This window comes from Serinus canaria, chromosome Z (genome assembly GCF_022539315.1).
Source record: "Serinus canaria isolate serCan28SL12 chromosome Z, serCan2020, whole genome shotgun sequence".
Lineage (NCBI taxonomy): Eukaryota > Metazoa > Chordata > Aves > Passeriformes > Fringillidae > Serinus > Serinus canaria.
The window spans coordinates 44,116,942-44,382,820 of NC_066343.1; the positions used below are offsets into that span (position 1 = coordinate 44,116,942).

Genomic DNA, 265,879 nt, shown 5'->3' on the forward strand with positions numbered 1-265,879 from the left:
AAAGAGACACCCTACTACTTGTAACAAATCCCCACCTGTGAGTGATCTCAGTGTTCTGGAATTCCCCAGTGCTTGATGGTGACACATCTGAATGAACAGCTCTGCAGAAGTGAGAAGCTTAATTTCTACAAAACCTTTCCAAGGAATTAAGCCCATCACAACAAGAATTACAATGCACCAAGGTCTTCCAAGTACTTGAACTCAGCAATCATGCTTCTATCCACTGATGTGCTGTCAATGGTGAACTGACAGATGCAAGAATTCAGGTAGGAATGCCATACCCATACAAACTGGAAAATTATGTCCTGCTGCATGAAAATGATTGCATTAATTTACAGGCAGGCAAGGTCACCATTTTGTTGAAACTTCTCTTGTGTTTCACAAGTGGAAATGACAAAGGCAAAGCTTCATTAGTGACCTAGTAGTCCCAGACAGACAAATCAAGGTCCAAGGGAGATGAAATTCCTCCTGCACACGTTGCAGGTAATCAATCATCAGAGGTGCACTATCATTAGGAAGGGGCTGCACTCACCAGATGCTTTGATGCACCTCGTTTCTTCTGCCACAAAAAACAGCTGTCATCACTGTAAGACAGTTGTGGTGTGCTAGCATCATTGCCAAGCTGGGTTTCAGCCTAGTTTCCTTCCCAGAGTGATTTTTTGGTTTAGCACCAGGCATCCTGTACCCATAGGTGTTGACAAGCGAGTGCATATGGCTCATATAACAAATGAAGGCATGACCCTAGAAGAGAGTTTGGGAAAACTACAGGTTACCCTGCTAGTGGCATCACTGAGTCTTTACTCGACACAGAGCTCTGCAGGATACTGTGGAGTCAGAAAGCTACAGAGGCTGTGAGGATATGGGGCACCAAGAACTTCAGAACCACTGTGTGATGCTCCACCATCAGGCATGCGCTAACAGCTGCTGAGCTTGCTTGAAGATTCAATTTTTTCTGAGATCCTCATAAACTTTTTCATTTTAAATCAAGGGAGACCCTTCTCTAAAGTTACTATCTTAGCCTGTCCAGTACTTCAAAATACACAGTATAATGGCTTGGTACCGGGCCAGGAAGGCCAATGGCATCCTGGCTTTTATCAGCAATAGTGTGGCCATCAGGCCAGGGCGCAGGCAGTCCCCCTGTTCTTGGGGCTGGCGAGGCTGCACCGCAAATCATGTGTGCAGTTTTGGGCCTCTGATGACAACAGGTACCATAGAGGTACTTTTATACTATAAAGTATAAAATTAAAGTTATTCTGTGACTGTACAGAAGAACAGTTGTACTTCTGTAACAAGTAACAAAAGTAAACAAATTAGTCACCTGATCATTGAAATAATCGTTATAGCTTAATTCACTAAACCAAAGCTCCAAGCAGACCAAAAAGACCCCCCACAAAGTCTGGCAAGCTTGCCTCAGTACTGAGACCCTGGAAAGTTACTGCAAGGTCTAAGGCTTTACTGAGCTATACGTGACTACTGAGAGTTTCTTGTCAAGAAAGGAAAAAAAAAATAACCCCAGAGGAAGAGGCATAATTCCAACAAAATGTTCCATGTTACTGTAAAGGGAAAAGTAAACACATAAGTGTACTATCAGGAAAATAGAACTGAACTGACACTGAGCTGGTTGGTTGCCCCTCATGCTCATGCAAGCTTATTTGCAATAGACAATCCTCTCCCACCCCAAGAAACAACCCACGCCCCACACTTCACATTTTACTGCCGTATTTCCTGTGGCATATTAATGAACAAAAGCTGAACTGCCTATAAACACATTTCTGAAACAGTGTTTACAGTGCAAGGGCATTCAGCTCCTTCACTACTAACATCCTATGAAATAGATACTTCTGAATGTGCTGTGTGTCAGCCTGAAAGTGATGAAAACACTTAACAGTTTCACAGAAGCCTTTTTTTTAGAGGAATGAGTGTCTTTGCAGTAGCCCTTGCTATCCCCAAAACATTATTTTGTTCTACTCCATGCTTTGTAATGACGCTTGTCTTTTTCAGGCTTGAATACTTATTTGCATACACAACTATTTTTTTTTTCATTTTTCAGAAAACTCCATATAAAATTCTTTCCAAGTGGGAATGCAGTCATATTTACGTGAGTAGAAATATTTATCTTGTATAGAGATCTTTGAAAAGATGATTTAAACCCAAAGTAAATTTTTTTGATCAGGGTTAAAGCCTCCAAAATTGCAGATTACAATGGAAAAAATGCAACTGTTCATCTAATAGCAGCTCTTCAAGATCTCGTCTGTAGAGCAGGAGTAACATTTAGAGAGCTGCTACAGTGTTACATAAGGTCATTTGTAGTTTTAATACCATATTTGCTGTGAAAAAGGAAAACAGTAAACAGCAGTACAAAATTTTTACTAGCAATATTAATATCAATGACTCTTGTAAAACTAATAGCATAAATCTTGCTCTTAGCACTGTAGCATATTAATTAATCAGGCCTGCCATCCTCATTTGCCCTTGACTAGGTTTCACTGATAATTACCCAGTGGAAAATTCGGCCCCCTAATGCAAACAATATACTTTTTAACACTTTCTTTCCAGTGGCTGACTTTTGGGGGTGGCAAGAGCATCTTCAGGGAAGGAGGCTGGAAATCCATTCTTGGCTCCAGACACCCTTCTGCAATTTAGCATTTCATATAGATTAAAAACCAGCTTGGAAGGAATTGCTCTGCTCAAACAGAAAAGCTTCTCCTTCAAGACCTCTTTTCTTTTCCTCTCAACTTTAGTCATAGGATTACTGCCAAATATTTATGCATCCTTTGAATGTGAGGCAAGAGATGTATTAAGTGCTAAGTTATTCTAATTTATTCAGCTAAAGGAACCATGTGAGCTAGCACAAAGCCTTCCCTAATTTTGCATTTTAGGCCAGTCACAAGTTTTACTTGCAAAGGACATCAGAATTATATTTTCTTGTTGGTAGTGCTAACCAGGAACGAAAGAGAAAAATCATCTAAGAAATGAAACCCTTGTAAATAAAATATAATTCACAGAAGGCACAGAATTTTCCTCTGGGTCATTATTAGTGAAAGCCAGTGAGGGGATAATAAGGACATGAGACCTGATTAATTAAACATTTGCACTATTGTGCGTAATTACATTTTGGTGAGTTATCCCATGGACATCTGTTTACACAGGACCACGAGACTCGCCACGCTGCGCTTCAGCAGGACCTCAGGCAGAGCCCAGCATGGGACGCCCAGCCACCGGGGCCCCCGGCTCCTTCCCGAGACCAAACCATCCTTCTGCCTGCCTGGGCAGCACATCTCAGCCTGCCAATCTGGCCATGTGTTTGCTGCAGCTTCTTCCCAGAGGAAGTCTCCTAACTGGCTTGGTTTACTGCTCTGAGCTGATGCTCTTACACACATCAGTATGTGAATTTGCAGCGACAACTGCACGTTTTCACACCAGGTTATCAGAGCGCACTGTAGCATGCTTCTGGTAAGTGGGATGTATTCCCACTTACCTTACACTTCAGTCTACATTCCAAGTCAAATGCAGCTCACAGGAATTAAAGTCTGTGCTTCGATTTGAAACATTTTTTTAAAGACTTGTGCTATGACATATTTGAAGTTTAAAGCATTTTTTCAGCTTTCAGTTGCTAATTAACTCATCTGTGGGTTTGCAACATTCTGACAAAAAACTCCGAGCTCCTGAAGCATAGTAAAAGCCTTGGCACTGGCATTATCAGCTAGATTCTGCACAGTTACTAATAGAGACAGCTTCGATATGTTTAAAATTTAGTGTCATAGAAACACTGAATTGCCATGACAAGAACTTCCACAATAACTCTAAGCTGCAGCAGATTTCCACTCCAAACTATGATTGAACATACAGCATTTGGGGAATCCTCTTCTCTGAGCTGGCTGGGATTGACAGTGCTCCAAGCAGCCTTGTCATGACAAAATGATCCCTCTTTCTGGGAAGACTGGGAACAGCTCTGGTGCCTGTTGGACACACTACATCCTGCTTCCCTGGGAAAAGTTCAACATTATGGTTAATTCTTTGGCTTCCTGGTGTAATTTGGGGCATCTGAAAATGTTCTTTTTTTCTAGAAGTGTGACCCTTCAGGAAAGCACCCCTAATGGAGAAAAATTAACATGTAGGAAGACAATACAGTTTGGTATATTTATAGTTTTGTATATTTATACATTTTTTTAATTCAGATTAGCAACTTTTCAATCTTTACCTCATCTTTCAGTTAATATTTACATTTGAGTGACTTTATAGTACTTAGGGTTCTCCTTCCCGTGCCTATGTAAGAAGAGCTATTAAATCAGAATATTTCTGAAAAATGCAGACAAAGTAACACACAGGAATAGCTCAGCTAAATAGGCTATTTCCTGCATGATAGTTGAAAGGCACAAGAGGCCTTACAGCAACCAAGGCCTAGATGTACATGATCAGAAAGAATAAAAGAGAAACAAAGTCATACAGTTGAAAACTTCTGCTTTGTTTTCTGTTGTAAAAGGAATGGGTGTAAAAAATCCTGTTAGCAGAATCCTGCCAAGCACTGTGGGTGTCAACACCTTGTGTATGCAAACAGACAGTTTGGGCTGTGTTCTAGTGCTACAGAAATCCAGCTGTCATGGGTCAAAGAGACATGCTGAGTTGGCTCAACACAGTTTTAGAAACTCATTGCTAGTGTTTCCCCTTGCAGTAAAACACTGTCATCCACAGCACCACCTCATTCTTGCATTAAAGAAAAACATTTGTGTCTCATTATTGCTTAGTTTTCCTTCAATTTGTCTTCAGCCTGCACTATTCAGGCCCCCAGTCCTGGCATTCTGTTGCAAAAAACAACAAACTTTGAATGACCTCTAGGTCTGACCATTAGTAGGACTGGTTCCTGTGTGGGCCTAACAGGTAGGAAAAGCTCTTTCCAAGAAAGATGGGTGGGTACAGGCTGGACTGCGACTGCGGATCTGCCACTGAAAGGTGAAAATACACCTGTATCCTTGAGTCACATGTTCAGACAGACAATCATGAGAAGTGTGGCATCTTTTCAAGGAAACAGAATGCCCATAAGCTTTTGGCGATGTCTTCTTTTTTTCTTTACTCTGAAGCATGACTAGATGATCTCCTAGAATCACAAAATATCCTGAGTTGGAAGGGACCCACAAGGTTCATCACGGCCAACTCCTGGCTCAGCACAAGACACCCAAAAAATCAAACCCTCTGCCTGGGAAAGTAGTTGTCCAAACAGTTCCTGAACTCTGTCAAGCTGGTGCTGTGACCACTTCCCTGGGGAGCTGTTCCTGAGTTCAATCACCCTCTGGGTGAAAAACATTGCCTATTATCCAACCTAAACCTCCTCTGAGACAGCTTTAGGCCGTTCCCTCTGGTCCTGTAGTGACCACTGGTCAACACAGAGAAGAGATCAGTGCCTGCCCCTTCTCATCCCCTCAAGAGGAAGTTGTAGACTGAAAATACATCTCCCCTGCAATTCCTCTTCTCCAGACGAGACCAAGTCACCTCAGCTTCTCCTCATATGACTTTATCTCAAGGCCCTTCACCATCCTCATTGCACTCCTTTGCATGATCTCTAATAGGTTCATGTCTTTCTCATATCATGGCACTCAAACCAGCCCCCAGCACTCGAGGTGAGGCTGTCCCAGCTCAGGACAGAGCAGGACAATCCCCTCCCTTGCCTGGCTGGCCATGCTGTGCCTGATGCCTCCCATGACAGGACTGGCCCTCCAGGCTGCCAGGGCACTGCTGACTCATGTTCAGCTTCACTGACCAGGACCCCCAGGACCCTTTCCATTGCACTGCTTTCTCTTCTTGAACTTCATATGGTTGGTGATTGCCCAGACCCGATTTTTCAAGGCCTCTCTGCAGCACCACCCTACCTTCAAGGGCATCAACTCATCTTGGTTTTGTATCACCTGGGAATTTGCTTAGTATCCCTTCCAGTCTTGCATCCAAGTTGTTTATGAAGATGTTGAAGAGTAAAGGGCCAAGTGTGGGGCCCTATGGAACCCCACTCGTGACAGGTCCCCAGCCTGATGTCACCCCACTCACTGTAACCCCTTGTGACTGACCTGTGAGCCAGCTGCTCACCCATCACATGTGTGTATCCAGCTGTGGGTTGGACATTTTGTCCAGAAAGTTCCTGTGAGAGACACCATCAAAAGTTGCTTTTTAGGCTTTGCTGAAACCTAAAAGGATTCATCATCTTTCTCTCCTTGATCACCTGGGGGTGTTACCTTGTCATAAAAGGACAATTTAGTCCAAGGGTCTTTTCCTCTGGACTGTGTGATGCCCTAAAGAAATAAAGAAATAAATTAGTTGCAAATACTTTTTTTTTTTTTTTAAAGAGCAACTCCTCTTAGTTTTTCTTAATTTGATAGATTTCATCATAATTGCTCCTAATTATTCCTCACATTAGCCTGGTGAACATCAGGCATTTAAATACAATATGCCCAAACATCTCCAGTGGGACAAGCTGCAGTGTGTACAAGGGAGAGCTTGACAGATACTAGAAGCACAGGCCACTCCATAACATGACAGAATAAGAAAACCAAACAAAGATGAGAACTGGTGCCAATTTTTAAAGTGGATTTAAAGGGCAAGCAAATGCACTTTGCTCCATTCAAAAATATTTATTCACTCATCATTTTCAGGCAGTTTATTGTAAAAGTCATATTACACACAGGTTTTCCACTCATACCTCCTGATGGTCCTCACAAGAAACTAAATAACTGAATTGAAGCACTAGGAAAGACACAACAGGAATAATCCTAATTCACTCCTTTATACAACTACATTTTTTAAAAAGGAATGGAGAATTAACAAGTCTAACAAATTATAACATGGCTGTGTGAAGAATCCAGTTCTCTGAAACACTGAAGACAAAGGTCATAAAAACATTGCCAGGGCTAGGTTTAATCTTCAATTTTTCTTCCAAGGATGCCTTTAAACCAGGTACAGTTCGACTTTGATTGAAACTAGCTATGAAGAAAACAGTAATTTTTCTTAGTTGTCTATAAGATTTCTTGGTTGTTACAGATCTTGACCATAAATTATGACTGAATTTGATGCATTTTTTTAATGTGTGGAAAAGAAAATGAATTAGCAATACAAAAGCTTTAGTGAAACCTGGTGTCTTGAAAGGAGGCTAAGAACACAGATCCCATATGCTCATGTTAAAATTTACTGTTGAACAGTATTTGGGGCTTGTCACTTAACCACTCTGTCCCTCAGCTTACTTCTCCAAATGACAGATTTTGATATTCCACTGGCTCTAATGCACTAGTAGGCTCTAGATTAAAAGCACTAGGTAGTCCGGTTGTTATGATAGCAAAAATACAGAAAACCTTTTCAATTTTCTGATGAGCTGTGATTGCTAATTTGCTAATTGTTGCCTTTGGAAATACTTGCCTAAGCACTGTCTGCATGAAGCTCCCCTCCCTCATACATATTGGCACAATACTGAGCAGTGCTAAGTACTGAAAACAGTGTGATAATCAACTTCCTCAGTTTTTACAGGAACTTGGGCAAAAGAAATAGAGAGAAATCTTCATAGTTATGCTACCACTGCAACTTTGCTATTGAGATAATTGGCTTTGCCAGAAACTGTACTGAATGTTTTGTGAAAACAAACAGCAGGGAATCCAGAACATCAACATCTTATAGGCAACAGGGAGTAATCAGGGCACTTGAAACCTTGTACTGGCCAGTGTTGACCAGATGATGGAACTGCAGAATCAACTGAAAACACTTAGGGCATCAGATATGACAGAAAGGGAGCAGGTGAAACAGATTGTAAATAACACAGCACTACTGTTCAAATATGTGATGGGAATGCACAAAGCAGCAAGCAGTTCACAATGGTTTCAGTCCATTTGAGCCTCACAAATGCTAGAGCAATATGACACTATATGGGACAGCCAGAACTTCAGAGAAGATGACTAGCCAGCTAATCAACCACAGCCTCCTACCTGCAAGGATCCCCAAATGCAAAAATGCATCTAGGCTTGACTGAAAAAGTGACTGGTTTAAGGGAGGATGGTTTTGGCAAAGAGCTATCACAATTTTCAGTCAATGCTTGCAGACACCACTCAGTGATCAAGGACAGTTCTCTGGGTGAAGCAGTTGCTGCATCAACAAAGGCAGCACCAGGAGGCTACAGCCCTGCAGCTCTCTCTGGACCTGAACTGTGGAGATGGCTAGGCCGGGTTTCTGACATCCTGGGAAGCCCAAATTTTGCTTAATTTTTTTAAAAAAAACTACCCTAATTAGTTAGTGTGCAGAGCTGAGTCAACCTTACTTAGTTTTAAATTAAAACTTAGTTTAAATTAAACTTTTTCTTAAGGACTTGGCTAAACTGTAGAAATACGGAGCTTTCAGCTGTGACTCACTTTCTCCTACTGTATTTCTTTGCTATTTGTGCTACAGAACTTTCCTGTTTGTGCAACATTCCATGATGGAATAGTCTTTAGTGTCAATAAAACATATTTTTGAAAAGACATAGAAAGGAAAATGGGGAAAAGTATATATAACTTTAGCTATATATAACAAACTGGGGCATGAGGCAGACACTTTTTCCTCTTCACTGAACCCCTCTAACTCAGGCTTCATTCTTCTACTTTTTAAATTTTATTTCAACTTCCAAAATGTGAGACAGCAAAATCTAAGAAAACCACAGATAAGGGAAATAGAACCCACATAAAATAAGGTGTTAGGATATTTGGCTCTATTTATCTCACAGTAGGGAGTGTTTTAGTTGAAACTTTAAAACTCTTTTAGGCCATAGTTAGAGATGTCTTAAAATGAGCTAAAGGCATTTTACAAAATGTTTTCAGTCTCAGAGAAAATAAGTGCTTAATATTGTTATTAATTCTCCTAGCAAAAAGATCTCCACCCAAAGCAGGAGAAACACTGAAAAGCACATACAGCCTGAGTAATATTCCTTAAAGCACTGTGCATACCAGAAGGCAAGTAATCCAGCTTGAGTGTAATGGTCTTGGTGAATAAAAGGCCCAAGTTCCTATTCACTTCAATGGGGTCAGGATTTCCCACAGGAAGCATCCCATCTAAATGCTTGTTTTTTAGTCTACCTCCAAAGCAACAATATTACAGTCCTTTCTGGCATCTCCACCTTTGCAGGTTTAGTCCAAATATTTTATAACTGGTCATATCTGGCTATCAACAGCTGATCAAACTGACAACATATTTACCTTTTCTGTGTCATCTGTCCTCATGGAAGTCATAGGTATTTGTGGCAAATGTGTCCACTTTGGGGCCTGTCTTATCAACCCACTTATCATCCACTCACTATGTACTTCCTACAAAATCAGCAGGAAATCTCAGAATGAAAACCATGCAGCAGAAAAGATCATGTCTTGCAGTTCTCCCGAGCCACAGGAAAAGATCCTTCTGAAGGTGATTTCTAGTTTACATGGCATATACCTTTGAAGTACACTCAATCTGGAATCAATTCAGGAATTTACAGATATGGGTTATCAGACCTTGTTTATTCACAATGATGAGAGGAGTTTAATTAATACCACACATATTGGTCAATTCTTTGCTTTTAAACCTTACCTTTTGCCCATCAGACAATCAATATGTATTTTAATCTTCTTCCCTTTTCAGACATGGTTTTAACATCTCACAGAACAGAGCAGCAGACTTCACAATCATTAATTGCTATTACCAGCTCTTTCATTTTCTGAACATCAGCAGTTTCTGTAAAACCCACTTTCATCCATGTGTTATATTACCCATTTTTATTCACCACTTGTTTCTGAAGTATTCTTCTTTAAAACTGCAGAGGGTCTATTAATCAGGATTACAAAATAGTTCTTTTAGACAGTTTCCTTTGTATTCTCAGATTTTCTCAATTGCATGGAAAAAATAGGAATAAACTTTAGTTGTAGATATAACTCCATATTGATCTACAAAACCTAAAATATGGATGAGGGAAACATGGTAATTTTCCCTGACACAAATACAATTAAAATGTTTATTTTGGGATCTAGTCTAACATTTTAACCTGAGGAGACAATTAAGCCCATGAAAATGAAATGTTTAAAGCTCTGTCAGTCATAGTCTACTAAAAAACAGACATATTTCTGCTACTCTTTGGTCGCATGCAGCACACAATACCAGTTTATATGGCTTCATATTTGTCTCCCTCTCTGTTAATCAACAAAATCAACAGCTACAGACACTTTCACTGGCCTTTCATTTCAATTGTTTACATGCAACTGATCCCAAACATAGAACAAAAGTGGGCAACAGGAAGGAGCAGAGTCAAGTGACCAAGGAAGAGTATGGTTTTGCTGTCCAGTTGTGCAGGGATGCACTTAGAAAAGCCAAAACTCATCTGGAGTTGAATCTGGCAAGGAATGTGAAAGGCAACAGGGAAGTATTCTACAAATATAAGAAAAGCAAAAGGAATGTGAGCCCAGTGCTGAATGGAGCAGGAAAACTGGTGACAACTGACATACAGAAGGATGAGATACTTGATGCTTTCTTTGTCTCAGTCCGCTAATAGGAATCCTAGGCCACTGAGACCACAGAGAATTGGAGCAAGGAAGACTGACTTGGTGAAGATGGGCTGGGCTAGAGAACAAATAAGCAGCTTATATACAAGCTCAAAAGTGCTGAGGGAGCTGTGATGTCACTGTGAGGCCACTTTCAGTTGTTTTTGAATGGCCATGATGACCAATCGAACAAGGACTGAAAGAGAGAAATACCACTCCAAGAACAGGGGGAAAAAACATGCAAAATTAAAAAAAAAGATTAAAAAAATTTTGAGAACAGGTCCTTAAGCATCACTTCAGGCTCTAGGAAAGCAACGAACAACTGCTCCTGGAAACTGTTTCCAGGCCTTCTAGAATGTGACAACTGGCTTGGTGGATGAAGGAAGAACAATGGATGGTTTTTACATTGACTTTGGCAGCATGTCTGACACTGACTCCTGTAACATCATCACAGACAAGCCAACAAAGCACACGTTAAATAAATGAATGGTGAATTAAAAAGTGGCTGAATAATCAAGCCTGGTGCTCTTCCACATCTCTACTAATGGCCTTGAGGATGGGATAAAGTGCATCCTCAGCAGGTTCACAGATAATACAGAACTGGGCAGTGTGACTGACGCACCAGGGCATTTTGCTGACAATCAGAGGCGTTTCCACATGAGAAAACTCCAGAAGTACAGAAAGGAGAAACTGGAAATCCCATAACTGAGGAGAAATAACCCCAGGCACAAGTATAAGCTAGATACCCAGATGGAGATCAGTTTTTCAGAAACGAGTCTGGAGTTTCAACCAGCAGCAAGCTGACCAAGAAGCAGCAATGCATTCTTACAGCATAAAAGGTCAACGGTATCATGGGCTGCTTTGGGCGAAGAGTGGTAAGCAGGTTGAAGAAGTGAACCTTCCACCCTATTCGGCACTGGCAAGACCACATGTAGCCATATCGTGGCCAGATCTGGGCTACCCAGAACAAAAAAGACATGGATATACTGGAACAACCTGTGCAGGGCAGCAAAGATACTGTATGTACTGACTTTCATATGAGGAGAGGCTGAGAGAGATTGGCTTGTTCAACCTGAAGATAAGCCAGCCCAGGGGAGACCTTGTGCATGTGTATACCAACAGGACAGAATGAAGATGAAGGACCCAGATTCCCCTCTGTGGTGCCCAGTGACAGGACCAGAGGCAATGGGCACAAACTGAAACACTGGAGGCTCATGATTCTCCTTGGAACATCAGGAAACACTTTTCCATTGTGAAGGTAACGCAGATTGTCCAGAGGGGTTCTGAAGTCTGGATGCTTGGAGATATTCAAAGACCAACTGAACAGAGTCCAGGAAACCTTTAGCTTTAGCTGACCCTGCTCTGAGCAGGAATATGGAACTAGATTTTAGAGGTCCTATCCAACATCAGCCATTCTGCAGGTCTGTGATTTGTAAGCCAGCGGCTTGTTTACAGTTATAAGCTGCAAAAATTTATTAATTTGGTCATTTCTGTGATTCATGAGAATGATCACATCACTCATGTAGTAGTATCATGGAATAGATGAAGTAGTTATTCTAAAATGGCAACATTACCTAAACAAACCAAATGCTCCTGAGTACTGTAAGCTAGAGATAGAGGGAATGAACTATAGAACCTTGGGATATGCTCATCCTTTCATTTGCTAGGATACAAACCTCAGGTTTCAAAATTATGAAGTTTCTCCTCCAATCTTTTACTAGACCGACAGACATTCATATACATATTGTTGTCTCTTATCATTATTGTGGGTTATACACAATGTTTTTCATATCTGTACCAAGTGAATGGAACAATTTTTAACAACCTTAATTTTTCTGTCACCTTTGCCATCCTCTAAGTTCCCATCTTGAAATGTTTTCATTAATGTGGTCAACTGGGGAGGCAGCAGTGACTGAAAAAACTCTGGGATAGAGGGTTAAATCAGGCTGTACAGGGGAAGTTCCATTCACAGGAGATCGAAACAGCTCCAGAGGGTGGGCAAACCAGGGGCGTGGCATGGCAGTAAGGGCGTGGCATGGCAGTAATGGCATGGCACACCACTTTGCACAGCAACTCACACAAGCAGGGTAAACCACAGGGACCGCTCTCCCACCATCTGGGAGCAGCCAATACAGGCAGCAAACAGACTGAATAGCTGATAAGGAACAGCATCTTATAGCCCCAATCTTTTTAGCATGCTAGTTCAACCTTCCTCAGCTAAGGTTTTGACACCCAAAGCTCAGCTGCATGTAGCTGCAGGAGCCAGCTGAACCAGCCACGTCTGAGGCCGCCAGACAGACAAACCTGCTGATGGGAGATAGATCTGTCCAGATCACAGGCTGCCAGGAGTGCCTGATGCCTTTCTGCAAGGCTGGGGCTGACAAACACTTTGCAGAAGATGTGCTGTGGTTGAGGAGCTATGTCACCAGAGGAGGGAGCTACAGGAAGGAAGAAGTGAACAGGCTTTGTAGTATTTGAAATGCACACGAGGAAGGGGCAGAGGATTATTTTCAGAGACACCATAGACTCTTGGGAGTCTCTATCTCATTGCACTGGAGAAGGAGATGGACTCAGAACCCTGCACAGTAATAAGCCTAGGGTCTGTTAGTCCAGGGTCTGTTGAGACTGGACTAACAGACCCTAGGAAGACTGGAAGCAGGTCACAGTGTGCTCCGGGAGAAAAGTTCCTCCTCCTCCTTCTCAGAATCTGACAAGTAGGACTGGCTCCTTCTATAGCCACGTGTAAAGCTCTGCAAGTAAGAAGGCCAGACAACTGAGGAGGTGGGTAAAGGTCCTTCCGGGATCAAGTGGCCTCCTAACACAACACCATCTGTACCCCACATCAGAATCTCCTGTTAAGAGGAAAAGGAGGGTAGTTGTAATAGGAGACTCCCTTTTAAGGGGAATGGAGGGCCTGACATGCAGACCAGACCCAGCTCACAGGGGCATGGATAAGGGACATTACTGAAGACTCCCCAGTATATTAAGTATATCCCCAGTATATCCTTTATTGGTTGTTGTGATCCTGTATTGGGGCAGTGATGATATAACAAAGGGAAGACCAAGGGCAATCAAAGAGATGTCAGTGTTTTCAGAAGACTGGTAGAAGGATCAAACACAAGTTGCAATCCTTCTGGTAACAATAAATATTATTAATAGGAATAGGCAGATCCATCAGGTCAACGTGTGGCTCTCAGGCAGGTGTTATCAGAAAAAAAACATGGAGATTTTGACCATATTCTACTCAACACCTGGTCTATTGACACCTGAAGAGATTCACCTTTCTCAGAGGGGAAGTAGAATTTCCTGCTAGCACAGGAGATAGCACTTGTTGATAGAGCCTTGAACTAGCTTGGAAGGGGAAAAGGGACCAAATCAGGCCTGCTGAAGTGAAAAATGGGATGGTATGACAAAACTTAAGGAAACAAGCACTAATAGAATCCTTCAATCAGCTTCATTAACTACAATGTACCACACCTGAAATGTTTCTACACTAAGGCATACCCTATGAGAAACAAATAATATGAGCTGAAAGCCCAGCCCTGTCCCAGAGATTTGACATAACTGGCATAAGTAAAACCTGATGGGATGAGTCCTGTGACTAGACAGGACAGTGATGGACAGTTACAGTCTCTTCAGATGGAACAAGGGCAGAAGAGACTGGGGGATGGCTTTGTATGTAATGAGAAGGATAAAATGTGTAGAGCTCAGAGCCGGCAATGGCACAGTTGAGAACCTCTGGGTAAGAGTCAAGAGACAAAAAAAATAATGTGAATGTTATCATGGGACTCTACTATAGACCTCCCAGCCACAACAATGACGCCGACAAATTATTCTTTGAGGAACTAAAGGACACTTCCAAATCAACTGCCCTTGTCCTTATGGGGGACTTCAACTTGCCAGAAATGCTACCTCATGCAACAGGTACAACCTGGGCCAGAAGATCCTTAAAAAACCTGCATGACAACTTTATGGAATAGGTCCTAAGGGAGCTGACTCAGAAGGATGCTCTCCTCAATCTCCTGCTTGTCAATAAAGAGGATCTTGTCAATCAAAGTGGAGACTGGCAGCTGTCTTGGCCACAAAGAGATCAAGCTTAAAATCTCAGTTGACAGCAGGAAAAGCACAGGCAGCAGTTCAGTATCAGGTGAGAAAACTTCAAGCTGCCCAGTGAACTAGAGAGTGAGTCCCCTAGGAAAATGCATTTGCAGATGCTCAAGTCCACTTAAACATCACCTTCTAAGAGGACAGGAGCAGGCAATTTCCAAATGTCTGAAGTCAAGCAGAAAAGGCAAAAGGCTGGCTTGGCTGGGCAGGAATCTTCTGTTGGAAATAAGACAAAAAAGGAAGGAGTATGCCCTTTCAACTGGGATCTTGCCTAGTGGAAGCAAGGTCAGGTGGCATGAAAACAATAAGAGATGCTGCTCACTATTGTAGGGAGAAAATTCATGTAGCCAAAGATCAACTGGAGATGAAGCTGGCCAGAATTGTGGGAGCAATAAAGAGATTTTGGCCAGAATTGTGGGAGCAATAAAGAGATTTCTCATACATCTTAAAATAGCAACAGGGAGCATAAAAATAATATTGGCCCATTACAGGATGAGGATGGTTACCTCACAGATGGGGACAGGCACATGACAGAGGTGTTCAATGCATTCTTTGTCTCTGCCTTCAACACCGATGATAGACTAAGGGGGTCCCAGTGTCTTCAGCTGGAGGACCAGGACAGTGAGAATTTTAAACTCCAGTCAACCCTGAACTTGTGTGGGATCTGCTGCTACAGCTGGATCCCTACAAATCAATGGGGCCTAATGGCATTCCTCTCAGAATCCTCAGATCTAGCTGATGTCATAGCAAAGCCTCTCTCAATGATTTTTGAGTGGTCTTGGGAATCCAGAGCAGTCCCAGCTGACCAGAAGCTGGTGACTGTCTTGGTTTGAAAAGACAGGTGTCATGGTTTGAAAAGACAGGCAGGAGCCTCTCTTGAAATAGAAAATGTGTTCCCCTTCACATATTTTTTAAATTTTTTAATACTTCAGACATAATCTGAATTATTATAATTTTGAAATTATTAGCAAATATTTTGATGGTGTCTCTCAAAGAAACTTTCTGGACAAAATATCAGACACACAGCTGGATAAACACATGATGTGATGGGTGAGCAGCTGGCTCACAGATCAGTCACAAGGGGTTACAGTGAGTGGGGTGACATCAGACTGGGGATCTGTCACTAGTGGGGTTCCACAGGACTTCATCCTCAGCCCAGTGCTCTTCAACATCTTCATAAATTACCTGGATGCAAGACTGGAAGGGATACTAAGCAAATTCCCAGGTGATGCAAAACCAAGAGGAGTTGATGCCCTTGAAGGTAGGGTGGTGCTGCAGAGAGGCCTTGAAAAATCGGGTGTGGGCAATCACCAACCATATGAAGTTCAAGAAGAGAAAGCAGTGCAATGGAAAAGGTCCTGGGGGTCCTGGTCAGTGAAGCTGAACATGAGTCAGCAGTGCCCTGGCAGCCAGGAGGGCCAGTCCTGTCATGGGAGGCATCAGGCACAGCATGGCCAGCCAGGCAAGGGAGGGGATTGTCCTACTCTGTCCTGAGCTGGGACAGCCTCACATCGAGTGCTGGGGGCAGTTTTGAGTGCCACAATATAAGAAAAAAATTAAACTATTAGAGAATGTCCAAAGGAATGCCATCAGGATGGCTATGGACCTTAAGGAGAAGCTGTACAAGGAGCAGCTGAGGTGACTTGGTCTATTCAGCCTGAAGTAGAGGAAGCTGAGGGCAGACCTCATTGCAGTCTTCTATTTCCTCCTGAAGGGAAGAGAAGGGGTAGGAAACAGTCTCTTCTCTGTGTTGACCAGTGACAGGAGTCAAGGGAATGGCCTGAAGATGTGTGAGAGGACATTTAGGTCAGACATCAGGAAAAGGTTCTTCATCCAGAGGATGACTGGGCACCAGAACATGTTGTCTAGGGAAGTGATCACAGCACCAGCCTAACAGAGCTTAAGAAGCATTTGGATTATGCTCTGAGGCACATGGTGTGACTCTTGGGGATGGTGCTTACAGGGCCAGGAGTTAGACTTGATGATCCTTTGTTGGTGCCTTCGAACTCAGCATATTCTGTGATTCAGTTATTCTGTGTAATGTGTATGGCAGAATTTGATTCTTCTAAGAAAAGCATCTGAGTTCATGTAATAATAGCAAAATAATGCCGTCTTTGGGGACATGGCACCTGTTTTAAGATAAAACCCCTACAATATGAATAACTGGAGCAAAGACAATGCATTAAAATATTACTTAGAATTGACTTATGTTGTGGTCAAAACAAGAAAACTGTATTATCAGATTTACAATCCAATTGACTAATGCTGTATTTCTGATAGGATGTTTAAACTCTTCTCTAATATAGGAGAAATTCTAGAAACACTCAAAAGTTGTTTGACCTGGATCTATTTTCTTCCTTATTCATTTTCATGGAGTACTCCTCCATTCTGGCAAATTAAGAATCTTGACAGTGAAATAAATATACAAATACATACACAATAAAAGAAACAAAGCAGACATACAGGAAATGGAAACCAGGAAATTAGAATAAAAAAGAAGACTGTGGAAGCCATGCAGAAATTTCTATAACAAGGTTCTTCTTTGGATTACAGTCCAGATTCCAGTCTAAAGTCAACCCAAGTACCTCTATACACTTCATCTTCACATCCCTAAGCTTCATATCTTCCTGAGGTCCTCAGAGTTGTTTATAAAAATTATAGTATCTAAATTGGATTTGCATTAGACAACTGGTTTAATGGAAAAGATGACAAGTGCTTGCTCAAAGAAATAAGTTTGCATTTGACTAGCTCACATGGTGAACTGTAACTGCTTTGTGAACTTTCTAAGAGGTTCTTGTAGACTCAGACAGAGGTAGAAACCATTTCAGTTATTAAAAGAAACCAAGTCTTTTTGTGCAGCAGCAGAAAAGAGGAAACTCCTCCTTTTCGAATTATAAATCTTTATAGTGCAATTCTTTATGGCTAGGAAGAGAACTTCAGACACTTTTCATATAACCCCAACTGTTTAATCTGTACCCTTTTGGAAGTCAAGCTGTGTGTGTACGTGAGACAGAAACATTTTTGCTGAAATAGGAAGAATGATACGGTTCTCCTCAACCCACTGTAAAAGTACCCGATTCTTACAAGGGAATCAATGTACATTTTCTTTGCAGAGAATGGCATTATACAGCTTGTGAATCTCCACCCTTTTGTAGTCTAGTTAGAACCTGTGATCACAGGGACCATGGTAAGCAAATGGACACTATATCCATTAACAAAGACACTAAATTTTACCTAAGTAGAAAAGCAACAGGGTCTAAGTTTAGCTTACAGAAAAACAAATCTGAGCTATTCAAACAAGATCCTCTTTATCACTTCCTTTTAAATGTACTATTACTCCAGAGTCAGTTGAGTCAGGCTGTCTTCTGCTAGGTTTTAAGAAATTTGATTGAAATTCTAGCAAATATCTCAATAGTAACATTTATTCATTTCCCTACCATACCCTATGCAGTGCTCAGCCACTAAAACAGACACAAAAGTGCAATACAAACAAGTATTCCACAAATACTTAATGAAAACTTTTGTTGTAGTTACAGCTGAAAAGGTGTTTCACACTGGAGGAAATTTGCATTTTCAATAAATTAAGATACATTCACAGGCTGCAGGACATTAATACAGCAGACATAACAATGAACAAATGTTGCAGATAATAGCATTTATCATCTGAGAAAAAAAACATTTTCTTATGATACTGGAGTAAAACTGGCAGAGTTTTGTCGTAATGAAAATTTACGGTCAGATTCCTGGACAAAGGAATTCCATCTCAAAGGGTAAACTGGGAGGGTTTTTGTTTGTTTCTCTTTTGTTTCATTATTGTCATTGTTGTTTGGGTTGTTCGTTGGTTTATTTTGGTTTTACATGTAGCAGTTGACACGAAAGATAAAGAGGTTTTTTCTCTTTGTCTTACAGGGTGTGTACGAACTCTAATTTATTGATTTAACTACAGAGGCTTCTTTTTTAGAAATAATCAGAGCCTGAATAATCTTTAGAAATAATCAGAGCCTACAGATGTCTTCTGAACTTAATCAGAGATCCTTTGGTTTTCTTTTCTTTCTGATCCTTCACAATTAATGCTGTTTCTAAATATTATCTCCTGTTATAAAATATTTTCCTAAATTACAGTGTCCATTAAGAAAATATTATGACAATTTTTCTAATTGGTTTTACATACCTTTTTCTTGGAGCTTTTTGGCCAAAGCTATGCTTCGTAGTTAATCTAAGATGTATTTGGCTCACTCCTTTAAAAATGGGTTTATTTACAATGCCAAATAAAAGATTCATAACACTTTGCTGTTAATTTTTGAGTTTCCCTATTTTCCTTTGATAATAATTTAACACATTATGCCTGATGGAGTCCTAAGAGTTCACTAAGCAACAGCTGGTTCTATCTGACTTCTACAAGAGCTTCTGGGAAAAATAAGTAGTTAAGGGCAAAGGCACAAAACATGTGCACATACATCAGACACTGCCAAAAAATACCTTAAGTAAAATATAGCATTAAAAAAGCCAAGACCCAACTCAAATGCTCATATACAAATGCATTGCATGGATAATTAGACTTTGAACACCAGGGGATTTCCACAAGTGTCCTTATGGCTTCCCACCTCCATATTGCTCAGCATAGTTGTGAGTTTCTGGAACCTAGAAAGATCTGCTTTTTGCCCTTGAGCCAGTGGTAGAGAGAATTAAGTCCCCACAGGTCAGAAGTCTACAGGTCTTGCCTCCTGAACTATACAGGTCGTCGTAGTATACAACAGATTCAGTGCAGATCTTGGAAGAAGACATTGATCTGCAAATGTCAACAGTCATTCCGATGTGAAGCAGTTAATCTGCTTCCAGACACTTTTATAATATCTTAGACATGAGGAGAAAACAAAAAATATTTAGCTAGACACATTAAGGCAGGCCCTTAAATAAGCTTAAAATGCTCCTACTAAAAAGCTGACTAATATGACTTTCCACAAACTAACTCTTTGTGATTTGCTACACAAGATTCAAACACTTCATTTTTTCCTTGGAAGGCCAAGTGTGATGTACCAACGCCACCTAATAAGACACTATAAGGACCAGGAAGTTCCCCAAATGCATCAAAAGTTTCACACAAGCTAGGTCCATTTACAGTTGCATGCTTCCACCAGGCTGGCTGATATCAATTTGGAAAATAACACTGGCTTGAAAAAAAAAATTTTTGAAAGTCATAACTCATGAGCATTTGCAAACTCATTTCCAAGACAGAATTCTAATGACTTCCAGAAACCACCCTGCAGTCATGAGAAAAATCCTGGAAAGCTCAGAGTCCAAAAGTGTAACTAAGTCCTACAGGACTAGACAAACAGCATGCAGACTTCTCCAGCCAAAATAAGGAAGTAGAAAGCAGCTGTCCATATGACGGCAGTTACTTTGGAATTGCAATTCCATCGTGCAAAAGCACAACACCAAACATATCCTACCGAGTGCACACACTGCTATTGTAAAATCACTAGTGTTTGTTCCTTTCTGTATTCCTCTTCAAAATCTTTTGAGTCCACAATTTGCACTATTTTTTACATCTCAATTGCAAAGCCAGCATCTATTCCCTCTTGGGGATTTTAAACTGGCAGGAAGAGTTAACACTGAGAAGTATTCAGAGAAATAACATGAACTTACTTTTTCCATACTTAGACAAAGTCAAGATGAAAAGCCATTGGTGTGTCCTAATGCCAGATTACAAAAGCTGCCAAAAGGCACTTCTATAACAAAACTCTCTTCAGGAGTTGGATTGTACTTTTCAATGTACATTTATTAACTTGTGTGACACTCCCAACAGAAAAACCCCTTGAGATTAATTTATTTGTCTAAAGACTCAGTAATTGTCTCACCAGTTCTCTCAAGAGGCAGTCTGAAAACATAAAACAAAAGCAAGCCTAGTTCACATTTCCCGTCAGTTTATAATGGATATTGCCACCATTTGGACAGTAAAGGATTCCTATGCCAGCAGAGTATGACTATTCTGTCTTGCACACTGGTTTTTCTATAGCAGTATGATATGTCAGTGTATACTTTGCTAAAGAGAACTTTCTGTCAACAATCAGTGTTTCATTGGCATTAATGTGCAGTAAAAGACAACGAAGCATGACTCAATTAAACCACCAAATACTGCATTTAAATACATTAACCCCTGACATTTTAAAAGAACAGTGCAGGATTTTAGCTGCATGACTCTTGTTAAGGTCAGTGCTTTAATATATACAGCTTCCCACCCCAAATGTCTGACATAAATTTGTTTCAGTAAGCCAATTGAGAATGAAGCCTGAAACCAGGATTTATCTACCACTGCAAACATTACAACTAAGATTTCTCCCATGCTATTGTTTATGGGAACAAATTTTATTAAACTTTACATAGTGTTGAGGTAGGAAAGGATTTAATATTTAATTCACAATTCTCTCACTTTTGTTTTGATAATTACCTTGTGAACTGAGGCTTAAAAACTATTTTCAAAAGCTTTTTAGTCAGCAAAAATCTCGAATTATATATATATGAATGTCACAGGGTAGAGTGTAGCTTGGGTTCCTCCTGTTATGCGCCAGTAGAATCCCCTGCATTATAACGACTTAATGTATAAAGTTCTAATGACATGTCAACACAGCATACACTGAAAGTGACTGAAACTCTCACCTGATTCATACAAAAGTTTCCCCCACTTATTTTGCTATCCACATTGGGAAGATTTTTAAACCTAACAGCATTTTTCCTGTAACACGTAGAAGGTACATGCCTTTGTTCTGCTCACAAGTACAGATATTCCTGTTTCCACAACTTTTAGGACCACACCATTAGTGTGGACTAAACTATTCAGATATCTGCAAGTCAGTTAGTGGGACTGTTCGGTGGGTTGGCTGTATATCACACAAAACAAAATGTATTTAAACATAATTATCATTGCTTTATTTTTGAACAATCTCCCTGTTATCGTCATGCAGTGGAAGATTAAAAAATTGGTTTACCAAGAAAAAGAAGGGATACTTATACAATAATGGTGACAATATTTGTGCTTAAAATCTAAATTTTAAATCTAACATTTTAATCTAATGTCTTCTATTTTTTAATTACTGACTTTCATGGAGTTAGTCAAAATTAAGTCCAACCACTTATGAAGCTTTAACTGGGCACAGTAGAGCCATGAGAAGGCAATCTGACATCAGTAATATTTTTTAGTACTTTTAGCTTATGAAGAGACACGAAACATGGTACAATAGAGGTGGTAAATAAAAAACTGAAGACAAATTATTCAGTGGATCTCCCTACCTCCTGCTGAGTGCTCCTTGGAAAAAACTTAGTTTTCAGACAATTCCTTATATTTTGCTTTGTCCTTGTTCAATTTTATTCATCAGTCACTGGACACCAGAAATAGCAGACAAAGATTCAGTTTCATATGCATAGCTGAATGGTTGGTTTGTAAAGCACTGAACTGCAATACATAAAATTACATAAATTGCTCAAAATTCCTACATGATGCTCTCTGTGACAGCAATCAGATCCATGTTAGCATGACAAAGAGCATGTCACCTTCCATATCCCATTGAAAGACAATTTGCAGAGACCTAAGTGAAAGTCATGTCTAAATCTGTAAAACTGAAGTCATAGTAGAGTCAAGAGTACCTATAAGAAAACGTAATTTTTCCAGTTTCAATTTTGTACATAAATATGCTAAATAATTTATGCAAAAATCACTTCAGGTTCCACTGGTTTAGTTGAATACTTAGCAAAGAGGAAAGAAGACACTTAAACACTTTCTGAGTAAATAGCGAGGTACATTTTTAGGCTATGTGGAGAGTATGATGCCAGATGATTGTCCAAAAATGATCAGATTACAAAGACCAAAGTGAAGTCAAGTTAGACAAAATCTAGTAATTTCATACTGGGCAAGATTAAAAGATAGGATAGAATGTCCTAATAGATCCTTTGTTAGTTTGGATTTCAAGGCCAAGCAACAACAGAATGGAGAAAGAAATGCTGAGTAAGCTTGGTGCTCCATCACCAGCAGCAGGAGAGGTGCTCTTCACATATAGATTTCATCCAAACTCTGAAGCTGCCAGGGGCTTTTTGGGGTTTATTCACTGGAGAATAATCAAAGAGCTACAAAAAACATCAGGAGAAAAATGCTACTAAAGCAATTTTGTATATCAGAAAAGAATTTAAATATTTTTAGGAGCTTAGTTACAGCGTATGCAAATTCATCTTAAATTTAAAGCATTGGAAAACCTTTCAAGTACAGAATAACTGCAGAATGATCAGATGCTCTTATAAGTGATCAAATGATCAGACTGACCTAATTGACAAAGAGGTTATATAAAATATTGCCTTTTACTTAATCCAGGGCTTTAGCAGCATTTAGAAACTTGGAGAGCCCTTAATAAAAAAAAATGTCCTACTTGTTGAGTAAGGAATTATGGACTAGATACATGGACAGTAAGTCAGCTGCAAAACTGCCTGAACTGGGGAGCTCAAAGGTTGGTGATCAGTGCCAAAAAATCACCTGGAGGCCAGTCACTAGTGGTGTACTCCAGCGGTCAATAAGGGGACTAATACAGACTCATAGCATTGTTAATGGCCTGGATAATGGGAGACACTGCAAAATCTGCAAGTTAGTAGATGACACTAAACTGGAAGAAGTGGTTGACAGATCAGAAGGATTTGCTGCCATCCAGAGGGACTTTTGACAGAGCAGAGAAGGACTGATAAGAACTTGATGAAATTCAAGTAAAGAGAAGAAAGGCTGCTCTACCTGGGGAGAACTACCTCCAGCACTAGGACAGGATGGGGATCCAAACTGACTGGGGACCAACTGTCTGGGGAGCAGTTTGGCAGAAAAGTACCTGGAAGTTCTTGGTCTTCCTGTTTACCATGAGGCAGAAATGTGCCCTGGCAGCAAAGCAGGCCAACAGCCCTTTAGGGCTGTATCAGGAAGAGAGCTGCCAGCAAGTCAAGGGAGGCAATTTTTCCTCTCCATCCAGCATTGGTGACTCTGTATCTGCAGTAATGGCTCCAGTCCAGACCTCCCTAGCACATGAGAGAAATGGAAATACAGAAGCAAGTCCACTGAAGGACCAAAAAGGTGACTGAAGCAAAATCTCTTCTCATAAGAGGCTGAGAGAGCTGTGATTTTTTTCAGCTTGCAGAAGAAAAGGCTCAGGGAGATCTTACCAACCAAATACCTGTAAAGAATATGGAGCTACATTATTCTCTGTGGTGCCTAGTGACAGGACAAAAGGCAATGTTCAGCAACCTGTTGTAGCTGACTGTATTCTAAGCAGGGGTGATGGAATAGATGATCTTCAGAGCCTTGAAACCTCAGCTCCCTTGGTTTAACTTGGTAAAGGCATTCAAGATCATTTACGATGGAAGATACTCCCATAAATGCCTATTCAACCTGAAAGTCATGGAATTCTGCTAAATTCACAAATAGCTGTGGGAGATAGGAGCCAAAAAAACCCTCTGTACTACCAGTAGGAATTGCTTAGATCCTGTGGAGTGAAAATACTGTCAGACAAATAACCAAAGTCTTTGCTGAGAAAGATAACCATATGTGTGCACACAGGAACAAACACAACTTTTACTAAGAGCTATAAAAACTACTGTAGGGAAAATTATGTATTATGCAGTCTCTTTTCAGACATGTGTTGCTTGGTGGGTAAATAAATTAATATTAATTTTGAGACTGACCAGAAAGCCAATCATTTGTTGCAGCACATTCAAAAACCATAGAGACTATTTTAACCCACCAAATATGGTCTTCTAAAGAAAACTATAGTTGTTCTTGTGAAGGAGCGCTGAGATGAAGCTGAGATTATACAAGTGGAACTAGTCCTCTCTAAATTCCAGGCTAAAAATGAAAAGCTTTGAAAGTAAGGATCAAGATCTAAAGCTCTGTAATTTTCAAAGGAAGGCAGAGCAGATGGTATAAAACAGGATGGTCTGTTGAAAGCTACTGTTTCTGTACTGTCTTGCCACATTCTATACAAGCATGACTTTTATTGTGTCCCCAAAAGATAGGGAAAAATACGCTCTGGTAAGCTACAAACTACATTTGTAAACTACTAACAGTAGTTAGCAGTTTACAAATGTAGTTTGTACTAATTTACAAACTTATTTGGAATTTATCTCAAATTTCACTTTGCCAAATGCAAGGAAAAGAAACTCAGGAGTATCACACTAAAGATAATGCAGTTTACTACTCACAGCTTCTTCACAATGTAAGAAAGAGGAGATTTTGATTACAAATGGGACCTCTGGCAGCCAAATAAAATATATTTCAAAGTCCATTCTAAGTGGATAGCTTTAAGAGAAATGGTACGTAACTCACAGTTAGTCAATATTTAAATAGAGTGAATAAGGTAGATGTTCTCCTTCAATGAAAACTTACAAACTAGTTATTGTGAGAAATGATAGCTTGTTAGATCACCTACTAACTACACTCAGTTTGCCATTGTTATGGTCCCTGTGAAATCACATAAACCCATGCCTGGAGATGTAACTAGAGGAGACACTCCTAATCTCAGTAAGATACGGATTTCAGAAAGAAATACTTTTTCTGTCTCTACATGCACAATACCACATAGACTTGCAATGATGGGAAAGGTACAAGTAGGCTGCAAATCTTCAGCAGTTTGAAACCACATAGCAAAAAAGTAGGCACTTTCTTTCTCAAACCATGAGAAAGTAGAGAGCACCAAGAGAATATACTTTAAAAAGTGCTTAAATGAACTTCCTCTATACACAGTAGAGAGGAAAATTATCAATGAGATTTATTCTTTTATTCTTTATATTAACAGATCTTTGACATTAAATTTGGAAAAGCAGAATACAGTACTTATGGTGCCCTTAAGAACATCCACTGTCATGAAAGAGCGGAGCCAACCCACTTGGTGGAAAATGAAAACTTTTTCTTCAGTATTTAAGACTAAATACATAAAGAAAATGAATGTTCTCCCTCTGTCAGCTGACTCTTACATGTAAGAGTTCTTCAGGTTTTATTATTTAGCATTTCATGGCTCTGTATTGTTACACAAACAAACATGCACAACAAGGCTGTGAGCAATGGACTGAACAGAGAATACCTGAACATTTGAAGATTAAGAATGAAGGCCTTAGATTAAAGGTCTTCTGTTGAAAATTAAAAGGCCTATTAGGAGTGCCTCAGTTTCTTCAGCCTGGAGAAGAGAGGACTGAAAAGACCTCACTGCAGTTACAACTTCCTCAAGAGGGAAAGAGAAGGGGTAGGCACTGATATCCTCTCTGTAGCAACCAGTGACAGGACCCAAGAGAACTGAAGGCTTGAAGTTGCATCAGGAGAGGTTTAGGTTGGATATCATGGAAAGGATTTTCATCCAGAGGGTGGTTGGGTACTGGAACAGACTCCCCTGGGAAGCACCAGCCTAAGAGACTTCAAGAAGCATTTGAACAGTGCTCTCAGGCACATGCTGTTACTCATGGGATTGTCCTATGCAGGGCTAGGATTTGGACTTGATGATCATTGTGGGTCTCTTCCAACTCAGGATATTCTATGATTCTAGAGTACCTGAAAACAAGGGTAGTTGGAAGATTTGTTCAGTTTAAGTGATACATCATTTATGCAAATATTCTTCTCCATCCAAAAATGGAATTTCAGTAGTAGTCATGAAGCTTTAAATTCAAACCCTACATTTGACATATAAGAAGAAATTACAATTTTCTCAATGCATAATATTATTTTTCTAATGTATCACTGGCCCATACTGAGAAACAATCTATTATATAGATTTTGCATTCAATTTTTTTGTCAAAAACTACACAGCATATCAAAAGTTAACAGCACAAGGGAGTTCTGTGATTAATATGAAAACAAATGATATATTAAAAAATTTCTTTTGTTCTTCATTCACAATGATGAAAATGCTAGGATTTAACCTTTAAGGGTTAAAGAGTTTAATCAATGTCAATGTCTGATCTTCTGAAGGCGATAAAGAACAGTCTGTCTAGCGATACCCAACAGAACATCACTTTGTCAAGCCACAAAGCACCCAAAAGCTTGTCAAGTAAGTTACCAGAAACCTCTTTGTGGTTAGAACTCAGCTCCTTCCTGCTTGACCTATTATTTGATATTTGACCACTTGGTTGCAAGACACTTGCTCTTTCCAGCTGAAATGTCACTGGGGCATCTTGTCAGCTCCCCGACATCTCGGCCTGACATACAATTTTACTTTTGTGTGCTACAAGGCAGAAAATGCAGGGCAATGGCCTTGCTTTAAATTCTGTCAGCATCAAAGATGGGCGTCACTCTTGGGTCCTACCAACAACAACAAAAAAGGAGTCTATTTGAAGGTCAAAACAGCCATTACTTTTTAGTCTTTCAGCTTAAACTAAATACATTACCTGCAACACTGGTTTGGGAACTGCCCTTATAAAGTATATAAACATATCATCAGAAATCCTCTCTCCACAATTGTTCTTCTTTCTTATGAAATGCAGACTTGATAAAAGGGTGAGTTTTCAGTGCCTGCAGGGACCAGATTCAGTGGTTAACTTAACTTGTTCAAATAGGCAAGTGGTATCATGTAGCTTTACAAGGAGCAACCTGACCTTCTCACATTGACCAGCAGTGACATTATTGTGCAGGAAGAGAAGCAGTCACATCATTTCTGTTTTGCACAACCTGCTTAAAGTTTGCAACTAAATGCTTGTCTTCAGTTGAGCTGACAAGAGAAAAGAGGGGGCTCAGTGAACCATGGCAGGGCTGCCATGAAATGACAGGAATCATTGGCATACATTTCAAATAGCTCTCTCAATCCTATTAAAGTATTGCAGTCCTGCTTTAAAATAGACAAGTATGAAACAACTTTGATAGATAGAGACTAAAATGGCTTATTGATTTTTTTTTTTAAGACTGAGGAAAATTACCCAAAATGTGTCATTCTTTAACATTTAAAAATATACTACATAAAAAATGAACAACTGCAATAAATAAAAGTTTAAAGAAATAACTGCTTCAGTATGCAAAACTGACAGGTGCAGAAATGTGAACATACAAATGCACATTTTCATAAAACCATAAAATTAATGTCAAAAAATACAAACGCTGAGCTACAATTCAAAGATAGCAAAAAAATTACACTTTAATTGCATCATTTTACATTAATATAATTTTTCCCTTCTAGAAGATTATTGATACTAAGAATCTGAAAATCCATTTTCCATTGTTCTTCTGGGATTGGATGTGACATTCAGGCTGAAGAAACAGATTGAAGACAGAGAACTGTCTCTGTTTTGCATAACACTGTAGGATGTGTCAGGTTCAGCTTGCAATGCCAAAAAGTCTAGGACAGAACTCTGGTCAGGCTGAATTTCTAGCTTGGAGGCACGCTGATGTTTGAACTACCTCTTGTTTCCTGGAATGATAAATAAAGTATAAAAAAACAAAGCGAAAAGAGAATTTACATTTACTGTTAAATTCCTTTCACAAAGGTATGTATATGAAGTATTTGCAAGTGTTTGCTTCTTGTTTTAAATACTTACTTTGGTACCTGAAAACCAATAGTCATATTTAATAGAAAGAAACAAAGCATATTTTCTCAGGTATTCTGCCCATGTAGTGTTCAAAAAAAATAACCAACTGTATTTGAAGTGCTACAAATACTTATAGAGAACTTTTACCCCCTCTTCATTACAATTACCAGAGTTCTTTTTAATCAAATAAACAAATGATTTCCAGTCTACCTGTCACTGTTACTAGGAAACACATGCCAAGCTGATTATGAAATGTATTTGGGTTTTTTTAATATATTTTATCATCAATTGAAATCAAACACTTAATATTCTTCCAATGTCAGCCTGTAAGAAAGAGGCCAGAAAATACACACTGCATGTACATTGATGGGAACATGATTCATATTTCAATAAGTCTCAACATTCAGTCAAACAGATAATTCAACATTAAAGAACTTCCAGAACCAAAACATCAGGCATTGTACTTTGACAGATTATGGATAATATCAGTATATCAATACTAACAATTCTTTAAAAAATGGTAAAGAAAGACATTCTGTATTCCCCGAAACAAAGAAAAGAGAACTCAATGCCATGTAGTTCTTCTGCCCTTTACCAATGCACTACATTGTGTGAAAATAACAAAAATTTAATCAGGTCTTATAATATGTGAAAGCATAACATGCAAAGCATAATTATGGAATAAAAAAACACACTGAATGACCATTTCAGTATCTTTGAGGTTTAGAACACTCTCTTTGCAGCATCTAAGGAAGAGTATAAATGCATATAGAAACACACACACATTGAGGCACAAACCCATATTTACAGACACACGAACTCATATATATGAGGCTGAAGGATGTGTGTATATTCATATTCCAACAAATCCAGTCTCAACATATGTATAAAGACACACTCGTGAAAGATTCACCTTTCCTCTGTTACCACTGCTAAAGAAAAATCAATTGTTGCCCCTAACACCTACTTCAACAGGTCTCTTTGATATGAACTCTTTTGATGTCCTGATTCACCACAAGCTATATTGCAGCCACTGTAAACTACTAGGATATGTTAGACCTTCATTAAGAACTCATACAGCAGCAAATTTAGATGACTGTTTCAAGTACATAGTAAAATGAGGTAGTGCCCTTTTCTAAATTTTAGATCTGATGAGGATGAGATAACCAGCAGGATAAGGAAATAAGATCTGTAACACTCTAGTTTTCCAGTCCTTTAGGGCTCAACTCTCTACCAAATTAGAACCCTAAAACACCAATGCACAAACAAGATCTCAGCGTACCAGCTGACCTGAAATGAGATCTCAGTGAAGGCTAATACACCAATTAACAGCCTTGTCTTTGTACACTATAATCAACTGACCACACACAAAATTAGCTCTAAAATAAGAATCATTCATTAAAGCCATTACAACAGCATTGAAATATACAAACAACTTGTGATGTTCTAAAAAATCTTCCACGTGTAAAAAAAAAAATTAATTCAATAAGCCTCAAACTACAATTGGGTTTCACTCTGGATAACAAATATTGAGGACAAATTTAAACATATTGGTTTGCACTGCTTTCAACACCTCAATTAATCAGCATACCACAATGAATGAAAAATCTCGTGCTATGATTACACTCACGTATTACTCTTTTCCAAGCTGTAGTGAGTTTGGTTTTTTTTAATATGGCATCAAAATCCCAGTAAAGAGATAAGAAATCAGATTTCCTTTGAGAGTTGCAAAAAAAAATAAAATTATGGAACTTAATGATTGGCAGCAAGTCAATAGACTATGTTGCAGTAAAAGCTTCACTGCTGGGGGAAAAAAAAAGCTCTGGTTTAGTTATCTAGACCCTGTGCTGTACTTCTCACAAACAACAGAATTCTAGTCATTGAACAGAAGAGAAATCAGATTTAATAGCAATGTGATTGATGTAAAAAACAATTTTTGGCTCTTACTCCTAATAACTGTTTTGATCCAATATCTTTATATACCCTCATGATTAATAAAAAAAAATATTCTAAAGGTTAGAAGAAAAAATACTAAGACTGTTATATTATTCATTTTCTGAACACATACATTTACGGAGGAATTTTAAAGGCAGTTATAATTTCCTCAACAGACCTCTTTCATCATTACTATATTTAAACACCTTTCTAAAAAGTGTTTTAAATTTACAAACTCAAATTACTCTGCCAGAGCTGTTGTGATAATCCATCATATAAATATGAATTTAGGTAATTTTTCAAAGAGGAATTCTTTATCTGAAATAAGGTGTCTGTTTGGCAGTTTTATTTACCCTGTAAGCCATACATGACTCCATCTGAACTGCTGCACTTCACCAGGTAGATATCTAGAACACATATGTCTTGCAAGAACATGCTTTCAAAACATTTATGTAATATAGTAATTGTTCATGTCCTGTGCACATTTTTCAAAGTTTGATCACCTAACTTTAAAAACATGTTTTCTCGAAGACAAAATCTGGAAAGTTACTCTATATTATGGAATAATTGCTTTCTAAGCTTTAGTTAAACAATTTTTTATTGGAGCTGGAAAAGATTTCCAAAAAAAGTTTTTCTCTATGCAACTAGCCTGTAGCCAAATTTAAGATCTAGATTTAAGGTTGTCTCATGATATATGAGCTATTTTACCACAGTTAAAACTCATTTATAGTGGGTTGCTTTATTATCATGATACTGCAATGGAATATTTTGATACCATCATTTATTATATCCTTATATTATGTTTTTATTGCAATGTCAGCCTACCCAAAAGCATCATGTTTTGATCAAAGATGCCCATTTTGCATTTGTATATCCATATTTGTGAAATAACATGCATAGTTGGACACCTGAAATTAGAAGACTATGCATGTGTTATGACAATGGTGCAGATAATTACATAAGGAAATAAACTGTTATAAGTATACTGTTTATCTTCAATTGTAGGAGAAAATCTACAGCTGATGCTGCAAAATTAGTCAGAACAGTTTCAGCCTTCAAATTCTACACAAAGGAAATTTTACTGGACAATTTTCACAGCTTTTCAGTTTCCCTCAGCTACATATGTTATTACAAAAACTTCTTTTACTTCTCAGGTTTCCCACCACTAATTTTTGTCACTTCAAACTGCTTTCAAATACTCAGTTTCAAAACACAGTAGCCCAAACTTCTCTACTGCTTTCTTCTGACATGTAGCATGCTACCTTATTAAAAAATATATTGTTAGAAAATGAGAATAATAAATAGTGGCAAGATTTTTGTGCATTAAGGCTTCTGGGTTATGCCTGCAATAACAACTGGCTCCAAATGAGGTAAAAAAGCCTTGAAACTGCTCAGAATCAGAAGAGACCAAATAAGAGACAAAAGGGGCATGAAGATTAATACTGAATACAAGTTATGACAGTTCCCTGCCTCTGTGATGGTGTAGGTGTAATAACTTGTTCAGTGTTATATCTTAATGTAAATGAAACAAAATAGCTGAATTACAAGGCCAAAAAGTGATCTGTAATTCACCAGAATACAGGACACATAGGTGTGTGAGGATGCCTGTCAGTTAACAGAAATGTAGAGGGAGGACCCACTTTAGTTTCTTAAGAATTCTAGCAACTCCTAAAATCTCTGCAAAGGCAGTAGCACAGTTTCTCAAGAGTAGGAAGAGTTTTAAGTTAAACACAGGTGCAGAGAATGGTAGCGGGAAAGTGAGAAACGGTCAATATATTTCTCGACAATTGATTTCTGATACTCATTCCTCTCAGCTCAACTCCACAACATACAAATACACAGTAATACAGGTAGATAGCAAATCAAATGGCCAATAATACTTTTTTCAGCTTCTGCCACCTATGCTATTCTTGCAACTTGCATAATTTCACTGGTGCAATATCAATTCCTGTAAGTGTTAAAAAAAGAACCACTGTCTTCAATAGCCATTTTGCAGCACTTACGTGGAAACCCTATTTCCCTATAGAGAAAGATGTACATTTTCAGATCCTTCACAACCTCCTACTCAGACTGCTATTTCCAAAACTGAGTTGCCTTTTGCCAGATAATGCCAACGGACTTCTAGGCTGAGCTTTTTTTTTTTTTTTCTATCTGTTAAAAGTAGCTGCAAGAGCCATTTCTTACTTTCTTACTTATTTGAAATAATCAAATGCTACAAATGGGTATTTAAAATGGAAAGTATTACTTGTGGATGGACATCAGTGTAATACAGTGTTAGTTACAAACTTTTGCAAATCAGGAATTGTATGACGGCAACTGGAAAGTTTGCTTCCTGTGTCAGTGATCTTGCAATTCTGTATGCTGAGGCAGTAGGGCAAAATTGGTGATCCGACACTATGTAAGAAAATTGTAACATTCAGTATAAATTTTAATTGTCAGCACTCTTGCCTGGATTGCGTGAAAAATTTGCTATCAGAGAATAATTCAGCGGACTGCCAGCTCACTCCCTACTAAGTCAGAAAGTAGACACACAACACACTTTGGATGCTGCTAGCCAACTAGCCAAATACTAATGGCTCTTTTCATCATCAAGAATTCCGTCTTCCACTTACAGGAGTTTTTAAACAAGTATGAGTCTGTAATATAGGGAAATTACAATTTTTTCTTACTTTCCTAATGCTCTTGGATTTAATTCATTCAGTGAAATCACACTCCGGAGGCTTAATTAAAAGCAATTAAGAGAAAGATTTCATTATATATTGTATTGTTTTTTTAAAAGAAAATCCTGTTTCATTCAAACGTATTTAAACCTGGTATGTTTGAAGAACACAGAGGATTGGATGTATTATCATGCCAACTGAACACTTTATCTTCAATGTTTTGTTGGCTTAAAGACAAATAACTTAGTTCTGCATTGCTAATTTTGATGTTTTCTAAAAGTTTTGGCCAAATTCCAAACAAAGCCTATACTGCAAGCCTTTGTTCCAGACGCTTCACTGGGAACCGGGAAATTTCCCAGTTTTAAGTCAAATTCTGTGTACGATGCTGTTAATCTCAAAATACTAGACAAACCAAAGCCTTGCTCTTTTTTTCATGGTGAAATGATTGGTCTGTTTTGATTTCAATCCAAGTTTCCAAATTCTTGGGTACTTAGTACTTTTAGAGCTTTTACTACTTCAGAACTTAAGTTCTTAATACGTTTTGCCCATGATACCTACAACTGTCTTTCCGCTTTCTCATGAGTGGGAACAACTTCTGCTTATTTATTTATTTGCTTTGAATCTGGGCGGCCAAACCAAATGACTATTTCCTTACTTTGTGCTGCATGCTACAAACAATACTGAAAGGTACTCTATGCTTCACAGCAGTGTATAAGATCATTCCTGCTTTTAACTGATGCCTCTCTTGCTTCCAAGGAAGGCTTTCCTACTATGTGACTTTTCCCCCAGCTTCTTGTTGCCTTATATCACTATGTCATTCATGGTTCCCTCTCAGCACTCCATTTCTTTCTAGCAAGAAGGGGACGATGGGACTACAATCAGAGACTAAAAGACTCACAATGCCATGGTAAGGCACCACCAGCTCACAAAGTAGTCCCCCCCTACTTAGCCTTTTCTTCTGGGAAAACAGTGCCTATTCCACTAGTTAAAGTGTCAAACTTCATATTCTCAAGAGATATGTATTCAGCCATCATCCTAGTTCCTATCCAGTGTGACTGTCTGACGTAAGCCTCAAAGTTTCATCTGAGTTGCATGTATACTGCTGCTCTAGCAGAAAAAGGAAAGAAGTATATTTACATTCATTTTGCCAAACATTAGCATCTTCTGTCCAATCATTTGAATGCAGAAGTGTTAGGAGAAAACAGCTTAGAGAACAAGGGTTGACACATACAGTGTGAAATCTTAAGGTACTTGAATGCAATGAGGGAGAAAGTGAGACAGAACCACATTTCATCTCCCTAACTGTGCTACAGTCCACATGAACTTTGTGACAGGTCTCTGTCTCTCAGCCACACTTCACTAGCTTCTGCTGACATTCAGCTGTCAGACAGCAACCCTTTACCATGCCCCTAACATGCTCTACAGCTTCACCCAATTAACTCGCTTTCACTTGACATTGCAGCAAAAAGCTTCATAATAGGTGGTCAAGGTGCATGGTGTCTGCTTGCCCTCTAACTGCTCACGTACAGCAAAATGCTACCTTCCTTTTTGTCTGTTTGCGACGAACCGGCGCAACTACAATTTAGGCATTCTGCTACTAAATGGAACAAGTATAGTGGACCTTTGCCAGCAGTGCATTTATTAATCTCTCACCAAAAACTATCCTAGAGCTAATAATCACAGCAATTTTGGCAAAAAAGGAAATTACACTGATCCAGTACAATAATTCAATCACTTTATACTTAACAAAAATATTCTGTAACAGCCATTTTGTTTCAAGGGGAAAAAGGGGAAAAAGTAATTTATTTACAATAGTAGCACTTAACAGCATAGATGAGGAAGGCTGCAAACAATGAAAGTGTCTTTATGACTCAGCTTTCTTGCATTAAAAAATCTTTAGGTATGCAGAAGATAAATTTTTCCTATGCATTTCTGGCTAATACACAATATTTTTTAGGAGTATTTTTAGAAATATGGATCTATATAGCTAATAAAACAAATTATCTATTAAAAATATGGAAATCAACATTTTAGGATTCACTTGATAGCTTGTAGAAAAATAACACCAAACACTCAACTCACCATTACTTTGCTGACAGATGCTTTGAGAACACTTTGATTTGCTCACCAGTTCTCTCAAGTATATTTCCATATAAATATACAGAGTAGGTCAGAAAAGTCCCTTAAAAAGTCAATATGTATGTAATAAGTATTGATGATGCTCAAGTGCTCTGTGCTGAAGAGGGTGGAAGAGTCTGGATTCTTCCAGACTCTGGTGTCTGGACAGTGAAATTATGAAAACCACTATAGCAAATAACTTCTACTGCCCTTAAGGGTTTCAACTACCTCAATTCCAGCAAGACAGGGCTCAAAGATTATGCACATAGCCCTTTAAGATTCTAGTTTGCTAAACTACAGCAAGCTCACGTAGGTTATGCATTCTGTTTTCTTTCCTATCTACAGGGAAAGTCCCCTTGCAGTTATCTTTAAAAATCTTTGAAAGGACATTTTTTCCACTCAAGAATTTTTATTTCCAAAAAGAGAAGCAGACATCAAGACTGTAGAAAGAAGAAGCTCAAGATATGTCCTAAGCATGAAGTAAGGAAAAAAAGAAAGGAAATACATTGATTAAGATGAAAAGGAATGACAGGAATTTATGGGAAGAACATAGAACCAACCTGTCTTTATGAAAGGTGGTAAAAAGCAGCAAAACATAAAGAATTAGAACTCACATACCTCTGGAAGCAACTGCTAACGTAGAAGTGGATAGTTTTACAGTAATGAAGAAAATATAGTGAACACCTCAATCAGATTCCATGTAGGAAAATGGCATTACTTAGAATTAAAATGAAGTGTCAGGGACATGCATGGCCTCATAGTGAATAATATTACTGCAGATCTTGTAAGTGAACAAATATTATTTTCATTCACTAGGTATTGATATTATAATCTGCTCTTGTTTGTAATCCTGAAATGACAAGAGAAATGCTGATGTCAAGATTTGCCAGCCTTTACTATCTGCTGCCAAGGAGTAGATCAAAGTTCACTCTTTGGAGACAATGGAACTAGGAACATAAACTGAATACAGACATGGTTTATGTAACCTATCTGCACCTATCTGAAAAGCAGACTGACTGGAATCTCATATATAAAATACAAACACTTGCATTTTGAGTCAGAACACCTCCACAGCTGCATTAGCCTACATGCTAATCTGAATCTCAGTTAATCTAAATAACTGTATTAAACTGAGTAGTCTCTTTAAAAAGATGCTCTAGTGATGGAGCAAAGAATGACTGACTTATACCACACATTTCTAAGTGAACTAGTGTTACTGCCAATTTAATTTTCTCAAAATGGAGGTTTATTATTAAAATCATCAAGGTATTAGGAGAACAAAGGGTTCCATCCTTTTAGCACTGGCCAATGCATGTAGATTTTCTGGATAGCCCACTGCAGATATGGAGGTTTCTACCTCCTAGCCAAAATCCTGATAAGGACTCCATCCCATTCCACCATAAATTAGATTACAGACAGATTCACCAGAAAGAGCTACATTTGGCTCCCTGCAGGTTTAGTATAGTTTTCTAAGTTTTGTTTGCTTATTCAAGGCAAGCGCTTTAATGTTCATTGATCCCCAGTAAAATTTAGCCGAAGTAACTTCAAAAGGGAATTATTTCTTCTCCCACAGATTACATGCAATATCTGAAGCATTGTATCTTCAATAGAGTTCTAAAGGGCAGTTTCAGTCTTATAACAGTAATGATCAGGAAAAACAGTAAGCTTTCCAGCAATATTGCTTATGAAGTATCAGTTGATATCTGAATAGGCTAGGAAAAATATTTTAGGCTTTGTTTCATTTGATGGCTAATATGTAGGTCTTCTGTACATTCAAGATCCAAATTACATTAACTGGGCAAGGACTCAAACTTATCAGTTATAAACAACTTGAGTGTGGGTGAGCTAGGTTTATTGTCTTTGTTGTTTTTGGCCAAATCTATATATACAGTTATTTTTCAGACTGAAAATAAATTTAAAAAATCTAATTACTTGAACAGTACTTCTTATACTTACTAGATTCCTGAGCAAAGCCTCCAAGAATTGCTCTTAGCTCAGGTACTAGATCGTCTCTTTCTGTGAGGCTCAATATGCAGTTCAAGTGAGTCCACTAGGCAAACGGAACTAATATTTCATGCATACCAATCATATTTTAGATGAATAAACATTAAAAAAAATGCTAATGGAATTTCATCCTTTCCTATATATTTAAGCCAAATGTGTGTTCTGAAAGCAAAGTTAAAAGCAACAAAAAACTCCCAAACAAACAAAACAGACACTATCACCACATGCTACAAACAAAGAAATAAAAACAGCCCGAAACTCAGAAACCACCAACACATACAACACTCCAAACTTTCATCAATCATGAAGAACATAGAGGAAGATTTCGGAAACTGATTTTCAGCCTTTTGGTTTGTAAAACCAGAAAGGTGTAATACAAGTTTAAAAAATTAGGTTTTCTAAAACCTAATTTTTTAGGTTTTAGAACAAAACAACAAAAACCCCAAAAAACAGGGATGCTTCAGTAATTTTTGTGAGCCTTGCACATTCCAGAACTATACCTTCAATTCCTTTACTCAGAGCTATTATTGAGATTACAGTCTTCTAAAACATCTCATATTTAAAGCACAGAAAACTTCAGTAAGTTATTAAATTAAACTCAAAATACTTAAAGCAACAGGATGTTTTGACATATACAAATTAAAACTAAACTGTATGACTTGAGGTGTCAGGAAACTTCACAAAGCCCTGGTTAAGTTACAATGTTTAATGTTCAGACTCCAAAAGAATGCAATGGATTTAATAGACCTTGTGAAAAGAATCTTGATGTCATACAGGCTTTGAAAGACTAACAGGCCCCTGACCATAAGCATATAAGCACCATACAAGATGATGTGATCAAAGGAGACCCTTCTGTGATCAAAGGAGACCCTCAGTACTAACAAAAGTTGAAAAATTAGTGAATTATTTCATTATTGTGGTTCTGGCCTTCAGAGACTCTATATGCCAAATCATCTTCATTACCTAGATAAAAGTCTTTCAAAGTACTGCTGAATACACAAATTTAAGACAGGTAAGTATTGCAATGTCAGCTTTGTGGAAACATTTACTGAGTCATCTATGAGTTTATGGCAAACTTCAGTTGAGACCCAGATCCAAAGGCATGGTGTCTTAAATTAGTGTGGTTTTAAGATTTCTATAGGCTTATCTGAAAATAGGAATTCTTTTACGAATTCAAGAAGTTACACCATCTGAAAAGCATGAAATGGAATCATTGCATCTTCATAACGTCACTGCATTCCTAATATCACATATATCAGGGAAACACTGCTGGCAATTAACCACACTATTTGTGATGATATTTTTAGTAAATTTTATTATTCACTGTTCATTTTAAAGATACCCTCCCTTCCACCACAAGGAAGGAAAAAAAAACCACCCCAAATTCTTGTAAAATAGGGAAGTGAAATTACAGTTTAAGAAGTACATTTCTTTCTCAATCAATTTCTTCAACTGGACTGTTAAATAAACTGAAGAAAACAAATGTTATTTGAATAATCAAGATCATAATCATAACAAATCATAATAACAACCTTTTAGCTGACAGTAAAGCTCTTTACCCTATGGAGTGCCCATTTCCCATTTTAAAAATCTGTTCAATGATTAGTTTATTGAACAGGTCAAACTTCTCCACAGAGTTCAGTCTCTGGAGAAAACAGGTCCTCATGATGATCAACTATAAAAACTGTGCCTTCTCTACATAATGTGGGTTTCACAGAATTCAATTAAAAATTTTTATACATAACTTAGAAACAACAATAAATAAATAAATAAATAAATAAACATCTAATGGGTAAATATTAAACAGTGTGTCTTAAATATGTAAGACTCAACAAAAAGAAAGACGAAGATGTAACTTGCTGTCTGTATTCCCTTAAATCATGCTAACATTAAAGGAATAAAATTATGTGTTAAGAACAATATTATGCTTTGTGCACTAACTGAATTTCCTGTGTATCTCTGCGAGTTGTACTATCTAATATATTTCAAAAGTTTGGTTTTTCTTCATTTGTCACATTAACTTTTATGGTTAAAGTACAAAATGCAAGCAAATGGAAGCAGGCAAATATATTTATTTTGTCAAGAAATATGTTACTCTGCTGCAAACATGTCACAGAAAGGAATGCAAAGGTTTTTTTCACAGTTGAAAAGGATAGAAACATGCACAATTATAGGAGAAGGCAGGGGGAAAGAGCATTAACAAGCCAAGAGGAAAACAATTTCAGAAATTTTAGAAAGGTGCAAAATAAAGTTGACTGCTGTGGTTTGCATCTACCCTTCTTTACCCCACTCACTTTCTCTCTTTGGCCTAAAGAGGATCCACCCTCCCCTGTGTGGACTAGTGAGGTTAGGTCTGACAGTAAAATCTGCTGGGGGACAATAGAGACAATACTTGTGCTCCTTGTGCTCCCATGATCTTACCCCCAGTATAGACTGCACCAGAAGAAGAAACTAAGAGGAGACAGAGCATCAAATACAGTTGTGTCCTGTGGAGGGAAGGCTGACTGCTAGCTGGCACCAAATAATCTGGTGGTGGGACTATGACTCCCTCTCTGCCATCCAGAGGGAAACATGAACCTCTTAACATGAGATTTTCCTTTACAAAACTTAAAGATTGTATGTATGTCTGTGTGTGTGTGTACATATGTATGTTTTTAAATTTAATTATTATTTTTCTTAATAGGTGCATGTAATAATAGCCATACTATTTTACAGGCGCATGCTGCACATACATGCATTTCTGAGGCTAGCTGAGAAAGAGACAGGCTCCTGGCAACACTGCCCTAGGTCATACTCTAATCTTTTTCTCCCCTGTGATCTAGGCAGTGAGCTAGTAGTATAAAGTAAACAGGAACAGCAAAAAGACAACAAAAATTGTCCTTCTATTATCTATCATCCTGATCAAGTGAACCCACAGGGTGCATCTACACATCTTGCACTCTTTATCAAAGTTAATATCTGAAGATCAGCACTGAATTTTCTCCTTATAAACAGTGCTTTAAATACTTAGCTTGGAACATAAAACCAAACAGGTGTGAAAACAAGAAAATAATTATTCACAACAGTATAACTTGTAGGATTTAAATTTAAAATGTCAAGAAAATATCAGAAAGATGACAGACTGGATTGCATGGATTCACTCACCATTTAAGCATCTATGCTAGACTCATTCAGGCACAGCTATGCTTTAATCCCCTCCAAAAATTTCTCAGCAAATTCAGAGTCTCAGAACAAACAGACATTCCCTTTATGTTTAACCCACAGTTTAGCAGGGAATAATAGAAGCTTCCCGGCTCTCTTTCTTGAAATAACTTCTTCAAAAGGGAGGAGGAAGCACCTTCTGGCCTGAGTAAAAGTCCTTGAGTCTGGAAAGAAGTGAATTTGTCTGCCTTTGTAGAGAATATTCTTTTTCTTCTATAAAGACGGTAAAATGGTGTCGTTGGCTCTGTTCTTTTGTAAAAACTTTTTCCCAGGGTTAAATGTCCTGGTCTACAATATCCAGTTCTCAGAATAACAGCCTGTCTAGCACTCCCAATACTTTCATTTCTACTGCAGCATTAACAATATATGTAATAATATATGAATTTTCCTTTTAATTTGATGTCCTGGAAATGCTCCTTTTATAGATGTGGGAAGAAGGCAAAAGAAACAGCAGTGTGTAGCCAACAGGAAGCAAATGTATGTGGCTGATGAATAAAACTCATTGCGTATTTCCAATGAAACACATTTCAAAAGAGTAGTAAAGGTATCTAAAAAGAAAAAAGTCATCACATGCTTGTCTCCTGACTTACAGTTGCTCTCCACAGCAACTGGGGCATTTCTGAAACATTCTGTTTCAGGAAACCCCACCTAGTATTTGCAAAGAAAATAGAAGACTACCTCATTCCAGTATTCCTCTGAAAACTGAACAAAATAAAGTGTAGGCATACACTGTCTTGCTCTCCACTAATCTGCTGCAGGCAGAAAATGAATGCATGATGATTTTTTTACAGGACAAACTTGAACCTACACTTTAGACTTGCTTCCTTATCCAAATCATTAATTTCTCGAAAAATTCCAATTAGTCATTCCTGAAGGTACTATTGTTGCACTGGCCTGTATTTAGGGTAAGAGATGAATACAGCTTTAGCTTCCAAGTGTCTTGTTTTTAGTCCTGGGAACTGAGGAGTCTTGTTTGTGAGCTGGTCGTTCCAGTACCTCACTAGGAACACATTTCTAATGCCATAGAAATGCAAACCATGAAGGGAAAAAAAAGGAAAGGAGATTACCTTCCTGAAAACACGACCCTCCTTTTTTGTGACTTCGCCAATGACTTGAAAGATTTGTTTTGTGCTTAACAGCGGAACAAACCTGCGGTCATTTAGGAACTTCATGGTTTCCATTAAACCACACAGCATGGACATTTGTAATTTCATAGCAACAGTGAAGTGAGAATGTAGATCTTACTTTTCCAAAGTACCGACCTCTGCTGAGAGTTAACACCCACACACATTCTCTCACATTCCTTAGCCAATTCATGTCATTAAGGAGAGCTGAAGAACAGACCAAACAAAGGAAAAAAAACAAACTAAAACAAACCAAAACAACAAAAAAAAAATCCCACAAAACCCAAACCAACCCCACTTAAGCCTCTTCCTTAAGCACTTGAAAGTAAAATGCTAAAAGTGGAAATGTAATGTTTAAATGCAGCTCTCTTTCTGTCCATCTACAGTGTTTACAGTATTAACCCTCAACTTTTAGTTTTTCAACTGAATTATTGGAAACCACCTAATTACCCAAACATTTACCTCTCTGCAGGTGTAAATACATGGGCCTAATAAGCCTTCCCACTGTGAAAGCAGTTATTTAAATTATATTAAAATATTAAAAACTATTTAATGAGCTTTTTTCCCCTAAAGTAAATTGAGTGTGTGCCTTAACCTGCTCCAGGCAAAGGAAGTTTCAAACATATTGGTTTTGAAACTAGCCATTATTTCCCATGTTGCAAAAATGGCAATTTTATTTCCCAACAGCAAATGAAACTGTCAGGAAAATTTAGATGCAATAAAATTGGGTGGTTAAACCAACATGCTGGATTTGGAATAAAACTGAATTAAAGGAATTAAAATTAAGCATTATGTCAGTCAAACTTCAGAAAAAACTCTTTGAAATGGGGGAGAAGGATGTGTTGGGGTAGGGGTTTCTTTGCAAAAGTTAGCTTTTGGACTTGGTGAGGTCCACCCATAACTACCTATTTTATGTCCATCAACTGTGTCACATTTGAAATTTGCGCAATGAAAAATATTTTGCATAAAATGTGTTGCTTCTGGCAACATTTCTGCCTAAATAAAAAGTTGTCAGGCAGTGTGTGACTTTAGTGGTACAGAGTTTTAAAATGGTGGCTTCAGTCCAAGGCTAGCTAATAACGGCTGACATGCACTGGAATCTTGAGGCCTAAATCAACATTGTTTTCACAGCTGTAATTAAGCCACCTAATCAGAAGCACATTTTGACGGGACAGTTTCTGGAAGCCAGACATTACAATTTCTTATGCCTGGAGCGCAGTGGCTCATGAGAGGTCCTCATTTAATTTCAGGTTTTTTTTAAAAAAGGCTGTAAAATGAAAAGAGTATAAAAAAAAGCAGTGTACGGCTGTTGAAATGAAGCAGGCCTATGTGTTCATGCCTTGACCAACCCTGCATCCCACCCTGCTTCGGCTCTCTGCCGAGTCCCCAGCTCTCAAGTGGCAGCTACACACAGTGAGATTAAGGGCTTCTGCCAAAGTCAACAGATGAGCTGGTCTGAACTGGCTCTCTGTGTGTTCTGATTGTAAATTGTGCTGGTGATGATTAGAGAACTCTAACACAGGATGTCAACTCTTAAAACTGTCCAGAGAAAATATTTTATTTTTTTTCTAAAGTTCAGGAAATTTTTTTAAACTTCTTTTGTGGCTTGGTACATAGTGTTGTGTCTATAACTTTCAGATGATTCAAACATTAATTCACACAAATTAAGCAACTATATTATTTTTAAAAATGCACTGTTACTTGCTCTCATTGGACATACTTCCCTCATTTAGGAATGTTTACATAGCAGTGCTGCTGCAGAATGCAACTCTTTGACTAGTACAATACAGCAGTCTTGTGCTTCTTCCACGTGCCAAGTGGAAAAAAGCCCCAAAATTCAGACTATTAACTACTTTTGTTGTATGATTATCAGTTTGGGACGTTGTCATACCTGCTTCAACAGCTACACTGTCTTGTTTTTTTTCTGGAGCACAGCTACATTGGTAGCTGTAACATAAACTTTCAACCCCAGAGGCCACTGTAAAACTATCAATATGAAGGCACCAGTCACTGGGGTCTGATTACATTTGGTTCTGCACTTTAATTACATATGGATTCTATTAACTGAACCTTTTGCCTTATAGGCAACATTTTAATCAAATTACTATAATTTTCAAATATAGTACTCTGACAAGTTTAAAGTTCATGCACCTAGAATACTGAGTATCAAAAAAAATTTTGCATAGAAAAGGAAGTATTCTTTACAAAATAGCAAACGTGTTGTTGGAATACTGTAACTGCTTTTTACAACATTACCCTAAGTTGCAGAATGTGAGTTATATATAGGTTGTTGTTGTTGCTCTTGTTGTTATTAGTAGTACTAGTATTATTTTAAACTATATAATTTATACTGTTTAGTTACAACTATTACTTGTGTAAGCAATACCAGGTGACCAGGTGATCATTTGCATTAGGGTATGTGCATTCCTTGGCTATGCAGTAAGGCTGGCAAGTTGTTATAGATGAGTAAAGGGATGATTGCCACTTGCAATTAAGAGATGAATGAATATTGTGTGTATGTTTATAGAAGATTTATTGATGTATAGTTATGTTATTCTGGTTCGTTGTTTAGATGTCCTCTGTTCTCTCTATAGTGCCCTTTCACCCTCTCTGCATTGCTGCCACCAGGCAGCCTGGGTTGTGCAGAACATGTGGAGAGAAGGCATGTACCTGAGCCCCTTGCATGAGGCAATTGGGAATGGGGAAAGGGGGACATAGCATGACAACACCTGACCTCCAATGAAGTTACAAGAAAGTCTCCCCCAAAGGATGGTGAAGAAGACCTGACTGACAGATTTTAGGAGGGGTCAGCACTGCCTGACGCAACCCCCAGGGATATAAAAGGCAAAGCAGCCATTTTTATGAGCGAGTTCGTAGCAGCCAGTCACCAACTCCCAGCATGCTGTCCTTTTTCCATATTCAGTTCTTTGCTGTATTTTTTAAGGTTTATTAAACCTTTGAAAGTGAGAGTCATTTCTTACAAAGTGAAGCCCAATTACTTAAAGTCAGGAAAGAAATGCAAATATTTCAATAAAAACAGAATTTTAGGAAGATATTATTGGTGGATTCAGTCTTACAGAGACATTAAACTTCGTAAATCTTATGAACAGTTTTCTATTTTCACTTTTCTGATATCTCCACACTTTCATGTTTATGAACATCTCAATAGTTGGGATTTTCCTTGTGGGCCTGTCATATTTTTCTTTACTTACTATCACTTAAGGAACATTCCACAGCAACTTAACACTGGTAAGTAACAATACTGAGCAAAGTTATGGCTATTGACGCCCATATTTACTGAATTCTGCCCAAGACTATTTCCAGGAAAACACATCAACTCAGAGAGTAACAAAAACAGCAAGTCTAATTACTTTCTGTAAGGCAATTTAAAAACCAGTATCTCCAAATCTTTCCTGAAACAAATTCAAATGTGCATAAGACTAGGTGAGGTAGTGAAAAAGCCAAGGAGACTGTGTTGGTTTACCACAGCCTGGTTTTTGGTAGTGGGGGGGGGGGGGGCACAGAGAGAAGCTCCTGTAAGAAGCTGCTGAAGCTTCCACCATATCCAGCAGAGCCAATCCCTGATGGCTCTGAAGATGGACACGGTGCTGGCCAAAACAGGGCCCAATGAGAGTGGTTGGTAACACTTCTGTGATAACATATTTACGAAGAAAACAAAGCGGGGTGCAGTTTTTTCCTAGCCAGAGAAAAGAAGAAGATGAGAACATGTGAGGGAAAAAACATGGAGACACCAAGGTCTGTGCAGAAGGAGGGGCAGGAGGACCTCCAGGCGCCAGAGCCGAGATTCCTCCGCAGGCAATGGTGAGACTGTGGTAAAGCAGCTGTGCCTCTGCAGCCCTTGGGGATCCATGGGGACGCAGAGATCCACCCACAGCTCATGGGGTGGATCCCATGCAGAGATCCACCCACAGCTCATGGGGATCCATGGGGATGCAGAGATCCACCCACAGCCCATGGGGATCCATGGGGATGCAGAGATCCACCACAGCCCATGAGGATCCACGGGGATGCAGAGATCCACCCACAGTCCATGGGGATCCACGGAGATGCAGAGATCCACCCACAGCCCATGGGGATCCATGGGGATGCAGAGATCCACCACAGCCCATGAGGATCCACGGGGATGCAGAGATCCACCCACAGTCCATGGGGATCCATGGGGATGCAGAGATCCACCACAGCCTGTGGGGGAGGTGCCCACACTGCAGCAGGTGGATGTCTGGAGGAGGCTGTGATCCAGTGGGATACCCAGTGGACAGAGGGTGCCCCTGCTTCCAGGGTGGAGCAGCCTGTCCTTGGAGGAGTGCACCCGAGGAGGGTGCATGCCGCAGTTTTGGGAGGACTGTGTGCCTGTGGGAGGGACTCACATTGCAGCAGCTTTGATAGGGCTGCTGCTTGTGAGATTGGAGCCATGCTGAACAAGTGCATGGAGAACTTTCTCCTGTGGGAGGGACCCCATGGTGCAGCAGGGGAAGGACTCTGCCTCAGCAGTGGAAGATCCTGGGTGACAAACTGACCAAACCCCCATGCCCTGTCTCCTTGCACTGCTGGTGGGAAGGAGTATGAAATGATATGTCAATCACTAGGATCTCAAAAACAAATACATACTATTCATACAAAAGATCATGCTGCTTGCTTCTCTCACCTCAACAAAAGGCATCACTTCTGTATTTTCAATACTTTAAGTGATATCACTAGACATTTCTAGACAGAGGATAGAAACAAACACAACTGTGGTGAAAAAGATATGACACAAAAATATAGCCACATTAAACCAGTGAGTGACTTTACTTTTATCTCAACTAGGAGAAGCATCAAAAGACAACCGTTGTTTTCACATTTAGAGAATTCTGGTACATTTACAGACCTCTTTACTTCAGCCCTCCCATCCATCTGAAACTCACTTTCTCCCCCTTTCAGATAAAGTTGTCTTTTTGAGTCCCTCATTTTCCAATTCTCTAGTACACGCAAAGCTTTTCTGTCTTCATAATCTTTAGAAATTACTGTATTTTCCTCTTCATTTTTTATTCTCCTTTGATTCTAAGGTGAAAACAGAAAAAGATCATTGCACATGCAGGTTCAGAGACGCACCTGACAAGAAGCACAAAAGTGACTTCTTTTGTTTACCAGAACTGATACCAGATTATTTTACATTCTTAAACTTCTGACTCAAGTACTGACATCAGGTATAAAACTTTAGGGCTGGAAGCTACAAGACTTTCTGAAAGTATTTTAAAATGAACTGAATTTTGTTCACTGTTCCTCCTATGTGTACAGTCACCCTGGAAAAGAGATTGTCACTGCATCCACACTCTGCAAGTGGAGTATTCTCCACTTGCAGCAAAAACCCCTTGCACACCATGGATTCAAATACTTGCCATGTGACTAAATATGATGATACACTGCCATGCAGCAACCACAAAGAAACTGCCTATGACTATACTACTGCACAATAAAGCACTTCTAAGCTCTCAGTTCAAGGTCTACTTATTACTGCAACTCTGAAAGAATGTGCAAGTATAATAATAAACTAATGTATCTGAAGAAGAATAAAAATTAATAAAAGCAGCAGAATTCAGCACAGTCCACTTCATGATATTTATATTACTGCATGTTGCTGAACAAGAAATAGGCAGGAAGGACTATTACAAAATGTTGATATTTTCCTAATAGAAGGACAAAAAAAGGGTGTTTTAGAAATGTAAGGGAATTTTCAGAAGCAGGTGGTAAAGAAAAAAAATCAGAAGAAGTTAAAAAAACCAAAACCAGCCACCAAGAATCCTCCCAGCCAAGACAAAAGAGATACAGGAATAGAGAACAATATAAAAAAAAGGGGGGGGGAAGAAGGGAGGGGGAGGAAGAAGGGAGGGGGAGCAGAAAGAAGAAAAGAAGAAGAAAGGAAGACAGGTAGAAAACTCAAGCTGTTTTTCAACCATACAGAATTTTAAAGAGTTGCAAGATTTAAAAATGCACAAGGCCTTTCTTTTCACAGAGTAAGAATCATCAGAAATCATCAGAGACAAGTACGACACAAGAAGCTGGGCACTAATGAAGACTACAGAGACATTCTGCCACTGACTTCACTTCTCCCCACATAATTCTCTTCTCTATATGCAGTGTTTCCAGTTTTCATCTCACCTCTGTCCATCACAATCATATCTCTTCTTGTTCCTCTCTGTTGGCATTAGCATGACCGCATATGGCAATCTCAGAATCTAAACTCTATTGACTAGAAGGAAAGTACTTGGGCTAGAAATGGACTGGAGGATGGAGATGTCAATTCAGAGTCTGAGATAAGAGATGAGGAGATAAAATCACCAATTTTGCCTCATGGCATCAGTTTTGTTTTTAAAATTATTAGCAAAACCCAAAGCAGCAGAAGAGAGAAGTGGTGTGAATGGAAAGAAAGGTGACATAGTTATGAAATTTCAGTAGAAACAGGTCAATTAGGAAAGCAATAAACATGGAAAATATCAATACTCATGAATAGACCAAACTTGCATGCAATGCAAGGCAGGGCAAGATCCTTAAGCAACTAGTATAAAAGACATCAAGAAACAGCCACAACATGTGAGATAAACCCCCAATTTGATAAGGTAAGAGTCAACAACTGAAAGACTTAAAAAATGTACTTCAGCACTGAGCAGTAGTTACTCTTCAGGAAGCACAAACATATGTCATATGAAGGCCTGCAACCAATACAGTCCAAGTGCTGTGTTTGCCACCTCCATGTAAAATTTTATCTGCAATGGATATATGATTAAAGACAGTGAATTAAAACTGACAAAGTTAGCCTAATTTTGAAACCAAATATGTACACAAGAAGTCATTGCTCCCTTTCATTTAAAATAAGCAAAAAAAAAATCTGTTCTACTATTTTACTAGAGAAAGCAATTCAGGGCAGAACTTCTTCCTCAAAATCAAACCAAAACAGTATCAGCTAGAACATTTAAAATCTAAGTCAAACTGCAAACCTGTGATGCCTGAAGTTATTAAAATTCATGCTTAATGCAACTTTTACAAATATTAGGGACAAATTTACAGAAAACCCAGATACTATAAAATATACCATAATCACTTTTTCATGGCAACTTGAGACTCTGATTCTGAATGTTTTCACTTTTACATTAAAATTTTAAAACATTTCATATTAATGCTTAGGCCTAGATTCAAATTAAACTTCATCTAAAGGAAGAACTACTGTTCTCTCCAGTGGGCTAAGAGATCCCTCCACAATGCAAATAATATCATCCTTACATTGACATTGCATGCAGATACAAACTACTTAAAAACACTGCATTTACACAAATATTGGAGAGCTGGTTTTCACTGTAAAGTATCAGGCCACTGCATAACCTGATACTATGCAGGACAGGACAAGCATAGACAGGACTAGCATAATCTTTGTTAAAAGCTCTCTCAGTGGAAATGAATGCAAACCTTGCTGCAAGTTTGGCAGACTTCCCAATCATTGGTAAACACGTGGACATCTTGATTTAAACAACAAAAACAACCATAACAGGCAAAAGAGAAGTCCAATTACATTGGGCACAGGCTCAGCAGGACACACATAAACATAGCAGAACACATCAAAAGAGTCTGGTTGGAAGAGGAAAAAAGCAATTTCAGTGAAGTAATTCCATTTCTTAGAAAGATTGTGTAATCAGAAATAAACAAACTTTTCATTCAACAATTGTCACCTCAAAATGTTAAAACTCAAATTCAGCACTGATTAATATAGTTTATATTTACATTAATTTCTCATTGTGCTGTTAGAAGTAGGATGAGAAATTAATATAATTCTGTTGGAAACAACCAAAGCCAAAGCCATAGTCACAGCCTTTGAATATATGTTTACTACCGTGTTTGTGTCATTTGCATTGTGACAGCTCTTTTCTTACAGATTTTCTGTTTCAAAAAGAAAGACACATAATACTCATTTTCTTTATGGCCATTTACTACACAAGACTAAAAAGAAAAGACAGTAGGAAGGGAAGAAGAACAACAACAACAACCACCACCAATAAAATTAACTCCAAATCCTTTTCATTTATCCTCTGTGGAAAACAAAGAAGAGATGGGGGAGAAATACACTGAGTAAGTTGCACATCCTACATAGTGTCATTCTAGAGATACTTGGCTACATATTTATGACAGTTTATGTGCCTGGCCTCTGGCCTGTGTGACACAAATTAATCTGCATTTAGTAATTCCCCTAGAGAGAGATCTCAAATCTGAAGACCCACCTTATTATCCTTAAGCAAATCCAAGCACTTTGTGAGCAACAGTATTTTTAGACCAGAAATTATTCCTGAAATTAACTTTGTAAGTTTACTGAGAAGTATTATTCATAACCACAATTGCCTAAAAATAATTCAGATCTCCTAAGAAACACTTTGATTACATGAAGCTAATAATATTCTGGTTTAACATACAACATCTCTAGATGTAAAATTCTTCAGGTCCAAAGTTCAGCTATTTACTGTACTGGTAAAATTCACAATGTGTACTTTTCCAGCATGTGAACAGGTCCTTGTAGAAGATACAGTAGTAAAAATTAAACCCTGTGTTAACTTTTACCATTCATTTTCTCTTCAGAAAAAGTTTCTATTGACACTGGTTTTATTGCTCTATTAGGTTTATAGATAAATATTACTGTATTTCCCCTACAGAAACTATATAGCATGAAGGGAGATGCTGGATAAGAAGTCACATTAAAAAGACAAAAATTGCTTGAAAAGCAGACTTACCATTTGTAAAGTCACTTTTATGAAGACTAGCTGTTTGGAGCCTGGACTTTAGGACTGCAACATCAAGCTGAAAAGATTCTGTTTCTCTCACTAATATTTCAACTCTGGAAACTGCAAGTTGGTAGACTTCCATGAAACTTTGAATCACAGCCTTTAAAAAGTAAAGCAAATCTTTAGTGCCAGACAAGCTACACTTAAATGCCAAGTAGCATACCTCATTACAAAACATCTAATTTTTATTAATTGGAAAAATCAAACAAAAGTTGTAAACCAGGCATTTGGGTTGTAAGTAAAGACTTAACCAAAGGTATTATATAAGATTTTGTACTTCTTCAAAAATCGGAAATATTGATAGCTTTGAGAAAAAGCAAATGACTGCACCCCAATTACAAAGTGAGCTATTTTCAAACATTCAGTACTACATTGAACAGTTGATACCATTTTTTATTTTATTTAACTACAAAACTCAGTGAACATTTAATTTATGTTTATAAAGAATCACTACACAATTTTAGGTGATTTTTCATACTTTCAAAATGAGTAATTAATTAAGAAAATTAATTAATTACTTAATTAATTAAGAAAATTAATTTGTCAGAAACAAAAGAAATATGTTAAAGCTACAGATCTCTGAAAGCAAATAATCTGATTACAGAATAGCTGGGAAAATAAAATTGTTTTCATGTATATAGTGTAAGAATGTCCCAGTCATGTAATATCGATCAGACTGATAATAAAGTTAGCTGCACAAGAGAGAACAAATGATTTGACATTAGTGATAACTTTATATATTCTAAACAGTCTAACACTTTTGAGATTATTGGTCTTCTTTAAAACTGGTTAATCACATTTTGTAAGTTACAGTTTTCCCCTTTGAAATGAGCCACAGCAAGTTGCAACTCTAAGAACATATAACAGATAAAATGAAATTAGCCAACTGAATATGTCTGTAGTAAAGACTTATAAACTGCAGTACCACAGCCAGACATTCAGTAAGGTTTTAACTGTTTTCCTTTCTTTTCCTTTCTTTGTTCTCAAACACACTGCTGCTTTTCAGAATACAGGTAACCAATCAATCAGATTATTTTATTGTGAAGTATAGAAAACTGCCATGGCAAGTCAACACCAACATATCTTTTCTTATCAGAAAAAAATATCCAAAATGTTTTAAATACTATAGTTCTAACCCTGATAGTGTATTCACATAGCTCTGTAAGCCTGCCACTGTAAGCTATAATCTTGCTTTTAATTTTTTTTTATTTCACATTCACATGACTAAAATGCTGAACCTATTCAGAAACAATACCGAGAAGAAATGGGGATATATCTCACTCCACATAACACTGCCTGAGAGTCTTCAAATGGCAACAGCCCACATATTAAAAATCAGACATGTTGAAATAGGACTATTACTTGGGCCTGTGACCCATAAAAAAGGATTTATACCATTGCATAACAAGCTGTGTCTCAAATCTCATAGAAAGAAACTCATGTGTTCCTTTCACACATGATATTTAAAGGTTTCACTGAACTTGAATGTAGAGACATTTCTTTAACTTCCTTTTACCTCTGCTCCTACAAAGCTAGTGAAGCCACTAACCCATACAGCTTCATCCTACATCTCCACAGGTACTCTAAGACCATGCAGTTATCTGAAATGGCATTTTTTAATTCCTTGTTGACCTACACAGATATTTAATTTGTTCTCTCATTTAATGAATTTGAAAATTTTAAATCTAGGGAAAATGTATTCACAAACTTTTATTTTTACACATAGCAATTTTTAAAAATAACTTGGATTTCTTTTTCATCCAGAAGAAAGTAGTTTTGCAGTTACTAATGGTTCCTTACGAACGTGGAATGTGGCATTTATGCACCCCTATGTACACATTCCTTCCAGTATATCCCAACTCCCTAGCAAAGAGTCTGGGTTAGTTTAGGCCTTTCTTGCTCAGGAAAAGTTTAGGACAAACATTATTTTTGGATCTTCCAGGGGCAGCACGAGTATGAAGAATACTTATTCTAAATGCTATCTGGGGAAGGGCAAGTATATTGGGTTTTCAGATGTGTCAGTTGAAGGCACAAATGATTTTAAGAAACTTATGTCAGTCACAGATTGAGAGATCTCTCTTCAACAATACAAAAGTTTCACTTACTGGAAAGCCTGATACAACAAAGAATGGGCACAGAACCTGGCCACATGCAAGTTATAATATCTGTCACTTACACCTTAAATGTATCTGTATAGGAGTTCAGAACTTCAAATGAGATCCCTATTTGAACTTTACAGATACAAATATATCTGCAGCTCTGGAAACTGTTCTGTGATCAAGAAAGTCAGATGACAAAATTTCCCAGAATGCAAATCTGGCTCTGCAGAAATTTCTTCCACTCCCACTAACAAGTGCTTTCTTTTGTTTTTAACTACACATAGCAGTAAGATGTATATATAGTTTTTAAGTATACATAACAATAGGATGTTTCAGCAACACTCCTGACTAATTTTTAAAACATAAAATTTGGCATTTATACACATCTGCATGGTCTGCATCTAAGCAAGCACTTCTCATTTTGAATGCACTGGTAATAGTGTGACATTAAAACTGAGAAAAGACCATAAAGCAATAAAAAATTCTCTTCAGTTACACATAAAATGTTTCAAGAACACACACCAGAAAATGACTTCTGTTCAGAAAGGCAAGACTTAGTGATCCCCAGACTTATAAGAACCAATACTATTGCAACTCATTTCAAAAATCTAAAACATTTTTAGACAGATGAGTATTGTAGGAAAGTTAGTGGGGAGAAGACTTAATTAAGGAGGCCACAGAAACAGTGGAATTGAAGAATACTGATTTTAAACATTACTGGCTCTAGGTGTTCCTCCCTGATTGTGCAAGGGGCTTGGGCCAAAGGACCATCAGAGGTCCCTTCCAACCTCAGCCTAATTCAGTGATTATTACAAAGTCATCCTAGATACTGAACACAAATCCAGTGGTTGAAATTTATCTAGGATTGTAAATTTTTAGAGCAAAAATTGCACATAATTGCTTCTCCATAATCAAAAACAAAAAGAAGAAATAATCAGATGCTAAATGTTTTTTTTACAGCAATCTCTTTCTTTTCATTTCATTCAATGCTTCAATGTGTAGAGGATGTCAATATTATTTATGACATCAACATCATACATCACATACTACTGATCTGGCAGAAGCAAATGGTTGGAGTTTTTTTAATTCAAAAGTGTCTGTGAGAGAAGACCCATGCTCCAGCACTAAGACAAGACACAGGCAGCTTCATGAAAACTTCAGATGCATGAATTCCCAGATAACTGGCTAGAACTCACAAGATAAAACTGTATTCTTAAAATTGGCATGGAAAAAAGATGCTTTTAGGCTAAAGTTATTGGACTAGCAAGAAAATGTGCAGGAGTGCCCAAATTCTCTTTTCAAGTATAACTTTCAGTGGGCAGATTATTTTAATCCTAAATACTTCTGACAATCTCTTTTTTTACAGCTACTGAACAATAGCTGTAAAACAGTATCCCTATGCAGAAAACCCTTAAGAGCGAGAGTCTTAGGAGTCCCTAAGACTTTAACCGTCTTTTGAGAGCAAAATCAGATTTTTTTTTTAAATCAGGTGTTTGTCATACCATAAGGGAACTAAGTATTTTAAACTTTAGATCTTTACTCAATTAGAAAAAAGGCTTCTAAAGATTTTGAATGGAAGAAGGCCTTTATGATCTCTTCTGAGATGTCTTATCTGTAATATGAGGGTATGCATTAAAAGTTTTGGCTTTGGCTACAGATCGGTGAAGATGAGAAACCAAAGTTGAGAGAAAAATAAAATTAACTAAGTTGATGCTGTTTGTAAACTACAAACCAGTGAACATCAGAGCAAAAGAGCAACATTTAAACCATGCTTTCTTTCCCCATATTAATCTTTAAAAGGACTGAAAACACTTAAGCTTAGGACAGTTCTCCAGGTGACGTGTAAACCCATTTTTTGTAACAGTCCATGCACACACTGTTGAATAACCAGTCATTGTGTAGTTCTGTACACCATTTCTATAGCCAGTAATTTTCAGGGGGATAGTGCTATAGATGCAATAAAACTGCATTTGCGTGTATTACTGCTTGTAAATCTACAAGACTGAAAGACTTCAATCTGCCATACTTTATTTAAAAGTATTATCTTATCTGGAATACTTTACTTAAAGTGAAAAATAGCTAATACTGACAAATTACATAACAATCTTCAAGAAATTGGAAACACAAAAAGAAAACCAATCTTTTTTAAAAAGTAATTTCTGAAATTTAAAGGTTATTAAAACTTTAGCTGTTCTCATTGAAGTTGTAGTAGAAACATACAACAAGAAATACGCAGATCAGCATATGCAAATTAGCAAAAGACTGCTCATGAAAGTGTTAATGTGTTTATCATACATTATAAAAAAGGCCTTTTAAATTCCCACTTAAAATACTAAACATGTTGTCTCCCTTGTGCTTAGTGTTTGGCTATTGAGAACAGAGTTAAAAAAAATTATTTTGATTATGACTTACAAATTGTAGTGAATGAGAATTTCCATAAAAAGTTTTACACTATTCTAAAGTTACAAATAAAATACTAAATTTTTAAAAATCAGTTTCTTTATTTTCATATCAATGCTATTACATTATCTCAGGACTTACTTGGCATGCTGTTATCCTAGAACCATATCTCATGTTCAGAAGAAATAAACCTTAAGGAAGCTTTACTATGCTGAAATGATTCTTATTAAAAGGTGACAAAAAGACTAACAGCCTGACAATATAAGCATTGACTTTGTAACATCAGATGGAGCAGTCAGAATAACAAGACCATCTACTTTATACAACATACTTTAAAAACCAGAGCTGTACAGAAAAATTGAAATTCATGTTTGCTGGGCTCCTCATTCAGGAATTATTCAGCTAAACACAGTGTTAGCACATAGCAAATTACCACCGGACTACGTATACAAAAAGATAAAAAACGAAGAAGGGAAGAAATAATGAATGAACTTCAGAAGAATGAAAGATTAACACTGGTTAACTAAATTAACAAACTGCTCATGTGAGAATCTTAAAAGACTGAGAATTTCATTCCTGGTACAGAGTTTGGCTGAAGTGGAATTCTGGCAAAAAAAAAAAACTGGTGTGAAAGCAAAACTCCACGGAAGGGGTTCTGTATGCCTGTCATTACTGCCTTGCTTTGAACTAACATAAATAAGATTCATTAAAATGAGTCCAGAAAACAAACAGACATCAATTACTTTTTGTTTTCAGAAATAAGATTTCAGGATAATTATTGTATCTTTAAAAGAGCTATATTTTGAGAAGAAACTATTGCAATAAATTTTCCCTATACATTTCATCATTTGAAAACCCATTGTGGCTGCCTTGACCCACAGTCCAAAACATCTAGTGGCATCAGTGAAGGATATAAATACAGCAGCTTCTCTGGAATGGGGAAAAAAACCCCAAGGGAAACTGCATTCAGCAAAATTGCACTTTTGCAGCTGTTTGGCACTTCTTTAATGATCTATTCTCCTTGTATCTCATTTCAACACTAAACTTTTTGTTCAGTTCCATTCAAGCGTGGCATGCACAATTTAAATGTGCCAAAAAGCAGGTCAGTTTTGTTACAACTTTTTTTTTCCCCCAACAAAAGCTGACTCAGTGCCACACACAGGGCCTAACTCTATCCCCTTCGCTTCAATAACAATTACTTTACCCTGTAGGTCTCAGCAGATAGCCCAAAGGAATGAAGCTCTAAATAAAAGGCTAGATTCTCTCCAAGAGGTAATGACATGACTTCCTACAAGAAAATTGAAAAGGGAGCATTGAAATTGACAGTGACGGAAGAGAAAGTGCTTCTACTGGAAGCCACAGTGGATGGGCATAACAACAATTGCCATGAAAATTATTACAAAGTGTAAGACTTTCAGAAATTACCTCAATCTTTTAGAAACTGATAAATTAAGACAAATGTGTTTAATTGGTATGACCAGGCAGAAAGCATCCTGAGAACTTTACAGCAAAGAAGCTAGCTATCTGCAGCCTTGACTATTTAGAAATAGCTCTGGACTATGCAAGAAAATTGTCACTTAACAAAATTAAGGAAATACTGGTTTTCATAGGCTAATAATGTTTATATGCAAAGACCATTCTCACGGTCTATTGCACAAAATCAAGCATAGTTGCAAGCAAAACATAAAGGAGAAACAATCCCCGCCCCAAAGAATCTGTAGTTTAAGCTACAAATGGGGAAAATGCTACCAGTCTTCCCAGCCACTTACAGTCTTGATTCAAAATTAATATTTAAGTTTGTGAGGAAAGGTTAGAATTTTTCAAGGAAATGGTTTTAGTAAGAAAGAAATGGAAATTAAAGAAGTTTCAGGCTGGTATCCTGTCTTCAGTATATATCAGCTTCTTTTGCAGTGTATATTCTAGACAGAAATGAAAGAGAGAGAGAAGGGTAGTCACTGACACTACTAGAAAGCCTATATTTACGTGAGCATCAAAATCTACCTAATGCAAGCATAATGCATTACCACTGAGAAGAGTCAAACAGCAACAGTCACTACAGAAAAGTCAGGATGCAGCTACTACAAAACATAATGGTATTCCATCACACAGTCAGTCTTGAGGAGAAAGAAGAGAGCAAAACTATCCGTCAAAATTCAGATGAAATGTCAAATGAAGTACAAGTTGTCTGAATCTTGATGGTATTGCCTTTTGCCTATTGAAGTAACATCTTGGAACCAGAAAAACCATACAAATGTTGAAGTATTGAATTCTGTTTCCCATAACCATTATGTTACTAAAATAAATTTTAAAAAGCATAGTCTTTCTAATTTTCTCATTCCTAAAAGTAACATATTATTCTTTATATCTTACATATGGATATCTTATATAAACAAAAAATTTTATAAATAAATGTTCCCTAAACACTAAGTCTTAATTGCCTAAAAACTATTGATTTACTATAGGTGAATGTGTAGGAGAATATTTCAAGGAGGGGACAGAAGCAGATGTTAAGCTACCAGATTACAAAGTAGAAAAATCTAAAACAACTTCACATGGAATGTAAATGTGAGGTAAACATGAGATTTGAAAACTCTTCTGCTCTTTGAAATGCTGTCCACAAAGTGTCCATCATAAGTAGCTAATTCAACTATTTGCCAACATGGTAGTTTACTGAAAATTAAAATATTATTTTTCATTGGTTTTAAATAGTGCTTTCTTAACTAAGAGCAATTTCAATTACTTTTAGTAAAGAAATATACTTGTGAAAAAATACTGATTTAGTTTTAACTGCTGTAGGAAAAGCCTGTCTCTGACTGCAAGAGAAAAAAATCTGAGCTCAGTATAGACATTTCCTTAAATATTTCGACTAGAGCTATGAAGTGGTACAGATTATTCCCTTCTAGCCACAAGAAGCAGCTTTTAAATTGTATATTAAAACATTTTCAAAGTGAATTAAATATTTTACATATGTATAGAAGGGGGAAATGTGTCCACTTTTTATTTTCCACACAGAAAGCTGAGCATAGTATATGACCCAGTTGCCATTCACCAGGAGAGACCAAGGTCTCTTCCAGCAGGTTTAGTCAATATGACAACTGTGATTGTGTGGCTCACACATTAATACTCACTACTGAGTCCTAATCCTTGTACCAGATTTTAGGTGAATGCCCAAGTCTAAACAGCCTAGGGGCTAGAAAACTGTGCAAAGTTTTGTGAAACACCTGCTTAATTTCTTCTGTTCTTCTTAAGAATGCTCATGGTAGCACTGCATTTTAATTCGACATAAGTATTTAATCCTACATAAGTATTTAATAAAGCAATATTTTGTAGGTTTGCAAGGAAATTCTGAAGTATACCTGTTTGGTTGGATCGCAAATTAATTTTTTCATTTTGGCTTCCAACTAATTACACAAATTCGTGACGGCAGTACAGGAAAAAGCAGTAGTCCATTTCTCTAGAGAACATAATTATCAAGTAAAGTTGAACTGCGTTCCTCAAATTCAATGACACATCCCTAATCCAATGTTAACTGCCACATATAGGATGGACAGGTGTCCTCCATTCATTCTGCCTAAACTCAGATGTTAATGAAATAACTAATTTGCTTCATACATACTTAAACAACATTTTAAAAACTCCAACAACATGAAAATGGCTAGATTTTCAATCAGACTTGCTTTCAAGACTTAATTTATGCTATGAAAATGTTTTATTACAAATTTCAGTGACAAGAGCTTTTGTTCCAGAACATGAGGTGGAAATTTAAAGAACACAGTATGCCTAATACCAAATCTCAAGATGAACACAAACATTAGCAGCCCTCTTTCCAAAGTAAATCTCTGACAGAAGAGCCATCATCACTGAGCTTGAAAATTTGCTATTCTTAAAGGTTAGTATTATATAAATAAAATATTTTTTCACAAAGTTTGCTTTTAACCACCATAATCTGAGGAAGTCAAATAAAATTATCCCTATCATCTCTGAATATTTAGTTCTACAACAATGGATTTACAGGTGAAGAAAACTCTTGTTGGGAAAAAGTGATTATGTTTGTCTGTCTTTTTGGCATTTGTCATATGAGAGATGAGCTCAGCTCAGAAAGGTATAAATCCAACCAGTACAAGCTAAAAACTGGTGAATGAATGAGACTCCACTATACTGAAGTCTGGCCTCTTCTGTGCAAGAGGTCAAGAAGCTAAGTAAGAATGTTTTTCACTTGGAAAAACAGGTTGAAAGAGCTGGGTGATACATCTGGTCCAGGTAGCTGGACAGGCAAGCTACAGATTGAGATGTAATCTGAGCTCTGTGTGGGAACCTGAGAGCTGCCAAACTTCATGATAACAAGGAGTATGAATATGGATGTCAGCAGCCAGGTGAATGGACACTGACAGACACATCAGGAGCTAGGAATTGCCTAGCTTTTGGATAACAGAGAAGATGAAGACTGGTGACACCATCTAGGTGGATGGAAACAGAGAGTGGGGGGGGACAGAAGCTGAGGACTCAGGAGGAAGAGCAAGGGAGACTGAGGGTGTAAAAGATCTGGGGTTCCTTTGCTGGGTCCTGCTCAGAGGCACCAGCTCGAGCTGTTTCTGTGTTACTGCACTGTGAATAAACAGCTTTATGGACTGAGACATCTGAGACACTGCTATGGAACACCTGGGACCTGTAAAGAAACTGGTCTGATGGCATGTGAGGGTGGGCTGTGTGAGGAGTCAAGCAGGGCACCTGTCAGCTCACTGGAGCCACCCACTGTGAAGGGACTTCACTCCCAACAGTCAAAGTCTCTGATGTTGGGAATTGTCACTGCCAGAGAGTCTCATAATGGCCAGACTGGGAAGTTTCCTTAAGAAAAGAGAAGACATTAATTTTTCTGATGGCAGAGCTCTTGTTGTCCTCACTCAGACCAACAATATGTTTCTACCAGATGAGCCTTCTAAATAACATTTTGGAAGACATGACTTTCTGCTTTGTCTTCAGCAAATGCACCAAATGTCTTTTCAGTAAGTAGGAACTTAAGATTGCAGAATGTGATTCAGATTATTAGGTTGGGAGCCTGGCGAATAAAGCCTGGCCCTGGTCTTGCCAACAGTCAACAACTAGATACCATTCCTTAGAAGCATAAGAGATAAAGTGACTTTCTGAATTCTGTTTATAAAACTGTAGGCTTATAGCAACTATGAAAGGAGAAAACGAAGGAGGATAGGCAATGTTGAGGTAAATTTGCCTAGAAAGCATAAAGTATTCTTTACTAACAGAATCAGAAGTAAAACAGCCCATATCATGGGGTGTGGTAATGAGACTGAGAAGGCCCTTCCTAATCTTTCTACTGAATTTGGTAATGACTGCAGGCATCACAGTATCATGTACTTGAGTAGTGACCTTAATGGTGGATCAACAAAAGCAGATGGTTCTTATCCACTGATCCGAACTGAAAGGCCTAAATTAACTTAGGCCATCCTAACTTAAAAAGACCCAAGAGAGTAGCATTTTTCAAACTACTTCTGATGTTAATTCATCACTATTTCCTTTATCCATTTTTCAGAGTTGGGTCACTACTTGCAGTTAGGTGATTTATGAGTAATTGCGCCTATGAATGTTGGTAAGAGAGAAATCACTTCCATAGCTTACAAACACTAGAAACTACAGATGATTTCTACTATTTTCGAACATCTGTCAATTAAAATGGTGAAGCCTGGGAAAACTTCTGGAGACATTTTAGCACTGCTTCTTATACTCTTTTTTTTTTGTCCTTTTCCCTGCCCAATCTGTTTTAAAGCAGGGATAACCAGTTTACTGCTATTCTGTGTGCCCTGTAGGCATAAAATGTTTATTCAATCCCACAGTCTATTTCCCAAAGCAGTAAAATTTGCAGCAAGTCTCATGTGGAATAAGACAGAAAAAATTGAGCATCTAGGACAATGACCTTTTCCAAGGTCCAGGCAAACATCACATTTTGACATGTAGGGGGATCTGCTTAAAACCCAGTCCTGTGGTCTTTACAAGCATGTGTAAAAACTTGAGAATGTAAACTTCAACTTGTAATTTTTTGCTTGCACAATATTAACCAAACCCAAAAATATCTGAGATTGGAAAACTGGATAGAGGGAAAATCTGGCACTATGCACTGTGGCAATGGCAGGTCTCTCCCTTTAGTATTTTTCACTTAAGATGAAGAGAATGAGGGGGATCCACTAATGGGTCCTTGTAGTGGAAAAAAACAAACAATCTGCCACTTTACAGAGAGAAATCAGAACTAAAATATAGTCTTCAGGCATTAAATGTACATGATAAGTTTGCCCACAAGGTGGAAAGGATTATTCTTCTCTCCCGATCTTTAGTCTAGAACTGCTCTTTTACCAAAAAAGTTCCTAATGTTGGCGCAATCCAGAGGAATCTCAAGTTCTATAAAAGTTCCAGGAGGATAAACAATTTTTTGTCATTCCATGAATATTATCTTCTTAAAAGCCATAGAAGATCCAATCCTTTACAACATGCCAACATGCAGTCTGCATATCCTTATTATTCAGGTTTACACAACAGTTACACATTCACATCTTATTTCCATTAATTAGAGCACTCTCCAGCTGTCTCCATTCTCTCCTCACCCCCTAATTTCTTACCACCTTTTCGCATTTAACAGGGAGAGTTCAAAAATGAGAGAAGAGACCATAATGAAAGGAGAGTTCTAAAATCATATAATGAAATTGGGACAAGTATTAAGTGCCCTATTTAAAGCATATTAGTCGTGGGACACCTATAGCAAAGATATTATGAATCCCAAGAATTTGTGCTTTTCACAATCTAATATGTCACTAGATAAGCAATCAATTCAGTAAATGAAAAATCAAGACAACAGCTTCAAAATAACTTGCTATGATTCCTGCAAAAAAACGATGTAAAAACCAAAATTTGTAGGTAATAACATATGTAGATTTATAAGCCAAAATTTATACAACCCTTTCTACCAAAAAACCAACCAAACAAACAAAAAAAACACTAACAACAAAACACCACCAAAATTCTCAACCAAACCCCCCACCAAAATTATTTAGTGACCAATTGTTAGCATCTGGTAAAACAAAAGAATTTAACTTTCAATCCTTTCAAAACTTATCATCTTTGAATTTTACCTCAGTTGTAAAGCATTTAAGATGCTACCCTAGCTACCCCAGTCTACTCCTTCAATACATGATATGTGTGGAAATAAGAGCACGCTTGTTTTTTATGCCTAGTTTTATATTCTGAAAGGTTTACTGTATTTTTCTTAATCCTTTAGTTGCATATTCATTGCTGTTTGTCTAACTGCTGTCACTTATTGTCATGCAGAAGGGCAAACCAGGGTCAGTTTATATAAGCAGCATCAATCTGAAAAATCTTCATCAGTCTTTTTTTCAAGGCATTATGCAAAGAAAGCTTGACATTAAGAAAGCCTTAACTGACAGCAAATGAAATCAATCAGCAAATCACTAAGCCATAACAAACTCACTCAAGTTGTAGATAACCCTTCCTCTTCCAGGTCTTTAACTACAAGGTCCACCAAAATGCAGTATCTGGGCAGCAATGTCTCCGATGATTTCATTACAAAATTCTTGTACTAATATACTGCAATCATTAATAATTTTTTCTTACTCAGTAAGCAATTGATAAGAATAACAAGGAGACATATGTTTTATAATAATGGACTAATAAGTAGTTAAGCCAACAAGAAAAGACTAAACAAAAGTCTCCGCATTTCAGCAAGAAGGTTTTTTTTAAATATAAGAATAGAAAATAGTCTGATTCTGTTTCTGCTGCTTAAACATTTATGTAATATAGTCTATTGTCTTATTAAGTTCTATTGCTTAGGCTCACTTGCTCAGCATATTTTGAGTTTTTGAAATTAAAAGACCCAGTACAAAAAATGTAAGACTCCAGACAATTCCAATCATTCATGGTTTTCACTTCATGAATTTAATTTGTAACCCACATGATTACCAACAATTAAATATCTGTGCTTCTTAATGGACTTGTCTGCATTGCCATGGTACACAGTACACACTCTCTAGGAAAAAGTCACAAATTTACACTGTTGCTATCTGTGAAAACTACTTCTTTTCTGAAGATGCTGTGCACAGACAAACCCATGCAGTTCTGAAAAACAGGATTTCTGAAATAAAAAAATCTGCCTAACATGGTGTTGTGAGAACTATATTTGATATTGTCTGTGATTAAATGATGCTTTATTTTTCAATTACAGCTATTAGGAGTCTGCTCTTATTGACTGAGGCAGCTTTGGATACATATTGAGATCACCATGACTCTAGAGTAATTTTTCTCATGAAAGGACAGTGAGTAGCAAACAGGAAAGATGTCTCCTGCTACAACATGCAGCATCCTGGTAACCAGGTGAAAAAAAATCCCAGGATTACAAGCAGAAGCAAAACTAAATAAATTCTTAAAGTTCTTAAAGTTTTCTTGCATATTAGCGCAGATAATTCCTAAGACATCGCCCCCATGCAACAGATATAAATTTATGATAAAGTCTAAGTGGACAAAGCCTGATTGCTTGATAAGGCCAAAAAAGTAAACTTTCAATTGAGAAAGGTTACTGAAAGGTTAAATTATTATATACTAACTTTGGCATTCAAGATAATCAAGATAATCATCATCTTAGCTGCAAAGTTTTTACAAAACTGATGGTGCTTACAAAAGGGGCTGGACAAGAGTTAGTAATGTCACAGGCACAAAGAGAGTTTTCAATAATTGATTGATTGGTGATTACAGACACTGAGTTTGATATTTACATTCCATAAGGCCAAGACTTAGCAGGACTGGAGTGCAAGACTGTTCCAGCTAACTACAACACCCTCTGAAAAAGTTCTTCATATAATCTGTCCTAATTTAGTAGGATGAAGAAAGGCAACTGAAGAAATAAAGAAGTGGAAAGGCCTCTGCAAAAGTGAGGGAAAGAGGTAAGGAAAAGAGATAAGGAGCAGAGAAAAAAGGGAAGGAGAAAGGGCCTGTATGGGAAAGGAAAAAAAGACTGCTAACAGAAATGCTGTGAAGAGGAAATGAGGTCAACCTCATTTAAGTGGCATTTAAGTGGCAGAAAGAAGAAACAGTGTGAAATTCAAATTATAGAAGGCAAATTTCCAACATCACTGGCATTTAGAAGATGTCTCATTTTTTAACATTTTAAATAATATTTTCCTAATATACATTAATTTTATGTTTTAAAGCAATTATATAGAATTATGGTAAAATGGCTTCTAAATATTTAGCAGTGTGATACAATATATCCACAGACATGACGCCAAATACCAGTTGAACTCTTTCAAGAAGATTAAATTAGAGTTCTCCACTTTACATCTCTTCAATCCGGTTATTCATACTTTACTTAGCTGTCAATCATTGCTTAAGTCCTACACCAACTTTATATTTGATAGACTGAAGTTTGCAATAGGTCGGGTTTGCAAGAGGTGTTGCCCCACTCTAACACTTTTGAAACATTTACTTATTTATGAGCATTTCAACTCAAAAGTAGCAGTAGAGTAATAAAGATTCACTTTTCTCTTTAAACAGTATATTTTAGACAAGTTTGTGGTCAGTCCAGAAGAACCACATTTTGACAATAGGTATGAAAGTAGTCCTTTTGGAGAGCAGAAGAAGAAATTAGTCCTTTAGAAAGTGGGAGGGCAGCCCAGCTGATAGCAGCTGCTTAACTCCTGGACAATGAAAACTCAGTTTTACCTGACAAGAAACAGCAGTCTGATACCAGAGAGGCAGCATTCTGGCCTCTATAATTCAATTGATAGTTCCTTCTCTGGCGAAACAGTGTAAAAATAAAAGAAATAAATGCAAGTAAGAATAAAACACTACAAGAGTGTGCATGATGCATCTTTAAGACTCTAGAAACCATTTTTTCCTTCTGAAGTATTAAGAGAATTTTTTTTTAACAGCCATGTTAATAAAAGAAAAAACTTTAAAACAGAAGCACAAGATTTAAAATACTAATAATACTGTTTTTAAGCAGCTGCTCTACAATTAATTAATCTCCTTAAGTCCTCTTACTAAACTGATTTATGTTTGAAAGAGAAGCCCTGTACACAGGATAAGATCTGATGACAGAATTATAATGTTACCTTTGAAATCACTTGCTTCCTCAATTTGGTAAGAACTTTTTTATTGACAAGTGAACACAGAAATGAGAAAGTGTTTATTATTTTGAGGGAAATTATCAGCAGTATTATGCATATCTTTCACCATCTAATCTATCAAGCATAAATCTAAAATTAATAAACAAGTGAAAATAAATACAAATTAGGAAGCTCCTAAAACTACATTTATGTTTGTCCAATTAATTAGAAAAAGTGGACCTACAGCACAATTAGATAATGCATGACTAAATCATGCATGAATGCATAAATGGTAAGAACCTACTTCTATGTAAATTTATACTGCTAGATTATATGCTAACACTGAATATATGTCAGTACTTGACTATTTTATTTCTAAAACTATAAGCCTTTTATTACTGCACTTTTCATTTAAAATTACCTCAAAACACCTAAGAATGGCAAAGAAGTACATATAAATCCCATGTGGGCTTCCTAAACCTGCATGAACAGATGGATACATGCTGAAGATAGAGGAAGCAAGATGGGGCAGGTGGAAGGGAGAGGCAGAGGGACAGGACAGACAGAAAGACTGATTCAGAGCAAGCAAGATGGAGTGGGAAAGAGGCACAGGAAGCAGAAGAGAAAGCAAGACCCAGGCAGAGTAGCACACAGACCCTGACTGAAGGAAAGCTCAAGAATGCGTAGCGCGGAGAGAGGAGACATGCAAGGACAGGGAAAGCAAGAGCACGTGGTCAGTGTGCACACAGCAGCAAGTGCACAGCCAGGAGGGCATGTGTGCCATGGGGAGTGTGCAGAGACAGACAGGCACACACAGACAGGCAGCAGAGCACGAGAGCATGTGGCAGAGAGAGACAAAAACAGAGAGAGGCAAGACAAAGTGAAAACTTAACCGTCTCAAACTCACCTGGAGGAGAGAATCACAGAATTGCTGTTGCTGGAAAAAACTTCCAAGATCATCAACCCTTGACCGAACACCACCACGCCAACAAACCATGGCATCAAGTCCTACATCCAGCTGTTCCTTGAACACCTCCAAGGATGGTGACTCCACTATATTCCCGGTAAGTCCATTCCAATGCCTTACCACCTTTCTGAGGGCACAGGCACAGTTGGAGCCTATGTCCTCTTATCCTGTTACTAGCTGCCTGGGAGAAGAGACTGACTACAACCTGACTACAACCTCCTTTCAGGTAGCTATGGAGAGCAATGAGGTGTGGTAGGTTAGGATTTTTTGGGTTTTTTTATTTCTCTCATGAAATTTTTTCTCATTTGTTGCCTAAGAGATGTTAATGAGAATAGTTAAGACACAAAGGATGTAGCTGAGAGGAGGAGGAGAGGAAAGGGTGCATTTTGCTGCTGTCTCTTGGCTGTGGGGCTTTGTCTTGGGAAGTGCAGAGATACCATGAGATTTTGGCTGGGGGAGATCAGCTGGGCTGGTGCCTGGCTCCTGCTCTCTCCCTCCTGGGATCCGAGCGTACAGGTGAGGCTTTGGTGCCGGGCTGTCAGGCCACAGGGTTCGCTGCCACTGCAGACCTTTCGTCTTTCACTACATCTCCTTATCAAGGGTGAGTGTCCGCTTGCAAGAGCAGCTGTTCAACTGGGACCTTTCCAACATCCGACCTCCCTGGGAAGGGGACCCTGACACCCAGTCTTTCCTGGAGGGAGACTCTCCTGGTGGCTTGTGGCAGCTGCCTGCAGCAACCTGCCTGCCGCTGCCCAGACCCTTTTTCCGCCGCTGCCCAGCCCTGCTGTTTTCTGTCACTGCTTCGGATTTTTTGCTGCACTTTAACCTGACACCCCATTTTCACAGGGACTCCACAGCTCCAGCCACAGCTCTGGAGTCTTTGGTACCCTTTGTTGGCCACCCGAGGTGTGGCCACGTCTGCTGTTCCAGCTGGCTGCTCCGAGGGTCCTGCTGCAGTCCATTTTGCCATGCAGAGGGGTGCTGGGCTCAGCTGCCACTGGGGTTTGTGAAGGAAGCCCCTTTCCGCCGGCCTGCCCGCCATTGCCCACGTGAGGGCAGCGGCCGGACTCACGCCACAGCGCCCCCTGCAGCCGCGGGGAGTCACCGCACCCGCCCTGCCCGCCGGGAGCCAGCAGCACCCCTGCTGGCTGCAGCCAGAACTGCACCGACGGGGAAGGCGCCTGCGGCCGAGAGACTGCTGGGACCGGGATGTGCTCTGGTTGGTGTTGGTGCCATAGCTGTTGCTGTTTGTTTGTCTTGTTATACATATACATAGATAGTAATAAAGAACTGTTTTTCCTTTTCTTATATCTTTGCCTGAAACCCCCGTAATTTCAGAGTTGTAATAATTTGGAGGGAAGAGGGCTACATTTCCCATTCCAAGGGAGGTTCCCACCTTCTCTGGCAGACACCTGTCCTTTAAACCAGGACAGGTGTCCCCTGAGACTCCTTTTCTCCAAGCTACACAACACCGGCTCCTTCAGCTGCTCTTCACAGGATATGTGCTCCAGACCCTTCCCCAGCTCTATTGCCCTTCTCTGGACATACTCCAGCCTCTCAGTGTCTGTCCTGTAGTGAGTGAGGGAGGTGCCCAGAAGTAGATACAGCACATGATGTGTGGCCTCCACCAGTGCTGAGTACAGGGGGACAATCACTGCCCCGGACCGGCTGGCCACACTGTTGCTGATCCAGGCCAGGATGCCATTGGCCTTTTTGGCCATCTGGGCACAGCTGCCTCGTGTGAAGCCACTGTCAACCAGCACCGCCTGATCCTTTTCCAGTTTCTCTTCTGTGTTCAACTAGAATCTGAAGTCATGTCTTCAGATAAGTTGGATCATGCTGATAAATATTTAGAAGTAATTTTAGCACAAATGTAGTAATTCCTTTAAAACATAACATTAACATATGTATGAAGTACCTAAATTTGTTTCAAAAAGTTTTTTTCATACCAGTTTCTACCTTTCTGTGTCTACCTCTCCAAACAGAAGAAACCTAAACTGATAATGTACCAATGCTTAATTATTTATACATAAACATTTAAATCTCATTGGATTTATTTGGGGGATTTATGAATTGCCTTTAGGTAAAAATTCTTGGCATTAGTATCAATTACATTTTTGATGTAAAAGTACTTGAGACAATTCAGAATTAGTTTTCTGAATGCCCACTTTTCTGTGAGCCAAAAAAGAAGAGAGTGTTAAGATTATTAAGTAACTTTATTCTCATTCAAAAGATGTAACACAGTTGAACTTTGCATTTTATAAAGAGCTGATAACCTTTACTGGTTAATTTAAATAGTCATCTGCCAAGCAAGACTACTAGAATTGGCAATACCATGTCATTTTAGTTGCCTGCTGAACCCTATATCCTGTACTCATAGGAGGGTTCACATATGGTTCCACTTTCTGTCTCCAGTAGGAACATCAGGGCATGGCCAGAACAGCGCACCTTAAATGATGTGTTCACTGTGTTCCAAGTGCTTGAAAACAATAGTATAATGTTCTACTTTCAAACTTAAATAACAAATAGCATAATTTTGTGACATAACATTCTTCATAGCAATTAAATATTAGGTGAGACTTTTTCAAAGCTATAGTAAATATATTTTAATCTTAAAGATACTACACCTTTTTCATTTTTTATCCAACTGAAATGACATTTTCAAACTATTATAGTAATTTTCCTGCAGTCCTCAAGAATTTAACAAATGCCTATGAATTAAGTCATACTTTCACTACTTGCATGGGGCTTTAGAAGATGCTTAGTGCAAGGATATGCTTGTTGAACAACTTAACACTTCAATCTACTACATAACTTTGCAATTTAGGAGCCATTCCATAAAGTGCAGGCTTTGGAGAAGATATACAGAATGGTGTCTCCAAACACTTCATTTCATTACCTCGAGGCTGAAACTAGAGAGTACAATTTTTTTAAAGATACATGCCACTTCCATACAATGAAGAAGTGATACACTCAGACCAATGGATATATAATTCATTACTGATCTCAGCCACCTATTACAAACTGGATGCATGAATAATAAAAATAGGACAATGTCATGTTCTGTCAGTGCTCAACAGTTCTGATAGCCAGTGCTTCATCCCTATCACACTGTCTAATTTAAGATCTTAATTCTTCATGCAAATTAAAAAAATATACTATCAAATATCAATAAATTTAAACTTGGGGAAAAACTCCTGATGTCTAACACTTGTAGATAATAAAGTCTTTAAGAGAGTCATTCTTACCACAGACTAACTTTAACAGTTCTAGAGAACGTGCAGGCAAACAATTTCACTGGTTTTAAAGAGAAGTGTCCATAAAGTGATTTCTCACAGTTTGCCTCATTCAAAATTACAGGACTGCTCTTAATGTAGTTTTGCATGGAATTAACATCAATTAGCTGACTCCTAGCTATAAAAGGAAGATTTAATAGGAAAATCTTTACAGCCTGCTTAGAAAGTTATCAAAAAAGCACTATGTAACTAGAGATAGGGAGAGAAGAGGAAGGAAGAGAATCAAAAGATAAAAGGAGAAAGGGAAGGAGGAAAGGAACCTCACAGTGATACAAACTGAACGATTGGAGCTGTTTGTGTATGCACAGAGTAACCAAGTGTAACTGAAGCTGTCAGGTAAACAAAAAGTAGGTTTACATCACTGCACCACCAGTGCAGCATAAGCATTACTATGGGTTAGCTATAGCACAAGAAAGTACTCTGTTCAAATATGAAATGCAACTTTTTATACTTCCGTTTCTGTTCTTAGAAATAATGACAGAATAGACTATCTTGGAAATGCTTCTGCAATCACTGGAAGGTCAAAAAAGTATGGAAGTTGGGATGAGACAAAAAAACAGAAGCAGGTATCACCAAACAGGCTTCTGAATTAGAAGAGTGGTATTTAAAAGCTAGGGATTTCTATGACAGCTTCTTAAAATAAAGGTGCACCTGTGGAGCTTTTTGTGCAGCTTTAAAAGTGATCATCACTGTATGGGGAAGCATTTGCAACCTACCCTCTGCCAGAGACGTACAGCTGTGCTTTCTAAGGTGCACAGGAATCTCACGGTGCTACATATTACTACTTTATTATGGAAACATGATAACACACACATAATTTAAATATTTTTCATTTTGAAAGAAATGCATGCAAAAGGGCAAGAGTGAGAAATTTCCAGTTTAGCATCTGCCTTTCTTGAATGTTTGGTTTTGTGATGCTGTTCCTGCAGTTATATACTGCAGGTAGAACTGAAAATCTATAATAAATTTAAAAAGGTTACTACAGAAAAGTATGCACATTATGCAATATTTTCATTTCATAATATCCTTGCACTTTACTTGACTACTTATACTCTCTCTGATTCAGATAAAAGAGCACAATGAAAGAAATATGTACTCACTCTGCCGTTTGTTCTCTCACTGGGAAAACGAAATATTCTGCTTTTAATGATAATGTATTCTGCACAGCTATAATGACTAAGGCATAGTTTATATAGAAGAGGACATAACAAACTTAGAAACAATAAGGAGGCATTGCCCAGAATCCATTTTTACAGATGAAGACTCGTACATTTTTAGTTAATTTCTCTTCTTTTCCCCAGTTTCCTCCTAATAAAATTAGCATTTTGAAACACATAAATATTTAAACCTACATAAACAAAACAGCTCCTGTACTAAAGTATCCAAATAGCAGTTTCTTCTAAATTAAGAATGCTAAAGATCATTGTTAATTCTAAAACCGAAACATGAAAAAACCTGATACTGACCAAGTAGCAGCATAAAAATCTTGTCTTTTTTCCCCCCATTTCTAATTTCTACTTGTCTTGCTTAAATTAAGCAGAGAAAGGGGGTGGGATACAGTGATATTAATTTTCAAATATAGAATTTTTGTTTTTCCATGGTCATATCCTTGTCAGTTATTTAACATTGTACTTGCCAAATTAAAAGTTCATGTCATCTCTGAAATACCACATCCAACAGTATATATGAAAATTATTTCTCTTTCAAGTGTTGACTACATTAGTTTTGAAGCTTTTTTTTTCAACACATTCAAAGCAGTCTAGCTTCTTGTTCTCAGTTGCAAAAAAACGAAAACAAGAAACAGGATTATTTTAGACTCTAACCTGAAATGCTGCAGCCTCTGGCCTGCCCTTCAGCCCTTCCTCTGAAAAGGTCTCCAGGTGCAGTTTGGGTAGCTCCAGGGTGAAGTCATTCGTGGCTGCTGCAGTACACAGCAGCAAGGCCTGATCTCTGACCTAAAGGGAAAAAAACAGCATCAATGGTAATTCCCCTTCAGACACATTAACTGGGATGAACTGGGTCCCCTTGAGCCCACTGAGTGGACTTGCATTGATCGCTGGACCTGAAATCCATGAATAAATTTAGGACTAATTGATTTTTCGTTGCAAATAAATCTCTAATTCAGAGTGCTGGGAGAGAATGTTAAGAAGAAAAAGCATCTTCCCCTGGTCTGAAATGAGAGGAAAAGACACTAAGGGCTCTGTAGCCCAGCTGGCGTTTACATTTCACAGATCTGTCGCCTGCAAAAACCTCGTAAGAAAAGAAACATTAACTGAACTTCTAACTGAAGCAAACAGGAGCTGCGAAATTAAAAAGTTCAGGTGGTCACATCAATGAGAAGCTGGCATGTGAGTTCTGTCTGCTCTGGTACCAGTCCTCCAGAATAAGGTTCACTTGGAAACAACTCAGTCAAAAGTCAGAATAAAATGAATAATCCACAAATAAAGCAAAACGAACTAACCTGTAGCTTTCCAATTAATAAGGGTCGGGGGTGGGGGGGAGGGGAGGAGGATGTGCTTGCATTTGGCGGGCTCGGTGCAGGACACCGGGCGCTCGGCGGCGCTGACAGCACGGGGCAGTTCCCGCGCAGCGCGCAGCCCCGGCTCCGCACAAAGCGCGGGCCGTCCGTGCCCGGCGCGCCGTTGGTGTCGCAGTGCCACCTGCCGGCCGCGAGTGGCAGCGCCGCCCGCTGCTGTCCTCGGGCGCGGCGCGGCACAGCGGGAAGGCCGGAGCGCTCCTGGAAGGCAGCGCGGCGCTGCCCTGCCTATCGCAACATGTCGTGCGTCCGTCTGCCAGCGCGGACAGGCCGCCGAGCGGATTTTACGCGCGCCTTCAGCAGCCACACCACTTATGCTCACTCGCCATATGATGCCGCACATCCGTTTTTCATTCTATTTAATACAAAATGTACAATGTCCGTCTACAGGAGATCCCAGTCGTCAGATTATATTCTAACACAGACGGATAGACACACATACAAATATATGTTACTACAAACGAATAGATTAAATCCATTCATTTGGCATACACTGCATCTATTGAGTAGCAATATAGAGTACTGAAAAAAAATTACTGTTCTAATGACCTAATACACAGTCTAATACTAAAACATACACTGTATATATACTAAAACATATACTGGGTATATTCTAAATACATATAAATCAATAGATATACCCTAAGTACTATTTTAATAAATGTCAGGGTTTTTTAGAGGCTGCCTTGCCCATAAGAATGTACTGAACATGAATTAAAACATAAATCTATTCATTTTAAATCCCAGATTACTTTTCTGTAACCACTTACAAAATTAGATTCTTGTAAAATGTTGATTATGAGTGAACAGATTTCAAATAATAGCAGAGCCTTTGAAATCTGCTCTGATTGAAAGAAGCATGTGCAAATCTACTGATACAAAGAAGAAGAGATTTCATTTTATTCGTTCCTCTGTTCTGTGGGAATAGGGAGCCCTACATTTCCCAAGTTGACCTAAAGAATTCCTGTCAATACCTGTGGCTGCCAAACATATGCACTATGATGCAATTTTTATAACAGGAAAGGTCCTCTACACATTTTTTGCACACATAGTGCACTAGGTTCAGGATACACAGTCCTGTGGAACAAACATACTCTCTAGAGTCTTCTGTCAGCATGTGTAATTCTGGTCAGATGTTAACCTTGCTGAAGATAACAAAATACGTTGCTTTAAATACACACACATGCACACACGCACACACGCACGCACACACCTGATTTACATTTTTATAGCTTATATACACAGCAACTTTTCAGTGTCTTTGCTGCCAATATGCACACAGATAAAAGAAAACATTAATGTGGATTAAGGTACTAAGAATTTATCAACATCAAACCACCAGTGTTTTGCCTTCTACCCTTCTGAACCGTAGTCAATAGATCTAAATATTTTACTGCACCCTGGCCAATTCATTGTTTGATGTTTAAAAACTCAAACAGAATCAAAGAAAATTTATTAAATTTCAGCCCCCAAATGAGATACTATTAGCTTTGAAAGTCAAGTTTAACTGCGATATTGATGATTCTCTTTTTTCTGTGACAAAATTCACAAGGGAAATCCCTATGTCAAAGTACAAAAGCAGATTGCTAATACTAGGGGGAAAAAAACAATGTATAAGCAATGTAGGTATAATATATACACAATACAGACAGTAGAAGTCCTTTTAACCCTATTAGTTTCAAACTCTCTATTTCAGTATTGGGGTCTGACACTCACTGAACAGTAAAAATTAAAACCCGTTTTTAAAATGGCTGTATTGTGATATACAAATGCCATTAATATCACTGTATCAGAAAAGTATGATAGAGTATATAGAGTATATAGAGTATGATTTTTGACATGAGGATTCACAATTAAAAAACAAACCAAACACTTTTTTTGTGTTTGTAAATACTTAGATTGTAGGGAGTACATCTCATTATCACTATGCATACTGAGAAATTGAAAATTAATACAGATTTTTCCTTTTGAAAAAATACTCATGAGGGTTCAGGGAAAATTGTAAGAACAAAAGACTAGGTGTATGCTGTACAAATGTACTATATTGTGTCACTAGAAGTGAAAACATTCCAAGCTGCCTACCTGTTCAAGGACTGAAAAGCTATAATGGTCATGCCTGCATGGACTCATGTTGGAGAGACCAGATCTGTATGAAATCTTAGTAAAGAACTAATTTAATAACTTCTGTCTATTGGCTTTTTGAGATCCAGAAACGAAATAGCAGGACTGGGAAACTGTATTTATTTCCTCATTCTCTAATGCAGTAAAAACAGTACTCACATACAAACTTACATTACAGAACCATGAGGCAAAGATAAAATGGGTAATTTAGTTTCTTTTCTAAAAGAGGGTATTTTTGTAAGCTCAACAGGCAAAAGAACCATCCTATGAAGCTAAGCTTTAAAATTCAATTTTCAGCGCTTTTTTGTATTTCATTATTTTTTTTTCTTACATATGAAATCTAAAGCAAAACCATTTTGTCTGAAAGGTCTCCTGAGGCTAGAGAGTTTTATATTAAAATCTAAAACACCTAATCAGCTAATTAGGCATATTGCAATGATTAAAGATGTCTAAAACGAGTTTCACTTCTTCCCTATATTCTAAAATTGTATAAATTTATATTTTTCCATTGTTTGTGAAGGTTTTGTGCATTTCTGATTTTGGTAAACATAATTTTAGCTGAGACTGAAAAGTTTCAAAAGTGATTTTATACAGAGTATAGTTAAGTATCATGACAGCATGCTTCTAAATATGATCATTACATTTTTCAGTTTAGACATATATAAACACTATAAGAAAACAGGTAAAGTCACAAATCCACACTCTACTACAATACTCATAGCATTTTAAAATGAAGGAGAAGAGTGACTTATGACAGTGTTTAACTTTTTAATTAATTAGGAGAGCAACAAAGAAGACAACACTATAGCCACTCAATTTAAAATCAATAAAGTACTCATTAATTCAGATCAAAGCTGAAACTGAATAATAAACTGAAGTTACATTATTGACTGAACCAAGGTGTAGAATTTGATGGGCTAATTCTACATGTCCAAAAACGGACTTTAAAATTTTCTGCTGCTTAAGATAATAGTAGTTTTGCCTACAGTCCTCTCTGGTACTTATATTGGTTTTTCTATTCACAGTTTGACGTGGTATATCCAGTTACGCTAATAGAGACATGGTACTAAATCCTAGGAAGTTGTAAATGGTATTAGAATGTGCTCAGCCATCCTAATGTTTTTTCCCTTTTGCTATCTGACTGGTATAACAAACCTGTGATTTTAGTTTTTTATTTTGTTCCTAACTCAATGCTTTCTTATGGTGAAAAAAAAAATTATTTATGGATATACACTTCACAATATAAGCTATATATGAGAATATTTTAAAAGTTCAAAGTTCACCAACTCTACATTTAAAAAAAACTTATTTTGGGTTTATTTTTCTTTAATGTCCTACTACTTTTTAAATTGCATATCATCTGCAATTTAAAGAGCAGAACAAGATCTATAGTGATTTGGTGAGAAGTGAATGGAAATGAGAGATTTAATCTGTTTGTCTGAGATCACCATATTGCTGATATAAGAGAAACTGCAAATACAGAAATCATTCTAAAAGAGTACAAGCAAAATGGTTTATACCACACTGCTATGTATTCTGCCTGCAGCATACAACAGACAAAAATGAGTTTAGAACTTTTTAAAGTAGAAGAAAGCAGTTTGAATGCAAATCTTAGTCTTAACCACAGTCTTGCAAGTATGTGGCTGATTTAGCTGCATAGTGTCTGTACCTCCAGGGCAGCATGTCGAGTAGGGGCCATATTACACAGGTTTAAAACATGCACACCTCTGGACACAGTCCTTTGCCATGGGAAGCATTTTAACAGAAATAAGTTACATAGTATCTGCTTTGAATGGGCAAGTCTTTGTTATAGTGTTATACAAATGATCATAGAACTAAGAAGAATAATATTTTATACATTGTTGGATAGAATTAAACCTTCATGAACACTTCCTATTTTTCCACATTTAGTATGAATTGCTAAAGTTTTTTTACTCTATATTAAAAATAAAAATGAATATACAAATGAATACTATATATTAAAAATACAAATGAATATACAAATGAATAATACTGAATAGTCTTGATAACAGCAGTTTTTCAAGTAAGTTGCTGGTACAGATTATTTTCCTCATGATACATTCATATACTTTGGGCTCTCTAGAAAACAGTGATCAATCTAAGTGTAATCCATTTAAGGGAATACAGACCCCAAATTATTTGCTGCAGGATTTGGCAAAAGTAATATCCAAAGAAGTACCTCCCACAGCACCCTGTCAGATCATTGAGTAAATCTGTTAATACCGGTTGCTCTTAATACCAGTCTGAGTCTGCTGTGAAAGTAAGGAAATTACTACAAAAAGTGTATATTCATCTTATTGAATGAAGGCCTATATAATTTCAGATACAATATTTTCCATCAGGATGTCTCAGCAACCAAGGATCACTCCAGAAGTCAAGAGACTGCCTGTGACAAGTCTGTGACAAGACTGCGTATCTTAAACTGCAGGCATTTTAAATCAAGTACTTAAAAACTGGAAAATTATAGACACAGTTAGAGACAATGAGGTGCAGAATGTATTTGGAACCAAACTCCTCAACTGAACTGCAAAAACACCCCATCAAACCTTTCTCTTTTTTTCCCTATGAGGGATAAAAACCAAACTACACCAAATCACAATGCATTTTGCTCAGACAAGATTGTTTTATAGGACAGAAGAGGAAACATTTTAATGGATACTTGTTCCATGGCCATCACAGTTAGGTTTGAGTCATCATTAAAAGCCATCAGACCATTGCATATTCATTCATCAAAAGAAATATGTCCTCAAATCCAAGGGTCTGTCTTCTGTTGATAGTGGGGCTTTAAATAGCATTTTGACATACCTTAGTGTAGGTGGCCATACGTTATCACAATTAGTCATACTGAATATTTACCTCAGCAGAATAACTACTGAAAATCTCTGTATTAGCATACTGATTCAGCGACTATCCTTTCTGATTACTGCCATACAAATTTGTATTTAATTACAAAACAAGCCATTTCACAGGTGCTTTCTAAGAGAGCATTAATTACTGAATAACACTGTTTGTGTAAAGGAGATACATCTCATAAAATTGATGTTTTGGGTGTGCTTGGCTTTTTTTTTTCTGGCTTTTTTTCCCCCTTCAGGACTAGTCAAGATAATGGAAATTAATTTTCAGAGCAGACTACCATCCCAGACTTACCTATAAGATTAATTCAAGCTTTCTCATATTACTACATACACACGCTACATGGTCTGTTGAATAAGATATTAATTTGATCCAGAAATGGTTTTTTGCAAATGTTGACCATGGCACCTAAGCTTCTCTATAGCTGCAAGATGCGCACTATAATACATCCCCTATGAAAAGATTTCAGTGACCTTGGGCTGAAAATGAACCTATGTCGGGAGAAAATAACAGTTAATGTATTCAATAATTCCACAATTCTCCAAACAAGGATTTCTCCTTACTGAAGACAAACTATATACAAGTATTCAGCCTTAAAAAAAAAACAGCAAAAAACCCCAAAACACCAAAAACCCCACCTCAACCAACCAACCATAAAAACCAACAAACTCCTCCAAAATAAAACCAAAAAACCACCCTAAAATCAACAAAGAAAACCAAAAGATAAATACAAATGCATCCAGAAATTAGTTACTTAGATATGTCCAAACTGAAAACAGTTAAGCACATGGATATGACATTCGGCAATGTCTTATCTTTACTTTGTGAAGGTTTTTAAATCCCTCTTGAGCTGGAGTACCATTTTTAGCTTGGCTAGGTCAGAATGACACTGAACAATATGAGTGATGACACACTAGACAGCTATATGGACAGAGTTGTCATCAGCAAGCCAGCTGTGCTAACACCTGTATGTCCTGCACAACTGATCTTTAGGAACATGGATCAAGAAAGTCAGATTGCTAGGAGGAGAAACAAAAGTCATTCATCAAACACTGAAATTAAGAAGCACTCATTTGAGATGGAGGAGGAGAAAAAGTAATATTTTTACTGCATTTCTTTCTTATTACAGAGAAATAATAGCTGGTTTCCTACTGCAAACTTCTTACTGAAGTTATTTAGAATTTTAACAATCTAATTGAGTTTTCTTGGTGATTTTTTTGCATGTACACATACTCACTGTTTCAATAGGCTTGTGAGAGGGCCAGTTGAGAACAACCCTGGACCACAGTGATGGACAGACTTTGAGCACACACATAAAGCAGGCTTCACACTTAATATTAACATGTCTAACACACAGGAAAACCATCTTCGGAGTTTCATTGGGTTAGGCAAAAAAAAAAAAAATAGTTGAGATCTCTAAAACGAGGGGTTTTAAATCATTATTGAGATAACTAAATAATATGATGGACTATAGAGCCCAGTTAACTCAGAGAAATGTGGCTGATCAGTATACCTGAATGTGTAAGGTCATATCTACTGGAGCCTGACAGAGACAGCTAACTTAAGTCTCATAAGTGTTTTCTTTTTCCAGGACCTGATCAATTTGTGGTCTCATTGCTGCAACTAACAATTATTGCCACTTACACCTGAGTGTTTTTTCCGATGTAGTCACTTGTATAAGGACTTAAACCTATTGTAAATTAATTCCTTGCAGGCCATAAAACTGTCATCATAAGGAAATGCATTTGATTGCTATGGACCACATTAGAAATAACAATCTACTGGTACAATCTTACTAACTCTCAAGTACTCAATGGCCACACCCCATCTCCAACTATATTATAAAACTGTATTATATGTGCCGTATTATAAAACCCCAAACCATTAAATTAGATAAAGAAAGATAATTCTGTCTTTGTATTTTTTAAAAATATATTATGGGATGGATGATAAAGTGTTCATACTATTTTTCAACTGACAGAGTCATGGGACCCAGATCTCTTAAACTGTTTAGAGGCATTTCAGAGGAGACAACAGGGGTCACAGTGAGGCAATGAAACACAACAGTGGATGCATTTCAAGGCATAACTGCTGACAGGTCTGTATGGAAGTAGCATATGAACCTTTCAATCAGCAGAAATAAAGTGCACTACAGAAGTGGACGAAGAATAATCCTTCCGACCAAGTGCCAGAAGGAAAGGAGCACACTGGATAGATGCTTTGATCCCTAGTGTTCTAAAACTTTGTCCCAAAGTGCTAGAATAAGTAGATTGCTTACTGATATTGGGAAAAACAGTGAGCATGTTGTATTTTATTAACCTGCTAAAACAGCCAAATCCTAAGCAGCCAGGACAGGTTGAAAACTATGATAGACTAAGCTTGTCAAGATTTTTATAGTACAATTTTTAAGAGTACAAGGAGAAACAAACAATTTTCTGTCACTTTGAAGGCTGGCTCACTAGAATGACTTCTCATGGTGGTGTATAGCACAGGGATTTAGGCAGGCTAAAAATGAGGCAGCTATAGCAGTGTACCAGTTGCAGCCTCTGTGAGGACAGATGAGTGCAGGAAAAAGTTGGTTCTAGACACCTCTGGTTCCCGACCCACCACAGGTCACAGCTAACCCCCACAGCCCTGCTGGCAGTCCCTCTGTGAAAATGAATTTAAGAATGAGAAAAACATACCATGAAGGGAGAGAAGAAGGGAACAAAAATACTAAGTATCTAAGTTAGAAAAGAAGTGAAGCAGAAACAGCACTGGATTAGGAATTTCCTCATAGCCCAGAGAGAGGACTATGTTGGGGCATATCCACACCATATTCCATGAAGGATCCCCTTCCAGAGCAGGTCGAGGAAATTCTTCAGGATAGTTCCTGCAGGAATTAATGTCCATGGAGAGTCCATGCTGAAGCAGATATTCTTGAAAGATGGCAGCCCACATGGAGAGCCCACAGTGATGCAGGGAAACAGCATGAGGAGGCAGAAGCAGCAAAGAGGAGCTGGTGTGGACTGACTGCAAACCCCTGTGCCTCACAGCATGAGCAGAGCAGTCACAAGTGAAGCTGAGACTAAAAGGCAGGGTAATGCTCATTTTGAAATTGTTTCTACCTCTCCAAATCTACTTCAAAAAATAAATGAAAATCGTTTCCACAGGTCAGCTGTTTTACCTGTGATGATAACTACTATGCAATGTCTCTATCTAGATCTCAACACATGAGCTTTCTTATCCTCTTTTGTCCCCCTGTCCTTTGGAGGAGGACTGAGAGAGCATCTGGGTGGGCATCTGGCTGCTGGCCAAGGCTAACCCAAAAAAAGCACTCAAACTGAGCAGCAATGCAAGGGGAAAGCTGAAGATTTTAGCAGAGATAGTGTAAAATTATTTCTTCCTCTGATGAGAAGAAACAGGGATTACAGGATCACAGAATATTCTGAGCTGGAAGGGACCCACAAAAAACATGAAGTCCACTCTTAAATGACTGGCCCATCCAGGGATTGAACCCACAACCTTGGCATTATTACCATAACTAATAGATGATTAACTACACATGTTAAAGAATCTAGTAATAGAAATTAATAGATTTAATGTCTCATACACTGTTTATACAACCAGAATATTAAGAAATACAAAAGAAATTAATAATGGAATACAGTTTATCAGCAAGCATACCAAGGATTGATTTTATAACAAAAATAACCTCAACTTTTTGAGGGGAAAGTGTTTAAAGAAATAACTTATTTTTCATACATTAAAAAAAGGACTGTTCAAGGGCTTTAAAATAAGACATATTCTTAAATTATTTTTCTTTTTATTAGAAGACATTTTAAGAAAACTTTTTATATTTGAACTTCAAGTAGATGGAATTTTCTTTCATCACTCTTTCAGTAAAATTTTATTTATTTCTGTTATCATTTTGCTATTACCTTTTGGTCATCTTCAGTATTTGAGAATAAAACTGAACCAAACCATAACCCTCTTGAGGTTTCTGTTTGTCCTTGGTGATATTCTGTTTTGATTTTTTTAATTTGTTAAAACATTCACTTTGCATTTATGTATTTCTCCATAATATTTAGATAGTATAAGATGAAGAAAGATCTCTTATTTTATCAGGAACTTCTGTGGAAATAATTCAGCTCCAGCAGTAGGATAAAGATAGCTAATGTGACAAGACCCAGGATAAGACAAAAAATAACCTTCTAAAGAACATCTTGTAATTTATGAAGGACGTGAAACTAGTTGCTAAAAATATTTTCTCTCTTAGCATATCCAGTGCTCAAGTTCTTCAACAGTTATGCTCCATAAATATTCATGAAGATTAAAAAGGTAGGTCCACAATGGTCTTGAAAGAATCATTCGGGGCACAAGCACTTTTTGGCAAAGTCAAATGTATGATACTAGTTGTTCCATCCAGTCACAGTGTGGGAGAGAAAGTGGTGTATATTATCCCTGGTCTAGTGGCATATTAGAAGCATGCACAGAGATAATTTCCCTTGGCTCTGATTTCTCTTACTTTTGTTTGCAGAATGTTACACCCCCATATACCCAAAGGCAGATGATCTAGTACCTATATTGTTGACTTCTGGAATTCTTATAAAGATAGGATATGGAAAGGAATGAGGCTACTTTAATGGATCAGAGTATACTGTCTTATCCTAAGTCTAACTAAGATTACTAAGGATGTCTGTAAAATCCCTCTGAGATCTACAGGTAAAAATTTAGCATTATGCATTAATAGTACAGATCCTGAAGTGATACAGTGGAATTTTGTGGATATTTGCTCATGAATACATCCACACAGAAATATCAAAACCTTCAATTTCAAACTCCTGTAAGTGAAGCTGCAGTTCGTAGTAGTGCTTGTCCAAATTCAGTTGATTCTGAACTTTACCCATTTTCTTTTTCTTTTTCTTTCTCAGAACAAAAGTAAATCACAGAATTTCTAGTGGAGAAAGAAAGGCTTATGGTTCCTTTACTAGTACATAATCCATTTCTTTATGTTCTGATTTTTACTGTGCGAGAAACCCTTTAAGAACAACAGTGTAAACTTTATAGTTTACACATCAGCCATGTTCACTAATGCTAGGTAATTAATTACCATTATGATGTAGGGTTTACATTTCAGATACTTCCCAAACAAAATCAATAATTTCCCTTTGTTCTTCTAGGAGAAATAGCATGTCAAAATTTGAATGATTTACAATCAATTTTTTTAGTTTCTGCTGAAAGGAGCATCCTGACATTTCTATTTCTTATGTTTTCTTCATTTTTTATTTGGACAAACCAGAAAGGATAAATTATTTTGCTACTCATTAATGTGCTACATGGGCCTAACAACTATGTACATCAAGAATTAAGAAGCAGTATGGTAACTAAAATTTTCAGAAGAAAGATGGCTGTTTCTCAATCAATTCACTGCATCAGGTTAATCAGTACTAAGCATGTGGCCTTCTCTATAGCCTTTCCCCAAACGCTTCAATCCTTGTGCACATAATGGCATTGCTTTCAAAACCAAAATGTAACCTTGCAATCCAGGACAATAAATTCTGAATGCCAAGGACATGTATCTCTTACTGCAAAACACAACACTTTCTGCATGACATGAGTTTTTAAGCTTAAAAGAAGCCAGTATGAAAAAAAGTGGGGGCAAAAAGCAAGACAGTTTCTACCAGCACACTTTGCTGCAGCTAAAACACACAGTTTTAGTTTCTGTCACTTTCTTGAACATTAAAGGAAAGACTTCTTGAAAAAAAGAATCTGAAAATTAAATTAGTTTTGGTGAACACAGAAACTAAAATGAAGAATAGATTCCCATGCTGCTGTGAATTCAAGATGTGATAAGGGAAATTAACACTCCAAGGTAATAAAAACACTTATTTTGCTTTGTGTTGCTCTAGACTAAAAACAGTTATAAAACAATCAACAACCAGAACTACAGTTAAAAGCAGTCCTTTTGCCTAAGTAATTAATATACAAGCTTTTTTGGACTTTCAAATAATGCTATACCAGGGCAAAACTGTGCAAGTCAAAGAGAATATTGAAGATTATTACTCAATTTAAAAAATGTCCTAAAAATATCATTAAAGTTTCTGACTACAGGTTACATCTTATTGTCTTTTCCTTATGTTTTATCATGTATCAAAAATTAAAGTAGCATGCACAAAGCCATATGGCTTTATGGCCACCATGCATGTGACATCACCAAATGACCTCTGGCTTACATGGCACAGACTTAGCTCCATAGAAATTGTCAGCCATTTGAATGTTCAATTGTCTTCACTTGGTAACTAGAAATAGTGGTCTCAGCTATTAAGGGAAGAAAAGTTGATTTGGTGGTTTTGTAGTAAGAAATAAGAATTTTGTGTGCTACAAAATTGTATTTTATTTCACTTAAAATGAACCATGTTTTAGGATAAAAGAAGTTGAAGGTGGAAATAAACTCTAAGAAAAGGAAGCCACCTTACAACTTCTACTCCTCAGTGAGCAAAAGCAGTGGTAAAACTTTGATATATTTAGAAATACAAATCAGAGGAATAATTTTAAATTCTTACCTTATGAAGAGTGTCTTCCACAGCTTTCATATGACTAATGATCAATTCTCTGTCTCTATTACAAGACAAAAAAATGAGGCAGATTATAGAACTGAAAGTCACCTGATTTAGAAATTAATTTTCTGTTACTTTTTAACTATCACGTCTTTTCAAATAATTGTTGATAACTCAGAGTACTATGTTTTTGTCTCTCCTTTTCATATCCCCAATGCAAACCTTAAAAAATTGTTCATGTGCCACTATTTAGAAAATTTCCATATGAAATTTGCTTCTGTTGTGGACTATCAAACTAGCTGTTATTATGGACATATTCATGAATAACTATCATTTTCTTGGAGAGTTTTAGATGTAAAAGGCATGTTGAGTGGAGTCTTCTAGCAGGAAGAGAATACATTCTCTTATGTTTCCAAAAGTCCAGACAAATATCCTATCCTTACAATAGGGACATTTGGAGAATGAAACAATTCTCTAATGCCCTTTTGTAGATTAGGGCTTCAGCAAGAAAGACAGCTCTCATCAGCTATGTTGTCATGAAAAACCTTGGCCTCAACTCATGATTGACAGAAATAGAACTGAAGTTGCATAATACCATATGACTAAGGAGAAAAGAGAGCATGACCATAGAAAGTCAAATAGAATCCATGCCAGCAAAGCTAATATGCCTCAACATTCCATGACTGTCTCTTATTTTGCCAGCTATGTGTATATTTTTGAGCTTTTACAATACCAGAATGCATAGAATCAGTATGATTTGGGTTGGAAAAGACCCTTAAGGTCACTGAGTCCAACCATTACCCCACCACTAAACCATGTCTCCACAGGCCACATATTTAAATACCTCCAGACTCTACAACCTCCCTGGGCAGCCTGTTCCAATGTTTGACAACCCTTTCAGGAGAGAGTATTTTCCTAATATTCAATATAAACCTCTCTTAGCACAACCTGAGGCCATTTCTTCTTGTCCTATCATTTTTTTCTTAGGAGAACAGCCCAAGCCCCACATCACTACAACCTCCTTTCAGATACAATAAGGTCTTCCCTCAGCCTCTTTTTCTCCAGTCAAAATCATGGCATTCTTCCCCATGGAATGATGGCTGCTTTGGCATTTCTTGATTCATACTATCTTAACGGAAAATACAGGAAGGTGGCCAGAAGAGTAAAATTGGCTTTTACATCCCTAATAAAGTCACATAGACTTTTCTATTTTCAGGATCCTGCCTTACTTTAGACTAGATTGACAGGGTACTTGCTTGCTGGCTGGGGTATAACCACAACACATAGAAATTGCCAAAAGACTACTGTATTTTTGCCAGGTTCACTGTTTCAGACATTTTTATTAATATTGCTTCTTACTCAGGAGGAACGTGGAAAGAACTGCTAGCCAAAAGAAAATCAAGACAGCCATTTCCAGAATGAAAGACACCCATGCATTGCCTACAATCACTTAGGTAATGGAATTAATATTAAAATAGGAATTTCTAGATAAGACCAAAGTCTGTTTAACTACTTTGCTTACATGTTCCAAATTAAGAAAAAGACACTTGCACTTGTTATGAAGAACAAGTAGAACAGTTTATGTTAGAACATAACGTAGAGTTCTTATGGTAAAACAATGACTGGTTTGGAAGTTTTCACATCAAAAAACCTTTTCTGAATATAAGAATGGCCATAGGGAATGATCCTTACTGGCATGCATAAAATGGATTGAGGCAGGGTGAAAAGGAGAAGGCTTTTAAGAACAAATCCTTCGTTGGGTCATAATCTGCTTTGATACACTTATAGTAAATAATATTTGTCATTTTAATTAGCTTGTTAAACATATCACTGATAACTATATTAATTACATTATTTTGCTGGTGCATAAGCCCCTTAAAGCTTCTAAGCTATTGTTCTTCAGAGGTCAAATCTACCCCATGTATAATGAGAAATTTTAATTTTAAATGGAACTTTTAAAAAATCTTGGCCATGGACCAATAATATTCAAAGTGCATACTACTGTAACAGTAATAGATAACAAAGTCTAAAAGGATTTATAGTTTTATCTGACTACATAACTGTAAGAGGTTATTAATAATCTCATTCAAGTCAATGGAACAGCTTTTGACTACCAATACTTTCAAAAATGGTCCCTGAACATTTCCTTCCACTCTTCAAGTTAGAGTATAAAAAGGCATGGGGCTTACATCTAAATCCAAAGCTCTCAGAAACCAGAAGACTATTCCGCATAAAAGCCTAGGTCCAAAATGGGTTTAGCCCCTTTAGAACAAACAATCATTCCTTAAACAAACAAAATGAGAAGGATCTACCAAAGAGACGTTGTCAAATCAGTAAGGTAATTGGCAGACAAAATGCTTATGCATTTTGGACCAGGAATTTGTAGCACTCTTACGGGATAACTACAGAAAACCTAATGCGCAGTATCTTGAACAGTTTTCTTTTTCGAAGTCTATCACTGAATTTCAAAGAGAGACAGATGTACTTTTGTTTTCTAGCATTACATTAGCTAAAGCTAAAACCCTGTGCATGAAAGTAAGAATTGATCTTTTGTCCGTTTTAAGTGATCTCCCCAAGGTCCCAGTGCTCACTTCGCTGCCGTGCAGAGGGCACTCTCTGCATCGCGGATGCTCTCGCTCAGTCGACGCTTGTCCTGCTCCAGCTGGGTAAGAAGTCTATTTTGCTGACGCAGAAATCGATCTCTTCTTCTCAGCTCCATCGTTGCCTCGGAGAGACTCTGCAAGCAGACAGAAAACAGAGTTACTTGTCAGCCCAAATAATTAACTTCAGTTTATGCCATAGGCTATTAAACAAAGTGGAAAACAGACTGACTGTGTAATAGATTTGGACCATTGCATACTAAGGTTTTATGAATTCTCTACCAACTCAGAAGCCCACAGTTTTTAGTATATTATCTGTGTACAAATATGTTTATAAATAAAATTATTTTTTGATCAAGCAGGGACATGCACTATGCTACAAGTACTATATTTACCAATACCAGATCTAAACACAAAGGATTATAATAAAAGTAAGAGTATAGCTTCTAAATAAGAGTACAGCTTTAAAGAACACAGAATATTCACAAAACTTAATTTAAAATAAACATTAAAGAAAGGAATTCACAATGAAAGGAAATAAACACAGAGCATTTATTTAAATATTTTGCACTGTCCAGAAATTTCAGTAGAATAGATATTCTCATATTCTCTGTTAGTGCATCACGTACAATCTATTTTATGGTGCTTTCAGTATTACAACATTAGTTTCCCAGTATGCAAAATAGTATGTATATTTTCTAAACATTTCTCTCTGGCTTAGAATTAACACAACATGCTTTAATCAATTCAGATTAATCCAATAGGTGAAAAATAGCACACAGGGCTAATTAATACAGAACCTGGCTGGTTGCTATTCCTTTCTGCTAGGATAAATCAATACATTTATAGACTGGATTATTAATAATTTGATTTCATAATTTGTTACATGTTATATTTTACTTACAGCTGTTAATTGCCTTTTTAGAAAGAAATTATAATCGGTGGTTATAAACATTCTTTTACATGTAGCATATTTCCTGATAAATTCTAAAATACAGAAGAGAAGGCTGCACAGTTGAAAGACTGAGCTCTTACACACTTTTTTTTTTTAAATTTATGCGTATATTTTCTGCTTGAATTCTAAGAATTGTGCTCTGCATAATCTGTACTCAGTACTTGTCCTGGAGTGTGGAACATGGAGATGTACTATGCTGTGGATGAGTATGAAAAATAGTATGTATAAAATGCTGATAAAAATTTGGAGGATTCTAAAAACTCAACTAATCTGAAGAAGTTTCAGACCTCTTTAAGGGTTAGAGGCGCTTCAAAAAGCATTATTATAGGGAAATTTTCAAAAAAATAGCAATCTACAGCAAAAGACTGCATAGTCCTGTAAAACAAACTGTTGTCTGTGGACTGGCATAAGTCTTCTTCTTACATTCCTAAAGAGAAAAGGCAACCAGTTACTTCATGAGTGGTGTATTTTGAAAGTGTAGCACCATTACTTCAAGTCTTCTTCAGGAACTTAAAAAATCTAAGCTGAAATTAATCACAACTGTAGAAAAAAACCTGAAGTTTATTTAAGAAACTCTAAACCCAGAAATGTTAATATTATTCTTGTTCAAATGACTGCAGGTTGAATAATTCTATTTTTACTCTTATGTCCTTATTTTCAATAAATAACTGATATATTTCCCCTAAGGAAAGATAAACACACAGACAGCATTCATCCACTGCACAAGGATATCAAAACCAGAAGTCTTGCTTTCAAAAATTCTACCCTAAAGCCACTGGCAGCTATCAAATCCTTGTCTAAATAGATGAGTTTGTGAATTATCAGATTTTCAGAAATTTTATTTCCAAGAACTGAAATGTGGATTAGCATGAATAAAATGATCCATCTCTGGTTTGAAAACAAAGAACATTATCTTCTTCGAATTACTGTGTTTACTGTTTGCTCTCAACATTGAGGAAAGAGTTCTGAAAGCCAAGTCAAGTAACTCCCCCCCCCCATATTCCCACCTTTGACAAATGGACTATATTTGAACACAGAACATGGTCTCTGTTACCAATGTTTGATCTAGCCCAATTTCCCACCTGACTGAAAAATCTGGTTTTAAGTATTTTCTGCTAGTATTTTGATGCAAGAAATTTCTGATGCAGATGCTGTTGAATGGATTTTGGCCCCAACATCTTAGCAGTTGTAGTAGAAGAGAAAGATGGGATAATAGGAACATTATGCATATTCATTTTATTTTTATTATAGCTATTCATCTGCAGGGATTGAAGAGTTGTCGGCTCTCACATAAATCTTTCATTACTGACCATGAACAGTGAAAAGACCCACTAGTCAAAATCTTCTGTGAGCTGCTAACTAACCTAGGTTACTCATTGCAAGCACATGCCTACTAATGAGGCAGTAGCAGGGGCCTAAATTTTTTAAGAGGCATAGTCAGCAATCCATGCTAGCTGGTGATGAAGCAATATAGAAATGGTTAAATCAAGTATCTCACTGAAGAGCTGTTCTATTATATTCAAAGAGAACCCCATTATTTACAGAAATCTCTAAAGGATTCAGACTTTATCTAGTAACATTGCAATATCTAAGCAAAATGGAAACTGATTTTAGCACTCCAAAAGCAGTTTCAGCAATTACTTGAAGCTTCTTGCTACTGTGGGTTAAAATCAAGGCTTGGAAATGTTCAAGTACAGTGTGGTGTATTATAAAATAATGGCTGGTAAGTCTATTTTTTTTTTTGCTTCTTCAGATTGATCTAATTAAAACCCTTGATAAACTTTATGGACTCTAATATTTCCAGCTGAGTGACTGAAACCAAGAGGGTGTGCCTCAAGGCAGCAAGGCAACAATGATAAGCAGCAGGTTAGCCACTAATTTCTCAGCTAGGGTAGATTGTGAAAGTGTGATGTTCTGATATCCAAGAAAGTGTTCAGGAGAGAATAGGATAAATCAAGTTTAATAACTCTGCTCCTAATTGTTCCCTCAATGCTCCACTCTAATTACTTGGAGAACTCTCCTGACTGTCACCTGATATTAAGTTGTTGGAGGCTGAGTGTGGAGCAGCGAGATAATCAATAAACATTTAGTGGGGAGAAGAATGAAGATCCCGTTAAGCAGTGGGAACCTGCAGCACCCAAAGCCCTTCTGCTCATGAGAAAACCTATGGGAGAGCCATAGTGATTGCAAAGCAATAATCCAAAGCACTGGTTTTAGGCTTTGAGGCCTTTAGGCAACAGTACATTTGAGAAAAAAAGGTTAACACGGTCATCCTAATTACAGCCCATTTTCACATTCTTCATATATAAGCAAAGACAAGCCAATTAGGTAGAAAGGAAGATAAGGGAAGTTTTATTTGTATACTAATTAAACCCCTGATGAAATTAAAGGAAAAACATACAGCTCTGTAATTGTGTCTGAGAAAGGTCACTTCAGGTTCAGTTATCAGAAAAGCACAGCCTTGAGATATTTCACTTAATCCACAATATAGCCCTTATTTTGCCCCCCAGGTCTTAGTATTTACAAAAATAAGAAAATTTCAAAACCTGATAATGCATTTATCTTGAAATGTTTTCTGTGGACAATTACAACTGTTAGAAAGTTGAGGCTAACAGTGATAAGAAGAATGAAGGTTTTAAAAACCTAGTATGTTTGCACATAGTTCTCTGAAGATGCTGAGCTTTCACTTTCAAGTACAAGTGATTCTGAACCAACTTAGAAGCTAAACTCCAATTTATTAACATTCTGTAAAATGCCAGTTATCTGCCTTTTTCAGGATTTTAGGCATTTGGGTGCTAATTCAGACATCACTGCACTCCTTCCTCTCTGGTCTGCCAGAATCTCAAAGATCAGTTGAGTTTTCATCATAATCTTTAGAAGGAGTTTCCTTTAGAGACATTTAGATTTTTGACCTTTTTTCCCTCACAAATTAACCATGAAAAAACATGTGTTTTTGAATTTGAGAGAACAGCAAGCAACTGATAGCAATGAAGAAAAATCTCATTGGCTGTCTGTTGGCTTGGTCCTTCCACAAGCTTCCTTTAACAAGTTTAGGTTTTGCAGTCAGGAAACTTTTTATTCAAAGCCCATTACAAAAAGAAATCAAAATTTAATATAGTCATTCTTTACATATAAAAAGGATTCTATTCAAAAGATAACAGATGGACAATCACTTCAGATGAACAATGACAGTCATACAGTTTAAATTCATGCAAAGCATGTGTGACACATTTATACTGAGACTGTATTTTCCAAGATCAACTAAAGCTAGATCAAACTGCTTAGTAATTAGATTGAAATTACACAGACACAACACAGCAGTACAAAATACGCAAATACACTGCAGTATGTGTATAATGAACTAATTTGTGAAATTGAAGATTTTCTCTTTCAGAGGAAATTTTATATGTATATTCTCTATTTAGATGCAAAATATTACTTATTAAAAATACGTTCTGAAAGCTGTCCTACACCCACAACTAATAAAATTTCACCATGAAAAGTATAGGAAGTTTAGCCAGCATCCATTCCTTCACCAGTTTAAATACACTTTCCATTACCACTGTCAGCAAATATAAAGATCTCTGAGTGCTCCCCAGAAGTCTATGCATAACCTAGAGGAGTTTCAAATGGTTCAAATCCAACAGGTACAACAAGCTATATTAATATTTATATTTATATTAAATATTATTAGTGTGCACCACTGCAATGCAAAGCAAATACATCAGCTCAAACTATATAGCTGAAATTCCATGGGATGTTTTTTTGAAAAAAATCTTTATTTATCAAGAAAAAATATAAATTATGCTTCTTCTATCAAAAGAGTGGATTAAAAATCTTAGGGAAAAAAAGATCTATGACAAAAAAAAAATCATAACTGAGACTTCTCATCAATACTTTAAAAAAATCAAACATATCTAAGAAGTACATTGAGACCTATGTCAAGAAACAAGATGGATTTACACTTCTCAAATAGAAGCTATCAAGATACTCTATCTGGATTCACTGTGTGTTTCACAATGTTTGCAGTGCTGTCTTAAAACAGTTTGAAATAAAGTCCATGTGGCTGATCTGCTCTTGCAAACAGAACTGGGGCTGACCATCCATGACATCCCTTCAAAAACAAATGCTTTCCTATGCCCTTTAAATTGCACTAGGAAAAAAAATATGAGTGGTCAAAAGGACACTTGAATGAGCTGTATCTGCATTGCAGAAAAAAAACCAGTGATTTTTTTGAACCTCTTTTGCTACTGGACCTTCATCCTGGCAACAACAATCTTTTTATATGCTAGTATTGAGAGAAAGAACATAGCTCGAGAATGGTCTCAGAAGTATATGATATAGCATGGAAGCAGTTAAAAGAGTTTACAGATCTCAGTGTATCTAACAAGGTGCAAAATGCTCTTCTGGTCTTTCTTAGAGCCTTGTATAATGAGGTCACAGAGCATGAGTTGGTCTACTAAGCAAAACAAATACCAACCACCACAATCATTTTAAGAAATAACCAACAAAATATTGGTATGATGCTGGAATGATGCTTTCAGGCATATTTTCACATTTCTAACACAATGTCGTGTGCTTGTGATTATTTTATATGAAAAAAACTCATAATATTGGAGTACAAACTATGGTTTATACAAATCAGTTCCAAAAATGTCAAGTAAACATCTAAAGATGATTATGAGTTTAATAACAATAGATGTAGCTCTAAAAACAGTTGTGATATATGGCTACTGTACAAGATCTAGAACTCGAGTATTAAGAAACATTTAAATGAAACTTTAAGAGTCATTCAATAGATGGGGAAGGGAAAATGCACATATTTATGTTTTGCAAGAGATTTTTCTTACAAAATTCACTTGAAATTTGAGGCACTCATGTCATGAAAGTAAATGACAGTTATCACCTACGTATGTGTATACCACAGCTCATTTATTGACAGAAACATAGCCCTTAGACATCCAAGCAAGTTTAGGTACCTCAAACATCTCACCTGCAGTGATTCAGGCTGGATTACAGCGCATCAAAGACTTTCAGCTACATTTAATATCTCTTTGCTATAGTGCAAACATTTTCTCAATAGAAAATCTATTCTGATCAACAAGAAAGCAATCTATTTTTCAACTGCATTAGATCAAGATGTTTAGCAAAGTATGACTGAAAATGCTTTGTGAAGTCATTGAGTTGTGTATATTTTAAAGTTATTGTGAATTAAAAGAGTTTAGCAATTTAAACAGAGTAGCTTTTTCTGAATAATTTCACACAATAAAATCTCTTTCAGAGGACACATCATATGCTCATTCAGCTTCAAAGTAAAAGTAAACAAAACTTTTAAAGTGAAGTAAATACAAAACATAAACTTCCTACACATAGCCTATATCCTCATGGACTGTTGACGGAGCCCCTTTTGAATAAGAAGATGCTCTGGGCCTTTCAGATCTACAATAATCCTAACAGAGAATAATCGAGACCTACTTTAAAACTGGTTTTGGGAAATGATAAAGTACATGATAAAATCTATGCACATTATAATTTAGAAATTTTAATCCTCTTCTAAGCTAAGTGAATTAGTATTACTGGAAAGCTGCAGAGAAGGATTATACCACTTAATAGAACAAATACAATTTTATAAAAACTCAGGCTTTATCTCTATGAGTTTTAAGAATAATCCTTGAAGTTAAGTAATAATAAATTTTTGGAATCACATGCATGGTGGCATGAGTACATGATCATTCACTCTTTATTCAATTTCTGACAAACTACCTCAGGACTGATGTTTCTTTTTTCTCCTTAGAAATGCGAATTTCTCTCTCACCACAATATTGAGCCCTTTGCAGTAAGAGATGAGAAAAGACTCAGGCCTTCATATGTAGCAGATTTTCTGTGCTTTGGCAGTGTCATGCCTTTAAATCAGATACTTAGATGCCACCAAAAAAGAATAATGGAGTTTTTCACTATTACTCTTTTTTTACCCTGGTAGACTCTCAGCTTTATAGTTGGTACAGTTCCAAGGTTTCAAAAAGATGTTTTACACCTGGATTACATTGAAAAAGATGATTTTTCAAAAGTGCCATGTACCTGTAAATGAGGCACTAATATTACAAGCAAACTCTGACACTGTTCTGTAGCACTGCTCTCTGCAATACTGTTGATTTTGTTACACATTATCTACTTTTTCACATTAGCACACACTATTCAAGACAGAAACACAACCAGCACTTAGATTTCTTCTTCACTTTAAAAGTGATAATCTATCACATGTACATACATAAAAATATTTAGTTGCGTATCTATGAGGACACAACATATTGCACCAATTTCTCGCACTTCATTTTTATTTGTAGCCTCTCTCATCAGTCACAGCCTCAAGCCATCTGTCTCTGATCATGTCCTACTGGTCTCAATGATCTGGTATTACCAGTGACATTTCTAAGCCCTGGAGAAAAACTATTTTAATTTCTTGAGAAATTTGCTTATAATATTTCTGAATGGTAACAGTCAGTTAAAACAATTCAGGAAGAAGGAGAAATAACAGCAATAAAACATTAACAATGACAACAATTTGTTTACAAAGTAAGTAACCACAATTTAATTCCCACTGTTTATTTAAGAAGAAGTTAGGGGGCATCGTGACACAGACAAAAAGTCATCTGAGGCAGGGTCAATGACACAGCATTCTGCTTCAGAACTAAATTGAGAAACAAATATTGTGCTACCCTGTCTCTGTCTTCTCTTCAGACACTGGTTAAAATGAATGGGAATACTAGAAGTATTCAGAACAGTTTCAAGGAAATTTCTAAATAGAATTTAAGGTTCAGTTCTGAGTGCAAAAACATATTCCATAAGCTCAATATACTGGTGGCCCCAGCTAAGTTTTTTTACTGCTGCAGGTTATGCTGAAGTCTTTTCTTGGAGGAGGCTGCTGTACAATCCCACCAGACATGAGTACATTAATGTGAGTCATCACATTGAAGAGTTAAGGGCAATACCAAGAGTGTCAATTAGTGCCAAACAAAGGTTTGATCTTGCTTCATAAAGAGTTTTTAATTTTCTTTAATTAATTAATCAATCAGACTAATCTCTTTTTTAGCATGGCACTAACATTAATATGGGCTTCAGAAGATTTATCACTTTATATGGTTTACATTCAAATATTGCATTCCCCTTCAGATGAGCTCTGAACAAATCATATATGCAAGGTATGTGTGTTTCCACAGAGCCCCAAATTTATTAAGTGCATTAATGTTTTATTTGAACATTAGGCCAGCCACCCTTTGCATGATGTACCTGCAGGGAGAAAACATGCATCCCTTTTACTTTTTGAACCTCAGTAAAATAAGAAAGAATTTATAAACATGTAATTTTATATTAAAAGGTTTGTCTTCAATAGAGGTCACCCCTATCTTTCCACTCATTAAAACCTGGAGAGCAGTCACCTTAGCAGGAAAAAAACAGATACAGTAAAACAAAATTTAACTTACATAAAAGGCAACTCTTAAATCATTCTATTGAAAAAGCATCAAAGATATATTACATCCCAATATTCAGTAAGGAGATCAAAGTGCTATAAAGACATATTGATTAGATGCCTCTCTTCCTTCTGGATATGCTTTGAGACATACCAAGTGCCAAACAAGAACACAAAACTTAATAAACAAGGTATATTTCCTGAGTTTCCCTGAGCATGGAAAATACAGATCCTGAAATAGGGAAGTTAAACAGTTACAGTGAATTCAGGGAAAACTGAATGATTATTTCTATTTTTTCTCTTTTGGTATATTTCTTAATTATAAGACAAAATGGCACCATGATGGTACAAAACTTTGAAAGTTACCTACTTCACTTGCCAATGTAAATGACAGTAACAAATATGCCTATCACTAGGTGATACCACACAAGCAATCATTTCAGTAAATTATTATTAACTTTTTCTAAGAACACTTGTTTCTTCCTTCTCACACCAAAGAAATTTTCCTGTAAACAATGAGGTAGTATTTATAAAAGAAATATAGGAACTGCTGCTTAGAATTGAGAATCTTAATGTCATAATTCTAAAATCACTCAATTTCTTATCAGAAAGTCCACAGACAAACAAAACAAAACAAAACAACAACAAACAAAACCCCCAAAATACAATAACATTTAAGGTGGTTTACTGTCATTATAAAGAATTGGAAACATTTTAAAGTCTTTTTAACTGAGAAGTAAAATAATCTAGCAACAAGAACCTCACAGGATTTTCACAAATAAATATTGTGAAAGACAGCATAAAAAATTAAGCAGCATAAAATATAATATCTGTTTTGAGTTTGTTGCCCTGCTAAAATTTTGAAGAGCTTCCATGCTCTACTAGAGGACAGCATAGGTACAGATTTTGGAAGCTGAAATTGGTATAACTTTTGAAAAACCTTCCCCTTGAAAATCACTGAATACCTAATGGAGTATCAAATTAAATTAAAAGATCAAATTACATGAAGGATAGATGCTCCAGATGCTGTCATAGCATGCAGGCAAGGGAATACAGGTGCAAAGGAATGCATCTCTTGTTTTAGTCTTATGCCACTTAGATACATAGTTAATTATATTCAACAGTTTAATTATATTTCAATAGCTATTTGAAAGATTTTACTTATGGTTTGACAAGAAGATATAAAGATATTTGCAGAATTAGTTGCACACAAAGAGAAAGGGAGAACATGGGAAAACATGACTCACTTGAAAAATTATGAGGCCCTGGAGATGTCCTAGATAAACAGCAGCAAAAAGCAAATTTACCTATAAAGGACTTCTACATCAAGAAGGTACAGAATGTGTATAGTAGAAAGTCCTACACATTGATATCTATAGAACCAGGAAAAATAGGGTATAGAACACCTTCTTTAAAAAATCTCACGCTGTTTTAAAGATCTATTGATCCCCTCTGCACATCTCAAGGTAACACAGTTACTTTGTAGTTGATCCAATAATGTAACAAAGATCTCCCAGGCACTGGATTTACCAAGAAGCTTTTCAGTAGTTTTCAGTGAAAACTGAAAGATAGTTGAAGGTCTTGAAATAACAGGAATAAGTGGTATGTAAGTACATATGCTTAATAACCACATGCTGTAATTACACAATAATCCCATTTTTCTTCCAAATTACTTGTCAATAAATCTTTCTCACTGCACTATAAATTCCAGGGTCATGGACAGAGGTATTTATTAGTATAATTACAATGCAGAAGTAAAACCATTAAGCTTTTAGATCCTGATATTGTTCCATTTATTTTCTCCTTTCCCCAAGGGGGAGGTGAATAGCTCCTACAAATGGAACACCCAGAAAATATTGGAAGCTACTTTTAAAAGACTAAAATGTGTTGGTTCATGCAATTACTTTAAGTTATCTTTTCTCTTTATCTAAAACTTCAACAGAATGTCAGATTTATCTTTTTTTTAATACTATAGTGCAGCAAACAGACTCAGGATCAAAAGTGTTCTCTCAACATTTCTACACTATTAACACCAAAGCACTCTGTATTTCACTCCACGCCAGTCAGTCACACATTGGACCAAAAATCCCAAGCTCTCATGTGAGTGCATGACTCATACAGTAACTGTTGAATGGGACTACTGAATCAGACTAGCATGAACAAACTTATTCCATAGTTTTCTGGAGAAGGGTAAACCTATTCTTACCTGGAATTTAACTTGTGATCATAATTAGCTTTCAAAGATTAACTAAAGTGCTGTTACATAATCATGACTTATTCCAGTGTTCTATCTCAGTGTCTAAGTTACATACAAATTGATTTAATGGTGAGAGCATTTTCTCAGAGTTATCTTAAACTCTTCAGCAAGTTAAAAATAAAATTAGTTTTTCTTACTTAGGGGTGTTTTTTGTGATTTGTTAGATAAATAATGTTCACATCCAATTAGATTGAAGATAAATGTAATAAATTGCCAATTACTTTCATTCTTCTTCCAATGTACAGCAGCATTGGATACAATTTTATCATTTTCCTGCTATATAAAGGTAGTAAATAATATACATGAATAATATTCTTAATAACAATCAATAAAATACTGTATGGTGGCATAATTTAGGAAAAAAGAAATGTTCACCTGGTGTAAATACATGATCAAATTCCATTTAGAACCTTAACATTGCTCAAAAATTAACTATACTAACATTCAACTTGTAAAACTGGACAGAAGAGGAAATGCAGAGAAATTAAACAGAAACACAACAATAATAATAATATCCTTTCAAAATAAGAGCTTCCAATTAAATTATGGTTGTATGACTTATACAACAATATTTTGCATTGTTGCATTGACCATCATGTTAATGCAAACATACAATGAATTAAAAATTACAAACTTTAACTTTATTCCTCCTCCCATTCTGTTCATTATTTACATATTTTCCAGAAAGCTTGACTCAGAACTAAGTTAATGCAGACCTTCAACAACTTGGTTGATAGTTGCTTGGCTGCTTCATTGATGACTACAGCACAAAAACAAATCTAAAAGCCATGTACTGACTTCAGTCCCTCCAGAGTAATGCTAACACTGATGAATGTTCTAGGTACAGAACAAAGGAAATAGACAGATTTAAAAACCTATCTAAGAGCAAGTTCTTCACCCAGAGGGTGGTTGGGCACTGCAACAGTTCCCCAGGGAAGTGGTCACAGCACCAGCCTGACAGAGCTCAAAAAGCATTTGGACAGTGCTCTCAGGCACATGGTGTGACTCAGGAATGGCCCTGTGCAGGACCAGGAGCTGGATGTTGATGATGATTGTAAATCTTTTCCAACTGAGTATTTCCTATTCAATGAATCTAACTCCCTGGACAAACCACAGAAGCATGAAATTTAAAGTGAAGTTGAAGTTCAGAGCTGAAACACAGACTCACTAATAATTAGAGAGTGTAGACTTTATCTAGGCTGTGTTCTGTTTCCTTTTGCAAAAAAGAGCTCTCATATCCAACCCACATTTGTGTGCTATGTGTCTCCTATTATGTAAAGACAGCAGCTGCTAGAAGGCAGACTATCCCTTCCCATAAACCCAAATTCCACATGCAAAGCATTGCAAATTCTTTTTTAAAAAAAGCACAAAGGACTAACTCTATGACAAGTTTCTAGTTAACATAAATCTTTGAAGACTAAGAACTTAGCAGTACTGGAAGTAAAGTAACAGAGCAGAATGAACAGTTCTACTTATTTTACAAATAGTGTTAACACAAATAGAAGAACCTGACAAATCTCTTTAACCTCCTACTTATTGTACTAAGAAGACATATTACCTCTTTCGACTAAGAACAGAGCAGATGACAATACTAATCCATTCTTACCTACTTTATAAGTTATTTAGGTGTTCAGAACATAGACAGTATGGAAACTAAAAAAAAAAAAGAACCCCCCCACATTTAATTAATGAATTATGAATTTTAGTTTCTAACCTATTCAGGAGGGAGCTTGCTTCTCTTTAAATGCTAAATTTCACTAATATAAATTCTCTGTTAAGTTAGATGCTAGCAGTAATCAGTTATACTGCTTTCTTTAAGGAACAGCCTTACATTTAATCAGGCAATGCATAAAAATGCAGTTTCTTGACAAAGAGACAAACAAGTTTTTCGAATCAACAGTATCCCTCAGTGCATCCAAATTCTAGCAATCTTTTCAACTTAAGATGTCAGAAGAAAAAAATTCTCAAATCTCAAATTCTATTTCTGTTCTTACTATTACTGTAATCATTCTGAGAAGCATGAAAATCCCTTGGTCTTCCTCATGTAAGTGAAGTCATTTAGCCTTTATCCAAGTTAGAATACTGCAGCATTTTCATAAATAACTGTAAAACACAGTCACAAAGTCTGTGTAATGGTATTAATAAAAGAAATTGTGTAAATATTTGAAATGGTCTTTCAGAAAAAATATATGGCTATAAATATATGGAGAAGAAAAGCAATTAAAAGGAGGAAATTGTGTATCACCCTTCACCTCAAATTCAAACAACAACTCAGAGCCTGCTGAGGGAAATATCGACTTCTAACAAACAGAGAAATCCCCATCTTAATCTGAATCTAATAAATTCAGATATAACTATTTAGTGAAGGATACACTGAACAGAGAATATGTATGTATGATATGAATGACATAGGTATTGAAAAGAAACACTTTGAATCTTCCCACCAGAAAACTCCTTTTTGTGAGTGTTATCAAAGCATTTGTATGAGATTTTTTTTCCTTCATCATTTTATTTTGACATAAATTAATCACAGCTTCACTAAACTCAGCAGATTAAACAACGCAAAATTTAGGGTAACTTCTTTTAAAACAAGTATTGAAGTCTATGTTGAGGCATATCAGTATCAAGCTATATGATTTAACATCTACTGCATTGGAGCTATTAATTAACAATTGTTATTTATGGAACTTGTTCCATAAATAGAACCTAAAAAATATACAGGCACTACCATACCTAAAAAGAAGTAAATATATAGACTGTGCATATCAATAGGAAACATAAATAATTTACTTGATTAAGACCAGCTGGTATCAGGAATTAAAAATATATCTGTTATTGATACCTGTTTAGCATTTGTGTAAGATTTTCTCTTCAAAGAATAAGGAACCAGAGCAAATGATTCACCTCATCTAATAAAAAGAAGTGGTGTTAAAGAGTTGCTGAGTTCCAGCTGACCTTGAACGTAATTGGCTACTTTGGATGTCTCTATGGTATATGCCACTAAGAAGATAAAAATATACAGGATTAAAATCTGAACTGATAAAGCTAAGAAATTAAGTATTACTCCTTTAATAAGCCTACTTTATGAAAGTATGTGAATACCAAAATATCTCCTTACTGATTGCTGCTGAACTGTGAATAAGTTTAAAAATAAGCAATCACAAGTGAAAGTATCTATTATTTTAATTTTCTTCTTCTTACCTGTTTAAAAATAATGAATAAAGAATTCAAAGCATGTCTATTTTTTTTCACTCCATGTCTACTCTACCTGACCTTACTTGTATGCCACCACATTCACCAAATTTTTATATACACTTAAGTCTATACAAGTAATATTATTTTGTATCTTAAGATGAAGATGGAGGCATATTTTTTCTATTTTGTTTTTTACAGTGCAACAGTGAAAATGCTCTTCATTTTTTTTCTGTATTATTTAAGCAATCGAAACCCTATACAATTTTAAGAACACTGTTTTACAAGGGCAAGATCATTGCAAAGATGAGATTGTTTCACTGTTCTGCAGAATGAGAGCTACAAAAAGCCCCTCAAAAACCCCTAACATTTTAAGTCACAAACCCCTCTTAAGCTAAAGAAAAGAATCGGTCAATTAAGATGCCAGGGCAGAGACCATTTCTTCTTGTTTTGAATAAAGGCATGAACAAGGTTGGATGGTGGATAACTGTGGGAAAGAAAAGAGACTTTTTCTTAAATTTTAAAACCAGAAGATATAGGGCTCAAAATTTAAGAACCACTTTTACTCCTTGGTATCAAAGTATTATATTAGACTGCCACTTGAATTTTGAAAGTACTTATACAACTCAGGTTTGGAATTGTAGAAACAATGATAAAAAGTGAAGGTATAAAATTGTATCTGCAAGACCAAAAAAAATTCAAGGACCACAAGATCATTAACATGTTTTGACATGTTACCACAACTTTTTTGTCTCCTTTTTTGATTCAGTCACAGATACATGCCACTACAACAAAAATGCAATTTCGTGCTATTTTTTGTAGTAAATATTATGAAGAAATTAAGAGATATCAATTAATCTTCTAAGTTGAGGGACAGTACACAGTGACAAGCCTACAACTTAAATTTGGTTTAAAACTCCTCAATGAGAAGGATTGAGACTTACAAAGTAATAAACCAAACCAGTGTACCTGTCAGTAGTAAACTTTAGCCCTAAGGTTTATTTTGTCAATGTTCTTTTCTTCTATTCTATCACCTATATTATTACATTGCATTGTATCTTGAAAGATTTCAGCAATAACCAAGCATTTTACACTAAATTAAGGTGTTCCAGTAGCAAACAACTGTTAAAAAAACTGCAGAGTTAGGATGCATTTTAGGATCATGACTGTCTCAAAAAAAATTGTATGTAGTCTTCAATTAATAAAAACCAGAAGCTGTGAAATGTAATTCAGTACCCAATAACCCATGTAACATATTTGTTTAAAAGCTCCTCCTATATTTTGATCGCTTACAATTGATCTTTCCCTTAACAGTCTCTGAACAAATGAAAGGTGTGTTTTAGACAAAGTAAAAGATGGTGAAAAAACATGTATTAATGTACAAAAAGTAGACAGAAATGAAGATTTCAAATAGGATTTGTCTTCTAGATCTTCTCTTCTTTATATTCCTAACAGCTATTTAAAAACCTTGAATCAAGCAGTTCTCAAAGAAATCAAACACAAGACTAACATCTTATATATACACTGCAGTTATATCAGAAAGAAAATAACAACATTATTAACAAGCAACCTGACTGAAAACACTAGCTAGTTTATTCTTCCATTTAAGTTAAACACCCAAGACTAGGGAATTGTGAGGGAGAGAAAAAAAAAAAAACACAAAAACCAACAGGTAAATTGGAAATGTCATTATCTTTTACCCTTAGTGAGGTAAGACATTTTTAGTCAATAATAACACTAGTGAAAACACTTCTTAATAAATTTAACAACTTCCTTCAGCACTCTCCACTATACATCACTTGAAATCTCTATTTTGCTGCAACTCATCCTTCTTGACATCTACTTTCATTGTAATATTTTCAATATTTATGACATTTTCACTTTTGCAGCAGGAATCATTTTGGTTCTCCTCCAGCTTGACACTTATTCTCTCAGAATTACAAGTGCTTGTATTTCTCAAAATACTGGTGAAGCAGTCCCTTTGCTCAGTTGTCAATTCACAGAATAATACTGGGAGATGGAAAGACAGTAGTAGGGCTGAAGATCAGACACAAGCAGCAAAGCTTCCTTTAAAGAGAAAATAAATAAAAGCTTCTGAGCTCAGGTCACCACCAATTACTGGCTTGCCATCACAAAGTTTTCTCTCTTCTCATATTCTATATCCACCTGGTTTCAAACTCTAATACTCTCTCTGTTCCTTTGTTTGTCATCAGTGATTCTGATAACATCATCTTTTCCCTCATTACTCATTACTCTACAGAAAATTCTAAATTCTGATGAAAAAATTATATCTCTCTATTGTCACCTTGCATATCCAAAGTGACAAATTTATTCTCCATCCTAAGAGTATATTCAGGAAACAGACAATCCAGGTTTTAAAATATTATTTTGACCCCTATCAAAAATCAAAGTATCCACAGACTTTTTCATTTATTTTTTCCATAAATTGCAAACACCTTTTGATAGCAAGATCTGTCTCTTCTGTCCCCTATAAATTTCAGCCACTTCACGTATATTTGTGTATACCACCCAGTACAAAGAGCAGAAAAGGGATGTTGTACATTGAAGAATCTTGAAAGTGTTTGTGAGTACCCAAAAATTTCAATGGGCTGTGTAGTATGTGTGCATTTACATTTTATTTGCACAAGAAGTATGACATGTGCCTTATTCACCAAAAAATGAATTTCAGGTGCCTTATTAAGAGCAATAATCATCTTACCTTTACAGAGTCACTTAAGACTTGGGTTCTATCTGCTTCTTCACTGGATTGCAGTTCTAGTTTATTATTTAACTCCTGTAGCTGTTGTGCTTGCTCATTCAAAAGCAATTGTGCCTGGTGCTCCCGATGTAATGCATTATTTAATTCTTCACATACACTTTCAAACCTCTCATGGGTGATTAATTTCTGGTAAGAGAAATAAATTGTGTTTGATTATGTAACTATACTTACCTGTTTACATACTTGACTTCCCAAGTTCCACTTGGGAGCATATTAAATTCTAAAACAAAAGAATGCTAAAGGTTATTATTTATTTAGGTTTTTTAACTCACAGACAGACCACTAAGCAATGAAATGGCCAGACAACTTTATTCACTGTATTTTTTCAAAACAGCATTCGGGCTACTGTAAACAGTATGCATTTCCTATTCTATTCAAATTAACACCCTAGATTGCTAAGAACCATTATTTAGAAGGAAATATGCAGATCAATGTCCCACATTTTAGTACATATCTTGTTAATTCTTGTAAATGTCTTCCTGAAGACATGTCTTCTTTCTCCCTTTCCAAAAATGTTCCAGAAAGACAAAATAGTTATTCAAGTAAAATCATTGTCAACACTTCAATGGTAATCTAAACTGTGAAAATTTCTTTCAATTTTCCCAGAACTGTGAGCAATAAAACCCAGTATGAGCAAAACTGAAAATAAGCAGATATAATTTTGTCTGAGTAAAAAAACCCAATATTTTACCAGCTAGGAACAGGAAAAAGAATGGATTTTACAGTATCTGTTAAACACTCTCTGCCTGGAAGTATCTTCATTGGGACAACTGACAAGTCTACCAACTACGCTTCAGGATCAGGTCACAGCTACAGAAAACACAGCTTTTTCTGGGCTGCAGCTCTTTTAGTTGTACAATGTACCTGTTGAGCACGTATAAGAATTCTTAACCATTCACTATCTCAAATAGTTCAAACATATGTTCAATTCTGAATGCAATCTACAAGAAATAAGCATAGTAGGAAATGTGCTTAGTGAACCTCCAGCACGCTAAAGCAAGACAAGTTTCTTCCCCTCCAAGGGCTGAAGGCACAGTTCTGTACATATAACAGGGTCTTACTGAGAACCCACAAAATGGCATCACCCCTCAATCACCATGTTCATTAGTCACAATACTGTGGTTTCAAGCAGTTAAGGAGCCTTTTTGTTGTGTCTTATTGCTGCTGTTGGAATATGCTATTTACAGGCTAGCGAATGCAGAGTGTTAAAGTAAATTGATCAGTGACAGCTAGGAGTCAGAGGAATTTGGTGCATATATGCTAGCAGGAATGTAGAAGAGGGCCTTTTTCTCCCCTTCCATAAAGTTAGTCCTTCAGAGGAAGAGCCACACCAAAATTTGCATTGACTAGCTCAGGGCATAACCCAGCATCAAAGATACACTAAAATATCTATCATAATATTCAGCAATATCCACACAGAGTTTATAGTTCTTGAAGTTCTCATGAACATACTTATTCAATACCCTCATGGCAGCCGACTTTAATCTGCTGAAATGAGATCTATAAATGCTTTTGGGATATACAAATGACATCAACATTTTCAAAATACAGAAGAAAACCTGGTTTGGAAGACCAAACATATAATTTACAAGAGTGCCTCATTCTACAAATCAAAAAAAAACTCTCGGGGAAGGGAAGCCTTTCTAAACACATCTGACTTGTAGTTTAGTGACACTTACAATGCAAATCTTCTGGAAAATTCTTTTAATATTAGAATAATTTTGTACTTATTTTTCAAAAGAACACACAAAAACATGCCTTATAAGCAGTCACTTCTAAGTCAAATATACTTACTTGCATATTTAATTGCTCTTGCAGCCTCTGTGCTTTGTCTGCTTCTTTTTTTATCTCACTGAAATTTGATTTGAATTCTGCAAGTTGTAGGCGCAGTGAGAGGCGTTCCACTTCTGCTGCATGAAGTCTTTGTGTAAATTCAAATATTTGCTTCTGCAAGGATTCTATGTTTTTCTGTTAATAATCAGAAACAAATTTATGTCCTTTAAAGTGAACTATTTTATCAATAAAAGAGTCACATGTAATACCCAAGCAAATTAGACAAAGCTCTCATTTTGTCCATCATCTCTGAGATGCACAAGTGCAAAAAAGTGAACTTGTTTCACCCTCATGCTCTTGAGGGTAACTGAAAATTCTGTTTTCAAGCAAGTACTATTTTAATGTAAGGCCACAATAAAAGACCAATTATTTCAGGTTTCTCCTTTCCCTCTGATTATAGGGAAAAAGGCTATCTTTAGTGAAAGACAGAACACAAAGCACAAGAAAACAGAACCGCCCCCCCAAAAAAAACCAAACCCACAACTCTGTAACATTTCATTGAAGCCAAAAGCAAGTTAGATCTTACAAAGCAAATACAACTTTGAAAGAACCCTAAAAACCCTTTTTCTTGGATACATCAAATCTCTTCTTAAAATTCTTTGACATAAAAGAAAAAATATATTCACGCTCTAATGCTTCTGGGTGTTGGGACCCTGATGTCTACATAGTTGAATTCAATGTAACAGTCTCATAAACTGAAACAAAATTATGGTACTATCAAGAGAGCTTCATCCTAACATTTAGGCCATGAACCTACTGCTTATATAAAGTAGTACTATAATTATGCCTACCATAGTGGATACTCTGTCACACAATCCAGCTTCCAGGGCCTGGGTATTTATTTTATTAAGTCCATGAGCCAGGTTCTGTACCAAGGAGTCTTTCTCCAGATAAGTAATGTACTTGCAGTGGTCAAATGGAACCGTCTCCATTATAACATTCAGCTTGTCCATAAGTTTTGAAAATGAATTCCTGGCTGCACTTAACAGTAACTTTCCAGAAAGCCAAGACTTTGTACCTTAAAAAAAAAAAAAAAAAAAAAAAAAACCAAAAAAAAACCAAAGACAAACAAAACCCCGCAAACAAAGAGTCAAACAAAAACCCCCCTACAACAACTACAAAACCCAAACCAAAACACAGAACAGAAACATCAAGTAGGTTATTAGTTTCAGTTTCTTTCAGTGAAAAAAACCACAACAAACAACATCTTTAAGATACTCAATAGAAATTTTCTATTAAAGACTAGAAGACTGAGTTCAAGTGAATATCTTAGAGAGAGACTGTAATACAAATTGGGTATTTAACAATGAAAATTCTAATCCTATCAATTTACAAATGGGAGGGTAGAATAAGATTCTAAAGAATAAGATTTGTTTCTAGCAGACTACTTGTCCAGTTGTTATCATGTTCCTCAATACCATACTTTCTAAAGACTTTCTTTAGTGCTCTTATTTTGTTATTCAGAAAACATGCAAGATGAATGCAAGCAAATAGACGTCAGGTCAAGTAAGTCAGAAGTGACAGCACGTGGTAAAACACTTTATTTTAATATTTACAATGCAAATTTCTGAGGGTTTCCTGATTTTTCCTGCCTCCCCTCTACAGATGTCTAAATCATTTGCTGTTCAAAACTAGTGAGGCTTGGTACCTTAATGCCATACTATTTATATTCTGAGACAAGAGAATATAATTTACCTTATTCCAAGGCAATTAAAATTTTACAGCTACAATTACGTATTTCCCCACAGGATTTTGGTAATCATCCTTCTCATATAATGGACTTAAGGCCCCAGCACACCCAACATGTCCTGCTTACTGCTAGATTCGTCAGGTCTGTAATTAATAATTGTGTTTAATGTTGATAAATAAAATTGTCAGTGCTCCTTCCACTAATTGGTATTCCAGATAACAGTTAATAGGTTTATTTATGCCTTAATAAAGTCTTGTAATTTAGTTTTCCCTCTGCTAGGCAGGTCTTAATCTGTCATTACTTGTCTTATGATACTATCAGTGTAAGATGACAAGCATGGAAGAGCTTATTTACATTCAGTAGTACAGGAGATCTCCTGTTGCTACAGTGAACTAAAATATTTACTTAAGAGTATAAACAGTAAAAAATAACCCTGGTTTAAGTTAAAGAATTTCTGTTTATAGACTGTGAAGGAAAAAGCCAGAGGTACAAACAGAACATGATTATTGATATATTTTTATTACAATTCTCATTGTAAAGAAGATCATTTACATGTGAGGTTGAGATTTATCTGTAAGCAATAACAAAAAAAGCACATGATAAAATCAAATATTTTCTTTTCAAGGCCATTTTCCTGCTTGGTTTTGAAATAGCACCACTCCAATGACTCCAGTGCTTAACTGGAGTATCATTTTTGAGTACATGCTCTCCATAACCTCAGTGACTAGTAGATCTGTCTTTTCTTCATGACTAAGATAGCACCTTTTAAGTTAAAAATCTTATGAGGCATTTTTATCTTGCACTTCAACTTATTAAACATCCTTTGCAATTAAAAAAAAAAATTTTTCATACCCAGAAAAACTGCTATTGTAATTCTCCAGTCAGAATGCATTTGCTAGTTGAATGTTTAGTTAAATTAACCTAAAATTAAAACTAGAACATTTTTATGGCCTTCCATGTAAGATGATGCCAAAACCTTCTCAAAAACTGTCCTTTGCCATGATTTTTGGTATATATAAACAAAGGAGCTCAATGGGCTACTGTCCTTCACTTTTCCCAGTATTTCCACTTGCTATGTCAGGTCATGAGATTGTTTGCTTGTCAGAAGCACATATTGTTTCTCCATATGTGCAGTACCTAGCATGGCAGCCCTTTCCCTATGTTTAGAATCTTATGTTTAACTGTATCAAAAGTAAATTTAAAATAATAATGCATACATATGTGTTGTAGCATTTTCAGATGATCATTCCACTTCCCAACAAGCACTCCCCTTAACCAGTACAGTTCAAAATGTCACAGAATCACAGACTCACAGGATCACTAGCTTAGAAGAGACCTTCAAGATCATCAAATCAACCCATGCCCTAATACCTCAACTAAACCATGCCACCAAATGCCTGGTTTGATCTTTTTTTGAACACATCCAGGGATGGTGACTCCACCACCTCCCAGGCAGGCCATTCCAATATTTTATCACTCTTTCTGTGAAAAACTTCTTCCTAATATCCAACCTATATTTCCCCTGTTGCATCTTGATCACAACTTAAGGCATTTTCTTGGGATAGCGATGACAGTCATGTACTCCATTATTTGTATGAGGAGTATCTTTGACTAAATAGACAGAAATATTTTGAAGTTACTGATTGCTTTGAAAGATTAAATAAAAACATAGATCAATTCCACAAGGAACTGTTTCTATAATAACTGAGAGAAGACTAGACTGTTTAAGTATATATATCTTAAGTACCTGCCATGAAGGATGAAAAAGTTACAATAAAAATTAAATTATGTATTAAATTATGTACATTATGATGTGCCTAAGAAATTATTAACACAAATACAGGTGTATGACAAAGCAATTAAGCTTTACATTAAGCAAATGAAAAAAAAGTGTCAAACAGTACTTTGCTGAAAGATGAAAAAACAATTCTTGTTTATTCTGTTTTGGTGAAATTGAAGACCAGTCAGCAGGATTAATTTTGTACTATGCAAGACTAAAATGTTCATGTCAAACTTTTAAAGCTTCATATATTTAACAGTTGGTGATATTTGTATTGAAAACCTTGGCTGTTACCATCTCTGGTTTATGACAGAGATTTAGTACAGATTTTGTTCAAACAAACCTAAAATCTAACTTTACAAAAAACCCCAAAGCAACAAAAAAAAAAAAAAAAAACCCTCACAACACTGCAATGAACTTGCATTGAAACTGAAGCAAAGAGATCATTCCAAAGGATGCTGGAATGAGACCCAACCAAACTAACAAACACTATGAAGAGAAATGATCGCCAATGTCAAAACAGAGCCACTTATTTAAAAGATCAAGAAGGGTGCCTCAAATGGTTCCCCAGAACTTAGTCATTTTTAAACATAATTTCTAAGGCACTGAATCATTCCATCCTCATGATCCAGATGGCACCTTCTTGTAGCACTCTCTGCTGTGACATATAGTCTAATCTGGAACTGCCATTATTTAAAGACATGAAAGGATTGCCTATTTATAATTAAAAAAAAAAATCAACATAATTGAAGTCAGTTTGAAGATTTAAGTCCTACTTAAAATATTACTTATAGAACATAATGTAATTTTCTAAGTGTGGAAGCTTTCAAATATATTCCTTCAGAGCCTAATTACTTCAACACTTCCAGAAATTTCATATCAAACTTTAAATTATTTATTACTATTTTTTAAGCCAAAAATTCTTATGAGACTTGATCCCGTGAGCAACAGAATTCCAAATAATACATGAGCAGTTAGACATTGAGGTTCTGTGGAAATTACTTAAATAGAGATAAGATATGAAAGAATCGCCAAACAAACTGTGGCCAGAACATTCCTAGCATGGTTCTTCCTAATTCTCAAAATCAAGCCTGTGTTGAGTGCAGAGATATCTAGTAAATAGAGACTAGAAGAATTCTCATATTGTTCAAACTGCCAAAATATCATGACGTTTAGGGTATTTTAACCAGTCGCTTCAGCAGATCCATGCTGCTGCTACATTTCTCTCAATTCTTCTTAATTTGCTGTTCCTACCCAATACTCTATACACAGGAACACTCGCAGTATAAACCCTGTAAATGCTCCAAAATAGAGTTCAAACTTTGCTTTGTAAGGATGTAAATTTAAGTTACTGAAAACAGGATGACTAAAGAAGAGGGCTTCTGAAACTGAATCAAAACACTTTTGTTTCAATATCTTCTGGGATCGGTTTGTTATTTAGGCTTCTGGGAAATGAATCATTTTATCCCCGTCAGGCTACTTCCATTTATTCATATAAATTATTCCTCCTTAAACATCCTTTATTCTGTGACAGAAGTGTTGGCATTTTAAAACTCCAAGTTACTGAAGAACTAAGGATGGCAGCAAGAACAAAGGATGGCAATGCAGAGAACCAAGCAAACTCTTACGGCAGTTCTCGCTCCAAATAAATTCAGGAAAATAGTTAACAGCTGGGAATCATGAGGTGATATTTCCAGAGACTGACACTACAATTTTTCATCGGCATAGTAGAATTCTATGCAAGAAGAGACGGAGAAAATTAGGAAATCTAAACACAAACCTAATTAAACATAAACTTAGAGAGGGAACACTACAGAGACATAAAATAAGGATCTCTATGCATGGTATAAACTGAGAGCATTTACTTCTCTCTCCAAAACTGTAAAATAGCAAGTAAAACACATGAAAATATTATCCATGAAATTCACTGTTTCCAGATTTGGAACTACTAAATTCATATCAAATAAAACACAGTAGGAAATTATTTCCTTTCAGTCAGCAGCTGTAATGTCCCAAGTTGAAGACGCGCCAGTTTTAGAACCTGCACTTAAGAAACACACAAATCAAATAAAAACAAAACTACATAGATTTTCTTCATTGAAAAATATTATGTTGAGCTCCAGGAAAGCACTTCTTGAATATTAGTCCAGATGAAGAAGATAACTGGGAACCTTGTAACAGTTACTTCAAGGATCTTACAAGAACCTTGTAAGAGTTACTTCATTTAAAAACTTAGCCTACTTTTTAGGCTAAGCTTTAAAAAAAAACAGGTTAACCAAATATCTATTTGTGTGGTATAGATTATTTTTAATATCTCATAATCAAACAGGCAGAATGGTATATATGCTTTCTAAAAGCCCTCTCCAGCCTTCTGTTCCCATGACTCTATATACCAAAAAGATAAAGTATCACATCACCAATTAAAGAAAACTCAATCTGTTCCATCAATATAGCTCTCAGGAGATTTGATCCAGAATAGTTTAAAAAAATCCTAAAAATGAGATGATGTAACCACCCTGATTATTTTTATAATCTTCAACTACAAGAATATACTTTTAAAATTACCTGGTTTGTTAACAACATCCTGCAATTCAGTGACAGAACTGATTATTGCAGCAAGGAGGTTGGAACTAGCAAACCAGCTGAGTGCTTCCACACAGTCAAGGTCTTCCTCTTCACAACCTATGGAACAGAATTGTAGCTACCAATATAACTGAATAACTTAGATGAGGCACACTACTTTCTCTTTTAGAAACTGACTAAAGCTAGAAGTACATAAGCCACAGACTATTTTCAGGACAATTTAGACTGTATTAAATATGCTTCCACTAGCATTAAACCAGAAAAATAGATGAATCTTCTAGTTTGAAAAGCATTTTTTATACTATTTTTCCTTGTAAGGGTATGCATAAGCTTTCTGTTCGGTAACAGGAAGGTAACAGAAAGCAACTAAGAGGACTACATATTTCCTCTAAAGGAAATCCACAAATCTTACATTAATATTTTACCTAAATCAGTAAGAAACTTTTTTGCATTTTTCAGTAGGAAATAAGTACTACAAGTTATTAATAAAAGAATACACATTCTCAAAAACCAATGTAGGAAGATTTAAAAAATTATTACATAGAGTAGATGCAGTAGCACCTAGTTCTGAAATCTACAATGCAAATATTGAGGATATCAAACCGTGGGAGCTCATGTGTGTAGTTGCAACTTTATTTGCACTGCCAAACAGCCTAGGCATTTCCTTTTAGGGGAAATTACATTTATCAAGTTATCTACAAGTTACAAATTCAGAATTACATTTGTTAAAATGTCATTAAACTTGTATTTACACTCCATTATAAGTTATATTACTATATGTTAATTCACTAGCCACATCTTTTGACACAACAGTTACCAAAGAAGAAAAAAATCAGCTTACTTAACAGATTACGCTTGGCTTTGGATTCTCCTACATAAACTGGAATTCCAATGCCTTCTTTTAAGCCATTTGTCCAAGTGAAGAGGGAACTAGAAGACTGTGCTAAAACCTTAAGTCTGTTGGCTGCCAAAACTGCAATCACAGCTCTTCGGAATACATAAATCAGGCCCTGGGATTTTCTTCTCTTTAGTTTTGCTTCATCTTGATTGTTTTCCTTATCATCAGATAGAGCATGAACTAGGGTCCTAATCTTCTCGTTCACTAATTCATAAATGTTCGCCTGATCCTGGAGAAGGTCTCTTTGGGAAGACATAGCACACAGTCGGCCATACAGAGGATACAGGGCACCTGCCAATAGTGCACAGGCTGCCAGGAGGGAGGAATGCTCCTTTTGAAACTGTGTTAACGTATTTTTCACGGAAATGTTTTCAAAAGCCAATTTCTCTTGACTTTTTTCAAGGACATAAATTTTTTCCTTATTTTTCTCTGCTGCTTCTTGGTATTCCTGGGATAAGGGAAAAAAAAAAAAACCAAACAAACAAACCCAGAAGAAATATTAACAAAAAGTTTTTACTTAACAAAATCATTTTTACCTAAACAAAAAATAAAAGAAAATACTTTTATTTTTTCTTCACATTCAAGTAACACACTAAAGGAATAAATATTATTAGTAATGATGATAAAAGTATCTCTCCTAATAAACAGTTAAACAATGCGATACATGAAAACAAAATAACAAAGTAAAGTTTGCACAATTTTCAGTTACAAATGGATTCCTGGCTCCTGGTGATAACCCTTAGTAGTCCAATAGCCTGCACTGGGTTGTCCACAATGCAGTTTTATCAGCTGACGTAACAACAATTGCTTAGTAAGCAATTACATGCTCCAATTTCAGAAAGATCATTGCTCTACAAAGAAGAAATAAAGTTAGTAAAAGGGAGAAGAAAAAAATAAGGAAGGCTCTGGAACACAAACGTAGACAGATTGGCAGCAGCTGGAAAAGGGGAAGTAAAGGTGATCTCTTAATTACTTTGTCATCAACCCCCTACTTATATATTCACAGATTAATTAGGTCTCATACAGAACTGAGTTTTCAAAAGACCAGTTTAATACAGATGTTTTTATTTTGCCTAGTGCCATAATAGATTTTTTTAAGTTGCAGAACTTTTTTTTTTCCTCTAAATGCCCTGAAATAGGGAAAGAGGGGCATTTAAAATAGCAAGCTGGTATAGAGAAATGAAGATGGTAACAAGTCAGGAAATGCCAGGACTACAGTTAGAGGATACAGGCTGCAGTACTGGAATCAAGATGCTACACTGAGAGCTCCAAGGGACATCATAGACTTAAACTGGGTTCTTGATGCATAAGACCCTGCTGTGATTGAAACAGTGACTACATTTAAACAGGCTCCACTGGTCTAGGGAGATAATAAATTTTAGGCACAACCTCAAGATAAGTGCTAACGCTTCAGCTACAATACATGGTCACAAAAAGACAAACATGGATGCAACTAAAAGTCCATATGATGAAAATTGAGGATTTTGCTAAGTTTCAGATGCCTCTCTTAGAGCTACAGACAATTTTGTTGAACATAGAGTGACATTATTCCTGTAGCAGTGGTCTAAAAAGAAGCGAAATGGTATTATCCAGCCATATTCTCCTTCATTCTGTTTGGTACAGGTCCCAAAGTAGTGGTGAGCAAGGCACCCTAGATTCTTTTACTTCCTCCATTCTTCAAGCACAAAAGGGAAAAAAATACACACAGCTATCCCTAGAATGAAAATAGAAGATTCCACGCTTATATAGAGATGTACCCTAGTCAGTTCAAAATGTCTTTGACCAAATAAATATTTTATAATTTTTTTGGAAGGGAAAGAATTTGTAATGCTATTAAAATACTTCAAGTGATACAAAAATAGAGTAGGCCACTAAAAGATTTAATTTCAAAATGCAATTTACAGGCCACATATGTCACTTTACTATGCTGAAATAAAGTATGAACATGGACAATACTTTCAGTGCTACTGCATTATTTACAGTGTTTGATTTTTATAGATGAAAATCCTGATAGCATGACTGGAAGGAACTGAAAAGGTGAGCCAAATTTAGAAAACAGCCTATGGTTTCTGGCCATCACAGGTGAAAGGCCAATATCTAAGTAAACAAACTGTGATCCCTACAGGGCTCTTGTACAGCAATACCAATATTCAGTGCTCTTGCTAATTAAAGCACTTTGTAATGCTTTTTGTGATATGGTAACATGCAAAAGTAAATAAGATAACCTCTGACTTCAAAAATGTAAGTTTTACAAGAAAATAGACCTTCTTTCTTTTACTGGCTAATAATTTCTTTTGCTACACTAGACACTGTTTCTAGAGTTTTCTTTAAAGTTTAAAAGCATTGTTCTTGAAAGAGACATGGACTTTTCTTCCTGAACATCAGCAGGCTGGTTTCCTTTGGTGTTTGAGCTTTGAGGGGCACCTCACTGAGTTGCAGATCTTCATCAATTTCAAGAAACCTTAACAAAAAATCAGGTGCTACTAGCAAAACTATTTTATCCTACTTCCTACTACACCCTTAGCCTTTATTCTGGCATGGAAACAGAACTGAAAACTAGAAATATAATGACACAGAGACTTCAAAAGGTTGGTTTTTTTTCGAGAGCTGAGCATAGATGGCAGTAGAAGAGAAAGTGCAGACCCCCACATGCATTAAAGCTGCCCCCAGGGAGGGCAAGCAAGCAGGAGCACAAGGAACAGAGAGGGCAAACAGGGCATGAAACATGAGCCAGAGCACCATGACACTGTTTGTACATGCAGGGCAAGCAGGAAGGGCACTGAGGCACTGCCAACTCAAGCACTTAGCTCAGTTGGTGATCTTCACTCTCAGTGATTGCACTGAGGTGTGGTGTTTGTTTGAACAAAAGTTACTTCCTCTGTGCACACGAGAAAGGATGGGGAAACCCAGATGGAGTGCCCATTAAACCATGCAAGAGTCTGGGTCTCAGGCTGCAGGGAATTATGGAGCCCAGCACTGCTCTCAGGCAGCAGAGACAAAAGCTGTGTGAGCTGTGATCAGGTGGATGACTTACAAAGCCTAATGCTGGAGCTGAGAGACAAAGTAGAAAAACTAAGAATTAGGTCTGAGGAAGAGACTGAGTGGTGGAGCTCATTCTACCACATCTCAGACAAATGTACCTACTGTCCACTTCCCATGAAGCAACGGATCCCCCACCCTCTCATCACCAGGCAGCATGGGACCTTACAGAGGGGAGTGGAAACAGGGGGCAGGTGAATCTCTTCCCAAACTACTTAACCTTCCCAAGTGCCCTTAAACAGCAGGTATGGGGCCCTGGAATCTCAGAATCAGGGAAATGAGAATGTGGAAGAAAGTCCATCTAGGCTGGATCAATTGTCTAGGACAGGGCAACCTATCCCTACATCCTGACCTCCTCAATTAAGAAAAAAAAAGAATGGCAGTAGTGATTCCCTTTTTAGAGAAATGAAGAGCCCAATATGCCAACCATGTTGTCTCCATGGAGCCCAGATAAGAGACATCACCAAGAAACTGCCCAGTGGTACAGCCAACTGATCACTACCCATTACCTGTTTACCCGGTGGGTAGCAACAAAGTCCCAATAAAAAGACTGTGAATGATCAAGAGCGACCTCAAGGCCTTGGGATAACTAGTCAAGGGATCTGGAGCACATGCTGTGTTCTCTTCTGTCCTTCCAGTTGCAGGGAACAATGGGGCAAAACCCATTAGGCAGAAAAATCCCAGAGGAACACATGGCTTCAAGGGTGGTGTTACCATCAGAATTTGTGGGGTTTTGATCATGGGTCAGTTTATATGATACTGAGTCTGCTGACAACAAATGAGATCCTCCTAGCTCAAACAAGGAAAAGGATCTTAGCAGGGTTCACTGGAAGAGCTTTAAACTGGATTTAAAAGGGGACAGGGACAAGGCCAGGCTCGACAGAGAAAAGGTGTGGGAAGGGGAGAACTACAGTGATCACCCAAGCAGCAAAAGGATGCTTAAGAGGGGATGCCTCCCCAGGGTACAAGCATCCAAAGACTTAACCAGAAGACAAGACTGTGCACTCCCACTGGGATATACTGGCATAATCAAATACTTCCATGGAGTGCCTGTACATCAATGCACACAAAATGGGGAGCAAACAGGAGGAACTAGAGATCTGTGTGCTGTCAAAGGACTCTGACCTTAGCAATTAGAGATGTGATGGGAGAGCTCACATGACTGGAATGCTGTAATAAAGGAAATGCCATTTAGGAGGGGCAGACCAAGAAAGCGAGGTGGTGGAGTTACCGTCTCTTGAGACAACACCTAGAATGTACAGATCTCTGTCTTGGGGTGGATGGTGAGTGAGTCAAGAGCTTATGGGTCAGGATAAAAAGGCAGATCAGTAGTGGTAACACTTATGGGTGTTTGCTACAGGCCACCCTGAACAGCAGGAGAAGGTGGATGATATCTTCTACAGACAGCACAAAGCAGTCTTAGAGTCACAGACACTGATTTTTGAGGGGGACTTTAACTACCCTGACATCTGCTGCAGAACCAGCAACATGAAACACAAACAGCCCAGGAAGTTCTTGAGAAGCAGTGATGACAACTTCCTGCCACAGGTAGTGGGGATCCCACAAGGAATATTGTGCTGCTTGACCTCACACTAAAAGGGAAAGCCTTGCTGAAGATGTGAAGGTTGGGAGCTTCAGCATCAGGGGAGGAGAAAGCAGAACAGCAAATAAAATGGTAACCACAGACTTCAGGAGAGCTAACTTTAGTCTCTTTAGGGATCTTCTTGGAAGAATCCCACAGGAAGAGCCCCTTAAGGAAAGAGAGGTGCATGAGAGTTGGTCGATATTCAAGGATAAATTCCTCCAGGCTCAAGAACAACATATCCTGATGTGCAAGAAATCAGGCAAAGAGGGTAACAGACTTGCATGATCACATGAACAACTGTCATTACCCAGGCAGGAAATACACAGGAGATGGAAAAGGTCACTTAGAATGAAGATAGAGAGGTTGTCAGAGAAAGTAGAAAAGAGACAAGGAAGGTCAAGGCGCATCTGGAATTAAATGTGGCCAAGCAAGCCAAGGACAAGGGAGGTGATCCTTCCCGTTTTACTGAGACGTAGTGAAGCTACATCTGGAGCGCTTTCTCCAGTCCTGGGCTCCTCATTATGAGAGACAAGGGGGTCCTGGTGCAGGTTCAACAGAGAGTGACAAAGGGACTGGAGCATCTCTCTTGAAATAGAATGAGGGAGCTGGGCCTGTTCAGCCTCAAGAAGAAATGACTGAGAGGCAACCTCATATATACTGTCTCCCATAACATCCTTGCAGGTAAGCTCAGAAAATGTAGGTTAGATGAATACTCCTTGGGGCGAATCAAGAACTGACAATTGCATAGCTTAGTGGGTTTGTACAGACACTATCGTAATAGGGAAGCACAAAATCCACACGGAATAATGATTTTCAAAGCACAGGTTCATAAAGCATAAAGCAATGTCTACTGCAATTGGCTGCAAGTGCCAAGATACTTCAAATCAGCGGTGGAAACCAGTCTGTGACATAGGTCCCAAAATCTCCTCCAAGAAGAGGCAACAAAAAGGGGATATGCAGAATGTAGTCCTCACAGTTCTGTCCACACTCCCTGTCCCCACAAAAAACATGATCAGTGGACCAGAATCCAGCTGGAGGTGTTCTTGCAGTGGTGCTCCCAAGGGTCCAATCTCATTGAATTTGTTTATCAGTGACCTGGAAGAAGGAATCAAATGCACCCTCAGTAGGTTTGCTGGTGACTCCAAACTGAGGGCAATGGCTGATCCACCTGAAGGCTCTGCTGCCGTTCAATGGGACCTTGATCAGCTGGAGGGTTGGGCAGAGAGAAACCTGGTGAGGCTCCACAAGGGCAAGTGCCAGCTCCTGCACCTGGGGAGGAACAGCCCCAAGTGCCAGCACAGGCTGGGGCTGACCTCCTACAGAGCAGCTCTGTGGAAAAGGACCTGGGACTCCTGGTGGATCACAAGGTGTCCATGGGCCAGCAGTGTCCCCATGGCCAGGAGGGCCAATGTCATCCTGGGGTGCATTGGCAGGAGTGTGGCCAGCAGGTGGAGGGAGGTGATCCTCCCCCTCTGCTCAGCCCCAGTGAGGCCACTCCTGGAGTGCTGTGTCCAGCTCTGGGCTCCTCAGCACAAGGGAGACAAGGAGCTACTGGAGAGGGTCCAGTGGAGGGGCCCCAAGGATGATCAGGGGTCTGGAGCTTCTCTCTCATGAGGAGAGACTCTGGGAGCTGGGACTGTTTGGTCTGGAGAAGAGAAGACTGAGGAGAGATCTCACCAATACACAGAAATATCTCAAAGGTAGGTGTCAGGAGGATGCTGCCAGACTCCTTTTATTGGAGTGATCCAGCACTGGTGTTGGATGAGGAGCAATGGACAAAAAGCAAGGCACAAGAAGTTCTATCTCAACATGAGGAAAAACTTCTTAGACTGAAGGTGGCAGAGCACTGGAACAGGATATCCAAGGAGATCATGGAGCGCCCCTCTCCAGAGACAAAGAAAAAAAAACAAAAAACCAAAAAAACACACACACACACACAAAAAAAAAAAAAAACCACCACAAAAAAACCCCACCAAAAAACAAAAAACAAGAACCCCCCCCAAAAAACTTGATGCATTCCAATGTAACCTAGATGACTTTGCCTTGGCAGGTGGGTTGGACTAGATGGTCTCCAGAGGTCCCTTCCAAACCTAACAATTCTGTGATTCTCATCAGTGTCTACAAGTATCTAAAGAAAGGGTGACAGTGGATGGATCCAGGCTCTGCTCAATGACGCCAAGAGGCAGTGCGCACAAACTAACACACAGGAAGTTACACCTGAATAAGTGACCAAATTGCCCAAAGAGGTTGTAGAGTCTCCCTTACTGGGTATATTGAGGAACAATCTTGACACAATTCTGTGCAATGTGGTCTAGGACAGCCCCCCTGAAGCAGGAGGGTTGCACCAGATAACCCACTGCGGTCCCTTCCACCCCAACCCATTCTGTGATTCTGTGAGTCAATGACTCCTGGCATTCAGCTGTTTTATTTAAAAAAAAAAAAAAGATAAAACAAAAATATATGTATATGTAGATATGTGTGATATATATATATATATATATAGTATACACACACATATACATATATATACATATACATATATATATATATATATATATATATATATATATATCTATATTATATATATATCCACAGAGCTATACGTATTAACTGTCCTGTCCTTCCTTTGCTGTGTTTTAAGTACATGGGCCAGACATGCCTACCAAAGAAGGACACCTGGTAGCTCAGGACCAGTACAGTTACGTACATTTCTCTTCCTCCCTTTGCACCAATTATACTGATTTTTCATATATAATTGCAAAATATCCCATCCTTTATCTAATTCATGTGCCTTGCTGTAAAAGGCCTCCAATCAAGGAAAAAGAAAAAATGACACTTTTTTTTTTTTTCTCTCCAGGGGACTTTTTCCTTTTCCTGTTTAGCAAACCTTTGATTTTTTCTGTTGAAATTGACATTTTAAAGTAGTTAGGGTATTTTTCTCTTACAATATGTTTTTGCATATCAAAACAAAACCCTTCTATTTTAAGCAGTTGCCACAAAAAACGGGGACAGATTAATAAATGTCTATATAATAAACAAACAACAACTGGTAGTTAAAATTCAGAGGACATTTCCTAGGGGACTATAAATAATAAATAATTTGTGAGAGGCTAAGGAACAGGCATAGTAACATTTTTAAAATGGCACACTATCAAATCAAGAGGACTAGACTCCTGCAACAAAAGGCAAAGAAAAAGGATATGCATTTAAAGCTCCATTGACTCTCCAAAAATGAGGACCACAGACAAAGAGTGGAATCTACAGAGCCTTGTTTATTGCTGATCTCTGATAAGGCTACTCTGGGAATTTCTTTCCCATAGAAAAACAGTAAAACTGCTTTCTGATTATACCATCCATCTGACCTACAGTACCAGCTGTGAAGTAGTATCTATTAACATTCACAAATCCTATTGTGGAACCAGGGACCCTGAACAGTACTGGCTGGGGACATAAGCAGTAGCAGGTGTCACTGCCACTAAAACCTCCAGATTCTGCAGTGTTTTAATTATAAGTAGACCATTCTAAAAAGCCCAAACAGTCTACTACAGTTCTAATAGCTAAAACAATACATTTCAAGATACATTTCTTATACTGCTGTGCAATTAGAGCTCTCTGTTAACTCCTGAGAGTGTGAATTGACACTCTAAGGTTTGCTTTCACAGATATGTCAACAATTTGAAAAACTAAGGAAGTCTCAACACAGGACCTCTGAGGAGAAAATATCTAGAAGTAGTCGTGGAACACTGGTTGAAGACAAAGCTACAAACAAAAGAAAGCATCCTATGATGTACCATTCGGTTGGTGCAGGATAGCAAAAATCACTCATCTTCCCTTTTCAGAATGAAATTAAACCCTACGAGGGGTTATTTCACTAAAGTGCCTGCAATTAACACTCAGATCTTTGGATGGAAAATGTAGCAAATTGCTACAGTTTCCTTGTAGTACTAGAATAAGTGTCCTAGAGTGAGGAGACCCCCAGCTGTACAATGAAATACTGGCAAATTATATTCCACTTGTACTGATTATATGTTTCCTATAAAATTTAATGAATAAAGCTTGCTAAAATAATTAAATTTAAATATTGCATTCTGCATCTCTATGTAATCGCTGGCAGTCAGTAAATCTTAAAGATCCTTTGAAGACATTCTGTAAGTTGTGGCATATTTTCCCTTGTTTCCTTTGGAAATAAGGCTATGATATTAGTCTGTCTGTGCACCTCTGATCAAACAAAGCACTGATCTTGCAGACAAATATGGCTAACTGGCTCAAAATGCAATAGGTAAAACACAGTTAAGCCAGGAAAAATAGGCAATCAGGACTAGGACAGCCCTAACAGTAGACATTTGTGGGCCCTACGGGTGCGAGGAAAGGAAAGGTTTAATTCGGTATTTGCAAATTGAAAGTCAGTCACAAATTAGAAGTTGAGAAAAAATTAGAATGTCTTCTTGAGAGTTTGACACTGAATGGTAAGGAAGACAAACTGGAACACAAGATGGAAAAGAGATTGTTGAATCATCTAAGTGTATACAGACATTGCACTACCTAGATTACAAAAGTACCAGCTTGTGCTCCAACATTATATAACCAGTGTTAGAAAACATGTCCAGATGTTTTCTAAGGGAAAATATTCCCCTTTTAGCAATTCAGTAGTTCTGTACAGCAAGCTGACAGATGAAGTTTTTTTCCAAAACACGTGCCTAATGTGCACTCCACAAAAAGGAGACACATTTTCAGAACATGCTTTACATGCTATCTATACAATCCAGCTGCAGAGACTGGGAGGTTTAGCACCATCCCAAAGAATGGTGCAGTACGACAGAGTACTGCGGTACCTATTTTTCACAAAACACTAGAGCTTTTAAAGACATGACCCATCATCCATAGGAGGAAGAAATTTAAATTGTGTAACTCCACTTTTTCTTTAAGAAGGAAATGGAATTTTTAAAATTAAAATTAAGCTTTCTTATTCCACCATTCTTTCTGTTGGCAAATGGAAGCCATAAGCTGAAACTACACAATGTTGGGGAAATTAAATATAAATCTGAATGCAACTTATGCCACTCATAGTGATGTTTTTAGCCTTGTCAATATCCAATGTGAAATGTAAATATCAAGGAAAAATGAAAAAAAAAATATAACTTAATCCTAAGAACTCACCATAAATTGTTCTGTAAATAGAATGCTTCATAAATGTATTTTTCATCACACAAAGACTTCCAAGACTAAAATCTGAGTCAAACATAGCATTCTTCAGATAAAGTAAGTCACAGGTGGCAGTCACAAGTAACAAGGCGTACCTTACTACCTCAATTTCACAAAACTTTTATTGAAACACATGTAAATGAATGCGATTAAAAAGATGGTGAATGGTGGTTGTAGAAAAATAGTGAGCATTTTACATTGCAAATAACTTGTCTAACAATCAGTACCAACAGTTTCACACTTTTGACCCACTGCTCACTGTATCATCTGTGTATCAGCATCCTCTAATACTGCTAATTGGTTTTTAGGGTCAGAATGTATATATCTAAATTTATCCCCAGATGAGATCATTCTACTGTATCTCTACAAAGTCTTGAGAAAGCATGACACAGAAAAAAAATCACTGCTGCCCTATACAATTCTTAAATCAAGCAATTTTAATCTTACAGCATTCTCAAAAAAAAAAATCAGCAGCAACAGTAAGCCAAATTAGGCAATTCACTCCTAGAATATTTTAACAAAGACATTTATTTCTTATTATAAATGAAGTCAATACTAGCATGGAGTTTGCAGGTTTTTTCAATTTTAAACAAACTTAAACTGGTTAGGGGTTCAAATTATGGAAATAATCCATTAAATATTTACAAGAAAAAAAAATCAGAAGTTCATAGCACCATACCTGTGCCCTTGCATGAACTTCCCCAAGGAGACCTGAGTACTGCTGTTCCAGATATTTTTTTTCATTCTGCCAACAGCTTGCCTGTTCTTTCATTTGTTCAGCCATTTTGTTAAAAGCGTCTTCCTGGCTCTGCTGAAGCTCCTTCATAGTATTGGACTTGTTTTTACAAACATATTCCAGGTGAGATATCTGTGCAACAAGCATTTAAAAATAAATTATTTTACTTCTCTAAACACCTTTTTGTGCTTATCAGTTTAACCACAAACGATCCTGGCATAAAATCTAAAGTGTAATTTCTTCAATATATTCATTAAAACTAAGTAAAAGCCTTTCATGACAGTTTATGTACTTGAGTTGTGCAACAAAATGAACCGAAAAATGGATTCAGTTTTGCCATTGTTGTACCATATTGCAGATATTTGTTGCTTTCTTAGTTGAAAATCTGAACTGGACACATCTCCTATGTTTTGGCTTTTTGAACACAACAGCATTAAATCTTGTGATGGTAAAGTACCAATCTGAGTATACCAATCCCTTAGAAGTTTGCAAGAATTGCAAATAATACGTAAAAAATAAGTTCTAAATTTAATTTTTGTTTTGGTGGGAAACCAAAACATTCCAAATACTATTAATCATTAAAAAAATTTCAGGACATTTTATCACACTGAAGTAGTTTTCAACAAGTAAAATGGATTCACACTGTGGATAACTTAGGAGCTCCCATGCAATGAAATGGAGGAATGAATCAAGGTAACAATAATCTTGAAATACACACACTTACAATTAATTGCTAGAGAGTATCAGCAAGCTACTTTTCAAATGCGTTACACAGAAATGCAAGAGGAAAATTTTGTTCCCAAGAAAGTGGGTACAAGTGACATACTGCTCAAAATCTCTGAAAAGCTGGTAAGTATATGAAAAAAGTCCTAGAGACCTCACAGTCAATATCAATAATCATACTAAATTAAAAAGCAAGAAACAATATGACACAACATCCCCAAACGCTGCCAATAATGTTCACTCCCTTCTCTTCCACTCTCTTTCCTCATTTATTTCAAAAGTAAAATACAAAAGCATATCAAATGTTCATAATCCAGATTTTATCCTACCCCTTTGGTAAGGGGGTAGGTCCAACCAACTGCTGGGGTATTTATTAAATGATGAGCAGAGTTAAAACAATTCACTGTAACCATCCCTGCATCTTACTCAGACCAGAAGAGTGGTCACTCCTGAAGATGAAAAATGTCAAAAGAACATTTTCCCTTACTATGTCTCAAAAAATGTCAGCACAGACAAGTTCTGCAGTTGCTGTACTAGTCTTAGGACTGACCTGATCAATGGACCTGATCAATGGAGCCAGAAACTGAAATTCTAAAGACTGTCATATGTTAGTCTGTGGAGTCAGTTTAATTTATTTAAAAGGAGATCTTTTCTTTCCTAAAAATGCAGGGATTTATGGCCACATAAGCTTACTTGTATCCTGAAAAGTACAGCTTCTCCCTATAGCAATATTGAAATGTTTTATAAAAACAGGTATTTTCTATTTGTGTTACTGAATATACTTCTATAATCCATGAGTTACAATTAAATGAAAAAAATACACAGTCATTCTTTCATATGAAATAATAAACTGTGAATAATAAACATATAATTTAAAGATGATACTTCTTGAGTAAGGGCATTTTGTTTCAGTTTTATGGTAAAATAAAGACTTGCTTTATTAGTGTAAATGACTAAGTTCTTTGAATTGCTTCATCAGTAAGATTAATTTATTTTCTTTTAATTAGGTCCCTGTGGCTAATATTGGCTAGTACTATTAGCATGTCCTGCACTGAAAGTGGAGCTTAGAGACTTCATACAGACTTCAGTCACATTTACATGCCCACAGCAATGGCATCAAACTGAGTTGTAGACAAGCCATAATTAATGGTATTGAATTATTAACGTCCAAATTCTTTTTGAAATAAGATGAATGTCAGTCCTTTTTAATGATACTGCGATGTGGACAAATGTCACTGAATTTAATAGAGGTAGCTGGTGCCTAAGGACACTTACCTTCTCATTAGCCCTGTTGAGGTCTGAGATCAGGGCATCAACATTCTCCTGCAAGACTACACAAAGCTCAGGCCAAGAGAATCTATCTAGGATGCCTTCTGGTTGTTTTATAAGCACACAGCCTGCTATCAATTGCTGGTATAAGCCATGAAGGAAGGTTAGTTTCTCCTGAAACAAAAGGAGAATTACATGATTTATCTGAACAGTGTTAGAATTGAAAGACATGCATCACATGGGCAGTAATGTGAACTACATGCAAGTGAAAAAAAGCCCACACAGCTCATTCGCAAACCTTTTCAAAATACAATTGCTAATATTTGCAGTCATACATATTGAAGCGAATGTATGAAAACAGGTTTTACAAAATGTGTCTATTTAGACATAATACGTAAATATCCTATATAAATACAGAACAGTCCTGCTGTTATCACAATGACTATCTGATGCAGATAAAAAATTCCATGCTATTAGTATATGCAATTTATTTATTTATGGTAAAACTTTCAGTTATACTCTAACTCTATATACTTACAACAACTGAAGAGCATGCAGAAAATTCTCTGATTGGCTTGGCAGCACAACACGCTATTTATACAACTATCACTCTGAAGTCTTTTTTAAATTGTTTTTGTATGGATTATATATGAGACTAAATGGCCAGACAAAATAGGCTTATAGCTTCATGAGTTAAATTCCACAAGCCATGCCTCATTCATTTACACTGATTTTAGTCAGTAATAAAATAAATTGATGCAAGTTATAAATAAACTTTAGCAACAATAGCATGCTATAGAAATTCCATCCTTAATGCTTTCAGTAAATATATGCAACTAAGCAACTTTGATTAAGACAACAATAGCAAGTTATACCTCAAAAGTCACAAGGACAAAGTCTGTAAACTATTGCAAAGGTTCCCATTATTTTCCAGGGGCCTTGGTCGAGATTTTACATTAAGAAAATATGGATGGCCGAGACTGGAAAGTAGGATTTTTCTGAGCTCTTTCCATTACACTTAGGTGTATTTTCTCACAATTATCTCATGGCACTTTAGGCAATTAAAAATACATTGTAGTTCAGTTTAGTTTAACTTTGCTTCTAACAGATCTACAAATTTCCCAAGGAAAATCAAGTGTGCCACCATCATTACATTTGATGTTTGAACTGTGATAAAACTAGGATGATAATTATCCATTTGGCATGAGAAACCGGATTCCAAGACTCCAAATCAATTCACACATGTTGAATGCAACCACAGGGTTGTAGACATGCTGACTTTACAATATAGCCAGACTTCTAGTTTCCTCTACTTTAATCATTATCTGATGTGTGTAACAATTCCAGCTGCTTCATGTGGACCCTATTTAAATACCAGACTGTAAAAGAGGTGGAAAGAATGTTTCCTTTTTACTCAGTTGGCATCCATGTCCAAATTTGTGGAAGTAATGAGCTCAATATGCACAACAACTACAAGAATATCGTTGCCATTGCTAGTACAGAACCACTTTATTGGGCGGAAAAAGCAACAGAATTAACATCTGTTAATACATATAAGGAGAGAGATAATAGTTCTGAAATAAGACATTGTAGATCCATTCCCACATATATCACACTACAATTAGCTAATAGATAAAAGGTAAGAATTTCTAGGTTTTGTGGCATGCATGCAAAACTACCTCAATTCCATATTTGCTATCCATCAATTAACATGTGGATAAGTAATTATCCACATGTAATATTGTCATTGTCAATGACAATATTACATGTTTCAATTGTAAAAACATTTCTGCTAACTTTTAATTTGAAGGAAAGAAATAATTGTTTGTCAGGCATAGCTTTTTAAATAAAGTCTGTTTTTCAAAAATTTAAAATACTGGAATGATTAAGCTATTAGTTCTGATACAGAAGAAAGGAGAACCAATATGTCCTGAAATCCTGTAGATATTAAACACATATTTCAAAATATGTATCCTAAAATCATATTTTAGGGATAAATCTGTTAAAACTAAGAGTAACCATCTGATGTATGTAAATGTATAAAGCTGAGATTAAATAAAGACTCTTTGACAGTCATCTTGTCTCTAGTAATACCTCCATATCCTTCTGGTAAGCCCTGGTAAGCTTCTGGATTTCATTTTCAGATTCTGTGGCACGTACTTGCTCTTTCTCCCAGCATTGCTGTACATCCTGTAGTTCCATTTTTAAAGTTTCTATTAAAGTCTCTCTGTCTGCACACTTAGTGTGCAGATAGTTTAACTCTTTATTGGCATCAGCCATGGCATCCTGAGCTTCCTGCAAAACAGAGGAATTTAACAGAAAAGCTGGTATAAACTTTATAAAATGCTACCTTATTCAAGTGTTCATCACCTGAGGAAAGAAACAGTAATATAACCACAAGTTTTCACAAGATTCCAAGCTGGGTGGACTTTATCTTTCAAGAGCAGAATTTCAAAATTGACACTAGGCCTCTTGCACAGCTTGGAACTACACAGCATTGGAAATCCATCTCTGACAGGTAAAGGCTCCATGATACACAGTCACCTCTACCCCCACAAATGAGATGCAGAACAGGGATGCAACTCACCCTCTGCAGAGTGCAAAGCTCTCAGACCTATTGAAAAGATAAATTATTTTCTTAAGTGAATCCCTGATCTGTTAGGGCTGGGTCTGCAAGCAACACAGATGCTGTTGTGCATTGTATTCTCTACATAGAGAGAAAAAAATGAGGACTCTCTTTAGAGGCTTGACCGTGGGAAATAAGTAATCAGAAGTGGTCATAAACATCATTATGTAACCAACACCAAAATCTCACCAAGTAAACAAAGAACTCAATACACTATCCCCTCTGAGCCAAAATATGGTGCAGTTACACTGGATTTCCAGCACCGCTAAAGTTTGCAAAAGGTCAAACTGAAAGCATTGTTTATTTTTCATAAAATCATAGTTTCATAGACCATAAAATCATACAAAAGATACCACAAAATTAATAAAAAATGACAAGTTTTATTCTTCTAAATAAAAACATTAAAATATTAAAATAATTTTAAATTTCTAATACAAATGCTTTCAGACTCGATCTAGATTTTGATCATCTATAAAATATAATTACCAAAAATTTAGAGAGATTGAAAACTGGCATATTGCATAAAAACTGGTACCCTGTGAGTGTAGCAAGCTCAGTTTGTGCACAAAGAATACAAGTATCTCTTGCAAAGGGTTGCAAAATTTTTAGTTGACTTAAAAAGGTGTTTTAACAGAAGTTCTAAATCTTCTGAACATAAATTAGTAAAGAAAGTTCATAACAGGTGACAACACATCATGTGCAAGTATCCATTAATGTGAAGATTCAATGAATGTTACAGAAAAGCACTGCATAAAACATAAAACAGCATATCCTCAGAAAAAGAATCTGAAAAACACTGTGTTTACAGACATTCTATTTTGGCAGTAATACAATACACTGCTAGTTGGGAGATTAAGTTAAAACACAACCTCAGGACTTGCTCACTCCCTTGGCTATTGATTTAACCAGACAGGACATTACAAATGCAGTGTCAGCCAAAAACAGAAAAAAAAATTTTGTTCCAAAACTAAAGGAAAGAGCTCCCAAGTGTTTTTATCTCAGGTAACTTTTACTCCAAGAAATTTTAGCCTGCACATTTTACAGATGTTAAAGACAACTTGATGCATCACATGCATTGACCTTTCTGATAAACACAAACAAAACAATTAACTGAAGAATTGACATCTTTATCAAAATATACTTTCATATGCATAGAGATAATTAAATTCTGTTTTGCTTTTCTTGAGAAAACAGTTAAACAAAAAAGATTACTGATAATTATTTCAATATAAAACAATAACCTGCAAATTTATTAATGTATTTTAATTATTTCAGAAGCGAATTCATTGAAATTATGTACCTTATAGTGGTAAGCAGGATAAAGCAGCAGGGTTTCACACAAACTTGTGAGGTGAACTAGTTTGCTCAACAAACAACACTGATATAAAGACTTACTCTGATAATAAAAAAGATACCTTTAATCCAGAATAATACCTTTTGCAGAATGTTCAAATTTTATGCTGAGTTCATTAAACCATACCTTAAGGTCTTGTCTTAAAGCACATATTTTCTCCTCAGATACCTCAAGTTCTTTTGTCATGTTTTTACACAAAGCCTTCATTTTCTCAAGCTGCAAAAAATATGAAAGTCAAACAGGCTTTTACAGAAAGGCTGCAGTGATTATTCAATATAATAGAAAGGAAGAATTTTGTATATGAAAGTAAAAAAACAAAATTTATTTCAATTCCTTGAAGAGCTTTTGTACTCCATACAACCTAAATAGCATACCATTACAAAACACTAAATAACTCTTTAATAATGATTTAAAATAAAGAGTAATGGCAGAATCCCAAACTGAGCCACTTCTTACCAATCCTATTAACTCTCAAAATATCTGACATAACACAGATTCTGAAATGCACTTGAAAGTGTAGTAAATTCAGATAATGATCTGGTGAGGGGTTTGAGAAAACAAGTTTTCAAGTCAGTGGCCATTTGCAGAAATTGTCCAGCTTCAAGCTTGATTCTTTACTAAGCACTGGATAGTACTCACATAGTGTAAAAAGCAGCAAAGTACCACAGAGGCACAGTGACTTTTAGGGTTAAAAGAAAAGCAATCTCAGAGGTTGCTTAATATGTACTGAGGTACCATCATGTATACTAGCTTCACTTTCCTCTTTCAAAAATGGTAATAATGTACAAAAATAATCTGTATCTCTGTTTATATGATGATGCTGCTAACGCCTGACATTTAAGGAGCAACTCAGAAACAGAATACCTCATTTAAAAAATTCATTAATTACATTTAAAATGTTTACTTTTTTATTTTGATGGACACTTGGCAGAACCCTTAGAAATAATTATAGCAAATTAAAGAATGTTACTGGAATATTTCCAGTCTTTTTATTGTTTTACTAGTATTTTCCCTCTATCAAAACATATTCTGGTGTCTGCACTATACAGAAAGTCAGAAGCTGGTTACCTACAAAACCCAAAACATTTCTACACCTTTCTAGTTTGTTAGTTTGTGTGACTACACAAACTAATCAGATCTTTTAATCAAATGTTTAGCCCAGTAAGTTAAAGATGACACATGATAAGTTTACCAGCATATTTCACATATACATATAGGTGTATACATACATTAATAAATTCATCAATATGTGGGATCTTGTTGAAATTTTTTTATAAAGAAAACTACTAAAATTTGCATACTGTTGTGTTGCTTACTAAAACCCTTCCTTATTGTGTATTAAAATATCCTAGTTTTATTGCACAATGCCCTTCATAGTCCCCTTGTGCATTATTGTATTATTAAAAAGTTTTATTATTAAACATATCTCACACATAAAAAGCCAAAAGCAGCATTCTCTGTGGGGGCAGGGGTAATCAAGAAGGACAGAGCACTGCCCTTTCTATGCACCACAAAGGTGCTCAGTGATCTCTGGCTCCATATGACAACTTCAGGGTCAGTCACACACAGTCCTACTGGGAAGTCTTGTGGCAGGTCATCTGTTGGTCCTGCTCTGCTTGCGATTTATTTTCCTTGACAGTTCATTCTTCTTTCTGTCAGAACACTCTCTTTGCTTTCTTAGAAGCCACCCCCTTGGTCTCCCCACTGCTGTCTCTGGCACAGTTTCACAACAAAGCACATCACTAAGCCAAAGCCTGCTGAGTCGACTTTTCAACTGTGCTGCCTATCACGTGGTGCTCCTCCTCCCAAATAACAATTCGCTGTGGGTAATATGTTCCTAGTTACTCTGCAGCTTCCAGACTTGGGTCTCAGAAGAGTTTCATAATGACTATACACATCAGTTCTCTTATCTCACTGGGAGAGACTTAACAGTGCTTGCTATTTAAAAAGTATAATTGTTACCATGGTCACTTATTTTTGTGCCCCTTGAACAAACTCAAAGGTCTTGTGGGAGACCATTTTTTCCCAATAAAAGGGGCAAAGCTGATATACTTTTCTTTTTTTTATTTTTCCTTTTTTTTTTTACCTGTTGAGTGACTAGATAGACTATGCATTTGTCAAAACAAAAGACAAAACCTAGAAATGAAATAGAGTACTGACACCTTTACAATCTCATCACACCTTGCCTCTCTGTATTTGCCAGTTTTATTCAAAGACTAATCACAAGTTTGTACAAAAATTTTTAATGGTGCAGCTAACTTCTTTCTACAGCCTTTAAAGCCACAAATTAATAAAACATTTACCCCCAAGAGGAGAAATTTAGTCAGACTAGCAAAACACACAAGAAAATAAATGCAAAACTGAAACTTCTCAGTCAGTGATATAAATGGATAGTAGGACTGCATGGAAAACATCTGATTTATTTTTCAAGGGTAAGTTTCCTAAAATTGAAACACTTCCATTATTTTCTTAGATAACCTAAAGACAGTACTCTAGCAGTCCTATTTTAATTGAAATTATAGCAAAATAGCTCCCAAAGAGAGCTATTTCAATCCATTGAAAACACTCTCCTCAGATAATAATACCAGTTTTAGAAGTACAGGGGAGCATGATTATTTACATGCCTGATAGCAGTGACTACTGAGGCTCAACTATTGTGTATTTAGGAACACTGCAGTATATGCAGCTGCCCTCTTAGATCATTATATTTTCACTAAAATTCTATATATGAACAGCTTGTTATCCTAAATGTTTTTTGAAAATAACATGAAAAGACTGAACTAGAAAATAAAATTAAACTAGAAAGACAAAAAACTGTTCTTCCTGTCCCCACAAATGGGAAACTTTACTGTAGGGCAAGCTTAGAGAAATAGTAGCAACAGAGATTTTTTTCTTCAGGCATGCTTGAAGCTGTCTACTCAACATTCCCAGTCTTCTGCCGTTTTTTTACAAGCAAAGTGTATGTTCTGCTGCAGGCCAAATGCAATACATATAGAGCCAAATATTGCAAGTGCTACCTCATTAGACGTATCTTCCAGCTTGCTCTGGTAAGCTGTCAAGGTACACCTCAAAGTCTCAACGACAGAGAAGCTCAGAGGTTTATCTTTGTCCTCACAAATGCCTGAAGGAAAATACAGAACAAAAATTAAGCCTTAAAGCCACAGAGAGAAAATTACTCACCCTGGATGTGAGGTATTAGAATTAGTTAGGGCTACAGTGACAATACAGAACACTGAAGAGCAGCCTTGTTTGCCATGAGAGATACAGCTGTATAGCCATGCTTTCACAACAAATATAGCTAAAAGACATCTGTATAAAAGCTTTAATAGAAGGTACAGAACTGTAAATTCTGTATTACATTTATATCTAATGCATTTGGTATGCAGTCTCACATATTATTTCTACTGTGGTCAAACCTGTGTCATTCAGTCAGACAAGCCAATTTTGAAACCACACAATTATATCCTTTGAAAAACATGTTGTCTGAAAGTTAAGAATGTTACACTTTTCCTGACATTATTTTGCTGTTGTGACTAAGCATGCATATAGTAATGCAGTACTTCATTTACTTAAAGCCTTATTGAGCCAAAGATCATATGATTATGTTATGCTTGGAGAGGACTTAATAACATTTTAAATTATCTTGAATTTTATTCTAAAGGAAATGACAAAAAAAATATTATCTGTCTGCAGAGTCCTATATAACGGTTCAATTCTAAATCTGATATATCCATAATATACACACTAAAGTTATTTATTAAACCTTTAGATTGAGACTTCTGATCTTGCTGCCTTAATTGGGGACATATGAACAAGTCTGACCATTCCAAAGTGCATAGAACAACGTGCCAAGAAAGCAAAACAACACTGTATTGATCAAGAGGTCACAAGATGTCAGCTGATGTTTAGTTTCCAAGAACAAACTTTTTTTTTTCCTGGTGTTACACCACAATACTAGGTTATTGACAGACCATTCCTCTCAGCATTATTTATATTCTTAAAAAGCATTTATCACTTACTTTGTGGCAAATTATAGTATCAACTTTTCAACAATTTTTTAAATGTTCTATAAGCAAAACTATCTTTACTAACTCTAATAGCAGCCTTATTTCACAAAAGTGAAAATATCTGTGGGATTTTAAATCCAGGAAGGCTAAACCATCATAATTCCCAGCACAACTAAACAATGATAGAAGTAATTATCACCAGTGTCACTAAACAAGCACAGAGTGGATCATACAGTCAAATCAGGTACTAAAGTCTGAGACTTTTCTTTAGCTCTCCATAAAACTTTATCAGAGGAGATCCACTTACATACTTGCAGGACATTTTTAAAAAATTCTATAATTAGTGTCATCTAATAAGCACAGCATTCTACTAAGGTATTGTATAAAAATGATTAAATTCCTCCTGTAGGCTACAGATAATACACCAATAGAACTCAGTGTAAAACTTACTTAAAGTGCACAAGTCAGAACATATCCCTATCAGCTGTTTACAAAATTCTTTAAATTAGTTAGCCTGTTCTCTCCCGACTTTTGATAATACCAGAAAGTATAAATAGCTGTTCAGGCTGGTCCCACCTATTCAAAGCAACACATATTTGCAAGATTGCTTTCAGTAACAGGAGCAAGATCAGCTCTACAGCAAGCACATCTCAGTGACTGACCTCTGTCCTATCAGCTACTCCACCTACTTACCAGTTTCTACAGTCTGTAGAGTCAGGGAAAAAGCAAGAGTTTCTTAATGACACTTCAGAGACCTAGAGATATCCCCAGCAACAGTGTTACATTTAAAACCAATCAAAGAAGAATTCATAAAATCTGACTTCTTTTGAGAAGTTAAGATTTCATATTGAAGAAAGTGATAAGTGTGACCTTACGATAATTTTTACCACATAACCACAGCTATAGCTATGCAGGGAGCTCCAGTCCAGTCTTCTCATTTACAAGACTAACCTCCACTACATCGCAGGAACATTGTGTATTGATCTTGTTGCACAAAAAAAATAAACACAATTTTTTCATACTTGTAGCTCCAGCAAAGTGGTAACACACAATTCTCATTCAGTTTAAAACAATACCCATTAAGTTAATCCAAGAGTTATCTTCCATACCATAGTTTTTGTCAAACTGTTGAAATAATGTATTTTCATATTTTAAGTCCCAACCTGCAATGACGTTATTAATATCATGTTGGCCAAAATTAGAATTTTGTCAGTAAACGTTTCATACTGTCATTCCTTGCCTTTGCTGTAACCCTATTTCTAGGCAGCTCAATCTGCCAATAAAAATACAGATTCAGCCTACCTGCATTAGCTGAAAACAAACCCATGGCTTTAATGCTGCCTGCCCAAATGTTGTCTGACTTCATAACACTGTGCAGGACACACAGCGTAATCCAAATGCACTCTGTTGTGGCAGAAGCATCATGTCAACAATGAGATAAAAATCCAACCCAGTACTTGAAGTGTGCACCCAGTATTGCCCAAGAGTTTGAGGGAAGAATTTGGGGAAAATGCCAAGCTCCATATAAGTCTTGTATATAAGGAGCTTATGTACAAGAAGAATACAAGTGAATAAACTCTTAAATCTGCTGTTTCAGACTTTCAGACTTTCTGCTAGCTATACTGGGCCAAGGGTAGGAAAAGAGATAATTTTCTTCATAACAGGTCATATGGTGCTGTGTTTTAGATTTATGACCAAAATAAGGTGGTGCTAACTCAAAGCAGCTAACACTCTTAGGACTTTGCACTCATTTCACCTTTTCTTCAGATTACTAAAACCACAATTACTTTTTTCCTGAAGACAAACATTGGGTTTGCATGGGCTGGTTTTTGATAATGGGGGGGGGGGGTTGGTCTTCAGGGGTGGCTTCTGTGAGAAGCTGCTAGACGCTTCCACCATGTCCAGCTGGTGTCTCCAAAAGATGGACGTGCCACTGACCAAGGCTGGGCCAAGAAATGGTGATTGTGTGATAACAGGTTTAAGAAAAACTAAAACAAATGTTGTGGTGCAGTTTTAATTGTCACTACAGGGAAGCAGAAGAATAAGTGAGAAGAACAACTCTGCAGACACCAAGTGTAGAAGAAGGGACAGGAGGTGCTCCAGGCACCGGAGCCCACATTCCTCTGCAGGCCATGGTGCAGCCCATGGTGAAGCAGCTGTGCCCATGCAGGGCCACAGGGATGCAGAGATCCACCTGCAGCCCCCAGAGGAGCCCACACTGGAGCAGGCAGGTGCCCTGGAGGAGGCTGTGATCCTGTGGGAGGCCTGTGGAGAGAGGGCCCCTGCTGCCAGGCTGGAGCAGCCTGTCCTTGGAGGACTGCTCCCATGGAAGAGTGACCCACCCACACTGCAGCAGTTTTGGGAGGACTCTTGCCTGTGGGATGGACTCACATTGCAGCAGTTTGGAGGGAGCTGCTGCTGCTGAGATGGAGCCACGCTGGAGGAGCTCTCAGTGAACTGTTTCCCATGGGAGAGACTCTGCGGTGCAGCAGGGGAAGGACTCCTCTCCCTGAGCAGCAGGAGAAGCCACGGGTGATGAACTGACCATAACACCCATTCCCTGGCTCCTTGTGCCAGCTGGGTAGGAGGTAGAGGGAGGGATGGGGGAAGGTGTCTTTTTAAAGGGCTTGTTTTACTTCTCTTTATCCTGATCTGATTTTTTTTTGTAGTAAGTCCATATTTGTAAGTTAAGCCTGTTTTGCCTGTGATGGCATTTAATGGTCCTAACCATGAACTCTACATTAAATTTCCTCTCCTCTGTCCAGCTGCATGAGTCAGCAGCTTTCATGGGTGCCTGGCATCGGCCCACATCAACTGGGCCGATGATCAATACTATGTTTCAATAAAAATATTGTATTATCTTCTCTTTACTGTATAGCCTAATAATCATAGACTGATTAGAACTTGAATTAAGGGGCTGAATCTTTAGTGTTGGATCTTTAATACTGACAGATTTTTAAGTAGATCTCTCAACTGTTTGAGATCAATGTGGACAAGAACAAGAAAAACTTCCCTATCAGCTGTGGCTCATGTACCCCCACATCTAGTAATTAGACTACAAAGATTTATTTAAGATTTTTACTTTTATTGGCACATAGGTATTCCCATTTCAAATATAATAACAATAATTTTTTTAAAAAAATTGAATAAATACTATAAAATACAAAAATTTGTGCGTACACCACAGTGATAATATAACGCAAAAGCATTAAAAATTAAGTTTCAGACTTACAAGCATAGCAAATATGCAGAACAAAAGTGTTAGTCAATGTCTATTCTAATACTAAAAATCTGTAAAGACTCAGTCGATCCACTGCCAAGCTAAATTCTACTATCTGCCTCAAGGGCCTCTTCAGAGATCCTAAAGCTTGGAAAAAAAGGTCTATTCAAATTAGTTTAAAAGTTTACCTCAAACAAAGCAAATTAATACTGAAGGTACTGTTATTGAATGTCTGATATTATAGAAAAAAGTCAAAGCTGTTCTCAGCAAGGCTTACCATCCAAAAGACAATTGCTGCTTTGGAAACTGCACAGCAGTTGGCAGCAGCATCCAACTCCCCCCAGAGTTACTTAAGTCCTTTTGAGCATGTGGAACTTTGCAAAACTGGAAAACCTACAGTCTTAAAGGGCTTTTCAACTGTAAACCTACAGGTATTATCATAGTAATCACATTTATAATTACAGAATAAAATGATACCAGTCCCAAAACAATGAAGCATATAGCCTATGCAACGAAATCAATGTATGACAGAATCCAAGCTCGCCTTTTAAGGACAAGAGAAATCCCAAGAAGTTGTTTCTTTATTGAAATTCAGTATCACCAGGCCCTAAAAAAACCCCCTTGTGAAGATGCAAAAAAATGTGTCTTCATTTGAAAGTGATGCATTTGTAAATCAAGCTCTGGGCTGACAACAGCAGGTCCACAATCCATCACCCTTTCTCAGCTAGCAAGGCCATTTGACTGCTGTGAGAACTGCTCTTATCATGTCATCAAAAAAAAAGCAACCCATTTATGTCTATTGTTGCTAAAAATTGCAAAACCATATCACGATAAACATAAAACAAACCCATTTGCTCCATAAGCTCCATTTTACTTGTTTTCTTCCAGTTTACTTTCACTGTAAATTGGAAGCACTTTGAGTCCAGTATGCAATTTTTCTAACAGGAATTAAGTTTTAAATGAGGATTTTTTTAAAGTGTTCAGTTTTCAGCTTTAAAAAAAATCACTAGCTTGACACTAAAGTTCAGCTTGTTTATGTTAGCCACTATTTCAAATTTCTAACCAGGCAGCAGTTTGTTAAGTCTGATACAATAATTAGATATAAAGCCAGGTAGCAGGGTGACAACCACTGGATTACAATTAATTTTAATGAAAAAAGGGAAATGTTTGTTCTGTATCAGATCAAATTAATGCAACATAGTACGTGTCCACAATCAACTGTAAAAAGTATTGTGCATCATGAGTCCTACACAACCTTTTCGAATATATGACCTTTAAGTTGCTGAAGGTTGCCTCAGAATTTGGCTCAGTTCAGGCAAAACATCTGTTCCCTTTGCAGGTATACTGTAAGGACTTTTTTCTCAGTTGGATTTAGAGCACAGCAAGTGAGCCCTTTTCTGACCGATCATATACACCCCAGCATTTGTAAATCAAGCTCTGGGCTGACAACAGCAGGTCCACAATCCGTCACCCTTTCTCAGCTAGCAAGGCCATTTGACTGCTGTGAGAACTGCTCTTATCATGTCATCAAATCAAAGCATGTTGAGAAGAGGGAATGCAAGAGGCATCTGCAGAATTCCCACAATGTAGTGACTTTGGAACATTGACAGATGCATCTGTCATTTTATACCTTCAACTAACCTGCTGTCCGCTGGCCTGACATAGCAAAGCTGTCCAAGAGTAACTCCAGCTCTCTCATGTTGTTTTCATACGTCTCTGTTAGAAAGACCTGGTGTTTCTTGGCCTTTATTTGACAGGAGGAACAGACAAGACAAGAGGGGGTGGGGAAAAAAAACATTAAAATAAGTAAACAGAATTTTTAAATTTCCTTTCTAAATTTAAATTTCTGCTTTATTTCTTTTTACATCTTTTCTCAAGCCAAGATACCTAACATGACGTAACAAATAAGAACCTTGTAACACACAACATAAAACTAAAGGATTTCAAAAGCAAAACTAAAGATGGTTGTACAATAACTTATTCTTCATAATCTTCTGCTTTAAAAGTATCTCAATGGACATTAAATTCTGCCCATCTATACAAGCAGTGAAATCTATTGTTGCACCGTACAAGGGCATCCAGAAAGACACCCAACTACTGGCAGACAGGCTAGAAATCCATGATTTGGCAGTCAGTCAAATCCCACACCTATTCTCATTGCAAACCTGCCTACTTCAATTCTTAATATGTTCCATGCTAGACAGAGATTTCTTCAACACCAAAACCTCATCCTTGTGCACACATAAAACTACAGAGTTCTTAGCCCCATCACTTATTTTCACCTATTTTCACCTTATTTTCACCCCTTTATCACTTTTTCTTAAAGAAAGCTGTTCACTAAGGGCAGTCTATTGTTCAAATCAAGACACCAAATTTTTCGAGGTCAGAAAAGTTCTACAGCAGATTTTTTAAATCACTACAATAGATAGACTATACCAAATCATTCCTTCAATTTACATCTGATAACTTGTAGTTTTCAAAGACATGCATCCATAATTCCAGACAAGACCACCAAGGTCCTTTTGAGTACATGGAATTTTGACTTCTCAAGGAAATGTATGATTTTAGCTGCTGACTGACAAAAAAAGTAATATGCCTCAGCAATTAAAAAACCTAAAAGCAGCAATAAAAAAAAAAGACCAAACCCTCTACCGCCAACCCTAACTCAAGAGGAAACTAGATTTAAATAACTTCACAATTTTTTTTATGACAAAGGTTATGGTCAAAGATGTCTCATGACTTCTAACTGCTCAATTTATTTCTAAATTCTAAGTTGTAACACATATTTGCATTGTTTCCATTTCTACTTTGTAATGGAAAGTTAACCTTTTTTATTGAGCAAAGTTCTATTGTTTTCTATCATATCTGGAGACTGTTGCTTTAGTTATGCTTCACTGCATGTCAAAGAACCCAGGCAATTTCTTATGTGTGGGAAACATCCTCGCCAGAAAAACTGCTACATACTGGTAGCATATAACTGTCAGGATTAAAAAAACAAGAAATACATTTAATTCTCTGCAGTGTTCTTTGCTATTCAGTTTAAATATTTTATAAATTTGCTTTACTCTTTCAATTTTAATTATATGTAGTGTATATCAACTAATATATTATTCATATGTGTATTTCAGTGTTAGGTCCCCAGTAGCATTTATACGCTTTTCCTTGTGTGAGAGTTTGTACAATACATCATAAAGATTTTCCAAATCACTTCTATATATTGAAAAATAACCAAAGTTTAATTCCTTCTCTATAAAATTATCTTTATAAACAGAACTTGTAAATGTTGAGATCTGATAAAAATATTTTATGGGATGCAACCACAAGAAAGCAATTTACTCTTGTGTACTGACATCATCTCAGAGACCTCACAAATTAAAAATAAGGAAATATAATAATATGAAAATATCACAATAAAATAAATATTCTTTTTACATAAAATATTCCAGCACAGAGAAGGCGAGACTAAATCTTCCTGGAAAAACATTTTTCTATGAAAAAGTAAAATGTGAGAATTTTTTCAATCTCCTCATTGAATTTTCCCATTTTGTTTAGTTTATTTACCATAATTTAGTCAGTGTGTTCCAGTCTATTGACCCTTCACGACTTCTCTAAGGTTTATTTACTAACTGCATCTATACTTCTGAAATCAATTTTAGTCCCTTTTACAACAGCAGTAAAGATCAAAAGGAGATTACTTAGACCAGCCAGTCTCTCTACACTTGAACTGCAAAATATTAGTATCTTTCCTTTCTAACTTCTATTTTCAATCACTGTCCCCATTATCAGAAATTTAAGGAAAAAACTGCTGTAAAATACACTGCTAAAAATCCAGGCACAGTCCAAAAGGATCTATTATTGATCTGATTTCCTATGTCTCACTGACAGTTATCTAACAAGAATGTATACAGTCATAAAATCTTGAATTTAAGCTGACAGGACCTGTGGAGGTCATCTGGTCCCAGTCCCTACTCACAGCACAGTATGGTCGAAGCCAGGTTAGGCAGCTCTGAACCTTGTTCAGTCAAGTTTTGAGTATCCTCAAAGATGACATTTCAACAAATCCTCCAGGCAACTCGTTCCAATATCTCACAATCTGCATTGTGAAGTTTTTGTTTTCCCCTTACAGGTAATTACAACTTTCCTGTTTTCTCTTCTACTTCTAATGCACAGATCTAAGGAGAGTGTACCTCCATCTTCTCCACAAGCACCAACTTGATAGTTTACAGCAGTAGCTATTATCTCCTTAGCTTTCTTCGGTCTGGACAAACATAGGGAATATGAATAATGCTTTACTTTGAAAAGGAAAATGGAGTGTACAAGTATAGAGTCAAACACAATCAATTGGAGCTGACAGATTCAGCTGTTACAGGAGATATGATTACAATTCTTCTCAACAACTCCATCCATCAACATGTTTTGCGATTCCTGTAGAACTACTGGAGAAGTACAGGTGTAATTGTTTCCTGGGTTATTTCAAAAGGGAAGTCAGTTGACAAGAAAACTGCTAAAGCCTTTACAAAAGTTTGCTTCATAGACCACATTAGTAAACAGGTGGAAGAATGTTTGTAAACTTAATTAAAATTTATAAGTCTTCTGCTGACTTTGTTGACTTCCTGTACACCAGAATAGACCATTTTTAACCTAGACAGTGATCCTTGAAAACAACTTTGATAATCTAAGGTGAGGCCTGTATGGATTTAGGGGACTCCTGACTAAATTCCAGTATTAATAGGAAGCATAAAGAAGATTGTTCAGACATATAAAACTTGGAAAAATATGGATACATTGTTAAAGCCTAGAGGGATATGTTTAGGAATGCCAAAATCAACCTAAATTTCAATGTGACATGGATGTGAAAAGCAGCAGTAAAAGATTTTTTAAGTACATCACCTGCAAAAGAAGGACTAGGCAAAATGTGAGCCCCCTTGCTAATGAGGCAGTGATCTGGTGCCTAGGAGAGAGAAAAGGCCATCTCATTGCTATTTTTCACCTCAATCTTCACTTGAAGAACCTGTCCTTGGGAATTCCAGGTCCCTGAGATGAGTGAAATTTCCATGAACACTTGAGAACTTAAAATTCTCAACATATATTAGAAATATTTCCCACAGTCCCCAAAGACAATTCCCTTCTTCACAATATATTCCAAACTGAAGGCTAAAAACATTGAAGAAAAATCATACTTCCTGAACCCAGAACATATGCTGAATTTTAGCATATAAAATGCTTCCTTGAAACAAACTTCATATCCATAAAATAGGCTCCTATTATCAAACTCTTGAGGACAAAACTCTTGAGGACAAACTCTTGAGGACAAAATCCTTTTAGTTGAAAATGTGCTTGGCAATGTATTAATTTAATCACCAATTTCAAAACACAATTGAACTATTAAAGAAATTAAAGAGAAGCTAAGCATTTTTCATTAAAAATACTGTAAACTCCAATGAGGAGAAAATCTTTTTTCCAAATACTTTCTATTCTTATCGGTAAGGATATCTTGTGCTATCTATTCCAAAAACTGACTGCTTATAAAATTCTTCCATTCACTGTCAAACTTGTGCTAATCTTCCAGAAAGGTATTTTTATTTATCTGGACAAGTTCCTACTACCTTGGTTGTAGACATATTTTCCTTAACTACTAGTATTTGACTTTTGTTCCTTTTCCCATACAGAAAGGATGTTCCATTATTTTTGCAACATTTTGCAAAAGCCATGGTCGACTAAAATAAATGTGAACTCTACACACAGTTCCAGGATAGCCCACAGAATCTGATGCTGCAAATGAGCATCTGTATCTCAAGTTCAGTAACTTTTAAAAAGTAAACATGTGGGCAGGACTTTGAGCCCTTGCATTAACGAAACCACTGCAGTAGTAAGCAGGGAGTCAGGGTCCAGCTGTACAATGAACTGCCTTAATTCCTGAGGAATTTTCTCTACTTTGTCTACAGTCACAAGAGGTTCCTGGGGAGGCTCTCTTGCACATGGACTAATTAACCCACTCAATCTGTATTACAAATTCCAACTAGTGATGGCAGAGTAAGAGGCAAATCCAGAACTATCCACATAGCCATCAAGGAGCAGCATGTTCAGATACGCCTTGAAAAGTATTTATGTAAATTCTTTACAAAAGTATCAGAATTACCAGGCATGACCTTGGGGGCAGCAAATCAAAGCATCTACAGAAATACAAAAGATTGCTCCACAATTCACAAAACACAGGCTTTACTCAAGTGATACTCTGTAAAGCAGAAAAGTGGCACAAATTTTTCAGCAAACAGACATAAATTGTATTTAAAAAAACAAAACAAAACCATCACTGACAAACTCTCTCCTTGGGCTTCTATTATTGGGCTTCAGCATGTGAAGCCCAATAATATTATTTTTGCTCAAGTCAAACTATTGAATACCTCTTTCATTTCTTATATCAGCTGGAATATTCAAAAATCTCTACAAGAGTCTGGCCACATGTAAGTTAAATACAATCCATCAACAAATTTAGTATCTCAGTCTTACAAACTAATCAAAATGCTCAAGTTTTATTGAAATCCTTCTTGTCCCTCCCATCAAAAGAGATTTGTAACAACTTTTGCTGGGAGAGAATGTTATAAAGTATCTCCTTGGGTTTTGGGGTTTATTTTTTTTGTCCAAGTCAAAGAAAATTTTTTGAGAACTGCAACTTTAAATTTTAGATGACTATCTTCCAACACCAGGACATCACATCTTGAGTGACCTCTTCACTTCCCAAATAAATTCAAAAGTTTGCAGAAGATCATTTAAGCATATGCTTCAGACTTACTAATCTTCTTACATTAGGACAATAATAGAAGTAGCAGCTGGGAAGAAAAATTCTCCGCCTATGTTAAGGCAAGAAAAAAACAATCAACCTAAAACAACCCTTAACAATTAATGCACAAAATTAATGAAGAGTGTGTATCAGGACTGAGATTTTTTTTTAACTGAAACTGTTCACTTTAAATTGTCTAGATGGCATTTACATGTTTGCCACTGTGTACCAGCTTCTACTCCAGAGAAGTTGTAGAACAAAATCATAATCCTCAGGGTCCTTCATGGTCTGTTAAGTCAATACCTAGGCAACTTCTGTTAAAGAACAATGCTTAATGTGTACATCCTGGAACTAGATTCTCAAATATTTCTGTACTGACATTCAGTGTATGATAACCCACAAGGTGTTTACGGACAGCTGAGATGCAAACATGACTTCAGGCGTGGCTGTAAGAGAAAGATTTACATGCCATGGGGAAAAAGACAAGCTGTGTGCAATCTGTTACACAACTTATATACAAATTATGCTAGTTCTGATAGAATCTGTAAAAAGGGGTGGAAATAAATACAACTTCCAAATTAAAGGCATTTATACTAAGATACAATATTTTAATTATTTCACTTTCCTAATATGCATTCTGATGAACTGGCAAGTTTCCCAAATTTAAATCTGCATTTCTCATAAAATAAAGGTGTAACATCTCCTGCTTGTCCCATGCTAAAATCATCCACTACTAGGTACTAGAAATGTAAATATCCTGAGTAACTTAAAACGCCTAAAGATACCTCTTATTCTTTTGATGGGGCAGGAATAAAGCTGGGGCTGTTTCAATGTAAATGAAGTGTTAAATCACAATGACCATTCTAAATTCCTGTTCTTGAAACTAAAAATTTCTAGAAACCCTAGCTAGATTATGATAAGCTTGAGACCAATTTACTCAAGTAAACATAATGCAAATACTGAGAGTTTTCTCATGCTGAGCATTTATACACAATTTTGTTTGATAGTAACAGATCCTATCACATTTGACCCATGCAAGTTTCTGGCAAACTTCTGCAACATGCTGGTATTTAAAATTACAAGCAGAATAACTACTTTACTGTACATTCAACTGATCCATTACAGAAAAAAAATGCAGTTATTCATATAAAGTTTCAAAATAATGTACTTTACAAATATTTTGTGTACTTTACAAATAATTTTGTGTATCTTACAAATATTTTACAAACAAACACATTAACTTGTATGTTAACAGTACAGTGAGAAACCAACTTAAGATTACCAGACTTAAATGGAAAAGATGTATTCAGGATATCAATAATAGTACAAAATATAAGAAAGTAATTAACAGATCAAGAAAGCAGGATGTGGAAATAAAGGGAAGAGAACACACTGACAATTTCACACAATTTTAGTATAAGTAAAGGGAAGCCTAATAACAGTATACTGAATGTTATTTATACTTAGTTTCTACTATAGCCTTCTGCTTTTTGATTTTGGGAAAGAAAAATAACAAAAAAACCGCCTATACTGAGTAAACAAGACCACACACAGGCACTCCTGCTTCCCAATCAAATACAAAAGTCTTCAGGAAAAATACAAAGCCATCCAAGGTGATAAAAATCTAATCCCACAGGGGACCACTAATACAACTCTTCAGAAAATGAGTATTTTTATTACCTGTTCAAGACAGTCTTATGGCTTGAAATCATTCCAGTAAAGCAATTAAAACAACCTGCTATATGAATAAGGCAGTTCTTTCAAGGGGGGCAATCTATTTGCTTTTACTTTCAGTTACACAATGTTCATTCTGAGTACATCATTTAATACTGTTGTAATTACCAAAAAACCTGAAGCGTTTTAGAATTTTGTCCTGAATTCTTGCCAGGTATAACATACATTTTACTATGAAATTTTTCTTTGTAATCTTTTTGTGCCTGATAAAATTATTTTTTCAGGTTGATTAAGGCAGCAAATGTCTTTTAATACTTTAATGCTTGAATTGAAGAAGCTGTGTCTACCCAAAAGAAAAACATTTTTTAGTTTTATTTTTCTTCAATTTATTAATTATCAATCTGCCTGGGAAGTGGATAACACTAAGACGATGTATGGAGCAACTCCATCAGCTGAAGAGTAGACACCAACAAATCTGAAAACTCTCTGAAGCAGATCTCTGCTCCTATATATTGAATAGCACAATGCCTACTAAGAAATAGGTCATGGTAATCTCCTACTCTCAAAGGTCCAAGAGGAAGCAGGAACAGAAATTTACAATACCAAAAAAAAAAATTGGCTAAGTATAGAAATACTGTAAATACTACTATACAATGAAGAGATAAGGTTTTCAGATCATAGAATCAGAGAATAGCTTGGTTTGGAAGGAACCTTAAAATTCATCTAGTACTAATGCTAGACCAGGTTGCTCAAAGCCCCCTCCAATTCAGCCTTGAACTCTTCCAAGAATAGGGCATTCACAACTCCTCTGTTTTGAGCTTCTTTGTTATGCTTCATAACTTTTCTGTTATGTTTAAGTGCCTCACAACTCTCACAATAAAAATTTTTTTCCTAATATCTGATGAAAACCTTCTTTCAGTTTGGAGCCATTCCCCTTGTCCTCTTACTACATGCCCTTCTGGAAAGTCTCTGTTCAGGTAGTGGAAGGTCACAATTAGGCCACCTCAATACCTTCTCTTCTCCTGGCTGCCTCATAGCAGAGCTGCTCCATCCCTGTGATAACTTGGTGGCCTCCTCTGGACTCTCTCCAATAGGTCCATCTCCATCCTGTGCTGAGGATCCCAGAGCTGAATGCAGCACTGCAGGTGGGGTCTCACCAGAGCAGAGAAGAACAGAGCAGAGCGGAGCAGAGCAGAGAAGAAGGGCAGAATCCCTCCCCTGCCCTGCTCACCACACTGCTTTGGATGCAGTCCAGGATGTATTTGGCTTTCTTTCCTTCAGCAGGGTCACATCCAGCCTCTCACGCACCTGCACCTCCAAGCCCTTCTGAGCACGGCTACTCTGATCTGTTCATCCCCAGCCTGAGTTGACACTGGGGGTTGCCCTGACTGAGGTGCAGCACCTTGCACTTGGTCTTGGTAAATAACACAAGATTTTCATGGGCCCACTTCTCCAGCTTGTCCAGGTCTTTCTGGATGGCATCCTGTCCTTCAGGTGTGTCAACTGCCCCACTCAGCTTGCTGACATCAGCAAATGTGCTAAGGGTGCACTCCCATCCCTTCAGCTACATCATAAATTAAAATATCCTAAGCTTTTTGTTTTGACCCTCCTGCTATTAAAGAGGATGGCAAAACTGATATTCAGAGTTGGGGTACACAGAGACAGTGGGAAGGCACCAACTGGTCATATAAAAGGAAAAATATTTTAGAAAATAATCCTGTAAAATACATCCAATTGGACAAATGCACACCAAACAAAAAAACCCCAAACCAACCAATTTGTCACCTTCAAAGAAGACATTTTCAAACAGTTTTTGCAGTCAAATGCTTGCATTAAAAACATTATGTGAAATAAAAATAAGCAAGTCTAGCATGGTAAATAATCAAGCCTGAGGGAAAAAAAGCTCGGATAGGAAGATAGAACATTCTTCACAAAAAAAATCACAATCCATATTTACAAACTGCCTTCTTCATTAGGAATGCAAAGGCCGGTTACTCTTGACTCATAGCCATACTTTTAAAATAATTGTTTTCTGCAAATAATTCCTCAATTAAATACTTGGTGTATCACTTAAAATGCATTTTGGAATTAGTTTACCCAGTATTTTATCTATATTTACTCTTGTTTCACAAAACAAAGTAATATAAATAAAAAATCAGAGTAACGCAAAGTCAGATTTACTCCACAGCTCAGCACAGCAAATGCAGATTATGTTCAGAGTATGTTTAAAAAACCTAAAAAACAAGTGCCACGGGCTTTTTGTCTTACCATTGCAAGTTCGCTCTGTAATTCACTGCAGCTTTTTTCAGCATTCCCTAGTCTTGTAGAGAGGTCCACAATTACCTTCTTCTTTTCCTCAATCGCTTCTTTCATTTGATTGTTTGAGGAGAAACACTCTTTTTCTAATCTGTAAAGTTTCAACATTAGAACATTTTAATCAAAAATACTTATGTCATGTAGTTTACATATTTTTAAAAGACAATCTGGGTATCACATCATGTTAGCACATTGTATGACGTATGAAGCTGCTTGCCTTTTTTTTTTTAAGTGAAGAAACTTATATATTCCTTCTAAGAAAAACTTTTCTTTATGGTTATGTTCTTTTCCATTACCAAGGCTTGTGTTAGACTTCCAGTCATAAATTAATTTGATCATTTGAATATGGACTTATATATTATTACATATAGATTATATGTAATAAACAGAAGTCATCATATTTTAATTAACACATTAGTTCTCTTTAGAAAGTCATCAGCACTGATTTCAAGTACAAAGCCTGCTCCTTGAGTTTCCACATACCTGACTATATTCTTACCCTGGTTCTGGCCAGAACTCGGTTAATTTTTGCAGTAGCCAAGTGTGCATGGCTAGAACCTGGAGGTCATTCTATACCACCTCATGTCATTTTCTGGGGACAGGGGAAGGGCACCCTTGTGAGTGGTATAGGGACTGGGTATGGCTGGGGGTTTCCACAGTGTGCAATCACAGGTGGATCAATCACTTTTTCTTCCTTGAACACTCTGTCTTAGTATTGTTGCTGTTACAGTTCATTGTCTTATTTCATTGTTGTGTCCAGTAAAGTGTCCTTATTTCAGCCCATGATCTTTACTTTTTCTGAGACCAATTATCCTCTCCCGCCTGTCACAGAAGGATGAAGAAGAGGGGGGAATGATCGAGCAGCACATGGCTTGGAGTGTTTCTGTGGGAACACTAAATTGGGGAATTTCATTCTTAAACCATGACAATTCTACTCAGAAATGCATTATTTCAATAGCAGACAATTCTAAATTTCAACCAGTTCTTGAACTACATAGGTCCCCCTGATATTCAAGAAAACAAATATATAGAAAATCTGGCATGATAAAAAGGTGTGTCATGAGAAAATTACAAGGTCAACAGCAAATAGGAGGAAGGGACAGGACAGCCAGGACAGGAAGCCAAGGAAAAATTCAGAAGGATTGCCGAAGTAAATAGGGATGGAAAGGAGGTGCCCCAGAAAAGGCACCAAGAATTAACATTTACAAAAGATGACAAAGATGAGAAGGGATTTTACCACTGTTATGGTAGAAAAGAAAACATGAGCAGATTCTACACAAAGCAGCTGTTTTACCAACAGCAGAGAGAGAATGTCAGCATACTCCCTGCCTTTTTGTCCTCCATCCTCCCTGACAAGGTCTACTCCCAAGCCTCTATTGTCAGTAAAAGGTCACTAAAAGGAGAACAATTGCTAGCAACAGGTGAGGATTGTGTCTGAGACAACCTGAGAGAGCTTAACCCATAGAATTGAAGAGGTCAGGTCACCTACATTCAAAGGTTCTGATGAAGCTGGCTAATCTCAAGTGACATTGCTCATTATCATCATGAAAGGTCACAAAAATTGGGGAAAGTTCCTGGGAAATGAAGAAAGTCAAATGCCACACTTATATTTGACAAAAGTATAAAGAAGAAGCCAAGGAACTATAAACCACTGAGCTTCATTTCAGCCCTGGAATGTTACAAAGCAATTCCTTCTAGAACAATCTTCTGGGCTCATGAAAGAGACATAGGTGACTGGGAACACTCAGGGAGCTTAATCGTACCTGACCAACCCTGTTATATTCCATGATAAAATTATCAGAGCTGTGGAAAAAAGGAGGGCAAATACATAAATATTTAGCACATATAATATGATTTGAGGATGGATTTTAGCACTTTTTTACACAGTATTTTTATAGCTGTTACAACTTAAGTCTATATATGTGAATTATAACATTGATAAAAGTGGTTTGATAGTAAAGCCCAGATGGTAGTAGCTGGAATGGCTGTAATACTGTAGAGGTCTGTCTAAGATCTGTTTAACAGCTCCAACCATCACCTGGAGTAAGCCAAGAGTGCAGTCTCACAATACCTGCAGTGAACAGTGAACTGGGTGTGGGTGGATCATGGCACAATATAATTGATACACTCAACAGAAGAGCTGCCATTCTTTAGTCATGGAGAAAGAATAGGCCAGAATGAAACTTCTGACATTCAACAATGACATGTGCAAAGACCAGAATTTAGGAAACAAGACCACCCTAATGGGTTGTAGCTCATAATTGGCTGGATAGAAGCTATGCTAACAAGAACCTGGTAACCATGACACATGGCCACTAATCAGCACCACAGCATATGAGCAGAGATAGCTAACAGCATCCTGGGCTGTATTAATAACAGCATAACCAGATTAAGGGAAGTGATTAATCACCTTGTATTTCACAGTCATTATAACACATCTCGGATAATGATTGCTTTTAACTACATGCACCCCTCACAACATAGGAAAAAAATTGGGGTGCACTAAAGGAACGGTCACCACCATAGTCAGCAGCAGAAATACACATAAGAACTGAGGAAACTTGGTATGTTCAAGATGGAGAAGAGATAACTCCATGGTGTACAACAGGCCTCACAGTATCTAAAAGGAGGTTAACAAGGAAACGCAGATGATCATTTCACAGCAGTGCTTGCCTACAAGACAAGTACTGATCCAAAGAGGTTCAGACAAGGAGAAATGTTTTCCAACTGCATGAAACAGGTTACCAGAGAGAGATTGTGCCATCTCCATTCTCCACATTTTCAAGACCTAACTGGACTAAACCCTGAAGAGCCTGATCTCATAGCTTATATTAGTTTGAGCAGCAGGTTGGATTATAGATCTGCAATTCCTTTCAACCTGAACTGTTCTTTGATGTAGCTCTCAGCTGTAGAAACACCCAGTAGAAACATCCATCATCTCTTTTTCTCCTAGCACTCCTGTCTCCCTAGAACTGAAAGCAGTGCAAAGGGCTCAAAGTTCTTGCATTTTTGAAGCTTTTGAATCAGTATTGTCACTTTCTGACTTTAATTTATTTGTTAAAGATTAATGTATCGTTTTAGTTGAAGGACTACTTCACCAGACTACTTCACCAAATACCTATGTGCTTCTGCATCAGCTCAAACCATGACAAGCCTGGATGATTTTTTGCTGTAGCTGCAGATGTTTACTTTTTATTCTTCAAAACCTGCCTGTTTTAGTCCCCCAAAATAGCTTTTACTCTCATAGCTTTCGGAAACACAGCAAAAGCAGTTCCAAATTATTTTATGTCATATTCTCACTCTTCAAGAAAAGTAAATTCACACAGAGACCCAAATCCCATGTTGCTTCCAATTTACATAGTGTTACTGGGTTCAGAGCTAATTAATAAATTATGCAACCCAGAAAAGCCTGTTAGCTTGGTTTTGGTTATTACAACTATATTTTTTCTAAGAAAATAAAATATTATGCCACCCAGAAAAGCCCATTTGCTTGGTTTCAGTTATTATAACTAGGCTTTTTTCTGAGAAGAAAAATTCTTACAGCATTATATAGCTTCCAACTTTTGCACTATTTACCTATATCAAGTCCAGCTAAAGACACATGCAAGTGTCCTAGCACAACAAATGAAAGTCTCTAAGACTTTCATTCGGCTAAGGCTTAAAGACAACTCATGCAAGTCCTCCAGAAAAAGAGAAAATATGTTTGGATGCCAAACTATGTCTTAAAAAAAAAAGCCAAGCTCCTGACATTGTCTGAAGTCCGAAGACCAGACCCTTCAAAGGTAAGTAGATCAAAGGCTGTTGTATTCTCTCAGAAGGTGTCCGGTGAAAGCAATCACTGATTTTCACCAATGTTACTGACACTTGTATGCTTCAAAGAATAAAAAGGGGACAGGAAACAGATGAGGCAGTACCTGCCCACCCCATGTAATTACCTCAAGAGAACTGAGTAGATTGATGTCCATCTCAGAAAAAGCTTGACCTTTGCTACTTATCTTAATAGAGATCTGGAAATTTTGTTGTCTGGACTAACAAAATTGTGAGAATAGGCTGCTCATGTTTCTTCAACATCACTTAATAAAACTACCAACTATTTTACCTGAGTTTTAATTGTTTTGATTTTCTGATTTTTAATTTTTTGATTTTGGAAGGGTTTGCATTCTCTGAAATCACAGAACACAATTTGCTTTCAAAAAACTCAGCTGCTAGAAGTAATTGTCTGAGTCAACACATGATTGTGTTCAAGCAGTGAAAAGTACTGTTTGGATATTAGACAACATTTATTCTCATATTCAATTAACACATAGAACAGATGCCTCATGCATAAATTCTGTTTTATCCAAAAAAAACCCCTACGATAGGGCAAATTTCCTTCCTGAAGAAGAAACACTGAACATAATTGTCCAGATCAGAGCAAGAAATGAAGGCTTCTTAAGGTTCATCTTGCATTTTAGTAACTGAAGTATTTACTCCTCTGTAAACACTACTATTGAAATTCTTAAGGCAAATGGTACTATATCTGTAAAAACTGTACTTAATAGTCTAAAGTACAAACAATATACTTATTGGTATTTCCTGCAGTAATTCCAAACAAAGAAATTTACTCTCTAAAAAAACCCTTATTTTTCTTTTTTGATGATAACATTTTCCAAAGATGTAACTTCTGTGGATCAAAAAAATCCTAGACACAAACCCCTTCAATGCTCAAAGAATATATCTAGATAAAAGATTCTCACAAGGAAAAAAACCACTATTGAATGCACAATACAATTCAGTGCCTAACCATTATTGTTATGTTGGTCCAAATAATCTAATTCAGAAAAATATCATTAAGAGATTCTCAGAGACTTAACTGGAAAGCTACTACTTACAGATGTTCCTATTTTTAGCCAAATTTACTAATCCAAAAAGAAAAAAAACATGTCTTGTAGTAAAGCTTGTAAAATTCTAATGGTTTGAAAAATAAACAGATGTTTAAGTTACATTAAAAATGCTGCTAATGAGTTAATATTTTATTAACACCTATTGGTTCCCAATACACATCCATACTAACAGCTCCCTGACTGATTACAGAAAGCCATGTTATGGCACCATGTTGACAAGACAGGGTAGTTTTTTTCTAGACTGAAAACTACAATGGCTTAACAAGCATTATTCAAAAAACCAAACTTAAAAAACCCACATTTCAATAAGGTTGATTAATTCTTCTGGTCTAATTTCAATACAAAGACAAACTCTGGAATATGAGGTCTTGGAAAAAGTGAAGAAATGGCTTAAGAACAAACACTGAAAGTGTTTGAACATTACTTCAAGAAAACTTTCGTAACATTAGTTTTTCCATATCTTCTGGACCACGTATGGGAACCTACCGGAGCAAAAATAAAAAACACACTGCACCAAATTAAAAACTAAGAAAACCAAACCAAGATTGAAAAAAAAAGATCTATAGTCCATATGCTCTGTAAGAATAAAAAGTTACATACAAGAAAAGTTCAGATGGTACAAAGTAGCCTGTGATGCAAAACTATTGATAAAACAACCATTCCTCAAGAAAAAGGCTGGTTTGCAAACAAAGGAGCTTTTTTAAAACAAAACAACAAAAATGGAATAAAATGTCAAATCAATAGTCCAGGCCTTCTCCAATTCATGGAAAGGCAAAGAACTTAGTATTAGTCTCGTGTCATGTATTTACTGACAGAGAACCCATGCTCACAGCAAAAATAACCAGGCAGGATGAGATTACAGTTTAATTACTGATGTTATTTTAGAACTGTAGAGCATCTTGAAATATACTTACTCTGTTTCACAGCTGTGAAGACTGCAGTCTTCCTGAAGAATAATTTTAGATTACTATCATAATGTTTTCCACAATTTTTTATCATAACAGTTATATCTTTTTCTTTGAGAAAAAAGTTTTCATTTTTAATGTAAATCTGGTTTACCTAAATGCACATCAGGCCTCTTTTGACCTTTTTTTAACGAAGAGCTCTAAGATGTACAGCCCAAGTTTAAACTCCATTACTAAAAACATCTCTGTAAGCATGAATATAGGAACACTTGGGCCACAAAATTCCTTTTTTGTAGGGAAACCAGTTTCTTTTTTCCCCTCTACTGCTTGTATGATCAAGTCACCACAAATACTTTCATGTACAGATCCCCATAATCCTAGACTAAGAGATGCAAACTGTCTTTTTCAACTCATTCTACTACCTCTCTTTCCCCACAACCCTACTGTGTGCCACCCACTTCATGTCTTCTAAACCCCTCTTTCCCTAAATTTCACAAACTACTACCATTTTTTTTCATGCACTCCTCAGTTCTCTGTCTTCCAGCACCATTCTTCTTCCTGATATTTTCTCACCCCAATAAAAACTTCATTCAGCTAAGGAAGAAGAGTCGGTACAGTGTATCCTGTATCTGCCCAGGAAATATAGCAAAACCTTTCTTCCAAAAAACATCTGTTACCACAGACACAGTACACTGTGCTGAGCAGGAAAGGAATCCCAGGTAATTTCATCTGTCCTCATGTACTTCATCCCTTCTCTTATTTTCATTAGCTAGTCAACACTTTCCACAATCATTCAGAAGGTGAAAATGAAGATTTACCATTATCAATGATACACAACTTCTCAACAGGAGTCTTAAAGACTGATCTAGCTCACTGAAGTGAAAAATAATTTTTTCATAATAATGTAAGTATACACAGAAGAAAAAAATCTGTTCTAACCCTGCCATGTGTGCTTTCCTACGCTCCTCCCAAATACACAGTAGACAGGACCCTGCCATATCATTTCCAACATTTTTGCTTTGGCAAATAATTGGTAACAGATCATTTGGTTATTGATATGGACCTGTTATTAATGTTTTTAATGGAACACCAGGTTCTGAACTTCAGGTTGGTTTGGGAAATTGCATCAGATTTAGTTGTTTTATACTGACTGAAAACTATATAAATATAAGCTGTAAGCTTATATTTGTAAGCTTACAGATTATATTTATATAAATAATGTAAGCAGTAAGTGGTAATCCAGCTGTCTACTGCCATTTTACAATGAGTTTAGAGGAAAACTTACACATTGAGTTTTTCCAAGTTCTCCTGGGCATTGTGTTTTTCCCTCTCATATGCATATTCTAACCCTTTGAACTCTTTCTTGATGATTTCTAAATCTGAAAGAGCTTCTTCTCGTCTGTCCTTTTCCACACGTACAGCTTCTTCAAGTTCTTGAATTCTTAACTACACCAAATGATAAAAAAGCAATAAAAACAAGTTAGGAAACACTTACATGATCTTCTATGGTCTGTTCTGCTGTCAGTAGAGTATATTCTATTAATTCAGTATAAAAGCATATACACATGTAAAAAACATTGAACATGTGTAAAAATGTAAGAATACATAAAGTTCAAACCAGAGACAAATAGATATGACAATGAAAAGTACCTTCTGTTCTCATTTGGAGGTGTCTGAACACTTTCAGTTCTCATTAATACTGAAGCTTTCCAGGGAAATTCTAGTTTTTAAATAGACTTATGAAGTGTGGGACTAACAATAAAGGCCATACTTTCTCTCAGGAAAAAGCACACTTCTAGCTTGTTCATGTACATAAACAAGGAAAAAGACTTTATCAGTTATTCATCCATAAAACCCAAGCGTCTAAGTTTAAGGAGTGTTATCCTCTCAGTTCCTTTGTATGTTGCAGAAATAGAGAGGAAATTAAGCAAACTAAATATTTTCTGGTTAAATTATCACTTTTAAGACTTAAGTGCCTGCACATACAGAAGATCATGAAAATAAGAAAGTAACTGACTGAAGAACAGCAATGCTTATTTCAGAAAACAGGGGAAAAAAAGATATCAAATTCCCTTCTTTTTTGCTTAGTTTTTCAGAGGTCCAGTAAGTAATATCATATTCGTTAACAAACTAAGAAATCTCAATTTAGTTTCTTTCAAACTTCTTTTTACTAAACCATATTTTTTTTACTGAGTCCAATGCTGTGTGATACAGATACAAAAAATTAACATCCAAGTATATATACTAGATTTATTCATATAATCAATCTTCACTGCTAACTGTGAGTATCATAATTTTGAAGCTGAAATGTCCTCTAAGAAATTGTGTTTGAAACTGCAGTTTCAGGTTGCATTATTCTCTCAACTCCTAGATAAGTCGCATGTATGCAAATGTCGCCAAATTCCTTTAAGTAGCCATTCAGAAGATACAGGAAGCATATTTAAACACTAGGATAGTGCTTAACTATTGTGAAACATTTCCTTTTCCCTAATTTTTTAAATAGGAGTGGGAATTCTCAAAATTACAAATATGACATCTTATTTTATTATTTATTCTAATAACTTTAAAGTTCCCTGAAAAGCAGATACTCTTCTATTCTGTACCTATATATATATTTATTTATATATTTTTTATGATTTTGGACACTTATTATAATAAATCTATTTAGGTTTTTCACTGGAGCAAGTGCTCTTCATATAATTGGGTATTAGTTATTTCACAACTTCCTCAACTGTTTTACTGCAAACTTCCATGAAATATTTAACAAAAAGTTTACCTGGATGATCTCTGAAGTGAAATTGGATGCTAAATGTGCTGCTCTCTCTGCTTCAATGTCTTCTTCCAGTTTCTTTGTTCTCACTGCAGCTGCCTAAAAATACATTTTCAGGATATTTAAGTTTAGAGAGAAGACAATATGACACCAGGTTTAGTCAACTCATTAAGCATATTGTGATTCCATACACTAATCTGATATATCTGAATTTCTTTGGAACTGTGACAACTCATACCAAGAAACACATAAAACAACATTTTTTACATATAAGGATTATTAAATTAATATTTTCTATTTAGTTAAGTAAATTGATGTAGTATTATGTTATTGCAGCATTTTTTATAATCAGCTAGGGTCAGAAAGCAAATAAACCAAGTTAAATATTCTTCCTATTGCCCCACTATTTGCTCACTTGAGGCAACATAAATATAATCTGTATGTCCTTAAATACATTGAGGTATCAATAGAACATCTACAATTTTCATAAAAGAGATGAAATGATGCACAAGGAAGATTCTTCAAAAATTTATCTGCTTAACATACCTAATTTTAAAAAATCACAAACACCGCTACTATATTTTCACACTGCTAAGATTATTCTCTTAATTAAGAGTGTCTTCAAAAATGGTAAGAATATCCCAAGGAACTACTGGCCAGTCAGGCCTCACCTCAATCCCTGGAAAAGTGGAGTGCCTCCTTCTGGATACCATCCCTATCACAACATGGAGAACAAGAAAGTGATCAGAGAAGTCGGCATGGATTAAGCAAAGGGAAATCATGCTTAGACAATCGGATTGCCTTCTATGATGGGACAGCTACCTGGATGGATGAGGGAAGAGCAATTGGTACTCTTTACCTCCACTTCAGCAAGGCTTTCAACACTGTCAACATCTTGTGGACAAACTAGGAAGTGGGCCTGGATGAGGGGACACAGAGGTGAACTGGGAACTGTCTGAACCCAGAGGATTGTTATGAGTGGCACAAGGTCTGATTGGAGGCCTGTCACGAGTGGTGACTGCCCAGATTCAAGAGTGGGCCTGGTATTGTTTAACTTCTCCATCAGTGCCTTGGATGAAGGGGCAGTGCCCCCTCAGCCAGCTCACTGATGGATGGCACAGAGCTGGGAGCAGTGGCCGATACCCCAGAGGGCCGTGCTGCCCTTCAGAGGGGGGAGAGAGGGGCAGGGAAGAACTGTCTGAAATTCAGCAAAGGCACATGCAGGGTCCTGCACGTGGGGAGGAAGAACCCCAGGCACCAGCACAGGCTGGCTCTGACCTGCTGGAAAGCAGCTCTGAGGAGAAGGACCTGGGGTTCCTGGCAGAGAGCAAGCTGTCCATGAGCCAGCAGTGTGACCTGGTGGCCAAGAAGGCCAATGGTGTCCTGGGATGCACTGGGAAGAGCAGTGCCAGCAAGGTGTGGGAGGTGATCCTGCCCCTTTATCAGCCCTGGTGAGGCACATCTGGAGTGCTGTGTCCAGTTCTGGGCTCCTCAGGACAAGGGAGACACAGAGCTGCTGGAGCTGGTCCAGTGGAGGTGACAAAGATGATGGGGGGACAGGAACATCTCTCTTGGGAGGAAAGGCTGAGGGAGCTGGGCCAGCTCAGCCTTGAGCAGAGATGACTGAGAGGGGACCTCATCCATGTCCGTGAGTATCTGAAGGGAGGGTGTCAGTGGATGGATCCAGGCTCTGCTCAGCAGTGCCAAGCAACAGGACAAAAAGCAATGGGCACAAACTGATACATAGGAAGCTCCACCTGAACATAAGGAAGAACTTTTTGTGCAATGACCAAGCACTGGAACAGATTGAACAGAAGGGTTGTGGAGTCCCCTTCACTGAAGACACTCAAGAACTGTCTGGACACAATCCTGTGCTATGTGCTCTAGGATGACCCTGGTTGAACAGGGGGGTTGGACCAGATGACCTCTGTGGTCCCTTCCCACCTTACCCATTCTATGACTGCGACAAATAGCTTGATTAAGACCCTTTATATTCTCTAGGTATTATTCCTTCCAAACATTAGCTCCTAATCCACTTTGCCCTTAACAGAGAATTAGCAAACTATGTCCTGCCCCAGTTTTGAAGGACTCCTTAGCATCCTCCCAAGATGAACATCTGTTAATAGGATAGTTTAACTCAAAAATACTGCCAGCCTATTAAAAGTCCATAATAAATACAAGTGATATGGATTTCACTTCTTTTCTAATTCAAAAAAACATTCAAAAGTCTGTCTAAAAATAATTATATTTTCAATTTGACAGAAGACAAAGAAAACAGTAAGGAAGGTATTAATTACAACATTCAGAGAGGAATATGTAATTTTTTAAAAAATTAAATGAAGAAATGGAAGCTTCACTGAGAATATTTCACTGCATATAAAGAGCAAAATCACTATTTTGGCTGGCTTAAGTGTCTATTCTCACAGCAAACACTGAAAAACAGTGATTCTGAGAATAAAGTTTTCAGGCACAACATACTAATTCACAAGCTCTGCACTGAATTTGACTTCTAAGTCTTATTTTATTTCCTGAACACCTAACTATGCCTTCATCACAGCCTCACTCCAGCTGAAAGTAGAGATGCAAAACACCATCAAAATGGTTAACTTATCCTCTCAAATGGAAGCCCCTGAAACTCTTAGGTTTTTTCAGTCTCAAGATGAAAAATAAAACTGAAATAACAAATAATAGCTTGAATGATGTCGTTGGTAAGAATTAAAAACTGAAATAACAAGATTCTCCCAATCAGAATATACACGTATCAGCCGCTGGTATAGTTCTTCAAAAGAAAATTCTGTCTTCTTGAGCTAACATGATGAACACTAAATGCAAGGACAAGCCACATGGTCCAGAGGAAACACAAAATCAGAGAGGTATAGAAGCCTCAGTCCTAAGAAAATACAGGGACAGTACATGAAGAAGGCAGGAGCAGGCAGACATCTGTAAGAAGTACCAATATATCACTCTTTTGATGTCTGAAGTAGGAGCAATTCCATTTAAACAGTAACATTTGTAGATGTTGTCTTTGCTTGCATTGCCTCAAGTCACTGAAGAATTATCTTGTAGAATTAGCATGCCTATTAAAAAAAAAAAACACTGGCAAAATTTAGCATTTCAGGCACAGACATCTCTGATGAACTCTGAAATAAGAGAAACAGCTCCTTTCCACAAACAAAACAGTATGTCTAGCCTACTGGAAAAGAGTTATGATCTTCATAACCAAAGAAGAGCCAGATGTTCCTGACAGGAATCCAATGTAAAGCATTCAAATAGGTTCAAGATATCATACACAGAAAAGCTGTATTAGAAACCAGAAATCAAACTTTGACATGTAAGTTTATATCCCTATATAAAACCATGAAAAAAGTTACTTTTTCAACACTGGTGTTTCTTCCTAAAGTTAAACACAGCAATGCCCTCTTCTTTTGCATTTGATGTTTCTCTTCTTCTAGAGTTTGATTCTTTAAAGCTTTGCCTCAGAAGTTTTACAGTCTTGCTTACATTAGTTCACAGCAACTCCAAAAATCAAAGACCCTGGGAAAAAAACAAATCTTTTTATTCAAGATAAGACACTGTTAGAGATCTGACAAAACTACCACTAATTTTTTGCTTTATTAGAAGCCAAAGATGAAGAGCAAACTGTGTTCTTTCCAAAAGTCTCAGAAGATTACTCAGACAAACCTTAACCTTATTTTACCAGTCTATATACTCTACCCAGAAGACTGGTTGCTTAAAAGAGCCTGCAGAAAAAGTACAGATGTGAATTGAGGAAGTCATGTAGATGCTGTTGGTGGAGCACTGAATATTCTTTTTCGTCTGCTCTATGACTACCTTGCTAAAGCTTATGGCTCACCATAGTTCCAGCAAATTTAAACCAAGTCAGATGCCAGCAAATAATTGAGAAATTAGTCAGAAAAAAACCCCAAACTTCATGACAGACATTAAACCAGCCACTACCGCTTAAGCACATCTAATCAATACAGAATTATTAATAGAAAGAAATTTAGATTTGCTCTAAGGAAAAGAATCTTGGTATTTCAGTCTATCTGCACATCAGCCATAGAACTTGCACCTGTATTTAAAGCTGCATCTGAAGACTCAGTTGGGAAGATCACAGCTGCAACAAAATGCCATATAGAAAATCTATTCTATTTTGTTGATAAAGGTTCAAACAGGCTCAGCTAATACCTATATGCACTTCCCTTCACAGTGAGAAGCTGCATACTCCACCAGTGAGAAGAATCTATTACACATTCTGTGAGTAGAAGAAAAATGTCAGGAAGGAGTCTAACCTGTAAAACCATGGTAAAAGGTCCAAAAAGAGAAATAGGAAGGAGTTTTGTTTTCCTGTCTGACAAACAGAAAGTCACTGGCATCAGAAACCCATTAGACAGGCAAACCTCTTTGAATCACAATAAAGATGAGAGTATTCAGTATCCTTATGAATCATATGTCTGAAAATTTTACAAAATTTTCTTACAAAGAAGAAAAAGAAGAAGCTGTGTGAAAAGCACACCACAGATATCCAGATCATAGACTTGTACCTGGGAGTCAAAAGGGCATACATACTAGTTTAACACAGAAAGCTTCTTGTCAGGTCCAAATCCATCTCAAAGACGGACCAAAAAGTGAGTTCTCCACTGATTACAAAGTGTTTGCTCATCCAACAGAGACAACATTGATTATTCAAAAAGATTCCGTCACTTCTAACTTTAATGTGCACCTAACAAGACATATGAAGGCAGACATCTTACTAAAGATAACAGGCACAAACTCATGGAATTTCTGAAGTTTCCTTAGATATTCAAGCCGATTGATTTCAGCCTTAATTTAAAGAATGTGAGAAATAGTTACACACTTTTCATAAATTTAGGCAGGTTTACCGAACCTTATCAAAAATACAACAGAAGACTGAATGGAGAAACTATCATGGTGCCGGGAGCAAAGGATTTTTCCCACCATGTGCTCAACCACACAATGGAGGTTTCACCTTCTAACCCTTTTGCCTCTCCCAAAATTCTGTCCATTGACTCCTTCTTTGCTGTGCAGTGGTGGAGTTTACTTCTTCAAATCCTGTTTGGAGGCTAGCTGTTGCCATAGTGACAAGCAGACCTTCACAAATATCTCAACCCCGGCTGTCCCTTGATAACAATGCATGGGGGTAAAACATAACTATAAATCGATAAAACTTTTCTTAACCTAGCTCCATGATACTTGTCTGTTAATTGTGAGAGTCAATCATTGCATTACTCATCTGTCACAAAGAACAAAGATAGCTGGGATCAGTTTCCATGATAGTACAGAGAAAATTTTGACTTTTGAGAAACAATAAATAAAAGTGATCCAGAAAAATTCAATGTCAGCATTCAAACTTGTGAGCAAACATGCTTCATGTTTAATCTCTTAATGTTCAATCACTTTTTTCCTTGTCACATTGTATATCATTGCTAATGTGGAGACATCTTCTTTAAGCTTACAGTTTGCAACACCATTTTCCAAACTGTCCTTTGCGGCTTCCAGTTTTTTGTCCCTCACACTTTCTTGAAGTGCTGCAATATTTGTGACTACTGTTGTACTCCAAACTGAAAGATTCTACATGACATGTGGATCAACACCACATTTGCTATTAGACATTCTACATTAGATCTACAGAAAAAAAAAGTACCCGTTATCAGATAAGCAAACAGTAGGGGGGAAAAACAGAATGATATATTTTGCAACACTTACTAAGCTTAGATACAGTGATGGAAGTAATTTTCTCTTTTCTGCTAAATATTTAAACTCCTTCTGCAAGATTTTTCATTTATAAGGATATTTACACTTCTCGAGGGTTTAGGTCCAACCACTATGTGAAATGGTCAGCCAAGACATTTTTACATGAAGAGGACACACATGTACCTCATACCTGGATCACCATTCAACCATTCTGTTTGTGTGTTTCCATATTCAGACTCAGATCTTTTTCCTACTTAAAAGCATTTCCCTACAGCTCAAAGCTCAAACCAGGGGGTCTAAATACTTCTATGGGAGATGTGCTGACCACTTCCACCTAGCGTTAGAAATGCTGATACTCCTTGATCATGGTAAGGTGGAGCCATCTCCTGTCCAGAAAATAAACAACCTTTAGTAACTATAAAGATACTTAAATACCAGCAATTCTAAACCACTGAAGTAAATGTTTTTTCAGCCTGACAATGTGGATGACCCGCACTTATTAAGTATTATTATTACTACGTATATTTCCTGTACTTAAGGTTTAGAGAAATTTGTGTGACAGAATAGGCATGCTTGACTTGCACGACACTGGATAAACAATTACACTGGCATGGGAGGTACAAGATAAACTATATGCTTGACTTCAGGTTAAAGAAAGGGTAAAAAAAACTAGCAAGGTCCCCCTGAATGGCATCCCTGCCTTCCAGTGTGTCAACTGTCCCACACAGCTCAATGCTGTCAGCAAATCTGCTGTGGGTGCACTTGATCCCACTGTCCACGTCACTGACAAAGATATTAAAAAGCACTGGTCCCAATATCAATCCCTGGTTGATGACTGCTCTCCACTTGGACATCAAGCCACTGACCATAACCCTTTGAGAGTTATCCAGCCAATTCCTTATGTACCAAGTGTTGCAGTCATCAAATCCATGTCTCGCCATTTTAGAGACAAGGATGTTGTATGGTACACTGTCAAATACTTTGAAGAAATCATTCTGTCAGAAAGCTTATCACTCAAGAAATATAACTTCAGAGCCACCAAAGAGTTCCATTACAAAACCTGCGATGCTTAGAATCCTTTAAGTATATGGCACTATATATTTTTATCTAGAGAAAGTATACCTCTTTGGATATATATATATATTTATATATATATATGTACACACACGTAAGTATACTACGTACTAAGCATGTAGTAACTAATATATGACAGTCACATCTTCTAGAATTCCTGGATGACAGTTTTTCATTGTGGACACTCTAGAAAGCATAAGATTAAGTAGGGATAAGCTGTTTTTGGTTGTGATCTAAATTTCATGTTTCACTAACACAGAGAGAGTGAGAAATAAGCCCACAGCCTTCAAGTATTGCACATACATATACTTCAAACAAATACAGATATTAACCATTGCCCAAGTCCTCTTTGCATCATAGCAGCATTACCAAGCTAATACAAGCATACATGTTTAGCACCACATGTCAATATACATAGAGGAGGCAAGGGAAGTAAAAAAGGCAATGTGAAAGCTATGGGAATAGTCTTTAAATGGAAACTAGAAATCTCAGAAATATGACAATATACTCAGCCTCAGAAATTAAACAGACCAAGTTATGGAACATTTTTCAAGCCTCACAAGGAAGACTTAAAAAAATTGAGAGACCTTGAGCTTCAGCTTACTAAGAGTTGGCAGCCTCAAACACATTAAGAAATAACAGAAAATCATTTCATTTATAGGAGCAAGACAAAGAGTTTGAAATGTGTAAACTAATAATTTTCTTTCCTGTGGTAAAGTGCACATTCTAGTTGCGAAACCACTTTCCCACCCACTTTTTGGCTGAATACATCATAAGAAACATTACTTTCATATGACAAGTTTTCTTGTCTTGTCTTTTTCAAGTATGTCCCAAGAATCCTCATTAGCAATTGAGCTAAAAGTTAAAATAAAAGACACTGGTTCTGGAAAATTGATAATCATAAATAGTATTATCTTGATGAGTTCAATAGCAATAGATCAATAATTTAATTGGCTACTGAATTCTCAGGCTAAAGACGCAGAATGATATCTGAGGTTCTCAATCTCAATTTTTCTGGCACAGTGTGTTTTTTACTTCAGAAGCACTCCATATCTATGCAGCATTGGTATCACTGCAAACTGGAAAGCTGGCAGGTTAGATGGTGCAGCAACAGCTATCTTTCAACTGAAAAGTCCACAGAATAGTTGCCATTATTCTTTCTCCTAATTTCTAACTCTGAAAACTAGAATTTCCTCTTTTTGACCATGATCAGAGTAATCACTAAAGGATAAAACCAGACTAATACTTGGATAAGAAAAAAACAAAACACACAAAAAAAAAAAAGGTGGGGGCAGGCAGGCTTTTTGCCTGCCCCCCCTCCTTTTTTTTTTGGATATATAACACTCTGTTGGATAAAATTCTTCATACAAGTGTCATTGTACTAAAAGAAAAAAAAATTAAATTTAACATTTCCCTCCATTACCAAAGCTCAAGTATTTTCCCATGGATTTCTCCTTATGTCCAGCAGAGGGTAGCAAAAGAACAGATTTGTGAACTCCAGAAAACATTAATCTCCACTGCTTTTCAAGAAGTAGCATATAATTAAATATTCTAAGATTGCAGTTGAAGTAGAAGTACACTACTCCTCACACAATCACCTTAAGAAGTTTCTTCTCATCATCAAGAACTTAGTACATACTTGCTAACCAAATGATCATTAACATGAGGTACTCAGCATGGAAATTGAAGATTCGCATCCTATATCTACCAGCTTCTATAAGCTAAAAATTCTATGAAGTGAGATTAAAAAATACAGATCTACTATCAAAAAATGTAGACCATTCTGTCTGGGGTGTACTACTTTAAGACCTCTATATCTGACTGGAAATTCAGCTTGGCTACTGGTATCATGATGCACTTAGTGGAGGAAGGATGTTGTAGATGATATACACCTAGTCTTTAATGAAGGCTTTGACACCATTTCCACAGTGTACTCCTAGAGAAACTTGCTGCTTATGGTGTGAATGGGTACACTGCTTGCTAGGTAAAGAACAGGATGGATGGCCAGGTCCACAGAGTGGTGGGAATGGAGGTACATCCAGCTGGCACCAGTGAGGCTCCCCAGGGATCAGTGTTTGGGGTCAGTCTTGTTTACTATCTTTATTGGTGATCTGGATGAGGGGATTAAATCCGCTTGCATTTGTGAATGACACCAAGTTGGGTTGGAGTATCCATTTGCTGTAGGGTGGGAAGGCTCTGCAGAGGGAGCTGGAATGGCTGGAGAGATGGGCCAAGACCAGCACCATGACATTCAACAAGGCCAAGAGCTGAGTTCTGCTCTTTGGCCACAACAACCCCAGGCAGCGCCACAGGCTGGGGCAGAGTGACTGGGAAGTGGCCCAGCAGAAAAGGACCTGAGGGTGCTGGTGGCAGTGGCTGAACATGAGCCAGCAGTGCCCAGGTGGCCAAGAAGGACAATGGCATCCTGACCTGTACCAGCAACAGTGTGGCCAGCAGGAGCAGGGCAGGGCTTAATCCCCTCTACCCAGCACTGGTGAGGCTAAACCTCCAATCCTGTGTTTAATTCTGGGGCTCTCAATTCAGGAAGGACACTGAGGTGCTGGAGAATGTGCAAAGCAGGGCAACCAACTGGTGAAGGGTCTGGAGCACAAGTCCTGTGAGGAGCAGCTGAAGGAGCTGGTAGTGTTTAGACTGAAGAAAAGGAGGCTCAGGGGTGACCTTACCACACTCTACAACTTACTGCCTGAAAGGACGCTGTAGCCAGGTGAGAGACAGTCTCTTTTCACAGGTAACAAGTGACAGAATGAGAGGAAATGGCCCCAACTTGTACCAATGGAAGTTTAGAATGGATATTATGGAAAAAATTCCTTATGGCAAGGGTTGCAAAGTGTAGGAGGAGGCTACCTCCTTCCCTGCCCAGGGAAGTGGTAGAATCTAGTGGTAGATGGTAACCATCTACGAGGTTACTGTAGGTCCTTTCAGATAATTACACATATGCAATTTACTTCTAAGATGGTAGAGTGAGATGCAAGCTGCCAACAGGATATGTATTGAAGTCTAACCTAGTCTGGTTTTCTTTGATTCAAAGACTTGTGCTAATTTTCTTTAACTTTTAAATGCAAGAGATTTCATCACATACTTTTCCTTAATCACTGCTTAATTTCCTTATCAATAAGTAACAAGAAACTCATTTTTCTGCAGACTGAGTATGCCTTCTTACATTATTAAGATATTCAGAAAGTTAAAATAGTAACAAAAATTTAGAAGCAAAAAAAAATTTCTGATTATGGTTAGTAGGTACCATTTTCCTAATAAGACCATCATTAGGGTGTAGCAATTGTATATTTTCAAGGAACTGCATCCTTTCTTTTCAAATTTACAGTTGGTGGGTATATTCAATAAAATTATTTTAAAAGATAAATTATTTGCTGCCTTTCTCCTCCTCCTTTAAGCTCATTACTTCTCTGCTAGTATACAAAAAGCCATGAGGTCATAAGAAGCGTCCTTACTCAAGTACAGGGAAGCAAAACTTGGTGCTTTTTAAAAGGGCTATTGGAACTTCACAGTGTGCAACACATTCCAACTGAAGGCAATTCCACTTAGGCCAATAAGTGCAGCTGAAAATACATGACAATAGATTTTCTGTAGAATTCTTTGAGGGCACAAAGGTCTACCTTGTTAGTCAATAAGTCAGTGTTTTTAGTTGATGAGCTTTGATCTTCCCTGTAGGAATTTTCTTTAGTGCTTAATCTTTAATGCAGGACTCTACCTACCTAAAAATCAGCCCTTAAAACATTTCTTTTGCCTTAAGAGAAAAACAACAATAAAAAAAAACAACAGCTGAAAACTATGTCACTTATTCCTTTAAGGTTTCAATATTTAAGAAGTGACAGTCCTTTTAAATTCATTGTGGAAAATATTTAAAGATGCCCTCGGTAGAAAACATACATCAGGATAAAGAATTGTCCATTCAATAGGGTTTTCTGCAATATCAAATATTCTACCAAGAAAATCTTAGTCCAGACTGTATGAACATATAACATAACTACTACAAAACCTATCAGTTGACAAACAAAATATTGAAACTTAGGAGGAAACTAACTGGTTAGTGTAAAGAGCCTATTTACAAGATATTATTCTCCAAAGACTAGAGACTTCTCAGCCATGGGTGTCACTCAACAGAGAGGAAACCTAAACCTGCAGTAACCTAATTCTAGTAAGTAACTCCAGGAGGAGGCTGCTCTAAGACCATTGTGATCTTTCAATATTGTACTCCCTCACCTAGCACATCATCTGACAATTTTTGCAGCTCCAGCAGATTCTCCACCAGAAATCCATTAAACCAAACATATAAGAAGACAGACAAATTAAGACTTTAGATTTCCTGAAGTTAGCCTTGTTTTCACCCTTATATAAACCTTTTCCTGTCTCCTGTTTAAATGCAAGTCTCAAGCCAAGCTCATAATAGAAGTGGCATTCACCTGTTCAGCCATTTCTGCAAAACAGATGTTCAATATTTTGTTCATCAAGTACACAGAATTCCAGCCTAACTGGAAGGTTCCATGCCTCAAAAATGAAATTGCTCAATGTCAGTGCTTGTTGAGACTAATAGCAATAGTCGAAAAACCTTACTTCAAGTTCCTTTAAAAGTCTCTTCTCTCGTTCAGTGCTGCATTTAAGATCATTGGCCTGGCATCTCAGCATCTCATTACAGCCGCTGTGCTCCACCTCCACATCTCTCAATTTCTTGCGCATATTTTGAAGTTCATTATTCAGCTCCTAGAAAAGAAATAAAGCATTAAGAGTTACTTTTGCTAAGATAAAGCAGAAGGTTCAAAACAGGAAAGAATGCATCAGAACAGGCTAATAAAATCTAACACATCGGCACATGTCAAGCATTTACCTAACAACAAACATTCCTCATTCACCACCAGATAACATGTTGGCTCACAACTCACAACAAACATGACCTTCTGCAGTAATAATAAAATCAGAGCCAATTCTCCACAGGAAATTTTTCTCTAAAGAAGTACAAGGCTGCTCCTCCAATCTGTTCTCTCTTGAAGCTCAGTGGCAGTGATGGAGAGGGAAACAGTTAAATGCATTTTATGAAATGACAGAAGTTCTATTTAGAAGTTTGTTATTATTCTGTCAGAACTTCAAATCAAATAATCAGACATGTCGAAAGTTACTCCCATAGAATAAATATTCTTAATTTCTGCTATTCTGAGGACTTTTCTCAGAAACTGAATTATAAAATTAGTTACATGAACTATGAATTTCTTGGAAAGATAAAATAACTAAGCTGTGTGTCCCCCCCCCCAGTTTTTGCTTTTGGAAATTGAACCAAGATACACGTTGGTGTAACACTATTGGACTCAGCAGCTCTGTGGAGTCACTACTACAAAATTCTCATTCGTGCCACACCAGACAGGGAGGAAAGTAGCCAAATAATGAGCCCCCAGTAGCCTAGTGCATATTTAAGCTGGGGATTCCAGAGGCCTTAAAAAAGAATAGCTTTGGTCTAGTGGACAGGAGTAAGCTTTTCCATAACTAGCATCAGAAACAAGTTACAAATCCAGTGACTTAGCTGGAAGACCTTTTGAAAGCCAATTACTTTCTCCACAAAACACAGAAAGATTATCCTAAGTCCTTCTGTTCATTTATTCCTATCATTTATCATGGCAAGAGACATTTTGTGAAAATAAACCAGTTGGTCTACAAATTCTGCTATTACTCTTACATAACATAATCTTGTTCCTGAAAATTACTAATCATAAGGCATCTGCAAAGCAGGGAAGAGAAGGAAAAGAAAATGAATTATTAATAAAGAACTATTGTTCAGAAGATTGAAATTTGACAGAACCATGTTTATACATGAAGATCAAAGAAATATGAGTCTTTTCCAAAGTTTAAAACAAATTTTAGAAGTTCTTCATGACTGAAGGTAGAAAGTTTTGGCCTCTTAAACATGACACTAAGGGATTCATGACTTCCTTATTAACACCAAGTGCCACTCCATTAATACCAAATTGTCACTGAAAACTTTAATTAATTTTCTCTTTTTTCATGTAGAGGCACTATGGCATGATTTCTTCGCATTGTCTGAAAAGATAAAAAGGAGCATGCCTGTGAAACAACTGAATTAAAAAACAGGAACCTCAGTAAATCAAAATATTTCAAAAACAGTCTGCCTGGATATGGATTAAATTTAAGGTGATCTTCTAACTTTGCCTGTAATACCAAAACAATGGAGAGATTTCTGCCCATCAGCTTGCAAAAAAAAAAATTACTTTTACTCAAATTTAAAGCTATCATCTTCTCTATATTGGAAAGATATAGAAATATTTCTCTTCAGATTTAGCTTCCACATATTAACAAACGTGAGCTGTGAAAAGTGCATATGAAATAAGTAATATATAGCTTCCTGGAAAAATACTTCATCAAGACTTTAAAAAACTGACATGAATAGTACATCAAGGATGTTAAACAAGTCAACATGACTTCAGACTCTTGAAGTCTCTGAACTTTTCAGATATGGTATAACTGTGTCAGACTGTTCAAGCAGTTACCTGCACTTGGAAGGTTCAGCAAGAAACAGACTTCACCATGCTAAAAAAGAAACACCTTTATACATACATATGTATCTGCATGACACACACACTCACTAGACATATTTGCTTATCAAAACCATGGCTGGTCGGTTGGTTCAGAGTGTGTATAAACAACACAATTTCACAAAAAGTCCAAGGAAAAACTGAGTGCTTCTGTGAAGGAATACTGTATTCTGACTCACCACAAGATGATGCTATTGCACTTACTATTGAACTCCAACATCTTTTACCATGTACCAAACACAATGCTAAGCACACTCAATATAGCGCAACACAAAACTTTCTCTGTTAGAAAGCAGAGAGGACTACTTTAACTCCATATCATAGAGACACATTTTAGTAGATTAAACTGACTTCATTTCTATGCTTACCTCAGCATTTTCATAGCTAAATTCAGACATGTAGTTCACAAAGTGCAGGTTTAGAACCAGGATTTGCCATGCATGTTTAGAATCTTACTTCTTCATACCTATTAAGACCACTTTATGTAGCTTTTATCTCATAACTCAAAATAATTATTAATTATTTAAAATTGGACTCTAAATACACAACACTAAAGATGGGAACACATTTGAAGCTTTAGTTTACAAACCCATCTAATATTTATCTGTCAAGTCAAATCAGTTAAGCTTTCAAACAACTAAGATAGTCAAGTCCAGATTTAACATTAATGTATGTATTTTTTTATTTCTTGGAATTTTACAACTATATGTAACTATAACTAGGGTAATAGGCAACGGAACGCTACAAAAACAAAGCAGAAAAATTGAACTATTTGCAATTGAACTCAATCCAAAAATTTTACTATTCAAAGCACACTGGTAGTTATCTAGTAGTGAATCACATACTTTAGGAGAGAACAATTATATAGCTTTAGTACAATCTTCCAACAAAAACCCTGCTTCTACAAATCACCTTCCACTTCCAAATCAACATACATTGACAGAGAATACAACGACTTGAGCAACCCACTGTTCCTTTTCATCTGAGGATAAACATCACTTCTAAGAGTATAGTACACTTCTTAAAACATTGTTATTTTCATATAGTATTAAACGCACTGAATAATACTTGTAAACTCCATACATAAGAGATGAAAAGTCCCTTCCAAACCCTCCTCAGCTTAAGTCAGTCTACTGTTAATCAGAACACAGAGCCAAAACACCACTCTTACCATGCTTTACCTGGCAACTTAATAAGAAAAATGTGTCTAAGAGTAAGTTTCCTCATAGCCTAAACCCAACCTCAGTTTTTCAAGCATTGACTTTGAATGAAAACTGACTCATGTTTCTGTTGGTTTGAGAAGGACCTTAGGGTATCACCTGTTAATGAATTAACATATTCCCCTACGAAATCTCCTCTTTCTCTTTTTTTTTTTTAACTATACCTTTACAGTTCTCCCAATTAGTCTCTCAAAGTACTGTTCAACATGTCGACAAAATTATTGAGGGAATGAGGGAATTTCCTTTTTATCCTTCATTCAAAGAAAATTCAAATCAGTGGATCCTTTTCCACCATCAGGTCTCTTCATCATTAAGACAAACAGCACAATGTAACTCCTTTTGCAGTTGATGTACAGAAACACTATTTATCCACACACTACCTGGGTGTCATTACCACACCACTCCTTATAGATCTTGCCTTCAAACAGCTGAAGAGTCAGTACCTATGAAATGTACATAATTCAGGAAGCGTCTCTGCCCCTGAATTCTGTTTTGTTGGGCGAGCTGCTCCTACAGGTGCCATACAGCATCTGAGCAACAGCACCATAACATAACATAACATAACATAACATAACAGAACATGAACATAACATAACATAACAGAACAGAACATAACATAACATAACAGAACAGAACATAACATAACATAACATAACATAACATAACATAACATAACATAACATAACATAACATAACATAACATAACATAACATAACATAACATAACATAACATAACATAACATAACATAACATAACATAACATAACATAACATAACATAACATAACATAACATAACATAACATGTAGATTTGCTGTCAGAATCAGGCTATCAAGCTGCCAAGTAAATTTAGTACCATTTGGGAAGACTGGTACTGTCCCAGGCTTGGAGCTGACCAGCTGGGAAGAAAGTAACCAGAAAATTTTCTACTGCTTGACTAATGCCCATCCCAACTCAGACAAGTCTGTCACATCTTAGAAGGGACTACAAAGGAGGGAAATATATTAAAAAATTATTCTTTTAGCAGCAGTCTGTTCTCTGCATACATCACGCAATTCAAATGTCTATCAGCCCTAACAGAGAGAGCTTCTGCATACACTTCTTTTTATGAAGAATAACTACAGCTGAATACATTCTGGTTTTTCATCAACTAGTATTCTTACATAGGTAAGATACAACATATGGAACTTGCAATTTAAAAAGACAAAATTATAATTGAAGTAAACTGGTGTAATTGCTTGTGTCCCTGTGGAGCAGGCAAAAGTTAGGTATGTTCACTCAGCACTTCCACACCATAATGGTACATGATTTCTTCTAAACATATTTCAGTTTTAAATAGCTTGACTGTCTAAAAAAGGTATAAAAATAAGTTTGTATTTTATTACTTTTTACACATATAACACCCAGAGGATATATAAATATCAGTATAAATCTGGAAATATGATTAAATTAATTACTAAATAACAAAACCCCACACTCTAGAACAGATTATAATGTCATCTCTTAGTATTAGATGATTTTTATCTAATTTCCAACAATGCTTACTTTTCTTACGCGGTATGAAGTGAGTAACACACAATGCACAGCTCAAAATCCCATCATCACTGTTCAGGTTCCCTGAAAGTATGTGGTCTTCATATTATACAAACTGTTTTCATATTCACAGGCTATTGGATGTCATACTGGGGGAAGTAATACGGAAATTGAATCAGTGGTTGCTAGGTGTCACAATTTTACTGACTCAGTATCACATGACAGTGCAAATGGACTGTGCACTGGTAACTTGATTTAGGCATTTACCATCAAAATCAGCCCTAACACATTTCTTTAAAGCAAGAAAGACTGTGACACACCAAGTGTAACTTAATAAGGCTTGTTCTTCAGAAATACTCTGCAGCATTTAGCTACTGGGGGGACTTTTTCCTACATCAGAAAGACCTCAAACCACTACACACTTCACACCAAAAAAGTTCCAGCCATTATCTCATGCAACTTTCCAACTATTAATACACCATACCAGTAAAATAGTTTCTACTTCGTTTCTTTCTTTAAGAAGGAATACATATTCATTGTTATAAATTCTGCTGATATCATCCTTCGCCTTTGCAAGTCTTTGCTGTTCTTCTTCCCACTTCTGTTGAGCATTATGAAATGTTTCCTCAGTCTCTGTCACTTTCTGCTGAAGGTTTTCATTGAGTACTATTGTTTACAGAAAAAGAGAAAAAAAAAGGTAGAAGCAGCATGGCAAAACATATCCAGAAAAAAACCCCAAACACATAATGATCACCAGTTCTTCTGTGTATTTTGATACCCAGTGGAACACTGCAACATTAACTCTCCAGCACTGGAGAGCCCCAACTTCACTAAGAAGAAACCCGCAAATTTTGTGTTCTATCACATCTTTCCTACAAAAATATAGGAATATTTGACAGATTTTTAAAATTAAAACAATTTTTTCTCTTGGAAAAGGATAAAAACCCGAGATAATTCTTTGCAGGTCCCTTCCAAATCAGCGTATTCTGTGATTCTGTGAAATTATATCTTTATAGAATGGAGGACTTAATTTCAGATTACTACATTTCGCCATATTATTTCCAAATAATCTGGCAAATAATCTGAAATTATATTTCATTTTTGATATAGGCATTAGTCTGTATAAATTAAATTTGAGCTCAGTTTAAATGACAGTAAAGATAGGCACCTCTTCCATGAAAGAGTCTGTAGATAAACCTAAGGTAGGTTGGGTTAACTGCTCCTCAAGACATCTAAATCTTCAGCCCATAAATGACCTGAGATGGGGAACATTTTATACAGACTTCTGTAAAGCTTAAATGTCACAGAAACCTTTAGAACCCATAAGCATAACCTTCATAACCTTTATAGGAGAAAATATTTCACAACAGTTTTTCATTTTACTGAATACAACTACCTGCACTGGCATCTAAATCATCAGCACTTTGCAACAGGATTTTATTTCAAATCCATCCCAGTTTTCTGACATTTCTTCCTAATCAGAAAAGAATGAATTGAAGAGAGCACATTAAGATGACACAGAGAATCAGTGGACACAATGACAGGAATGGACTGCCAGATGGCAGAAAATCAACCCTGAAAAAGAACAGCAGAAAAAATTCTGAAGCAAACACTGAAGGGTACAAGGCACTAATGAAGCATTCTGTCTGAGGCGCTATGCTGGGGTCATACCAAAACACACCAAAACATGTGAAGTGAGAAAGGCTCCAACTGGCAAAGGAAAAGAAGCAGAAAATTACTAATTGCTAAAAAATTAAGCAGCAAAATTATAATTTGGTTTCTATGGCACTTCTCAGAGACATAAAAAGTTTGAGAAATTTCAGCCAATGGAATTTGTTGTCAATTGACAGACTGCAAATTACTGACTATGGTATTGAAAGAAACCAACACACATGTGCATTTAAGAAGACATCCTTTGCCTCTGTAAAGCATCTCCTATCCCCTTTTTGCACTTCAGTCCCCTCACCACAGCCTCATAGCCCAGTCCATTCAGGAAAGTGACAGGCAGCCCAGCAGACTAAGTGCTGTGGTTCCATCAGCATCAGTCCCTCTTGGGTCCTGCCTCTTAGTACCTGCATAGCATGACTCTTATACTGGCAAGGAAACCAGCACACATGGAAAGAAGCAGGACTTTGCTCTAGGTGAGAAACTAGCATTTCAGATCTTCCATTTGTAATCACAGGGAAATTTCCAAAGGGGAAAAAATGCCTTCTTCCAGATTACAATCCTTAAGATTCATTATTTTTCATGTGTTTGCAATCCCTAAGATTTTTGATTACTCATGTGTTCTCCAAAGGAGTGAAAGTTCATCTTTCCAAACATCTTAAAAATACTTGTTACTTTAGGTACTAGCAAGATCCAGACTCTGTTTTTGTTTTTTGAAAGTGAAAATCTTCGAGGAGTACTCCGAACTCTTCACTGAATATCAACAGCTCATCAAACTCACAGATACATCTCCTGTACTAGATTAAACAGATACAGAAGTTTAGGTAACTAAACATGCACCTCATTTCCTTGTAAGAATGAGAAATCTCTCTGTTTGAGGAGTAAAAAGGAAATCTGAGTTTCTGAATACAAAAGTAGCAGGAAATAAAAAGTCTACATAAAAACCTTCCCTTCAACATACTATTGTCACAACACACATTACTTTAAAAAAAAGAAACAAAAACAACGAGAAGAAAATAAACCAGACATGAATAATAAAAAGCTTGAAACATTTGAAAAGATAAAAGGAAGTACACATATGATGAGAACTTCTAGAAAAAAGCTGCTGGACATAGTGCAAACAAATGAGTAGGAGTTAATTTTTCCTATTCTTTTTTCTTCTGGTTTTTTATTTCCCTCTGAAATGGAAAAGGAAGAACTACTGGGCACAGGGATAACCTGGATGTGAAGATGGCCACCATAATTACAGTTTCATACACAGACAGCACTGAAGGAAGAAATAACAGAAGTTGATGGACAAGAAGAAAGAAGGGTTGGAAGGGTTAGCCTAGCCAGTTAGTTCTAATCCCCACATGAGACAGTAAGAGTTTCATGAACTCTTAGAGGTTTTCAAAAGCAAATGGATAAGATATGGGAATACAAGACAGATTAAAAAAAAAAAAAAGCAACAAACTAGAAAATTTAATTAAGTCAGTGCTTCCAACTTACCTTAATGACATAAAACAGACTTAGCCTTTATTCCATTTTTACTTCTTTGAAACCTACCTTGCAGTTCCACAAGTTTGTTTTTTGCATCACTTAATTCTTCTTCTGCGGTACTTATTTTCAGATGGGCACCTTTTCTGGCAACTGCCAATTCATACTCCAGACCTTGTCGAATGGCCTCTCCTCTCTCAAATTCTGAACGTAATTTGATTATCTGTTTTTCATAGTTGGAGACCTAGAAAATAAATTTCACAAAATTGCTAACAATGTTCTCTTGAAGAAATGCAACATGTTACAGAAATACACCTACAGAATACTTTTAAAAGGTACTTGGAATCACATTCACAACTGACATCTTATTCCACTTGAATTGAAATACAATCTTCCAACTGCATATTTATGCACATTTTGATACCCCACTGGTTTTTGTGAACTGATCCTTTTCCTAGATGAATTTCATGTGCCTTAAACATTCCCCTCCATTTTTAAAAAAAATAAAACTACCTTAAAAAAATTTACCACATATTACTGTCATCTTCCTGCGTCTCGGAAGAAAAAAATGCCATAAGAGAAACATTATATTCTAGACAACTTTCTAGAAACAGTCAGAACAGTCATTTTGGGATACTAGACTATCAGACATCTAGTAACTCACAAATATACATACAAGCATAAAATTCAGTCCAATAGTGCTCAGTAGTCAAACAGATGTCTTTAATGCCATCTCACAACAAACTAAGAATAGAAAACACTTCCAAAAGGGATCTTATACAGTCTGAGAAACGATCTTTGCTGCCAAAAACTGGAGTCAGAAAACCACATTCAAGATATTTCAACACAAGAAGATGGAAAGAAAATACATATTCCTTCAGAACACCTACGAAGTATCAGTATTCTTCTTAATGAGAACTTCATACATGGGAAATCACCCACATTACAAAGGATTTCCTTGATGTTGTTGCAGCTAACTAGTACTGAAATTAAGTAGCATTAAGAATATACTCAATTAATCTTTTCTTTAGTCTGAATATCAGTTCCCCCACTAACACATACAAGAAAAGGTGGGTGCTGACTTGCAATCAGTTTCAGTATATTGCTGCTAGGCACACTTCCCACATTTGCTTCCCACAATCTGGTAGTCGATAATCTAGTTTAAACTATGTTCTGAAGAAGTATTATTACTACTGTAGGTAGCAATTCTGCTCATCTGACACAGCCAACAAAACAAGTTTGTTGTTGCATGTACATTTATTATCTGGGTATGTACCCAGATTAAGAGATGCCTGTTTCGCCCACAATGACTTTTTCTTGTGCTTCAGTTACATTGTTATTTTCCCACTGGCTACCAACCGTGGTGTCATTGCAAAAAATGGAACTATCTGGATAGAAAGAAAGAAAAGAAAGAAAAGAAACAAACAAACAAACAAACAAACAAACAAACAAACTCTTACATTGAGCTCAGGGGGCACAAGATTCTTCTGCATTTTGCTGTTGAGAAGCGCTCTAGTTAACTACCATACCTTTAACTATTAACAATGACAGCAGAGGTGCTTAAAGTATCTATGAACAGATATGAGAGGTCTGTACAGTGACACCTTTCTTCATATTTTCCAGTTACGGACTATGCTTTTGATCCACCATCTGAAAATACTACTTCAATGAAACAAGATGACATTTATTCCAAGAGTAAAATAAGGCAAATAAAAAAGAAGTCCTTACTTCTTGATTGTGTTGAATAGTCAAGTCCAAATTTTCTTTTTTAGCTTGAAGAAGTTTCCATTTCAGACCTAAAACAGCATCCAATTCTGATTTATTGCTCTTCTGCAGTAACTCACATTCCTCATTATGTAAGCTGCAAAATAGTATTGTTTTAAAGAAAACATAAGCATTCCTTGTAAGTTTTAATGTTCCCTTATTTCAATTAAATTACCAGATTGTGGGTCCAAAGCTCTATACATTTGCTTAAATAGGGTATGCCTACTGTTGCTTATTATGCAAACTGTGAGAGATGTAGAAGCAGGAACTTACATTAGATATGCACTTTTAATTTCCCCAAATCGATTTAACCATGGTTTTCATTATTTTTATTATTGATCCAATAAACTTCCAGGATGGTTAAAAACTTCATTTCAAGAATATATATTAAAATGACTAGCAAGTTTCTGTCTGTCTCTTCAGTAAGGCTCATTTTTTAACATGGATTACTTTCTCAAAAACATCACTGTCATAAAACAAATGCATAAATGTGGAATAAATCTCACTCTTCCACATTTTGTTTTCAAAAATATATACATCCAAGCTACAGATAAACAATAGTTCACAAAAAAAAAAAAAGCAAACTAAAGGTGTAGTCCTCTAAAATACTCTGTTATTTCCACTACTTTTTCAGCCAAAAGAAAATCTACGTAGCAGGTAACAGGATTCGCCTCTAAGCATCACAAGCAATAGCAAAATAATCAAAACAAGCTTTTATGTAATGAGTGAAAAATTAGTAAAAAAATACATATTTAATTAACTAGCTTAATAATCTTGCAATCAATTATTATAACTATATTGATTATTAAAAATTATTATAAACTATAATTATTATAAAGTGGACAACTCAAAGTGTTTCAGGAGCTAAAACTCAGTCTTCACATTATTTGATATACATCATTTTTCAAATTATTAAAGCTATGTAACAATGGCTCTACTAATCAGTTGCTCCACACAAAAGTGAAAGGTGTCAGGGCCACTCAATATGAATTAAACTGTAAAAAGAAACATGATTAAACTAAACAAAAAGTTGGCATCATTTCATGCAGAACTGAAAATATATAAAATAGCTTACCTTAGTCTACATGAAGTCTTAAGTTTTAATTACAGAAAGAACAGTTTAATAAATTCTAGGTTTTTCTAAATAAAAAAATGATCACTTTACTCCTAGATTTATGCACAGGCACCATTAACATTTTTCACAACTAAAACCTTTTCCTGATGATATATGTTTTCTCACATAAACTGACTAACATAAATGTCATCAACAAGTGGAACAGTGTTCTAGATTAAATGTAGCCTTTAAAGATATTAATAACAAGAAATGATGAAATTACAGGCTTTTATCTGCAGTGTATAAATATTTTATAATTTAATAAATTCTGTCAAATCTTCATTTAAAAACAAGATGGACTTCATCTGTGTGATCAGAATAATTGTATGTCATCCGTACTTGGTCCACAGGGTGCAATGTATTTAACACATTTTATATTTTTAATATATGTAGGAGTTAAGGATCATTAAAACCTACATGTGCTGCAAGAAAACCACTAGCACATTATTAGCTTTCAGTATTTACATACCCAGAGGAACCAACACATCTCAAAGGGCAAACACTCAGTAACCAGGTAAGTAAAATCCCATATCATTATTTTAAGCAACTCTTAGCTAATGAAATTAAGAAAATATGGTGGTAAGTCAGGAAGGAAATAAGAAGAATCTGAACAGTGAGAGTGATACCTTTTCACTCATCCTAAAATCGTGAGCCAGACACAGTTAGATGATAAAAAAGGGTTACCTTTATAAGGATCCTTAGATGCACAATTCGTCAGGTGGAAAACACTGAAGATGCACATATAGCATAACACGTATACAACTTTTATGTTTAGCAAATTAGCATATCTGACAAAAATCCCCAATTAGAGATGCAAGTGGTAAGGTAATTTCCTCCCCATTCAACCTTCTTTGAATTCCCCCACTTTAGACAGTAACTAAACTTCGTTTATGATCTCAGAGAGCTAGTTTCAACCTTGGCATCCCCAAAAATCTAACCCTGGATCCCCAGGCTGGAGCCACTGGGTAATTTATTTTGTCTTTCTGTCTAATAGAGTAAGTAGAATGCTAGCTACAAATATTATGATAGGCTACAGGGCTATAAATATATGTGTAAAGAATATAAAAAATATATAAAAGAAAGAAAAAGGCAAAAATCAATTTGGCATCAAGAGCACCTGTAAACTGTGTGAAAGATTTTTTGTGGACATCATATAATAGGTTTGGTAGACCTTTATTTTCCCATGGCTGGGGAACACAGATGAAAGGCAGGTTGTCTTACTCAAGGATTATGCAAGAAGTATCTATCTCAACTAAAGACACCCAAAAACCTGGTGGCACCAAGGCTAGCAAAGCACAGGGGAGGGGGAAGAACAGGACCCGAACTGAAAGCTAGGGATGACTAATGCAAAGAACAAGGATAAAGAAAAGGGTAACCATTTTGATAGTTTGTGGGCAGCAAGGAGGTCTTTCAACTTACTCAAGCCTGATGATATTTAATACTTTTTGCAAGGAGAGCACATGAAATGAAAGCCAGGGAACAACTACTTATTGTAAAGTAATTAAAAAGAAACACCTTCAAACCTTTGAGGAAATTACCTTGGTTTTTATGACAATCAGCTCTTAATTAAGCTCTTCCTTTCAACTCTTCTATTAGTAATCCAGGAAAAAAGAAAAAAAAAAAAAGTGTACTGGAGATACCTGCACAATAAAACTTACTCATAGAAAAATTTAACTAAGTGCTAAACTGGACCAGTAGTAGAAAAAAAACGCACCAAAAACAAGTTACATTGATACCACAATAGCAAATTAGGGACATAACAGAAATGAAAAATGTGCATGAGAGCATGAAGACAAACAGCGTAACTATAAGTACTGGGGGGAAAAAAAGCATTAAAAATAACTTCTTATGCACAGCTTCTAAAGTTACAATATTATTAGTAAGAACTTAGAAATACAAAGAAAAGCCTATTTTTCTTCTTAGTATAGAGCAAAATCAGCAACTTAAAAAAAAGAGAAGAACACTGACAGAATATTATTATCACTTCACTAATTTATTACTTAAATATTTTCAAATAAAATAGGAATTCTCCTTAGTTAGCTGCTTTATTTCTGTGATATTTTCTTTAATCCTCACAGCACCATCAGCACATGCAGTAAGTACTTTATGAAAGCTTCATACTACCTACTGTAGAAGAGCCTTCCTATTAATTTACCAGTAAAAATGCTACAAGCATAAAGTTCTTGGAATCTTAAGTCACAAAATCCCTGAAAAGTTTCAAATCATGTATGATTTGCAGTCTAAGAGGAAATCAGAGACTGCTTTGCACTTCCATTTCCACATATTAATAGTTTGTTGATCATTGGTTTTAAATGAAAACATGTATTTTAGCAACTAGAGCTTATATCTAAGACACTGTTTTTGGTAGTACTTAAAGACTCTTTAAGAAAGCATATGAGCAGGTGAAACATCTTTTGAGTTCTACAGAATGCTCAAAAATTCACACTCACTTCACAAGTCAGCTAATTACAGTCAACAAAGAACATCACAGAGAAACAGTTTTCACTAGCTTTTCTTCCATATGTGGCTGAAAATATAATTTTGTATCAGAGAAACTTTCTTTCACTTACTATCTAGCAGTGTAATTATCCTAAACTTCTCCAGTTGAAGAAGTCTGTAGCCTGACTTCCTAACCAAAGTATCTATTCACTGAATTTTGCTATTTCTATACAACCAGCAGGTTCTTGCAATTGGATTTAAACAGTGACAAATAGTTCTCTCACTTAAGATAAACAGAATGAATTAAAGCTTACTTTAATTGTGCAAAGATCAAACACATATCATGTTGAAAAACATCAGAGCCATGTGCTTATAACCAACCTCTACCCTCACAGCTATTGTAGGAAACCCTTCTGGAACTCCACAACATTCTTCCCAAATGGAGAAAAAAACTACCTCTGTCATGTCTCCTATGCCTGTGTGAAAATTCTTGCACATCAGATGGACAGTTTGCACACCTGCAATGATGGAGTGACTGCTGCCAAAAATTCAATAAAATAACAAACTCTTTAACAGCAAGGTAGCATTAAGAAGCAGGCATTCTTTATTTGGCCAGATGCACAAGGCAGTAGCTCCTCCTACACTCTTGCATGCTGAGTATAGCAAAGTTTCTGATTATACACTGTATTTTACATACATATTCATTGATTGTCCCAGAGTAAAAATACATATGATAATAATTTACCCATTATCATTTAAGCATTTTCCCCTTGCTTTATACATATATTCTTCTGTCCTGGGGATTTCTCTGGTAGTCCATAGTGGTCAGGGACACCAATGTTACAGCTGACATAGCCAAGCTGGCAAGGTACTGGGGCTGGTGAACTTCCGGTTCTCCTTCTTACACAATGGGCATTGTGCAGTTCCACAGGCCAGTGGTTGTAGGAGAAAAACCATTGTGTTAGCTCACCAGGTGTAGGCAGGCAACTCATCATCCAGTAACATGACAACATCAGTGGACAAAGGAATCAGATGGCATTTATCTGGGCTTCTGTAAAGCCTTTTAACACAGTCCTCCACAACATCCTTCTCTCTAAATTGGAGAAAGGGATTTGATGGGTGGACTCATTGCTGGTGGATATGAGAATTGCTGAACAGTAGCATGCAGAGGATAGTAATTAATGGCTCACAGTCCCAAAAGAACCTCAATGACAAGCAGTGTCCCTCAGGATCCATACTGGGATCATGTTATTTATTATCTTCATTAATGACACAGACAAAGGGATTGATAGCTCTCTGAAGACGTCTGCAGATGGCACCAAACTGAGTGGTGCAGCTGACACACCTAAAGGATGGGATGCTGTCCAAAAGGGACCTGGACAAGCTCAAGAAGAGGGCCCATGGGAATCTCAGGAGGCTTACCAAGACCAAGTGCAAGGTGCTGCACCTGGGACAGGGCAAGCCCCAGCACCAACACGGGCTGGGAATGAACAGATCAGAGCAGCCCTGGGGAGAAGGACTTGGGGATGCAAGGGCAGGTGCCCAGCCAAGGGCACTCGCAGTCCCGAAAGCCAAATGTGTCCTGGGCTGCATCCAAAGCAGCATGAGCAGCAAGGCCAGGGAGGGAATTCTGCTCTTCTGCTCTGCTCTGCTGAGACCCCACTTGCAGGGCTGCATCCAGCACAGGAAGGACATGGACCTGTTGAAGCATGTTCAGAGGAGGCCCAAGAAGTTGATGGCAGGGATAGAACACCTCTCCTGAGGTGAACTGGTGGAAGGCTGAGGGAATTGGGTTTGATCACCCTGGAGAAGAAAAGCTTCAGGGTGACCCAACTGTGGCCTTCCAGCACCTGAAGGGAGTCTACAAGAAAGATTGAGACTCTTTACAATAGCATGTAGGGACAAAACAATAAAGAATGGCTTTAAACAGAAGGAGAGAAGCTTTAGAGTAGATATTAGAAAAATCCTTCACTGTGAGAGTGATGAGCCACTGGAACCAGCCTAGAGAAGTTATGGATACCACATTCCTGACAGCTGGCTCAAGACCAAGGTGAATAGGGCTCTGCAATCTCTCAGTGAAAGGTGTCCCTGTCTAGAGCAGAGGGTTGGAATTCAAGGATCTTTGGGGTCTGTTCTAACCCTGGCCATTACATAATTCTAAGATCTAATAACTGTATTGACATGGTATAGCTTGCATACATCACACTGTGGCTGGTTCTTTTTCAGTCTGAATTACGTAATTTCAGGGATCTAGAAAATAAACCACAAAAGCCAGAACTATATTACTAGACTTAAACAGAAATGAAACTCACCTGCTAGCTTCTGTGACAGAGCAGTTGACTGGAGAGGATGAACTCATGATGACCAATAGACAGCTTTTCAAGCTGCATGAACTATAATCTCTGGAGAATGAATCGTTGACTGTACGTACATTTACTTGACAAGCTTACAAGATGATTCTTCCGTATCATAAAAGCATTGCAATCTGTAACAGAGACATGTTTTAATTTATTTGCCAACATAATGAAAGAATCATTTTTTAATACTCACAAGCAGTTAGAATACAGTGTTACTACTATGTCATGAGAACTACCAACTATAATTTTACAATTTTAGACATCTATGAGAACAGTACTTCTAATCCTCAAAGCTTAAATACTGCAGATCAATATATACATATATAGTAACATAGCAGAATATCCCCTGCCAAGGTTTTCAGAATATCAGTAAAAAGTATTTTGTTCCTACACAGTGATCCTCTATCTCATAAGAATATTACAAACTCCATTTCTCTTCAAAATAATTCTCTTGAAGATAAATGCATACACCATGACTGAATGTACTAGTTTGCTATCTGATAGCATCCTTTAACATAGCAAGTCTTCCACAGCAAGTCTTCTGCAATTTTCTATTTGAACATATTTTTATTGTATTAGCTAAATCAGCAATAGTTAGGACTATGCAGAAGGAATTCTAAATTGAAGTGTAATTCCACTGATCTTTAGAAAAAATCATTAATTTAGTGTCACAATAAAAAAGAAATCAATATAGACAACAAATTTATAACATATTTATAATGCAATAGATTAAAAAATCCATTGCTTATGTCAAGTTGCACAAGCAAGCTCATTAAAGACCTCTTTTCATTAATTAAAGCAAGGCAGCATGAAATATAAGCCGTATTCAACAGTCAATATTAAGGAGCTGTTAAGGTTTGTTTTTGAACATGACAGCAGATGGACATCCATATTAAAGCCCAAAACAGGAAACTTGCCTGGACTCCATTTTTACCATCCCTGGTTTTCAGTCACATGTCCACAGAATCATAGAATAAGCTGAGTTGGAAGGCATCCATTAGAACTATCAAGTCCCAACTCCTGGCCCTGCACAGGATACCCCAAAAGTCACACCCTGTGGCTGAGAGCATTGTCCCAATGCTTCCTGAACTCTGCTAGGCTGGCGCTGTGACCACTTCCTGGGGGAGCTGTTCCAGGGTCTAACCACCTTCAACTAAGGGTGAAGGACCTTTTCTAAACATCCAACTTAAACCCCCCGACCCAGTTTCAGGCCATTCCCTCCATCCTGTCACTGGTCACCAGAGATTAAGGATCAGTGCCTGTCCCTTCACTTCCCCTTGTGAGGAAGTTGTGACTGCGATGAGATCTCCCCTCAGCGTCCTGCAGGCTGAACAGACCAAGTGACCTCAGCCATCCCTCATAATGTTTTCATGAACCTTCCTGCTCTCCTTTCAATGCTCTCCAATATTTTAATGTATATTTTATATTGTGGTGTCCAACGGCAGCAGTTGGTGTAATATATATATATTAAATTGATTTTATTCATTCCAGTGGCTGCACTAGAAATATGGAGAAGAAAAAAAATGCATTTCTGCTTCAATCTATAATTTTAACAGAAAATGCAGCAAAAATAAACTTACTTCCAACAACTCTGAGTTTCTGGTCTGGGTTTTTTTCTTTGTTTGTTTTCTTTTTATGGAAAAGCAGCATATTCATAGAATAGCTACATGTATCCTTTGTGATTTTCAATATCTACCCACCAGAATTCACCTTGGTGCATGTGTTCATAAAACTCAAAACACAATAGTCATGAGCCATGCATGACTGTTGCATGAGCCAGGCAACAGTCACTCACACTCCTAGAGAAAATGGCATGGCTTTCTTTCCATCTCAAATGAGAAAATAGTTGAAAACCTAATTTTCAAAGTATAGCCTGTAGTATAATTTCTAGGCACAAGTTAAGTTCCATTAAATTATTGGTGACTTGCACACTGAAAACTTTAACTTTACTAGAGAAGAGGTGAGAGAAGAAAATCTTGACAAAGTACTTGTAGTACTGTACTCAACAAGGATGAATCACTTCAATAAAAAAGAAAATGAGGTATCCTGGTATAGGAAACTATACCTCTATCAATTGTGCCAAATTTTCACATTCAGACATAACTCTGAACATGAAGAAACTAGTTTTGTTATACCACCCTTTAATTAATATTATTGCCAAAAATATTTATGTGGCTTCATACCAAAATCTGAAAGTATGGTCAAGCTAAATAGATGCCCAAAAAAAAAAAAAAAAAAAAAAAAAAAACCCTGTCTCAAAACATAAGGAAAATCTCCTTTGACACATCCTACCACTTGAAGTTTTAGAACCCTCTGAAATTACTTTTAAGTCTTGTTAATTACTTTGGGGGGAGGGAAACAGGGAATATCTAATGACTGTTTTCCAGGAATGTTAATGATCTTGAATATACAATATTAGTTATATTATATTGTATTATATTATATTATATTTATTATATTATATTATATTATATTATATTATATTATCATTATATTATATTATATTATATTATATTATTTATGTTAGTATTTATTATGTTATGTTAAGACTTAGTATTCTGCACATCCACAGTTTACTAGCACACAAATGGATACACTCCAAAACATGCTATTTCAATCAGGGAATTAAAAATTCAAGGGACATGGAGTGGCTCATCAGAGCCCCACAATCAAACAAAATAGTTAGTAACTTTTTGCTTGAGGAGGTAATACATTTGGTGGATGTTACCTACAAAACTTGTGTCATATTCTCCTCACGAACTTCTGAACATGCTTAACTAGCTTTATGAAGGCCATTGATTTAGAATGGATGTGGGGAAGAAATTTTTTATTGTGAGGGTGTTGTTGAGGCACTGGAACGGGTTGCCCAGAGAAGCCGTGGATGCCCATCCCTGGAAGTGTTCCAAGACGAGGCTGGATGGGGCTCTGAGCAACCTGGTTTAGTGGGAGGTGTCCCCTGCCCACGGCAACCGAATGGAACTGTTGGATCTCTAAGGTCCCCTCCAGCAAACTGAATCTAACCAAGATGTACTAACTTGAAACACACAAAGCCAGGCGGAATTACCACATCTGTGCTGCGACTATAAAAGCTCGCCAGTTTCGGCTGAACGAACCACTAGCTTTTCACTAAGGCAGGCTGAAAAATTGTAAGCAAGCTAAGAACCAAAGTAGAAGCATTCCTTCGCACCGCTGGCCCCGGAGCGGCGCTGGCTGAGCGCACGCCGTAACGGTGGCTTTGGCGCTTTACCTGGCAGGAAAGGCTGAGGGAACAAGGTCAGAACAGAGCTCCAGCAGCAGCACCCCGGGGCCGCTCCGGGCAGCCGGGGAGAGCGCGGGCACCGGGAAGCGCCGGGAAGCGCCGCGCCGTTTCCAGGTCCCGCCAGCAGGGACGCGGCCGACGGGGCGCGCCTCCCCAACGGCAACTTCCGGCCGCGGTGCAACGTCATCAGCGGGCGGGCCGGCCGGCCGGCGGCGCGCGCGGCGGCGCGCGTGCCGGGCCCCGAGAGCCGAATGTGCGAGCAGGAAGTGAAAATGTCCGAGTGACGTGAGGGCCAGGCCGAGATGTGCACGGCCTCGGGGTCGGGGCAGCACACTCTTCGCTCGTGTTATCCAGACAAACAAACAGGTAAATGGTTTCGAGAGGCCCTAGGACAAAAGTCGCAGCAGGGTGGATGGGGGAGACCGGTAACAAGGTTACCGTTCCCCTTCTGGTCGCCTCGCTGCACAAAAGGAAAGGTTTCTTTGAAACATCTCAAGTGAGAGTTTCAAGATCCAGATATAAACATACATGATGTCAAACAACAGCCGCATAAGCGAGTGAATAAAATCCACCCCACCATATTCTAGACAAGTGGACAATAGCTGTAAAATGTCAGTGGTGTAGCCTTCAAGGTACAAATGTAAGTTTTAATAAAAAGAAAAAAATATCTGTAATATTTTCACCTTCTGAGATAAAGACTCAAAACTTAATTTCTAGTCTCTAACTTGATTTCTGTAATTGGCTTTTACCGATGTTTTTTGTGCTTCTCCATCATGCAATTATTCTAAATGTGTAGTGCCAAATGAAATAAATTCTTTGCCCAGGTTCATAAAAATAATTTATGTTGCAGTTTTAATAACAGCGTGGTTGGGGTTTTTTCTGATCAAAAATACAGAGTGAAAAGGATGTCCTCTCTGCTGTTTTCTGATGAGTAGTCAAAAATCAATATGAAAAATGGCCTCAGCTAATGAAAAAACATAAATTATGTGATAATATGAAAGGAAGCAGAGACTTAGCATCATATTTGTGTAGTGTGATAGGTTTTGGCAGTATAAAAACTTGGAAAATTCTGAACCAGTAGTAATACTAGCTTGCCTGCCCAAAATGACCCACACACTGGTTTTTACATTGATTCACAAAAATTACTTTAGACACAATACTGTTGCTGCATGCATGTAGTTAAACAAACACCTTCCCTTCCCCGCAGGCCTCCCATGCTGAAAAATACATATCATATATAGAACCAGAAATATAGAATTATTTTGGTTGGAAAAATTGTCTAAAATCATCAAGTCCTACCATTAGCCCAGCACTGCCACAGCCACCACTAAACCATGCCCCTAAGTGCTGCATCTAGATGTCTTTTAAATACCACCAGGGATGGGGACTTTTGTCCCAAGTGGTCATTCATTTTTACATTTTATCTTAATATATTGACAATTTTCTAATTTTTATGAGAAAGCAGATGTCAGGCATATGAGCTTTGCTACCTCCAAGAAAATCAAACAGATCTGACTTGTTTAAGCCATCAGAAAAATGCAGTTTGTTCTTATTTAACACAGATGGTGTGAAATTTTACTGTAAAGTTTATAAAACAACATTTTGCATTTAAGAAAGAGAGAGCCTAGAGCACTCTGTGGCAACTGCAGTGGGTGTTTTGGGCCTGACTTGAGTTTCAAAACTGAAAGGGATAAGATAATTCTTCTCACAAGGACTTATCTTTATGTTCAAGTAGCACAGAGGGGAGCTGAGAGGAAACTGACCTGTAAAACTTGTGCATCAGGCCACACACCAACGATAAAAACTTGAGCATAAAACAGCTAGGTCTGTCTGCCCCTGTGAAACAGTGTGAGTAATTTTTTGTACCACGCTGTGACTTGCAGGTGGGACCTCCTCATAGGACTAAACTCAGAGAGAGTTGACAGGCAAGCTAATTTTTGATGCAGAACTAGAATTAGACACAACAGGACAAGCAGGCTGTAAGAAAGAAGGTAGTGGGTTTATATCTGGTTTTGAGATCCTCACTTGGAAGAAAGGTATTTGTGGGGAGGCTGGCAGTGGCTGATATGCTCACTAAGGAGATCAGCTGACAGAAACAGGGGAGGAGAGCACAGTGGCTTGAAACGCTAGGTGGGGAGGAAGCTTAAACGTGGACTCGTAAACAAACCGGGAGAGAACAGATACGGAGAGGACAAGGGGAGTAACATCGTCTGAATTAGTAGCAATCCTAGGAAGAAAGCAAAACGAACCAACCAAAAAAACAACAACCAAAAAAAAAAAAAAACCCAACAAAACAACAACAAAAAAAAAACCAACCCAACAACACCACCAAACCAACTCCGCCAAACCCAGGAGTTAATGGCGACTAAGTAGCAAGTAAGGACTCTGTTACAGACTTCAGAATATAAAACAACCAAGAGTTGTTGCATGCTGGGGGAAGTCAAGACATCAAGCAAGTAAGTGTCTGGGGAGTACCCGGGTAACACGGGCAGCTTTGGGTCCGGCAGCAAGAAGGGATGAAAGGTCCGGCAAGGGAACGGCTCTCTAACAGAGCTCGTGGGGCATGAGACCACAAAGGACCCCGCAGGGACAGTCGCACTCGCTCGCTTTGCAAAAGAGATTGGCGCTCATTAACCACGCCAGCCTGTTAATGGGCTGAGCAGGGCCCATTCCCCCGTCTGCGTGGGGATCTTCACCTCGGCTCCCGCCGCCAAAGCGGCCGGGGGCGGTCCCACTGCCGCGCTGCTGCTGCCGCTGCTGCTGCTGCGGCAGCAGCTCCTCCTCCTCGTCCTCCTCTTTTCTTCCTCCTCGTCCACCTCCACTCCCTCCAGCGGCGTCGCGGCCGCTCCGCCCCCACCGGAGGAGGAACGAACCACTTTTCTGACTGCGGGGAGAGGGAGCGAACGAGACTTTTCCCATTCCTTTCTCCAACTCTGCCTCGAGTCCGGCGAGCTTTTTCCTCTCGTGGCTTCCCGCATTCCCCCAGGCGTGGAGGTGGGAGCCGAGGCGTCTGTCTTACGGCAGGGCGCTCGCCGAGTCCTCTCCGGCGCTCCCCCGCCGCCCCTGAGCGGCGTGCCGGATGGTACCGGCCCGCTGGCGGGAGGAGGCGGCGCGGCTGTGTTTCCCGCGGCGGGCGGCGGGCCGGACGCCACCGCGGTTGGTAGCGGCGAGTGCACCGCTGACGGTGAAGCGGCGGGGTGAGCGGGCAGGGGAGAGAGCGCGAGAGGGAAAGCGAGAGAGAAAAAGAGAAAGAGGGGTCAGGGGGAAGAGGGAGAGAGGGAAAAAGGGATGGATGGAGGAGAGGCGGGCGGGCGGAGTTTCTTTCCGCGCGCCCCCTCCCTCCCCTCTCCTGCCCCCCTGCAGCGCTCTCGCGCCATCGCGCCCGTGTGCGTGAGGGGGCGAGCGGCCGGTCGGGCACGGGGGAGATCGGGACAAGGTGGCGGCGGGCTGTCCCGGCCGGGGCGGCCTGGCCCTGCCCGCAGGCGGGCGCTGACGCTGCGGAGTGCCCAGGGGGTCTCTTTGCAGGGGTGAAGGGCGGGCACGGCGTAGCGCGCCCTAGCCAGGGGTCGCCCGCCCTTGCTGACGTACCTTCTTGTGTTGCCCTTCTCTGCTCTCTCCCGCCCCGATGTGTTTATCCCGGCAGCGAGTGGCACCTCGTGTGGCTCGCAGTGCCTCGGTGGTTGCTGGTGGCGCAGAGCCTTTCCTACTCTGAGCCCCGCACGCCTGGCGGCGACGGGGCGTCACGTCGGTGAGAAAACATGAGCCGAGATTTCAAACCTGGAGACTTGATCTTCGCCAAGATGAAAGGTTACCCGCATTGGCCGGCCAGGGTAAGGCTTCCCCTCCTCCCCCTGCCGCGTTCTCTGCGGGGTGCGGTCGCACACCTGTGCTGAGCAGCAGCTTCAGCTTCGCCTCCTGTGAGGGAGGACACGGCTGGGCTCCCGGGGTTAGAAGCGGCTTTGCAGACACATTGCAGATCCGTACCGTAAAAAGTAGCTCTCTCAAGCAGTCATTAGTTGTCCTAATTTGTGTAACGCGGCTTTACAGAACCAAGACTGCTGTATGGTATCCTGACACTGGAGCATGTGCAGGCCCCTGGAGCTGTTCAATAATAGTGTCTCCAAATAACTGCTCTTGGCAAAAGATAAACACGAATTCATGGCAAGATAACCCCTAACTGGGCTATGTCTACCGTGCCTGTTTCTGTTAAACAGGCTAAGTGTATGTGGTAACTTGTCCAGTGCTTTTTTGTGTTCTCTGTACTCCAGTGGAAAAAAGCATGCCAATTTCTGGACTGCTACAGCAGTCATTTGTTAGACGTGGGAATGAGGTAAAAAGGTATTTATGCTGACTTAGGAATTGGGGTTCTTTTTGGGTTTATTACCCTTTTGTTAGTATTTCACATTTGGGCTTCCAGGAGTTATCAGGTCAACATAAGGATAGGAAGTCTTCCTGTTGCTTTTCCTAAAGGATGGGCAATATGTGGATGAACTTGAATTGTGCCTTTTACCTGTAACACATTGTAATCTCTCCTTTTAAGAGAAGTGGTCATGTGAAAAGTATCTCTGTAAACTGAAAGTAATGTAATTTTCTATTGTTGCTAATACTGGTGTTGATTCTGCCATATTTCTTTCATGTACTGTTAAAAAGAGATCAAAGTTCCTGCTTTTCTTTTCTGTAGCTTTTTTAATTCCCATTTTAATGCTTAGTTTTTACATATTTTCCCCTAAACTGTTCTTGACTCTTACTTGATTTGAATTATAGTAGGCTGTGTTTTTCCTAGGTGGACGAAGTTCCTGATGGAGCAGTAAAACCACCTATGAATAAAATGCCTATTTTCTTTTTTGGCACCCATGAGACGTAAGTCCTTTATATTTCAGGGTTATATGTTCTCATTTTAAAATGCTGTGACAAAAACTTATCTTCTCTGAATCTAGTGTATTTCAAGCTATTGTATTTATTAGCACGTCTTCGTGAATTGATCTGTTTTGTCAACACATGATTCTGTAAAATTTACTTAAACTTTTCAAGTGAATGGTAGACCATAACCATAGCATGTATGCTTTGCTTATCAGAAGAAAAAAATTCCACCCACAGTGATGTGGCTGATTGGATTTTCTTTTTATGTGTAATGAGTTTGATTATAGTCCTTATATCATCAAAATTCTCAATAATGAATTCTCAAAGAAAGTGAAATAGGCAAAAGTTGAGAGATGGACAGATAATCACTTACTGGAGTTGTTTTTACTGTTTGGTTTATTGTTTTTTTTTCCTGATGAGGTTTTGGGTTGTGGGTGGTCTTATGTTTATGAGATCTGGAGAGAATGATGAGGAAGTACAGTTAGCTTCATACCTATCAACCTGCAAAATTCTGTTTTTTGGGTACTTTGAGCAGTCTTTTGTGGTGATACAGTATTTGCTTTGACTGTATGTCTTCCACTGCTGAATTTAATAGAAAATATTCTGGGGTTTATGTAGTTATCTGTTTTTTAAAATTACTGTGTTGCTTTTTATCATGACTGGTTATGTTACTGTAGATTTAATGCACCATCAGATTCAGTGCTCCATTTTCTGTCTGAGTTCCTAAAAGAAACCCAAACAATTTAAACCTGTATTAGTGTGCTTTTAATTCTTCTGTTTTTCTTTAAAAAATGGCAAATTGAAGTTATGTGCAAAAGTTGTCATTTTCTCTCATTTGGTGGAAGGATCCTTCTTTTTTTCATCTTATTAAATGTATTGAAATTGCTTTAATCTGGTACTTTGTGTCCATATTTAGCAAGTAAGTATCTTCCTAAGATGATACATTGTCCTGTTGAGTTAAAGAGTAAGCATCCTCTACTGCTGGCATTACTTGCTATTACTTTACTTAAAAAGCAATTTCTGTGATGAAAAAGATACCTATATGCTTGGATCCTGGTTTTGGTTTTTTTTTTTTAGCTAATCTCATCTTTCAATAAATCTTTCAATGATAGGGTTTTTTTTTTTGTTTCATTGGAGTTTTTCTCTGTGTTATTATGTGGGTAAAGAAGAGTTCTTGGAATTTGATTCAAGGTTGCAAGGTTTGTCTTGTCCGTTGTTTTATTTATCATTTGAAATGTGTTAGGTTTCCTTTTTTTTCTTAAATTTTTCACACTACCAAACTTTTTATTTTGCGACTGCAGCACAATACTGATTTGGTTCTGTTGTTGGTGATGTGTATGTCGTTTTGAATTGCAGTGGGGTTTCATGCAGTTCTAAATAAGTTTGGGAATGCAGGTTGAATGTAAGGAAGACAGAAATAACTCCTCATCTAAAGGTTTAAAAACACCTGTGCAATTCTGAGAAGTTTTATGTCCAACTTCAGATTTAGCATAGGGCTCTTAAGAGGTGTTTGGGTTTGAAAGATTTGGTAATTGGGAGCTTAATGTGTGAATAGTTTGAAATGTTTGTTCCTCACTCTTACTAAATGAAGTTAGTAGTTGCTAAATAAAGCTTTGCTGCGATCTGGTTTTTGTTAGGCTCTAGATTCCGGGTTACTACATTTCTGAAATCCATAGAATACTAAAAAAACATTTTGCCTCTGTTTCACACATATTACAGTGTATGGTGTTCCATGACCCAGCTGTCTCCTGGTGTTTGTTAAGTGTGTTGCTTATCTGAAGATCTGTAGAGTGATAATAGGTGAAACTTTTAAAGTTCTTGGTCTCGCTTACTCCTTACACCAGATACCTATAAATTACAATAGGAGGGAACTGATCAGGTGACAAAGCAGACTGATGACCATTGGCGTGTAATTTTTTTAGGTTTTTAGCTGTAATTAGTGACTTCAATGATCTGTCAGGAATTATGTATAGTTAACAATTTCTTGTACTTTTTTCATGGGAATTAAAGTAAATTTGTTCTGTGCTGTGCTTTTCACTGTTAAGGCTTAAAGATTGTGCAAAGTTAGATACTCTATCTTCAGCATTTTAGTCGGCTGTGTGTGTATAGTCAATCATATTGTAAGTAGCCGCAACTCTGAAAACTCACGTAATCAGTTTATCATGCTAAAAAGTCCTGTATAAAGGATGACAGGATTTCAGGCTTCACAGATGATTACAGCAGGAAAAAGGAACCATGTGGGAAAAGGAAAGCAAGACTCGTTTGGGAATAATTCTTACCTGACTTTAAGAAATAATATTGAGTTTAGGAAATTACTGTTAGTAAGTCTTAACCTGTACTTTGCGGTTTTTTGTTTTTTTCTAAATTTTGTGAAAAAAACCAACTGAATGTGTTTCTATCTAGGGAGAATAACAAAATGAATACTATTCAAATAAACAGTATTTAAATGAACAGCATATATTGTGGCAGTAGATCATATCAGTACAAATTTTGTTTGGTCACAGACAGACAGGTCACACTGAACTCTAGTTTCTGGACTTTCTCTGTTAGGATAATCTCTTTTCATTCAATTTTTCTTGTTCCTTTTTCTTTATTGGTACATGAGGACTAAACTGCAGCAGCCTTGTTAGCTTCATAACCTTTTCACAGTAACGGTTCTCAGGTGTTTTTCAATGCCTGACAATATGGGCAAAGGCTTAGAGACTGGAAAAAGGCTTACTTTTAGAGAATAGGGAAGAAGAAAGGCAAATTTTTCCTATTTTTATCTCTCCCGGTTGCTCTGTCTGCCCACTCATCTTTTTGGCCTGGGTAAATAAGCTGGGCAGGTGCATGTTTCCCACACTGGCTGAATCCTCTCTGTCTCTTGCCAAGAGGTGGGTGATTTGCAGTCTAAGCTGACAATGGCTTACTTAATACTTTGTGCACATAGATGACTGTTTACAGCTGGAGTAGAAAATGCTTAAGCTTTCAATGAGATTCTACGTTTTTTGCTTTTTTCTCTCCATCTTTTATTGGGGTGTAAGTCTGAGGTAGCTGCTTTTTTTTTAAGGATAATGAAGGATGTAGTGGTGTGGATCTTAGAACTAAGTATCTGTTTAAATTTGCTGTGAGCTGGTACTTCAGATAGCAAGTGTCTGCAACTTTCAAATAGCTGGATGCAGGGTAATTGCAATAACACAATGTCTAGGCATAGATTGAAACTGAGAATGTACTACCAAAGAGTACATTTTTCTGTTAGCAGCAGGTAGATTGGTACAGTGAAATCCTTACTTCAAGAGGCCATGAAAGTAGAGCAGAAATGAAATAGTCTTTGATGCTCTTCAGCATGAACCATAATATTGGTTCTCAATATTCCCTTCCCTCAGTAACGGGGGGAGTCTCTATTTGTGTTGGTAGGAATGGAGACCTTGGGGTGTTGCAGGCCAAAGTTAAAAAAACTAAGGACTCTAGTAGAATAGTTGTTATAGTACTAATGACTTTAATAACACTTGGTGCTTACTTCTTTGAAAAGACTAACCAATTAAAATGTAAATTTTGTTTTTTCTTTCCTTAAGGGCATTTTTGGGGCCAAAGGACATATTCCCTTATTCAGAAAATAAGGATAAATATGGCAAACCAAACAAAAGAAAAGGTTTTAATGAAGGGTTGTGGGAAATTGATAATAATCCCAAAGTGAAATTCTCTCATCAGCAGGTAAGCTATGCAGACTCTACAAATCTTTGTTGCTTTGGGTGGTGGAGGAGGGGAAATGCAGTAAGTGTTTTCCTGACACAGAGTAATGACTTATTGCTGCTGTTTCACTGCAGGTTAGACAAAATTTAAAATAAATACTGTTTGTGTTTGGTGTCTATTATCAATAGCATAAGAAGAGATGGGAGTTGTTTTACTGGAGATATATACATACAAACAACTATATATATATTCCTGAAATACCTTTTTAATTGTGTCACTGCTTGAAAAGTGGTGGGTTTTTTGGAGTCTCTCTCAGTTACTCTGCCCGGTGACCCAAACCAAATACCTATGTCCACTAGTATCCTTGTAAGATTCCAGTACATGCTCTCCTAGTGTGCAGTATTTTCATTCTAGCAGTTGGAAGCAATGTGATGTTTGCCTTTTAGCCCCTGCCACGTGACTTAATTCAATTTTTGTCCATCAGTAGTTCCTTGTTTCTTGCCCATTTGTAAGACTTCCAAGCTTAAACCAGAGCTGTGCAATGCTACCCATAAAAGGACCAAAATTTATTATGAAGATGAATTCTCCTGCTCATTTTGGTTTTGCTTGTTCTGGACATTCTGTAAGCTTTTAGTTTTTTTGCTATGTACACAGAATGTATTCTGACCTTGGCTCCATTGGGTCTTCTATGCTGCAATAATAATAAAAAGAATTGCTGTCTTCATTTTTATTTGATGTTTTTTCACAACATGACAGGTTGCCATTTCAGCACCAATCAATTTCAGCTTCATAAGATACCCACGTTACTGTGTTTCTAGTTTGAAGGAGAACATGGATAAAGCAAATGCAAATAATAATGCAAATTTGCTTCTGAAAATTTGCTTCTTTCAACAGTAAAAAGGTTTACTTTTGATAGTTGTCTCCTACTCTGTGCTAGGCATTATTAAAACCAAGTTTTACTTGAAGTAAATCAAGCCCTTTAGCCAGCATTTGTTTTATTTGTGGGTGGTCCTTGCTGGTGCTAATAGAGTACATCTGCAAAACTCTTTATTTAACAGCTAAGGTTTTTTTGATGGATAGGACTTTTGGTTATTTTAAATAACGGAAAGAATGCATATTTAAGTATGTAATGTCCTGGTTTCCCTTGGAATAGAGTTAGTTTTCATCCTAATTGCTGGTGCAGTGCTATGTTTTGTATTTAGTATGAGAATCTTGTTGATAACAGTGTTTTAATCTTGTTGATAACAGTGTTTTAATTTTTACTAAGTCATGTTTTTCTTGGTTAAGAGTAAACACTTTTTAGCAACAACTAAAACATCTGTGAGTTTTGAACATAATTCTCATACTAAATCCAAAACACAGCACTGTACCAGCTATGAAGAGAATTACCTCTATCTCAGCTGAATCTGGGGCTACTGGGGAGTTTATGGGGAAGTTGGAATTTGTTTTAAGGGTGACAGAGTGCCTGAAATCAGCTTCTGACGCTCTACCATCTTTGCCAAAATGGAGTATGGTATAGACAACAAGACATTCAATTTGATGCAGTTTAGTCAGTTGACAAACACTTTTTGTAACTTGTTCTGGTAACAAGAAACAAGGACAAAAAAAAAGGGGCAGGAGAAACATGCTTCCCTGTAGCCACTTCTACTCTAGCTTTGTTAGTCCTCAGTGTCCTCTCTGGACATTTCAGTGTGTTCCCTGGATAAGACAGTTGTAGTATAGGAGAGAGGTGTGAAGTGGTGTTTGTTTTTGGTGGTCCTTGTTTCTCACTCAGCAGATGCAATGTGGGCTCCTCCATGGCCTGCAGCCCTAGCCTGATGTGGACTTTCTGTCTCCTCTCTACCAGTGCTTGCCATTAAGGGAGCTTCCATGTCTGATCATCCAGGAGCCAATATGACAGTCACACTCCCCACCACCTAGGCTGGGGCTGACACCCTTTGCAGCAGACAGCTCCAGTGATTCCATTGGGTGCCCTGCTGGCTCCCTGCACACACCACACTCACATAGGCAGAGAAGGTTTCATTTCTGGCTGGACCCTGAATTTTGTTTACCAGTCTCAGACAGCTGGGTCTGTTAAATAATCATTATGCAACCACAGAATAACAGCTTGAGCTGGGTGCTTCATGGGAGGGATCCTGGATAAAGGAAGCCCTAGACATTTATACCCTCACAGGCTAGGTTTGGAAACTGTTGGGTCTTCCAGATGAGTCCTTGGTTCCTGATGTCTTTGAGTTTCCACTCACCTGCCTGGCTAATGTGCCTTTGTATGCAATGTTCAAGATCTCTTGTCTCCAGCTCTGGCTGTTCACAGCTCAGTCTGCAGTGACATGAACTACTTTCACTAAATATACTCCTCAACATAAGGCAACTCCTCTGGGCTGGAGCTTGGCTTGGGCAATGGCTTATGTGTCTCTTCTTTCAGTGTCCCTCCTTGACTCTGGCGTCTCTTTAGCCTCAGAACCCCATATGCCCTGTGCAGGCATCTCGTTCTGTGCGTGACCATCCTTCCATCCCTTCTCCCCTTTATCCCATTGCTGTTTGGGGGAAGGCACCCTCTGTTCCCAGGTGAGGTGGGATGTTGAAGTGGGTCAGTTCATCATTTGCCAGCCAGTTGTTATCAGCTCAGGACAGTGATGGGGACTTGGTTACACCCAAGTGCACCTGCCCACAAGCATGAGGCATGAGCGTCCTCAGTGAGGGATCTTGAAAAGGAAGGCAAGTAGTTGCTTATAAAAACTGAGAGTAAAGTAACATAGATGCTGATGAGTACACAGTTTTCCCTACAATATCTTTAACTGGTATAATGAATTATGGCCTGATACTACGTTGCACTATTCAGCGCATAGGTGAATGGACACATTTCTTTAGCTGTAGTCTTGGTTGTGACTGTGTCTTAGGATATTCCTTGATCTCTCTGTTTTGTCTACATACAACTCTTTGATTTTAAAGATTCTTAGAGCTAAGTTACACACTTAAAAACACAGTTAGCAGGGAGGACAGTTTAGGAGTCAGAGCTTAAAAATTAAGGATGAGTAAGAAATTTTGTGTTCAGGCATGCAGCAGATATGGTCAGAGGGAAGTGAGTGATCACATGATGATTTAGGCAAAGTTGAGCTTTTAATCTGAATACAAGATGATATTAAAGGGGCAGACTTGTCAGCTCTTAGTATAGAGGCATTCACTTGGAATTTTTTTTTCTCTTTGGCTTTTTGCTGGACATGTCCCAGTATGGTTGTGTGCCCTAAGCCATCCCCACCCTAACATGGAAGTGGGGAAATTCAAATAAACTGGGAGTGAGATTAAGTGACAAAAGAGGTCAAATGATGGTGATCAAAACAGTAATTCAGTTGTATTCACTGTCAAAGAAGCAAGGAAGAACATAGAAATGTAGGGAAAAGTGAAGAATTACAAAAACTGAGAAAGGTAGTCACCACCAGGAATCTGTGGCATCCTGTGAAGATCCCTCTTTCCTCTGTTGGTGTGTAGAGCTCTCTTGAGACCTGCTGCCCACTCATTTCTATCTTGGCTGAGCGCTGCTTTGTGGCACTGGCTCAGCAGTTTCACTGCAGTGGTGGGGTCATGACAATGGCACATTGTTCTGGTGTGACTTTATGATGCTGAATTGTATCCCTCTTCGTCTATTTAGCCCAGAAATAAGTTTTGCACTATTAAGACTGGTTCTGAGAGTGAAGGGGCAGGACTTTTGCCTTGAACCAGGACACATGTGCATCAACGTTCATCACATTCCTGGGGTACACCTTGTCCCTGGCAGTGGCGCTGCCATGGATGGTTCATGGCCCATTGCTGCACCACATCTTCAGCTGCAGGGTATTCTGGCATGTGGGTGTCGTGGTTTGCACTGTCAGCTGCTTCGGCTCAAGAAGCTGCAATCTGCTTCTGCTTTGTAGATTCCACTGTTCACTCTGATGGACCCAAGCAGTGGCAAAATGGATTGTTTGCTAGCAGTTCTCCACTGCATTTTTTATCTTAGTAAGGCCTTCTGAGAACTGTATTTTCTGTTTCATTGCCAGAACTGGAATGTTCTGAGCAGTATTGATACTTTGCAGATGTTGCTTGTAACTGCTAGTAAGGGAGTTGGAGGGCAGAAAGAAGATTGTAGATTGGGCTTAAACCCAAACCCACTTCCTCTGTGGGGGCATAAAAAAAGTCAGGGGAGCTCTGTCAGCTTTATTTGAAGTAGCTAGTATGTAAGGAGAAAGCCATACACAGTGTAATGGAAGAAAAAAACGTAATTTAGGCATTATCTCCTCTATAACTATGGTTTTAAGTATTAATTCATTAATTATCTTACTGTAACCCTTTTTCTGCTTACATTTTCAGGAACAAGTAGTTGAATCACTAAGGATTTATATCATATTAAGAAATACACTTCTTTATATGTACACTTCTTTATAGTAGCATCAAAAGTTGTATTTGACCAAAACCGTTTTTTTAATCTCTAAGATATATTATATTATGCATAAGAAAAGACTTACACTGCAGTAATGTGAAAATGAGTTTTTACAGCATTAGAGTTTGAAAGTTTAATAAATAATTTTCAGATTAAATTGAAAACAGTGGAAGTTAATGAAATATGATGTATTTAATATTCTTGTCCATCTAGTAAGGGGTTCCTTGATGTGATGCTTTCTTAAGTAATGTATGTGAGAGAATACACCTCAGGTGATGAGGGGATTTAGATCTCATTTTTGATGTTTTTTTAATTGAAGCCCCATCCAGCCATTAACACTCCTATCAATGAAACTGTTGAAGAAGGCAGTCAGGAGCCTGCTGAGGGGAATGAAGAAAAAGCAGGAGCCAAAAGAAAGAAGTGTTCTGTCCCAAAAGTAAGTGATTGAATTTCTGCTTTGTTCTGCCTGAAATATTTTCAAGTCAAAACTATATTGCCAAGTCTTTACTTAAATACTTTAAACTAACAGCTGTTTAATGTTGTAACCTGCCTGTGTTTGCTTCTCTTCAGATATATCTACAGTAATACTTTTGTCCTTCTGTTTTCCTTTTACAATGCTCTAAATGTTTTTTGAAAAGTAATTTCTTTACCAGCCTGTATTTCTATATCATAATACAAACTAAATTCACACAGTACTTCCTAGTCAGGAGAAGCTGAAAATTATAATTATGATCAAGAATTACGTTAACTTTTCCCCTTCTATTTTTGAAGATTTTTTCATATTATAGACACATAGGACCCACTGTCAGTTGTGATAATTTATGTTGAAAAGTAGAACAGATCATAAGGGTCTGTCCTGGGTGAAAGGGTACTTAAGCGTGTTTGCCAGAAAAGGTTTATAAGAATCAGCTTTAATTAGACCATACCCTTAATGAGCTACTTAGGATATAGAGAATCTCATAACTGTATCAATTCAGCTCTTAAGCCAGAAATCAGTATGCAGTAGTTTACAGAGTTTAGCTTCTTTGCTATGTAAATGTTTGCATACCTTAGTTAACCTTCCAAAGTTATATCCATTTTAGTCTGAAGCATCTTTGTTTCAATTTGCTGATGCGGTACATAGTTTATACTGTAAGAGGTAAAGCTTCCTAGCTTACTGTACATCAGATGATTTGGTAGTACACTGCTTTGAACTTTTCTCTGTTCTTGAATGCTTTGTTCATAGGGGGATATTTCTCAAATGGCATGGGAGAGATACTGTGTGTTGTCAACTCTTCTCTGTGGTTTTAAGATTAGAATTCTAAAATGACAAAAATTGCCATGCAGGTGGGATTGACATGGTATCTCATTTATTTGTAACTCTTTTCTGGAAATTACTACTGAACATGATGAGCAGGGTCCTTAAATTAAATGTCAGACTATTTTGAATAGACTTGCCTTAATTCTTGACCTTAGTTTCCATTTTGATTATTTGCTGAGATTTAATATAGTTTTTCTGTAGGTGTTGCTGGCTGTTCTTCAGTAGGGATTCAAAATTGCATCTGCAGAATTTGCAATGTGTCAGATACATAGCAAATAGAATTAGTGTCCAGTAGCTGTAATAGCTTAATTATTCAACAGTAAAAAAGTTCTTTGATTGGAGGGAAAAAAAAAATTAGTCTACTGGTAGTATACTGATAGATTATGTTGAGAATGGTTTTGGTGAGTTGGAGCCTGCAGAATTATTGATGGATTATTTCTCCTGACTTCTTACTGCCTAGAGTTCCTTATTTTAGTGCTTGCAAGTGTGGAATGTGAGGGTGATTTGGGTTCTATTTGCTATACCTTAGCAGTGCTTTGAAACAATTTCCTGACAATGTTGGCAAACCAGTGCTGCTCTTGCCTATGCATGCTGCCTATAAAAGCATTTGTTCTTAGCATTTGCTGCTGTGAAGGGAAAACTTAAACCGGGCCGATTGATTAATCAGTTGTCTTAACTCTGAATTTATGCCTCAAGCCTCACATGCCTCAAGCAGCATGTGCAAGTGGGGCTTAAGCCAATGACTTAAGCTTCATGTTTCTCATCAAAAGTGCTTGTAGGCTGTTCAATGCTGGCACAGTGTAAGAGAAACTGGAAGACATAGAGCCATTTAAACATAAGGATGAAATGGAAGATCCTGACTGGGTCCTTTTGTATAGATTTGCCTAATTAATCGTCTTAAGGCAAAATAGAGAGCTAATTTCTTTTTTATATACACTATGTATGGTAAAGTAGTTATAACATTCTATTAATCAGCCCTTGTACTATGGCTTCCTTTGGTTTTAGTGAACCAATAGTTCTTCTGTTTTAAAATTGTACTCTGTAAAAAGACTCAGCGATGTTACGTGTCTTCATGTAATTAGAAATACTGTGTAACAGTTGCTGTGTTTAGTGTTGAAATTTTAAAAGCTAGCTACTTAAAAATGTAATTTTAGAAAAGGTTCTTGAAAGTGGAACAAGCCAATAATATTCAAAATTAAGACAACTGATAATCTAAAAGACATGCAGATATATAGGCTGAAAGGACACGTTTATTATTTTCAAGTAAATAATTACAAATGCTTGATTTTGCAAGTTCTAACTGGTTTCCCAAAACCAAAACTAGTATTTTAAAAGTTTAAAAACTGCAGCAAAACAAGAAAAAGTGCATAAATTACAATCTCACAAATTATAAAACAATTTACTTGTGATTTGCTTACGGTTTGGTCTGGTTGCAGCTGGGATAGGGTTTGTTTTCTTCATAGTAGCTGGTGCAGTGCTGTGTTTAGGATTTAGTATGAGAAAATGTTGATAACACACTGATGTTTCAGCTTTTGCCAAGTAGTGTTTACCCTAAACCAAGGACTTTTCAGTTTCCCATGCTCTGTCAGTGAGCAGGTGCACAAGAACCTGTGAGAAAGCACAGGCACAACAGATATCCTTAACTGGCTGAAGGGTTATTCTCACAAAGTCACAGAATGGGTCAGGCTGGAAGGAACCTAGTCTAGCCCACCTTTATGTCAAGCAGAGTAAACCCAGAGGACATTGGACAGGATCGTGTCCAGATTGTTCTTGAATATCTCCAGGGAGGAAGTTTCTGGAACCTCACTGAGCAATCTTTTGCAGTGCTTGGTCATTGCACAGTAAAGAAGTTCTTCCTCATGTTGAGATGGAACTTCTGTGCATCAGTTTGTGCCCATTGCCTTTTATGCTGTTGATTGGCACTGCCAAGCAGAGCCTGGATCCATCCTCTTGGCACCCTCTCTCCAGACACTTGTACACATTGATAAGGTCCCCTCTCAGTCATCTCTTTTTGAGGCTGAACAATCCCAGATGCCTTGATCCTTCCTCATAAGAGGAAGTAGTCCAGTACAATTAGACTTTTAATGGGCACAAAAGAAATGAGTGTTCCTACGGATTTAAACTACTTTAAAGGAAAAGCAGCCTGATGGCAATTAACATGTTCTCTTTTCACTATAAAATACTTTCTAATGAATTTTTATCCTCTGTTGACTTGCTTTGCAGCTATCCCCTAAAGGGGATAATAATTTGCCTACAGAAGCTGAAGCAGAAGAAAAGGAGATGGATACTTTAAAGGAAGATGATCTACCTTCTGACAAAACCAGTAAAGAAGTACGTGATAGCTTTTTTCTGTGTTACAGAGAACATCCTAATATTATGTTTATTGCTCTATTACTGAGTATTAAGACTGAGTATTTGTAGCTCTATTACTGAGTATTAAGACACTACAGTTATTACTACTGAGGCAGTTTCAGGAGCTGTTTAATTATGTAAAACTTTCTGTGTGTTCAGACACATTTATGCCTCTCACTGAAGATCACAGAAATTGAAGTTTTCATCAGAGAGGAAACTTCTGGTCTGATTTATTTTTAAATTCAATTAAAACAGTTGGAAGACTGTGTATTTTATCACTTACCACTTACACTTACTGTATTGCAAATGAACCTCTTTTAAAGACAAGGTGAAGAGTCCAGATAGACTAAAACATCACTACATAGCATCTTTATTTAGAACAGAGTATTATTTAGTACTTAAGTTATTTTTTTATCTCTCAGGAGTAAGTCCTAGGTATCAGATAATCACAGAATCACAGAATGGTTTGGGTTGGAACAGACCCTAAAAATTACCTAGTTCCAGCCCCCTTCTCATTGACAGGTATATCTTTTCCTAGACCAGGTTGCTCAAAGCCCCATCCAGCTGTGCCTTGAACACTGCCAGGGATGGGGCAGACACAACTTCTGCAGGCAACTTGTTCCACAGCCTTACCACCCTCACAGTGAAGAATTTCTTCTGAATGTCTAATAATCTTAAATTTTAATAATTTGAAAGCATGCAGTCTCTTCATGTACATTACAAGATTCTTGTCCAAATTGTGTGCCAGAGGCTTCAGTTGTGTAAAAAAGTAGAATAAATGAAATATATCTTAGTTTTATTAAGATTCTTAGGAACATTTTAATCTTCACAGGATTTGGTGAAAACAAATGATGCTTCTATTCCTAAAGTTGCTAGAAGAGGAAGAAAAAGAAAGGTAACAATATGTTTAATTACTTCACATTACTGGATTTTTTTATGTGATAATACTGGATGCTATTTCCTTTAATGACAGACTATGCATAAATTTAGGTGTTTGACACTCTACTCCCCCTTTTCAAGTGTCTGAAAGATTTGCAGGAATGAAAGTTTTCCCCAAGTGTTTTACAAATATTTATTATTTTTTAACTTGTTGTGGAATATGGAGTCCCTGTCTTTCCCAAACAACTCATTACAAATAAGAAAAGATAAGACATAAACTGTTGCTAAACTGCTAATAAAATAGCCTGCATTGAAGCTTTGAAAAATTTCTTTTAACATCTTCATCACAATAGTCTAACATCTGAAATACAAATACCTTTTTCACAAATTGTGTTTTTTGTGGTCTCTATAACCTGGGAGAATACAGAGTTACTTTGAAAAAGACAGTTCCAGCTGCTTGTTCAACATATGCTAGCCGTAATGTTCTTGTGGTCACACAGCCAGATAGAGCAGGGCACCAACCCAACTAAAAACTAGAATTAAAGGTACATCTTAATTTTGTGTTTGAAACCTTACCTTCCAAAGTTACAGCTGACAGCAAGGATGGGGGATGAGTATGAAGTACTTGAGACCTTGGTATCTTTGTCACAGAAAAGTATCATGCTGTATCTATACCCGAGTCATCCTTTATCCTGGACACTAAGCTCTTTACTATTTTCTCCATTTGGGATTGGAGAGGGCAAAATTAGTAATACTTAATTATAACCTGTCACTAAGTTCAGATACTTTTTTGTGTATACAAGCAATCACGTAATAACATATTTCCAGAAGTTTAAATGTTTTTGTCTGAGAAAGGAATTGAGATATTGGTGCCATGTGTTTTTTCACCGGAGAAATTCATTCTTTAAATTAGTCTGAAAAACAAGCTGAAGCTGAGGAAGTGGCAGCAGGGGCAGCAACAACTACTGGGCCAGTGTCTCCAAAAGTAAGCCCCAAAAGAGGAAGACCAGCAGGTAACTTTGGAATAATGATTTAATTTTTTTCACCACAGAAATATTTTAGTAGAACTAGTCAGGGAGTTACCTCCTTCCTTTGGAGTACTACAGAGTATTTTTGAATGCTTAAGGCAGATTTTACTAATACATTGTAGTGAGAAAACATCTCATATTGATGAGTTCAGGATATGAATGGATATAAATTATTAGTGTTAATGTTTAGTCTTCTGAATTAAAGACTGGTTTATAAGTATTACCTTTTAGAATATGTCAGTCTTCTTTGCAGAATACTGTTTAAGTGTAGATTTATGATAGGAGCTCTCTGGCAGGTTTGCTGCATAAAGGTTTGTATTCATTAAAAGTCTATAAAATACTAGAATAGAGTTAGAAGATCCATAAAACACAAAGATGAGACCTGGGGGGACAAGGAGCCTGTAGGTTAAGTTCAGAGCACAAGAAAAATTAAATAAGAGCTGAAGAGACTTTTTCAAAAGATGTTTAAGTATGTGTTGATTTATAGGCAAATAAAAAGAAAATATTGATTTTTTGAATGTTTTGTAAGAATAATTTGTTTATTTTGAGTTAGCAATGATCTATTGTCACTTTAATGGTAAGCTTGCAGGTATTCTTGATTATTAATTAATGCTTTGAAAGACAGTTCTTGCAGCAATTAAGTACATTGTATGAGCACCTAGTCAGGGAAACAAAGAATTTATAGTCCCCTGTATCTGCTGACAATATAAAAACAGTGGAATCACAATTAAATAGACTTTAAGTACTTTTGCCATGAAAGCTGTGAGAAAATAAAGTATCAATTCATCCCCCTGTTATTTCATTACATGCACTAAATATGCATTTTTAATATTTGTGTTTTTTTCTTTACAATTTTTTGATGGTTTTGACTAACTACTGTCAGTAAGAGCAGGAAAGCATCTGTAAGATATACTTTTGCCTCCTATATTAAAAACCTTTTTGGAAAATATATTATGTAGGGTGCTTAAAAGTGCTCTGGACTCACACCAACAAGATTTTAAACATTGAATATTATGTTTCCAGTGAAAACATAGTCACTGCGGTACTGGACAAGCATTTGAGGTACATAAGTGCCAAGAAGGCAGGCTGTTTATCTTACTCCTATCAATATAGTAAATCTGAGGAAGTGTAGAGATTTGATCTGCACTGTAGTGTGGTGGTATAACTTCTTGACGGTGATTTGTTAGCCTGGAAAGTGATGGAAACCCAAGATATGGGTAAAACTAGTGGACAGTGAACTGTAAATGTAGGCATAAGTGACTGCTTTTCATTCTCTAATGTCAGGTTTCTCATTATCTAATTTAATACTCATTTTAGTTATGCAACACGTGAAACAAATGTTTCACATTTGCAACTGCATAGATTGCAAAAAGCACAAGAATTAGTAGCCAGAGCCTGTGGCTAGAAGTTTTTTTTAATTCACCAGTCAGCTAAAAAAACTGCCAACACTTTACCTTACAAAGAGATCTTGATTAAGTTTGGTACTCAATTAACTTGAATTCTGTAGAGTAACAAATCTGGCGTGTATATTTTGATTTAAGCATGGCTTATGTCTGTTGAGTAAGTATCTTGAGACATAGACAAGGAGCAGAAGGTGGACTAACCTGTTATTTCTGTATAACTACTAGCTTCTGAAGTAAAAGTTCCAAAACCAAGAGGGAGACCCAAGTTGGTGAAACCATCATGTCTTTCGGAGGGTGACTTGTAAGTTTTTTCTTAATATAAAGTTTCTTCTTAGTCAACTGTGTTGCTCCTTATGTTAAGACTTGTAAATTATTACTCCTGACTGTTTTTTTTCCCCGCTAGTGTTCAGTATAAGTTACTATTTGTGTAGACATTTTTATAATACAGATATATGATTGTACACTGAGTGAAGAGGAAAGATGTTTATTAAGAAAAAGTACAACGACATACAAAAATAAAATAGTGTTTTCTTTTTGTACATTTTTGTTTCAGAAATCTCTTCTGATGAAACTGCAACACTGTTAGTTACCTTGAATTTTGGTTTTGCTGTCTTCAATTCTTATGTCAAGTCTAGTGCTTCTAGTAACTCAAGGAAAGGTTGAACGTAGGTTTAGTTTTCTCTAAATTGGCAGATACACGATTTTGGAATAGGAATAACTTAAATAAGTATACTTTATAAACCTAGTTTACATTGTATGCACTTTGGGTCCTACAGCCCCATCTGTGTAGGGGCAGCCCACTGAGAATTAACTTCTTGGGTGAGGATCTATGCACTTCTATTAATGTTACCTTCATTAGGTCCTCCATACTGATATTTATTTGCTGGGGGCTCTCCCCCCCCACAGATAGTGGGTTTTAATTTTTAGAGAAAGTATTTTTGAAGAGTCATTAAGTGAATTAACTTCAATTTTACTATTCTGTGGTTAAAAAGACCCAGCTTCCTGAGTTAGAATGTTGTTCTGTGAAGTCACTATAGATATGATGCCTAAATACTGTTTTTGTTTTAGTGTTAATGAGGAGGAGAAGGCAAAGAAAAAAGGAGGAGAAGAAAAACCCAAAAAGCAAGGGAAAAAAGATGAGGAAAGTCAGAAGGAAGAGGAGAAATCAAAGAAGGAGTTTGATAAAAAAGAAGGAAAGAAAGAAGCTGAACCAAAAAGGAAAAATGTTGCAAAAGTGGGTTCTGCATCAGCTTCTGATTCTGAAGATGAAGGAGAAGAACAAGAAGGGGACAAGGTATAATTTTGCTTTCCTGACAAGTTTATTATAGAGGAAAGTAGTATCACTGGAGATCTTTCTTCAAGTTAGTGCTAAATCTTAATAACAGTAGGAGTCTGGCATGGCTGGTGTGCAGATATATAGAAAAAAGGTTTCAGAAGTATATTTTTCTCAAATAATTCTTTCAGGAACTCTGATTATTTTCTAATAAAAGCATTTTTTCTAAGATGTATTTTTAACACAGGATTTAAGTGTCAAGAGGCTTATGGGTTTTTTTTTTTTTGATCTATGTTCCCTGGAAGACAGATTTTGTTTTCCTTGGGTGCATCTGAAGAACGTGTGGCTTGAAATCACATTTTTAAAAGGTACAAAACTGTCTCTAGCCAACAGTTTGTAATGTCTTCATTTTTCTGGTGCTTAGTATTGCCCTTAGCATTTGCCCTCTGATACTTAGTTTTGAAAAGAAAAAAGGGAGAAAGGACTAATGAAATTGTGTTTAGCTTCAGGGAAAGCAGGTGTTTGTCAGGTTGCTCCATGGAGCAGAATTATTTCAAAGATACTTAGTTTCATCTGCTGACAGAAGCAATAATTTAATAATGTTACATTTCTTTTCAATCATAAAATGCCATATGAAAACAGAAGAAAAAAGGGGGAAGAAGCTTTCCAGCAGCTCACAGAAGAAACACTGTAAGAAGCCAACATGAGAGAGAAGTAACAGAAAGAAAGCGTAAGCAAGAGGACCAGACAGAATCGGAATCGTGAGTCTATTTTAACATGTAATGCCTGCAAGTGGTAGGAATATTTTGAACCTAACCGGAGGTGAAACTTCTGAAAAACTTCCAGCCTGTTTTGCTCTGTGTTCTACTCTTATCTCCCCCTGCCCTTTTTGGTTTTCTATCTTAACTTCTTTTTGAGGGAAAGGCGAAAAGCTCCTTGATCCAAAATGTGCCTTTGTGGGATGAATGGAACATAGAAATTAAGTGATGTCAGTCTTTCAGTGATGTAGAATCTCTAGCAGAGGACAGCTGGTGTGTTTTCTTTAGAGCTAAGTTAAGAAAATCCATGTGAAAGGGGTTCGTGTGGAAAACTGTTCAGGACAGTCATATATTTTTCTTTAAAATTTTGGATTAAATTGGTAGGACCTGGTAGGTCCTGTTAATCCATGGTTATAGATTTTTGATGAGGTATGGAATGCATAGGTTATCAGGAAAGCATTTTCTCTGTCTGACGGTGGGAGCATATGCTGTCAAGCAGAAAAAGGAAAAAGTAATTACTCTAATATTGCAAAGCCAGTTGACTGATACCAAGAACAAACTGCATTTAGAAGATTACTCAAATCAAACTTAAGAGTAGAGAGAAGATCCCACCTGGAACTTGGACAGTAGGTACAATAGGAAGAAATCTAGCTCATTCATTATTCTGCAAATGGGTGACGAAGCTGCACCACAGGAGCTTGATGTTCTCATCCCCACCATTGGTGGGAGGGCAGAAGAAAGGGAAAGAACAAGGGAGGGAGGAAAATAAAGGTCCCCTTTACTTGTAACAAATTCACTAATAAAAATGTATTTTGTTTGGGTATTTCTTTTCTCATGCTCCAGCCCTTTTTCCTTTTCTTCCTGTCACTCCTCTGGAGACCTAACATAAATACTCTACCTACTTGTGGCAAACCTAAGCAATTCCAGTTTCGGAGATACTAAATTGCCTTAGCGTCTTTTAATATATCACTATTTAACACATGCTGATTTGATTTTGGGAATAAAACTGTCATATATTGACTTAGTTATAACAACCAAATTCCTGCTTTCAAGTAGCTGTCATATTTTACGCATTGGAGGGTAGATAGAGTTTGTTTCAGTGAGATAAAGGAGAAGTAGTGAATGCATAATGAATTTAATTACAGTTGATGACTAATACCACAAAACTCAATATTGCTAAAAAGTAAAACTAGTATAGACTGATATGCATTTTGATTATTTTGCTCATCAGTGTGGTTTCCATTTTCTGGTAGCTACTTCATTAGTATTTATTTAGTTAACTAAATATATTGTGTACAGAATTGTACACCATTCTGTACATATACAAAGTTTATCTGTACTGTTGAGATTTTGCTGCCAGTTGAAGCAGACAAGTTTTGTGTTCTTTATGAAAGAAACATGGAAGACATGCAGGCCTCCATGTTTTATGTATGCATATTAGTATGACAGAAGAAAACTAGCCACAGGACATTTAGTTATGATATGCTGAAGTATGAAAATTCTAAAAGTAGGCTTTTAAATCCCTCAGAGAAAACTGAGGGATTGTTAAACAGAAGTTCATGATCTTCTCTGCATAAAGAGCTCAAAAGGTTGTTTCAAAGATTTCTGCCTGTCTTCATCCTGTAACTGAAATGGAGACTTTTTTTTGTTGTTTTTCTTGAGGTCAGCTTTATTTTCGGTGATACAACTGGGGAAAGATCAAGGAGGTTTCACTGCACTTGTAATAATTTTTTTCTGTATTACTACTTCCTTCAAGAACTTCTAAATTATTACTGATACACTTATGGCCAATTGTAAGATATGTATACTGTTACAATTCATTATTTGAGAAAATAGTCATATAGGAAGTGATTACGGTTAATTGATCTCTCCATAAATCCCCTGTAGTAATGGTAAATAATTCTCCCCCTTTTGTCATGATAATTAAAATATTTTCTTTCTCCATAAGTTAGTTCTGTATAATGCCATTTTACCAGTCAATATGTTATGTTACTATGTAACAAAACCCAAAACACAGTTTGGAGATTACTTGTTTATTAAAATCCTTTAATTTTCAGCTTCTCAAGAAATATGGCTTTGAGTACTTATCAGCAGTATCTTAGCTAATTGATATTTGTTAAATTGTTCATTCTTGAAAATCAGGGTTTGGTTCTTTGTGATTTTTCTATGCTAATGTTTTAGTAGAGATAATACCTCAAAATATTGCATCTCATCCAAAAGCAGGAGGGCAGCATGTGAAGCAGGCTTTACAACATTGTAAAAAACATTTCAACATTTTTGATAGGCAGAATAAAGAAGAAGGCAAGAAAGCAGAAGTTAAGAAGATTGAGAAGAAGAGAGGTTAGTTCAAAGAAGCTTACCAGTATTTTTGGTCATTTTGTATTTTGAATGGAATTTCTTCCTGGATAAAATAATGTACTGCTGAGGGTGGCTGTGTGGTCTCAGTCTGAGATGTTTGATCCATGATTCTTTCAGGTCTGTGAAACAATGCGTTTTTATTCTTCCATGTTCTTTCTGCAGTGCAGTGCAGTAGAACAGGTCTTTGCTAGTCTAATTTCGCTGTCATTTGTCCTTTTAAACCCCAGTATGTTCTGTTTGTGAACATGAGAAAAAGGCTTTTATTCTTTGATATAAATCACTTCAGTCATTCCCATAATTTTTTCCTTTGTATCTTCTCATAATACAATATTCTGAGGGACCTTGGAACTATTTAGATACTACCTCTCACTAAGTTGGAGATTTAGATTCAGATTACTGTGGTCTTGCCGGCTGACTGACCTTCATAGGGATAAGTAATTTCTTTTTCAGTACTACCATCTTTGAGGGCAAGCCAAACCGTTGTCTCTAATCTGTAATTTGTAGTATAGTACAGATCAGTGGCTTGGACTCCACTCAACACAATGTTGCAGCAAAAGGGCAAATAAAAACTATCCAAACCCATCTAAGATGGGTTTGACTTAAAGAAAACTGTTCGCTTGCATTATTGTTCAGAACATATACCAAATCCAAGCAGGCATTTAGCATGTGAATTACAGAATGCCATGTCCATTCATCTTTCACACTTCTGAAGCATGTGTACTGGGAACATTTTATTTGGATGGATTTGTAACTTGAATCATGACCAGTTTACTGAAAACAAACCATCAATATCCAGGTGTCCTGTATGGAAGGTCTTCCAGCTTTATAACTCTTAAAATTTATTAAAACTTCTTGTTAAGCTGGCCTAAAATTAGAGGGTGACAGCTGTGTTTTGGAATAGAAAATTCTTTTCAGTTGTAACTTCTAGGGAAAAAATTGCATGGGTTGCCAATCCTGTTCAGTTTTAAAAAGCTGTGTGCTTTTTTTCTGATGGTATTTATGTGTACACCTGAATGTAGGATTCCTGTATGTTTTCTTCTGCATTCTGTATGAAGTTCATTCTTGTGGAATTATTTCTGCAAAAGCAAACCCAATGTGATTAACAAATGTTCATGAGTATTATTTTTAATCTTCAGAAACTTCAGTGGATTCTAGGCTTCAAAGGATACATGCAGAAATAAAGAATTCCCTGAAAATTGATAATCTTGTAAGTATATTTTTTTAACTGATTCATGTTTCAAATTCCAGTAAGAAATACTTGGCATGTGTCCTTGTTTTAATTATTACTCTGAAAATGAAAGGCATTTTTTCCATATGAAAGATAACCAGTGCTTAAATGTGGCTGCTGCAGGCAGTGAAAGATAAGTTTCAGTAAATTAAATCTGTTTTGTTTGAAAATGCTACATAATAAATAATTCACCAGAAGCATTCAGATAGAATTACATCAAATAGAACATCTGGTGCCAGATCAGCTTGCTGAGCTATGTGGAAACACCAGGACATTGGATGCAGTAGCAGGATGCAAGCAATTAGGGCTCCACTCCACTGACTCCACTCACTGTCAAAGGAAATCTGCTGCTTGTCAGGGGTTTGGGTTTGGAATGTTACTGGCAGATGTTTGAGGCTTTCTGGCCTTATGACTATTTGTTTGCTGCTGCAAATTTTCAGTTTGGGCACCAGTGATACATACAGTCAGGATACTTGGAAAGTATCAAGCATGACTGTGTGACTTTCAGGGTAATGGTAAAGGTATGGGGACCCAGGTGGTGATCCCTTTATTGAGGAAGGGTCTCACAACCAAGTGGATAGGTGTGTTAGGAGGTGGCAGGATCCACCCAGAACTAGTGCTGCCAATGGACTGGCCAGCCTGGTTAAAGAGCACCAAACTAGGGAGCAGAGGAGGAAAGGATAGCAGAAGACGAAATGGTGGAGGAGGATGGCAATCAGATGTAAACAGATGTCAGCAGGGTGATGTAGACTGACTTTGTAATCAACAGCATTTCTTTGAAGAACAGGACTGAAGTGGCATGACCTCATGCATCAGCACATTGAATGAGGAAAGGCTGGCAGCCCAGTATAATGAGGAAAACTCATAACCTTTCTGGAATGTCAGCACAACTGTGTTTCTCTTAGGGATGGCTGTACACTAATACATACAGTGTGAGGAGCAAGTGTGGGGAACTGGATATCTCTGCAGCTGCAGGGCTGTGGTTTCATTGGTATGTGAGATTCAGGTAGAAGTGATGTGAGCCTTGCCATATATGTTTACAGGCTCTTTAGGAAAGATGGGTGCTTGGAAGACAAGATGAAGGATAACTTTATGTGAGAGATCAGTTGAAATGTGTGGAGCTTTGCACTGGCTTATAAGCCAGCTGGAGCTTATGGGTCAGGATTAACGGGCAAACCAAAATGAGTGTCATCCCGAGAATGTCTTCTGCAGATCACCTGATCAAGGAGAAGTAGAGAATTAAGTCGTCGTAAGACAATGGGGAGACACCCTTAATTCTAACTGGAAGCTTAAAGCGTTCTGGTATTTCCTGAAGGGACATGCAGATAACACAGCAATGCAAGAAGGTTCTGGAGTTCGGTAATTGCCCAGCACAGGTGATGAAGAAGTTGATAAGGCAAGGCCTGATCCTCCAGACAGCAAAGATCTGGTCAGGCATGTGAAGGTTGGGGGCAACCTTGGCTGTGACTGTGATAGTGAAGTTCAGGGAGAAGGGAGCAGGTTGAAAAGGATCACAGCCCTGGACTCAGGAGAGCAAACTTTAACCTCTACAGGGATCTGCTTGGAAGAATCTCTTGAGAGACCATGCTAGAGGGAAGACAGGACAAGGAGATCTGGCTCACTTTTAGGGATTACCTCCTTCTCAAGGTTGATTAAGTCTAGAAAAATGTGGGCCTGCTGCTGAATGGGATACGGAGATAGGCACTCTAGTGAAATAGGAGGTAACAAGTAGTGAAAAAGGTTAAGGTAATCAGTGTCTTCTTGACTTCAGTTTGCTTGTACAATTCTGTTCAGGAATCCTAGGTCCCTGAGACCATGGGACGATTAAAACAAAACCTTGATGCTCAGAGGCCAAAGATCAAATTGGAGAACATTTAGACAGGGACCCAATACAGAATAAGCAAAAGAGTGCCGGAGGAGCTGGATGTTGTCGTTGTCCATCCACTCCATTTTGTTTTTGAAAAGTCATGGTGATGAGGGGCAGGTTCCTGAGGGTGAAGACAGCAAATGTCTCACTCATCTTGCAGAAGGAGGATCTAGGTTACTATAAGCCAGTCAATCTCACACTGATCCCTTGAAATGTGACGGGAAAAATCCTCCTGGAAATAGTTTGCAGTGATATGAAGTACAGTAAGAGCTCTGAGAGTTGTCAGCATAGTGAGGATGAAATTATGCTTGACTAAAATGATGTCCTTTTCTGAGATAACCGGCTTGGTGGATGAAAGAGTGGATATTGTTTCTGTTAAGATTAAAAAGGCTTTGGACACTGTCTCTCAGGACAGCTTCAAAGATAAACTTAAGAGGTCTGAACTAAAAAGAGTGTGTTGATTGTGCTTTACTTGGCACTGATGAGACATTGCACTGTATTCTAGGCTCCCTAGAGCAATAGAGACATGGTCCTACTATAGGGTGTCAGGTGAAGGGCCACAAAGATGGATTAGTGGTTTGAAGTGTTGAAAAAGAGGAGGCCAAGAGAGCTAGGAGTTCAATCTGTAGAAAATACAAAGATAAGAAAATAAGTGTGAGTTAAGAAGTATGGCATGAGCAGCAGCAAGCTGTTCCAGCTAGGGAAACACAGAGTTGTTCTGGGTGTTCGAACTAAGGTGGTGGGGGACTGCCTTGTGCTAGACTTAATCAGTTCCAGCCTGCTCCAGTGGAGGATCCACTGAACCCTCAGACTAGATGGTGGTGCATCTGTGAAAACTTACTTAAAAAGAGGGCAAAGCATACTGGGTGGCAGAGAGTGTACAAGGACAGTTCTTTTTATAACTGCAGTGCTTTCCTGCCTTCTCAGTGGTTAATCACTTGTGAAAAATTGAGGGTGGTGAAGCCTGACTATGGTGAACAACTTTGAGCATAGAAGTTCTAAGATTATGAAAGCAGCACAAAGCTTGCTTTTTATGTATGTTGAAAGCTTAAAATTCTTGTTAAATATTACAACTTAATTAACTATAATCTGCCTTTTATGGGAGTAGCTAAGACACAACTGGTGTTAAATTTTTGTGGGCAAATTTGACTATATAAATTGTTCTAAAATAAGGTACATAGTCAAATTAAGGGAGAATTATGAGAAGATGTCATTGAGTTCAGAAGTCAGATTAGTATGGCTAATTAAAGATTACTAATATGTGAGTCTTCAGACTAATTTTTTGTTTATGTACAGGATGTGAACAGGTGTATTGAGGCTCTTGATGAGCTTGCATCCCTTCAAGTCACAATGCAACAAGCTCAGAAACATACAGAGATGATCTTAACTCTCAAGAAGGTGAGATTTTCAATGCTAGTTAATGTAGAGTATATGTTTTCTTAAATTGATACCAGCATTATTTACTATTGGAGTACTCTGTCCAGTCTGGATCCCTACAGAGCAAGAATGATGCAGACAGACTGGAAACAGCCCAGAGGAGGGCCATCAAGAACATCAAAGGGCTGGAGAACCTGTCCTGTAACCAAAGACTAAAGGACTTAGTTCCTTCCTTCCTGGAAAAGTAATCACGTTATTCCAGTAGTTTAAAGGACTGCTGCAAAGAGAGGGTCAAGGCTTTTGTCTTTACCAGATGTAGGGAAGTGGGTACAAGTTGGGAAAAGGTTTTATTTTGATGCTAAAACCTTTTTTTTTACAGTAAGAATAATTGTTTTACTGTAACAACCTCCTCCTCAAACCTCTAGTGATGGTGGAGTTCCATCACTAGAGGTTTTCAAATTGTGATGGGATCAAGGGTGCTTGATAATGTGGTCCCTTTCCCATGAAGGGTAGGACCAGGAGATCTTTTGAGGGCCCTCTCAACCTGGCAGTTCTGTGACACTTCAAGTGCAAAAGCCTATGATATCATTGTAGGTTAAATGAATTTAAGCTAGCATGTAATGAAATTACACAGATATTTAAGGACCTAAGTGGAGCCTGTTTTATTACTTTGATTTCAGATACGGAAATTTAAAATTAGCCAAGTTATCATGGAGAAATCTACAATGCTATATAACAAGTTCAAGACCATGTTTCTGGTTGGGGAAGGAGATTCTGTTCTTTCCCAAGTACTGAATAAATCACTTGCTGAGCAAAAGCAGCATGAAGAAGCTAATAAAACCAAAGAACAGGGAAAGAAAGGAGCAAACAAAAAAACTGAAAAGGAAAAAGATCAATCAGGTAAGTCACTGTGGCTTTACTTTCTTGTCACATAAAAGACTTAGTCTCCATTAATTTCTGAGCCAGCTTCAAAATAGTCTTGATGCAGGAATTTCACCAGTCTATGAAAACCTTTTCATATCTGAAGTTGTCAAGGACAGTACTGCTACAAATAATTTTCAAATTCAATGTAACATTTACCATGGCCATTTTATCTCAATTGGCTAAAGGAAATGGCATTTACAAAAATTAGGTCTTGAAAATTTTTCTTCTGTAAATTACCTAACTTGATAATGTTACAGAATTAAAAAAAAATATTACATGTGACGTAGAATGGCGTACTACCATTATTGCACTTTAACCCAAGCCAGCAGCCAAGCCCCTCAGAGCCACTTGCTCACTCCTCCACCAGTAGGATCAGGGAGAGAATCAGAATCGTAAAAGGTAGAAAACTTATGGGTGGAGATAAACAGTTTAATGGGGAAAGCAAAAGCTGCCCACATGAAAGCAAACCAAGAAATTGATTCAGTGCTTCCCATAGGCAGGCAGGTGTTCAGCCATCCCCAGGAGAGCAGGGCCCCCACACATAACAGGAAAACAAATGTCATCACTCAAATATATTCCCTCTTCCTTCCCCCCTACTTCACATACTGAGCGTGATGCCATATGGTCTGGAATGTTCCTTTGGTCAGTTTGGGTCACCTGTCTCAGCTGTGTCACCTCCCATGTACCCCCAACTTCTTCCCCAATGTGGGAACATAAAAAGGCCTTGGCTGTGTGTAAGCAGAACACAGTGAAATACCATGTTGTTGCCCAGTCACATGGAGAATGGGAAGTTCTATCAGAGTAGAGGGATATTTTATGGAAGTAGTTTTTTCTTTATTTGCTGTAAAAAGAAAATCTGATCTTTACATGCATTCTTTTGCCCTTTTAAAAACTGAACAGCTGAACCCTGACTATTGTCACAATGATAGTCAATACAGAATGATGCTGTAATTGGTGGTACTTAATGTACAGCATCAGATCATCTGCTTTGTAATAAGGGCATATAGCATTCACTCATTCACTGTTTTATTGAATCCTGTGACCTTTGAGTTCAGAACTGATTCTGAGCAAGTGTAAACAGATAAACTGTAAAAATTCAGATTAATAAAATGTTATCTTTTTTTCTCACTGTAGCTCAGCAGTTTAATAGAGGCATTCTTTTATAAATGTGCAACTTCAAGTAAAATGGACCATCACTTCAGAGGGTGATGTTCCTCAACTCACTCAAAACTGAATGGCTCGTAATACCACAGCAAAACATGTAGTCATCCAGAAATTCTAAAAGATGTTAAATATTTCTGCATTGACTTCTCTAAATACTCCTCCCAGCTAGTGCTGCTTTCCTGCTTGAAAAATCCATGCTATCATTAAACACTTATATAACTTGTATTTTGATTATACATAATTTGTTGGAGTCAAGAGTAAATGAGATGTGAAGGAACTAATAACTTCACCAGTTAAAGTAACAAGAATCCCCAAAATTAACTGACCTGGTTAGAGTAGTAAAAATGAAGTATATTCTCTCACTGCTCAGAATACAAACAAGCATTAGGCCTATGATCTATAGCCAAGCAAGCACAGGAAGAACTTGAAATTGCATTAAAAATACAAACTGCTCAATTCCCATGGGATGAGGCACATTGCATGGGATGTTCAGAAGTTGAAGCTGTATCAGTTACTGTCTTTTGTATTGTTTCAGCTGCTTGGGTATTAAGGTGAGGGGGAAATATTTGTAATGTTTTGTTTGATTAAGGTTAAGAAATTATTGGGGGCTATTATAATACAGTTTTATTCCCTGCAAGTACCACTTTTCTGCTCTTTCATTTTAAAGGTTCAAAGATTCTGAATGGAGGGTCTGAACCCCAGGACACCAACCAGTCACAACACAATGGAGAAAGTGCTGAAGAAAGGAAAGATAGGCATGAAGTTGGCAGTAAGAAAAAGTGAGTTAATAACCTTATTGAGCTGGGGATCTGTTCTGCTCTAGCTTAATACTGTAAAAGAGATTGAAGTTACTTAACCATGTTGAGGTACTGTTTTCTTCACAGAGTTTACTTTCAACTTTAGAGAGTAAGAGTGTGCAAACCTTCTGTTTTAAGTTTTGAATGAATGTTTTAAATGTTCTTTCACTTGCTGCTGTGGTGGAGACTTAAAAAACATTACAGAACGTACTGCTATTGGAGAGAATCAGCATGTGGTGGACTGGGCAAAGTAAAAGCTTTTTCCTGTGTTTTAGTCTATTAAGTTGGAAGCAAAGGAAGTCTGAACCAAGTCTTATAGAAACTAATGAGATTTATTAATTTTTTTGTGAATTCATATATTGTCATCAATAGACAGCCGCTTTAAATAATTTTCTACAGTTTGGCTATAAAGATCACTCAAATGCAGGTAAACTGCAGGCTAGGACTTAAAGCTGTGAAATTCCAGAAGTCTGAATGCTTTATGGAGGTGGGTGCACTTACCATTTTAAACATGAAGCTGTAAGAATGCTTCAATTTGTCTGGCATTAAGTATTTAAACCTTGGTTTCAGTGAAAAATATGTCTTGTAAACATAAACAACAAGCAATGAATCTCTTACAGAAAGAGAAACACTTAACAGAATTTATTAACGAATTTGAAGTACACTTTGCTTTCTCCAGGCACTCTGCACCTTGCACTCAGAGATTCTTTTTGTTCAGCAGTATGTATCGGAGCAAGCTCCTTTCATCACTATCTTCATGCACATCAAGAGAAACTGCAGCTGCCTGGCATTCTTTTGGCTGTCTGCCAAGTTAAAATTATACAAAAGAATAGAATATTGACTGTTATTTACAGTAAGGTAAACTTAAACACAACAAAGCAGCACAAAAAAACCCACTTAAGATGAAAATTTATCTGGTATTTACTGTGAGGTAGCCTCAGAAGTACTGAAGTGGATTTGGTAGTTTTCAACCAGTTATGCTGAATACTCGCTTGGTCTGAACAAGCAGCATACTACATGAACATAGTGGAGTTACAAGTTTAGGTTCTCATACAGGTTATATTCTAGGCCCCTGTTTAAACAAATTTAATAAACATTTCTATTAAGTGTGTGTGTGGTGTTCGCTGTGGATTTAAACCCACACTCCAATGATCTTTGACTTTGATAAAGAAACCCACTTTCCAAAAAAATATTGTAAGGCTACTTGGACACAGGATCTGTCAACTTATTGGTAGCTAACAGCAACAAACCAGATTTTTAATAAATTCCTTGCAAATACAGTGCATCTTGAGAAATGCATCCATATGTTTGAATTCAAGCTCCATACTCCCCAGCATACAAACTTCCTTTCATTATTTTTTCTACATTTTTATATTCAATATTTGGTTTCTTATAAGTGATAAACAAGTAAACAAAATTAATACTGTCCAGAACACCTATGTGGCTCGCTTTAAGCAAAGAGCTGGTAAACCTCTTAAATCACAGGACTGTATTTGGTTCTGAACATTTCTCCCTCTGCTAGAGGGAAGACATGTCAATACCTTTCTGAAAATTTAATTCAGAAATTTTGAAAAAAGTTTTGTAACTTAAAATTTCTGATCTGATTGGCACTTAAGAACATTTTTCAGAGTGTTTTTTGTAAAAATACATACTGCCCCACGAGGTTACCTCAGTGTTCGAGGATACAGTGGGTTTCAGTGGCAGGAGGTAAGGCATGTTAAGCTAGAGCACTTTTCCACCTAAACTGACATACAGTACAGACACAAATGGAGCTCTGAATGAGTGCCCTTCACAGCCCATCACATACATCAATAGTGATGCCACTCACTGCCAGCTTAGCTTCAGATTTGAGGGCATTTTTGGGGTAACATAACAGCTGGCATCACTTACAACCTCAGTTCTCCAGACTGCATGTACTGCTGAGTGTTCATCAGCATCGCTTGCTCTAGACTGTGCAATCACCTGGAATAAGTCTTGCTTGCTGCCTTTGTATGTGATCAATAACATTACTTTATTTTGTTTCTAGGACATGTGGTGAAGAGAGAGAGCTTGAAAAGCCAGCAGATGATTCTGCCTTTGAAAACAAATGACATCGCTGAAGTTTTGTTGTTCGGTTTTTTAATTACAAATTTAAGAGGATTGTTAAGTTTTGCATTTGAAATCTATAGACTGCTGAAATTCTAAATAATTTTATAAGCATAGTATTTTGAAGTTAAATTTTGTGGAATAAAAGTCCCTTTAATCTTGGTTTTAAAGTATTTAAACACTTTTACCAATAGTTATATCCAGTATTAACAGGTAACACATTTCAAAAGATGAAAATCCCACTTAGAAAATGCATACATGTTACAGGACTTAGAGTTGTAGTATATTTTTAACTTACTACTGTGTGTTTGTCTAGTTAATAGCAAGAAAAAGTGTAAATACTTCTAACTCTCCAGTTGCTTCATTTGTATAAAACTTCTCTTCCTATGATACTTACCTCTGTGCAGTTTTTCAACTCTTGTTGGGGATGTCTTTTCACTGTGTTTTGTAGGAGTTGAAAGCGGCATTTTTATAGCTGTTACAATGTTAATGTATACTTCATTGTTTGTTTTTTTTAATAAGTTTAGTTCTGTTCTTGCAAAATTAATTGTGCCAATTTACTGCAATGTGACTTTTATGGTTTGCTTTTGTTATAGTAAGTATACTGAAAAGTGTGGTGTTCTCACAACAGAACCTGTTGATGCAGAATGGTTGGAAAATACTGTCTTGAACGATTTATGGAATTAAAGAATTTTAAACTGATTAAGACATCCTTGTATAGAAAGAACCATTCATAGGAAAAACATGAGTCTGGTTTTAGTATTATTTTGATTTTACTGCTTTGGCATTGACTTGGGGACCTCTAACTAGAATTTCAACAGAAACACTGGTAAAATGTTTTAACTCTTGGAGGTATGAAAGGGAATAGAACAGGTACAAACCTCTCTGAAGCGTGTTTCTTGAAAAACAGACTTTGCCCAATACTGTAACAACTTTTTTGTAGTATGACAGAGGACAGCCAGGTTAGAAATTTAGAGTTTGAAAATCCTGAGAATACACACAGAACATGCTGAGTTGAAGGGGACCCACAACGATCTTCCAAGTCCCAACTCCTGGCCTTGCACAGGACACCCCAAGAGTTACACCACGTGGCTGAGAGCACTGCCCAAAAACTTCTTGAATTCTGCTAAGCTGGTGCTGTGACCACTTCCATGGGGAGCCGTTCCAGTGCCCAGCCACCCTCTGGGTGAACAACCTTTTCTGAATTTGCAACCTAAACTGCCCCCAAGACAGCCTCAAGCCATTCCTTCTGGTCCTGTCATTGATCACAGAGAAGAGATCTGTACCTGCCCCCTTCCTCTTCCCCTTGTGAAAAAGTTGTAGACTGTGATGAGGTCTTGCTCCAGGCTGAACAGACCAAGTGACTTCAGTCACTTCTCAAGGCTCTTCACCATCCTCACTGCTATCCTTTGGACACTCTCTAACAGTTTCATCTTTTATATTGTGGCACCCAAACCAGCCCCCAGCACTCGAGTTGAGGCTGTCCCAGAGCAGAGCAGGACAATCCCCTCCCTTGCCCAGCTGTGATGCTGTGCCTGATGCCCCCCAGGACAGGGTTGGCCCTCCTGGCTGCCAGGGCACTGCTGACCCATGTTCAATTTGCCATCAGCCAAGACCCCCAGGTCCCTTTCCATGGCTTAGAGCAGTTCATTCCCAGTCTGTCCATACATCAAGGGTTGCCCCATCTGCGGTGCATCTCAGAATCTGGCACTTTCCCTTGTTGAACTTCATATGGTTGGTGATTGCTCGGCCTTCCCATTTTATGAAGGTCTCTCTCCAGGGCCTCCCTGCCCTTGAGGGAGTCAATAGCTTTCCTCAGTTTAATACCATTGGCAGACTTATTCAGTATCCCTTCAAGTCCTGCATCCAGGTTGTTAATAAAGAGGATGAAGAGCACAGAGCCAAGGGTGGAGCCCTTTGGAACCCCAACAGTGACAGGTCACCAGTCTGCTGTCACCCCATTCACTGACGTCCCCTGTGCCCAACCCATGAGCCAGCTGCTCACCCATTTCATGAGGCTTTTATTGTGTTGTGCACAGGGCACGTTTTTCCAGGAAGATACTGTGAAAGTATTGAAAGCTTTACTGAAATCCTAAAAGATTACATGTTCTGGCTCCCCTTGATTGCCTAGGTGCGTTACTTTGTCATAAAAGGAAATTGGGTTTCACAAGCAAGACTTTCCTGTCATGAAGCTGTGCTGGTTCTGACTGAAACCTGCATTGTCCTTCAGGTGTTTTCAGGAACTCACAGAATAATCTCCTCCATAATTTTACCAGAACTCACAGAATAATCTCTGCCATAATTTTACCATCATTTACTGAAATGAGACTGACAGGTCTGTAGTTTTCAGAGTCATCCTTCTTGATGTCCTTGAAAACTGGAGCAATGTTAGCCAGATTTCAGTTGACTGGGACCTCTCAAAATTCCCAAAATCATTCAAAATTCATTGAGAGACCTTGCAGAGACATCAGACAGCTCTTTTGAGTACTCTTGGATGAATCCCATCAAGCCCCAAACACTTAAAAGGGATCCAGCAGATCTTGCACAAGTTCAGGGTCCATTAGGTGCTGATCATTCTCACAGTTCTGATCCTCCAGCTCAGGACACTGGGACCCCCATGCCCCATAACCCATGTTGAGGAGAGACAAAGAAAGCAGTAACATCTCTGACTTGTCTGTGTTGGTGAGGTGACAATCCTCATCCTGTAGGTGAGGACCAATGTTGTTTCTGCACTGTCTTTCGCTATTGATATATTTAAAAACCCACCCTCTTTTTAATGTGCCCACAGTTCTGGAAAGCTTCAACCTCAGTTGAGCTTTGACCATATGAATGTTCTTCCTAGAGCTGGGAGCACCATCTCTGTATTCCTTGCGTGCATGCCCCCTGTCCTTGCTTCACCAAGCACACACAAGACACTTCTTGGTCTGCCTAGACTCAAAAAGAGTATCTCTACTTGGCTAACCTTGCCTGCTTTGCCAGGTTGGCTTCTGACATTTTGAGGTTGCTTGCTCCTGCATTTCAAATCTTGAACACCTGAAGTTTAACCTGCAAGTTCAATCACCATGGCAGCTCCAATCATTGTGGTCATCTGCCTGAGACAGTATGAAGCTGTCTCAGGCAGATGACCACAATGATTGGCCTCCACAGACTGTGACCTCTGGCAATCTCTAGCACTTTACAACAGACTAATGTTGAGGGGAATGACTGACATGGCTGTACAGATTGACTATCAGATAAGCAGCATTCTCAGTTAGCTTACAAATAGAGGTTAGTCACTATATGCTGGATTTTGCGGATTTCCACATTCCAACTAGTCTTAGGATGTACTTTATTCAAACCTCGAGAAACTCAACCAACTTCCACTTTTACCCTTGAAAGTATTTCTGTAAAGATGTTACTGGAAATCCTCACATAAAGCATTTCCTATTTTTTACCATCCCTTTTTATCAAACCTTATACAAGAAAAAAAAGTTACTATATATTTGACAAGGATGCTGAATTGCCAAATCCACCTCATTTCCACACAAGTATTGATATGCTAACTCATCTGTCACTACTGTTTCAGAGATAACTGAGCACTTCTCACTGCTTCAGAGTTAATTGGGATTGGATGCAGAGATGAAGGTCCTGATTGTGTGATGCAATGACTCCGTTCAAACAGACAGAGTGCTTGGGCTTTTGCTGCCTAAATTTACAGCCCATTTACAAACCAGAAATAACCTAAATTCACAACGTCTGACATAACTGTAGAATGGTTCATCTCACCTTCAAATATGCCTGAACGGCCCTAAACTGTGTCTTGAAAGATACAAGCATAAGAGCTGAGACTAACTGGGCAGTCACTTAGTCTCCCAAGGAATAAGGCTGATTCTTTCTTAAGAAAGAAAACACAGCTAAAAAATTTAAAGCAGGGTTTACTTCAACAGCAGCATCCCTGCTTCAAAAGTGGAGTTTACTACAGCTTAAAATATTGTGCAGCCCTGTAGAGTTGTTCATCATTCAAGTACATAGGAGACTCTTGTGGTAACATTACAAGTGCCTGGATAGCACTGGGAAATGCTATAGCACTGTTTATGTTAATTATGTTTTGCTTTGGAACATCATATTAACATAAAATCAGAGGGACCTCCCCTCATCCTCAATATAAGAAACAGTGTTCTGTATCACCTTGTCAGCAAGGCATAAACTTTCATTAGGGAGAGAATCTGCAAGACAGTTAGGAAGTTTGAAATAACTTGTAAAGGATCATACTGTCTAATCACTGAGTGTTTAATAGAAAAAAATAAAATCCAAAAGCCAATGACAGATTCAGGTTAATGTTTTTGAGATTCAACTAGCAACACACAGACAAGAGATTATTAAAAAGAATTTTTTTTCTCATTTTTGTCATGAAGTAATAAACCTGCTTGGACGAAAGCAGGTTTATTACCAAAACACAGCATTTAATAAGTTGCTAAAACAAATATCCAGCTGGTGTCATAGAGATTTAGCTACAAATAGGCATTTTTGCAATGCTGGATTTCACTCAGAAGACTCATTCAGACTTATCAAATCTAGACCAGACTGAATTGTCCTGTGACAACTTCTGGGATCTTTAGAACCGATGACTTAATGTAACCTTTTTGTTCCACTTGTTATTCAAGATGCATCACTGAATATGAAAGAGGACCACGTCATATGAACAGCAAGCTTCTAATACTATTCTTCTCTGTTTTGTAGTTAAGCACTGAATGCTCTCAACTCACACGCCCAGATTGTGGCTAGTTTTTCTCTGTCTTACTGGAAGTATGGGACTGACCTACTAAAATTTCCTAATCTGCTGGGACACCAATTTTGAAATATATTCAATCTTAACTTTTAATTAAGAAGATAAATGGGTTGATTGAGAGACAGCATATTTAAGGCAAATTAATGTAATGAAAGAGTAAACTCACATTTTGCCACTCCCTTCTCTTGACAGCTAAAGAAAGAAAAAAAAAAATGCCCCTACAAAAAACCCACTGATTGCTGCTTTAGAACTCAAGCTAGCTCTCTATATGATCCCCGATCCAATACTGAAGAGGACTGGGAAGCCTGTATATTTATGGGAGACAGCTGAAAGAGGAGGAGATAGAGGAAAGATGAGGAGTAGCAAATGCTGAAATTGCAACCAGTGCTGTATAGTAGAGGACCTTTAAAGGAGCTGCTTTAAAGCAGAGAAAGCAGCCCAGACCCAGCAGTTGGACTTGTGACGGGCAGGGCATTCCATTTTCTGCAGATTCCTGAAGGATTAAAGAACTATTGCCACCTTTTACAAGTGGTTGGTTCATTGAAATACACAGGCCAACAGCTGGCTAGTTTACAAGACAGGAAAAAAAAAAAACACTTTTTTTTTTGTTGTTTCTAAAAAATGCAGGGATTTATATTCAAATTACTTAATACCTCACTAGAAAGCAGTAAGATGTGGGAGTGATCAATGGAGTCCTGCAAGTGCTTCAGATACCTTTGTTTCAAGACATCTAAGATAATAAGTCAGCTCTGGCAGAATCTGCAGCTACCAGACTTCAACAGGATTCAGTTTTCTGTATGTAGATTGTCAGAGCAGGCTGTCTTCCCCCAGCCAGAATTAGCTGAAGTTTTCAAAAGAAAAGCATTTAGCGCTAACTTTCCTAAAACAAAGATCACCACTAACATACTCTTAATTCCAGAAGACTTTAAAAAAAAAGAATATCCTGTCCTGACAAAGTTTCAGTTTAACAAGTGACTTGTAGAAACTACAAATTTGCCACATTCTAATTTAAAAAAAATTACATTACAATAACAGAATGATACTAATAAACAGGTGCACAATGAACACTGCATACACTGTAAACAGTTGGTAAAATTATTTAAAAGGCAGGCTACAATTCAGTAATGGTGAAATGCAGTTTCCTCTCTACAGAATCTGTCTTCAGAGGCAGAAACCAGAGACAGCAAAAGCCTTCAGATGCAAGCTTCCATTTGTAGGAAAGCCCCAAGAGTTTAACCAGCATTCTGAGCTACTCTCTCAGAAAGCATTCTCCTCCCTACAAATTCAGTGCCATCCATCCTTGATCAAATATGGCAACTGCCAGAGTTTTCAAGGTAAAATACATACAGACCATGATCTCATCCACAGAGGTTTACAGAGCCTTGGATGAAAAGAGCTTCTTGAAGTTATGGTTTCTTTTGCCAGGTATTCTCAAACATCCATCTTTTACAGTCCATAGCATCCAAACTACTGGAATGTTGTAAAAATGTATTACATTTTTTGCATGCAAACTTATCTGTAAAATAATACTTATTTACTCAGAGAAACACAACTGATAGTCTTCAAGTGCAAAGGGCTCGTTCCAGCTCATGGGAGAGGATTACATGCCTAACCTGAAACCAAGCAGTATGCTCAAACCCCAAGCTGTCCAGTGGTTTTGACAGCCAGAGCTGTTGCTGTCGAGGCGGTCATGACACAAAGCAGAGACCACAAGCAGTCTCAGTTGGCAACTCTTTATTCTTGAACATGGCTGATCTTTTAAACAGTTTCCAATTGTTTATGCTTCATGGCCACAATAATTCAACATAATTCTATTGGTAAGAAATTACAGTGACTTAACTAACTTTCTAAAAATACTTCGTCCAGCTGCAAAGTTCTTATGTTTCTTCAATTCCTGTCTTCGCTTCGTCTCCTTGGTGACAGCCTTGGAGAGAGCTCCTTATCAGCTTCTTGCTTCTTTTCACTCCTTTAGTTAACAGGCCTGCTGTTAGCCCCTTCCACACAGAGCAACACATTCAACAATGTCATTCACTGAATTAATCCTGGCGCTCTCGTCAATTTCAGTTGAAAATCCCAGGATCAACATAAGGATATGCAAGAAACTCCCCCAGTTTATTGCCTTCTGCATCATAATGGAGCATCCGAAAACAAACATCACAGAAGAAACAAGGATCCTCTGGTGCTAGAGTGTCTCTGTTGGTTACCCACCTGCAGGTTACAAAACACAAGTGTTTTCTTATGAGTGCAATGCACTTGTAGCAAACATCTCAACATTTTACTCAGGACTGGAGATGGCACCAACTAACATCAGTAATAATTTTATATACACAAGGTTCTACCTATATTGCTTATTTCCTATCCCATGCATGCGGCTCATTTCCAAACTCCACACCCATTCCATGTCAACCCCAGCAGCTCCAGCAGCACTTCCTGAGAAACTCCTCAAACCTGCGTTGCTGGTACAGTGCATTCAAAAAAAAGAACAGGAATCTTCTGTCCACCCTTTGGCCATCCAAATCATAAAAGATAAATCTTTTTTTCCCTTAATGCAAGAAACTGTGAAATGGAGCAGATATGTACTGATCCAAGCTCTTCTGAGTAATCAAAACCATTTTAGGAGTCTAAAAGCAGGACCCAAACAATGCAGAAAAGACAAGGTGAAGATTGCAGCACACTCCAGCAAGCAATGAAGTCAACATGAACACGTAACACATGAACACATGCATAAGGAGAGCCTGCCATTTCACTGAGTAATTAATTTATGATAGCACTCAAGAGGACATGACAGCTGAAGGCCTCTGGTGATTACAGATGCTATCTGCACAGATTAGAACACACTGGACAGCCAGCCAAAGCAGCTCTGTTGTCTATGGTTTAGCATGTCCCCACTTAAGCTTAGTGCTTAATCCTGGTTTTAATTTAATGCATTTACATCACCTCTGGTAATGCCCTCCCCATCCCATCCTTCCCCCATATTGACCCTTTGGCTCCACCTCCCCTTATGGCCAAATGCCTCACAGATTATATTGTGAAGGCATCCTCAGGGCTCTGCTAGGAACACAAGGATGGACTCCCTTCTCAAGGGGAATTGGCTCTTTGCCTGATTCCAGAGAAGTCTAAGGTCAAACAAGCAAGACAATGAAGACACAGCTGCTGTGTCAATCAGAGGCTGAGAGCATAAGTTGTCCTAAGGGAAAAAAAAAGGCAACGAGTGTTTTTGCAAATAAATAATTCAGATTTATAAAATCAGGGAGCCTAGACCAGTCTTTAGAGAAATTTCTACTGTTTATTGTAAGTCTCTATCGTATCTAAATTAGCATCACTTAAGTATATAAAGAGCACCTAATTCATATACTGCTCTTTTAAAAGCATAAAATCAGAAACACTTCCTTTAAGAGCAGCAGCAGAGCACACAGTCTTCAGGTAGAGGTTAGGAGTTTCTTGTGGAGCAAGTTAAATGCCTTTTAAAAATCTCTAGACTCTATTATATTAGAGTTGGACAGACCTATACCTGCACAGATGTTAGATTAAACAAAAACACTGTGTGATTTTTGGTAAATTAATTTAAAACACACATCTTGCAAAGGAGGAAAACGCAGCATTTTCCCTCAAAAGCAAGATTTTCAAAAGTAATTGATAAGATAGCCAAACTCTAGATATGGAAAAGAGCATGAGCCAAATAATTAATCTCTTACTCATTTAGTTCTTTTGAAACTCCTGAATCAATTCCAAATGAACACTACTTGCAGGAAGCCTTTTCCTGGTTAGAGAGAGGTCAACTGCTTGAAGAGTGAAGATTATTATTATTACAAAACACATACAGAGCTTTGATTTTTACTGTTTTTTTTAAAGTTAGCAGCAGCACCTAGAAAGAATTAAGACAACAACAGCATCAAGAATGTAGCATACCTTGCTGTATACATCTTGCACACAAAACATTTTCTGGTACATAGCCAATGTTTCTTGACCAGCAAGGGATATAGATTCCTATCCAGACAGTCATCATGATGAATAAGCCTTGAGGGAAATAAATAAATACCACACGTACAATAAAGATGTTACCATACTGAAATTTATCTGAACATAAGCATGGACATTGAAGATAGGGTATGATTTAAATTCCCATGTAAACTCTGACTAGACTTCTGTTTAATATTTCTTAATAGAGATAAAGATCTGGAAATAGACTGCTAGTTGCATCATCTGTGGATTTTATGGTCACAAGTAAAATTCAGTTTGTGCAGTAACATAGAAGTCTTCAGACCATCTCCTTTCTGTGGTCTTTTTAAAGCTTTTATCTCCTATACAGACCAACAAACTTATTGTCAGGTGAATCTTCAGATTATTTATGTGCAACATCTGTGATTTTCTCTGGATTATGCTCCTTTTGGAAAGCACCAGGTATTACCAACACTTTGATACATCAAGCTCCTGGGAACAGAAAATGACCTGTCACCCACTACACACAACCACAGGAGTGCTCTCTCTAGTTATGCACTGAGCAAAGTCTACGCAATGGTTCTACTGTTGATGTGGCTGCCACCTCATGGTCACTATCACATCACTTCTCTTCCTGGCCTATCCAGCTCAGCCCATTATTTCCATTCCTCTATTATCTTTTCAGTTCCTGCCCCTTAGCTTCAAGTCCAAAATAATTGTTGAGTTGAGTCCAGCCACAGTCTACAACAATCTGCTCCCTGGTGCCCTAGAATCAGTATGTAAATCGGCCACACGCTGGCTCTACATAGAAAGATCTCGGCACTGTGGTTGCCATTCCTGTTACAAAGCAGTCATAGTACACTAATTGCCTAGCAGTCTTTGTACCCAAATTAAATAGAAAAAAAGTAAGGAAGATTACTCTCTTTGTTTCAGAGATACTCCCACATATATGGAAGAAAAATTTAAGTTCTGTAGAAAGCAGCAGAATAGTCTTAAAGCAAGTAAGTTAGCCTAACAAACATTCAGCGTCTAATATCTGAAGTTTGTTCAGAGAAGACTTACTTTCATTTGCCCAAGGACTCCCAAAAATAGTTACTTACCTTATATCTGTGATTATAATGATGTGTTCACAGTTCCCTTGGTGACAGTAAAGGTATGGAAAGCCAATTTTGAGGGATAAATCATTAAATACATAGTCCTCCATCTTAACAGACTGAAGATTTTCATAGCCTCTGTCATGAGATTCTGACCACTCTATAATTGTTCTGAAAACAGAAAGGCCATCAGCATAGCAAAGCTATGAACTGTGAATACAGAGAAAGAGATACCTTGAGGACATGCAAAATTCTTCACTGAGACATGGTTAAATGATGGAAATCAAAACAGTTCACAACACTTGGTAATAATTTAGGGTGATTTCACAGCAATACTAGAACATCATAGAACTGCTCACTGCTTTTGTGGAACACCTTCCTTTCAGTCCTCACCAGGCAGCTTCCTGAGGAGTTTTAGTCAGTGTATGCTCCTGATGGCACTCATCCAGGTCAGACTGTTTGCAGCACAATACTTCTTAAGTAGTTCAATAATTCAAGTTACTAGCAGGTTATTTTGCCCCCTTGGTCAATGACTTCATTTTAAAGTATTAAAAGCGCTTTTTAAGATTTCATTTTTGTCAAGGAGAAACACAAAACTGACAAGTGCAGTTACACTTCCAAAATTTAGCACTAAATTTTGGCACTGGCTACTGAAAATTTCTTTTTTTTTAGCTTTTCAGCACACTTCTACACAAAAGGCATCTAACTCTGCAAACTGTGTAAGCTATGACAAGCCCTTTTGTGAAGACCATTGTTGTTCACAGACAGAAAGACAAGAAGTAAAATATTTCCCTGAAGTCATATCGAAGGTCTAGCAGAACAACAGGGTCCAGCAGAGTCAACTCTTCCATACCAAGCATTTTAAACATCTTGATCTCACTACCCTATCAGCAAGACCATGCTTCCTTAAAATATCAAATTTCTTTTCTGATCAGTCACACAGACCACATGTTAACTTTACAATTAAGGCATTCAGCATAGTTTCAAGACTGAGCAGGACAACCACTGCCACACTGCTGAGCTTGTTGTCTTTCTGACATCTCCTACCTCACAGGCAAGTCTTTTGATTCCCATCACAAGTACTCAAAGGGAAGGTATTCAAAACCCGGTACAAACCTGTCACTTTACACAGAAATCCCATTTCAACAGAGCAAAACAGCTTTTGCAGGTTAAAAAAAAAGGATTCATACACTTTTCAAAAGGGACGTGAATGGAAGGAATAAGTAGAGCAAGTAAAGTTAAACTTCTCTGTAAAAACCAATTCATCATGGAAAAACAGCAGGAAAAGTCCATTCCAGCTTAACATTCTAGACATTCCAGTATCTGTAACACCACAAGTCATAAACAAAACAAAACAAATGTTCCTTAAAGTTTTCATTTGTCAACATCTACAAATATCATACCTGCTCAGATCTCTGCACTCTGGATATCTTCTATCATTATAAAAGATGCCTTCAAAATAGAAGAAGGCAGATTTGTAGAGATCCTGAGAGACAGAGAAGCCTCCATCAGTGTCATGAAAGAATAAATAAACACCTTAAACAAGAACATGTCAAAAATCCAAGCATTTTGGATATCTAAATTACATTAAGAGAGCTCATTCTATAGGTGTCTAAGAAAAGTTCTGCTCTGATTGTAGATGCTGGTGTGACAAACTAGGCTCAATGGATTGTCAACCATGCAGCTACTCTGCTGATATTACTCTCAAGCCATTACAGGTTACTTTAATGCTTTTATTTCTGTCCCCATCACAGAAGTTATGGACTTCTACAAAAACACAGAACAAAAACACAGGCATACCTGCACAAACTCAGTAATTGCAAGGCACTGACTTTAAAAAAAGAAAAATATTTTAAAAAATTAGCAAGATGAAGTGTGTTTACTTTGGGTGGCTACCAGATACCTATCCACCTGCTCTCACTCATCCTTCTTAACAGGACGGTGGAAACAAAGTAAGACAATCAAGCTTATGGGTTCAGAGAAAGGCAGAAAATGAGAAAAAGCAAAGTCTGCATACAGTAGCAAAGCAAAAAAAAAAGTGATTTATTCCCTACTTCCCACAAGCAGGTGATGGTCAGGCATTGAAATAAGCTGCTCAGGGAAATGGTGAAATCACCATCCCTGGAATGTTGAAAAGTTGTGCGAATGTGGCACTCAGAAATATGATTTAGAGAACAGAGTGACGGCAAGTTAATGTTTAGCTCAGCTTCTGGAGTTGATTTGGCATCTGGTGACTCTTGCACTGCTGGTATGAGTGTCACAAACTGTTAATTATCTTTGATGGAAGAGAATGTTACAAATGGACTGTCTACATGCAACAAACTGTAATTAAGGAAGAATTTTGAAGGATGCTAGATTTTCTTGTGAGACCCTAAAAGTGAGGTGATTGAAACTTCCTGTCCAGAATTGCCTGACTTGTTTATATAGATGTGACCAGGAAGTGCTCTCATGTGTAGCTGTGCATGTGTGCATGTGCACACGCATGTGTGCAGAAGACAAGACTTCAATAATTCTCTGTCATCTCAGTAAGAAGTACTTGTGTTCTGATCAAATGCACCAAGAGTTAATGTGGTATGGAGTTAACTTTCTCCACAGCAGCCCCTGTGCATGCTCTGCATTTTTGGCAAAGGGGAGTCAATAATACACCAGTGTTTGGCTACTGCTGAGCAGTGCTTCCACTGTTTCAAGGCTGTCTCTCCAAGTCTCCCCAAGACTAGTGGGCTGGGGCTGGGTGAGAGGCTGGAAGGGAATGTAGCTGGGACAGCCGACCCAAACTGACCCAAAGGACATCCCACATCATATGATGCTGCACTCAGCAATAAGAGCTGGAGGAAAAGAACAAGGGGCCATTCATGGTGAAAGCACTTGTCTTGCAAAGCAGCCACCATGTACACTGAGGTCCCAGGAAGTGCTTGGAATCGAACTTCTTCTTGGAGTAGAATCATTAAAGTTTTAAAAAAACTCTGATATCATCAAGTCCAACCATTAACAAGGCACTACCATGTTCACCACTAAACTATCTCCCAAGTGCCACATCCACACTTTCATGGCTGATGATTCCACCACTTCCCTGAGTAGCCTGTTCCAATGTCTGATGACCCTTGCAGTGAAGAAATGTTTCCTAATAACCAATCTAAACCTTCTTTGGTGCAATCTGAGGCCATTTCCTCTCACCCTATATCTTGTTACCCATGAGAACTGACCCCTTACCTGGCTACACCCTCCTCACCCTCCGATCAGATAGCTGTAGAGAGTGATAATGTCTCCCTTGAGCCCCCTTTTCTCCCTCAGCCACCCTTCAAGAACTCAATAAAGATTATCCCTATTTATTCTAAATGGGAAAACCATGGACAACCAAGCACTCTTCATCATCAGACCAGTCTGGGGATGCTCATTTATACCCAGAGGTGTCTTTGAGTTATTGACTCTAGGCTGCCAAAACACAGGAAAAGCAGACACTTTTTTCCAAAGTCAGGATTTCTCAGATGACCTGCATGAAGGCAGTAGTAGGAATGTGTTACATTCAGACTCTTTGATTCACTTCTATCTCTTAGTGTTACCCTCTCTGCTGCTGGCACAAAATGGGAAGGGGTGGCTGATACACCTGATGATCTTGTTGCCAGCCAGAAGGATCTTAACAATCCAGAGAAATGGGCCAACAAGAACTTGGTGAGGCTGAGCAAGGAGAAGTGCAAGGTCTTGCCCCTGGGGATACACAAACTGATGTTCCACGGTATGCCGAGGGCCACTCAGCTGGAGAGCAGCAAGGCAAAAAGGACCCAGGGATCCTGGCAGATCCCAAATCGATCATGAGGCAACAATGTGTCCTTGCAGCAAAGACAGCCAATGGAGCAGATGGGATCCTGTGCTGCATTAGATAAAATACCACCAGCAGGTCAAGGAAGGCGACCCTTCAGTTCTCTTCAGCACTAGTGAAGCCATACCTAAAGGCCTGTCTTCAGTTCTTGGCTGCTCAGTATAAGAGAGGCATGGACATACTGGAGAGAGAGTCGTACAGGGGCCATGAAGATGATGGGAATGCAGCATCTCTCCTAAAAGCAGTGGCTGAGAGAGGCGTGAGTTAGAATCCTGAAGAGAAAGCTCAGGTCGGGGAATCTCATTAACATACATGATACCTCTAGGGAGGGTGTAAAGAGGGTGGAGCCAGGCTCATTTTACAGTCCAAGTGACAGGATTAGAGTCAATAAGCACAAACTGAAACACATGCAGCTCCCTCTGAACCTCAAGAAACACTTCTTTACTGACACAGGGGACTGAACACTGACAGAGATTGTCCAAGGACAACCTCCATCCTTTGAGATACACAAAAAACATCAGGAGATGGTCAAGGACAGCTGGCTGTAGATGGCCTTGCTTGAGCAGAGGGAGCAGAGCAGATGACCTCCACAAGTCCTTTTCAATGTCAACCATTCTATATGTGACATATTATTACATGTCATATGATGTATAATCGAAATTATTCAATTTCAGTATTTATCAAGAGATGACTTGTTTTGCTCATATCCAGAGAATATGTAGCAACTTTGGGAGAGAAGAATAATCTTCATCCCTACATTTGATTAGCATAAACTTGCAAACAACAAAGCACAGTGGGAGAGCCTAGTTTATTACTATTAGTGGGATTAAGCCATTACCTCTGGTGTTTCATAATACAGCTCAAAATAAAATTAGTTCACAGGAATATATCTGTGCAAAATTCAATGCTTGAGTTTCATTTCCTAGCAGTAGCAATGATGATGCTTTTCTTGATATTGCACAAAACAGATCATCTTGGTAATGCTGCTATGAAGTATTTACTTACAGTGCAACCAACAGGCAGAACCAATGCAGCTGAATTTAGTGCTGAAGAAAAAACAATGAAACAAAACTCTGCCTCCCCTTCTATGTTTTCAGGACTCCTATACATGTAGAGGGTTCCACATAGAAAGTTTTACCTTGCTGATGTGCTCTGGTGCTTGATCTGGCTGACTGCTGAACTCACCACCTATCTGGAGGTCACTGACACAGGAAATCGAGTCTCTCAGCTCAGTGAGATTCTGGCTGCCCAGTACAAGGACTGTTTGGTAGGGTTTGTGATCTTTATGCTACAAAGAAAACAGAATACAAACTCCAGATAAATTATAACTTCTCACCATCAGCACTGCTCTTCATTTGACAGCTTAAGGTCATTACTGGCAGCATCTGACACATCACTTCTCTCAACAGCATCTTGCCACAGCTTATCCTAAGACTGATATTTAATAGTTTTATTCAGGAACTCAAACGTTACGTTCTCCATCAGAAAGTGCAGAAAAGACAAAGTCTGAGCTCACTTATCCCAAATCATGAAAAAGTACTTTAGTTTTCATGTATTTATTTCAAGTTTTGAGCTTTCTGTAAAATAAATTAAATACTGATTAATTATTGTAAAAGTTTTGTTATGTAAACCACTAACTGAATGAAAGCCAGATTCTGGAATAGCCTTAAGAAATTATCAGAGTTTTGAAGAGTTTACCACATTTCATCAGTAGACTCACTATTTTAACTGCTTGGGAGAGCAAGATATTATCTGAATAGGAAAGAATCAGAATACAACCCAGAGAATTTCATACCAACCTTCTGAAATATAACAGGATAAAAGATGTTCAGAGTTAAAAGTAGTTCTCCCTCCTCAATTAGATCTGTTGGATTGTCTGGCCTCTTTCCACTTGCATGGGACTCCTGGAAAAACATAAACACACACACACACACATATATATATTATACTGGCAACCATATACATACATGTATATATTTACACATGTATAATAAACACATATAAAAATAAATACATCTATATACACAGACATTTAATAAACACATATAATAAACATAAAAAAAAACAGCCTGAGAAATGCTGATGAACACTAATTCATTTCGGAATGTGAACTTCAACTTTGAATGTGAACTGTGTAGCCTTCTGGATTGAAAACAGCCTACTTTCTCCAAGGTGAAAAGGTGAGAAACTGCTCCAATTACCGACTGCAAGGATGTTCCTTCATTTCTCAGAATTCTTGCAAGATAGCTGGCTGCTCCTGGGCTTTTGAGAGGCCCCACATAAAGGAATTAGAGGCTGCTGTCATTTTGTCCCCATGAAACCCAGCTGCTACCAACTTTAACCACTTAACCCTGTGAAATGCTCTTTGAATGCTTTCATATGTAAAGGGGGACTGCAACCTTAAGTTCCAGATTAGTCTTTGGGAAACATTAATCTAGAAAATATACACAGAATTAAATATATGAAAATTACAGTCAGTGCAACACTTCCTCTTATCAGGGAAGCTAGACATAGCTGGAGGCCACAATTTCTCCAAAACTGAACCCCAAACCAGGCACTGCCCTTGCCACAGTACTGTATTTTAGAAAAGAAGTAAATGATCCCTACATTTTCATCCTGCTTTGTGTTTAAGACACAGCCCAGCTGTGAAAATGAGGGAAGGTACTTTTCTGCGGCCATTTCCTCCTCTTCCAATAAATCAAGAGTGTGTTCCTACACAAACACCTCCCACCAGCATGGAGTATTCCTCAGACTTAGTAACAGGAACTTGTACTTGTATGAGACTCAGAGATACTCGTGCCCTCTGCCTCACATCTGCCTTCTTCATGTGACACATTCCGAACTCATGTTTCGCTGCTCTCCTCCTGTACGAAGGCATCATGGTCCTAACCACAGAATCAAAGCTCTGACACAGCTTGCTTAAAGAATGCAATAAATGACCATGTGCTCGTTCTTTCAATGCATGCAGCAGTATTCATTGAAACCTTTTATGAAGGTTTCTGTTGCTAATATTTTCTCAGATATTTCCTAGACTAAGAGCCCAGCAGAGTAGTTGCATCATGTTGTTTACATAATGTGCCTGGATCTCTGAACAGCTGAAACATGATAACTCACCACAGACCAGGAAATCTCAAGGGGAAAAACAGGTCTAATGGTCACATGAGGTTGTTCCCTCACTACACTTCTGTCCCTAATTTTTACATCAATTCATGGCTTGCTAAAGCCATGGACTTCAGGACTTCAGTGTCCCTGAAAGAGTTCAAAGAATGTGTATATGTGGTGCTTAGGAACACAGTTTAGTGGTGGATCTGGCAATATTAAGGTAATGGTTGGGCTCAATGATCAGAGGTTGAAAAGGTCTTTTAAGCTTAATCGTTCTATCAACATTCATGAAATGAGGTTTTGTTGTTTAGGACTTCAAGAAGAAATCATTAAAAGACCCCAAACTTATCAAGCACAGTTAAAAAATTCCAATAAGGCTTTTCAGGGGCTGATGACTACATTCTTGGTTCCTGGCAGTTTAGAATGGCTGAAAAACTTGGTTTACAAAGCTCAGAATTAGGAATTTACCACCACTGTGCTGCTACTGTTTTCTTCTTGCAGCCCTACTGAAAGTAGCTCACAATCATTCACACACTGAAGCTTAGTTTCCAGCACTGGACTCCAGAAACAAAACATTACACATTTTGTCTAGCTCTATGCCTAGCTGTAAGTTCACAGCTTAAAAAACAGTCATATAGTGGTAATGAGATGGAGTTCCTCCTTAACTACATCCAGTACTAACAGACTTCCTGTCCTATCTTTCTATAAAATGTCTTTATCTTTAATCATTACCAGCAAACTTTTATCTGCAAACATTTACACTCTACATTTCATAGTGGTGAATAAAAAAGCAACCAGAAGTTGGATTTTGGCTATGTTGAGAGCCTTTAAGATGAGAGATAACTTACCATCTCAAAGGTAAGAGTTTCTTGTCTGCAAGCCCGATCCACAATAATTGTTTCTTCTCTCCTCTCTAAGGCCTTCTTCCTCATTCTGAGGGGCAGCAACACAAGACAAAATTTCATTTAACAATTTCCATATAGAATTTCAAGCATTTAATATTTTTAAATGACACAACTACTACAGAGCAGCTTTCAAAGAGCAGGATTCTTGTCTGTCTTAGTGGGACAGATTAACTTAAAATACTCATCTCCTGACTCTCATAAAACCTGAGAGTGCACAGGCCAGCTTGTGGATTTCAGCTAGTGGGTTTTTTCCCCCTCATGTGCAAATGACAGGCTGCTTGTGAGCAATTTTACACTCACAACAAAAAATGGTAAAATTTTTGAAGAGGTCATCCTAGGATAAAACACTTTGTAACTTTTAAAGAAACTGTCCCAACAATTCTTTCCACTTCAAAAAAACTGAATTCATGTTCAAGCAAAACAGGAGGAAAGAAACAACCCACAAGTATTCTTTCTCAGCCCCATAGGATAGACACTTTAGAAAACCAAAACACAAACATTCATTATCAGTTGTAGAAGAAAGAGTACCATAAGTAGAATACCTACTAAAAGACATGTATTTAACTACTACATGAACACCCAATCCTTAACATCCAGGATAAGCTTACTTATCCTCCAGACCTCCACAAGGGTTTTCAGTAACCATCACTGATCACATTTCTAAACACATTTCTTTACATTACATACAGCAAAGGCCTGAACTGGCCAAGTTTGCCAGCTGATAGAAACCTTACGTATATTGGATTTTCCTCTGAAATGTGAGTGTTGTATCAATAAATTCCAGTAACAAAACAAAACTCAACAAAACAGAATGGGCTCATATAAAGAGATTATCTGAATACAGCATCAGTACTTACAGTCTGGCTGTTACAGAGTGATTGAGAGTTACTAGAGGTATGAGATAGGGTTCTTTGCAGGAACCTCCCACACATGATCATAAGAAGGCCTCTGCACTCTCCAAACTTAGGCACTACTTCAAAAGCACCTAGGTCCAGAAATCCTTCTCCAATAAGAAAGAAGGCATATTCTGTATATCTTACTAAAAAAGTTCCCAAGCAACATTCAGAAGACTCATACCAATGATGCCATCATAAGCTGGTGTTTCCTCCCTTACAGTATTTTTGTAGGGTGCTTCAGAAAGTGTTGCCTGTAAAGGGAACAAGCAGCCAGCCATACTTCCATGCTGATTTTCAGCCCCACCCCAAATAAGGGTACTGTGAGAGCACTGAAACAGCATACCGAAGAGTGAGCAGACTGCTATCTTCAGGAATAACATCTGGGTCTTCTTCTTTTTCAGAAGACATTAACATATCAATGCTAGAACAATAAAAAAATAACAGATAGAATCACAGAATCATAGAACAGTTTGGGCTGGAAGGGACCTTAAAAGATCATCTTGTTCCATTCCCCTCCAGCAGCACTGGGGCACCTTTCACTGTACCAGGCTGCTCAAGGGCACATCCAACCTGGTCTTAACACTTCCAGGAATGGAGCATCCACAAACTCTCTGGGCAACCTGTTCCAGTGCCTCACCACTCCATACAGTAAACAATTTCTACCTGATATCAAATTAAAATCTGGAGCTATCCTCTTTGGACACAGCAGTGATTTCTCACAGTCTGTATAGAAGCATGAGAGGCAGGAACCTGGAGGTGGTTTCACCACCTGGTCCCATTTGTGAGTTCCCATTTTAGGTTGTGCACTGCAGCACACCAGATTCAGAGGAATCATCATATGTACATCCCCTGCTCTGCAGTCCTTCCCAGAAGCATATTGCATTAATCACAATAGAATTTTATTCAGCTTAAAAATAGTCTGAGGAAAAAAAAATATTTAAAATAGAGAACTGCTTTGAATCAGACTTGATTGCTTTTGTCTCTCCACTTTTGCAAACTATATAAAGGCAGGGATTACTCCAGTGCCTAAGTCCACCTGCAGTTTGAATCCCAGCAAACTCTTGTGCAAACCCATCTCTTTATGGGACAAAACTACCACTGGTGAAGTCCAGAAAAACCTTTTGGACTGTACCCTTTATCCTCAATAACATTTATGGTTTCATTATATTCTTTTTCATTATAATCTTATAACATGCCCCCATGTCAGCAATAATATCACTACAGTAATGAATAACCTCTGGAGAGGAACTGCATAGGAATACAAAGTAATTGAGAAATAGAAATCTGGAATCAGTTGTTACCAGCTGACAATAAGCAAAAGTCAGAGACAAAATTTTAATTGTGGTGGATGGCTTTGTTCTGATGAGCCAATAAAGTCATTTGGTTTTGACAGTAATATAAATTTACTATTGTTTAGTTACTTACCATTCAGCAACATACAAAATTTTAAACTTTGTTTCACAGTTTTCATCTCAAATAGAATTTTTTTTTTTAATTACTGAGAAAATGGGATTCTTTCAGAAGCACCATTTTAAAAGGAACTTTGCAGTAATGAGCCACAACCTCCTGGAAACAGAATGGAACTTATCCTTAGATTCCCACTTGAGGAAGTGGAGGCAGAGACAACCAAGTTAATCTCCTGTCAAATGCAGACTGAAACACAGCTGAGAAATAGTAATCTAACTAACAGAAAGGTGGAGAACAGCAGTTTGGAGAAGACAGTTCAATCTTTTAGATGGGGCTGTTTTCCAGGCAGCATAGCGCTGTGTTATGAACAACCACGTAACCAAGTAAAGGATATCCCCTGACAGACAAATCAACTTACAACTGAGCCTTTCTGTAAAACTGACATGACCAAATTATTTATCCAAAGTCTCCCGGCACATGGATCAGTGATCCTAGACACCAAAGAGCCCAAGTCACCTGAATATGTATAATATTCATATAAATATACCATTTTGAGGAAATTACTTTGCCTTCAGTTTTTTAAACATCACAGGAATTATATGTAGGATCTGAAAATGTTTATTACCTACCATTGAGAAGTTTCACTTGCATCAAAGGTGACAGTTTCCCATTTCCCTTCTGTGCCAGAGCCCATCAACAGTCTGTCAGAACCCTCCAATATTTGTGCTTTTCTTTCTTCCCATAGCCCTAGGTGGGATCTCTGGCTTTGCTATCCACACCATGACCATTAACTGCCTGTTTCAGGGAAAAAACTAATATCCTCGGAAAAGCTGCTACAAAGAGACACCATGTAAAATAACTGACATTAAAATTCCTTCCTCTTTTTCCTTGTGAGGACTGAAAGTTAGCTAGTGTAGAGGGATACTGACATTGAAGCCCTGACAAGTTCCATTGAACGTTGCAAGCACTGGTACTCACTCCTGAAAAGTCAGAAACCCTCAATTCCTAAAGCAAATGCAGAGCATCTTTTTTAGTATGAAAAATCCATCCTATAGTTGATTACATATGTCATTGTATCACATGCACTGAAGTCTCAAAAGGCTTTGCTGTGTGGCCATAAACACAGGCCATGCCGGAGCTCCCTCCTTCCACTGCTGCCAGTGGAACCATGTAAGCAATACTTGGTCCATTGTCCTGAGGAAGCCAGGCTTTACAAACAGGAATTATATGATCATCCCCTCAGAAATTAAGGCTAAGTAAGACATCTAAGACATGGAGGTGTGTGCAATACAGAGTTTTCACTAGGAACACTTCACTCCTGACTGCTGCAAGCTTGGGATCCTACTGTGTCCCCACAGAGACTATTCCCTGTATGCACAACAAGTTCACTTAGTGCACACAGTTACAGAGAGGGGAACACACTGCCCATGCTGCTTAATGGAAACCAAGGTGAGGTGCAGGACAATAATGAAGAACAATAGTTGAAAGTGTCTCTTGAAAAAAGTCAAATACCAAGTGTTATATAAATTTGTGTCCCCTACAAAGATATTTTGAGGTGATCAGAAATAAAAAGGCCAAAGAGAACTCTCTGGAAATGTAGACTTGGAAGCAGAAGTATTCTAAGTCTCTGACTTTAATTTTCCAGATATTCTAGCAGTGCAACAAGTTTTCCCTTTTAGAAATTCAAAAATATTTTAGTATTTAGCCTGATACTTTATAATAAGCACTTACAGTGTTCATATTACTCTTTATATTGCACATATTTTAAAGGTAGTACTTTCATCACCTTTGAGACACTAATACCACAAGACACTAAATACTAATGCATTAAGACGTTAATGCTAGCTTAATGCAGCTTTATAACACGTCCCAAGAGATATTTACAACTACCCCTTCTAATAAAACAAGAGGGTGATTTAGGGCTGAAGTTGAATGAGGTACCTGCAAGCCTTACCTCTCCTGACCTACCTAAAACCCAGAGTGATTTGAGGCTTAGCCTGCCCTATACATGCAAGAAACACATCCCACAGAAGACAAAACAGAATAACATAACTCAGCATCTCCAACATTCAGGCACTTAAGCACCAATCATTAATACCAAGGTAAACTTCTTTGCTCATAGACTCCTGAAGCATTTGAACAAAACCTAGAATTTTACTCTTTTGACAGCTAGGTTATTTAAGAGAATTACTGATGGAATCTTCCAGATAAAAGACACAATTTTACATCTGTTTAAGATCTGATGAAAACAAGAACAATCTCTCTAATGATTATCAGCATACCACTTGAGCAATATGCAAGGCATTCTTACTGAGTCAAATGCAAGTGAGGGAAGACACAAATTTTTTCCTGGATTCTGTTTGCAGAAATGTATTACAGGAAGAAAATAGAATAAAATAATAATAATAAAACAAAAAAAGCAAAATAACAACAAAAAAGGAACCAACAAATAACCAAAAAAAGCCAACAAAACAGACAAAAAATTAAAAAACCAAAACAAAGCAAGACCAAAAAAACCCCAAAAAACAAAAGCAATAAAAAACCCCAATCCAACAAGCCCCAAAACAAAACCAACAATAAAAAACCAAAACCAAAACAAAACAAACCAACCAAACCAACAAAACCAAAAAACCCCAAACCAACTAAACAAAAAAACCACTGCAATAACTACATTGCACTGGGGTGCTCAAAGAGTAAATAGCATTTAAACATGATACCATCTCTCCTCAGCAGAAGACTCTGCATTGTCAGGAGTACTTAAATGTAACTATGTCATCACTATGAAAAAGATTTTAATGCTGGATAGTGAAAAACTTCATCCTTAATCAATGAAAGATTATCTTAACCGGACACTATTTTAAAAATAGATGTAGGAGTATCCATATCTTCCTATCTCTCTTCTACCCAAAGAAAACCTACTTAATTTGTCAGAAGTATTCTTAGAAGTAGAGTCAGAAAAATCTGTGTTTATATCCATTATGTTTCATTTCAGCACTTATAAAGTTATATTTACACCAGTAATAAATGATCCCAGGATATCACAGAACAGATCTTGGTGTAGCCGAGTTCTCATCTCTCCTCAAGAAAGGAGTATGAGCAGCTCAGAGCAGGTGAGTGAAAGTGATCAGAAGTATCGATTTGAGGTTGGGAAATGTTAAGGAGAGACTCAAGAGGCTAGGGCCATTCAATTTAAAAGCAAAAGCACATGGAGATTACAGATTGGGATTTCTAGTCTGAACAGAGGAAAGGTCACACCAGGATGTGCAGCTTTAGCTTAATTCTTCTGCAAAGCAAACGAAAGGCTGTCAGATGATCAGTTCTCTCTCCTTCGTTGATCATCAGTCTTTCTTCTCTTTCCTTTCCGAAACGACCACTGTTCACAGTACACTTGGCCTCAAGCAGACAGCACTGCTCTGTAACACCAGCAAACAGCACACAGCAAGTGAAATGCAGCAGGTGTAAACTGAAGAAAGCAGAACAGAAGAAAAAAAGCAGAAGGAATGTGGAGAAAAAATAAACCACAGGAAAAACACCTTGGAACTCAAATGAAAACAGCAAAAGACATGTTCAGGCAACAGAGTTGCCACAGAGGCACAGCACAGGAGCAATCAGGGATCATCTAGACTGGAACAGCTTACAGAATAATTGTCACAATTTCTGCCACTCCAGAATACTTTTTTTTTCCTTTAAACCAATATCATCCTCTAGGTGTACTAAGTCTAGTAATGGCAAAAATTTATGCTAGTCACCAGAAGGGTGACAGATGAAGCACAAACCTATCAGATAGGATCAGAACTCTGGCATGTCTTCCTTACCGATAGACTACAGGAAAATTACTAACTGTGATGCTTTCTACAGGAATTACTGCCTAAAATCAGGCCTTTTCTACAGGGGAAGGACAATTCTCACTGTCCACGTGACCTGAAAGCCTTCCAGCCGTAGCGTGTTAGATTTGCTGCTGCCACAACTTCCACAAAGTATTTACATACCTTTGACTTCACCACCAGCCCTAAGAAAAACAAGTCAGTGGAGGCTAAGGACCAAGAGACACTCAACAGGTACTGTATGCAGCCAGCTACCTGAACTACTCTAAATGATGTCTTTAAGGGATTCAAACTAAAAGAATGTAGTATTAGGAAGAAGTTCTCTGCTGTGAGCACGTAGAGGCACTGGAACAGGTTGCCCAGAGAAGCTGTGGTTGTCCATCCTTGGCAGCATTCAAGGCCAGGCTGGACAAGGCTTTGAGCAACCTGCTCTAGTGGAAGGTGTTCCTGCCCATGGCAGAGGGATTGGAACAAGATGATCTTCAAAGTCCCTTCCAACCCATTTTATGATTCTTTGTTAGTACAGATGCCTGGCTTATTTCTTCATGTAAAATGTATGTTTCATTGTACAACTGCGGTCTCCTAAAACCATTAAGACGTTTAAGTACTTAACCAGTAACACGTTGCTAAATGTTTACCTATGTAACTTTAAGCAACAAACTCTTCAAATTCACGGATGTAACAAGGTTTCCACAACGGGAGCACTACCCTCCACAAAAACTGCCTTCACAGCATTTTCGGCCTGCAGATTTTGGTGACCAACTCTTCATCCGGGACTGCACTACAGGAGAAGGAGTATTCAGAACAAATAAGAAAGGGGCAAATTTAGATTGGGTATTAGGAAGAAATTCTTTACTGTGAGTGTGGTGAGGCACTGGAAGAGGTTGTCCAGAGAAGTTGTGGATGCGGGAAGTCTGGCAGCGTTGAAGGCCAGGCTGGATGGAGCTCTAAGCTATCGGGTGTAGTGGAATGTGTCCCTGGACATGGCATGGGGCTATATGGCTTTTAGGTCCATTCCAGCCCTCTAACAGTCTGTGACTTTGTATTTACTAGGGAAATAGAAGCAAACGCGCGCCGCAGGCCCGGAAGAGGCCGCTCTGAAGCGGCTTTGCCCGAGCACCTTCCGCCTCTCCCAAAGAGCCGCCGCGGCGTTCGGAGACAGCACCAGCCACCTCCCCGCACCAGCGCCGAGTGAGGCCACCGGCATCCCCCTGGCACCGGAGCCGCGAATCGCGGCCGGAAGACAGCCGGGCTTCCCTACCTGCAGACGGCGCGCAGCTCGGCCGCCGTGGCCGGCGCGCAGTCCAGCGCCGCTGCTACGGCCAGGTCCGCGTCCTCCTCCTCCTCCTCCGCCAGCGAGAGGTCGGGCGGCCCCAGCAGCTGCCGCCAGCCGAAGCCCAGGGCGCCCACGCGGAACGCGCGCGTGTACAGCTCGGCCGACTCGTAGTCGGGCACTGCCGGCTCCGCCGCCATGGCCGCCATGGCCGCCGGGCCCGCCCTCCGCGCGGCCCGCCTGACGCGTCACGGAGCGGAGGCTGCCGGCCGAGCGGGAAAGCGACTGCCGTGCCTCTCCGGCCCGGCGGGAAACGCCGGGCAGCGCTCGCTAGGGAGAAAACAGTTCCCAAAACAAAAAAGCCCAAACAAACCAAACACAACACTGGCACAGCTTAAGACTGTCCTCTCATTCTGCCGCTTGTTATCTGGGGAAAAAGACCGATCCCCACCTGGCTACAAGCTCCTTCGTTATGCTTATTCTCTTCCCAAAGTGAAAACTTAACGCCTTGGTACAATGAAAAAGGCTAACGAGATGCATAGCCTTTTACCTAACACTGCTCATGCCAACACTTATTAAGGATAAAACATGTGCCAACCATCTGGAAACTCCCCACTGAAGTAGTGTGACAAAGCTGACATGAGCACAACCTGTTAAAACAACAGAAGTAAATCTGGATTGCCCTAACCTGATATACCTGATGCACGTACCCATCGAACCACATCCTTTGGCACTTGCTTCGAGACAAAATATCAATGGAATCAGAGAATCAAAGGATGGTTTGAGTTCAAAGGGTCCTTAAAGATCATCTAGTTACAGCACTCATTGCTGTGAACAGGAACACCTTCTAGTGGAACAGGTTGCTCAAAGACCCTGTCCTGCCTAGTCTTGGACAGTACCGGGAATGGGATATCCACAACTTTTCTGGTCATCCTGCTCCAGTCCTTAGCCCTCACAGTAAAGAATTCATCATAACATCTCATCTAAACTTGCCTTCTTTCAATTTAAAACTATTGCCTCTTTTCTTGTCACTACCTGCCTTTATAATTTTTTTTTTCCTTTTTGTAAGTCCCCTTGAGGTACCGACAGGCCAATAGTGGAGTCTCCCTGAAGCCTTTTCTTCTCCATAGAGAACAACTATGAACAGCTCCAGCCCACCTATTTCAGCTACTCCTCTTACTTCTCTAACTAAAATAATGCTGGGAAAAGAGGTGCATTATCACATAGTGTTGAAGCAAGGGGTGAAAAACCTGAAAAAGTTCATGAAAGGAGAATGGGTTTTTGCATGCTGTATGGAATGGACAGAATGCTTAGAGAAGGTTATGAGATTTGCCTGCTAGTTTTCACAAAGTGAAGTAGCATAGGAGGAGTTAAGAATGTAAGAAAGCTCAGCCAAAGCAAATTTTGCTTGGCTTAGCAATAACAACGTGGCCTAAAGCCCCTATACCTCCCCCAGTTAGATTCAGATTTGTACTGCATTTCAATGCTGAATTCTTTCATTAGCTCTCATTAACTTCTGCCTCTTAATTGTAGTTATTATTCCTCATTAGGAAAGTTTTGCTAAGCTTTATTTTTCATATAAGTATAGACAGTCTCTGTTTCCTTCTTCAGTTACACCCTCTGCTTTCTGCATGTTATGAGTAAAAAAAGAGTTACCCATTTTTTTAAGAAAAGGGTTGTAGAGTTTAAAGTTAAGCTGGGAACTGATCGCTGGCTAAGACAGTTCTTTTGTTTGTTAAATGCTGTAATGACCTGTTGAGTATCGAGTCGTTAACCCTCTATTGTGGAGAATTCGTTTTTCAGTACCACTCTTGCCTGCTGCCAAGAGGATGCCGAGCCTCCCCCACGACGGTGGGAAGGGAGGAGACCTCAGGAGACATGCAAATTTATCTCAACCCAGACTGCCACTGGACGGGACCCCCACCAAATCCGGGAAAATACCCCAAAAGAAACGGGCCAAAACAGAATTAAGAGATCAAAGTAGTGTCTGGACAGCAGGGGCGAGGTCCGAATCCGGCAGAGACACTGAAAACCTCGGTCACCCCTCGCACTGGCAACAATGAAGTCAGTCGGACCTAGGGACCACTAGACCACCTTCCCACACTACTGTTGGGATATATCTAAAAGGGCTGAAGGAACTTTTGGCATTGTTCCCTAGGGGTCTGAGCTGCGTTCTTGTTCTTCTCTGCATCATTTAGTGATGGAGAACCATGGATCTTCCAGCCTCCCCCCCCTGCTGCCCCCCCCACTCCTGGGCTGGTCACTTTTAATAAAGTCAGAACGCAGGAAGATCTTCTGTCCTGTTTATTTCACTTCGTCCGTCACCTTTGTGCTTTGTGACGCTCATTTGCTCTGGAAGAAGCCTTTGATTAAGGGCTGTTGCCCTCACTTCCTGTTGAATCCTCCCTGAAACCTATGAGTTGTGCCATGAGGAATATAATTCCAATTTCCAAGGCCATGCCTGCCTTGTTATGTGTTTGTTGTTATTGCCTGTTTATTTTATGAACATACCTTTTGCCTTTGTGCACTTACAACATTACCTGAAATCTGACAACACCCCATCACTTATCTGATGTAGGCACATCTAGGGTAGAAGTGACAGGGCTGTACCAATCTAAGTGCAGTGTCGACATAAACAGGTGGAAGGAATTTCAGTCAAAGAGTTGCAGGATTAAACCCTACTCTTCCAGAAATCTATCAGGGATTTTTAGTGTTCCATAGAAAGGAAATAAGATACTTTCAAAAACCTTCCTTAGAAAACCAGACATTGTGGAAATCAGTGGGCAGGGTTCTTTTGTAAGACCATTTGAAAATGACATCACAGAATTCCCCACCACAAGGGCAGTCACTGCCAAACACAGCAGTGTCATAGAGGGTATTGCGGTTTGGAAGGAGCTAGAGGCTGCTGTGCTGTAAGTATTCACGCTTTTTGTCATAATCCTGTGGATTTTGACAGATAGAATATAGTTAGATATATTAATTTCCCTCACTGCCTGTCTTCCTTCTCCTCATGGTGGGTTTGATTTAGAAGTTCTTCTGTATTCATTAAAAAAAAAATCCAAACTTGTAAAATACACAGACCTCAAGCAGGAAGACTTAATAAGAAGCTCAAGGAACGGCTAAGTTCCTTGAAAATACCAAAGCTGGTAAGTTTTAAACATGAATGGATAATAATGTTTTCTGTTTTGTTTCCAAACTTCAATACTAAGCAATCATATACTTATAAAGCCACTCCACTCAATCCAAATCCTCTTAAGAACAAAGAGAGCTGTTTATTTTTATAGCTTGGAATTAATCTGCCCTTTATATACTAGGCATAAGGCCCATGGGCATTTCAAGGTTTCCAAGAACTATTTACTTTTCTCTGCTGGAAAGACTTTAATAATTCAATAATAAGGCCATGAAGGATGTTTGAGCAACTCAAGGAGTATAAACTACAGGTATTAGCTGAACTCTGTAGTAAGTGCTGAAATCTAAAGAGCACTGAAAGTACACTGAGTTAGAGAAGTGAAGATAGTACAAAAGACAACTGGAAAACAAACCAATAAAAGTACTGCACTTGCCAGAAGAATCAAGAAAAATTGTAATCAATGTGTATTCTATATTTTGTAGTACTGTGGTATCCTGTAAGCTTGAAAGACTAATTTTCAAAGCTTCCATGTTCACAATTACAGCAACAGTCAGTAAAAGCTGTGGATAGACGACAATTTTGAAAAGCCGATCCTAAATGGTCCTGTGAATCTAAAGATTAAACCCCTGAGTTCCAGGCTAGTGTCCTAACACAAGAAACACCCTTCATTCCTTTCTTGATTTGCACAACTTATGCATAGAAGCGCATAACTTTTTGTGAAGCTAATCACATTCCATGGCAGTACTGAATAGTACTTCCTCCAACAGGCATAGCCTTAATAGAATGACATGAGAATGCTTATTAAAGGGTAGTTTTCTGGCTTAATCATAAATTAAATTTTATGCTAGTCTCAGCCCTGTGTAATGTCACTGAATTATTTGGCTTGCACTTCAATCCAAGTGATGATCACAATGATCATCACTTGAGCTCCAGCAGGAGTATTATGACTAACAAACTTAGTATTTGTAGGTAGTCTTAAAATACCTTTGGCAAAATGGTGTTGAATGTTATTTTTATTCAGTATTTTAGAATTCGCTTCATCCTTGTTCGTTACACCAAGGTTGAACTCTATGTTACTATTGTACCTTGGCAGGCAAAGAACACTGTCACCATTTTTAAAGCACTGACTGTGTCAGCACAGCAATTACAGAACTATGCAGAGGGCTATAATTTTGGGAGATGAACTTTCAGCAGTTGTCAGTTTTTTCTTTGTCATGCTCTCTACTTCTGGCCTTTGCTCTGGACAGCAGCACCCAAAGAACTGATCAAACCCGGTTGAAAGCACTGCCCAAACACTTCTGAACAAGGATTTTTTAACTTGGCCTATGCTAAGCTGTAATATTTATAGGATAATCTCACACAGGGTTGCATCAGGACAGTTGTTCCCACCAGAAGTGGGAAACAAAAAAGGGGAGGCCTAGAAACATGTGTTCTGCTTCCAAAATTCCCATTACAATGAGGAGTGGTCTAGGGGTGTAATAATCTTTGCATCAAAGACTCTCAGAGTCAGCCAATAACATCTTTTACTATTACACCTGAGCAAGAATTACATTCCTAAAATGAAGCTATAGTTGGGACAAAACACATCTTACATTACTTTTACAATACAATAAAATATTAATGTATGGTAACAAATCATAATGGCTCTACATGGATCTTTTTTTAAACATGAAAACCTGCAAGCAGTTTGAAAGCTGTGTAATTAAAATACAATTCTGTCCAAAGACAGATGTTTAACTCACTTTTGGTTCAATTCACATTTGGTTCAGATGATTTTTGCATCTCTTCTCGAAAGTGAGAGCACTTCCCAAGGGTTTTGCCAGAGTATATAGTATGTTGTTTTGCTCTCACACAAGGTAAACTGAAACAGCTATAAAAAAACAAACTAAATGAAAACAAAAAAGGAAGGAAACATATGTGATTGGTAATTTTTGAATTTTTTCAGACTTTTTTGGAATGAACTTTCTGAATTTCTAATTTTCTGAAAATTGCTGTCACAAAACTTAATTGGGAATCAAATGAGTACAGGAGGCTTTCATCTCATGAATGTTGAATAGTCAGAACGATTTCTCTCAAGGGTTTTCATCTATCTCTAATGCTTGTTCTTGCCTGCCATTAAAACAGATGAAAGGTGAAGAAGAAAAGCTTAAGAGAAAGATGATGATGCATATAATCCAAACCAGATAAAACAGGGGTTTAGTTTTTAGATGTTGCTGAACAGCTTCTGCCAGCTGAATTTGAGTAGATTATTGGAATGAGCAATGAAGTGCGCCAATAGGGATAATTAAATTTAAAAATTATAAGATATAGGATATATTATGTACTTGATCTCCCTTGGTGGGGTCTCTTTTCAAGATTCACATAATACATATACAAATACATATACATATACATATACATATACATATACATATACATATACATATACATATACATATACATATCATCTATCATATACATTTTTCTTCCAGAAAATTTCTGCCAAAATTTTTCCCCCATCAAAATTTTAGGTATTCTTTCCAGAAAATTTGATCTGAATCTCAATGACAGTCAACATGACTTCACTTTCTGAGGCCAAACTACAGGTTTATGGCATAGGAATCTTTTGTGAGTCTAGCTAAGTAACATTTCTAATGATAGAAATTTTTTACTAGTACAGTTTTACATACCAGTTTGCCTAAGAAGGTGAAATAGTACATAAAAGGTGCAGATTTTCAGGCATAGGTTGCACTACAACAACATTACTTAGCCTTTTCTCAGTGTCAACTACCAGTGTGCTTGTACAAGACTTAAGGAACTATAAACTTCTTCCAGGCACTTTTTGCCTCCGAGTTGAAGTATTTCCTAGTCAAAGCATGCAAAGATCTTATGGGTCATCAATCTTTCATTTGTAAATCTTTCATTTGCACAATGTGTAACTGTCCCCTCCAGTCCTGAACTTTCCTTTGAAAACTATAGAGGAAACCTTTTCACACAAATCTATAATTCATGGCTGAGTGTGTAATTTTTGTTTCATAGGTTTGGAGGGCTGATTACAGAAGTACTCAATACTTTGCTGGGAAAAAGAAGTTTATCTTTCAAAGAAAATCAAGATGCATTTGATATCAGTGTATATGTCTTGGAAATACAGAAGACTTTATCTATCAAAAAACTCTGTTTTGAGCTGTTACAGTTTAGTAATGAAACCTAAATAAATGAGCTTATATCAACTAACTTGCCTTGAAATTTTAGTAGCCTAGAAATTTAGTAGATAATATCCTTCTGTCTTTGACTTCAGAAAGGTATTTCAATGTGCCAGCAAGGTAATTTCTATAGTTATTTTATGCTATGGTCACCAGATATTAATCTGTACACTTTGGCATAATAAAAAAAAATTAATGGAAGAAAAGGAAAGAAATTGTTCTGAATAGAGACTGACTTGAAAAAACCTCCAAACACGTGTTTGGAATGTTTGCAGCCTTTTTAACTAAGAAAAGGGTGAGCTAACAGATATATTCTCTCTAGTACAAAAGCGTTTTAACACCATAAATTTTGTTATTCTTTTAAGGTGTCCACTCAAAGAGATGGATGTAGTCTATAGACCATATTATAGTTACTGTTTTTCTTACTTTTAAATCTAGGTATAGAATTCTCTGATGGTCTTTAAAATATTTTCTTCATTTGATTAGAGAACAAACTATTATTTTCTCCTGTGACACAGAACAAATAGAGGAAAGAGGACAGGACTATAGGGCATGTTTTTTGAGGAGACAGCTGTGACACAGTGCTCTGCCCACAGTGCCAGCAGTCATGTCCTACTGAAGAATTCCTCCATATTCCAGCCCTATTCAAGTGTGACAATGATTGTTCTTGATGGCACCTGAGGGTCTTGTCCCCATCTTACCCTTTGTGCCATCTCCACAGATTACCCCTAGCAACAATTTTTGTGCAATTTAAAGGGCTTTCTATCACACCAAATGATGATACCTCCTTGTTGAAAATTGGCTGTTGCTATTTCTTGAGAACAGTAGTAATGAATATTCAATTTTTGCCAGGATGAGTGCCAGAGTCTGTCCATTTACATCTGTTTTCCCCCCACCAAGAGTCAGTGAACAGAGTACATTCAGTACAGTGTTTTGGTTGCAAGTGTGTGCATCTGGCATAAATTGTGTGCAACTTTTCCAGTTTACTTTGCAGAGAACCACTTTTGTTTCTTGCTTTGTGCCTGATGTTCTTGTGGTGAAATTGTTTTGAAGTGGATCAATACTGTGTTTTCTTTTCTTGTGCGTCAACCATTGAGGCATTCTGAGTGGGGAGAGTTAAAGTAGGATACCATTGTTTAGATAACAAAGCTGACTGGAAGAATTCTGCTTTGAGCAGGTTCAGGTAAGAGAATCTTCTGTGTATGGTTATAGTTTTGCTTAGTAAACTCTACTGAAGCTGTCAGGCTCTCTGGTTAGGTCAGCGAGAGGCTTCCTAGCTCTATCAAGAAGGCAAGCCAGTTTGCCTGTACAAAGATATATTGCTTTGGATCCTGAAGGGACATCCAGAGAAAGGTGTTTCAAGCCTCTTAGGCTGTTTCTTGTGCTGCACTACTCATGGTCTTGATCCCTTACATCCATCTATTAAGGTATATTAAGGTATAATTACTCCTCATATCCAGACCAGTAAATCTGATTTGTCTCTAGCAGCTGAATTGATGGAGTGTTCCACTCTATGCAGCATCCAAACTCTTAAACAGAGACAAGTTACCAATAAGCAGTGCTGTCCACAAGAAAACTGCTTTCTATCTCACTAGTAAACAGTGTATAAAATCAGCAGGCTTGGGAAAAAAATCACTTGTTTTCTGAAAAGTCAAGACTAACATGGATTGTAATGCTAGAAATACCCAAACAACATTCTGCAGTATACTGGCTCTTCCTTTGGAAAAAAAAGTAATCCCAAAATTGTGAAATTTTTGTGAAAACCTTTGGTTGGAGGTGGCTGCTGTGAAGAGTGAAATGTTGATGGGGCAAGGAGAACACAAATCCTCATCATAGCATGTTCTGCTGAGAGTTTATGATTCTGATCCTGATTATTAACAACTGCCCTGTAAGAGAGTCTTTTTAATATTTTAATATACAGACAATCACAGGCAGAAAAATCTCAGCTATGGGTGGTGATTCCAAATGGTTCTACATTCCTGGAAGTTTTGGTGTTACTGTATAAAAATATGTGTTTTTCTGTGCTGATTGGGCTTTTTGTTTGTTTTTTTTTTTGTTTTTCTTTTTTGTTTTTTTGGGTTGTTTTGGGTTTTTTTCATAAATTGGATTTTTTAAAAAGCCTCACTGACTGACTTTTTACACCTCATGGTGAAAGAATGTGCTGATCTGGGCAGGGGAAGAGTTAATTTTCTTCACAGTGGCTAGTATGGAGCCATGTTTTGGATTTGTGCCGGAAACAATGTTGAGATGTTTTTGTTAATACTGACAGCCAAGGCCTGGTGAGAACACTGGGAATGCCTGGGAAGCTGGGACGAGACAGAGCCAGGACAGCTAACCCCAGCTCAGTATATAAACTGGGGGGAAGAAGCAGGAAGTGGAAGGACATTTGGAATGGTGGTGTTTATCTTCCCAGGTAACCAATATGCACAACAGGGCCCTGCTTTCCTGAGGATGACTGAATATGGGAAATTGTGAATTAATTTCTTGTTTTGCTTTATTTGCACATGCAGCTTTTGCTTTACCTATTAAACTTCTTTTATCTAAACCCATGAGTTTTCTAGCTTTTTCCATTCTGATTCTCCTCCCAGTCCTGCTGGTGGGGGAATGAGCAAGAGACTTTGTGGTGCTCAGTTGCCACCTGGGGTTAAACCACAAGCATAAAAGAGAGTTTTGAAGCACTCTTTAATTTTGTCCTGCTTGCAATGTGTTTTGTTTTTTCAGTGACTTTCTCTGGAATTCTATGTTAAATCCATCATGCCAATCATCCTCTTCATATCTTGCTGTGGTTCAAGTTACTAGAAAGATTGTCTCACTTCTCCTTATGGTATGACATGAAAGCTACTTCCCACTTCATTATTAAAAATATCAGCTGTGTGAGGCAGATAGACTGTTCATGCTGCCAAGCAAATTAATTTGCCCCTTTAGAGTAGTGTAAAAGCAAGCCTTGATGTCTTCTGAGCCAAATACATGGTAACCTCCTTCTACACAGGCTTCCCACTCCTTTGCTAACAAAATAATTTTAAATCTACTAAGTAAAGCCCAGCTGTTAGTGACATGACTGGCAACAATCACACACATTTTTCATTCTGCCGGCATAATTCAGGGAGGTACATTGCAATCAGAAACTGGAAGCTATTCCTCTAAACAAATCTATTGAATGCCAGTGATGATAATTATTAGTGATTACTCACCGATTGCAAATGTGTTCTAGATTTAGACATTCTAAAATAGGGACAGCATGGCAGTTTTTCACATGGATATGAAGGTTAATTTTTTTATTTTAACTTCTAACAATGACTCTTTGTTAGGAAAAAAGTAGTGTTTAGTAGCTGAAATCTGGAGTGCCTAAGATTTATACTGTTTTACATTTATTTCAAGGGCACATAGCATTTCAAGCTGAAAAAAAAATTGAACTCAAGGTGGCAGAGGAGGAAGTGTTGCCCTAAAGTCTGTTAAAATAAAGAATGTCAGATGAAAAACAGTAGAAGAGATTTAGACTAGGTCAAAGGAAAAAGGGAAGTTGTTATAATTCATCTTTACCCTGGAAGCTATGTTGCATGACATTTTTGGAAGAAATCAGATCTTTTGTGAGACCAGATGGCACAGCTGGAACCTGAAATGGCAGTCCATTTGAAACATTTGAAAACGGTTTTTAATTCCTGCGGATTTTGTTGCTGTTGTTGTTGCATTCTTTTTATCTGGAACATGGAGCTCATCTTACTGTGTGATCAGAGCAGCACTATTGTCAATTAAAGGAAGAGAAGAGGAATGCATAAAAAGGAGGAATGCAGTTTTCAATCACTGTTAGGCCTCAAGGGAGGCCTAATTAGGCAAAGAATTCAAGGAGAGCAATCTCTGTTCCCCTCTTTTCACTGATCATGCAGGTAAGTTTTGTAGATGTTACAGAAAATTTTGAACATTGAATAGTGTCTTGAAAAGTTGCTTCTTCACTTTCTTACCAATGATGATTTGGAGACTTATGTGATGCTTCAATTAATAAGATTTTCTCCAACTAATACAATTTAATAACTATCTCTCATTGTTGTGCTAACAAATATGCATTCTGCTAAAGGAACAGTTTCAACTGATTGAATTCTTTGAGAGTTGCTGTATATAACTGGACACTGAGATAAGCAGTATGAACAGGAGCATGGTTGCATATGGCTTGTGCCCTCAAAGAATGACTCTAATTTGGGCCTCAAAAGAGTACTCTCCCTGGCTGCATTTGTACTGCCACTTCTGTGGTTCCCAGGATGTCTGCTCTCCACATTCCCTGCCACAACATAGCCTCTGGACAGCAGCTGGCTGAGCCTGGCTCTCTGTCATACAGGATTTCTTAACTGATGGTGCTCTCCACATCCTCCTCTGAGCCATGGACCAACCTAGCCATGCAAGGGAAAGGAACAAATAAACCACCACTGTTTGGTCCACTGCTTCCCAACACTCTCCTGTGTTTTCCATTATGGAAAAAAACAATTTTGTGCTGAGGAAACCTCAGATGATGGCATCTTATTTTTGTAGCCAGGACAAGTAAAAATGAATTGCTGCTGTCTCAGCTGTCCTACATGATTATGGTATCCCAATATCAGAAACATTAACTTAAACCACACCTTGTAAGTTAAGTTTAACTAAAACACAGGTTTACATACTACTGCTGCTCACTAGGAGTCATTTGGTTATTATTTGCTGGTAAGGCTGCAGCTGTGGTTTGACTGACCCAGGGAAAAACTGTCAGTAGAACAAAAGTCTCTGTGATCTCCTCACTTCCCAGTGAGAGGAATATGTAGTTATAGGCCAAGACTAATCTGGAGATAAGCCCATTGACCTTTGGAGGTTGTGCTATCTGTACACAGACCTATTATAGGCAGGTTGTGTATATATATATATTCTAGGTAATTATATGGTCTTATGTGGTTATGCAAATACCTGTGACAGTATCAAACCTAATGACACCCTGCTTATGCAAGTTAGTCTTATAATCCAATGTTATAGTGCTGTGGCAGGAAAGCCTGGGCAGCTAGCATAAGGTCATCCAGTCAGTATGTACCTGGACAGGCAGTGGAACTAGTTACCCAGGCTTCATACTAGTTCTCTGTCTTCTGTCTGTCCATTCTATCCATCCGCCTTTTCATGTGGCTGCGTTCTAGTGCTTCTACCTTGTTTTCCATTATAGATTTCCTTGCATATTGGCTCAAGCAGACATACAACCTTGCGAATACTTGAGACGTGACATTGCATTTCCTATTCCATCTTTACAGGAAAATTTCAAAACCTAAATATGCAGGCCTTGTTTGCAGTCAGTAAAGAAAACACAATCAGACATGCCATTCTTAAGTTTCAACTTGCTGGATCTATAATTTACTTTAATTCAAAACTGTCTAATCAAAAAGATTTTATTTTAAGGACTACAAATATATGCCCTTCTGCTGAGTAATCATTGCTTCAGTGGGGAATAAAAAGCCTGCAAATATATGCTTGGCTTCTCAGCATGACCTAGGGTGGTTCACAGCCATCTGTGTTTACAGTAAGACATCACCCACACGCATTAGTCTGTAAACAGTATCAAACCCCAGAGTTTTTCTTTTTTTCTCCTTCACTCTCCATATATACTCTCCTCTTCAGTGTGTCTTCATATAGGAGACATAAGTGTCTGCAAAAACACCTTTTTTTTGAGGTCTAGGCAATCTAACAGTTCTCTGAGCTAGTACTTGAAAGATGCCTTTACAATATTAGTAAACAAAAGAATTGCTAGTCAGTTGTTGGTAATACTAGGGGAGCATTTATTAGCCGCCTAAAACCTTACCTGGTCCTGTAGCAGTGGATATTCATTCTCAAAATGCCAGTGAGAAAAACTCATGAGTTTCCCAAATGTGTGAGAGGTGTTGGGATGTTGGACTCTGTTTGGGTTTTGGAAGCCCTCTATTTCTCCATGTCCATTGACTTCAGACTGTCAGCAAACTGTCTTTCAAATCAGCGCAGGTGCCAGGAACAGCCGCAAAATTTATTTTTTAACTCTGTTGTGCTTCTGCTAGCCTACATAAATATTTGTGAATATGATTATGAAAAAGGCCTAAAATCCAAGATTTAACTTCACAGATGTCATTGGCAAAGAATGGAATTCAGATCAAACTAGGACTCAGTATTTTTTATAAGGTGTAAAGAGATCACCCACATTTCAGGTATCATACAGGAACACATTTGTGGAATATGTAAAGCACAGGTATTAACATATTATGACCTTAACATATTATGACCTTCAGGACAAGGAAATACTCTTGGGCTTATCCCTGTTCATAAAAGACACATTGTCCACATCTAGCAAAAGAAAATTGACTCAACAGGGAAGGAAGTTCCATGGTTTTTGAAAAGATGAAGAAATTCCAGCATATTCTTACATCACAGAATTAATGGCCATGCGCAGCTCCTGAAGCAGTCTTGGGATCATCCTGCATTCTTATTCACTGCACAACCACTCCTAGTGACAGAAGGTGAATTGCTGCTGCCATGGAAGAAGACAAGGCATTTGGTGAGAGGGAATCTGAACGCAAAACATCTCCATGACAAGTCTTTGTAAATGCATATTATGCATGGTGGCATGGGAAGCAACTCACCGATTGCTGTCAGCCAAATTTTCCCTTTTTTTTTATCAAGTCTTTTGTGACCTCCAGGCATTGACTGATCTGATTTGAAAGGTCAAGGTTTTGGATGGCACTGCAGAGTCTGTTGACTGCTTTCCCCCTGCTTCATTTTTGGCTTCCTTGAACTGATAAGAATCATATAACTGCCCTGCTTAAGCCTTAACTATTTCTTGTCCCCCAAGTGTATTGAGAATAAAGCACTGTGAATCTAGTGAAATATGAGAACTGCTTAAGAATTACCTTAAACACATGGTTAAATAAAACAAATATGCCATAAATCTTGGGCAGATAGAAGAGCATGTGATAGACAGACAGACATGCCTGATCTCAATGCCTGGCAAGGTTATGGAGCAATTCACCTTGAGAGTGATCACATGGAACATACAGGACAACCAAGGGATCATACCCAGACAGAATGGACAAAGGCAGGTCCAGCCTTACCAGTCTGATCTCCTTTTATGACCAGCTGACCTGCCTGGTGGATGAGGGGAAGGCTTTGTCTACCATGACTTCAGCAGGGCCTTTGACACCATTTCCCACAGCCCTGTCCTGTAAAAGCTGACAGCCCACGGCTTGGACAGGAGTGCCCTTCACTGGGGTCAGAACTGGCTGATGCCAGTGAGGCCCAGGGAGTGGAGGGGAATGGAGCTGCATCCAGCTGGTGGCTGCTCACTAGTGGTGTCCCCCAGGGATCAGTGTTGGGCCCAGTCCTGCTAAATATCTTTATTGATGGTCTGGATGAGGGGATTGAGTCTACCATTACCAAATTTGCAAATGACACCAAGTTGGGTTGGAGTATCCATTTGCTGTAGGGTGGGAAGGCTCTGCAGAGGGAGCTGGAATGGCTGGAGAGATGGGCCAAGACCAGCACCATGACATTCAACAAGGCCAAGAGCTGAGTTCTGCTCTTTGGCCACAACAACCCCAGGCAGCGCCACAGGCTGGGGCAGAGTGACTGGGAAGTGGCCGAGCAGAAAAGGACCTGAGGGTGCTGGTGGCAGTGGTTGAACATGAGCCAGCGGTGCCCAGGTGGCCAAGAAGGACAATGGCATCCTGGCCTATGCCAGTAAGTGTGGCCAGCAGGAGCAGGGCAGGGTTTGTGCCCTGAATTTGGCAATAGTGAGGCCACACCTCCAATCATGTGTCCAGTTCTGTGCCTCTCAATTCAGGAAGGACATTGAGGTGCTGGAACATGTCCAGAGAAGGTCAACAAGAAGTCCAAGTCCTGTGAGGAGCAGCTGAGGGAGCTGAGTTTGTTCAGCCTGGAGAGGAGGAGGCTCCGGGGTGACCTTATCACTCTTTCTGACTGACTGCCTGAAAGGAGGCTGTAGCCAGCGGGGGGTTGATCTCTTCTCATGGGCAACCAGCACTAGGACAAGAGAACACAGGCTTAAGTTGTGCCAGGAGAGGTTTTAAGTTGGGCATTAGGAAGAAATTCTTCATAGGAAGGGTGATTAGATATTGGAATAGGCTGCCCATGGAGATTGTGGAGTCACTGTCCCTGGAGGTCTTTAAGGAAAAACTGGATGTGGCACTTGGGGCCATGGTCTAGCTGACATGAGAATAGGTGTTCAGTGTTAGGTCAGATCCAATGAAAACAGAGATATTTTCCAATCTAATTGATTGTGTGATTCTGTGATAGACCAACAAACAGGATAGAGAAAAGGACACATCAAACAAATGTAAGAAAATTACAGTAAAGAAATCTGTGATGATTTACAATATTTTAGGTAACAAGAACTCATGCAATGGAGAATGAGACGTTGTTTATCCTACTAATCTTCAGCAGCTGGTGAAGCAATTGCCAGCAGTTTCAACAAGTCTAAGTGTCTGGATGGGTAGTCCTATAATAACTAACTCACTTTGCATTCGTATCTCACAGTATCTTGTTAGTGCACCCCTATTCTGAGGATGAGTTGACGCTTCATGTACTGGAGTTGAAAAGGCCTGCCCTGGCTCAGTCACGTGATGCTGAATTATTTCTCAGAGTGACCACCCTGAAGAAATACTGAACTGTAAAAATCCAAAATCAGGGCTTTTAAAAGTGGGAAATGAGATTGAATCACTTAATGAAAAGCATTGGAGCACTCTAAACTTTGCCTTCTAAGTGAAATGAAAAGAGAAAATGTTTCATCTTCTTAATAAATATTATGTTCTTCAGTTAAAAATTAATTTTGAAAGCTTTTTTAGCTTATCAATATAGAAACTAGAAATGGGCAAAATATTATCTGGTCTATTCATGCCTTTCATTCTGCTGCAACACAGAAAACCAATCTATTCTGTCCTAGTAGAAAATCTCCTTGTTCAATAAAAGTAGTTTTGTGGTTTTGAATGGAAACAGTAAATACTATGAAAAGTCTGAGCTATCTCTTTATCAGTATAAGCCTTAATTTTCTTACCAAAAAACTGTTCTCTGCATAATTGATATAAATACAAATCACCTTGTCTCCCAAAAGATTACATATCTTGCCACAAGAACACAATATTTTTTTTGGTCAGACTACCTCTGTGCCCAGCCAGTTTATTGCTCAGATGAAATCTTCTCCTCTTATCTGCCTGTAAACCAAACTTGGAACACTGAGAAAACATTCTCTTTAGAGCTTGTATATTAATCCCTGACTACATGCTCTTCAATATCTGGTATTTTGATGATGCATGAACAGAAAATTTCTTTAGGTTATATATGGCCAGTAAACGAAATGCTCATTTTGGAAATATCTACCCTCTGTTTGATGTTTTGACATCTCCAGGGCTTGTGCCACACAAGGACATTATTCAAGCCAGAGTTTGTTGAGAGAATCTATCTTCATCGCAGACAGAAGCATCCATATGAATTCCATCCATCCATGAGAATTTTTAATGGTTTCATGGCTTTTCAGATCAAAGTAAATGCACAGCAATAATACACTGATTTCCCCATCAGGGTCTACATGTAACCTCTAGTTGGCATATGGCTAAACCAAGTACTTTCACAAAGAGCATAGGTACAGGAAGGGTTCCTACAAGATATATTAGATGATTTGTCTCAGAAGCCCAAAATTAGCTATAAAAAGACTGTAAGTTCACCAGATGCTTTCTTTTTCTCCATAGTCCTCCCCTCCACAAGTCTACTTATCCCCAGATCCCTCTGGGAAATATTTATCTTCATTTCTTTCAGATAGTTTGCCAAATCAGTGGATGAGTGAGCTCCCACAAAGTACTATGTTAACATTTTGATACAGAATGCATACTTTCAGCCCTAATGGAGGAACAGAGGAAAACTGCTGCACAAAAGAGTGGCTTGGAAGCATATTAGTTTGGGCACAGCACTATCCCAACATGCCTACTGGGCTCTTGATTAGAGCCAGACCAGATACAACCAACATAAAATGTGGACAAGGCAGGCTCGGATTAATCTATAACTTTATCCATACTCTAAATCTATTAATAAATTCTAACTAAATAAGTAAATAAAACATTTTAAAGAAATTTGTTACACTAGTCTTGCATTTTTAGGACTTTAAAATAACCGGTGGTTTGAATGAGTTAATTAAATCATGGACGCAGTTAAAATTCAAAGTAAACTTAAAAACAAAGTACTTGAAACCTACAGTACTTGTATTTAAGTGACTAATAGATACTGTTCACTCTAATAAATATTAGTAAGAGAATACATGAATTCACATGGTTCTTAATATGTGCCCCTTTCTCCATTGGCTAATGTAGAATTCTGAAGCCAGAACATTTATATTTAACCTTCAAGAGCTCTTACTAATATACTAGCCAGACACTGTTATGTACAGAAAAAGGTTTATGTTCTCAGATGAGACACCTTAGGCTTTTCTCAGCTAAAAGTATGCATTTGGCTGCAAAATACAGAGACAGTTCTTAGCCAAGCAGCAACAAAATCTCTTCACTGAAGACGGACCAGACCTAGCATTACAGTAGAAGCTTCTGAACATGGTAGCCTACATGACAAGAGGAAGGAATGTCTGTTTTGTAGGTCTGTACAGGCATCTATAACATGGATAATCTGTCAATTAAAGGAGTTAAAATACAAGTATGTAAATAAATCAATCAATAAATATATTTTCCAACAGTGTGAAGGGAAGGCCTTTGAATACAATTTAACAACATGCTCTCTTAGTGAGGATCCTTTTCCTTTGTAGGAAGAACATTGATTTGTGTATGTGGCCTTTTGGGTTTTGTCTCAGTGATTTTATTTTGGTGGGGGAAAAGAAGGGGTTGCTTTCAGGCATTTCCAATCCCTGTTGACTTGGACATGTAGCAACCATCTGTTCAGCTGGTTCAATCCTGAACATGCTGTCTTTAGAGCAATGAAAGAACAACAAAATGAATAGACAAAAGATGTGACATATTTTCTGGCAAGTATATATTTGAAAACTTTTGTTATTAAGGCAAAGAACATTTCTGTAAGGTGCAGTTACAGCTTTTTCCATTGTTTTTCAAATAGTACAGTGTGTGATGAAAAAACACATGAAAAGGACTCAGCTACATAAGTAATATAATTTCAAAGATGTTATTGTCTCCAGTTATTGCAGGATTTACAGGAAATCTGCTCCATTTCATGAAGCTAATAAAAGTATCAAATGACAAAGCACAGTTTAGATTGTTAATAGGACCAAAGGTTTCAAAGGGGAAAAAAGAGCCAGTTAAACATTAACCTTGGTGCAGCAGCACAGGCGGAGGGGAGGGGAGGGGAGGGGAGGGGTAGGGATGGAGGTGAGGGGTGGAGGGGCAGGGAGTGAGGGGAGGGGCAGGGGAGGGGAGGGAGGGGAGGGGAGGGTGGGTAGGGCGAGGGGAGGGGAGGAGGGGAGGCGGAGGGGAGTGGGAGGGGAGGGGAGGGTGAGGGGAGGGGAGAGGGGAGGGGAGGGGAGGGGCTAGGGGAGGGGAAGAAAACTGCAGTGAGATGAGATACACATACGAACGATAACTTCCATCAGGTCTAGGAAAGGAAAGGATAATCATCTGTCTTGATGTAAGGAGTTATAGGGGAGGACTCTTACTAAAAAATGCTTTTTGTTGGATAAATGAGCAGAAGAGGAGAAAAACAGAAAAGAAAACATACAAAAACTTAGAAAAGCAAAGGAAACTTCTCATTTTAGTTTTGGGTGGCGAGAAAGGGAACGTGCTGGAATGCAATAGAATGAAATAGAATGGAATGTCAGAGAGTGGGAGTGGGGTGGAAAAGGATAAGAATGTTGAGAAGAGAATGTTGACCAGTAAAGTTAGGAGGCATGTAGGTGATGGGATGCCTACCTGTGCTTTGAAATGTAGTGAAATGCCTGGTAGATCTTTGGCTTAGTTGTCTAAAATCACAGAAAACAGAGCGACTTTTAAGCCTTCTAAAAGATAACAATGCTTTGGTGTTTTGTTATGTGGTTTTGTTTGTTTGTTTGTTTTTTGTTTATGGGTATTCTGCATGGCTTATCAATTTCCTCATTTATCATCCTGTTGAGTCTGACCTAGTACTCTGAGGTTTTGCTTGGAGGTCTGTACTGACATGGTGTATTAGTTGTTCATAAAGTGTGTGTCTAGTGCAACCTTCTCTAACTTTGAACTTGGCTGTACATTCAGCAGAGGGGGGGATCAGATATACTCAGTGACTTACACTGCTGTGAAAAGCTGTGCATTAGCTATGGATAAATCCATTTTAAATGGTGTCAGCCTAAGAACAGCTTGAGTCCCCCTGGAGCAGGAGAAATGTTGTATGTAAATGTTGGGGGTATTTTTTGTTTCTAGGGCTAGAAAGTTAAAGTAGTCTTTCTTAGTGGCATCTTTCATGGTTCTCCCTTAAGAAACTTATAAGGACATACAAAAAGTAATCCAAATATAGTCTGTAAGTTAGAGATAGCACCTGCAGAAATGTTGATAGGAACTAGTATGCAAACAATGTCTGTGTAGATACATTGGTAAAAGAACCAGAGGCTGCCTGAAATCTGTGTGAGTTAATTGCATTATGCTTTCACTGAGGATCACTTATACAACCTAGCTTAGATATACAGAAACAAATCACATGGTAACCAAGGTAAACCTCTGTACCGTATCCAAAGTTCACTGGTGTCCTTATACTGGCTTTGTGAAAGAGGCAGGGCTTCCCTGAACAGAGGAGACTTCCTCATATATCTTGTTCAAGATCCTGTTTGTACTGAAATGCCTGATCATTCTCTCGCAATCTCAGGGTTTTGTATGTCTTTCCACCTCTATGACATTTACTTCATGCTAGTATGGTGAGTGAAGGCAAATATGTCTGTTGGACAAAAAAAGGAGGCTTTACTTCAAGAGAGCCACCACTTTTAAGTATGGAAGCAACATCTGGGAGTTTGAAACCACTCTGTTTCTCTAAAAGAATGCCTAGCAGAGTATGAAAATCTAAGTATTCAAATAAAATCTCTGCATATTTATATTTGTGAAAGAAATAACACTGAGGTTCTTCACTTCTGAATAAAGTTCTTGAGAGGTCTAACAAACAGGATTTAGACGAAGCAGCTTACTGCGGGTAGAACACTTTCACTCCTAAGTGTAACAACTCAGTACCTTAAGCTTTGCTTGATGTCCGTATCTGTAAATCTAGAGAACACGAGTGCTCTAGGCTGCCTCCATCCATGCCAGGTGTTTTGGAAAGCCAGCTTTCTTCTATGTATTTCATAAAAATTGTGTTTTGGTGTGTTGATTCAGGTCCTTGGTTCAGCCCTTTTGGGGTTTTGTTGGGGCTCAAGGCCAGACCGTGTGTTTTGAGCATACTGACTTGCTTTATTCTAGTGCCTGTAATTGTTGCACTTACTTAGCTAGGTGGGCTGCTTTGTGTCTTTCTACACCTTCCTTTCAGTTGGATGTGGGAAAATGGGTGATGGGACTGAGAGTGAATATTCCTCCTAGAGCTTAGGATAAAACTTGTTGCAGGATTGGGTAGTGTGTATGTGTATGTGCAGGAATTAAATTTATCTTTGAATCTACCTTAGCCTACTCATACCACTACACATATACATCAATGCACTCTCATGTGTTTTAATTCTAAAGGGATTACTGCTGTTGCTATAGTAATGACTGAAACACTGTTTGTGTCAAGGAGTAGCTCAGCTTATGGAAAGAGATAATATTTTCATACTGGTTCCCATCAAGAAGAGGTGTTGCTTCACCTCAATTGGCAAAATAAATGCTGGTTAAAAACCCCCTAATTGCCTAGAGTTTATGGCATGGCAGTTATAATCCAAACACACTGTCAGCAATTTTTTGCTCTTGGCTGTTACATCTTGCTTTTCTTTATTTTATTTTTTTTTTATTTTTATTTTTTTACCAAATAGTATCTCTGACACGTTGCTTCAAATATATATGTCTGTGGTTTGCCTTTTTTTTTTTTTTTTTTTTTTTTTTGCCAGCAGTAAGTGCAGTAGTTAGAAATTTCATTTCATTCTCTTGATCTTGAAAGGTGTTCCTCAAATATGGTGATTCTGACTCTCTCAAAAATATTTCACAAGGTGTTTTTGTGGGTAGAGTCACATACATACTGCTCAGAGTACTCACTGTTCTAATAGGTAGGTTATGAAACAGAACTTCTGGAACAAGGCGGGAGCCGGTTTCTGCCCTGCTTACTTGCCCTAGCTCCATCAGGGAACCTGATAATTGTTTAAGGAGTGTTATTTACAGCTTTGCTATTTGTTTGAGTCTAAGAGTAACCCTACTGGAAAGTAGCCGTAGGACTGCTAGGGCAATTTCCTAGGCTTCTTTTACAGAGAGCTTATTCTCATGTATTATTTTCTAGTCCTGAAGAGAAATTGTATCAGTACCAAGTGTTTATACTGAGGTGGATTTTATTCCTCTATATTATCTAATCATAAGGGGCAGATTAGGGCTCTTCATCCTTGAAAGATCTGTATTTAATTGCTTAAGCTCAAAAAATAGAAAAAGAAAGATACTTCTTTTTCCAAATTGTCCCATTAATTCTTGTAATGAGGTAAATTCAGAGTAAATTGCTATACTGTGAAAGGATACACTAGAAAAGTTATCAAACGTTCAAACATTGTTAACACACAGAAGCATGCAAGTTATGGCTGTGAAAATGGGGAAGATGTAGGCAGGCTTTTTCTGTGTGGGAATTCTATCCAGCTATACCTGACAGAGGAGAAAAGACTCTCAAGGTCTTGCCTTCTCTGTCAGATCACAGTAAAATCCTTTCAACACATCCACTGGAATGTTCCCTGAATACTCTCTGAAAGATTAGTAATCAACTCATAATCTTAGTTCTTGCTGCAAGACACCTACAGTCAAATGGATAGAAACTAGAGCTGCCTGAGAACTGCTGCAGGCTTCTCAGAGGATTAAGACCTATTATTCTTGCTCATATTAATTCAGAAATGGTGGGTAAGAGGAATTTACAAGGATTTTCTTTAATGCTTACATTTCAGATGAGAAGGGGAGGAATTATTAAACTCTATTAAAGCCAACTGGGGTGTGGTTTTGAGATGTCTTTTTTGACTATTTGACTATTATTACATCATGAAATTACTTTAGTAAAAGCAAGCACTGTAGAAGCTTCTAAAAGACCAAGCAAAACTCAAGAATGGCTCTGCCATTCCCAGGACTTGTATTCATACTTCAGTAGCAATTTTCATGCCTTAATTACCTTGATCAGATACAATTTGATGCAGTCATCTCCTCCACAATTATTTTAGTACACATCTTTGTTCTGACTGGAGAAAGGCCATTGATATATATCACCCTTAATCTGCCCAAGAGTGTAAATGAACTAAAGGACTTGGTGGGGAGGAGAGAATACAGTAATATAAATGAAATCTATCATGAGCTAATTTTGACAAAATGGTGATGTAGTCCTTGTACTTGAGCTTGCTGAGTACATTAATTGAACCTCTGTCTTCCACAAACAGTAACCACCCATGCCTTAACACTCTACACTAGGATTTCCCCAGCCTAAGTTTAGAAATGTTGGTGCTATAGTACATTAACAGTTTCTACAAGAACTTAAGTGATTATGTTCATGCTAAGTTTTTATTCTCTGTTGCTAGTGCATAACTGCTTAGATGCGTGGCTTTTACTGAATGGCAAAACTAGTTCTCATCCAGACCTTATTAGCTGTTATCCTACACATATAACACATATCCCACAGTATTCTGTTAAATAATAACAGTGGTTATAAACTGGGTTTGAAATGGAGATAGTATGCTAAAGGATACCTCAAAGGGATTGCCTCTGAAGTTGAAAAACAGAAAGAGAATCGTGTCTTCAAAAGAGAATGATAACTTGCAGAATAATTCTTGTGAACAGCATAAAAAAGGTTTCAGGTGGAGCTGACATGTGGGTAGACATGACTGTGCTGTGAGTCAAATACAAAGCATGTATGAGCCCGTCTTCTGCTTTTGCATGACTGGTATCTCATGTTCAATGCTGGAAAATATTAATATCACTGCAGTACCTTCCAACAAGTTGCCAGTAAAGAAAGTCATTCAATGCAACATGAGAATGGGAGAACAGTGTGTCTGTGGTACCCTAGCTGAATTTTTCAGGAAAGATGAACATATTTATGCTAGGTTCCCCTCCCCTTTTTACTTAGCTGAGCTGGGTAAAAATAGCAAATACAGCAGAGCAGTCTATGTAAGATTAGTAGGGACACTTCAGTTGTCAGTCTACATTGAAAGCCTGTACTTCTGCCTGTTCTTAGATTTAAGGACCTATCTAGACTATATTCCCAAGTCTTGCAAAAAGCTCTATACTGTATCTTCCTCCTAGTTAGCTGAATCTGTTAAATTCTCTTTCTCTGTTAATCTCTCTCTGGTTCTAATGGAAGCCAGACTATCGAAACTATATATATTTTTTAACAAGGGCTGTGACAGAGAACTAACCAGTAGCAAGTGGGCATCATGTGTTTTGCAGAGAAAATTAAAAA

General features: G+C 37.7%; 3 protein-coding genes and 1 long non-coding RNA gene across 11 annotated transcripts in view; 1 reads left to right on the forward strand and 3 right to left on the reverse strand.

Moving 5' to 3' along the window:
* LOC127061088 (uncharacterized) overlaps nucleotides 1-758 on the reverse strand; it is an 18,669-nt gene extending 17,911 nt beyond the window's left edge. The window contains exon 1 of the long non-coding RNA XR_007780539.1: nucleotides 533-758. This is a non-coding gene — a long non-coding RNA (uncharacterized LOC127061088). The remainder of the gene's footprint in view (nucleotides 1-532) is intronic.
* A 20,289-nt stretch (nucleotides 759-21,047) lies between these two features.
* Nucleotides 21,048-187,103, reverse strand: CCDC171 (coiled-coil domain containing 171). 5 transcript variants are annotated; one of them, XM_050986505.1, is made up of 25 exons: nucleotides 186,964-187,103; nucleotides 180,964-181,136; nucleotides 175,063-175,195; nucleotides 173,404-173,578; nucleotides 170,678-170,859; nucleotides 165,458-165,604; nucleotides 154,082-154,174; nucleotides 152,591-152,751; nucleotides 145,470-145,608; nucleotides 136,388-136,490; nucleotides 130,537-130,640; nucleotides 127,646-127,735; nucleotides 125,634-125,834; nucleotides 123,546-123,713; nucleotides 121,491-121,679; nucleotides 110,929-111,433; nucleotides 110,070-110,186; nucleotides 104,826-105,052; nucleotides 103,996-104,169; nucleotides 102,142-102,327; nucleotides 85,542-85,687; nucleotides 82,957-83,011; nucleotides 70,704-70,835; nucleotides 49,950-50,100; nucleotides 21,048-28,018 (listed from the first exon to the last, which is right to left on the reverse strand). In XM_050986505.1, the coding sequence occupies exons 2-25, from the start codon at nucleotides 181,008-181,010 to the stop codon at nucleotides 28,005-28,007; spliced, it is 3,639 nt and encodes a 1,212-aa protein (XP_050842462.1). In that variant the 5' UTR covers nucleotides 181,011-181,136; nucleotides 186,964-187,103; the 3' UTR covers nucleotides 21,048-28,004. The 5 variants fall into 5 exon arrangements, with proteins under 5 accessions (XP_050842462.1, XP_050842463.1, XP_018773903.2 ...); XM_050986506.1 differs by lacking the exon at nucleotides 186,964-187,103 and adding an exon at nucleotides 184,256-184,434 and having other exon boundaries at nucleotides 125,700-125,834; XM_018918358.3 differs by lacking the exon at nucleotides 186,964-187,103 and adding an exon at nucleotides 184,256-184,434.
* On the forward strand, nucleotides 186,424-218,705 carry PSIP1 (PC4 and SRSF1 interacting protein 1). Of its 3 annotated transcripts, none has more exons than XM_050986509.1 (17): nucleotides 186,424-186,723; nucleotides 187,911-188,097; nucleotides 189,051-189,127; nucleotides 192,682-192,820; nucleotides 197,530-197,646; nucleotides 200,734-200,841; nucleotides 201,695-201,757; nucleotides 202,655-202,754; nucleotides 204,398-204,473; nucleotides 205,241-205,466; nucleotides 206,088-206,206; nucleotides 208,488-208,543; nucleotides 209,698-209,768; nucleotides 212,953-213,054; nucleotides 213,714-213,933; nucleotides 215,789-215,900; nucleotides 217,945-218,705. In XM_050986509.1, the coding sequence occupies exons 2-17, from the start codon at nucleotides 188,026-188,028 to the stop codon at nucleotides 218,006-218,008; spliced, it is 1,722 nt and encodes a 573-aa protein (XP_050842466.1). In that variant the 5' UTR covers nucleotides 186,424-186,723; nucleotides 187,911-188,025; the 3' UTR covers nucleotides 218,009-218,705. The 3 variants fall into 3 exon arrangements, with proteins under 3 accessions (XP_050842466.1, XP_050842465.1, XP_050842467.1); XM_050986508.1 differs by lacking the exon at nucleotides 186,424-186,723 and adding an exon at nucleotides 187,339-187,464; XM_050986510.1 differs by lacking the exon at nucleotides 186,424-186,723 and adding an exon at nucleotides 187,429-187,451.
* Nucleotides 218,706-224,488: 5,783 nt separating this feature from the next.
* Nucleotides 224,489-243,256, reverse strand: SNAPC3 (small nuclear RNA activating complex polypeptide 3). 2 transcript variants are annotated; one of them, XM_009093955.4, is made up of 9 exons: nucleotides 243,017-243,256; nucleotides 236,868-236,945; nucleotides 235,572-235,656; nucleotides 233,421-233,525; nucleotides 232,760-232,909; nucleotides 229,208-229,290; nucleotides 227,811-227,975; nucleotides 226,681-226,788; nucleotides 224,489-224,979 (listed from the first exon to the last, which is right to left on the reverse strand). In XM_009093955.4, the coding sequence occupies exons 1-9, from the start codon at nucleotides 243,235-243,237 to the stop codon at nucleotides 224,832-224,834; spliced, it is 1,143 nt and encodes a 380-aa protein (XP_009092203.1). In that variant the 5' UTR covers nucleotides 243,238-243,256; the 3' UTR covers nucleotides 224,489-224,831. The 2 variants fall into 2 exon arrangements, with proteins under 2 accessions (XP_009092203.1, XP_018773907.1); XM_018918362.3 differs by lacking the exon at nucleotides 236,868-236,945.
* Between the last annotated feature and the right edge of the window lie 22,623 nt (nucleotides 243,257-265,879).

Coding starts and splice junctions, on each gene's coding strand:
- CCDC171 (XM_050986505.1), bottom strand. CDS start 181,010: ATGAGTTCATCCTCTCCAGTCAACTGCTCTGTCACAGAAGCTAGCAG. Junction 145,609..152,590: donor AACTTGGAAAAACTCAATGT/GTAAGTTTTCCT, acceptor GAAACTTTACAG/ATTAGAAAAAGAGTGTTTCT. Junction 111,434..121,490: donor AAGTTCATGCAAGGGCACAG/GTATGGTGCTAT, acceptor CCCTTATCCCAG/GAATACCAAGAAGCAGCAGA.
- PSIP1 (XM_050986509.1), top strand. CDS start 188,026: ATGAGCCGAGATTTCAAACCTGGAGACTTGATCTTCGCCAAGATGAAA. Junction 189,128..192,681: donor TTTTTTGGCACCCATGAGAC/GTAAGTCCTTTA, acceptor TCTTTCCTTAAG/GGCATTTTTGGGGCCAAAGG. Junction 209,769..212,952: donor CCCTGAAAATTGATAATCTT/GTAAGTATATTT, acceptor GTTTATGTACAG/GATGTGAACAGGTGTATTGA.
- SNAPC3 (XM_009093955.4), bottom strand. CDS start 243,237: ATGGCGGCCATGGCGGCGGAGCCGGCAGTGCCCGACTACGAGTCGGCC. Junction 233,526..235,571: donor AAACTCTTACCTTTGAGATG/GTAAGTTATCTC, acceptor ATGTTTTTCCAG/GAGTCCCATGCAAGTGGAAA. Junction 232,910..233,420: donor ATCCTGTTATATTTCAGAAG/GTTGGTATGAAA, acceptor TTTTCTTTGTAG/CATAAAGATCACAAACCCTA.